The sequence below is a fragment of the Euprymna scolopes genome, chromosome 19 (genome assembly GCF_053919585.1).
Source record: "Euprymna scolopes isolate OS-2025 chromosome 19, ASM5391958v1, whole genome shotgun sequence".
Taxonomy (NCBI): domain Eukaryota; kingdom Metazoa; phylum Mollusca; class Cephalopoda; order Sepiida; family Sepiolidae; genus Euprymna; species Euprymna scolopes.
Window position 1 is genome coordinate 136,003,090 of NC_136500.1, and position 264,388 is coordinate 136,267,477.

General features: G+C 33.8%; 1 protein-coding gene, 1 non-coding gene and 1 pseudogene across 2 annotated transcripts; all 3 read right to left on the reverse strand.

Annotated features, from left to right (window-relative positions):
- Nucleotides 1-94,941: 94,941 nt before the first annotated feature.
- On the reverse strand, nucleotides 94,942-95,130 carry LOC145240499 (U2 spliceosomal RNA). Its single transcript, XR_013862516.1, has one exon. It is a non-coding gene; the product is annotated as a U2 spliceosomal RNA (small nuclear RNA).
- Nucleotides 95,131-95,249: 119 nt separating this feature from the next.
- Nucleotides 95,250-95,375, reverse strand: LOC145240555 (U2 spliceosomal RNA; annotated as a pseudogene).
- Nucleotides 95,376-100,418: 5,043 nt separating this feature from the next.
- On the reverse strand, nucleotides 100,419-243,284 carry LOC145239992 (nucleolar pre-ribosomal-associated protein 1-like). The gene is made up of 34 exons (XM_080103575.1): nucleotides 242,998-243,284; nucleotides 230,019-230,161; nucleotides 227,778-228,068; nucleotides 227,558-227,654; nucleotides 225,652-225,734; nucleotides 218,768-218,905; nucleotides 213,765-213,895; nucleotides 209,038-209,239; nucleotides 208,298-208,435; nucleotides 204,127-204,300; nucleotides 201,828-201,921; nucleotides 186,879-187,150; nucleotides 184,951-185,052; nucleotides 183,037-183,307; nucleotides 176,124-176,202; nucleotides 173,604-173,674; nucleotides 169,468-169,634; nucleotides 163,911-164,132; nucleotides 161,080-162,031; nucleotides 154,644-154,790; nucleotides 152,458-152,717; nucleotides 148,886-148,953; nucleotides 142,670-142,845; nucleotides 140,358-140,468; nucleotides 132,238-132,301; nucleotides 129,754-129,910; nucleotides 127,638-127,734; nucleotides 124,833-125,105; nucleotides 118,974-119,080; nucleotides 116,752-116,895; nucleotides 112,002-112,111; nucleotides 110,074-110,241; nucleotides 103,334-103,425; nucleotides 100,419-101,397 (listed from the first exon to the last, which is right to left on the reverse strand). Exons 1-34 carry the CDS (start codon nucleotides 243,209-243,211, stop codon nucleotides 100,511-100,513), a joined length of 6,702 nt encoding a protein of 2,233 aa, XP_079959701.1. The 5' UTR covers nucleotides 243,212-243,284; the 3' UTR covers nucleotides 100,419-100,510.
- Between the last annotated feature and the right edge of the window lie 21,104 nt (nucleotides 243,285-264,388).

The window sequence follows — 264,388 nt, forward strand, 5'->3', positions numbered from 1 at the left end:
CCCATTCCCAGCATGCCCCACCCCTAAAACTGAACATTTGGGAGTGCTTGAGTATAAGATATGCCTGAGCGATTAGATTGGGTTGACCTTCTTCTAAAGGGTTGAGGGTACCGGATTGACAGTTCCTGGCTGCTGTTCCCGACTGGTAGTACAGGAGCCCTAACTCTTTGGTAGCGCTTAGAGCGGCTGCTCCATCAACAGTTGAATAATATCGGGTTGTTTGCAGTGCCATGACGCGCATAGAAAGGGACCCTGCACTCATCCCCGGTGGGCTTTCCTGAGGCCACAATCCTAATTGGAGAAAGGTCAGCTGATGGTCTACTTGTGATGCATGTCTGAAGCTCCGCATAACCTCTTGTTTAGCTCCCCCTTACCGAAACTCTTAAAAAAAAATATGACGACAGTACAATCTAAAAATAAGCTTAAACCAGGATTAGGGACAAACAAATTCAACTTGCCTCCTCCCTTGAGGCTCTCATTCACAAATATCCGTGGGCTTAGAACTAACTTAGCTGATGTTGAAGCATTTCTCTTAACAAATACCCCGGATATCTTAGCACTAAGTGAGACTAACCTACACTCCTCCATTCCCTCTAACCACTTTAACATGCCTGGATATCTCCCACTCTGCCGTAAGGACTCTGACAGACATATGCACGGACTTGGAGTTTACATTCGTAATACCCTTCCCTTGACTAGAGAAACAAACCTAGAAACAGATGATCAAGCCTTTATGTGCTTTAGACTAAACGTGCAACACAGTATTAGCTACTATTATTTTCTCTACCGCTCTCCCTCGACTCAGGACTGCTCCATAATAAACAAAGTATCTGACAGCATAGACACGGCACTGTCCCTCGACACTAGCGCACAAATACATGTGTTTGGTGACTTTAATGTCCACCACAAAAACTGGCTTGGATTCTCTACTCACACAGATGCAGCGGGCAGCATAACCCATAGCTTCGCTATATCTCACTCCCTATCACAAATTGTTACGTTTCCAACCCGTTTCCCTGACCAGGAAGAACGACACGCATCACTTCTAGATCTGTTTTTGACCACAGTTCCCGATGACTGCATAACGAAGGCCCACAGCCCACTCGGGAACGCTGACCATGCAGTTATAATGGTTGAAATCGCCCTAAACTCTAGACCCAAAACTGAAGAGCCAGTGCTCAAAACAACGAGATATTATAATAAGGCTGACTGGGAAGCCATCAGGGAACTAATTAGAGATGCTCCATGGAAAAATATTTTCTCTCTCCCTGCTGAACAATGTGCAAACGAGACCACTGACTGGTTCAAAACTGCAATCGAAGCGCATATTCCCATGCGGAAATTTTATAGTAAGCCCCACTCTCCCCAATGGTTTACGTCGACTTGTGCAACTGCCATTACACAAAAGCAGCATGCATACCGTAGGTTTAACCGACATAAGTCCAGTTCAAACAGACTGAAGTATATAGAAGCTAGAAATAACGTTAAGAAAGAAATAGCGACAGCTAAGAGAGAATTTACGGAAACCACTAAAAAGCGCATCGAAGCACAACAACTAGGAACTCGAGACTTCTGGAAAATCTACAACAGTGTAGTAAATAATGGGCAATCAACAATTCCCCCACTAACCAACAATCACGAGGTTGTCTCCTCAGCAACCGACAAGGCTAACATGCTTGTCAGTCGGTTTGCCTCAAACTCCACACTGGACCCTTCCAACCACCCCCTACCTGACTTTCCTATGCGGACAGACGCCACACTAGACGATCTGAAAACCACCCCTGCTCAGATGCATGCTATCATAAAAAGCCTTGACACCTCAAAAGCATGTGGACCCGATCTTATCCCAGCTGTGCTATTAAAAAAGTGCTCAGCCGAAGTAGCTCCAGTTCTCTCCAAACTCTACAACAAATGTCTTAATGAAGCTTGCTTTCCGGGCTGTTGGAAAACTGCTTCTGTTGTACCAGTATTCAAGAATTCTGGCGAAAGGACAGACCCATCAAATTATCGCCCCATTAGCCTCCTCCCACTTTTTGCCAAAATATTTGAGACCATAATTAACCATGCTCTAGTCCATCATCTTACAGATGCTAAACTACTAACTGACAAACAATATGGATTTAGACAAGCCCGTTCCACAGCAGACATCCTCACTGTGATCTCTGAACGTATATACCATTCACTGGACAAAGCGGGGGAAGGCAGAGCGGTAGCTCTAGATATATCTAAGGCTTTTGACAGGGTATGGCATGAGGGTCTCCTCAGTAAAATCAGATCATACGGTATCACTGGTAGAATACTTAACATAATTAAATCCTTCTTAGATAAGAGAAAAATCCAGGTAGTCCTCGACGGTCGCACATCTAAACAATATGATATAAATGCGGGGGTGCCCCAGGGTTCTATCCTTGGACCTCTATTGTTCCTGATATTCATAAATGACCTCCCCGACAACATTGCCTCTGAGATGGGTATATATGCTGATGACACTACACTCTATGGCAGACACGACAGGAAGACGAATGAACACATTTCTAAAGAAATGGCAGAAACACTAGAGGAAGACCTCCAATCTGTAGTGGAATGGGGACAAAAGTGGTTGGTCGCATTCAATGCTGCCAAGACTAAACTAGTTTCATTCAATAATTACAAGAAACCCTCTCTACCACCCATAGCAATGGCCAACGACTCTTTATCTGAGAGTCCATCTTTCAAACTCCTTGGCCTAACGTTCACGGGAAACATGAGTTGGAACAATTACATTGAAGGCATTGCCAGGGCCGCTGCAAGAAAGGTAGGCTCTCTCTACCGTGCTAGAAAACTACTAACACCCGAAAGTATCCTGTACCTCTATAAGGCCACCATTCGCCCATGTATGGAGTATTGCTGCCACATCTGGGCTGGTGCATCTGCTACTAGTCTCTCGCTCCTTGACAAGGTTCAAAAGAGAGTCGCAAACCTGATAGGCCCTGAACTGGCATCTAAGCTTCAGCCTCTGTCCCATCGACGAAATGTTGCATCCCTCTGCCTGTTCTACAAGTATTTTAGTGGTGAATGCTCTGACGAACTGCAATCACTTGTGCCCCCACGACGCGAGCACCCTCGACAAACCCGACAGGCTACTAGATCCCACCCCCACACTGTAGAGGTCCCTAGATGTAAAAGATCTTTTTACTCCAATAGTTTCTTCCCCAGAACCGCAAGACTCTGGAATTCCATTCCAGGTCCCTGCTTCCCCAACAGTACTGACGTGCAGAAGTTCAAGTGTAACGTGAACCGACACCTTGCTGCCCAAATCCCTACATAGTACCCCAGTAGTTGTTGCCCCTGATAGTAGCCCCCTACACCAAAGTGGCAATTTGCCTTGTTTGGGGTGAAAATGTAATAAAAAAATAAAAAAAAAAAATTAGTAAAAAAAAAAAATTCGTCGCAATAAAATACTCAATTTCCAAACGTCTACAACAATTTTAAATGCCTGTAAAAAAAAAAGTCTGAAAACTTTTTAAAGGCATTTGGTAATTGATTCAAGACTCCTGCTGAACGAATTATAAAGGACGTATGTTCTACATGTATCAACTTACTAGACGTTATGTATTCTTATTTTCTAAGTGCCCATTAGGAATAGCGTCACATGTGAGCTTTGCCATTGTTAACCATTACCTTAAATTCCTATTTAAAAAAGAAATCATTCTTTTTAAACTGAACACGTGCTCTCGATCGATCGATCAATACGGCTTTGTGTTTCTGTTTTTATCCGTCATCATTGGCGAAAGTAGTTTCTGGCTATTGACTCAGTACAGTGTTACTTATTACGTTTTGCGTTTTAACGCGTACACAGGAAACATGGTTCGATGAATGCTACGAATTCGGAAACCGACCGACGCTGAATAGTGGAAATTCAACAAAAAAAAGGGCACATATAACTACATAAGAAACCTTTGTTCATGATCATGATGATGATGATCATCATCAGCAGCAGCATTTCTCTAGATTCATTGCTTGCATTCCTTAATCGGCTAAAGAATTCTGGCTCTTCTCCCCCCCCTATTTTCACATCACACATTTGTATTAATTACATGCATCCCCACTTCGGTTTCAATTCGCTTTTACTCTGTTCATCATTATTCTTGCCTTTACTATTATTATTTGCCAGTGGTATTTTATTAGAAAATGTTATTTTAACACGAACACATCCACTCTTAAGAAGCGTCTATTCGATCAGGACGTCGTAACAGTTATGTCACTATCAGTTTTCGAATGGGATCAAGGAAGAATAAATAGTCATTATAACTTGATAATATAGCCACTAACTATTTATAGTAATCTATAGACTAAATCGTTCTTCATCAAGGGAGATAACTCTAAAGTAATGAGGCAGTACTTCTCATCTATATATCTATAAAAGTGCAGTGTATGTGAGGACACTTCTAAACCTATATACTCAACAATTATTGAGAGTTAGTGAATCTACAGACACGAACTTTGATATATAAAGTATTTAGACATGTGGACAAATTTTAATCCCTTTTTATCCTGAAAAAAAAAAAGAACTGATAAATTGAAAGAAATGGTAAGTGTTAAGCATCCGATTTTTATTTGTTTTTCAACTGTTTCACGAATGTGCATACATTAATTGTTCACATGGCAGATTCCTTATGTTAAGAATAAGTACGTTTGAAAACACTTCTTCCAATGTGTCAAGCTAGACTAATGGTGATCGTACTTGACTCACTCACTAACTTTAGGTTTGAGTTTCGATCTCATCCCTAGTATTTTTTACTTACTCAGTTTCTTTCCGATTTTTAAATTATTTTTTTTAAGAATTTAACGTTACAATTCGTGCCGTATTTCAGTTTATAATAAACTAGTAGGACCCGTTAACTGGCATTACTCGATCGTAAAATGCGCTTAAATATGATATTTTTTATTAATGCATTTTGATATATTATTATATTATATTGGACCCAATATATAGAAATAATTTCACAAGTTGAAACAAAAATGACTCGTGCGCCACCACCGAGAATCGAAACCAAAGCATTTAGCTTACGATTTCCATTTTTTTTCTTGGATGTTAATGAATGTACTATGAAGATATGTTTACTGCAAACATATAAATTAAAATATAAACCAATAACTATTAGGTTACGCATGCATATGCGTAATATTGTTGTTCGACATTCAACTTGCAAATTTAATGTTTTTTTTTAATTTTCACACTTATGCACCGATTTTCTCCGGGATAAAACCTAAATATATAGTTTCGCATGAGTTCGAACACCCTATATATGAAGTTTCATATCTGCAGACCAAAAACTGACAGAGATGTTTGGTAAGTAAATTTTTAAAAAATATATATATATACACGTTTTATATATATATATACGTTTTATATATATATATATATACGTTATATATATATATATATGTTTTATATATATATATATACGTTTTATATTTTTTTATATATATATATATATATATATATATATATATGTGTGTGTGTGTGTTTTATTTTTTATTACCGTATCTTTCTGTTAAGTTACATTATTGTTTCGGCTACACGGCCGTTTTTTTTTTTTGCCGTCTGTAGCGTCCTCAGACTTTTACAGAAATGTTCGCACCCCCCGCCCTGACCTCATTCACTCTTTCACTCTTTCATCCCAAAATAGCGCATATTTGCTCTACAACAGTATTGAGCACTTTCTTCAGTTTTTATTAACTACCATCTCCACTACATATATATATATATATATACGCATACATAAATATATATAGAAATATATATAGTATAAATCACACAGAATATCTGCATGAATATAATTACACTTAACAGTTAAATAAGATCATCCTATAACAGTAAATCGAAAAAAAAAAGTAATAGGGAATTCATTAAAATTAAAAGAAAATGCATATACAATAAAATTGTATTTTCGTTTTTAAATAAATAGAAAAAAGGGGTTTTAATATGAATATCAAAAGACAACAAAAACAAATTTATAGGCGTATATATAAGTATTCAGCATAAAAATATAATATCTAAGAGACCAGGAAACGCCGGGTGGCCTGCTAGTTAAACTATATTTGTTATTTTCATGTCAGTCAATTAGTGAGTGAAACATGGTGGAAGAAATAAAACATGAAAAAAATAGTCTATTCTACTCTTAAGGGTGAAAGCCGATCCCATGCATACTTGACTAATCCACTTCGATAATCTAATGTCTGTTTTTGTTCTATTTAGCAGACATTTTTGTCAGATAAAGTATGATTCGGTTGGGTCCTATTAGATTATTCTCCCAGGCATAACCTTTTGTGAGGTTGGTTTATTGACGGTTGTCTGCATATAGGTGTGTCCTCTGTTATTTTATGTAACATTTCAGAATGCCTGCGGGGTTACTTTTAACTTCAACGTTAAACTGACTTCATGTAGACAAAAGCAGATAAACAGAAAAAGAAAACGACCGATTGACCGACGGACAGACCAAGCCTCATATAGATATTCATCGGCGCATCTAAAAGGTTATTTTCAGATGAAGTCAACTTGTGGCACAATGGCTAGCGACTTTTGTGGGAGCTGGGGGCTTCTACATTAATAAACCTTGTGCCTAACTTGGCTAGCACTTATGTGGCGGCAAATACACACACATTTCAGTGCGGACACATGTTTTTTTAAGGTTAAAACTGTCGGCACACGAAGATTGGCAGGTGTTTATGATTTCAACGCACAATAAAAGTTAAACTATGTTGACATTATAATTTGATAAACAAAACATTGCGTAAAATGCATATTTCTCCCTCTCTCTCTTTCTGTCTTTCTCTATTTCTCTCTTTCACTTCCTTTCTCTCTCTTTCAATGAAGAAAGAGAGAATTGAAATATGATTGTATTGTAAAAACAGCTGAGACTTGCACCCCATACGCGGAAGATATAGTAGTTTGGTGTGCACGCAATGGGTCGACTAAATATACTTCCTACTTGTTAACTGTTCAATAAAGTATATATATATTTTTTTTAAATGCGTTTGTTTGCTATTTTTGTACAAGTGTTCGATTTTAGCTTGCGGTTCCTCCCATTAATACGACGACAGAAATCTGCTTGTAATGACGCAATGAACACACAAGAAGCGACCCATGCCAGACACTTGTAGCCGACGACATATCGACCCGTTTTTGTTGATGTTTCCAACATGTGCCTGTCGTTTGGATATCGTCGGATATCGTGTCTAAGACTCGTGAAGCTGGTTACGTTCCCAACCAAATAACTTTCCCCGGTGAAGCAATAGTATCATAAACAAAAATCCTATTTTCAGCTAATGTGTAACATACTAACCTAAAATGCTATTTAAACTCAATAATGACACAAAAAACGAAAACGATATTTGAACATGAAACGTGACAGCCCATCGAAAGTCTTTTTCAACTGAGACGTGACAGACCAAGGTAAATTCTATTTCTATAGTAAGCTTGGAAGACCAACGAAACTTTCACTGCAAACTTTGACAGACAATCAAAATTGTTGTTTTAGACTTGATTGTGACAAACAAACAAAAATGTTATTTCAAACTTAATTGTGACAGACAAACGAACATGTTATTTCAAACTTCATCTTGACAAACAAACGAAAATGTTATTTAAAGGTTAATTGTGACAGACTAACAAAAATGCTATTTAAAACTTAATTTTGACAGGCAAACGAAAATGCTATTTCAAGCTTATTGTGAGAGAAAAATGAAAATGTTTTTTCAAACTTAGTCGTGACAGACAAAGAAACATTTATTTCAAATCTGAATAATGACAGGTTAACTTAGATGCTATTTTAAACTGCACCATGACTATTTCCAGCCGAAACGTGACAGACAAATGGGAATACTTTTAATTGTAGCCTAAAATACAGACTCTCGGGCAGAGTTGCTGATCAAAATGATTGAAAACCTATGAAATATAAGCCCATTCGATATACGCGTTTATTAATGGAAATTATTCGTCAAACTAAGGTGTGACAGATATAAATACTGGCAGCACTTTTAATTAAACCAACATTTCGATCAAAACAAAATCTATGAAAATAATTGCGTTCTAAATCAATATTTGCAATTCAAAATATGAGGTTAGAAAGAACGACCACGTGCATATTAAAAAAAATACAGATATGCATGTGGTTGTTCTTTCTAACCTCATATTTTGAATTCCGTTTTCTCCGTGCTTACTACTATTTGCACATTAATAGGGCTTTCCACTACCTTCGACACCAAACTCTGCCAAACGACATCATGGCACGTAAGAAAAAAAAAAGAAAAAAATATATTGTATTGTTTAAAAAGAAAATTCCTGATGAAGGCTTTATAAGCCGAAACTTTGAAACTTTAAATAAATAAATATTTGTTTATTTAAAAAAAAAATACAGATACGCACGTAGTCGTTCTTTCTAACCTCATATTTTGAATTCCGTTTTCTCTGTGCTTCTAAAAAGTGGATTGCTACTAAACAATATTTACAATGTTAAGCTGACCTGTGTACATCAGAATGTAAGATTTCAAGGGTTTTTCTTGGGTTGCTATTAGCAAATATTTCATAAAAAAAAAACGTTTCATAAAAAATATTTTTTACAATAGACTTGCATATTTATCGAATGAAATACTTCTTTTCAACCATTAATTTGCAAGCGTAAATATTTTTAAAATCTAATAAAAAAAAAAGTTTGGATGTTTTGTATCGAAATCAATTGACGATAGAAAAGAAAAACTTGTTAGTTCTTGTATACGAAATATAACATGTTTTCCGAAAAATAATGCCGTGATAAAAAGAAATATAACTATTTCTCTTGTCCGAGAATTGATCCTTCGTATAAAAATTCTTCAGTATTCAAATAATTGTTATCTGTTTGTATGGCACAAGGGTCAAGAATTTGGAGATAGGTAGCAGCTTTTTATTAGTTGACTTCAAATGTGGCAAACAGAATTGCTATTTCAAACTTGATCGTAACAGACAAACGCAAATCTATTTTAACTTAATCGTGAGGGACAAACAAAAATGCTCTTTCAAACTTAATCATGACAGACAAGCGAAAATATTGTTTTAACCGTATGGTGAGAAACAAACAAAAATATTATTTCAAACTTAATCGTGACAGAAAAACGAAAATTTATTTCAAGCTTAATCGTGACAGACAAACGCAAATCTATTTTAACTTAATCGTGACAGACAAACGAAAATATTGTTTTAACCGTATAGTGAGAAACAAACAAAAATATTATTTCAAACTTAATCGTGACAGAAAAACGAACATCTATTTCAAGCTTAATCGTGACAGACAAACGCAAATCTATTTTAACTTCATCGTGACAGACAAACGAAAATATTGTTTTAACCGTATAGTGAGAGACAAACAAAAATATTATTTCAAACTTAATCGTGACAGAAAAACGAACATCTATTTCAAGCTTAATCGTGACAGACAAACGCAAATCTATTTTAACTTCATCGTGACAGACAAACGAAAATATTGTTTTAACCGTATAGTGAGAGACAAACAAAAAGATTATTTCAAACTTAATCGTGACAGAAAAACGAACATCTATTTCAAGCTTAATCGTGACAGACAAACGCAAATCTATTTTAACTTAATCGTGACAAACGAAAATGCTATTTCAAGCTTTTTGTGTTGACTTCAAGGGTGACATCGATACATTGCACCACATCGCTATGCGACGCGCGAGATATAGGAATAAACTAACATAATAAACCTTTACCAAAAGTCCTGTTATTCCACGGATAACAGTAGATAGAGTTGCAGTCATCGACAAACTGACAATGCACCCCTAAGAGAAACTTCACTTTACAGGTGATCATATATATTTGAGATAACTTCAATGTTTACTAGTTAAATTAAATGCCTAGAATACACTATCCTCGAATATCTAAGGTCTTTCTTTACAGGACAACCTGCCATGAAGATATTGTTCCTACAAGCAAATCCTGACAAAATATTCAACATCACATAGTACCTATGGCCCTCTTAATTACATTTGACAGGGTGGGACGATAAATTTGATGCCCGAAAGAAAACAACACGACAACTTTATTTTAAAACTTTTATTGAAAAAAAAATAAATTCAGATGTAGTAGAGCTGACATCTATTCAATGTAGCCGGCTCCAGCCTTAATCATCGCCTCTATAAAACCAGGAGCATGCCTTTTTCACAAGCGCAGGCGGGAGCTCGGCGAATATTTGGCGATCATGCAGGCTTTGGTGTTGTGAGAGGTCATGTTGTTGATGTTTTCGACGTATGACCAAACGAAATAGTCCAGTGTGTTTAGGTCCGAAGGAAGAGGACAGTGAGCAAAGGGTACAAAGTTGCAACACTCCTTCTAAAGCCAAGCCTGGTTCTCTTTGGATTTGTGGGCTGGCTCCGAGTTCTGTTACCACATCCAGAATCTGCCAGCGATCACCTGATTGCGCCAAGGGATCGCCACACTCTTCAGCACATTCAGGTACACTTTGGTGTTGATTTTCAAGTCAACTTCGAAAATGTGAGATGTCCTCACTTGAAACCACACCAGTGGCCATAACCGTGGCCGAAAACATTTCATCACATTGGGCACGTCCCTGTTTTTTGAAATGATGTTGTATCTATGGCTACTATTTCTCCTTTACAAATGTTTTCCAGCTGTGTTAATTTGGCGCTCCTCCGCTTCTTCGGGGGAGGTGTTGGAAAACTTAATTGTGACACAAAATAAAGTGATGCATTTTTAGGCTACTGGCAATGGTTCTGTTGTTATAACTTGGATCGGTAGGTAGCATGAGTTGTACAGCGGCGCATCTCCGATGTCGTTCGTTTAACTTTGTGTCACTTTCAGACATGTCGCTCTTTGAATTTGTGCACAAGTAGCCAACTAGTAGGTAATCTGCAACAAATATAGAAAACCGACTTTTATCAAACGGAAATGGAATAATGTGATCTTTTCTAGGACGACAATTCTATCATTTTACACCGTATTCGCCGCTCAAATAAAATCTTCGGTGTAGCTAACCCACACTGCCTTTCTCCAATTGATATTTTCTCAAGTGCACGAAGTTGGGTATTCTACCAGACAAGACGAATTCTTGTCTTGGAATTCTTGTCTTGGAGACTGAGAGACCATAAGGAAAGTACACTATAACATATTTAAATGGTCAATGTTTTAGAGGAAAAGTTTGTACTCACCTTCTTTACTTACTCACCGGTTGAGAGGCAGAGGAGAAAGTTTATTGAATATTCAAATGTCTGTGTATCTCATATAGAGAACAAGTGTTAATATCAAGAAGAGAGCAAGCAAACAAAAATATCACTAATCATCAACTAGTTATCTGCTAGTCATCAACTAGTTCACAACTAGTTATTTGCTGATCATCGACAAGTCATCAACTAATCATCTACCAGCCATCAACTAGTTATCAACTACACATTTGCTAATTATCAACTAGTCATCTGCTAGTCGTCTGGTAGACATAAACTAGTTATCAACTACTCATCTGATAATCGTCAACTAGTCATCTGCTAGTCATAATTAACTAATCTGCTAGTCATAGTTATAAACTAGTAATCAACTAGCCATTAACTAGTCATCTGCTAGTAATCAACTATTTGTTAACTGGTTATCTGGTATTCACTAACTAGTCATAGTAATCTACTAGTTATCTATTAGTAATCAACTAGGCATCTGCTATTCATCTATTGATCATCAACTAATTATTTGCTAGTTATCAACTAGTCATCTGGTAGTCATCTACTAGTCATCAACTAATCATCAACGAGTCATCTGCTGGTTCGTAATTTTTTTTTCTTCATTTCACAGTGTAGTGGTATCCGAGAATTTATATTCAACATTTTATTTCCTTGATGCATAGTGTAGTGGTATCCGTGAATTTATATTCAACATTTTATTTCCTTGATGCATAGTGTAGTGGTATCCGTGAATTTATATTCAACATTTTATTTCCTTGATACATAGTGTAGTGGTATCCGTAAATATATATTCAACATTTTATTTCCTTGATGCATAGTGTAGTGGAATCCGTGAATTTATATTCAACATTTTATTTCCTTGATGCATAGTGTAGTGGTATCCGTGAATTTATATTCAACATTTTATTTCCTTGATGCATAGTGTAGTGGTATCCGTGAATTTATATTCAACATTTTATTTCCTTGATACATAGTGTAGTGGTATCCGTAAATATATATTCAACATTTTATTTCCTTGATGCATAGTGTAGTGGAATCCGTAAATATATATTCAACATTTTATTTCCTTGATGCATAGTGTAGTGGTATCCGTGAATTTATATTCAACATTTTATTTCCTTGATGCATAGTGTAGTGGTATCCGTGAATTTATATTCAACATTTTATTTCCTTGATACATAGTGTAGTGGTATCCGTAAATATATATTCAACATTTTATTTCCTTGATGCATAGTGTAGTGGAATCCGTGAATTTATATTCTACATTTTATTTCCTTAATGCATAGTGTAGTGGAATCCGTGAATTTATATTCAACATTTTATTTCCTTGATGCATAGTGTAGTGGTATCCGTGAATTTATATTCAACATTTTATTTCCTTGATGCATAGTGTAGTGGTATCCGTGAATTTATATTCAACATTTTATTTCCTTGATACATAGTGTAGTGGTATCCGTAAATATATATTCAACATTTTATTTCCTTGATGCATAGTGTAGTGGAATCCGTAAATATATATTCAACATTTTATTTCCTTGATGCATAGTGTAGTGGTATCCGTGAATTTATATTCAACATTTTATTTCCTTGATGCATAGTGTAGTGGTATCCGTGAATTTATATTCAACATTTTATTTCCTTGATACATAGTGTAGTGGTATCCGTAAATATATATTCAACATTTTATTTCCTTGATGCATAGTGTAGTGGAATCCGTGAATTTATATTCTACATTTTATTTCCTTAATGCATAGTGTAGTGGAATCCGTGAATTTATATTCAACATTTTATTTCCTTGATGCATAGTGTAGTGGAATCCGTGAATTTATATTCAACATTTTATTTCCTTGATGCATAGTGTAGTGGTATCCGTAAATTTATATTCTACATTTTATTTCCTTAATGCATAGTGTAGTGGTATTCGTGAATTTATATTCTACATTTTATTTCCTTGATGCATAGTGTAGTGGTATCCGTAAATTTATATTCAACATTTTATTTCCTTAATGCATAGTGTAGTGGTATCCGTGAATTTATATTCAAACTTTTATTTCCTTAATGCATAGAGTAATGGTATCCGTGAATTTATATTCAACATTTTATTTCCTTGATGAATAGTGCAGTGGTATCCGTGAATTTATATTCAACATTTTATTTCCTTGATGCATAGTGTAGTGGTATCCGTGAATTTATATTCAACATTTTCTTTCCTTGATGCATAGTGTAGTGGTATCCGTGAATTTATATTCAACATTTTATTTCCTTTATGCATGGTGTAGTGGTATCCGTGAATTTATATTAAACATTTTATTTCCTTGATGCATAGTACAGTGGTATCCGTGAATTTATATTCAACATTATATTTCCTTTATGCATAGTGTAGTGGTATCCGTGAATTTATATTCAACATTTTATTTACTGGATGCATGGTGTAGTGGTATCCGTGAATTTATATTCAACATTTTATTTCCTTGATGCATAGTGCAGTGGTATCCGTGAATTTATATTCAACATTTTATTTACTGGATGCATAGTGCAGTGGTATCCGTGAATTTATATTCAACATTTTATTTCCTTGATGCATAGTCTAGTGGTATCCGTGAATTTATATTCAGCATTTTATTTCCTTAATGCATAGTGTAGTGGTATCCGCGAATTTATATTCAACATTTAATTTCCTTTATGCATAGTGTAGTATTATCCGTGAATTTATATTCAACATTTTATTTCCTTGATGAATAGTGCAGTCGTATCCGTGAATTTATATTCAACATTTTATTTCCTTGATGCATAGTGTAGTGGTATCCGTGAATTTATATTCAACATTTTATTTCCTTGATGCATAGTGTAGTGGTATCCGTGAATTTATATTCAACATTTTATTTCCTTGATGCATAGTGTAGTGGTATCCGTGAATTTATATTCAACATTTTATTTCCTTGATACATAGTGTAGTGGTATCCGTAAATATATATTCAACATTTTATTTCCTTGATGCATAGTGTAGTGGAATCCGTGAATTTATATTCTACATTTTAATTCCTTAATGCATAGTGTAGTGGTATCCGTAAATTTATATTCTACATTTTATTTCCTTAATGCATAGTGTAGTGGTATCCGTAAATTTATATTCTACATTTTATTTCCTTGATGCATAGTGTAGTGGAATCCGTGAATTTATATTCAACATTTTATTTCCTTAATGCATAGTGTAGTGGTATCCGTAAATTTATATTCTACATTTTATTTCCTTAATGCATAGTGTAGTGGTATTCGTGAATTTATATTCTACATTTTATTTCCTTGATGCATAGTGTAGTGGTATCCGTGAATTTATATTCAACATTTTATTTCCTTGATGCATAGTGTAGTGGTATCCGTGAATTTATATTCAACATTTTATTTCCTTGATGCATAGTGTAGTGGTATCCGTGAATTTATATTCAACATTTTATTTCCTTGATACATAGTGTAGTGGTATCCGTAAATATATATTCAACATTTTATTTCCTTGATGCATAGTGTAGTGGAATCCGTGAATTTATATTCTACATTTTAATTCCTTAATGCATAGTGTAGTGGTATCCGTAAATTTATATTCTACATTTTATTTCCTTAATGCATAGTGTAGTGGTATCCGTAAATTTATATTCTACATTTTATTTCCTTGATGCATAGTGTAGTGGAATCCGTGAATTTATATTCAACATTTTATTTCCTTGATGCATAGTGTAGTGGTATCCGTAAATTTATATTCTACCTTTTATTTCCTTAATGCATAGTGTAGTGGTATTCGTGAATTTATATTCTACATTTTATTTCCTTGATGCATAGTGTAGTGGTATCCGTAAATTTATATTCAACATTTTATTTCCTTAATGCATAGTGTAGTGGTATCCGTGAATTTATATTCAAACTTTTATTTCCTTAATGCATAGAGTAATGGTATCCGTGAATTTATATTCAACATTTTATTTCCTTGATGAATAGTGCAGTGGTATCCGTGAATTTATATTCAACATTTTATTTCCTTGATGCATAGTGTAGTGGTATCCGTGAATTTATATTCAACATTTTCTTTCCTTTATGCATAGTGTAGTGGTATCCGTGAATTTATATTCAACATTTTATTTCCTTTATGCATGGTGTAGTGGTATCCGTGAATTTATATTAAACATTTTATTTCCTTGATGCATAGTACAGTGGTATCCGTGAATTTATATTCAACATTATATTTCCTTTATGCATAGTGTAGTGGTATCCGTGAATTTATATTCAACATTTTATTTACTGGATGCATGGTGTAGTGGTATCCGTGAATTTATATTCAACATTTTATTTCCTTGATGCATAGTGCAGTGGTATCCGTGAATTTATATTCAACATTTTATTTACTGGATGCATAGTGCAGTGGTATCCGTGAATTTATATTCAACATTTTATTTCCTTGATGCATAGTCTAGTGGTATCCGTGAATTTATATTCAGCATTTTATTTCCTTAATGCATAGTGTAGTGGTATCCGTGAATTTATATTCAACATTTTATTTCCTTGATACATAGTGTAGTGGTATCCGTAAATATATATTCAACATTTTATTTCCTTGATGCATAGTGTAGTGGAATCCGTGAATTTATATTCTACATTTTAATTTCTTAATGCATAGTGTAGTGGTATCCGTAAATTTATATTCTACATTTTATTTCCTTAATGCATAGTGTAGTGGTATCCGTAAATTTATATTCTACATTTTATTTCCTTGATGCATAGTGTAGTGGAATCCGTGAATTTATATTCAACATTTTATTTCCTTAATGCATAGTGTAGTGGTATCCGTAAATTTATATTCTACATTTTATTTCCTTAATGCATAGTGTAGTGGTATTCGTGAATTTATATTCTACATTTTATTTCCTTGATGCATAGTGTAGTGGTATCCGTAAATTTATATTCAACATTTTATTTCCTTAATGCATAGTGTAGTGGTATCCGTGAATTTATATTCAAACTTTTATTTCCTTAATGCATAGAGTAATGGTATCCGTGAATTTATATTCAACATTTAATTTCCTTGATGAATAGTGCAGTGGTATCCGTGAATTTATATTCAACATTTTATTTCCTTGATGCATAGTGTAGTGGTATCCGTGAATTTATATTCAACATTTTATTTACTGTATGCATAGTGTAGTGGTATCCTTAAATTTATATTCAGCATTTTATTTCCTTTATGCATAGTGCAGTGGTATCCGTGAATTTATATTCAACATTTTATTTCCTTGATGCATAGTGTAGTGGTATCCGTGAATTTATATTCAACATTTTATTTTCTTGATGCATAGTGTAGTGGTATCTATGAATTTATATTCAAAATTTTATTTCCTTTATGCATGGTGTAGTGGTATCCGTGAATTTATATTCAGCATTTTATTTCCTTAATGCATAGTGCAGTGGTATCCGTGAAGTTATATTCAACATTTTATTTCCTTAATGCATAGTGTAGTTGTATCCGTGAATTTATATACAACATTTTATTTCCTTAATGCATAGTGTAGTGGTATCCGTGAATTTATATTCAACATTTTATTTACTGGATGCATAGTGTAGTTGTATCCTTAACTTTATATTCAACATTTTATTTCCTTGATGCATTGCAGTGGTATCCGTGAATTTATATTCAACATTTTATTTCCTTTATGCATAGTGTAGTGGTATCCGTGAATTTATATTCAACATTTTATTTCCTTGATGCATAGTGTAGTGGTATCCGTGAATTTATATACAACATTTTATTTCCTTTATGCATAGTGTAGTGGTATCCGTGAATTTATATTCAACATTTTATTTCCTTGATGCATAGTGCAGTGGTATCCGTGAATTTATATTCCACATTTTATTTCCTTTATGCATAGTGTAGTGGTATCCGTGAATTTATATTCAACATTTTACTTACTGGATGCATAGTGTAGTGGTATCCGTGAATTTATATTCAACATTTTATTTCCTTGATGAATAGTTCAGTGGTATCCGTGAATTTATATTCAACATTTTATTTCCTTGATGCATAGTGTAGTGGTATCCGTGAATTTATATTCAACATTTTATTACCTTGATGCATAGTGCAGTGGTATCCGGGAATTTATATTAAACATTTTATTTCAATAATGCATAGTGCAGTGGTATCCGTGAATTTATATTCAACATTTTATTTCCTTGATGCATAGTTTAGAGGTATCCGTGAATTTATATTCAACATTTTATTTCCTTTATGCATAGTGTACTGGTATCCGTGAATTTATATTCAACAATTTATTTCCTTAATGCATAGTGTAGTGGTATCCGTAAGTTTATATTAAAAATTTTATTTCCTTGATGCACAGTGCAGTGGTATCCGTGAATTTATATTCAACATTTTATTTCCTTGATGCATAGTGCAGATGTATCAGTGCATTTATATTCAGCATTTTATTTCCTTGATGCATAGTGTAGTGTAATCCGTGAATTTATATTCAACATTTTATTTCCTTAATGAATAGTGTAGTGGTATCCGTGAATTTATATTCAACATTTAATTTACTGGATGCATAGTGTAGTGGTATCCTTAAATTTATATTAAACATTTTATTTCCTTGATGCATAGTTTAGTGGTATCCGTGAATTTATATTCATCATTTTATTCCTTGATGCACAGTGTAGTGGTATCCGTAAATTTATATTCAACATTTTATTTCCTTGATGCATAGTGTAGTAGTATCCGTGAATTTATATTCAACATTTTATTTCCTTGATGCATAGTGTAGTGGTATCCGTGAATTTATATTCAAACTTTTATTTCCTTAATGCATAGAGTAATGGTATTCGTGAATTTATATTCAACATTTAATTTCCTTGATGAATAGTGCAGTGGTATCCGTGAATTTATATTCAACATTTTATTTCCTTGATGCATAGTGTAGTGGTATCCGTGAATTTATATTCAACATTTTATTTACTGTATGCATCGTGTAGTGGTATCCTTAAATTTATATTCAGCATTTTATTTCCTTTATGCATAGTGCAGTGGTATCCGTGAATTTATATTCAACATTTTATTTCCTTGATGCATAGTGTAGTGGTATCCGTGAATTTATATTCAACATTTTATTTTCTTGATGCATAGTGTAGTGGTATCTATGAATTTATATTCAAAATTTTATTTCCTTTATGCATGGTGTAGTGGTATCCGTGAATTTATATTCAGCATTTTATTTCCTTAATGCATTGTGCAGTGGTATCCGTGAAGTTATATTCAACATTTTATTTCCTTAATGCATAGTGTAGTTGTATCCGTGAATTTATATACAACATTTTATTTCCTTAATGCATAGTGTAGTGGTATCCGTGAATTTATATTCAACATTTTATTTACTGGATGCATAGTGTAGTTGTATCCTTAACTTTATATTCAACATTTTATTTCCTTGATGCATTGCAGTGGTATCCGTGAATTTATATTCAACATTTTATTTCCTTTATGCATAGTGTAGTGGTATCCGTGAATTTATATTCAACATTTTATATCCTTGATGCATAGTGTAGTGGTATCCTTAAATTTATATTAAACATTTTATTTCCTTGATGCATAGTTTAGTGGTATCCGTGAATTTATATTCATCATTTTATTCCTTGATGCACAGTGTAGTGGTATCCGTAAATTTATATTCAACATTTTATTTCCTTGATGCATAGTGTAGTAGTATCCGTGAATTTATATTCAACATTTTATTTCCTTGATGCATAGTGTAGTGGTATCCGTGAATTTATATTCAAACTTTTATTTCCTTAATGCATAGAGTAATGGTATCCGTGAATTTATATTCAACATTTAATTTCCTTGATGAATAGTGCAGTGGTATCCGTGAATTTATATTCAACATTTTATTTCCTTGATGCATAGTGTAGTGGTATCCGTGAATTTATATTCAACATTTTATTTACTGTATGCATAGTGTAGTGGTATCCTTAAATTTATATTCAGCATTTTATTTCCTTTATGCATAGTGCAGTGGTATCCGTGAATTTATATTCAACATTTTATTTCCTTGATGCATAGTGTAGTGGTATCCGTGAATTTATATTCAACATTTTATTTTCTTGATGCATAGTGTAGTGGTATCTATGAATTTATATTCAAAATTTTATTTCCTTTATGCATGGTGTAGTGGTATCCGTGAATTTATATTCAGCATTTTATTTCCTTAATGCATAGTGCAGTGGTATCCGTGAAGTTATATTCAACATTTTATTTCCTTAATGCATAGTGTAGTTGTATCCGTGAATTTATATACAACATTTTATTTCCTTAATGCATAGTGTAGTGGTATCCGTGAATTTATATTCAACATTTTATTTACTGGATGCATAGTGTAGTTGTATCCTTAACTTTATATTCAACATTTTATTTCCTTGATGCATTGCAGTGGTATCCGTGAATTTATATTCAACATTTTATTTCCTTTATGCATAGTGTAGTGGTATCCGTGAATTTATATTCAACATTTTATATCCTTGATGCATAGTGTAGTGGTATCCGTGAATTTATATACAACATTTTATTTCCTTTATGCATAGTGTAGTGGTATCCGTGAATTTATATTCAACATTTTATTTCCTTGATGCATAGTGCAGTGGTATCCGTGAATTTATATTCCACATTTTATTTCCTTTATGCATAGTGTAGTGGTATCCGTGAATTTATATTCAACATTTTACTTACTGGATGCATAGTGTAGTGGTATCCGTGAATTTATATTCAACATTTTATTTCCTTGATGAATAGTTCAGTGGTATCCGTGAATTTATATTCAACATTTTATTTCCTTGATGCATAGTGTAGTGGTATCCGTGAATTTATATTCAACATTTTATTACCTTGATGCATAGTGCAGTGGTATCCGGGAATTTATATTAAACATTTTATTTCAATAATGCATAGTGCAGTGGTATCCGTGAATTTATATTCAACATTTTATTTCCTTGATGCATAGTTTAGAGGTATCCGTGAATTTATATTCAACAATTTATTTCCTTAATGCACAGTGCAGTGGTATCCGTGAATTTATATTCAACATTTTATTTCCTTGATGCATAGTGCAGATGTATCAGTGCATTTATATTCAGCATTTTATTTCCTTGATGCATAGTGTAGTGTAATCCGTGAATTTATATTCAACATTTTATTTCCTTAATGAATAGTGTAGTGGTATCCGTGAATTTATATTCAACATTTAATTTACTGGATGCATAGTGTAGTGGTATCCTTAAATTTATATTCAACATTTTATTTCCTTGATGCATAGTTTAGTGGTATCCGTGAATTTATATTCATCATTTTATTCCTTGATGCACAGTGTAGTGGTATCCGTAAATTTATATTCAACATTTTATTTCCTTGATGCATAGTGTAGTAGTATCCGTGAATTTATATTCAACATTTTATTTCCTTGATGCATAGTTTAGTGGTATCCGTGATTTTATATACAACATTTTATTTCCTTGATGCATAGTGTAGTGGTATCCGTGAATTTATGTTCAACATTTTATTTCCTTGATGCATAGTGTAGTAGTATCCGTGAATTTATATTCAGCATTTTATTTTCTTGATGAATAGTGCAGTGGTATCCGTGAATTTATATTCAACATTTTCTTTCCTTGATGCATAGTGCAGTAGTATCCGGGAATTTATATTCAACATTTTATTTCCTTAATGCATAGTGTAGTGGTATCCGTGAACTTATATTCAACATTTTATTTCCTTTATGCATAGTGCAGTGGTATCCGTGAATTTATATTCAGCATTTTATTTCCTTTATGCATAGTGCACTGGTATCCGTGAATTTATATTCAACATTTTATTTCCTTAATGCATTATGCAGTGGTATCCGTGAATTTATATTCAATATGTTATTTTCTTAATTAATAGTGTAGTGGTATCCGTGAATTTGTATTCAACATTTTATTTCCTTAATGCATAGTGTAGTGTAACCGTCAATTTATATTCAACATTTTATTTCCTTGATGCATAGTGCAGTGGTATCCGTGAATTTATATTCAACATTTTATATCCTTAATGCATAGTGAAGTGGTATCCGTGAATTTATATTAAACATTTTATTTCCTTACTGCATAGTGTAGTGGTATCCGTGAATTTATATTCAACATTTTATTTCCTTGATGCATAGTGCAGTGGTATCCGTGAATTTATATTAAATATTTTATATCCTTAATGCATAGTGCAGATGTATCAGTGAATTTATATTCAATATTTTATATCCTTAATGCATTTTGCAGTGGTATCTTTGAATTTATATTCAACATTTTATATCCTTTACGCATAGTGCAGTGGTATCCGTGAATTTATATTCAACATTTTATTTCCTTGATGCATAGTGTAGTTGTATCAACGAATTTATATTCAACATTTTATTTCCTTTATGCATAGTGCAGTGGTATCCGTGAATTTATATTCAGCATTTTATTTTCTTTATGCATAGTGCACTGGTATCCGTGAATTTATATTCAACATTTTATTTCCTTAATGCATTTTGCAGTGGTATCCGTGAATTTATATTCAATATGTTATTTCCTTAATTCATAGTGTAGTGGTATCCGTGAATTTATATTCAGCATTTTATTTCCTTAATGCATAGTGTAGTGTAACCGTCAATTTATATTCAACATTTTATTTCCTTGATGCATAGTGCAGTGGTATCCGTGAATTTATATTCAACATTTTATATCCTTAATGCATAGTGCAGTGGTATCCGTGAATTTATATTCAACATTTTATTTCCTTACTGCATAGTGTAGTGGTATCCGTGAATTTATATTCAACATTTTATTTCCTTGATGCATAGTGCAGTGGTATCCGTGAATTTATATTCAATATTTTATATCCTTAATGCATAGTGCAGATGTATCAGTGAATTTATATTCAATATTTTATATCCTTAATGCATTTTGCAGTGGTATCTTTGAATTTATATTCAACATTTTCTTTCCTTGATGCATAGTGTAGTAGTATCCGTGAATTTATATTCAACATTTTATTTCCTTTATGCATGGTGTAGTTGTATCCGTGAATTTATATTCAACATTTTATTTCCTTGATGCATAGTGCAGATGTATCAGTGAATTTATATTCAGCATTTTATTTACTGGATTAATAGTGTAGTGGTATCCTTAAATTTATATTCAACCTTTTAATTCCTTGATGCATAGTGTAGTGGTATCCGTGAAGTTATATTCAACATTTTATTTCCTTGATGCATAGTGTAGTGGTATCCGTGAATTTATATTCAACATTTTATTTTCATTTCTGCATAGTGTAGTAGTATCCGTGGATTTATATTCAACATTTTATTTTCTTGATGAATAGTGCAGTGGTATCCGTGAATTTATATTCAAAATTTTATTTCCTTGATGCATAGTGCAGTAGTATCCGGGAATTTATATTCTACATTTTATTTCCTTTATGCATAGTGTAGTGGTATCCGTGAATTTATATTCCAAATTGTATTTACTTTATGCATAGTGCAGTGGTATCCGTGAATTTATATTCAGCATTTTATTTTCATTTATGCATAGTGCAGTGGTATCCGTGAATGTATATTCAACATTTTATTTCCTTAATGCATTGTGCAGTGGTATCCGTAAATTTATATTCAACATTTTATTTCCTTGATGCATAGTGTAGTGGTATCCGTTAATTTATATTCAGCATTTTATTTCCTTAATGCATAGTGTAGTGTAACCGTCAATTTATATTCAACATTTTATTTCCTTGATGCATAGTGCAGTGGTATCAGTGAATTTATATTCAACATTTTATATCCTTAATGCATAGTGCAGTGGTATCCGTTAATTTATAGTCAACATTTTATTTCCTTAATGCATAGTGTAGTGGTATCCGTGAATTTATATTCAACATTTTATTTCCTTGATGCATAGTGCAGTGGTATCCGTGAATTTATATTCAATACTTTATATCCTTAATGCACAGTGCAATGGTATCTATGAATTTATATTCAACATTTTATATCCTTTATGCATAGTGCAGTGGTATCCGTGAATTTATATTCAACATTTTATTTCCTTAATGCATAGTGTAGTGGTATCCGTGAATTTATATTCAACATTTTATATCCTTAATGCATAGTGCAGTGGTATCCGTTAATTTATAGTCAACATTTTATTTCCTTAATGCATAGTGTAGTGGTATCCGTGAATTTATATTCAACATTTTATTTCCTTGATGCATAGTGCAGTGGTATCCGTGAATTTATATTCAATACTTTATATCCTTAATGCACAGTGCAATGGTATCTATGAATTTATATTCAACATTTTATATCCTTTATGCATAGTGCAGTGGTATCCGTGAATTTATATTCAACATTTTATTTCCTTGATGCATAGTGTAGTGGTATCCGTGAATTTATATTCAACATTTTATTTCCTTGATGCATAGTGCAGTGGTATTCGTGAAGTTATATTCAGCATTTTATTTCCTTTATGCATAGTGTAGTGGTATCCGTGAATTTATATTCAACATTTTATTTCCTTTATGCATAGTGTAGTGGTATCCGTGAATTTATATTCAACATTTTATTTCCTTGATGCATGGTGTAGTGGTATCCGTGAATTTATATTCAACATTTTTTTTCCTTTATGCATGGTGTAGTGGTATCCGTGAATTTATATTAAGCATTTATTTCCTTAATGCATAGTGCAGTGGTATCCGTGAATTTATATTCAACATTTTATTTCCTTAATGCATAGTGTAGTGGTATCCGTGAATTTATATTCAACATTTTATTTCCTTAACTCATAGTGTAGTGGTATCCGTGAATTTATATTCAACATTTTATTTACTGGATGCATAGTGTAGTGGTATTCTGCAACTTTATATTCAACATTTTATTTCCTTGATGCATAGTGCAGTGGTATCCGTGAATTTATATTCAACATTTTATTTCCTTGATGCATAGTGCAGTAGTATCCGGGAATTTATATTCAACATTTTATTTCCTTTATGCATAGTGTAGTGGTATCCGTGAATGTATATTCAACATTGTATTTCCTTGATGCATAGTGCAGTGGTATGCGTGAATTTATATTCAGCATTTTATTTCCTTTATGCATAGTGCAGTGGTATCCGTGAATTTATATTCAACATTTTATTTCCTTTATGCATCGTGTAGTGGTATACGTGAATTTCTATTCAACATTTTATTTCCTTTATGCATAATGTAGTGGTATCCGTGAATTTATATTCAGCATTTTATTTCCTTAATGCATAATGTAGTGTATCCGTCAATTTATATTCAACATTTTATTTCCTTGATGCATAGTGCAGTGGTATCCGTGAATTTATATTCAACATTTTATATCCTTAATGCATAGTGCAGTGGTATCCGTGAATTTATATTCAACATTTTATTTCTTTAACTCATAGTGTAGTGGTATCCGTGAATTTATATTCAACATTTTAGTTACTGGACGCATAGTGTAGTGGTATTCTTTGAATTTATATTCAACATTTTTTTTCGTTGATGCATAGTGGAGTGGTATCCGTGAATTTATATTCAACATTTTATGTCCTTGATGCATAGTGTAGTGGTATCCGTGAATTTATATTAAAAATTGTATTTCCTTTATGAATAGTGTAGTGGTATCCGTGAATTTATATTCAACATTTTATTTCCTTGATGCATAGTGCAGTGGTATCCGTGAATTTATATTCAACATTTTATTTCCTTTATGCATAGTGTAGTTGCATCCGTGAATTTATATTCAACATTTTACTTACTTGATGCATAGTGTAGTGGTATTTTTAAATTTATATTCAACATTTTATTTACTGGATGCATTGTGCAGTGGTATCCGTGAATTTATATTCAACATTTTATTTTCGTTAATGCATTGTGCAGTGGTATCCGTGAATTTATATCCAACATTTTATTTCCTTAATGCATAGTGTAGTGGTATGCGTGAATTAATATTCAACATTTTATTTCCTTGATGCATAGTGCAGTGGTATCCGTGAATTTATATTCAACATTTTATTTCCTTGATGCATAGTGTAGTGGTATCCGTGAATTTATATTCAACATTTTATTACCTTGATGCATAGTGTAGTGGTATCCGTGAATTTATATTCAACATTTTATTTCCTTTATGCATGGTGTAGTGGTATCCGTGAATTTATATTCAACATTTTATTTCCTTGATGCATAGTGCAGTGGTATCCGTGAATTTATATTCAGCATTTTATTTCCTTAATGCATAGTGAGTGGTATCCGTGAATTTATATTCAACATTTTATTTCCTGTAAGCATAGTGCAGTGGTATCCGTGAATTTATATTCAACATTTTATTTCCTTAATGCATAGTGTAGTGGTATCCGTGAATTTATATTCAACATTTTATTTCCTTAATGCATAGTGTAGTGGTATCCGTGAATTTATATTCAAAATTTTATTTCCTTGATGCATCGGGCAGTGGTATACGTGAATTTATATTCAACATTTTATTTCCTTGATGCATAGTGCAGTGGTATACGTGAATTTATATTAAACATTTTATTTCCTTAATGCATAGTGTAGTGGTATCCGTGAATTAATATTCAACATTTTATTTACTGTATGCATAGTGTAGTGGTATCCGTGAATTTATATTCAACATTTTATTTCCTTGATGCATAGTGTATATGGTATCCGTGAATTTATATTCAACATTTATTTCCTTGATGCATAGTGTAGTGGTATCCGTGAATTTATATTAAACATTTTATTTCCTTTTTGCATGGTGTAGTGGTGTCCGTGAAAATATATTCAGCATTTTATTTCCTTAATGCATAGTGCAGTGGTTTCGTGAATTTATATTCAACATTTTATTTCCTTAATGTATAGTGTAGTGGTATCCGTGAATTTATATTCAACATTTTATTTCTTTAACTCATAGTGTAGTGGTATCCGTGAATTTATATTCAACATTTTATTTACTGGACGCATAGTGTAGTGGTATTCTTTAAATTTATATTCAAATTTTTTTTCGTTGATGCATAGTGCAGTGGTATCCGTGAATTTATAGTCAACATTTTATTTCCTTGATGCATAGTGTAGTGGTATCCGTGAATTTATGTTCAACATTTTATTTCCTTGATGCATAGTGTAGTGGTATCCGTGAATTTATATTAAAAATTTTATTTCCTTTATGAATAGTGTAGTGGTATCCGTGAATTTATATTCAAAATTTTATTTCCTTGATGCATAGTGCAGTGGTATCCGTGAATTTATATTCAACATTTTATTTCCTTTATGCATAGTGTAGTGGCATCCGTGAATTTATATTCAACATTTTACTTACTTGATGCATAGTGTAGTGGTATCTTTAAATTTATATTCAACATTTTATTTACTGGATGCATTGTGCAGTGGTATCCGTGAATTTATATTCAACATTTTATTTTCGTTTATGCATTGTGCAGTGGTATCCGTGAATTTATATTCAACATTTTATTTTCTTAATGAATAGTGTAGTGGTATGCGTGAATTAATATTCAACATTTTATTTCCTTGATGCATAGTGCAGTGGTATCCGTGAATTTATATTCAACATTTTATTTCCTTGATGCATAGTGTAGTGGTATCCGTGAATTTATATTCAACATTTTATTTCCTTGATGCATAGTGTAGTGGTATCCGTGAATTTATATTCAACATTTTATTTCCTTTATGCATGGTGTAGTGGTATCCGTGAATTTATATTCAACATTTTATTTCCTTGATGCATAGTGCAGTGGTATCCTGAATTTATATTCAGCATTTTATTTCCTTAATGCATAGTGCAGTGGTATCCGTCAATTTATATTCAACATTTTATTTCCTTAAAGCATAGTGCAGTGGTATCCGTGAATTTATATTCAACATTTTATTTCCTTAATGCATAGTGTAGTGGTATCCGTGAATTTATATTCAACATTTTATTTCCTTAATGCATAGTGTAGTGGTATCCGTGAATTTATATTCAACATTTTATTTCCTTGATGCATCGGGGAGTGGTATCCGTGAATTTATATTCAACATTTTATATCCTTAATGCATAGTGCAGTGGTATCCGTGAATTTATATTCAACATGTTATTTCCTTGATGCATAGTGTAGTGGTATCCGTGAATTTATATTCAACATTTTATTTCCTTGATGCATAGTGCAGTGGTATCCGTGAATTTATATTCAACATTTTATATCCTTAATGCATAGTGCAGTGGTATACGTGAATTTATATTAAACATTTTATTTCCTTAATGCATAGTGTAGTGGTATCCGTGAATTTATATTCAACATTTTATTTACTGTATGCATAGTGTAGTGGTATCCGTGAATTTATATTCAACATTTAATTTCCTTGATGCATAGTGTATATGGTATCCGTGAATTTATATTCAACATTTATTTCCTTGATGCATAGTGTAGTGGTATCCGTGAATTTATATTAAACATTTTATTTCCTTTTTGCATGGTGTAGTGGTGTCCGTGAATTTATATTCAGCATTTTATTTCCTTAATGCATAGTGCAGTGGTATCGTGAATTTATATTCAACATTTTATTTCCTTAATGTATAGTGTAGTGGTATCCGTGAATTTATATTCAACATTTTATTTCTTTAACTCATAGTGTAGTGGTATCCGTGAATTTATATTCAACATTTTATTTACTGGACGCATAGTGTAGTGGTATTCTTTAAATTTATATTCAAATTTTTTTTCGTTGATGCATAGTGCAGTGGTATCCGTGAATTTATAGTCAACATTTTATTTCCTTGATGCATAGTGTAGTGGTATCCGTGAATGTATATTCAACATTTTATTTCCTTGATGCATAGTGTAGTGGTATCCGTGAATTTATATTAAAAATTTTATTTCCTTTATGAATAGTGTAGTGGTATCCGTGAATTTATATTCAAAATTTTATTTCCTTGATGCATAGTGCAGTGGTATCCGTGAATTTATATTCAACATTTTATTTCCTTTATGCATAGTGTAGTGGCATCCGTGAATTTATATTCAACATTTTACTTACTTGATGCATAGTGTAGTGGTATCTTTAAATTTATATTCAACATTTTATTTACTGGATGCATTGTGCAGTGGTATCCGTGAATTTATATTCAACATTTTATTTTCGTTAATGCATTGTGCAGTGGTATCCGTGAATTTATATTCAACATTTTATTTCCTTAATGCATAGTGTAGTGGTATGTGTGAATTAATATTCAACATTTTATTTCCTTGATGCATAGTGCAGTGGTATCCGTGAATTTATATTCAACATTTTATTTCCTTGATGCATAGTGTAGTGGTATCCGTGAATTTATATTCAACATTTTATTTCCTTGATGCATAGTGTAGTGGTATCCGTGAATTTATATTCAACATTTTATTTCCTTTATGCATGGTGTAGTGGTATCCGTGAATTTATATTCAACATTTTATTTCCTTGATGCATAGTGCAGTGGTATCCTGAATTTATATTCAGCATTTTATTTCCTTAATGCATAGTGCAGTGGTATCCGTCAATTTATATTCAACATTTTATTTCCTTAAAGCATAGTGCAGTGGTATCCGTGAATTTATATTCAACATTTTATTTCCTTAATGCATAGTGTAGTGGTATCCGTGAATTTATATTCAACATTTTATTTCCTTAATGCATAGTGTAGTGGTATCCGTGAATTTATATTCAACATTTTATTTCCTTGATGCATCGGGGAGTGGTATCCGTGAATTTATATTCAACATTTTATATCCTTAATGCATAGTGCAGTGGTATCCGTGAATTTATATTCAACATTTTATTTCCTTGATGCATAGTGTAGTGGTATCCGTGAATTTATATTCAACATTTTATTTCCTTGATGCATAGTGCAGTGGTATCCGTGAATTTATATTCAACATTTTATATACTTAATGCATAGTGCAGTGGTATCTATGAATTTATATTCAACATTTTATATCCTTGATGCATAGTGTAGTGGTATCCGTGAATTTATATTCAACATTTTATTTCCTTGATGCATAGTGTAGTGGTATCCGTGAATTTATATTCAACATTTTATTTCCTTGATGCATAGTGCAGTGGTATCCGTGAATTTGTATTCAACATTTTATTTCCTTAATGCATAGTGTAGTGGTATCCGTGAATTCATATTCAACATTTTATTTCCTTTATGCATAGTGTAGTGGTATCCGTGAATTTATATTCAACATTTTATTTCCTTGATGCATAGTGTAGTGGTATCCGTTAATTTATATTCAACATTTTATTTCCTTTATGCATAGTGTTGTTGTATCCGTGAATTTATATTACACATTTTATATCCTTAATGCATAGTGTAGTGGTATCCGTGAATTTATATTAAACATTTTATTTCCTTGATGCATAGTGTAGTGGTATCCGTGAATTTATATTCAACATTTTATTTCCTTGATGCATAGTGCAGTGGTATCCGTGAATTTATATTCAACATTTTATATCCTTAATGCATAGTGCAGTGGTATCCGTGAATTTATATTCAGCATTTTATTTCCTTGATGCATAGTGTAGTGGTATCCGTGAATTTATATTCAACATTTTATTTCCTTGATTAATAGTGCAGTTGTATCCGTGAATTCATAGTCACCATTTTATTTCCTTAATGCATGGTGTAGTGGTATCCGTGAATTTATATTCAACATTTTATTGCCTTGATGAATAGTGCAGTGGTATCCGTGAATTTATATTCAGCATTTTATTTCCTTGATGAATAGTGCAGTGGTATTCGTGAATTTATAGTCAACATTTTATTTCCTTAATGCATAGTGTAGTTGTATCCGTGAATTTATATTCAACATTTTATTTCCTTGATGCATAGTGTAGTGGTATCCGTGAATTTATATTCAACATTTTATTACCTTGATGCATAGTGCAGTGGTATCCGGGAATTTATATTAAACATTTTATTTCAATAATGCATAGTGCAGTGGTATCCGTGAATTTATATTCAACATTTTATTTCCTTGATGCATAGTTTAGAGGTATCCGTGAATTTATATTCAACATTTTATTTCCTTTATGCATAGTGTACTGGTATCCGTGAATTTATATTCAACAATTTATTTCCTTAATGCATAGTGTAGTGGTATCCGTAAGTTTATATTAAAAATTTTATTTCCTTGATGCACAGTGCAGTGGTATCCGTGAATTTATATTCAACATTTTATTTCCTTGATGCATAGTGCAGATGTATCAGTGCATTTATATTCAGCATTTTATTTCCTTGATGCATAGTGTAGTGTAATCCGTGAATTTATATTCAACATTTTATTTCCTTAATGAATAGTGTAGTGGTATCCGTGAATTTATATTCAACATTTAATTTACTGGATGCATAGTGTAGTGGTATCCTTAAATTTATATTAAACATTTTATTTCCTTGATGCATAGTTTAGTGGTATCCGTGAATTTATATTCATCATTTTATTCCTTGATGCACAGTGTAGTGGTATCCGTAAATTTATATTCAACATTTTATTTCCTTGATGCATAGTGTAGTAGTATCCGTGAATTTATATTCAACATTTTATTTCCTTGATGCATAGTGTAGTGGTATCCGTGAATTTATATTCAAACTTTTATTTCCTTAATGCATAGAGTAATGGTATCCGTGAATTTATATTCAACATTTAATTTCCTTGATGAATAGTGCAGTGGTATCCGTGAATTTATATTCAACATTTTATTTCCTTGATGCATAGTGTAGTGGTATCCGTGAATTTATATTCAACATTTTATTTACTGTATGCATAGTGTAGTGGTATCCTTAAATTTATATTCAGCATTTTATTTCCTTTATGCATAGTGCAGTGGTATCCGTGAATTTATATTCAACATTTTATTTCCTTGATGCATAGTGTAGTGGTATCCGTGAATTTATATTCAACATTTTATTTTCTTGATGCATAGTGTAGTGGTATCTATGAATTTATATTCAAAATTTTATTTCCTTTATGCATGGTGTAGTGGTATCCGTGAATTTATATTCAGCATTTTATTTCCTTAATGCATAGTGCAGTGGTATCCGTGAAGTTATATTCAACATTTTATTTCCTTAATGCATAGTGTAGTTGTATCCGTGAATTTATATACAACATTTTATTTCCTTAATGCATAGTGTAGTGGTATCCGTGAATTTATATTCAACATTTTATTTACTGGATGCATAGTGTAGTTGTATCCTTAACTTTATATTCAACATTTTATTTCCTTGATGCATTGCAGTGGTATCCGTGAATTTATATTCAACATTTTATTTCCTTTATGCATAGTGTAGTGGTATCCGTGAATTTATATTCAACATTTTATATCCTTGATGCATAGTGTAGTGGTATCCGTGAATTTATATACAACATTTTATTTCCTTTATGCATAGTGTAGTGGTATCCGTGAATTTATATTCAACATTTTATTTCCTTGATGCATAGTGCAGTGGTATCCGTGAATTTATATTCCACATTTTATTTCCTTTATGCATAGTGTAGTGGTATCCGTGAATTTATATTCAACATTTTACTTACTGGATGCATAGTGTAGTGGTATCCGTGAATTTATATTCAACATTTTATTTCCTTGATGAATAGTTCAGTGGTATCCGTGAATTTATATTCAACATTTTATTTCCTTGATGCATAGTGTAGTGGTATCCGTGAATTTATATTCAACATTTTATTACCTTGATGCATAGTGCAGTGGTATCCGGGAATTTATATTAAACATTTTATTTCAATAATGCATAGTGCAGTGGTATCCGTGAATTTATATTCAACATTTTATTTCCTTGATGCATAGTTTAGAGGTATCCGTGAATTTATATTCAACATTTTATTTCCTTTATGCATAGTGTACTGGTATCCGTGAATTTATATTCAACAATTTATTTCCTTAATGCATAGTGTAGTGGTATCCGTAAGTTTATATTAAAAATTTTATTTCCTTGATGCACAGTGCAGTGGTATCCGTGAATTTATATTCAACATTTTATTTCCTTGATGCATAGTGCAGATGTATCAGTGCATTTATATTCAGCATTTTATTTCCTTGATGCATAGTGTAGTGTAATCCGTGAATTTATATTCAACATTTTATTTCCTTAATGAATAGTGTAGTGGTATCCGTGAATTTATATTCAACATTTAATTTACTGGATGCATAGTGTAGTAGTATCCGTGAATTTATATTCAACATTTTATTTCCTTGATGCATAGTTTAGTGGTATCCGTGATTTTATATACAACATTTTATTTCCTTGATGCATAGTGTAGTGGTATCCGTGAATTTATGTTCAACATTTTATTTCCTTGATGCATAGTGTAGTAGTATCCGTGAATTTATATTCAGCATTTTATTTTCTTGATGAATAGTGCAGTGGTATCCGTGAATTTATATTCAACATTTTCTTTCCTTGATGCATAGTGCAGTAGTATCCGGGAATTTATATTCAACATTTTATTTCCTTAATGCATAGTGTAGTGGTATCCGTGAACTTATATTCAACATTTTATTTCCTTTATGCATAGTGCAGTGGTATCCGTGAATTTATATTCAGCATTTTATTTCCTTTATGCATGGTGCACTGGTATCCGTGAATTTATATTCAACATTTTATTTCCTTAATGCATTATGCAGTGGTATCCGTGAATTTATATTCAATATGTTATTTTCTTAATTAATAGTGTAGTGGTATCCGTGAATTTGTATTCAACATTTTATTTCCTTAATGCATAGTGTAGTGTAACCGTCAATTTATATTCAACATTTTATTTCCTTGATGCATAGTGCAGTGGTATCCGTGAATTTATATTCAACATTTTATATCCTTTACGCATAGTGCAGTGGTATCCGTGAATTTATATTCAACATTTTATTTCCTTGATGCATAGTGTAGTTGTATCAACGAATTTATATTCAACATTTTATTTCCTTTATGCATAGTGCAGTGGTATCCGTGAATTTATATTCAGCATTTTATTTTCTTTATGCATAGTGCACTGGTATCCGTGAATTTATATTCAACATTTTATTTCCTTAATGCATTTTGCAGTGGTATCCGTGAATTTATATTCAATATGTTATTTCCTTAATTCATAGTGTAGTGGTATCCGTGAATTTATATTCAGCATTTTATTTCCTTAATGCATAGTGTAGTGTAACCGTCAATTTATATTCAACATTTTATTTCCTTGATGCATAGTGCAGTGGTATCCGTGAATTTATATTCAACATTTTATATCCTTAATGCATAGTGCAGTGGTATCCGTGAATTTATATTCAACATTTTATTTCCTTACTGCATAGTGTAGTGGTATCCGTGAATTTATATTCAACATTTTATTTCCTTGATGCATAGTGCAGTGGTATCCGTGAATTTATATTCAATATTTTACATCCTTAATGCATAGTGCAGATGTATCAGTGAATTTATATTCAATATTTTATATCCTTAATGCATTTTGCAGTGGTATCTTTGAATTTATATTCAACATTTTCTTTCCTTGATGCATAGTGTAGTAGTATCCGTGAATTTATATTCAACATTTTATTTCCTTTATGCATGGTGTAGTTGTATCCGTGAATTTATATTCAACATTTTATTTCCTTGATGCATAGTGCAGATGTATCAGTGAATTTATATTCAGCATTTTATTTACTGGATTAATAGTGTAGTGGTATCCTTAAATTTATATTCAACCTTTTAATTCCTTGATGCATAGTGTAGTGGTATCCGTGAAGTTATATTCAACATTTTATTTCCTTGATGCATAGTGTAGTGGTATCCGTGAATTTATATTCAACATTTTATTTTCATTTCTGCATAGTGTAGTAGTATCCGTGGATTTATATTCAACATTTTATTTTCTTGATGAATAGTGCAGTGGTATCCGTGAATTTATATTCAAAATTTTATTTCCTTGATGCATAGTGCAGTAGTATCCGGGAATTTATATTCTACATTTTATTTCCTTTATGCATAGTGTAGTGGTATCCGTGAATTTATATTCCAAATTGTATTTACTTTATGCATAGTGCAGTGGTATCCGTGAATTTATATTCAGCATTTTATTTTCATTTATGCATAGTGCAGTGGTATCCGTGAATGTATATTCAACATTTTATTTCCTTAATGCATTGTGCAGTGGTATCCGTAAATTTATATTCAACATTTTATTTCCTTGATGCATAGTGTAGTGGTATCCGTTAATTTATATTCAGCATTTTATTTCCTTAATGCATAGTGTAGTGTAACCGTCAATTTATATTCAACATTTTATTTCCTTGATGCATAGTGCAGTGGTATCAGTGAATTTATATTCAACATTTTATATCCTTAATGCATAGTGCAGTGGTATCCGTTAATTTATAGTCAACATTTTATTTCCTTAATGCATAGTGTAGTGGTATCCGTGAATTTATATTCAACATTTTATTTCCTTGATGCATAGTGCAGTGGTATCCGTGAATTTATATTCAATACTTTATATCCTTAATGCACAGTGCAATGGTATCTATGAATTTATATTCAACATTTTATATCCTTTATGCATAGTGCAGTGGTATCCGTGAATTTATATTCAACATTTTATTTCCTTAATGCATAGTGTAGTGGTATCCGTGAATTTATATTCAACATTTTATATCCTTAATGCATAGTGCAGTGGTATCCGTTAATTTATAGTCCACATTTTATTTCCTTAATGCATAGTGTAGTGGTATCCGTGAATTTATATTCAACATTTTATTTCCTTGATGCATAGTGCAGTGGTATCCGTGAATTTATATTCAATACTTTATATCCTTAATGCACAGTGCAATGGTATCTATGAATTTATATTCAACATTTTATATCCTTTATGCATAGTGCAGTGGTATCCGTGAATTTATATTCAACATTTTATTTCCTTGATGCATAGTGTAGTGGTATCCGTGAATTTATATTCAACATTTTATTTCCTTGATGCATAGTGCAGTGGTATTCGTGAAGTTATATTCAGCATTTTATTTCCTTTATGCATAGTGTAGTGGTATCCGTGAATTTATATTCAACATTTTATTTCCTTTATGCATAGTGTAGTGGTATCCGTGAATTTATATTCAACATTTTATTTCCTTGATGCATGGTGTAGTGGTATCCGTGAATTTATATTCAACATTTTATTTCCTTTATGCATGGTGTAGTGGTATCCGTGAATTTATATTAAGCATTTATTTCCTTAATGCATAGTGCAGTGGTATCCGTGAATTTATATTCAACATTTTATTTCCTTAATGCATAGTGTAGTGGTATCCGTGAATTTATATTCAACATTTTATTTCCTTAACTCATAGTGTAGTGGTATCCGTGAATTTATATTCAACATTTTATTTACTGGATGCATAGTGTAGTGGTATTCTGCAACTTTATATTCAACATTTTATTTCCTTGATGCATAGTGCAGTGGTATCCGTGAATTTATATTCAACATTTTATTTCCTTGATGCATAGTGCAGTAGTATCCGGGAATTTATATTCAACATTTTATTTCCTTTATGCATAGTGTAGTGGTATCCGTGAATGTATATTCAACATTGTATTTCCTTGATGCATAGTGCAGTGGTATGCGTGAATTTATATTCAGCATTTTATTTCCTTTATGCATAGTGCAGTGGTATCCGTGAATTTATATTCAACATTTTATTTCCTTTATGCATCGTGTAGTGGTATACGTGAATTTCTATTCAACATTTTATTTCCTTTATGCATAATGTAGTGGTATCCGTGAATTTATATTCAGCATTTTATTACCTTAATGCATAATGTAGTGTATCCGTCAATTTATATTCAACATTTTATTTCCTTGATGCATAGTGCAGTGGTATCCGTGAATTTATATTCAACATTTTATATCCTTAATGCATAGTGCAGTGGTATCCGTGAATTTATATTCAACATTTTATTTCTTTAACTCATAGTGTAGTGGTATCCGTGAATTTATATTCAACATTTTAGTTACTGGACGCATAGTGTAGTGGTATTCTTTGAATTTATATTCAACATTTTTTTTCGTTGATGCATAGTGCAGTGGTATCCGTGAATTTATATTCAACATTTTATGTCCTTGATGCATAGTGTAGTGGTATCCGTGAATTTATATTAAAAATTGTATTTCCTTTATGAATAGTGTAGTGGTATCCGTGAATTTATATTCAACATTTTATTTCCTTGATGCATAGTGCAGTGGTATCCGTGAATTTATATTCAACATTTTATTTCCTTTATGCATAGTGTAGTTGCATCCGTGAATTTATATTCAACATTTTACTTACTTGATGCATAGTGTAGTGGTATTTTTAAATTTATATTCAACATTTTATTTACTGGATGCATTGTGCAGTGGTATCCGTGAATTTATATTCAACATTTTATTTTCGTTAATGCATTGTGCAGTGGTATCCGTGAATTTATATCCAACATTTTATTTCCTTAATGCATAGTGTAGTGGTATGCGTGAATTAATATTCAACATTTTATTTCCTTGATGCATAGTGCAGTGGTATCCGTGAATTTATATTCAACATTTTATTTCCTTGATGCATAGTGTAGTGGTATCCGTGAATTTATATTCAACATTTTATTACCTTGATGCATAGTGTAGTGGTATCCGTGAATTTATATTCAACATTTTATTTCCTTTATGCATGGTGTAGTGGTATCCGTGAATTTATATTCAACATTTTATTTCCTTGATGCATAGTGCAGTGGTATCCGTGAATTTATATTCAGCATTTTATTTCCTTAATGCATAGTGAGTGGTATCCGTGAATTTATATTCAACATTTTATTTCCTGTAAGCATAGTGCAGTGGTATCCGTGAATTTATATTCAACATTTTATTTCCTTAATGCATAGTGTAGTGGTATCCGTGAATTTATATTCAACATTTTATTTCCTTAATGCATAGTGTAGTGGTATCCGTGAATTTATATTCAAAATTTTATTTCCTTGATGCATCGGGCAGTGGTATACGTGAATTTATATTCAACATTTTATTTCCTTGATGCATAGTGCAGTGGTATACGTGAATTTATATTAAACATTTTATTTCCTTAATGCATAGTGTAGTGGTATCCGTGAATTAATATTCAACATTTTATTTACTGTATGCATAGTGTAGTGGTATCCGTGAATTTATATTCAACATTTTATTTCCTTGATGCATAGTGTATATGGTATCCGTGAATTTATATTCAACATTTATTTCCTTGATGCATAGTGTAGTGGTATCCGTGAATTTATATTAAACATTTTATTTCCTTTTTGCATGGTGTAGTGGTGTCCGTGAAAATATATTCAGCATTTTATTTCCTTAATGCATAGTGCAGTGGTATCGTGAATTTATATTCAACATTTTATTTCCTTAATGTATAGTGTAGTGGTATCCGTGAATTTATATTCAACATTTTATTTCTTTAACTCATAGTGTAGTGGTATCCGTGAATTTATATTCAACATTTTATTTACTGGACGCATAGTGTAGTGGTATTCTTTAAATTTATATTCAAATTTTTTTTCGTTGATGCATAGTGCAGTGGTATCCGTGAATTTATAGTCAACATTTTATTTCCTTGATGCATAGTGTAGTGGTATCCGTGAATTTATGTTCAACATTTTATTTCCTTGATGCATAGTGTAGTGGTATCCGTGAATTTATATTAAAAATTTTATTTCCTTTATGAATAGTGTAGTGGTATCCGTGAATTTATATTCAAAATTTTATTTCCTTGATGCATAGTGCAGTGGTATCCGTGAATTTATATTCAACATTTTATTTCCTTTATGCATAGTGTAGTGGCATCCGTGAATTTATATTCAACATTTTACTTACTTGATGCATAGTGTAGTGGTATCTTTAAATTTATATTCAACATTTTATTTACTGGATGCATTGTGCAGTGGTATCCGTGAATTTATATTCAACATTTTATTTTCGTTTATGCATTGTGCAGTGGTATCCGTGAATTTATATTCAACATTTTATTTTCTTAATGAATAGTGTAGTGGTATGCGTGAATTAATATTCAACATTTTATTTCCTTGATGCATAGTGCAGTGGTATCCGTGAATTTATATTCAACATTTTATTTCCTTGATGCATAGTGTAGTGGTATCCGTGAATTTATATTCAACATTTTATTTCCTTGATGCATAGTGTAGTGGTATCCGTGAATTTATATTCAACATTTTATTTCCTTTATGCATGGTGTAGTGGTATCCGTGAATTTATATTCAACATTTTATTTCCTTGATGCATAGTGCAGTGGTATCCTGAATTTATATTCAGCATTTTATTTCCTTAATGCATAGTGCAGTGGTATCCGTCAATTTATATTCAACATTTTATTTCCTTAAAGCATAGTGCAGTGGTATCCGTGAATTTATATTCAACATTTTATTTCCTTAATGCATAGTGTAGTGGTATCCGTGAATTTATATTCAACATTTTATTTCCTTAATGCATAGTGTAGTGGTATCCGTGAATTTATATTCAACATTTTATTTCCTTGATGCATCGGGGAGTGGTATCCGTGAATTTATATTCAACATTTTATATCCTTAATGCATAGTGCAGTGGTATCCGTGAATTTATATTCAACATTTTATTTCCTTGATGCATAGTGTAGTGGTATCCGTGAATTTATATTCAACATTTTATTTCCTTGATGCATAGTGCAGTGGTATCCGTGAATTTATATTCAACATTTTATATCCTTAATGCATAGTGCAGTGGTATACGTGAATTTATATTAAACATTTTATTTCCTTAATGCATAGTGTAGTGGTATCCGTGAATTTATATTCAACATTTTATTTACTGTATGCATAGTGTAGTGGTATCCGTGAATTTATATTCAACATTTTATTTCCTTGATGCATAGTGTATATGGTATCCGTGAATTTATATTCAACATTTATTTCCTTGATGCATAGTGTAGTGGTATCCGTGAATTTATATTAAACATTTTATTTCCTTTTTGCATGGTGTAGTGGTGTCCGTGAATTTATATTCAGCATTTTATTTCCTTAATGCATAGTGCAGTGGTATCGTGAATTTATATTCAACATTTTATTTCCTTAATGTATAGTGTAGTGGTATCCGTGAATTTATATTCAACATTTTATTTCTTTAACTCATAGTGTAGTGGTATCCGTGAATTTATATTCAACATTTTATTTACTGGACGCATAGTGTAGTGGTATTCTTTAAATTTATATTCAAATTTTTTTTCGTTGATGCATAGTGCAGTGGTATCCGTGAATTTATAGTCAACATTTTATTTCCTTGATGCATAGTGTAGTGGTATCCGTGAATTTATATTCAACATTTTATTTCCTTGATGCATAGTGTAGTGGTATCCGTGAATTTATATTAAAAATTTTATTTCCTTTATGAATAGTGTAGTGGTATCCGTGAATTTATATTCAAAATTTTATTTCCTTGATGCATAGTGCAGTGGTATCCGTGAATTTATATTCAACATTTTATTTCCTTTATGCATAGTGTAGTGGCATCCGTGAATTTATATTCAACATTTTACTTACTTGATGCATAGTGTAGTGGTATCTTTAAATTTATATTCAACATTTTATTTACTGGATGCATTGTGCAGTGGTATCCGTGAATTTATATTCAACATTTTATTTTCGTTAATGCATTGTGCAGTGATATCCGTGAATTTATATTCAACATTTTATTTCCTTAATGCATAGTGTAGTGGTATGCGTGAATTAATATTCAACATTTTATTTCCTTGATGCATAGTGCAGTGGTATCCGTGAATTTATATTCAACATTTTATTTCCTTGATGCATAGTGTAGTGGTATCCGTGAATTTATATTCAACATTTTATTTCCTTGATGCATAGTGTAGTGGTATCCGTGAATTTATATTCAACATTTTATTTCCTTTATGCATGGTGTAGTGGTATCCGTGAATTTATATTCAACATTTTATTTCCTTGATGCATAGTGCAGTGGTATCCTGAATTTATATTCAGCATTTTATTTCCTTAATGCATAGTGCAGTGGTATCCGTCAATTTATATTCAACATTTTATTTCCTTAAAGCATAGTGCAGTGGTATCCGTGAATTTATATTCAACATTTTATTTCCTTAATGCATAGTGTAGTGGTATCCGTGAATTTATATTCAACATTTTATTTCCTTAATGCATAGTGTAGTGGTATCCGTGAATTTATATTCAACATTTTATTTCCTTGATGCATCGGGGAGTGGTATCCGTGAATTTATATTCAACATTTTATATCCTTAATGCATAGTGCAGTGGTATCCGTGAATTTATATTCAACATTTTATTTCCTTGATGCATAGTGTAGTGGTATCCGTGAATTTATATTCAACATTTTATTTCCTTGATGCATAGTGCAGTGGTATCCGTGAATTTATATTCAACATTTTATATACTTAATGCATAGTGCAGTGGTATCTATGAATTTATATTCAACATTTTATATCCTTGATGCATAGTGTAGTGGTATCCGTGAATTTATATTCAACATTTTATTTCCTTGATGCATAGTGTAGTGGTATCCGTGAATTTATATTCAACATTTTATTTCCTTGATGCATAGTGCAGTGGTATCCGTGAATTTGTATTCAACATTTTATTTCCTTAATGCATAGTGTAGTGGTATCCGTGAATTCATATTCAACATTTTATTTCCTTTATGCATAGTGTAGTGGTATCCGTGAATTTATATTCAACATTTTATTTCCTTGATGCATAGTGTAGTGGTATCCGTTAATTTATATTCAACATTTTATTTCCTTTATGCATAGTGTTGTTGTATCCGTGAATTTATATTACACATTTTATATCCTTAATGCATAGTGTAGTGGTATCCGTGAATTTATATTAAACATTTTATTTCCTTGATGCATAGTGTAGTGGTATCCGTGAATTTATATTCAACATTTTATTTCCTTGATGCATAGTGCAGTGGTATCCGTGAATTTATATTCAACATTTTATATCCTTAATGCATAGTGCAGTGGTATCCGTGAATTTATATTCAGCATTTTATTTCCTTGATGCATAGTGTAGTGGTATCCGTGAATTTATATTCAACATTTTATTTCCTTGATTAATAGTGCAGTTGTATCCGTGAATTCATAGTCACCATTTTATTTCCTTAATGCATGGTGTAGTGGTATCCGTGAATTTATATTCAACATTTTATTGCCTTGATGAATAGTGCAGTGGTATCCGTGAATTTATATTCAGCATTTTATTTCCTTGATGAATAGTGCAGTGGTATTCGTGAATTTATAGTCAACATTTTATTTCCTTAATGCATAGTGTAGTTGTATCCGTGAATTTATATTCAACATTTTATTTCCTTGATGCATAGTGTAGTGGTGTCCGTGAATTTATATTCAGCATTTTATTTCCTTGATGCATAGTGTAGTGGTATCCGTGAATTTATATTCAACATTTTATATCCTTAATGCATAGTGTAGTGGTATCCGTGAATTTATATTCAACATTTTATATCCTTAATGCATAGTGTAGTGGTATCCGTGAATTTATATTCAACATTTTATTTCCTTAATGCATAGTGTAGTGGTATCCGTGAATTTATATTCAACATTTTATTTTCGTTAATGCATAGTGTAGTAGTATCCGTGAATTTATATTCAACATTTTATTTCCTTGATGCATAGTGTAGTGGTGTCCGTGAATTTATATTCAGTATTTTATTTCCTTGATGCATAGTGTAGTGGTGTCCGTGAATTTATATTCAACATTTTATTTCCTTGATGCATAGTGTAGTGGTATACCTGTTCTACTTATACATTTTTTTTTCATTTTTTTTCTTATCTTTTATTTCTGCAGAATTGGTGGCGCCTTCTTTCAGAACTTCTTAGGAATACTGAGTTTGGTAAATCTAATATATAAAAGGCTGTTTTTCTGTCATTATCCGTATGTTTAGACTCTATCTCTTCCGAAACTAAAAGTCGCAACGCGGCGCCAAGTCTCTCAAATTATTAGATTTTTTTTACTGACCATTTTTTTGTGGGTCTTTAGACGGTTAAAGTGGTCAAAAATACGTCAACATTGAAAAATCTTTATACATTTTGTACATTCATCTTACTTTGGTTTGAATTTTGAATTTTTTATCAGTTTATATGTGTGTCACGTTGGTACAGTGGTAACGTTTGCTTTGAATGCTACAGTTTCGTTTTCAATTCTAGCTGAAGGCACCTAAATCCTGTTTTTTACTTTTTAAATCATGACTCTATAATAATAATAATATATACGAAATCTGAACATATTAAAATATCATATTAAAGCGTATTTTACGCCAAAGCTGGGCGCCTTCCTCCTGCTATATATATATATATATATATATATATATATATATTGATAAAAATAGAAAAACCGAATGAAATTATTAAAATAATCAACCTTTCGTCCTTGTTTCAGAGGACATCTTCATGATAATTGAAGTAAAAATGCAAGAAAAGAAAAAGCCATAGATCGTACGAAAAAGAGGACAGTTTTTGAATCCTGCCCATGTCGGGAGGGACAAACATATGTGTGCGTATGGGAAGGTTGGGTTGTTCGATGTCTATATATACACTTTTAAAAATGCGTTAAAATAAATATGTACATTTTTTTCTCCTGTAAACTTATTCATTTTGTTGAAATATTAAAGGAAAAACGGTTAGACAGGATCTGTTTTGATATTTTGTTCTTTGATTATTATTTTCTCTATGCTAGGGGTTAAATGGTAGAAGCCTTTTCTTTGCGTAATAGTATTAGTATTTAATATTAGTGCTGATTCTAAAAGTCTTCTTTTAGCTCTATCTATCACGCATTTAATAATTTTCGCTTGATCTAAATTAAATGAGTGATCGTGTTCTGCACAATGGCAAAAGAGTTACCATTCCTTATATCTCTTTTGTGTTCGTAAAGTCTTTACTTCAATTATCCTGAAGGTGTCCTCTGAAATAAGGACGAAGCGTTGATTATTTTAATAATTTCATTCGATTTTTTTATTTTTCTCAAAACATAACGTCAACCACCGCTGGTATTTTTACATTCCTTATACACACACACACACACACACACACACACACACACACACACACACACACACATATATATATATATATATATATATATATATATATATCACTGCATATTAAACGTTAATATGTATTAAGTTATATTGTTATATATTCGTACTGTGTTTTCTCCAATTTTATGTGTGAAAAATATTATTTTCTCGGTGAAAAACAAAATTTCCTCCGTTTTATTGCAGCTTTGTGAATTTTTTGTGGATATAAAATATATCTGCGTTCATATGTCAGGAGAACTCGTTTCAGGTTTGCAAAAAAAAATGATCTCGTAAAACCTAAAATACGGTTTCATTTGAATATGCTGAGTCTTTCCACGCATTTCCATACTTAAAAATTTTACTTGCCCTTTTTTTTCTTTACAAAGAAATCGTAAGATAAAAACGAAACGAAATTAATAACATTTTGTTTTGAATATGATTAAAAACTTATGGAAAAACTTTATGAAAAGGCATTGATATATTTTTTCTTGAAAAAAAAGTTTATTTACCTTAAAAATACGGGCTAACTTTCGACTGCAAAAGCCTTTATTTTTTTTTTCTGTATTCCTTTTTATTTCGTCGGAAATATAAAAATCCCTCGTGACGTGACTATATTCTTTCTATAAATTTCGGATGCTTTTAAATGCGAAACTATATCTCTAAAAATAGTTGCTACATATTACTCATTGACCCATCAAGTAGACACCTGTAACACCTTAAAATAACATTAGATCATCGTGAATCAAGACACTCCGGACTCGTACTACGATTTCTGATAATATTTAAATGCAACATGGAGACACAGTTCTGCAGGACAGTCTACTATATTAAATAACCCTAACCCGCGTAGCAACTTGATCATCCATTACATCCATCAAACTCACACGCCTTAAACGGAACGTAACTACTATAATACAATAAGAGAAGACCAACATTATGCTCAATTTGCTAGGATCACACGAACCACACAAAAATATTTCAAAGACAAACAATTCATTTTTCAACCGTCTTGAAAAAGAAAGAAATTCTGTCTCATCTCATGTGCCAAATATGATACGCTTGCATTTACCAACTTTATCAATAACACACTATAGTCACCAGTTTTCCAACATCGCCGAATAAGTTGAGCGCCAAATAAACGCAGCTTCGACCAACATTTGTTAAGGAGGAACAGCTTCCCACTTTCTATCGCCTCTTCAAACTCATGAGGACGGCACCACCACCAGTGTCAGATACAATATCATGAGAAAAATCTATATAATTATAACACTCAGATCAGCTTGCTTGTTTGTTTATGTGTTTAAACCGTCCATCCGGTTTGTGACTTCCGGTTTCAAAAAGTTTGTCTCCTTGCCGATTTCATGGTCGCCCTGTCTCAAGCCCGATATTAAAAGCCACTGCTGCTATTCAAAATAAACACAACGTCAACAATATTTTTTTTTGTTTTAAGTAAAGTCTGAGTTTAAAAAATAATTTAAATGTAGATATACAATATATAACTATAATAATATTCATAACCATATTTACTGCTTTTAGTAGCGCTTCTGTGGATTCTAACGATTTATTTTTTCAGGCTTTACTTAAATATATTTTCTCTTCAAGGAGAAGGGAGGTAAAAACTTACTTTTAGTAAGGCCTTATTAATTAGTGGTTACAATAGTGCACCTGCGTTTTATTTTTTTAATTCATCACTTTACAAATGTTTTCTGAAGACAATAAAACAATATAATCTAAAAATCACCTTTTATTTTGAAATCTTCCATATTACCCTTTAAGGGATAACGGGTAGACTAGTATTCATATACAATTGTAGGATAACCTCAGTAGTTTAGTAGTAAATTTGTATTATCATTTCTCATGACTTAAATACAAAAACAACCACCATTGACGTTTTTATTGTAGAGTAAATAATTTATTTCCATTTTCATTTTGGCCTGCGCTAATTATTAAAATCGCTATCTACTTTCAAGTTGACTATTAGCATTTGTACTGCTTTCATCCAGGAACTAGAAAAGGGCACGAGTTTCATCGTTAACGTTTTCAAAACGGGATAGAAGTACATTTTTTTACATAGGCGAGAGGCCACTCAAGGATAAGGGTTAAAGAGTGAACAGTAGTCAAAATGGCAATATAGTAATCGATAGTAATGGGAGTTCAGTAAATTTGTTAACTTAAGTGGAACGGCTCATCAGAAACTTTTTACGTTGGACTTGAAGACAAGTCCAACGTAAACAAAAGTAAATACACATTATGCTTTATTATAGAGTAGATGATTTATATTCACTCTGCGGGGCTGGAAATTAACAATTCGCACGGCAACTTGAAAAATGAAAATCGTACACTGTATTTTTGTTTACTCCAAGTTCCGCGAAATATATGTGGATAGTAGATCAACTAGTATACATTTTGGCAGATGTGAATAAGTACGTTTACAATGAACTTCCCGTGTGTAAAATAAATAATGTTCTCGCTGTGTATTCTACACTGATCTGACACGTGAGTCAGATTTGACGAATCGGATTAGGATCTACAGACAAAGCAATGATAAAAGAATGGCCCACGGATATGACGTCATGTTAGAAAAGAATCAGACTGTTGTGGAACATCGAAGTGGACATATTCTTAATGCTTTAAAACTTATTTTAAATCTTTGAAAATTGCATGCGACAATGAACGCTAACATGTCTGCTTGTCTGACTATTTGTCTATCAGTATGTCTTTCTGTCTATCTTAAACTTAGGAGTACAACCAGTTACGCGCATAGAACTTTTTCATACATATGACAAAACTATAGTAATGAATGCTGTCTCAGTGGGGCACAGAAACAGTAATGGAGAACTCCCGACTACCAAAACAGATACTGTTTTCACAACTGGAGGATGGGGTACGAGGCATACCTAAGCTCAGGTTCCGTGACACCGTCAAACGCAATCTAAAGGACAGGTTGATCCCTACTGAAAGCTGGCAGACCCTCAGTCGCGACCGTGGCAAGTGAAGAATGATGGTTCGCAAGAAGTCGTCTTCGGACACGAACGACAGCACATGATGATGATGGAGGGGCACATGCCTATAATACATTCCTCTGAAAAGGGCACTTTTAAAACAGGAGTAAAAAGGATCAGGTGCTTGGACACCCATAGCACGCCTTCTGCACGTGTCTGAACAAATGTCTAACTTCTTTATAATTAAGTGTAAATTGTATCTGTAACATTTTTCTCTAAAATAAACCTTTGTTGCCAATCTGTTTGCTGTGGCGGACTACCTGCCTTACCTACAAATTAACTGATCCATACAAAATAAATACCGGAAGACGTAACGCGGGAGTTGATATCCGGTGGACAACCTCATACTTTTCTATATTAATACATTTCGCTATTCTATTCTTGCGTTATATATTTATTGTAATTCCTTTTTAAACAGGGTTATAACACTATTCTGATGTGATTCCTCTTGTTAGATCTTGGCCGAGCAATACCGAAAGGTGTGCTAGACGATGATTATTATGATTATGTAAACCAAAAAGATTTTTTCAGCTGAAATATATGTTAGAATAATCAAAATATTTAGAATAAATATTTATTTACATTAATTTAAGAATGTTAACTTAAAAATGTTATGATAATAATTCAGTTGACAACTTAGAAATAATGACATGTAAAAACATCAGGTGATTATCTTAGTAGCATATACTAATGACGTCATTTAGAAGAGAATATGATATTTTCATCTATAGTCCAGCCTTTGCTCTCTTTTGGAGATGCATGGAAATCAGTTGTGTCAGTCGAAATCGAGCGGGGGACAGAGACGGTTTTCAGATCGTGGTTGCCAGATTCATTGTACGAAGCATAGAAATACCGTACACGGGTTAAAAAAAAAATGTGGATAGTCAAAATCAGCCTTGCAACTTTCCAAAAGGGGAAAAACACTCTGGAATAAAAAGTTGCCGAAAATAAAACCCGAGGTTCTGTGACTTCTACGGAAGAATTCCCATTACAGCTTTCCGTCTAAATGGACCAGATATATCCCGATTGGCCAGATGCTGAAACCGAAAATAAGTGTCATTCGTTCTTTGTTTTGTAAAGGTATTTATGTATATTTCTGTGACGTCTTTAACTGTAATTAAAATTAAATGTACATACAAACACAACGAACTCTAGATTAGACGATCATGACGCCAGACAGTCATAGATGAACACAGGTATATACACACGTCATATAGATGACTGTGATACGTATATATAAACGTATATACACTCTCATACTGTTACGTTGTTGTATCATAAATGAGCGTTTGTTGTATATTGGTTGAAATTGGAATTAAGGTGATATATTAAAACGTGTCTATTTATAAAAGATTGGTACGTTGTGTGTGTGATCATCTAGTGGTATTTCTATTACATATGTTCATATGCTGTTAAGTGTGAATATGTGTGTGACATGTCATTTGAACATACCTTCTGCCATTTTGTTGGTCCATCTGGAAATTCTCGTCTGAGATGGAGACTTGATACCTGTTTTGGGGGACGAAGATTTATTTCACTCCAAGACAAGAAATTTGTTCTATAGTTTATTTCACTTTCCCAGATGTCTTGCAGAAGGTGGAAAGTGAATTTGGCCTGTGTTGTTTTTTCTTCTAGGTCTTATTTCTACAAGTCAGCGTTTGTTCCCCACCCCCAGCGAAGGGGAGGAGACAACGGCGAAGCCGTCTGCTCTCTTCCAAGTCCCAACCAAATCTCCTCTATTCAGCTAACCTGATCACATGACTCACACGCAATTCAATCAGCTGATCTTAACTTCATGTTAACGTGTCTACACTGTAATTCACACTCTCCCTCCTCTCTCTCTCTCTCTCTCTCTCTCTCTATCCATTCTCTAACAATACAATCTAACCACTATAAGACACACACCACCGTCAATAATTTTCCCCACTCCCTATCTGTGCCTAAATCAAAACGTAGATACCATGAACAAAGCTTCTTTCTTAGAACTGCACGCCTGTGGAACTCTGATCCGCTTGCTTGTTTCCCTCCCGACTTCAACATGGATGTCTTCAAGTCCAACACAAACAAATTCCTGATGAACCGCCCCTTCCCCCCTAAGTAATGACACCTTACCAATTCTCCAATACTATTGCTACACTATCCCTTTGATTACTGTACACACAATAACCCTTATCCCTGAGTGGCCATTGAGCCTTGATAAGTGGTGAACTCCATGTGAAAAAAAAATATCAACTACTAGCAATTTTACATTCTTTCTATAATGCAATGAAGAACTTACATGCATGGCGATGAACCATGGATCCTACCCATACCGTCTACATTAAAAATAGAAGTGACGCCGTGGATACGTAACAGCGGCAAAGAAACGGATGACATGACTGTGAAGAATATGAAACGACACAACGGCCATAAATGGAAAGGAAATACGCAACACGCAACGCACGCCCATAAAGGCGACGAAAATGAAAGAAACTATGAAGAAACTACAAGACACTCAGAAAATAACGAGGCACTACGCACGCATATTTCGAATAAAAGAAACAGCAAATGTAAAGAATGGAACAGCACATGTAATTTTATTTTCGATATAAAGGACCAATACCTACGCATATTAAAAACGATGATAGACAAAGGAAGCACGGAAAACAACACCGAAAATTAAGAAACAATGGACAATCCATCCATATTTTCAGATTTGTGAAAAAAAGAAAGAACAATGGAAATGAACATACGAAATGCCTTAAATAAGTTCCCCGACATTTTTGTAAAAGATTTAAAATCGTTGTAGACACTTGAAAATTCAGTATGTTATGACTATACATCTTTTGAGATGACTGACTAATTTTTATGATTCCATGTTCAGATTTGTGAAAAAAAAGAAAGAACAATGGAAATAAACATTTGAAAATTCAGTATGTTATGACTATACATCTTTTGAGATGACTGACTAATTTTTATGTTCAAAGGAACAGCTATAGCAAGAATTGAAATACACCCTACTAAAGCCTGATTGTCACAGCTGGTAAATTTTAAAAAATCGTATATAACGTTACAGACTGTTTTGAGGTCATCTTGCAAGAATCGAGCATCACGTTTTAGGCGGCATAAGAGATTCAACGAAGGCAAGGGGTCTGTGAAGGATGATGAGAGGTGTGGGAGAAGTAAGGAATGTTATGGATAAGGAACGTCGTCTGTCTAAAGAGACAATAAGTGCACATTTTGATGTCAGAGTGAGAACTGTGCAAACAATTATTCGCGAGGAACTGACGATGTGGAAGATCTGCGCGAAGTTCGTCCCAAGGGTACTTAGAGAAGATCACAGACTATTTGACCAAGATTGAATCCAATACAGTATCTCAGTCGCGCTAAAGTCCAGACCTTACTCGCTGTGACCTTACTCGCTGTGACCTTACTCGCTGTGACTAAGCTCAAGGAAAACATTATAGGCTGTCGTTATGAGACAATTTAAAAGATGAAACCGGTTGTGATGAGAATTATTGACACGCTCACATAAGAGAACTCCCATGGGAATGATTACACACTGATAATTAGGAGAGAAGCTTGAAGTACTTATTTTTTTAATTTTATGGTTATATGCTCCGTAATCACATAAAGCTTCATAAATAAACGGTTGGTATGAATAAAAAATGAAATATAATTGAAAAAATGTTTCCCCATATGATGATTGCAACGTCTTGTCAGACGAGTGCCACTCCCTCAGACTTTTAAAATCCATGAGCCCAAATGCCTGAGGGAGTATCTATACAAAGATGATGTTATAGTCTTAGCTTTGTACGACAGCTAAGTCTCTCTCTCGGTTCAAAATGTTGAGATCCAGCAACAAGCAAGAGCAAGATAGCCAGCAACAAATTAAACTGCAGACCAGCTTAATGCGGGTACTGGTCTCCCGCTTTATGGTTTTTTAAATCATATATTTGCTTCTCCTAGAAAGGTTGCCTTCACCACGGCTTACGGGAGCCCTCTCCACCCCAATACACATATACACACACACAAATATACACGGTGCTAGTTGGCCGTTGACCTAGAAAAAGAGTTCATTCGCCCTTTGGAAGGTCTTGTTTTTAATCCTCCAGGGAGACTAGCCGCCCTCCTCACCAAACAAGTCTGGTGGGGGAACCAGTTTAGTCGCCGGTGACCCGACCATTAGGCAGGTAGTACTGGGTTACATGGGACCAGTAGCATATGACATGACCTGACACAATATATATATATATATATATATATATATATATATATATATATATATATATATATAATTATTTTTGTTAGTAGATTAATTAAATACCTACAGACACTAGTTTTTCATCCTTTCGGGAATCTTCAGTGCGGGGTGTCACGATTAACAGCAGTAACCCGGCAACAGGAGCCATCTCTGGCTCGATTAGCAAATACCGTATTCAATCGGTTACCATTAACCGCGAGAAATAACGTTGAAGTTAAACATCGTATTTTTAAATGTTCTTTACGTCAGTCACAGTGATCTAATCGTTGTACGATGATCTATGCATAAGAGCTGAATTGACCGACTTTATTCAACTGAAAGTGCTCAACGATAAGAAACGAATTTCTTAAATGGGTTGACAGAATTGAATGATATATATATATATATAGATATATATATATTTGTCTTTACATAAGCAGTAGTTTGTTGCTACACAGCCATGAGTATGTTTCAGTCTACTAGTATTTACTAACTAGAGACCTCATCAGGCAACAGCCTTTATTTCCGAAAACGGAATTCAAAACTTTGAATTCCGTTTTCGGAAATAAGGGTTGTTCTCTGATGAGGTCTCTAGTTAGTATTTGGAAAATAGCAACCTCAAATTATATATATATATATATATATATATATATATATATATATATATATATATATATATATATATATAATTCAAACACTACCGTGTTTGAATATATGGTCAAGTGGCAGTTTTATTAATTTAGAACTGCTTTAAAGCTTCACAGCTCACTCATTTTTCGACCAAATTTCAAACAATTGTTACAGTTTATAGATTACCTTCTCAGCTATATTGTCAAGAAAATATTTAATTTTCGTTCAGTAAAACAAAAATTATGGTGAATTTACTGGTGTTTAAAATCGTAAAAATTCGGAAGCGACGTTTTTTATGACTGGCTTCCATAGCAATCACTTCACTTCAGCGACTATTGTTTCTACCAATTCATCGCTCCCGCGAAAAGAGAAGTAATAAGTGAAACAGAGAGAATGAAAGCAGACGATGCCGTACATTGTTATTACATATGTGTATGTTATGTTTATGGAGGCAAAGAAATACGGCTGAAATCAAACAAAGAACAAGTCTTTACTAGAAGCCTGGAAAAATCATGGATTACAATAGAAAGATGCGAGCATGAAATTAATATGGTTAAGCTTAAATATTAAGTAAGTTTAATTAAGTAAAGGACTAGTTGTTAAAACTGGAAAAGATATTCTAGTAAAGTATACAATAAATTTATAACTTTAAATATTACAGCATTAAGATTTTTTTCAAATTACATTTATAATATTATATAATCAATTCTTAATTCGGAAATATTTTAAGTTATACATTTATTATATTTTTTACTTGATTATCTTGTCCTTTTCTTTTCCAGTTTTAACTACTACTCCTTCACTTTTCCATGTTTATGCTTAACCATATTACTTTTCATGCTCACATTTTTCTATTGTAATATATATATATATATATATATATATATATATATATATATATATATATTAAATTCCACAGCCAAATAACGTCGCAGCCCGCAAGAGCTATGAAAGTCAACGAACCGGAAGTCCAAGACTCGAGTTTCGCCCTCATTTGGGCCATCAGTTAGACACATCCGAACTCAGGATTCAAAACCTGAGCCTCATGCATGCGAGGCAAGAACTCTACCAACTGAACAAACGCCCCGCACACAAGAAATTCATAGCTCTTGTGGGCCCGCTCACAAGAAAGCCATAGCTCTTGTGGGCTGCGACGTTATTTGGCTGTGGAATTTATTATATATAATATCTCACATTCTGAAAATCATATATATATATATATATATATATATATATATATATATATTAAATTTATACAATACTAATTCTTTTTTGGTCTGATAAAGTGTTGTCCCTGAATTGCGACTCCACTGAAACATTTATGCACATATGTAATCAATAATGTTTGTATAAAAACAGACTCTCTCTCTCTCTCTCTCTCTCTCTATATATATATATATATATATATATATATATATATATATATATATATATATATAAACAAGCGTTGTTAAAAATAACAAAGAACTACGTTTGATTAGACTTTTTTATTTTTTCAATTTTCTGATAATCTTTTTAGTGTGTGGATCGAAAAGATTGATGTAAGTTCCGTGTGTTGTCCGCCATGTTGCTTTAATTTTCGTCTTCCGATGAACACATGGAAGCTGAATAATTTACAAGTTTATTAAATGAGGTGCTGACCCAAAGAATACAAACCTGAATTTAATCCATGTTTTTGAAGTTAATCACCTCATTCACTTTTTGCGGACTTCTGGCATTGGATTTGTTTTTGTTTTACATGGACTTCACCACTTATCAAGACCCAATGGCCACTCGGGGATAAGGGTTATTGTGTGTACAATAATCAATGGGATAGTGTAGCAATAACATTGGAGAATTGATAAGGTGTCATTACTTAAAGGGGCGGTTCATCAGGAATTTGTTTGTGTTGGACTTGAAGACATCCATGTTGAAGTCGGGAGGGAAACAGGCAAGCGGAACAGAGTTCCACATGCGTGAAGTTCTAAGAAAGAAGCTTTGTTCATGGAATCCACGTTTTTATTTAGGCACAGATAGGGAGTGGGGAAAATTATTGACGGTGGTTTCAGCTAGTCGGGTGTTTTTTGAAAAAGATTGGCGAGGGGGGCCAGAGGATGGAGCTAAGACGAACACTTGCCATGGAAATAACGATAGAACAAAGACAGGCTCGCTACGTCTCTTCTGTGGGAAAGAGGTTGCAGGGAAGAGAAAAGGGCATCCCCCACCAAGCCACGATGTCTATTTTGTACTCTGTCAAGGCAGGATAGGCTGTTTTTAGCAGCTCCCACCCATTGGAATTTATTATTTACTATTAAATACTATTTTTCTTTTTCACTTTTTTGTTTTTCGATAGCTGCATTGGCGTAATGACATTTTTACCCAATGTTGAAACTTTTTTTTCATTGTTTAAAAATTGGTTTTTGCTACAAATTTTAAACTAGTATTAATCAATAATTATTAATTTTATGTGGTTTTCTCTTCTAATGAAAAGAACTTGTATGTGAAAATCAATAGATTAAAATCAAATAAAATACGCATCTAGTGCGCTTAAATCACAACGTAATATTAGGAAAATAAATACATATTTTACTTGTTTGAAGTTCATCACAGATATATTTCAGAGGTATACTCCATCTTCAGTGTGTTGTTTTTTTCTGTCTTTTTCCTTTTCTTCTTCCTTGTCATGTTGTAAAGTTTGAGAAAGAAGGCTGTTTGTAAAGAGACGCGCGTTGTATCTCGGCGGTTGTATTTTGAAATATTTGAACTGTGCGCGTATTTTATTTTATTACACTTTAAAACATGGCCCTGTCGGTGGGGCATGAGAATACGCCGACTGCCCCCCTGCAGAGAGTAAAATTTCCTCAATGGGGGTCCTGGATATGACCTTAAACAATATCCAGTGGTGAGGTCCCAGTTTGTGGGCTTTGGGGAGTGTGGAGCCACCCTTTAATTACCATTGCTCCCAGGTTTACTCTGACCCGGAGTGGTAGTACCTGTTAGGGTCCCAACTATGGGTTAAATAGAAACCGACATGAAAACAACAAATATATTCTATCAAAAAAAATTTTCTTCAAAATCTTTGGATTTGGCATTAAATAACCAGAAAAGGGTTGATATGCCGTAAAACAAAAACAACCAATCAACCAATCAAATTAAAACAATATTTCTATATGAACTCTCATTCTTGACGTTATTCTCGCGTTGCCTGCTCACAGTTCAAACATTTCAAAATTCAACCGCTGGATACAACATGCGGCTCTTTACAAACAACTTCTTTCTCCAACTTTACAACATGGCAAGGAAGAAGAAAGGGGAAAAAAACAACGCACTGAAGATGGAGTATACCTCTGAAATATATTTGTTATAAATTTCAAAAAGTAAAATATTTGTTTATTTTCCTTATATTACGTTGTGATTTGGCTTTCAAGCGTACTAGATGCGTTTTATTTATTTTATTCAAATCAAAACGTGTCTATATGAACTCTTATCCTTGAGATTAAAATCAGTTTCTTTAGTTTTTTTTTACAATAAACACTTGATGATTTAAAAAAATATTAATCACCAAATTACGTTTTTTTATTATTATTTAAATATTTCTTGTTATAAGTCTTTGTTTATAATATCAAGCATTTACTTATCAAAGTAGAATTTGACATAAAATATTTATATGCATAGACCGTAAATGACAAAGTTCTCACTAATTCTCTCTCCTCTGATCTTGAGCACGTGCTACAATGGGGGGAGAGGAGGCTGGTCACTTTAAATGCATCCAAAACCAAGCTTCTATCTTTACATCAGCAACGCTCTGATCCCCATCTGGCATCAATTGAAATGGGTGGCTCTCGTCTTGGGGAGGCTCCATGTTTTGACAAGCTTCTGGGTTTTACCTTTACTCTTGATCTGAAATGGAACACGTACATAAAATCTGTTGCCAGGGACGCTGGGAAAATAGTAGGATCCTTCTACCGCTCCAGAAGATATCTCACTACTGATGCAATTCTCTATCTGTATAAAAGACAAGTCCGTCCAAGGATGGAGTACTGCTGCCACATCTGGGCAGGAGCTACTAAAAACAGCCTATCCTGTCTTGACAGAGTAAAAAATAGACTTTGAGGTTTGATGGAGGATGCCCTTCTCTCTTCCTTGCAGCCTCTCCCACAGAAGAGACGCTGCGAGCCTGTCTTTGTTTTGTCGTTATTTCCATGGCAAGTGCTCGTCTGAGCTCCAATCTCTCGTCCCCACTCGCCAATCTTTCACGAAAAACATCCGTCTGGCTGAAACTACTGTCAATAATTTCCCCCACTCTTTATCTGTGCCTAAATCCAAACGTAGATTCCATGAGCAGAGCTTCTTTCTCAGAAGTGCACGATTGTGGAACTCTCTTCCGTTTGCCTGTTTCCCACCTGACTACAACTTGGATGTATTCAAGTCCAACACAAACAAATTCCTCACAAACTGCCCCCTTAAGTAAGACACTCTATCAAATCTCCAATACTAATAACTACTACAATACTATCGCATTGGTTACTGTACACGCAATATCCCTTATCCCTGAGTGGCCTCCGGGCCTTGATAAGTGGTGACCCCCACGTAAAAAAAATAATAAAAAGTATCCCTATATACATAATTCATTCCCGTGGAGTATAGTCAGCCTAAAAGGCTTTTAGCCTGACGCTTTCCAACGCAAAAGCTTTTCAACATCTGAAATAGTTTTCTCCAATTTTAAAATTTCAATTCGTGAATAGTATCGTACGGTTGGCAATAATCTATTAAACACTCTTTTGATCTTCCTTGCAAACATAGCTTTTATTGGCTTTATGGAAGACCGAACATGTTTTATTTGTATAAACTTTTATATTTCCGATATTTATTCCATAGCCTTTCTAATAAATTGTTTTCTTAAGCCCTCTTTTGAACATTCCCACAAACCGTTCTGTGTATGGCTTCTCAAATGGCAGAGCGCATCGACCATTGATATACTGTGCTACAAATGTTTGACTCAATAGATTCATTTCACGAGACATCAACTGCGTTTCGTTATCTGATACAATACAGTCTATCACCTGGAACGGATAGAACAATTCATGTAAACATTAATGGTTACCTCCGTAGTTGGGTTTATACATTTTAATATCTCTGGACATTTCAAAGCACTGACCACCACTATTAGGTAATAGAAACCACCCAGTGGGCCAGAAAAAAATGATGTGGATTCTGATCACGGTCGGACAGTCTTCGAACAGTATTATTTTAGGAAATATCTTCGCTGCTAAAGCACAGACTTCAGAAATAATTTATTCAACTTGAATTATTTTTAAAATCGACACCGTCTTAAACATTTATTCGTCCCTCGACAGAAGGAGGGTAAACCTGTAAATTCACCCTTGTCCGTTTGTCTGTTTGTGTGTCCGCACTTTTCTTAATAACTACGTCTTGGAATCTTTTGAAATTTTGCACAAACATTAAACATGATATGAATAAAAAAAGTAACAGAGCGGATTTTCCGGGGAAATTCCGGTTGCTCCTCTAGGGGTGCCTTTCGGGTTACAATGGCTAAAATTGACACTTTTGTGCTTATTAAAAAAAAAGTAATGCCTTGGATTTTTACAAAACTTTCTGCAAAGTTGTACCTAACTGATTTTTATATAATTTTGTTTGTCTATACTTTGCGATAACTCTTGGGTGTGTCCCAGGGGCTCTTTTAGGGCTAATAAAAACACTCCATTTTTGGAACTATTTTACCATGTTTGTCTAAAAATATATGTGTATGTCAATTCAGCAGTTCTGCATGGTGCTAAACTCAAATATGTTAAGGATTTGGGGGACTTTTGGGGCTAAATGGGGGGAGCAAATGATGGACTTATTCATTTCTTTTTTTTTCCATGGTGCAGACTTCAAATTTACATATGTTATGGTCTAAAACTGCACCAGTTGTTCATTTTCACCAGGATTTGACCTCCCCTGGGGACTTTTGGGGCTAAATGGAGTGGGGGAGAATGCTGACCTTAGTCATTTTTTATGCCTCGTTCACTGTGCATTCACGGGGGACCATGCATACTTCACTTGTTGTTACAGAAATCATCGATTGTTACTTACATGTCGAGTGTTTCTCTTAGCTTCCGTTAGAAGCAGGAGTACGAAAAGATTGCGAACCGGCGTTGCTTGGGATCGTATAAAAACATGAGAAAAATGATGTTGCTTTGGAACATACCTATTATTTTAGGATAGAGGAATGTTTTATGTGTGTGTATCATTTGCTATCTCGATCAAAAGAATACTTTACCTGTCCTAGGACGGGTATTACTTAACACGGGTATGGAATAACTGTACCTTCCCTTCGACAGGTAATTTACAGCACGTATATGAAATAATTTTACCTTCCCTATGGCGGGTAATGTACAGCACATATTTAAAATAATTTTACTATCCCCGACGAGACGAAGTGAGATATAAAGAGCTACGGGGAAATGGAAGATAAATTGTCGAAAGCAGAGATTGGTTTATATATCGATAATCGGCGTGTATGTGTCTCAGCGCCTTGATACATTTAAATAATGTCATTTGCTTCCCATATTTCTTCACTAGAAAGAGACATAATGGTAGGACATGGTAGCTTTCCCCAGTCTTAACAGACTATGGATACTCACTCTGAGGGTGCCAGCGTGTAAAATTTTTGTTACAAAACTTGCGAAATTTCTAATTACACATCTCCTGAGTCAGCGGTGTTAAATGCCAGTGGCAAATGGAGGTTCAGAACGACTGGAAGCAATGCCGAGCTAAGCAGGGAGCATATAAAGAGCCTGGAATTACCAATTTGATACTAGCCAGGCCCAACGTTGCTTAACTTCGGTGATCTTATGAGAACCTGTCTGTCAACAGGACTATGCCGTATATGACATTATAGACATATAAAGAAAGGGATGGAACAACAGAACCGGGAAAGCATTAATGGTCGACAGGGAAGAACACAACATCTAATCTCTTTTTAATTTGTATTTGACTTGAACGTTCTAACGTTTAATGTTCGTGTTTCGTAATCCATATACGACTACTTATTTGGTAAGCTGATAATCTTGTCGATAGTAGTAGTAGTAGTAGTAGTAGTAGTAAGTAGGGTTACTCTATATTTACACATTTACATCATCCCATTTCCTTCCATAAATGCACACAGAGATGCAGTGATATATATATATATATATATATATATATATATATATATATATATATATATATATATATATATATATATATATATATATTATAAGGTAAAATTAAAAGCAAAGAACAATGCGAGATTTTTTTTTAATTTTTTTATATAGAGTAAAATTAAATGAAAACAAAAGAAATAAATTTCTTTTTTTTTGTTTTTTTCTTTTTCACACAAATTTTAACTCTAAACAACAGTAATTTTTTCCCCTATTGTATTCAATGGTGTTATAAATCTCAATATATTTCAGACCTATTAGTCCTTTTTCAAGAGAAGACAGCGGAAGAGTGTTCAAAATTGGAAAAGCAGCTACAGAGTTTGCCACGTGATACCGCGAAATATAGAACAAAAAATGACGTTAGGAGAACTTTAAAATAAATCAGTTGGTGTTTAAAATACTTGTTGCGTTTGTGAATCAAGGGAGATGACTATTCAAGCAAGGGTTGAAGGAAGGCAACTTTGTGAGATGTTATTAATCTTTTAATTATTTTAAAACAGTAATTTATTTATTTTTTATTATTATTTTAATTATTGTTTTTCTTATGTTTAAAACTTATATTATAAAAGCGGAGCTCAATTCCAGTCTATTGTTTAGTGTGGGAGTATTTTTTGAAATAATTAAAGATTCGAGAATACGAAGTTGACCTACGTTTCTTGAAGAAGCAAGAATGCACTAACATCTCCGACAAACATACACACACTAACAATTTCCTACAGACCCTCTCACTAAACGGCAACCCTAATACGATCCTATCCTCACTTTAAAAAAAAAACGAAACACCCGACCCTTCTCTAACAATTGTTTTCTAAAACTACCCTTCCTCAGTGACAAAATCTCATCTTCAATCCGAAAAGCCATCCGCAGCGAAGGACTACACATTCAACTCATCCACACTGGATCTACTTTAAGACAACAGCTCAACCGAAAACATCCATCGCATACACCTTCCCCTTGTTCACTCTCTAATTGCCCAATATCACACACAGGTTTATGCTTTAAGAACCACGTTGTTTACGACCTACAATGCGCTAAATGCAGTGCATCTTATATTGTATTAATTCAGAACCGGATTTTCACATCAACATTCTTGCTTCTTCAAGAAACGTAGGTCAACTTCGTATTCTCGAATCTTTAATTATTTCAAAAAATACTCCCACACTAAACAATAGACTGGAATTGAGCTCCGCTTTTATAATATAAGTTTAAAACATAAGAAAAACAATAATTAAAATAATAATATAAAAAAAATAAATTATTGTTTTAAAATAATTAAAAGATTAATAAAATCTCACAGAGTTGCCTCCCTTTAACCCTTGCTTGAATAGTCATCTCCCTTGATTCACAAACGCAACAAGTATTTTAAACACCAACTGATTTATTTTAAAGTTCTCCTAACGTCATTTTTGTTCTATATTTCGCGGTATCACGTGGCAAACTCTGTAGCTGCTTTCCCAATTTTGAACACTCTTCCGCTGTCTTCTCTTGAAAAAGGACTAATAGGTCTGAAATATATTCTGATTTATAACATCATTGAATACAACAGGGGAAAAAATTACTGTTGTTTAGAGTTAAAATTTGTGTGAAAAAGAAAAAACAAACAACAAAAAAAAGAAATTCATTTCTTTTGTTTTCATTTAATTTTACTCTATATAAATATTTTTTTTTTAATTTTTTAAAAAATCTCGCATTGTTCTTTGCTTTTAATTTTACCTTATAATTTTCTTCAACAATGCTTCAAGCATACTACAATCTACTTATATATATATACATATACATATATATATGTATGTATATATATATATATATATATATATATATATATATATATATATATATATATATATGTATATACTACCAGGCCGCCCAGCATTGCTCGGTCTTAAAATATAGTATTTTGATTAATGCAGATTTTGTATTTATTATATTATATTGAACCCAATATATTGCAATGATTTAAAAAGTTAAAGAAAAAAATGACTCCTGCGCCATCACCGAGATTCGAAACCAACATATGTAGCTTACTTCTCTCTTCTTTTGTTTTTTTATTGTTTTTTTGTTTGTTTTTGTTTGTTTGTTTTTTCTTTTTTTTGTTTTCTTTTTGGAATATACTATTTTTTAAGGAGTTTAAGTTAAGATAGGGGGTGCTGAACAAGTGGTTGTGCAGAATACTAGGCATGCAACTCAGGTAGACCATCAGCTGATCTTTCATAAACTAGGATTGTGGCCTCAGGAAAGCCCACCGGGGATGAGTCCAGAGTCCCTTTTCATGCTCAACATGGCACTACAAACATCCTGATATTATATTGATGAAGCAGCCGCTGTAAGCGCTACCAAAGAGTTTGGGCGCCTGTACTACTAGTCGGAAACAGCAGCCAGGAACTGTACATCAGTTACCCCCAACCCAAAGCTTACGATTTATTTTTGATACTTTGATGTTAATGCCTGAGCTATGAAAACATGTTTGCTGCAAGGCTAAAAATTAAAGCATGAGCCAATAGCTATTACGTTACGCATGCATATTCGTAATGCCATCGTTTTACCCTCACTTGACTTATTTCCTTTTTTTCACCCTTTTGCACCGATTTTCTCCGGCTAAAAACGAAATATAATGTTTCGCATTGATTCGAATACCCTGTATGTGAATTTTCATGTCTGTAGACCGAAATATGACAGGGGATTCGGTAGCAAAAAATTTTTAAGCGAATAAATATACACATAAATTATATATAGAAAGAGGTTTGTATTTATTATAACCTTTTTAAGCCAGTATAAATCATGTAAAATATCTGTATGAAAATAATTACACGTAATAGTTGACTAAACGCGAAAGAAATTAATAGGCAATTTATTACAATGAATGCTTAAAAGAATAAGAAAATTAGCTAGATCTTTTGCAGAAGAATGCAATTCCACGAACCATATATAACAAAATTGTATTTTTTTTAATAAATAGAACGAGGGGTTTTGAATATGAATATCAATACACAAAAAAATAAATTCATAGGAATATATATATATATATATATATATATATATATATATACAACGGGATGTAGTGTTTATCTGATATACACAATGGTAAACTTCAAACTTATATAAATAACAATATTTATATATAGAAACTGTAATCTCAACGGAATTTAAAAAAAAACTCAATACGCAATAGAGAGTAGAGCTTATTATAAGAGAAAGAAAATTAAAACTATAAGTTGAACTTTACAATTAAAATTTATTGTTCGACTGAATACTCCAAAAAACAATTTACAAAGTCCTTATTCCGCGGAGTTTCAAAGAATGCTATTCTTGTTATTCTTCTCATCAGAGGGCATAAATAAATCAGTAAATTATATTTGTAGCAATGCTAAAATTTGCTAGTTAAGGCATACAGTTAAACCACAATTTATTGTAGTTATATATTGTGCAGTTTGTTTTTATATATAGACTAGCGGGGGTTCCCGGCGTTGCCCGGGTGTTTGGAGGTGTGTGTAGGGGTGGGGGCTAAAGGACTTCTTAAAAAATCAGGAAAAACGCAAACAAAAAAACAGCCAACGAACGTAAAACTTCTTTTAAAAAATCGGAAAAACAACCCCCCCCCTAAAAAAAGGGACGGCGTTGCCCGGGTATTTGGAAGTGTGTATATAGGGGGGGACAAAGAATAAGCGAATTTATAACCTGTTTGGGGGTATCCGGTGTTGCCCGTGTGTTTGGAGGTGTGTGGTGGGGGGGGGGCTAAAGAACTTCTTAAAAAAACGGAAAAACGCAAAGAAAAAACACAGCCAACGAACGTAAAACTTTTTTTTTTAATCGGAAAAACAAACCCTCTCCCCCCAAAACAGGACGGCGTTGCCCGGGTGTTTGGAGGTGTGTATGTAAGGGGGGGCAAAGAATAAGCGAATTAATAACCATGTTTAAACTTTTTAAAAAAAATTGAAAAAAACAAAACAAATCAAACAGTGAACGGACGTAAAACTTCTTTAAAACAATCGGATAAACAAAAACCACAAAAAAAAAGAAAAAAAAAACAACGAAAAGCGAAAAAAATTTGTATAAATAACTTCATTTCAATATTAAATGTTTAAAAATCAAGAAAAAAACTATATCTGATAACTGGGATCGAACCTGAAATCTTTAGTTAACGACGCTGTAATTTACCCAATCACGCTACAGATGCGTAGATTAAAGTAGGCCGGTTTTTATAAGATTTAATACGAATTCAATGTACAACATCTTTTGCGCGTAATGACGCATGCGCAAAGCAATCTTGTCATGAAGATATCATTTTTTTTATTTTTTCACCCCTCCTTGTAAAAAAGAGAGCCGTTAAGGATGAAGGAATGAATGTTTTTGCTCAATTTTTCGATATTTGTCGTCCAAGATGTGGAGCTTAAAAATGATACCGAACTCATGAAAATCCGTAGCCCGTGTCGAAACGTTTATATATATAGAAGATTTTTTTTTTTACATATCCAACATTTTTTCACTTTTTTATTTGTCAATTTATAACTAAAATAAATTACGATTTCACTTAATGCCTTAACTAGCAAATTCTAGCATTGCTACAAATATAATTTGCTGATTTCATTATGCCCTCTGATGAGTATATATATATATATATATATATATATATATATATATATATATATATATATATATATATACTAGCACTTGAGCTGGGCGTTTCCCGGGTGTTTGGATGTGTATGTTGAGCGAAAAAAAAAGTTGTAGTAGGAAGGCAGGCTCGAACCCGTACCGCAAAGGAGGAAAAGAACAGCTTTGCTATTACGCAAAGGAGGAAAAGAACAGCTTTGCTATTACGCAAAGGAGGAAAAGAACAGCTTTGCTATTACGCAAAGGAGGAAAAGAACAGCTTTGCTATTACGCAAAGGAGGAAAAGAACAGCTTTGCTATTAGGACCACCGCCAAACCGGAAGTGATGTAGGTTTAAATTAAGCAAGGCAATTGAGAGGAGAGGATGACTTAAAAAATATCGGCGAAAAAAGCGACCCCCCTGAAGAAAAGTGCCAAGTTGAAGGTGAAGATGTTAATGTTTTTAGCCAATTTTTCGATATTTGTTGCCTGAAAGGTGGAACTTAAAAACGATACTAATCTTGTAAAAATCCGTCGCATCAGTCTAAAGTTTTAGGCAAACATGCAAACATAAATACATACATACATAATTATACTGGTAATTAAAATTTTTGGACCCAAACCAATTAAAAATCTCTGAATACCCTTTATGTAAAATTTCAGATGACTGAGTAATTTGGTAGACACCGCAAAGCTAAATTTTTTAAAAACTTCGACTCCTATTAAGACCCCTTAACATTTATTATTTTGGAGTCAAATCAAGTTATTAAGTTAGATCCATGTATAAAGGAACATATATCTAAAATTACAAGTGTTTAGACCTTAAATTGTCGGAGGAGTTTGGTAGAGTTCTCAAAGGTCAAATTATTGAACTTTGACCCCTTAACAGCTAAATTTCTGGCCGACCATCGGTCACAAGGATTTTCCCAAATCTCAGTACCCTGTATATCAAATTTCGAGTCAGTAGACTTGAAATTGACAGAGTTATTGCGAAGGGAAATGTACACTTTTATAGATATACTAGCATTTCGGCCCGACGTTTCCCGGGTGTTTGGAGGTGTATGTTGAGCAAAAAAAAAAAAAGCGGTCAATTTTTTAACTGTAACCCCTATTATGACCCCTGACCATTTATATTTTGGGCTCAAATAAAGTTATTACGTTAGATCCATGTCCAAGGAACCTATATCTAAAATTTCAAGTGTGTAGACCCCAAATTGTCGGAGGAGTTTGGTAGAGATCTCAAAGGTCAAATCGTTGAACTTTGACCCCTTAACAGCCAAACTTCAGACAAATATGCTAGTCTATCTATATTTCTATAAAAGTGAACGTGGCTGTGTGTCTGTCTATCTGTCTGTCTGTCGGTCAATCTGTCTGTCCCTACTTCCCTACTCAATAACTCTGCCATTTTTTAGTCTACAGACTCAAAATTTGATATACAGGGTACCTAGATTTGAGAAAATCTATGGGATTTGTTTCCGGCCAGAAATTTGGCTGCCAAGGGGTCAAAGTTCAACGATTTGACGTTGAGAACTCTACCAAACTCCTCCGACAATTTTCGGTCTATACACTTGAAATTTTAGATACATGTTCCTTGAACATGGATCTAACTTAATAACTTAATTTGAGCCCAAAACAATGAATTTTAAGAATTCATAATAGGGGTCAAAGTTAAAAAAAATTAATCCTTTTTTTTTTTTTTGCTCAGCACACACCTCCAAACACCCAGGCAATGCCGGGCCGAAATGCTAGTATATCTATAAAAGTGAACATGCCTGTGTGCGTGTGTGTGTGTGTATGTGTGTGTATGTGTATGTGTCTGTCTGTGTACATTTCCCTACGCAATAACTCTATCAACTTTTAGTCTACAGACACGAAATTTGATATACAGGGTACTGAGATTTGGGGAAATCGATGTGATCGGTTTTCGGACAGAAATTTAGCTGATAAGGAGTCAAAGTTCAACGATTTGACCTTTGAGAACTCTACTAAACTCTTCCGACAATTTTCGGTCTACACACTTGAAATTTTAGATACAGGCTCCTTGGACATGGATCTAACTTAATAACTTTATTCTAGTCCAAAACAATAAATTTTAATGGTTCATAATAGGGGTAAAAGTTTAAAAAATTGACCTTTTTTTTTTTGTTTTTTCTTTTTTGCTTAGCATACACCTCCAAACACCCGGGTAACGCCGGGCCGAAATGCTAGTATATCTATAAATGTGAACGTACCTGTATGTTTGTGTGTCTGTGTACATTTTCCTTCGCAATAACTCTGTTACTTTTCAGTCTACAGACTCGAAATTTTATATACCGGATACTGAGAATTGGGAAAATCTATGTGATTGGTTTTTGGGCCAGAAATTTTTCTGTTAAGAGGTCAAAGTTCAACGATTTGACCTTTGAGAACTTGACCAAACTAATCCGCCAATTTTTAGTCCAAACATTTGAAAATTTAGATATAGGTTTCGTGGATATGTATCTAATTTAATAACGCGATTTGTGCCCAAAAAAAATTAATTTTAAGGGGTCATAATAGGGGTTAAAGTTTAAAAAGTTGACCGGTTTTTTTGTTTGTTTGTTTTGTTTTTTTTTGCTCAGCATACACCTCCAAACACCCAGGCAACGCCGGACACCAATACTAGTATATCTCTAAAACTGGAAATGTATGTCTGTCTTTTCTCTGTAGTAGTTAAGGAAGCCTGTTATACAGAAAAGTGTTACTTTACATATTCACACTTTTTAATATATACATACGCACATAACCTTATGAACTGTAGATAGGGCCCGATCAAAGCCAGGCAGAACTGCTAGTATATATATATATATATATATATATATATATATATATATATATATATATATATATATATATATATATTGTTCGGGCCATTAATGAAAGTCAGAATCGGAAATCGGAAAAATTTAAACTTTTTGGGGTATCAGAGTTGGAATCGGAAAAATTTGTGCCTATGTCAATTTTCGGTCTACTGACTCAACATTTTAAATACGGAATATTGAGATTTGGGAAAATCGGTTTTTAACCAGAAATTTTTATGTGAAGGGGTCAAAGTTAAACAATTTGACCTTTGAAAACTCTACCATTTTGGGTCTAAACACTTGAAATTTTAGATATACGTTCATTGGGCATGGATCTAACTTTATAATTCAATTATAACACAGAACAATAAATGTTAAGGGGTCATAAGAAGAGTCAACATTTTAAAAAAATTGATCTCTGCGGTCTCTACCAAATTACTCATACAATTTTTGGTCTAAACATTTGAAATTTTACATAAAGTGTATTCAGACATAGAGCAAGCTTTCTAATTGCTTTTTTTTGCTGAAAACTTGGCTTCCAAGAGGTCAAAGTTCAAAGGATTTTACCCTTGCGGTTTCTAGAAAACTATTAAGCCAATTTTGGGTCTAAACATTTTAAATTTTACATAAAGGGTATTCAGAAATACAGCAAGTTTTTAATCAGTTTTGGGGCGTAACTTTGGGTGGCAAAAGGTCAAGGTTAACAGAGTTAACTTTTACAAACTCTATCAAACTCCTCCACCAATTTTGGGTCTAAACACTTGAAATTTTAGATGTGAGTTACTTGGACATGGGTCCAACATTTTAATATAATTTGAGCTCAAAACTATAAATGTTAAGGGGTCAAAATTGGGGCATCATAAAAAAAAAATCTGACCTCTGCGATCTCTACCAATATTTCTCTATGGCAGTTAAGGAGGACTATTATATAGAAAGGCATGACCGTATATATTCACACTTTTTAATATATACATATGCACATAAAGTTATGAACAGTGCGAAGGTCCCGAGCAAAGCCGGGCGTAATTGCTAGTATATATATATGAATGATCTTCTCACTCAAACAGATTAAAGTTAAGGTGTTATTGTGGACCCTCGCCCTTTTTAAAAAACCTTGTTTAACTTTGTGACATATCTACATTCTATGGAGGTCAGGCACGAACGAACATCCAATAATTTTATTATACCATATTTCTTCAAACTGAAACATAATTATCAAAGTATACTTACGCAAATAGATATCCAAATTCTTTGTTAAAGTTTGTGCCATATTTCCATGGAGGCCAGACGCGAACGCAGACCCCACAATTTTATTATACCATCCCTATTTAAGTTGAAACATACTTATCAAAGTATTCTTATGTACATCTATATCAAAACCCGGGTTTGTATTACTGTACACATAGATTTGAAAAAGTTGTCAAAAAACAAATATATAATAAATACATGTTATCAAAGGCAAGATAAGTAACTTTTCTACAAAACTGGATGTATTTTTCGTGTTTTTATTCAATGTAACATGTTTATTCAGCTCGAAAAACATACTGTGTTTACCGATGTATTGGAACATTCAAGATGGCGTCTGATTCTCTCTTTAACACGGTAAGTTTGGGAAAAGGTGTTATAAATGAAAACCCGTGTAAAATACTGTTAAAAACTCTCTCAATATATGTTACCGTGACATAGGTTGACATATATTCGGATGTTTTTAATAGTATTTTGTCTAGTTTTTTATTTACAACACCTTTTCCCAAACTTACTGTGTTAAAGAGGAGGTGAGGCGCCATCTTGAATTTTCCAATACATCGGTAATTACTGTATGTTTTTCGAGCTGAATAAATATGTTACATTGAATAAAAACACAAAAAATATATCCAGTTTGGCAGAAAAGTAACTTATCTTGCCTTTGATAACATTTATTTTTATATATTTGTTTTTTGACAACTTTTTCGAATCTATGTGTACGGTAATACAAACCCCAAAACCTCTTGTAAAGTTTTTTTTTTTTTTTCATTTTTTATTTCTATACTTTGGGGGCCAGGCGCGAATGCAGACCCCACAATTTTAATGAACCACCGTTCTGCCAGATCAAACATACCCATTTCTGATCCTAGATGGTGTCTAACTCTGCCCCGTGGGGAGGCATTGTAAATAGGTACATCTATCATTAAATGTAATCAGTTTTTTTTTCAATAGTCAACCATATAGGAGTCTATTCGTGACCAGACACACACACACACGCGAGCACACGCACACACATATATGTGCGTGTGCGTGTGCGTGTGTACGTATATATTTATATGTATGAGGTTAGTGCAAGAATCATGTCGTCTTTTAACGTTTGTGTACCAATCTAATAGAAAGAGTTCAAAATAGACTTCGTAGCCTCGTAGATGTCCTTTTCTCTTCCTTGCAACCTCTATCTCACAGAAGAGATGTTGCGAGTTTGTCTCTGATGTATCGTTATTTTCATGGAAAGTGTTCGACTGAGCTTCAATCTATGGTCCCCCCTCGCCAAACTTTCACAAGAAACACTCGTCTAGCTGTAAACACTATCAATAATTCCCCCCACTCTTTATCTGTGCCTAAACCTAAACGTAGATCCCATGAACAAAGCTTTTTTCTTAGAACTGCACGCCTGTGGAATTGTCTTCCGTTTTCTTGCTTTCTGGCTGACTACAATATGGTTGTCTTCAAGTCTAACGTAAACAAGTTCTTGATGAGCCGTTCCATATAAGTTATCAAATTTACCAAATTTTCATTACTAATGATTACTATATTGTCCAATTTCTACTGTACACTCTTTAACCCTTATCCTTGAGTGGCCTCTTGGCCTTGATAATGTGGTGATGCCTATGTAAAAAAAAAGAGAGAGCGAGAGACATATACAGACGGAATATATGGCCTCGTACACAATTGCACGTCTATTCTCTTTCGTATTTTATATTTGACTTACTTAATATGCTAACATTTCATTGTCGTGTTTCTTAATACGTGGACTATAAAAAACGAGTGCGACTAGTTGTTCTGTAGGGTGCTATTCTTGACTATACATACGTGACAAGGAAATATATATATTTTTTTTAATTTATTCTTAACTTTACATTGTAAAAATAAATAGTCGTCTATCCATTGTTTTATTTATTTATTTATTTATTTTTTGTATTTTAAGACGACGCCAAATCTTTCAGTTTGCATAGCGTGTGTCCCATAATGTATTTAATGTAAGGGAAAAGAGTATTTATATACACACATATATATATATATATATATATATATATATATATGTATTTATACACACACACACACATATATATATATATATATATATATATATATATATATACTAGTCTACCCGTTGTTCCTTAAAGGGTAAGATAGAAAAATGTTCCAAATAAAAAGTGATTTTATTGTCTTGAGAAAACATTTTTTAAGTAAAGAGTGAAGAAAATAAAACGCAGGGAGCCTCCAGAGCACTACTCCAAAAACTTATTAAAATTAAGGAAGCTCTACTAAAAGCACTACTAATATCAATTTCTACCAGCCTCCTTGAATATAAAATATTCTTTAAGTAAAGCCTGAAAAAAATCATCAGAATCCAGAGCAGCCCTACAGTAAATATAGTTATAAATAAAATTATACTTATATATTATATACTAGCTGTACCCTGCCACGCGTTGCAGTAGCTCGATTTGGTGTAATGTAAAAATTTAATAAAAAGAGAAAAATGCATGTTTCTTATATTCTTAATACAGCAATCCACACTAAAAGTGAAAAAGAAGGCGAAAATGAAAAAAAAAATGGTACTCTCGCAAAATTTGATCTGGATCCTCGGGAGTTTCTGTCAATCATTCTTGGTTTGGACTCGACCAACAATCAGTGGATGAAGCCGAACGTAACAAAAATGTTGAAACGCTAAATGTGTTGGGTTTTTTTTCTTGTTTTCTGTATACAAAAATGTGAGTTAGTAATTAATATTTGGTTGATGGGGGGGGGGGTTACTATACACAGATTCGAAAAAGTTGTCCAAAAACAAATAAATGAAAGCAAAGGTAAGGTAAGTTACGTTTCTACCTAACTGGATAATTGTTTAGTGTTTTTATGTAATGTAAAATGTTTAATCGGCTCGAAAAACAGAAATGGTTGCAGACTCTGTTGAATACGTTAAGTTTGGGAAAGTAAGTTGTAAACTAAAAACTATACAAAACAGTGTCTGAGACTCACCGAACATATGTTACCATGACATAGGCTTGCATAATCGGTAGGTTTCTGACAGTATTTTGTATAGTTTTTTAGTTATAACTCACTTTCTCTAACTTAAAGTATCAACAGTGTCCACCACCATTTGTAGCTTTCACATACACTGATAAACACTGTTTTTCAAGCCAACTAAACGTTACATTAAATGAAAAGGGTTCATATTACTAAACACAGATACAAAAAAGTTATCAAAAAATAAATATATAACAAATAAATGTTATCAAAGGCAAGAAAAGTAAATGTTCTACCTAACTGGATAAGATTTTAGTGTTTTTATGTAATGTATAATCGGTTCAAAAACATTCAATGTTTATCGGTATATCTGAAAAATACAAATGGCGGCAGACTGTATCGAACACGTTAAGTTTGGGGAAATTTTGGGAAAATGAGTTTAAACTAAAAAAACTATACAAAATACTGTTAGGAACTCACTCAATATATGTTATCATGACGTAGGCTGGCATATAATCGGTGGTTTTAAACTTTTGCTCGATACAGGTGACGACTTTTAAAAGTCCCTTTTAGTGATTACCTGGTTTGAGGATATTTGTACAACTAAACGGCAAATCTGCTCCAAAAAATCCGGTATTATTTTACTTTAAGGCCCGTTTCACGTTCGTATATTACGAAATATTTTATTGTAGATTTTGGTGTGCTAAAAACGAATCTGCAAACCGTTTCCGTAGCAAAAAGAAAGTTTTTATGATATTCATGAAATAACTTTTTCAAAAAGTGGGTGATCACTTATAATGAGCACCCACTTTCTGGCCACCTGAGAGAGGGGCATTTTTCTGAGTGTTTCTTGGCTAAAAAGTTTTTTGTTTGATTTCTTTTGCTTGCTAATAACCCCTGAACTCTGGGTCTATTTTCCATTTCACAGCCGTAGCCTTCGTTTACGCTATGCGTGAGCATAAACGAAAGCTGTTTAGCCAATAAACATGGGAAAAATCCCCCCTCTCTCAGGTGGCTAGAAAGTGGGTGCTCATTTTAAGTTAAATTTACATGGAAAAGTGATCGCCTACTTTTCGAAAAAGTAATTTCTTCATATCATAAAAACTATTTTTTTGCAACGGAAACGGTTTGCAGATTCGTTTTTTAAAAAAAATTGTTATATACGAACGTGAGACGCACGGCCCTTAATGGAAAATTATATAAAAAATCCGGGGGGAAAATAGTTTTCAATAAAAACAGCAAATGAATTCGATAGAAAAAAATGGATGCTATGCTTTTTTTTATTTTTCTGTGTGTTTCTTGGCTAAAAAGTTTTTTGTTTGATTTCTTTTGCATGGTAATAACCCCTGAATTCTGGGACTATTTTCCATTTCACAGACGTAGCCTTTGTTTATGCTACGCGTGAGCATGAACGAAAACTGTTAAATATGCACTCGCGTACCAAACTGCCTTGTCAGAAAACCTTTAAGTCAATAAACACGAAAATAAATGCCCCTTCCCGGGTGGCCAGAAAGTGGGTGCTCATTTTAAGTTAAATTTACATGGAAAAGTGATCACCCACTTTTCGAAAAAAAATTTCTTCATATCATGAAAACTATTTTGGTACTCATTTGGGCGTTGATTTCCATGGCGACCCGCAGAATTATTTAATGGTCGTTCCCTTAGTCCCCCCTAGTCAAGGCTAACGCATGTGCACGTAACATCTTTTTTTTTATTTACTTACGTGGCGGAGTTATACAACCATCACCCCCATACGAATTTCTATACTGATAGGTTTTTTGAAATTTTTTCACTGGATTATTATTGATTGAACACTTAACCGGATCATGAAAAAAAATTGAAAAAAAAAATTATTTCAACATTTGAAAGGGGTACTCACTTTTTAGTTACCACGTTCTGGTAAATCGGTCACCCATTTTTTTTTTTTTTTTTTTTTTTGGCTAAATACGGAAGTGTCTTCGGGAGATATAAAATGGTCGCATGTTGACGAAGCAATGTATCGGGAGGCGTACGAGTTGGAAAATTAATCGTAAATTTTTAGATTAGGTTCACCTCCTCAATTTTCTTTTAAATGACGACTTGTAATGGTTTTCGACTATGCTGAATACGAAAATCGCATTGAAATTTTGCAGAAATAAGTAGTTATCAAGATATAGAAAGTTTTATTATGCATTGTAATCTTTGGCAGCCATCTTTTTTACGCGCGTGCATTTGTTTATGGCGCGTGCGCGCGTAAAAAATGCCCGCAAAAAATACAATACATAATATAACTTTTTATATCTTGATAACTACTGATTTCCGCAAAATTTCAGCATACTCGAAAACTTTTAAATGTCGTCATTTAAAGGAAAATTGTGGAGGTGGACCTAATCTAAAAAAATACCAAATCATTAAACATTTCGGTACTCATGCAGGGAGTGATCCGTGCTGAAATAATAATGTTATTATTTTAAAAGCCATTCTTCACATGGGGAGGGGAGGGTGTTTTGTACCTATTCTGTACTTTAACCTTACAATTGAATAAAAAAACATATCATAAAACTTTAATTAAACGTGGAAATACGATTTTAAAAATAGCATTTATATATATATAGATTTATATTTAAATCAGTTATTATTTGTTTTAACTAAATTGCGGCAAATTACATGTAAGGAAAACACGTTAAAATAAGTTAAAACAAAAAATATTGTTTACCTTGTTTACTATATTAATGTTTAGTACACATTTTTCTGCATAAACAAAGAGATAAAGAGAGTATGTATGTGTGAGAGAGAGAGTGGGGAGAGAGAAAGAGAGAGAGAGAGAGAAAAGGACTTATTTTATTTCGGTCGCAAAATCATTTACAAACAGGAACGGGTACTAACTACTATCAAATGTCTTTTTACTTTTAAACGCAAATAGGTCACAAAGTAAAATAAAATTTTAATTTGCTTTTATGTATATATATATATATATATATATATATATATATATATATATATATATATATTGAAAAATATCTGTGTGTATTTTTAATACTCCAAAGCAAATTTAAACGGAAATAGATTACAAACCTAATTTGTCGTGAACAATATTTTCCTCAAATATAAATAAAATTTCTGTTTCTGTTGTCTAAAATTAAAAATTAAACAGGTTTACAACTTCTGAAAGGGTTCAATCATACCAGTAATCTAATATATAAAAGGCAAAATGAGTGTGTGCTTGTAGCTCTCGTAAAAACTTTGCACATACGCGAATATCGAAAAATCGGCCAAATGCAGGAATTCTGTCACTCTAAATTGGGCAGTGTTGTACAAGGAGGGTCGCTTTTTTTCGCCGACATTTTAACACCGTTAGATTGACTTCGCTTAATTTCAACGCTCTTAACTTCCGGTCGCGCGATGGAAACATCCGTTTAGACGTTATGTTTTTTTCCTCCTTCGCGTTATAGGTTCGCGACTGCCTGCTACGATTTTTTAAACCTCTCTCCACAAAGGTTGCCTACCGTTGTTTTTATCTCCCCAGCTACTACCACTTTTTCATCCTCTCCTCCGGGCTCCTTGCTACACCACCTACACACACCCGGGCAACACCGAGAAACCCGCTAACAATAACTAAGAATAACACAAAACCATATAATGTTATACGCGTAGATAAAAAAATGTTTCAGTTCGGAATTCCGAAGACGGTCATGATTTCAGCACGAACATTACCAAGTTAGAATGCGTGTGAAAAGTTCGGAGATTATATCGGCCGAAACGTGGGAATAACAAATGCCTATGGTAGTTCGACGACTCCAAAATGAAAACTATTCTTAAGTTGGTTTCAACTTCAAAAACATGATATTAGATTTATGCAAACCTTAACCCAGGCCACATTCTTCTCATTTAACAGGTCATTAAGTTTTTGAATAGTACGAGATGCGTTCAATAAATTTCCAGACGTTTTTTGTTCAATAATTTTAACTTTGTCGTAGACTCTTGAAAAATCAGTATGCTATTGCTATACATCATATGAGATGACTTACTAGTTTTTTATGATTTCAAGTTCAAATGAACAGCTACGGCAGGAATAGGAATACTCCATACTAAAGCCTGATTGTCACAGCTGATGAATTTCCAAAGTGCAATTTAGACGTGAAGACATTTTTAAAAAAATGATATGCAATAGCATTATGTATTAAAATTGGAAAAAAAATGCCGCAGAAACGTATGGAATACTTCAGACTGCTTTTAGACCATCTTGCGTGAATCGAACATCAGTGCTTGAGTGGAATAAAGCGATTCAAGGAAGGTGGGGAGTCTGAGGTGTGAGACGGACAAAGAAGTCAGAACACCAAAGTTGATTCGTCAAATAAAATATTTTATGAATAAGGACCGTCGTGCGTCTATAGAGACGATAGGTGCACAATTTGAGGTCAGTGTGGGAACTGTAAACACAATTATTCGCGAGTAACGAAGAGTTGCGGAAGATTTGCGCGAAATTTGTCCCAAGGGTGCTCAAGAGAAGATCAGTAAGAAAGCCATTCTCATGACAGTAGGAAGATGGTTAAGCTCATCAATTCAGATCCCATAGTTCTTGAGGTGCTGGTGATCCGAGTCTACTGCTTTGACCCAGAAACCAAGAGACAGATATTCCGATCAAAGCATGCTGGCTCTCTTCAGACGCAAGGCCAGACAGAGCAAATTCACCCAGAAACTTATGATGATAATTTTTTGACAGCACTTGGTTCCCACTGGATAGACAGTCAAAAAAGAATACTATGTCGAGATATTAAGAGAGTTCAGGAAGAGATTCCATTGGAAGAGGCCAGCACTCTTCAAATCGGATCAGTGGCATTTCCACCAAGACAATGCACCAGTCGACAACTCCATTCTTTTCACAGACTGTTTGACCAAAATTGGGCATCAAGACAGTTCATAACCATCCCTATAGTTCTGGCGTTGCACTCTGTTACATTTGTTTATTCCATAAGCTCAAGGAAAACCTTAGAGGCTGTCGTTATGAGACAAGTGAGGAGATGAAAGAGGCTGTGACAAGGATTATTGACACGCTCACACAAGACTTCTATGGAGCTTTCTAGAAGTTGTTGGAACGGCACAATAAGTTTATTGCAGCCGGAGGAGATTACTTATAATATGACTAGTGTTTCGTGTTTGCACTATCAATAAAAGCGCTCATGCAAATTAAGTCTGGAAATTTATTGAAAGCCCCTATGTATATTTATAAAATTCCTACAGCTTAAATTTCAAAATAGAATCAAAACTCTTTCCGTTTTAAAAACTTATATAGACACGGTAATCTGTTCGTGCAAGCTCGAATGAGTATAATGAGTGATGTATACATATGTGTTATATATTACCGCCATTTCACCACTCGCGAAGATTAGGCAATCGTGTTGCTATTTTTACTTAAATACAATGTTGTTAAAGAAAATCCATTTAGTTGACATCATTTATTTTATGTATCCCAAATTCCAGCGTTCTGACCTGTCCTGGTGCAGCAGTTGCAGCACGTTCTTAGGGCGGTTTCAGCTAGCTTCATCTGAAGGATTAACTTTCTACGGATTATCAAATTCATAAGCTGCTCCCGGCGCATGCGTATATTGCTCAAGGGAGATAATTTAAATCTCGTTTATTTTGCTGGATTTTTACTTTTGCAAGAAAAGTTTCGCCAATCCTCGCATGTCCACCCGCTCGTGTTCACAAATAGTCACTCATCTGGTACTGACCTGGTGCACCTTTGCTTAACTCCAGTTTTGCTAACTCATGAGAACCAATGTGACAACATTGTTGCTCAGGTGTGCCCTATTATATCTCACCGCCCTAGAGAGATTTCAATATCTATATATACTATAATATAAACGTCACTTTGTGCGTGTGTGTGTGTGTGCGTGCGTGTGTGTGTGTGTGTGTGCGTGTGTGTGTGTGTGTGAGAGAGAGAGTTTCTTCCTTATATGTTCCGAAACGGCTAAGCTTATCAAAGATAATTTATATGTCTGGCAGTGTTCTTAGATATGTTTTGTACGGAAATTCATCCGATAAGTATCGAAAATCGAAAAATGCTGATCTTAAAATAATCTTTCTTTGTTATATAAAAGGAAGAATTTTTAACGAGGTAATATTTAAAAGTTACACCGGCCAAGGGGATAATAAAATCTCAGCAAATCATTTTTTCCATTAAAATAAAAATAAAATAAAATAAAAACAGATTTATAGCCATCGAATGATCCTCTGTTCAACCCCGATGTACCTGACCATTTTATTTTATTTTTTTCTCATTAGTGAGTTCAATTTACGATAAAAGAAGAGATACCATTTAAAATCACCGCAAATCATTTATTCGTTTGCATATTTTAAAGCTAAACATTAATCAGAATTGACTTTTGCAGCGCAGTCATCGTCAAATCTAAATATAAGCTAAAATGATATTGTAAACAAATACAGACGGAATTTGATTAACAACATTATTATATTTTTTACTTTTATTTATTCATTTATTTATTTGCGAATTAGTCCACCGGGTAAGTTATTCCACGTAATATGTAATAATCCAGAGAAGGTTGATTCTCTAATATAATTCATATGCAACCTGCATGAATTAAAATATCTTGTTTAAGCGTATCGTACGACCGGGCAATGCTGAGCGTCTAGCTAGTTAAAACTGAACTGCATCTTAACTGTGCTTGAATGTTGCCAAATGTACTTGTTTCTCAACCCGTTGTGTTCGATCAAGAAAGGGATTATATCTCTCAATTCTCATTGCAATCAAAGAATTTCCATTTACAACTCGCAGGATACCATGTGTTTACTTTTTTGTTATTTTATATGTATAAAAAGGGGGCTTGCTTCACCTTCCGATGGTAAAGATGCGATCAACATTGTCATTTTTTTCTTTTGATCTTTGTTTTATTGGCTTTTGTTTCTGCGCTCTATCCATCGATGTTCATCCAATTGTCGAAAAGTGAACATCCTATTGTTTATTTCATTTGCACCTATTCTAGGCTGACAGAAACGTGCAATACTATATATAAATGGAGAAAAAATTCCAAGAAATGGAAAAAAGCATTCATGTCCAAATTCTCTCTTTAACCTTTTCTTTGGAATATTTTTTTTATATTGCCTTTAAATGAAATTTCCTACATTTCGTATGTTTGTCGAATTATACAAAAAAGTTTTAGATATTAAAATGGTTTATGCGTATGTTAACAAGGTCACTATTCATGGTGGCTTGCATGTTAATAATCCTTAATTATATCGATATTAAAATGTCGGAAGTGCAATATAGATTGACGATCGATCAAGGTTTGGTCGGAGTTATAGAACAAAGAATCGGGAAGCGAGAAATGACGGATAAATTCGTCTTTTTTCTTAAAACAAAATATCATAGTAGTATTTAAATATTTTCTTCAACAAACTAATTACATGGTGTGTGAGTGTAATGATATGAGCTCCCTTTAGTATCTATCATAGATTTATTATTCATGAATAGTCGACTCTTCGTGTGGTCATACTCTGAAATAAATAATCTATTTTCAGCTCTTTCGTAATTATCTTTAACTTTATTAATCTCTTCTAGCTGATTTAATTTTCAACAATACTATTTCTATTATATAATAGGTTGAGAAGAAATCTTCAATTTTGATTTGATATGATGTATTTTCAAATGAGATTTCGTTATAATACCTTCACTGTATATACCATTTAAAAAGGCGTTTTTGTTCTATCTAATCGTTTGAATTACAATCGTTTTAAAACAATTCTGTCTATTTTCAGAACGTTGAATACAAGTAATATTATATTTTATGTGTCAAATCTGACTCAAGTCTAACGATAATTCATAGACATTTATTCTGACGATCCTACCATCTATGGCAACACTTCAAATACCGTATACGACCCAGATGTCTTTGATTCTCTCTCAGCTCATCTCGAGCACGTGGTACAATGAAGACAGGAGTGGGTGATTTATTTTAATGCATATAAAACCAGGCTTCATCATCAACACTAGCCCCCGTATGGCATCAATTAAAATGAGCGACTCTCATCTTGGGGAGGCTCCATGCTTTGACAAGCTTCCGGATCTGACCTTTACTGCTGATCTGGAATGGTACAGGCAAATCAAATCCATTAACAAGGTCGCTAGAAAAATGGTGCTGCTAGAAGCATTCTATCCTGCCTTGACACAGTTCAAAATAGACTTCGTTGTCAAGAAGGAAATACCCTTTTCTTTTCCCTGCAACCTTTTTTCCACAGAAGGGACGGCGCGAGCCTATCTCTGCTCTATCGCTATTTTCATGGCATATGCTCGTCTGAGCTCTAATCTATGCTCCCCTTTGCTAAACTTTCATGAAAAACACTCGTCTAGCTGAAACCGCTATTACTGATTTCCCCCACTCTTTATCTGTGCCCAAACCTAGTCGTGAACAAAGCTTATTTCTTCTTAGAACTGCACACCTGTGGAACTCTCTTTCGCTTCTCTGCTTTCCAGCTGACTACAACGTGGTCGTCTTCAAGTCCAACGTAAACAAGTTCTTGATGAACACCCCTCCTAAGTAATCCAATTTACTAAATTTCCACTACTACGATATTGTCCCATTGACTAACGTACAATCATTAACCCTTATCCTCGAGTAGCCCCCGGGTCTTTATAAGAGGTGATTGTTTTGTAAATTAAAAAAGAAATAGTAGCTATTTCGGCAACAACGACTCGGGGCACCATTTTTATCTTCGTGTATCAAACACGTGATATGCCTGAAGAATTAGAAAACAGAATAAATCTTTTTTGGAAACATTTTTCCTTTTCAAAACAGTCTGCATTTCAGCTGTTCGCTGGCGAAACGTTGCATAATTTCAATAATTCGCCAAATCTCCACCAGATGAACTCCATCCGTACACATGCACACATTCACATGCACACATCCACACATACACACACACACACATACACATGCACACATACACACGCACACATACACATGCACACATCCACACATGCACATGCACGCATACACACGCACACATACACATGCACACATACACACGCACACATACACATCCACACCATCCACACATCCACACATGCACGCATACACACGCACACATACACATGCACACATACACACATACACACGCACACATAGACGTGCACACATCCACACATACACATGCATGCATACACACGCACACATACACATGCACACATCCACACATACACATGCACGCATACACACGCACACATACACATGCACACATACACACATACACACGCACACATACACATGCACACATCCACACGCACACATACACATGCAGACATAAACACATTAGTTTAGTATAATATCATTATCATAACATTGGATAACAGAAAATGGATTTTACGTTTGTTTTCGTAACTATCGTAACTGTCGCTTCCATTTTTAGTCCTCGCCGTCAATGAGCTATTTGTCTGACAAAGGGGAAAGAATAACTGTTTTCTAAATCGAAATCTATCTATCTAACACTTATCGTTGGCAAGTTTTTGACAGTGAAGTAGTGTTTTTACAACCTCTTACATCAATTGGATTCATGCCTTGTCTGGAGTGATTTCAATAAAAAAAATGTTTAGATCTCTCTGCTAGATTATTTTTGCATAATACATATGGCTGCCATTGTTATTGAGAGGCAAAACGAGAAAAATTAAATTTTTATTTATTTTTAAATAAGCATTTATGAGAATTTCACACTAATATATATTACTAGCATTTCAGTCCGGCGTTGTCCGGCTGTTTGGAGATGTATATTAATCAGGATCACTTCCTACGTAAAAACAGCTGAAAAACATGACTGTATACAAGCCTACAAGGCAAGCTATTTCTTTAAAACACAGTATTTTCTGTTGTCCCCTTGCTTCGTGGCGAGTTTCTGCTACTGTTCGAGTAGTAATTATTATCGTATTAAAGCTTTTGCATGTATTTTGTTCGGTCAATACATTGTTTAGTTGAAATGTTAGTTCTCTTGTTTCTTTGACATTAGTGATCGATCGTATTGGATTCTCACGGAGCATTTGGTTCATTATTTGTAACTATTTCATGTAAGAAAATCTTGTAGACATTTCTCGCGCCAAATGAATGTACGATCTGTTTGCATAGTAGATTACAAACGTTCTTATCTGTGGTAATGATTAGCTTTTCATCCGGGAACGGTTCGTTCATTGATCCGTGCATTTGGTCGTTTAACTGTAAGCCACTTTTATTATTATTATTATTATTATTATTATTATTATTGTGCAATTGGATCAGAATAAAATGTTATCACCCAATCAGTCAATCGGACATCAAAATATCCATTTTCCATAACTTAAATAACACCATGGCTAAGATAGAAGAAAAACAATTCCTGATGAAAACTCTCTTACAAATTGAAAATTCGAATTTTTAAATAAATAAATGTATTTTTTTTTTTAATTCAACTTGACTGGTATTTTAGCAGCCATGTTTTGAATTCTAACACTACAGTGCTTCATAAACAATGAATTATTTATTTTAATACGAATACAAATATATTATGTATATATACATGCATATATGTATATGAGTATAAAAATATATGTATATATATCCCAGTGAATTGACGCATCCCCAGATACCAACCTGGAAATTTCTACGAGACGGCGCATAACATAGAGCGCCTAGCCTTTACAAACGGTCACCCATCTGGCACTGGCCAGACTCACAATTGCTTATCTTCATTGATCTGGCGAAGCCGGCCTGTCAACCTTATTGTGTCGTATATATATATGCCATTCATATAGGAAAAGGAAAACTCTGATGTAAAAACCTGTATGCTTTTTTTTTGTCGATTAGGCGATGTCCCATAATGAAATGATTTTGAAACACCTCAATGCGATTGGCTACTTGCTTAGTCCATGTGATACAATGAAGGCCATATAAAACTACTGTGAGGGCATAAATAAACTTTTACTTTAACAGTTATCGGCACCCATTTTTTATTTTAGAATGGTGCTGTGTTTGGAAAGCCGCACAACTACGCCCGATTCTATGTTTAAATGCTATCTCGTGATCACTGGAAAAGGTCAGTTTATGCCCTTAATAAGTGAATTGTGGACATGTTTGATGGGTTTACTGTGAATAGTAATGCTTTTTGGGGCTCAGAATACACCTCCAAACACCCGAACAAACCCGGGCTGAAATTCTAGTATATCTATAAAAGTGGACGTGTCTCTGTGTGTGTCTGTATGTACATTTCCCTACGCAATAACTGTTAATTTTTAGTCTACAGACTCGAAATTTGATATACAGGGTATTGAAATTTGGGAAAATCTATGTGATCGGTTTTCGGCCAGAAGTTTGGCTTTTAAGGAGTCAAAGTTCAACGATTTGACCTTTGAGAACTCTACCAAACTCCTCTGACAATTTTGGGTCTAAACACTTGAAATTTCAGATATATGTTCCTTGGACATGGATCTAACTTAATAACTTGATCTGAGCCCAAAACAATAAATTTTAAGAGATCATAATAGGGGTCAAAGTTTTAAAAAAATTGACCTCTGCGGTCTTTACCTAATTACTCGGACAATTTCTGGTTTAAACATTTTAAATTTCACATTAATTGTATTCATAGATAAGGCAAGCTTTTTCATCGGTTTGGGTCGAAAATTTGCCTTTTGGCCAAGATCAAAATGTAGTATCTGTTCTTCAGATGCGGCACTTCCATTTCTCGTTCTCTTTCAGTGGAGGATAAATCCTTCACGGCTGAGACAATTTTTATTTTTGTACCTTTTCTCCACGTTAAAAAACTACCTTGGTGTCTAACTCTGTCCCGTGGGGAGGCATTGTAAATAGGTACCAATATATAAATGTATGTATGTTTGCATGTCTGCCAAAAACTTTCGACAGAGGCGACGGATTTTACCGCTTTTTTTTTTTCTCAACATACACCTCCAAACACCCGGGCAACGCCGAACACGCATGCTAGTATATAAGAAGGTTGTATTTTCTTTTTAAATAAATAGAAAAAGAATATTTAATATGAATATACAAAAACCCAAATTTATAGGAGTCATATATATATATATATATATATAGAGAGAGAGAGAGAGAGAGAGAGAGAGAGAAAGAAAGAGACAATTATTTGAATACAAATTCCATTTTATCTATAACTGTGGAGTATTCTTATTTTTCCTATTGTCACGTAAAATACTTCTGAGATCCGATAGGACTACTTGGTAAACACAATTCCATAGTCATTAACCATATCGATTAGGCAACGAACGCCCACTTCTTTATAATGTGAGAACAATAAACCATATCACGACGTTTTGATTAGCGCCAAAGGTACTTCAAATAAATTGTTTCTTTTTTTCTCTAATGATTCTGGATTAGCTTGTATGCGGTCCATTGGCGAATAAACGGCTTTTAATTATGCATTCATATTGGTTCGCTTTTAATTGCTTCGATGTGAACGTTTAATTGCTAGGAACCTGAATTCTCTCTTTTCTTCCTTTAATTTGTCATTTCGCAATAGAAATCTAACATCAATAATACCTTTATTAAAAAGAAGCATTTACATTAAGTGCGTATTTATCACGTCATATAATTATACAAGGATAATAGTCGCCATTTAACATTCCGTAAAAAAAAAACAAATTTGTACGGCTTTTTTGACCGATTTTACACTTTGCCAGATTGAAGGACAAAGTTGTCACCCTAAATAAAACAACACTACAGCTTTATTTTAAAACGTTTATTGAAAAAAATCAATTCAGATAACTTGATTATGTAGTAGAGCTGATATCTATTCAATGTAGCTGCCTTCAGCCTCAATTACCACCTCGATACGGATCCGGAACTAAGAGCGTGCCTTTTCCACAAGCGCCGGCGGGAGTTCGGCGAATACTCGGTGGATGGCGGTGATCAAGCTGACTTTGGTGTTGTAGGAGGTCATGTTAGTGATGTTCTATACATACGACAGAACAAACTGGTCAGGCGGGTTCAGGTCGAGGGGGGGGGCAGTCAGAGAAGGATACAAAGTCGTAGAACTCCTTCTGAAGCCAAACCTGGGTCTCTTTGGACTTGTGGGCCAGCGTCGAGTCCTGCTGCCAAACCCAGGGTCTGCCAGCAGCTACCTGATTGTACCAGGGTATCACCATACTCTTCGGCACATCTACATACAATTTGATCTTGACTTTCAAGCCAACTTCAGAGATATGAGGTGGCATGATGTGACCGTCACTTGAAACAACACCAAAGACCATAACCGTGGTCGTAAACTTTATTTTCATCACCATGGACACGTCCCTGTTATCCAGATTTGTATTTTGAGTGTGCTGGCAATTGTCCTGTTGTCATAAATTGGATCGGTAGAGAGCATGAGTTGTACAGCGACGCATCTCCCATCTCGTTCATTGAACATTGTGTCACTTTCAGACATGATAGAAGGTTCCTATCACTCTACAAGGCCACCATTCGCCCATGCATGGAGCATTTTGGCCACATCTAGGTTGATCCATTTTTTTACCAGTTTTGCCATCTTGGATACGGTCCAAAAAGAGTCTCCGATTCAATAGGTCCCACTTTGTCAACCAAGCTCCAACCCCTGTCCCATCGCTGCAATGTTACATCTCTGTGTCTGTTTTACAAATATTTTAATGAAATGTGCTCTGATGAACTCGTTACACTTGTGCTCCTTCGACGTACATATCCCAGACAAACCCACTTAGCAACAAAATTTTACTCTTTCACTTTTTATGTCCCTAAATGCCAAAAAGTTTTCTATTGTAATAGTTTCTTTCCTCGAATAGCTAGACTTTGGCATTCCTTTCCCATTACCTGCTTTCCTTACTGTACCGATATGCAGAAGTTAAATGTAATGTAAACCAACATCTTATTAATCATTCCTAGGCATAGTCCCAAATAGTTCAAGTAGCCATATGCCTTGTTTGAAGTAAGTATAAATACTAGACTACCCGTGACCCATTGGGTCAGTATACTATATTAGCTATGGAATTAATGTATGAGCATGACACTTGTGACGTAAAGAAAATAGTTTTTGTGACATTACAGAAACATTTCTATGAAAGTATATATATGAAAAAAAGAATATCGATTTCTATGAGTCGTTCTGTTTATAATTGTTTATTTAAAAAAAAACTTACAGCCATTGAATTATAAGTGGTTTACTATACTTATAGGTACATCTGCACTATTCAAATTCTGATATATATTAAAACGCAAAAACAAAAACAATTGGGATGCTGAAAACGTACACAGTAAAACAATACATTGTAAAATGCCCTTATGATTGTCAAAGGTTAAAGTAGATTTATTCGTAAGAAAATTGCGTTAAAATAACTTAAACATAATACGGAAATGAACAATTTAAAAAAAAATGCAGAAAGTATTAACGATTGTTTAGATAATTTAAATGCAAAAAAAAACAAAACAATTGAGACGCTGAAAACGTACACAGTAAAACAATACTTTGTCAACGGGTCAAATTGTAATTTATATTTGTAAGAAAATTGTGATAGTATACTTGTAATACGGAATAGTTGCAAAACATCCTCACACTTCCCATATAAATAATACTTTCTAAATAATAACGTTAATATTTCAATGCGCAGGACAAATTCTGCAAAAGTAGCGATTTGTGCTTATTTGTTCACGCTGTTATGAGTTTATGTTTATGTACACATTCAGAACCGGAAGTTGTAAACCGGATGTTGGGTTACAACACTCGTTACAAGGTCATTTGAGTTTTATAATTATATAGATTAACTAAAAATAAAAATGTATCTATATATAAATGATAAACTTTAAAAAATAAAAATAAAAATAGAATAATTAATCTTCTTTCTGATTGGTCTAAAACTTTTGGTTGTTTGAAGCCGTCATAAAAACGAAATAAAAGAACCGTCATCTGTTAACATGGGTAAAAAGCAATCGTTCGTTTTGGAAATTAGAAAAGCATCTTCACCTCCCCCCGGGCAGCTATACTCTGGTAAGTTGGCCCCTTATATCTTACATTTTTCTTTTATTTAATTTTTCAAGTTGGATCTAATTTTTGCGGTGTGTTAGTTTATTAACAATGAAGATACAGAACAGTAAAGAATGGATTTCTACATAACACCGTTGTTCCAGCGCAGTTCGTGTTCTGCATAAGTGCCGAAGCAGGTTAAGGTCTTTTCCTGATCCTGATAAACTTGAAGAAAGAATCTGATCAACTTTAATCATCCTTCTAGTATAAGGGAGTACCTGAACAGATAAAAACCAAGTGTATTAAGTTTTGTAGGCCTATCTAATCTCTTGAAAGTATTCACAAAATCTCCAAAACTACTTATTGAATAGATTAAATTGCATACATTTCATTTTTATCTTAACTGATACAACCGAGTGGTCAGACGAGCTCAGGAGATAGAACGGAACATTATGATAGCTCAGGGGAAGTTGAGAGAAAAATGTCTAGAAGGCTTGCATACTGACCGGTAGTATTGGGCACACGGGTGGGTTCGTGAACAATCTGGGTGAGGTCATAGGCAATGGCAAAATCAGGATAGTTGCTCTCTTATTCATAGCTGCAGTATGTTTTTTTACTTTTCTGATCGGGTATTATTGCATAACAGTCACATAAGATTCAGTAGGATTTGAACTCGTCATGCACAATTCTGTTGTGTGTAACAATATCGAGTAGGCAACACAGTCTGCTCTTCATAATGTGAGGACATGAAACCATATGACGACATTTTGATTACAGTCTTCAAAGAAATTTGTTTTGTTTTTTTTTCTTTTACTCTACTGGTTCTGGATTAGTGCAAATGAGATTCATTGACGTTTTAAAAGCTGACTTTTATTTGGCTCTATTTTTAATTGCTTTGATATGAACACATAATTGCCAGGAAACCGGGTTCCCCCTTTCTTAATTAATCATTTCGTAATAGAAATCTAAGTTTGATAATACAATTATAAGGAAAGACATAAATCAATTGCATATTTACCACAAAACAAGCTGGTAGCCTAGCGTTGCCCAGTTGTACAATACGCTTAAACATGATATTTTAATTCATGCATTAATCTTCTATTAATTATTATATATATATATATATATTTTTTACACAATGATCACCACTTATCAAGGCCCAGAAGCCACTCAGGGATAAGGGTTATTGCAAGTACATTACGTTAGTGTGGAGATTTGATGAAGTGTTTACTTAAGGGGGCGGTTCATCAGGAATTTGTTAACATTGGACTTGAAGACATCCAAGTTGTAGTCCGGTGGGAAACAGGAAGACGGAACAGAGTTCCACAGGCGTGCAGTTCTAAGAAAGAAGCTTTGTTCATGTAATCCACGTTTTGATTTAGGCACAGATATAGAGTGGGGGAAATTATTATTATTATTATTATTATTATTATTATATATTATGAGGAATAATTTGCCCAGTGGACTAATTCGCAAAAAAAAATTTAAAACAATAAATAATAATAATAATTATAATTTCGTTAATAAAATTACGCCTGTATTTGTTTACAATATCACGTTAGCTGATATTTGTGTGACAGGATAGTGTCAGGAGTGCGTGCAGCGAAGGCACACTGTAGTGTGCAGGGTGTTTGACCAGACGAGATGGAGTGGGAGGTGCAGATAAATGCAAAGATATAGCTGGCGGCATGGGACAAACGGCCACGTTGTCATTATTAGTTTGTTACACACGAGCTGGGTGGCATATTATCTCAAAAGCGAGACAGAAGTAAAATTATTTTCTTGAGATGTCAGAGATGTTTTGAATTTGGAAAAGCATTACTGATAAAGACCTTACAGAGTGTTGACTGAACAAATCCAGAAAAACTGCCACAGATATCAGTGCGAAGATCCCAGTAAGGAGAGAGAGAGAGAGAGAGAGAGAGAGAGAGAGAGAGAGGTGAATGATTGAGACAAATAGAGACCCTAAGTGGAAGGGAGAAAGGATGTTTTAACCAACTCTCTCCCAGGAAAGAGAGGGGCAGGTGTCGAGTGGTTGAGACAAAGAGAGGCCAGGAGAGGAAGAGAGAAAGGATGTTTGTAACCATCCTCCTCTCTAAGGGAGAGGAGAGGAAATGGGGTTGGACTCCGGAAAAAGGATTCTAAAAAGATTCGAGCTATAGCGGACAAACCGAACGATTGGCCGGCTGGGCGCTCCTCGACTGAGCACCTCTTCAGGGCCTGATGTTATGATATTAACTAGTCTGTGTTAATGGAGGATTTGTGACTTTACTTGTCTGGTCAGGCATCGGTCGCTGTTTGTAGTCAGTCAGCTCAAGTTAGTGTCGGTTGTAAACTGATTAAAATAATAAATAGTTATTGTTATTGTTTATAAACCGGAGACTCTTCATTTGCAGCAAGCTGACCAGACCAGCAGAGGAATTAATTAACCCGGAGACTACACAAGACAGGAGACAATTGGGTCGAGAGGCGAATCGCCTCAGCATGCAAGACGATGTGGTGAAGATGATCATAGGTCACTTTGTGACGTGACAACGTACGATCGAAAAAAGCACCTGTCAGTTGCAGTTCGACAAGGATAGAGACTCCTGTTATATTTTCGCTTGACGATGAATGCCCTGGAAAAGTCACAGTTTAATAATGTTTAGTTTTAAAATAAAATAAAATAAAAAATAATAATGATAATGGCGTCCATAAAATTCCGTCTTTGTTTGTTAACAATATCACGTCAGCTGATATTTTTGTTTGACGATGAATGCTCTGGAAAAGTCACTTTTTTATTAATGTTTAGTTTTAAAATATGCAAATGAAGAAACGATTTGCAGCGATTTTAATTGGTACCGTTGCTTTTATTGTAAACTGAACTTATTACTAAGAAAAAATTAAAATAAAATGGTGAGCTACACCCGGGCTTGAATAGGGGGATCATTCAATCTGCAGCTATATCTCCAGATTATAATATATCTGTTGATTTGCTGAAATTTTATTATCTCACTTGGCCGGTGTAACGTAAAATATTCCCCTGTAAAAATTATTCTTTTTATCTATAAGAAAAAAAATTTTTTTTTCAGAATCGGATGTTTTTGGATTTTCGTTACTTATCGGATGAGTTTCTGCACAAAACATATCTAAGAACACTGCCAGACATATAAATCACCTGTGTGTGCAATTTGCAAAAGACAAGTTCAGCCGTTTGGGAACCTATGAGAAAGGAGTTTACACACACAAAGTGACTTTTATGTAATAGTAGATTTCACACAAATATACTTTATGTGTCAGGAAGTGTTCTTTGGTTTTGTATTAAAATGTGTCCGATAAGTAATTGAAAACCTCCCATTAAAGGAAAAGTCCGATTTTTATCGAAGTAAACACCTTTATACAACCTAACACTACAAGTGCATTTGAGAAGTTTTATCACTGCACAAGCAGAAGGCCTCGGCCTATAAAATTAATAGTAGGTTCTTTGATAAGACAGGAGTGCATTCAAAATGAACGTTTCTGTTTAGAGCACAACTGAAACGTTTTTTTTTTTTTGCTTTTTTATCGTAGACTGACTATGAAAGCAATTATCTAACTACACTGCTGGCGAAATTCTAATTTTTTGGGTTCTTGTACCGGAAAAATATCCAGTAAATAAAAGGTTTAGTAAATCGTTATTTTTGTGCATTAAAAAAAAAAAAAATTTTTAATGCATTTCCACACACCAAACATAGATATAAATATCACTAAAACATCCGCTAGGTCATAACTTCATTTCAGTATCTTAGTTGCCTGGGTGAGTTGCCGGAAGGCTAAAATAAACCGTGTCTCACGCTCACTCATTCACTCACACACACACACACACACACACACACACAGTAAATCGAACTTACTAAGGGAGATAATAACTTCCGGTGAATACCGGAAAAATATCCAGTAAATAAAACGTTGTTTAATAAATCATTATTTGGGGAAGGGGGGGGCAATTTTTTTTTTTTTTTTGCATTTCCATACACCAAACATGAATATAAATATCACGAAAACATCCGCTGGGTCATAAGCTTCATTTCGGTACCTTACTTGCCTGGCTGGGTTGCCTTTAGGCTGAGATAAACTGCGTCACACACACACAAACACACACACACACACACACACACACACATTAGAAAAATTTATAATAAGAAGAAGATGCATAAATATAGATAAAAAGAAAAGTTTTTACAGAGGAAATTTTTATCTTTACAGCCGCAAAGGAGATAATACACTCTTAGAAAATTATTTCTTCTTAAAATATACAGAATTATTGACATCTAGACATATAGGACAGAGATAGAGCGTTTGACTGCAGATTAAATGATCCTCCTGTTCAAACCTCGGTGCACCTCACCATTTTATTTATTTTTTTTCTTATTAAGGAGTTCAATTTACGATAAAAGAAGAGGTATCATTTAAAATCGTCGCAAATCGTTTGTTCATTTGCATATTTTAAGACTAAATATTAATCAAAAGTGATTTCTCCGGAGCATTCATCATCAAACAAAAATATCAGCTGTCATAATATTGTAAACAAACACAGACAGAAGTTGATAAACGACATTATCATTATTTTTTTTATTAGATCCTTTTTTTTTTTTTTGAGAATTAGTCCAATGAGCAAATTATTCCTGCTAGTATATAATAATCAATAGAGGATTGATTCTATAATAATACATACATAATTTGCATCAATTAGAATATCATAGTTAACCATATTGTATGATTGGCCAACGCTGGGCGTCCAGCTAGTCAAGAATAATACATTTTTAAAAATGAAATTAGTTAAAAATAAAACTCCCTCTCTCTCTCTCTCTCACACACACACATGTTGGGGGCAGGACGGTCTGCCGTGTTTTAGACGATCCCGTCCCCATGTGTATTATGGTGAAATGGGTGTATTTAATGGTAGAGAAATTGAAAAGGCGAAAGGTCGCATAATGAAAACGAAAATATACCGTTATATATCAACGAAATAAATGCAATTTATTTGCATAAATATATACAGGAAAGAGATATAAGAAGTGATAGGAAGAATAAGAGTTCATTGAGAGATAAGTAACGTTACTTGCGGTGACTGTCTAGTCAGGACGCGGTGGTGGCTCATGGCTCCCACCAGAGCGGTGGTTTGTCACATCTTGATTGTTTGAGCGTTCCGCAGAAAAGAGGGTGAATTAAGAGAAACAGGAAGTGACGTAGCTAGGTCGCTCTTCTGAGTTAAAGGGCGACAATCGAGTTAGACTGAGAGTGTTCAACTCCCACACACACACAAACAAGTGCCTTCTAAATAAATCTCACCTATCTGTTTAAATGTATGTATGCATGTATGTTTGCATGTCTGCCTAAAACTTTAGACAGTGACGATGGATTTTCATGAGATCAGTAACGTTTTGAAGTTTGATGTTTCGGACGACAAATACTGAAAAATTAGCCAAAAACATTAATTCCTTCAGTCTCAACTGGGCAGTTTTCTACAAGGAGGGGTCGATTGTTTTTGCAAGTCATCGTATTAGTTGGATTGATTTTGCCTAATTTCAACGTTCCGAACTTCTGGTTGCATCATGGAGTAACGGTAAGATGTCAGATTTTCTTTCGCTTCCCCTCCCCCTTTGCATCAGGGAGTCGAACCTGCCTGCCTGCCTACCTACTACCACTTTTTTTTTTATTTTGCTCAACGCACACCTCCAAAACCCCGGGCAACATGAAGCATCCAGGCTAGTTGTAAGTAAATAAAGTTGTTACACTGCAGGGATTCTGTACGACATGGACAGGTGTATATATTAGGTAGTGTGTCTAACTCGAGTAATGTCTAGTGGTATGAAAATTATGACATCAAATACATTTTAACAATGGACATTTAACAAAAGGGACAAATAACATCGGGCCAATCGGAGAAATATACCTGGATCTTGTTTGATGGATCCTTGGGAAAAGCTGCAAAGAATATTCAATCCCAATGAATCAACAAATCTCGGGTTGTTTTTTTCTGCAACTTTTATTTCCGATGTTTCGCCATTGAAAAGCCGTCTCTGGTTCTAGAATAACGCATTCTGATCCCTTCTACTGGAAGCCGTCACCGTCCGACACGACTCACTATTTCACTCCAGAGACTTAATTTAATTTCTTTGGCGTCATCCACCACACTTGCAAACTATATGAATATCGATTCACGCTGTTGCCGGCTAACTTGGTATATAGATTGCCTAGTGATTTTAAGCCTTTTACTACCGTGATAACTCAGAAAGAAAAATCCATGACTTTTAGTTAATTTAAGGTAGCACTTACAAGTTATACAAGGAAAATCAGAAAATGATCACAGGAAAAAAAAAACAAATCTACAAATGTCATGAAATTTGAAAATGCCAACTTAAAAACACTAAAATTAAATTATACTTTGACCTCGAATAAGAACACAAATTTTTCCAAAAAATTTTTCTCCTAAGAAAAAAGACAAACATTACTTGCTAAAAAAAAAAAAAAAAAGTTCTAACGAAAAATGTTTTACAGTGACATTCAGAAGCTGACAAATTCAGCTAAATTTTGAAGTTAAAAAAGTTCATTGTAAAAATCCCTTGAAAGATGAATATTAGTTTTCTGAGTCATATTCAAGCATAATTGATAAAGTCCTACAATATTGAATTAAATAAAAGAAGACCTTGTTAGTACAAAAAAAATAAAATAGCTTATTTAGCCTCCAAAAGCTAGAGATTCTGGCTTCACGCAAACAAAACAAAACACAACAAAATGAAATTGTTCAAGCATGGGTTCTTCAGAAGCCCATGTCAGAAAGTCAAAAGACTGTCTGAAAATGACATCAGATAGTTGAAGGGAGGTAGGAATTTCAAAACCGACTGATGTTCTTTTTTTCCCCCCAGCCGTGGATCTGTACATTCATATTGTAAACGTTTGTATAATTTTTACCATTTTTAGCCTATTTCATTTTGGGAACATTATGTAAACTTGTTTACTAAAAATCACTTTAAGTGTTTTATTAATTAAAAATGATATAAGTCATCATTTATTAATTAAAAATGATATAAGTCATCATTTTTACCACCATTTGACATTTTTTTGATTCTTCGCTGATGTACTCAATTTGACCAAAATATTAGATTTACAGGTTGATGGGGATTGGGTTTTAGTGAGAACAGGTACTTGAATTTTTTTTTTTCGATGTTGGTGTTTTTGAATAGACTAGCATTTCAGCCCGGCGTTGCCCGGGTGTTTGCAGGTGTATATTGTGCAAAAAAAAAAAAAAAAAAAAAAAAAAAAAGCGGTCAATTTTTTAAACTTTGACCCCTATTATAACCCCTTAATATTTATTGTTTGGGGCTCAAATCAAGTTATTAAGTTAGATCCATGTCCAAGAAACCTATATCTAAAATTTCAAGTGTTTAGACCGAAAATTGTCGGAGGAGTTTGGTAGAGTTCTCAAAGGTCAAATCGTTGAACTTTGACCCCTTAACAGCCAAATTTCTGGCCGAAAACCAATACATAGATTTTCCCAAATCTCAGTACGCTGTATATCAAATCTCGAGTCTGTAGATTGAAAATTGACAGAGCTATTGCATAGGAAAATGTACACAGACACACACACACACACGTTCACTTTTATAGATATATAGATTAAACATGTTAATAGTTATATAAATGCTTATTTACAATCTGTATGGTACCAGTATTGTATGGTTTTGGGGAATGCTATTGTCAGATGTTCCCAAATAGGAACATTGGCCTATCTGAAGAAAATAAAATAAAATAAGTTGGAATTTATAAACATTTTCGTATAGTTGTGGCTTACACTCCTGATGTCAAAATTATAAGTTTTATTTAAGGTACATTCTATAACTGGATCATATATCTGGTGTGAAACTTTAACGGCTATCAAAACAGCACCACAATTCAAACAATGATAACTGAACAAACTTTAAGTCGGATTCATTTTTACTCATTATTTATTTATTTATTTTTTTTTTACACAGTGGTCACGACTTATCAAGGCCCGGAAGCCACTCAGGGATAAGGGTTATTGCCGGTACATTACATTAGTGTGGAGATTTGATGAAGTGTTTACTTAAGGGGGCAGTTCATTAGGAATTTGTTAACGTTGGACTTGAACACATCCAAGTTGTAGTCAGGTGGGAAGCAGGCAGACGGAACAGAGTTCCACAGGCGTGCAGTTCTAAGAAAGAAGTTTTGTTCATGGAATCCACGTTTTGATTTAGGCACAGATAAAGAGTGGGGGAAATTTTTCACAGTGAATTCAGCTAGACGGGTGTTTTTCGTGAAAGATTGGCGAGGGGGGACCAGAGATTGGAGTTCAGACGAGCACCTGCCATGGAAATAACGATAAAACAAGGATAGGCTCGCAGCGTCTCTTCTTCTTCACAAATATTTTCAGAGATATAAAAATGAACAGAAATATTTCCACTAAGTTAGAAACCGCTATCGAAGAAATTGAAGAAAAACGATGACATGGACAATCAAGACCTTGTTTTGCTACGACCCACAAACGATCCCCTTGCATCTGATGAAGAGGAAGGTGATGATGACATTGGTCTGGCAATATAAACCTTCCATCAGATGTCACTGGAACACTAGAAGTTCACAGACAAGATGACACATTAGATGATGATGTCGTTGAGGAATTTAGTGAACTTGTAGATACAAGTAAGTCAGAACCTGGTAAAAAAAAAAAAGGAAACGGAGAGATGAGGTAAGAGTTTTTGAAGATTACTTCATTAATGTTGAGGAATTTAGTGATCTTTTAGATAAAAGAAAGATATTTACAAACTATTTTTTGATGCAGACAACACTACTACACAAAATAATTATGCCACAATCAACACACTACACAAAATAATTATGCCACAATCAACACTACAACACAAAATAATTATGCCACAATCAACACACTACACAAAATAATCATGCCACAATCAACACTACTACACAAAATAATTATGCCACAATCAACACTACTACACAAAATAATTATGCCACAATCAACACTACTACACAAAATGATTATGCCACAATCAACACTACTACACAAAATAATTATGCCACAATCAACACTACTACACAAAATAATTATGCCACAATTAACACTACTACACAAAATAATTATGCCACAATCAACACTACTACACAAAATAATTATGCCACAATCAACACTACTACACAAAATAATTATGCCACAATCAACACTACTACACAAAATAATTATGCCACAATCAACACACTACACAAAATAATTATGCCACAATCAACACACTGCACAAAATAATTATGCCACAATCAACACACTACACAAAATAATTATGCCACTTTCCCCATGGCTAAAAGTGATTTTTTTTTTTACAATAATGACATTTTCTGCTCATAAAACACGCCCTCAATTTAGTATGTACAAGTCACAGGATTCTGATTTGGGCAGTGATTTTGTGCAAGAATTGATATCAAGAAATCAAATCTTCCATAAATTTATGTGATAATAAGTTGCCAGCTGATGGTAAATGGGCTAAGTCATGTCTGCTATTTGACATCACAGATCAAAAGTTGATCTAGTTTCGGCTATTTTCTGAACACTTGAGTATTGATGAGCAAATGATTTCTTGTTTTGGACATAATTCACATAAGGGAAACCAATCAGATCTGAATTTAACGAGGCCAATAGCCATTAGTCGCATGCTCTCGTGTAATGAATGAATGCATGAAATTCTTAAAGATAAACTGACCGAAAAATGGGCTGAAATGACTTAAATGAATAAAAAGTAAATGACTTAGAATGACTTTAATGAACTTAAGAATGACTTGAATGCTTAAAAAATAACTGGAATCCTTCAAAAACAGCTTGAATGGCTTTGAGACTGACTGGTTGTAAAGTGGGTGATCATTTTGCATTAAATTAATACAGAAAAGTGATCCCCCACTTTAAATCACAAAGTTACAAACATAAGTACAGCATGTAGTAAGATCAGATACTACACTTTGATCTTGGCCAAAAGGCCAAGAAAAGGGTATTTATTTGCTTCCCCACCGAGCAAATTAGGCACAAGGCTGATTTTTAATGTGAGGAGTGAAGGGGAAATGGGGACCAGCTCCCCGGGGAGTAGGGGGCTGGATAGTGACAATTGGTATGAAGGGTTGCCCCTACATTGACCAAGGTCTTATATGTGGGGTTGCCCCCACATATGGTCTTTGCTTGCAGTATCTCCCGGAACAGATACTACACTTTGATCTTGGCCAAAAGGCCAAGAAAAGGGTATTTATTTGCTTCCCCACCGAGCAAATTAGGCACAAGGCCGATTTTTAATGTGAGGAGTGAAGGGAAAAATGGGGAATAACTCCCCGGGGAGTAGGGGGCTGGATAGTGACAATTGGTATGAAGGGTTGCCCCTACATTGACCAAGGTCTTATATGTGGGGTTGCCCCCACATATGGTCTTTGCTTGCAGTATCTCCCAGAACAGATACTACACTTTGATCCCGACCAAAAAAAAGCTTAAAAAGCTAAGAACAGCATCTATTAACAAAAAGACCTTTGATCTTAATCAAAAAGGCCAAGCACAAAAGTGTTACGGACAGACCGACCGATGGAGTGACTCAGAGTCGCTTGCATGCGACTAAAAATTGGGTCTTGTGTTCAGAAGATGGATATCTCTTCAAAATAATACTGTACCAAGGAAAGTTTTCAGGAGCTAAACATGAACCCTTGGGGCCAAAAGTTGTCAAAGTTGTGGTTACAGATAAAAGGAAGCATGATGTTTGATAACTCCTTTACATCAATGAAACTTCTTGAGGAATTAAAGGAAGTATTCATCCCAGCTTCTAGTACAGTAAGAGTTAACAGATTACCTGGATTGCCTCCCCAATTGTAGAAAAAAAAAGAGAGGGTTCATAACTGCTTACGCACTTTTGATATTTGTGCTGTCTGTTAGGTCGACAAAGTCATTGCAGTTGCCTCCAACTACCTAAGTCATGAACCTTGTTAAAGATTGAATGTCGCTTAATCACATTCGATCTGGTACTACAATTGCTATATGGGTGGATACCAAAACAACCTGCGCCCATGTATTGGTGTAAAAAAAATGGTATTAAGCCCAACTAATAAACTGTGTTTGTTTGATGTAAGTAGCAGCATTTCGATTTTTTTGTCACCTCCACACGGAAAAACACATTTCTCAGCAAAAATTCCTCAGGAGCATCATTCATCAATACATCAGGTACGAACATAAAGAAAACCGACTAAATGTCAGTATTCCCAACATAGTTTCAACTGACACCAGTGGTCATTTTTTTGGGGAGTCGTCGTCACAATGTCAAAGAATGGTCGCAAAGTTTGTAAACTGTTTCCCATTGTAACACTCTTAGTAGGCAAAATTTTATCTAGCTTTTTCCTTTAATATTTGTAACATGCATTTATTATAAAATACTAGATTGTTCCTTTGATATTTGTAACATGCATTTATTATAAAGTACTAGATTGTTCCTTTGATATTTGTAACATGCATTTATTATAAAATACTAGATTGTTCCTTTGATATTTGTAACATGCATTTATTATAAAATACTAGATTGTTCCTTTAATATTTGTAACATGCATTTATTATAAAATACTAGATTGTTCCTTTAATATTTGTAACATGCATTTATTATAAAATACTAGATTGTTCCTTTAATATTTGTAACATGCATTTATTATAAAATACTAGATTGTTCCTTTAATATTTGTAACATGCATTTATTATAAAGTACTTGATTGTTCCTTTGATATTTGTAACATGCATTTATTATAAAATACTAGATTGTTCCTTTGATATTTCTAACATGTTTATATTATAAAATACTAAAATGTTACTTTAATATTTCTAACATGTTTTTATTATAAAGAATAATATTGTTTAAAAGTTATCTTTACTTATAACGGCAAAAAAAAGTATATTTCTGGACAAAAATCAAACTATGACATAATTACGATGTTTACTGAAATTCAATTTACATCATTAGAAATATCATTACACAGGTATGGAAGGTTCCTCACTTCCGGTTTACATGAAAGGTTTGGTCTAGAATCCTAGAACAAATCAAAAGAAATTATTTGGGAACATCCAAATTTAATGCTTTCCAATAAAATTGGTGAAAAAAATTCTTTTTGAATTGGATTTATGACATTTTAACACGTAAATCAACAAAATTTCATCATATTTAAGCCAAGGAAAGTACCGTTGGTTTTGAATGGGTTTATTTATTTTTCTGTGTTCCTGCTTTTAAACCTTTTCAATATTTTTTTTATTTTTCAAGATCATATAAAATTATGTTATGCTGAAGATTATACATTCATTAAGGCAGGAAAAAATTAGAATCTTACAAATAAAAATTAGGCTAAAACTGTAATCTAAAAAAGTATTTTTTGCAATGATAATCTTGTTTTGTATGAAAATATTAAATAAACAACATATTTGAAACTGAAATGTACAGTGATCTTAGTTATGCCATTAAGATTTTTTGAATGGATACAAAATGCTTTGTGCGTGTCTTAAATCACTGTCTAGAACTGCGAATCTCAACTTGCCATGTACTAATTGTTTCTCTCATAGCTGTACAAACACCCCTACTGGCTTGCTACATATATCCAATATATACTTTATCTCCAAGATGACTGCCTTTGTCTAATTTGCATGTTAAATAATTTTTTTTTTCTAACTAAACTTTACTTGAAACTCTAAATTCTAATATGTAACTCTACTGTATTCTCTAAGTTAAATCCCCTCTCCTGAAAACTAACAATTTGCTCTAATTCCCAAGCTGCCAGTAAAACGCCTTTGGAGTGGGGTCTTTAGCTTTCAGCCCTTAACCATTGAATGCTGACCGCTGAAAAAGTCATCACTAAACACCTCTAAGACATGCATTGGAGTTTATTCTTATCCAGTTAGGTACTTACTAGCCATAGTCTGTACTTAGATTTAAAGCGATCTACATTACATAACAATCTTTTATCTGTTTCTTCCTTGGAGAGTTTTGCAATGATTAATACAAAAACTGAACCGATATTCTTTGTTATGAAAAATACAACTTCCTAATTTTTAAATGAAAACTGAAGTTATCTTCCTTCATTAGAAGTGGAAACATACTTAATACCTACAACTTCCATATATTTGCATCTACTGAAAATTTACCCATATATCTAGTTACCTAATTATGCATACTGAATACACCCTAGCTTATAATTTACCTCCAGTTTTTTATTTATTTTTTTTTTAATTGCATTTTCACCCCAAACAAGGCAAATTGCCACTTTGGTGTAGGGGGCTACTATCAGGGGCAATAACTACTGGGGTACTATGTAGGGATCTGGGCAGCAAGATGTCGGTTCACGTTACACTTGAACTTCTGACGTCAGTAATGTTGGGGAAGCAGGGACCTGGAATGGAATTCCAAAGTCTAGCAGTTCTGGGGAAGAAACTATTGGAGTAGAAAGATCTTTTACATCTAAATTAGGGTGGGATTTAACAGCCTGTCGGGTTTGTCGAGGGTGCTTACGTCGTAGGGGCACAAGTGATTGCAGTTCGTCAGAGCATTCACCATTAAAATACTTGTAGAACAGGCAGAGGGATGCAACGTTTCGTCGATGGGACAGAGGCTGAAGCTTAGATGACAGTTTAGGGCCTATCAGGTTTGCGACTCTCTTTTGAACCTTGTTAAGGAGTGAGAGACTAGTAGCAGATGCACCAGCTCAAATATGACAACAATACTCCATACATGAGCGAATGGTGGCCTTATAGAGGTACAGGATACTTTCGGGTGTTAGTAGTTGTCTAGCACAGTAGAGAGAGCCCACCTTCCTTGCAGCGACCCTGGCAATGCCTTCAATGTAATTGTTCCAACTCATGTTTCCTGTGAACGTTATGGGCACCTAATTTTGAGTTTAATTCTTAATATCAAGTTATACTGTTACACACTTTCCTAGTCCTAAACTAACATATAAATAAAAAAAAATATCTTAAACCATATATTAACTCCTTTGTAACAAATGTTGCAAATATAGTTGCTTTCACTGCATGAGCTTTTATTCATCCCCTCTTCCAGTAACAATGAAATAGCAAAGTCCCTAAATCACTTTGAGGAGTATAACTTTTCGGTAGATATATAACCTTTACAAACTAACCCAGTAACATTAACTATCCACGCGGGGTTGCAGAAATACCTGGATGGGGCAAACCCTCTCAGTGCTGATGGACCTGTAGATCTTCCCAAGTCATCTGTCTAGGAGAAGGAAAACTCTGAAGCTAAACCTAAGGGGAGGGAGACGTCTCCGGTCTTGGATGACAACCTTCCTAGACCTGGTGACTCGAAACAAATTACCAGTTTGCAAACCTAAACTGCTTAAAGAGCAGATAAGCTCTGTCTATTGCCCGGCTTTCATACTCTTTCTTTGCCTATTAGCCAGGCGCAGAGGAACTATCACAGGGATTTAACAGAAACACTCAATGGTCAATCTTGTTTCCTGACTAGGGCAATGATCGCCGTTTTCCCTGATCCTGACAGATTCTATCCCTCTAAAATAGGCACTTGGGAGTGTCTGAGTGCCATATATGCCAGTGCAATTAGATTGGATTGATCTTTGTCTGATGTGTTGAGGGTATCAGATTGACAGTTCCTGGCTACTGATTCTGACTGGTTGTACAGGGTCCCTAACTCTTTGGTAGAACTTAGAGCAGCTGCTCCATCAACAGTTGTATAATATCAGGATGTTTGTAGTGCCATATCGCGCATGGAAAAGGACCCTGCACTCATCCCCGGTGGACTTTCCTGAGGCCACAATCCTAGTAGTTGATACGTCAGCTCATGGTCTACTTGTGTTGCATGTCTGGTATTCTGCATAACCACTTGTTCAGCACCTCTTACCTAAACTGAAACTCTTAAAAAACTCCTCAAATCTTGCTGATAAAACTCCTCATCCAAGTTTGGCCTTACATCAGTAGAGATCCTACACTGGAATAGACTGACATAGTTTGGTTGTATTCATGGCAGTCGACAAGTGACCTAGAAGAATCATTAACTTTGATATCTCTAAAACCTGTCCAAAAGGTTGACCTAGAAACAGGTCGAGTGATATCATAGAGCACTACTTGAAACGTCATAGGTTAACAGAAAGATTGGCAATGGATCGCATCAAGTGGAGAGAAGACATTTGATCAAGTTGACAATCTAAATGCCCAACCCTCGAACTCGGGGGAATGAGTGACGATAAACGTGCAATAGCAGTAGTAAAGTACTTTGAGAAAAAACAAAATAAAAAGACCATAAGTAAATATTTCAATATTTTTTTATCTTAAAAATATTTTATATGAATATAATTTATAATACAAGATAAAAATTAATAGAAAGCTATTTTTTTTTTTAATTACTTGCAATCTGTTGTAAATACGGCACTAAAACACTCGAAATGTTTGTCTCGCCTGAAAGAGAAACCTCACAAGAATTCCATCTTTCCACCAAAGTTCGGCAAACTTTTCTGAGTAGATATAATGCAGCTTTAACAGATTTCTGCGAGATGGCATCCGTCGCAAAATCGGTTCCATTTAAACTTTGCTCTGTATCGTTCCTATTGAGGAGACGGGCATACAACAAGAGAAGGCTGGTGTATAACAGAGGAATGTCACCCTGACTTGTGTTCTGCATTATATTGGCAACCGTAAAGTTCCAGGATTTGAGATAAGTTTCAATCCAATGCAGGATATTTACGATTGAGGACGGAGAAACTGTCCGAGCAGCCTCCTCACAGAGGCAAGCCATAACCAATTCTAATGTTTCATCAAAACAAGCACCACATTCCTTTGTTGCTGGTTGGAATGTCCGAGAAGGGATCCATTCAAGACAAATGTCAACAAGCGACTGCTGCAATTTGTTCTCGTCGTTTTCCGAACTCTCGACACTGTCTTTATCTTGGCAATCATTGGAAATGTCCGTAGTTTCATAGCCTGGCTTCTTTGCGATTTCTTTTGGTAAAGAGTGAGAAACTTCTGTAAGGTGGTCACACGAATAGCCCCAACGTTTCATAAGATCCAGGGACCGTTCACTGAGCTGGATATTTGACAAGTGCGATCGGCTTTGGTAGATAACCAAGAGAACATCTTTTGGGGTAAGTTGAAGTTGAACATGACATGTCGCAAGATTATTATCACTTTTACTTTTTAGTGCAGTCTCCATCTTTTCCTTTTCTTCATCATCTTCACTGTCGTTTGGTTCATCATTTTTTAAGTCAAATTGTTCTTTCGATGCGTCACCTGAAAGAAAATGAAAAAATAAAAAAAAAACGAGATAAATTGGCTATGAAGAATATGAGAGGATTAACAATGATAAATATAAACAGAATCAGATTACTTATAAAGGCAGCTTATGATAACTATTTGTTGATATTGTTGTAGTCTGCAAGGAAGTAGTCCTGCTGTAAAGTGTTCCACAGCTAAGCAGTTCTTGGAAAGAAACTCTGGTGCTTCTTTGTTAATAGATCGAAATGTGAAAATCAAAATACAATAATTTCTAGTAAAACTACTATTGTCAACTTAATTGTTATGTCCCAGTAATGAGCATATCCAAAAATTATGAAAAATAAGGCGGAAAATTAATTATTAATGAAAAAAGTTTTCAAAGATAATTAGCAAAAATTGAGTTTTACAAAAAAAAATTTAAGTATGAATTGATACAAGGGAGGTAATTACTTGCTGAAAAAATCTTAGGCTGATTTAGCAAAACTCAATTCTCATCATCTTTGAAAACTGTTTTCATTAAAAATTAATTTTCTACCTAATTGTTTTTCTTAGTTTTTGGATATGTTCATTACTACGACATGATAACTAAATAGATACGATTGGTTTTACTTGAAATTCCATATTGTGATTTTCGATTTTCGCTCTAATAATGAAGACGCACCAAAACTCTTTATGGAACCCATGTTTGTTGTTAGGCACACCGAGACAAAAAAGAACGTTTGGTTAATATGCTCCATTATGCCAACAAGACGCCTCAACATTTTCTAAAAAATGATGACGTTTATAGGTTTTCGGGTATACTGAAAACAAATATTGTAGAGAAAATTAGTGCAGACTAAATAGTTTTCAAGATATATATATACCAAGATTATGCAATGTAGTAGTTTGAATTGGCCACCATCTTTGTTGTTTCAATGAAATGGTTCAGTGAGCATGTGTAGACGAACTGTGAAGTTAATTCTACAAAATGCAAATGTTTATTCAACATCATTTCTAGCTAACACCAAAAAAATACTTTCAAGAATTCAAATTCAATAAAATTCGGTCAATGTGCACTGGTTGACAAACCTGTTTATTCCAGAAGCCATTCTTAACGAGGGGAGGTTCAAAATAAGAAAATACCTTTTGGAATACCGCCCCCCCCCCCAACTTCCCCCTATTACGAACAGTTTTCGTAATAAACCCACCCAACCTCCCCATCTTAAGAATGGTTTTCGGAATAAACAACCCCAACTTCCCCATGTTAAGAACGGCGTTTGGAATTGCGCAGAACAAAAAAAAAAAAAAAAAAAAGAGGGTTTGCCACTTTCATCTGCCACCCATTCAAACAGGGATTTACATTTCAAAATACACGTATTAATATCTCAATATCTTTGTCTGCGCTAATTTTACCTGTAATATTCCTTTTCAGGATACTCAAAAACCTATAAAAGTCATCAATTTATCGAAAAATGTTGAGGCGTCTTCAGTTGGCATAATGGAATACATTGACCGATTGTATTTTTACAATATGATGAGTTCTTGCTATGAATGACTTATAAGAGATTTGAGGTCAGTCAACAATAGAGCAGAGAAAGACTAACCTCTCTTTTGTGAGAGCGATCATCCAGCATTATACAACAAAGTCGAGTTCGTACTCTTGTAACATAACACGGACAACTACAGGGTGGTCAAAAAGTCAGGTAACATGTTAAAGGTAGAAAAAACAATATGATCCATTATAATCTCTATTCAGTGGTTAATCGCTTCCAGTGATTGATAGATAAATGGACGACAATTAACAAAATAAACATATTTCATGTTTGTTTCATTTTATATTTCAATGTATGGTACTTAAATATACATGTATTGCTAATATCGTTTTTTCTTTAAAATGTTACCTGACTTTTTGACCACCCTGTATATGAAAATACGGAGTCATGAGTGGAAAAAAAAACCTGTTTAATGTTACCTTTTTGTTGTGCTTGAATCTGCTTTTTGCAGTGCAAAACTGACGCAAAAAGTGGAAGAAAATACTTCATGGCAGAAAACGAAGTTCCTTCCCTAAAAAATAATAAAAAGAAAATGTAAATATTGGAAACTTTTTTTAAAAAATACTAAAAAATTGATTTTTTTTTTTTTTTAACTTTATTCAGCAGTTCATTGCTATCAGAATAAAAAATCAAAAAAAAAAATTCAAACAATATCTTAATAACTTATTAAAAATAAAACATTAAACTATTTTACAAGATCTTTAGCGTTAGTCCTAAGTTAGGGCGTGGTTCACATTAAAAGACTTTTGTGTCTACATTCCATGATCGCAGGTTTGTTCTGGATTAAGCCAGATTTTACAAAGAGTGTTTACCTATCTGCTGTGTCTGCACAAACAATTAACAAGAACACGAAAAGTAAAGGTATAACAATAATATATTAGGAAGAAAAGTTATATACATATTTACATGTCTCCAGATATACTTCAGTTGGAGATATTCCGGTAGATGGCGTGTTGCATGTCTTACTTGAGGCAGCATAAGCGTTTTGCCTATTTGGCGGTCGGTTGCCGAACTCCCCCGGTATTGGTGATTGATACCTTTATATATCTCACTCACCCGCTTATATTAACACTATCTCACGATCGCCCTTCCTCTCAATCGTTTCCAAGCAACTTCTATTTAAAAAAGCATGTTTTAAAATGGTGTCATTACCAACACAGCAGAAATCATCCAAGCCGTCATTCTTTCAGCTCACCCTCACTCAAACTGATGCCATGCCACAGTGCCTTTGGACTAATGTTTAGATGATTAATCAAAATCAGGAATCGAAAAAAATTGGAATTTTTGCGAGTATCAGAATTAGTGTCAAAAAAAAAAAAAAGTGCCTATTTTCCGATGCCAAAAACGATTCTTAATTTTAATTTAATTTTTTTTAAAAGAAAATCTTCCATTGCTGGTAGTAATGATAAAATAAATATTTATTGATTTTTAACAACCAGTAAAACTACAATTGATAGATCATCCCTCACAAATGTATTTTTACATTCAGAAAAATATCTGCACATTTAAAATGTGTTTTTATGGCAAAAATCAAGTAAAATATTTAGACATTTATAAAGAATCCGAATCAGTAACTGTATTGAAATCGGGAATTTAGTATGGAATCGGTACAAATATTGGAATCATACAATCAATACTTTTAACATCAAAATACTTAACATGATCAATCAAGAAAAAAAAAAGCAAAACAAAAAAAAGTATAAAAACTTCCAGAAAGTGTTTATACTTTCTGCACAAGCACAGCTTGTATGAAATTAAATTAAGTCAAAAAAACAAACTACAAAATCTTCCTCCAAACCCTTTCATTTTTTTAAATCTATCTATTTATAAAAGTGAAAGTGTCTGTGTACATTTCCCTATGCAATAACTCTGTCAATTTTTAGTCTACAGACTCAAAATTGGATATACAGGGTACTGAGATTTGGGAAAATTGATGTCATCAGTTTTCGGCCAGAAATTTGGCTATTAAGGGGTCAAAGTTGAGAACTCTATCAAACTCCAACGACAATTTTGGGTCTACACACTTGAAACTTTAGATATAGGTTCCTTGGACATGGATCTAACTTAATAACTTGATTTGAGCCCAAAACAATATATTTTAAGGGGCCATAATAGGGGTCAAAGTTAAAAAAATTAACCCTTTTTTTTTTTTTGTTTTTGCTCAGCATACATCTCCGAAAACCCAGTCAACGCCGGGCTGAAATGCTAGTATATCTATAAAATTGAACGTGTCTGTATCTGTCTGTGTACATTTCCATACGCAATAACCCTGTCAATTTTTAGTCTACAGACTCGAAATTTGATATACAGGGTACTGAGATTTGGAAAAATCTATGTGATCGGTTTTTTGCCAGAAATTTTGCTGTTAAGGGGTCAAAGTTCAACAATTTGACCTTTGAGAACTTTACCAAACTCCGACAATTTTGGGTCTAAATACTTGAAATTTTAGATATAGGTTCCTTGGACAAGGATCTAACTTAATAACTTGATTAGAGCCCCAAATAATACATGTTAAGGGGTCATAATGAGGGTCAAAGTTAAAAAAATTGAGTTTTTTTTTTTTTTTTTGCTCAGCATACCCCGCACACCCATGCTAGTATATCTATGAAAGTAAACGTGTCTGTGTTTGTGTGTCTGTGTATATTTTCCTATGCAATAACTCTGTCAATTTTCAGTCTACAGACTTGAAATTTGATATACAGGGTACTGAGATTTGGGAAAATCTTTGTGATTGGTTTTCGTCCAGAAATTTGGCTATTAAGCGGTCAAAGTTCAACGATTTGACCTTTGAGAACTCTACCAAACTACTCCAACAATTTATGGGTCTAAACACTTGAAATTTTAGATATAAGTTCCTTGGATATGGATCTAACTTAATAATTTGATTTGAGCCCAAAACAATAAATGTTAAGGGGTCATAATAGGGATCAAAGTTAAAAACAATTGACCTCTGCGGTTTCTACCAAATTACTCAGACAATTTCTGGTCTAAAAATTTGAAAGTTTACATAAAGATATGTATGATTCCAAGATAGGGCAAGCTTTTTAAATCGGTTTGGGTCTAAAAGTTTTAGTTACTAATATATCAAAGTATGCTTTCGACAGAGACGACACATTTTACCAAGATCAGTATCGTTTTTAAGTTCGACCTTTCAGACGACAAATATCGAACAATTGGCTAAAAACATTAATATCTTCACCTTCAACTGGACATTTTTCTACAGGGAAGGGTGGGGGGGGTCGCTTTTTCGACAATATTTTTGAAAGTTTCGATTGTCTAGCTTTAATTTAAGCATAAGTCACTTCCGGTTTGGCGGTGGTCATAACAGCAAAGATGTTAGGTTTTTTTCCGTTCTTTTCCTCCTTCACGGTACGGGTTTGAGTCTGCCTTCCTACTACCACTTTTTTTTCTTGGCTCAACAGACACATCCAAACACCCAGGCTGAAATGCTAGTATATCTATAAAAGTTAAAATGCTTGTATGTGTCTGTGTACATTTTCCTACCAAACTACTCTGTCAATTTTCAGTCAACAGCCTTGAGATTTGACATAAGGAGTATTGAGATTTGGGAAAATCTTTTTAATCGGTTTTCGGCCAGAAATTTAGCTGTCAAGGGGACAAAGTTCAATGATTTGACTTTTGAAAAGTCTACCAAACTCCTCGGCCAATTTTTGGTCTGGTTCCTTGGACATGGAGCAAACTTTTTAATTTGATTTGACCCCAAAACAATAAATGTTAAGGGTCAAAATTGGGGGTCAAAGTTTTTAAAAATTTGACCTCTGAGCCAAATTTCTGTCTAAACATTTGAAATTTTACATAAAGTGTATTCAGACATAGGGCAAGCTTTTGAATCGGTTTTTGGCCGAAAATTTGGCAGCCAAGGTGTCAAAATTCAAAAGATTTTACCTTTGAGTTTAAAATTTGACATTTTACATAAAGAGTATTAAGACATGCAGCAAGCTTTTTAATCAGTTTTTGGGCGAAAAATTGGCTGCCAAGAGGTCAAAGTTGAAAGAATTGACCTTTGCAGACGTTATCAAACTCCTCTGCCAATTTTGGGTCTAAACACTTGAAATTTTAGATGTAGATTACCTGGATATAAATCAAACTTTTTAACATGTATACATATGCACATAAAGTTATGAACAGGACAAAGGACCCGAGCAAAGCCGAACTGAACTGTTAGTGATCTCATGAAGCAAAATGTTTTTTTTATTCGATTATTTTTTTTATCCGTCACGCACACCATAATTTTCTTAACATACAAATATTACTCGTAACTGGTTGAAATTCTCTTAAATATTTCATCCAAAAAGTTTAAATACTGTCCATCTAATCCTTTCTTGCTACCAAAAACGATATCCTTCATAAGTTTAGAGTCATATATTTTTGTTTTTGATTTTTTGCAATGATGATCGACAATTTCGATTATTCAGACTACTGTTCTCATTTGGAATTCGCACAACGTTTTAACCAATATAATTTTTTTTACCTTTTTCAGGTGTATCTTGGAATCTGTAAAACTTGGGACAGCGCATAAAATTTTGAAAGAAAATCTTTCATTTAATCTACAGGGTTAGCATACTCTCGTTCGATCATCAATGACCAGATACGAAGTCTTTTTACAATTGTATTCTTAATATCACCCGCATTGAGGATTGAACCTTCAACCTCCAGAGGAGTGTTGCTGAAGAATGAACTTCACTTAATACTTGATCTATTACGTCATAGATCCTTTTGGTCGCGTTCACATTTTCATACAGATTCCTGAATTTGACGCTATACATTGACTTAAATGTTATGAGAAAAATATTCAAGATGAGAACAGTAGGCCAAATAATTCGAAATAGTTTTGTAAAAAATCATGTTGAAAACAGATTTTATGCAATAAATTCATCTATATAATAAAGTAATTTTATGCAATAAATTCATCTATATAATAAAGTAATTTTATGCAATAAATTCATCTATATAATAAAGTAATTTTATGCAATAAATTCATCTATATAATAAAGTAATTTTATGCAATAAATTCATCTATATAATAAAGCAATTTTATGCAATAAATTCATCTATATAATAAAGTAATTTTATGCAATAAATTCATCTATATAATAAAGTAATTTTATGCAATAAATTCATCTATATAATAAAGCAATTTTATGCAATAAATTCATCTATATAATAAAGCAATTTTATGCAATAAATTCATCTATATAATAATTTTATTCAATAAATTCATCTATATAATAAAGTAATCTTTATTTTTTCCTGTGTTTACACTTCTAAACATTTTCTAAACAAATCTTTTATAATCAGCACATACAGCACTCCTTATATAGGATGGAACGATAGAATCGTCGCCACAGAAAAGACGGCGTGATTCCATTTCCGTTTGATGAAAAACGTTTTTCTTTTTTTGTTGCAGACCATCTACTACTTGGTCAGTTATCTACAAATCCCAAGAGTGATAGAAGCTTTCTATCATGTCTGAAAGTGAAACAATCTTTAGCAAGTGAGATCGGAGATGCGCCACTGAACAACACATCAAAATTATGACAACAGGATCATTGCCAGCACTCTCACAATGACAATCTACAGAGTTCAATGCTTGAGAACGTGCTAAGGGAGATGAAAACAATATTTCTGGTCAGGGTTATGGTTTTTGGTATCGTTGCAAGTGAGGGCCACATCATGCCACCTCACATCTTTGAAGTTAACTTGAAAGTCAACATCAAAATGTGCCAAAGAGTGTAGTCAGCCCCTGCTGCATTCAGCTCCTTAAATGACATCACTGGTTCCACTGTGAAAACCTGCCTATCAAATCCTGCAGCTAAAGGGAATGAACTCCTGCTTCATTGCCTGCCGCGGACAAGGATTCCCGCGCTTTTTTCTTTCTGGAAGTAAACCAGGCAAGAAGAAAATCTGGTCGCGACGAGGCGAACACTTCTGTAAACTTTTATATACATGGCAACGGTATGCGCATATTTTGAGGGAAAGGAGTAATTTCAAAGCCTTTAAACTAACAAAAAAGGCAAATGTACTGTCTATCTTCAACTTGTGAGTACGTTAAATTTGTTGCGAGCATAATTTAGGAAGTACTCGTACTTAATTTTCTTATCAACTGTAGTTGTTCATTGTGACAACAATTTGCAAACCACTTTTTTGTGCTTTTTTTTTTTTACTTGACGTTTTTTGCATTTGAGTGTCTGCAAAGGAACAAAATTTGCTGTAAATAAAATCTTTTCTTCATTTAAAAAAAAAACTCTTTCTATTTTATTCAATTAATCCGCCCCCCACCCCCGCTTTTTTATTTCATCCTTTTATTTTTTGTTTCTACAATTTGTTTCTACGTTGAATTCATCTGAAAGAGGATAAATTTCCGACAGCATTGACAAACCTGATAAAACAACTTCGGTTTGTATTAGATTCAAAAAAGTTGTCAAAAAACAAATATATAAAAAATAAATGTTATCAAAGGCAAGATAAGTTACTTTTCTACCTAACTGAATAATTTTCTAGTGTTTTTATTTAATGTAACATGTTTATTCAGCTCAAAAAACATACTGTGTCATTATGTCAACAGAACCCGGCGACGGCCCACAAGTCCAAAGAAACCGAGGCTTGGCTTCAGAAGGAGTGCTACGACTTTGTACCCTTTCCTCACTGGCCTTCTTCCTCCCCCGAGCTGAACCCGCTGGACTACTTTGGTCAAACATCGAGAACATCACTAACATGAACTCTCACAACATCTAAGCCAGCCTGATCACCGTCATCCGCTGACTATTTGCCGATCTCCCACCAGCACTTATGGAAAAGGCACACTCCCAGTTCCAAACCTGTAACAAAGTGGTGATTGAGGCTGAAGGTGGCTACATTGAATAGATGTCAGTTTAACTACATAATCAAGTAACCTGAATTGATTTTTTCAATAAAAAGTTTTAAAATAAATTTGTAATGTTGTTTTCTTTAGGACGACAATTTTATTATACTACACCTGAAATAAATTTAATATAAAACAACATTTTCGAGTTTATCTGATGAAATATTTTAATACGTGTCTTGAATTTTATATTTTCCTGCGAGATATTAAAGTAAAAGAGATTACTGAAAGAACAAAAAAAAATTATAATAAAGAAAAAAAGAAAAAATGAAATACCTGTAACTTTGCAGCAAATTCAAAAGAACCACCTGCATCTCTTGTAGAAATGGCAGCGGCAAGCCAAAGGAATTACTGTTTGCACAATCACTGTTTTTCCGCAGAAGACTAAACCAGAGTGTGTGAATGACATCTGTGACGAGCACAATTATCGGAGAATGGGGATCTCTGACAAAGAAATTAAAAAAAAAAAAAAAAACATTATTTTTTTTTTTTTTTTACATGGGGATAACCATTATCAAGGCCCGTAAGCCGCTCGGGGATAAGGGTTATTTTGTGTACAATAATCAATGGGATAATATCATAGTAATAGTTGGTATTGGAGATTTGATAAAGCGTCTTACTTAAGGAGGCGATTAATCAGGAATTTGTTTATGTTGGACTTGAAGACGTCCAAGTTGTAGTCAGGTGGGAACCAGGCAAACGGAAGAGAATTCCACAGGCGTCCACTTCTCAGAAAAAAAAAAAAGCTATGTTCATGGAATCTACTTTTGATTTAGGCACAGATAAAAAGTGGGGGAAATTACTGACAGTGGTTTCAGCTAGACGGGTGTTTATCATGAAGGATTGGCGAGGAGGGGGGGGGCAGAGATTGGCGCTTGGACGAGCACTTGCTATGAAAATAACTATAAAACAAAGACAGGCTCGCAACGTCTCTTCTGTGGGAGAGAGGTTGCAAGGAAGAGAAGAGAGCATCCCCCACTAAGCCACGAAGTCTATTTTGTACTTTGTCAAGGCAGGATAGGCTGTTTTTTGAAGCTCCAGCCCATATGTGGACGTACCTGGCTTTTATAGAGATAGAGAATTGCATCAGTAGTGAGATACCTTCTGGAGCGGTAGAAGGATCCTACCATTTTCCCAGCGGCCCGGGCAACAGACTTTATATACGTGTTCCATTTCAGATCAGGAGTAAAGGTCAAACCCAGGAGCTTGTCAAAACATGAAGCCTCCCCAAGACGAGAGCCATCCATTTCAATTGATACATATAAATGAAATACTATAACTTCTGATCTCCTACTGCTTCAATTTAAAAATTAGTATTGAATTTAATTGAAGTTTTGTTGTTTGATTCACATTTTGCATCGGTATATAAATAAATTTTTTTTCACCAATGAAAACAAAGAAAACAGAAGAAAGAAACTTAAAGAAAAAAAAAAGAACGTTATATAAAAAGAAAACAAAGAGAAACAATTTAAATAAAAATCAAGTGAAACATGCATGGTCTCCCGTGAGTGCACAGTGAACGAGGCATAAAAAAAATGACTAAGTTCAGCATTTGCCCCCCCCCCTCCCCATTTAGCCCCAAAAGTTCCCAGGGGATATCAAATCCTGGTGAAAATGAACAAACGGTGCAGTTTTAGGCGTTAGCATATGTAAATTTGTAGTTCTGCACCATGCAAAAAAAGAAATGACTAAGGCCCCCCCCACCTCCGATTTAGCCTCAAAAGTCTCCAAAGCTTTACCATATTTAAATTTGAGTTCAGCACCATGCACAACTGCTAAATAGACATGCACAGAAAATTTTAGACAAATATGTAAAAATAGTCCCAAAAATGGAGTGTTTTTATGAGTCCTAAAAGAGCCCCTGGGGCACACTTAAAGAGTTATCGCGAAGTATAGACAAACAAAATTATATAGAAATCAATTAGTTACAACTTTTCAGAAAGTTTCATAAAAATCCAAGCCATCAATTTTTTTTTTAATAAGCACAAAAGTGTCAATTTTAGCCATTTTAACCCGAAAGGCACCTCTGGGAGGGCAACCGGAGTTTTCCCAGAAAATCTGTTCTGTTACTTTTTCAATCATATCATGTTTGATGTTTATGCAAAATTTTTAAAAATTCCAAGGAGTAGTTATTGAGAAAAGTGCGGACAGACAAACGGACAAGGGTGAATTTGTCGGCGGACCAAAAATGAAAAGTAACTTACACGTTGGAAATAAAGTTGTTCATCCATGAAACAATCCCACAATGCCGTGTGAGATCATAGGCTCCCGTTTTCTGTTTACATGCACGTTTCAAAATATGCAAAATCTGAAACTGAAAGCAAAATACAACAAATTTTATAAACATGCTAATTTCTCCAGATGTTTTTTTAAAACAGCCTTCGTTAAAAAAAGTATATTGTTCTATTATACTTTTATTGTTTAAATAATTTAACTTTATTAAAAAAAAAAGTTGAAAAGATATATTTTTCACTCAGTAGTGAGCTTTCGAAGTGAAAGAAATACAATCGCCAAAAGGTAATGGTTTCATTATTTCTAGCTGTCACTTTGAAAAAATCACTCACAAATGCGACTGTTTCATTCGTAATGTAGAGTCCTGCTCCATATTTTAGAAATCTTTGTCTGTTGCTCGGCGAGTCATGCTTAAGTTTGAAATAGTAGTTTCACTTGTTGTACTTAATTGAAAACATTTCTATACATACGTTCAAAATGACCTTTGTTTCTGTTAATAATACTTAAGTTAATTTTGTTCATCTATAGCACGTACGTTTAAATACGTATTTTCAGCAGCCAATCATGCTTAAGTTTCAGTTTTTTTGTTAGTCACAGTTAAAATTAAAATAGTATTTTCATTGGTACACAAAACAAAATGTTCTCGTGAAAACAGAGGATGGTTCAAATTGCTGTTATTCTGTTTTGTGAAAACTACTGAATAAATTTATAACACATTGCTGCAGGTCTGTTTCCCATAGTTTACAACATGGTCACATAAATTCCACTATCTCACAAATACATGTTGAACTGCCTTCTTATGTAATCAAATCTTGTCTTTCATCTTTTCAACTCTTTTATACATTAGCATCCAGCTGATTATCTCATTAACCTTTATTATCCTCGACTTGTTTTGGGTCTTTATAAGTGGGAATCATTAGTATAAAAATAATGTTAAAAAAAGAAAGATGTCTCTCAAAATGAAACTAGACTTAATACCTTTGGTTTTATAATAATCATGAGTGTAAAAATAATGTCAAAAAAAGAAAGATGTCTCTCAAAATGAAACTGGACTTAATACCTTTGGTCTTATAATAATCATTAGTATAAAAATAATGTTAAAAAAAGAAAGATGTTTCTCAAAATGAAACTAGACTTAATACCTTTGGTTTTATAATAATCATTAGTATAAAAATAATGTTAAAAAAAGAAAGATGTCTCTCAAAATGAAACTAGACTTAATACCTTTGGTCTTATAATAATCATTAGTATAAAAATAATGTTAAAAAAAGAAAGATGTCTCTCAAAATGAAACTAGACTTAATACCTTTGGTCTTATAATAATCATTAGTATAAAAATAATGTTAAAAAAAGAAAGATGTTTCTCAAAATGAAACTAGACTTAATACCTTTGGTTTTATAATAATCATTAGTATAAAAATAATGTTAAAAAAAGAAAGATGTCTCTCAAAATGAAACTGGACTTAATACCTTTGGTTTTATAATAATCATTAGTATAAAAATAATGTTAAAAAAAGAAAGATGTCTCTCAAAATGAAACTAGACTTAATACCTTTGGTTTTATAATAATCATTAGTATAAAAATAATGTTAAAAAAAGAAAGATGTTTCTCAAAATGAAACTAGACTTAATACCTTTGGTTTTATAATAATCATTAGTATAAAAATAATGTCAAAAAAAGAAAGATGTCTCTCAAAATGAAACTAGACTTAATACCTTTGGTTTTATAATAATCATTAGTATAAAAATAATGTTAAAAAAAGAAAGATGTCTCTCAAAATGAAACTGGACTTAATACCTTTGGTTTTATAATAATCATTAGTATAAAAATAATGTCAAAAGAAGAAAGATGTCTCTCAAAATGAAACTAGACTTAATACCTTTGGTTTTATAATAATACTAGCGGGGATGCCCGGTGTTGCCCGGGTGTTTTGGAGGTGTAAAAGAAAAAAAAAAAAAATTTTGGTAGGAAGGTAGGCTCGAACTCGAATTCTTGACGCGAAGATGGAAAAGAAAAGGGAAAAAAAAACCTGGCATCTTACCCACTCGGCCATGACTAAGAAGGGATGAAAAGCGTTTTAATTTAAAGATTAAAAACTAAATTGACATGTGCGTGAACATATGGGGAAACTTAACTTTGGCTACAAGCCAGTATCTACGTTTCCCACAAGATGTGGTCCAAATGAATAGCAATTGTCTGATATAAGGATAGTATTTCATTTACTGCGGGAACGCTTCCCAAGATGTTATAGGAAAAAGACTAACCCACATGCGGCGAGCGACAAATGTTGAATATTTATCTTCCCGAAATCGAGCAAATTAAATAGACAGGCGAGCTTCGTTGTTAACTGTGAGATATTACGATTTATATGTGATATAAAAAGTTTTAAAAAGTTGTGAAGCGAGCGACCGCTTCTCTGAAAGAAGCCTTTTGTAGACACAGAAAAAGCGAACACACATACATACATTTTTGCTTTTATATATATAGATTAAATAGGAGTGAACAGTTTTAAAAACAATTTTTTAATGCGGCAATGTTTAATAACAGCAAACACTTGAGATAGAAAATAATGCAATAAACAATCGCACCAGACTACAAAATGATTTTCAGTAAAATCACTGATCGTTTATAAAACCAAAAAAGAGAGACGTGGTATCAAGGAACAAGGGGAGGTTACTCTGATTTACGTTTTCAACAGGAATTAAACAAATACAGGATTTCAGAAGAAAAATACATAAATTGCAGGGGAGGGGGGATGTATTACAGAAAATATTAAAAATTTTGAACGCTTAATTTGTTTTATTAATAACTAGCATGGGTGCCCGGCATTGCCTGGGTGTTTGGAGGTGCGTGTTGAGCAAAAAAAACAAGAAAAAAATGTGGTAGTAGGAAGGCAGGCTCGAACCCGTACCACGGAAGAGGAAAAGAACAGGAAAAAAATGTGATGTTCTTGCTGTTACGACCCCCACCAAACTGGAAGTGACATAGGTGTAAATTAAGACTAGACAATCGAAAAGAGGGGACAACTTTCAAAAATATCGGCGAAAAAAAGCGACCTTTCCATGTAGAAAAGTGCCCAGTTAAAGGTGAAGAAATTAATGTTTTTAGCCAATTTTTCGGTATTTGTCGTCTGAAGGGTCGAGCTTCAAAATGATACTGATCTTGTGAAAATCCGTCGCCTCTGTAAAAAGTTTTAGGCTGACATGCAAACATACATACATTTATATAGTGGTAGCTCAAATTTTCGACCCAAACCGATTAAAAAGCTTACCCTATCGCGGAATACACTTTATGTAAAATTTCAAATGTTTAGACCAGAAATTGTCTGAGTAATTTGGTAGAGACTGCAGAGGTCAATTTTTTTAACTTTGACCCCTATTATGACCCCTTAACATTTATTGTTTTGGGGTCAAATAAAGTTATTAAGTTAGATCCATGTCCAAGGAACCTATATCTAAAATTTCAAGTGTTTAGACCCAAAATCGTTGGAGGAGTTTGGTAGAGTTGAACTTTGACCCCTTAGCATCGAAATTTATGGCCGAAAACGGATTACAAACAGTTTTCCAAATCTCAGTACCCTGTATATCAAATTTCGAGTCTGTAGACTGAAAATTGACAGAGTTATTGTGTAGGGAAATGTACACAGACAGACGGACAGACACACAGACACTTTTGCCTTTTATATAGATTGAATTCAAACAATGCTATCTTATTATTTATTATCAAACTGTTCTGGTTGAAAATGATTGTAATAAATAATGACAACTTTTTTTGGTTTTTGAGCTGGAATGAGAGTGTAGTATTTGTTCTGTCAATCCTTCTGGATTGGCATAATTATAACTTCTGTTCAACTTAGTGCCTTGTTTTCAGAAACTGGATATCTCCACACACACACACACACACACACACACACACACACACACACACACACAACATGTCTTAACTTTGCCATCATAGAGAAGTAAATAGATATGACATTGTAACTGAATTTTATCCAGAAAATTTCTGTAACAAAGCTATGTACACATGATAAAATCTTAGATAAGCGTTTATGCATTTGTGCACAACCAACATATATGCAAGTGCACTATAGGATGATAGTATCAACCCTTTATGACATGAACTAGCAAGAGGTACCCGGCGTTGCACGGGTGTTTGGATGTGTGTGTGGAAACTCCGGGATGGGGGGGGGGGGGTTAAAAAAAAAAAATGTTTTGGTAGGTAAGTATAAGGATCGAACCCGAACCGTTGAGGCAAAGTTGTAAATTAAAGTGTAAAAAAAAACAAAAAAAAAACGTGCGATGTTAACCATTGCCCCACCGTGAGATGCTAACGGAAACACGTTTGAATTTATTTAATTACTTGGATTTGGCAGGTGCCCGTTTTAATGACTTAATGAGGTCAAGTTTGACTGCAGGATAGTATTTCATTTACTGCGGTAACGCTTCCCAAGATGTTATAGGAAAAAGACTAACCCAAATGCAGCGAGCGACAAATGTTGAATATTTATCTTCCCAAACTCGAGCAAATCAAATAGATAGGCAAGCTTCGTTGTTAACTTTGAGATATTACGATATAGAATTTGTCTTTTTCTGAATCAAAAAAAAAAAAGATAGAATTTGTCTTTTTCTGAGTGATAGATATGCCGAGGAAACTGACATGCCCCAAATTAGGGTTGCACTTGACAGTTATACAGAAAAAAGTTTCTAATGGAAACTTACCTGCGATGAATAATTGCACAAAACAGAGTTTGCAAACGACATGATGATCTTAAAAATATAATATTTTTTGTAAATGTTATAGTCGTTAGATTCTTTGAGACCGTCATGGAGAAGGTAAAGGATCCACATTCGTTCATGGTAATGCTAGGAAAATAAAAAAGAAAGTTATTATTATTAATAATTATCAATTAACATTATTAATTATTATTATTAATAATTATCAATTAACATTGACCTGGTGACATCCAAGTAGACACGTACAATGTTTTCAGCTTTTATAAATAAGACAAATGTTTGGATTTTAAATGCGATTTTAATAATTTCATTTTCTTTAATATTTAATGAAGATTAAAATAATATAAACAGAAAAAAAATGTGAAATAAAACTGTAATTAAAAAATAAGGTTTAAAGACTGGGGTCACAATTTACACGTCACAAAAAGCATTTATTATTTACACGTCACAAAAAGCATTTATTATTTACACGTCACAAAAAGCATTTATTATTTACACGTCACAAAAAGCATTTATTATTTACACGTCACAAAAAGCATTTATTATTTACACGTCACAAAAAGCATTTATTATTTACACGTCACAAAAAGCATTTATTATTTACACGTCACAAAAAGCATTTATTATTTACACGTCACAAAAAGCATTTATTATTTACACGTCACAAAAAGCATTTATTATTTACACGTCACAAAAAGCATTTATTATTTACACGTCACAAAAAGCATTTATTATTTACACGTCACAAAAAGCATTTATTATTTACACGTCACAAAAAGCATTTATTATTTACACGTCACAAAAAGCATTTATTATTTACACGTCACAAAAAGCATTTATTATTTACACGTCACAAAAAGCATTTATTATTTACACGTCACAAAAAGCATTTATTATTTACACGTCACAAAAAGCATTTATTATTTACACGTCACAAAAAGCATTTATTATTTACACGTCACAAAAAGCATTTATTATTTACACGTCACAAAAAGCATTTATTATTTACACGTCACAAAAAGCATTTATTATTTACATGTCACAAAAAGCATTTATTATTTACACGTCACAAAAAGCATTTATTATTTACACGTCACAAAAAGCATTTATTATTTACACGTCACAAAAAGCATTTATTATTTACACGTCACAAAAAGCATTTATTATTTACACGTCACAAAAAGCATTTATTATTTACACATCACAAAAAGCATTTATTATTTACACGTCACAAAAATGTATTTCTTTAATCAACAGCATGTTCCTTTGCTGTAAATCTTCAGTTGCAATTGAATTCTTGGTATTCTTCAATCTCAACAAGAGTGTCATTTAAAACTGAATTTTTACTTAGTACATTACCTGTCATACCGCAGGTCCTTGTGGATAATTTTAATATAGATTTTGGGAGGCTTAAATCCATTTTCACCTTAATTTCAGAATGTGTGAAAAAATATAAAATTATTTCCACAGCCAGATAACATCGCAGCTCACAAGAACCACAAAAGCAAACAAAAACAAAGCCAAGTTGAGTTTTGCCCTCATTTGGGCTCATCAGTAAGACACATGCGAACTCAAGATTCAAAACCCGAGCCTCTTACATTCGGGGCAAGCACTCTACCAACTGAGCAAACATGCCTCACACAATAAAGTCTTATTAACCATCATAGATCAAGCAAACCGCAACGAAATCAGACAGTGGAATGAACCTACCTTCGTCTCGAACAAGGGATGTGATCATCGCAATCAGCCTTAACACAAGTGTTTGCTCAGTTGGTAGAGTACTCGCCTCACATGCAAGAGGCTCGGGTTTCAAATCCCGAGTTTGGATATGTCTAACTGATGAGCCCAAATGAGAGCGAAACTCGAGTCTTGGACTTCCGGTTTGTTGGCTTTCGAGGCTCTTGTGAGCTGCGATGTTATCTAGCTGTGGAAATAATTTTTCCATTAAGTATTCATTTTTGTTAAAAAGAGGATTTTAAATTTAATTTTTATTTTAGGCTATTGCATTTGTTATTTTGATTAATCTAAAAAAAATAATTTCCAATCAGGAAAAATAAAAATTTAAAAAAAAAAAGTGTTGGGGTGGGGGGGGGGGGTGAATTTCAAAACTTTGAACATAACTATACTTATGTAAACTATTTAGTTTCGATTTACAAAAATCAAAGATAAAATCCTTTAAAAAATATATGGCAAAGTAAAAAACGTACTTGAAGACTTGAACTGCTAAACAAACGGAAGAATTCCGAGATCAGATTCGTTTGCATGCACGGCTTCACCATGAGAGGAGCTGTAAGTGCTGGGTACAAAACATGTCCTGTAGAGAAAAAAAATGATCAAAGCGATAAAATAACCACACAAATAATTAAAAACAGATGTTGTGCAAATTTATGTTGACAAGATTTATCCTCTTTGATATGAGTCCTTGAAATCAAACTCAGGAGTTCCTAAGCGTATTAATGTATAATTGAAAATAAAGATGTGATATTTTAATCAGATGCATCTGAACATCACAAGTTAAATTAGCTGAAACATTATGAAAACAACATACAAGATTAGAAGAGTCTGAATAATTTGAAACCTCAATTAAAAATTAGATCAAACAAGATTTGAATTTTGTTGAAAAATGCCAACGCTTGCACCAGCAACTATTAGGCCATTTGCAATTTGTCTGCTGGAATTTCCAATGAAATTTAATAAAATTTGCAAAATGTGGTAAAACTAATATTAAAAATCGATTCGAAGATAGTGGCATTGTGGAAAAAAATGTAAAATTTCTTTATGCACACAAAGTGGGAAATTTCTGTGATAATTGTTGCTAAGTTTGAAGTAGCATGTTAACCTATGAAGTAAAGCTTGATTTTGTGACTGGGTTCGAGTTTCATGACTAGCAGTGATTCTTACTTCCTATACTGATGATTGCGTAAGCATAAAACACTAGTAGCAATACACATAAAAAAATTGAAATAGCTTAAACTATTTAAATATTGGTATACATAGAAAGAGCTTGATGAGCTAAGAAAGAATCTTTTTAAATTTTAAAAATCCGATTAAAATTAAGGAAGTTATGACTATTTTTGTACCTCACACATTTGGATATTTTCCCCTCTTTAAGACCATATGCGTTTCGTCACATTTTTTACACTACTTTTTCAGTAAAAATGTCATATCTTTGTTAAAACACAAGATTAAGCAATGAAATTCACCATATAAGTGTATCTTTGTACAAGGAATCAGAATATGCGACTGAAAATCTCCAAAAGTTCATGGTTTCCAAATAATCTGCAGTAAATGTGCATAAATATGCTGCAATTCCTTAAAAATGCCATGTATTCATAAACAGAAAAGAAGTTGGAGAACTCAAAGTTGAATTGTAATGTGCTTTATGTACAAAAAACTTAAATCTAAACATAGGACCTTTAAAAATGAATATATTGCAATACTTCTTTGGTATTATTGTAGATTAACACCTTCTGTTTAACCCCACCCAACCCCTTCTGACCACCCCTCCAAAATGTGATTCTACCTCTTTAGGCAATTATGTATGACATGCCATGAAAAACTTTAATGAAAGATGAACAAATTATTTTAGAATTTAATATAAAATAATTCCCCATTGCAGGTCATTCTAGCGTTTTAAGGGAGTTAACTGGTTTTTTTTTATGGGAGATAAATCCTGTTTGCTTTTTATTTTATTGTTTTTAAGACGATTATGTGTGGTTTTTAAGAGGGTTTCTATGCAATGAGAATATGGGGAGGGTTGCCATTCGGACTTTGAATTAATTATAGGGCTAAGGAAAATTATGTGTGAACATACTGAAGACTTGACAGAAACAAAAACAATATTAGAGGGGGGGGGCAGTTAGTTTCACAAAAATTTAATGCAAAATAATTCATCATTTCCAGCATTTTAGGACAGTTAACCAATTTATTTTTTATATGCATTTTTCTTTAAAGAAGGATCTACTTTTTGCTTGTTTGTTTTAGATGCTTGTATGTGGCTTACAGAGGTATTTTGTTGGGGGGGGGGGCTTGCCACTCGAACTTAGTGTTATTGTTAGGGTTAAAGAGTGTTTTAGGAGGAGACTTGCCACACATAACTTTAGTAGGTGGGTTGCTAACAGTATTTTGTTTTACTATTTATTTTTAAGTCATTATCAAGACTTCAAATATTTAAATGTCAACTAACTGACATTTGTCTTGTTCTCAGGAAATGCTCAACAGTCAACACTATTTATGCGTTTGTATTACTTGCCATAGAGGTACGAAAAAGTTGTCCAAAAAATAAAAAAAAATAAAATTATAACAAATAAATGTTATGCAAAGCATGTTTTTATTTAATGTAACATGTTTATTCAGCTCGAAAAACATACAGTGCTTACCGATGTATTGGAAAGTTAAAAATGGCGGCCGACTATCTCTTTCACATGGTAAGTTTGGGAAAATGAGTTAAAAATAAAAAAAACTAGACAAAATACTGTCAAAAACCCGCCAAATATATATCTGCCTATGTCACGGTAACATATATTGAGCGAGTTTCTAACATTATTTTGTCTGGTTTTTTATTTATAACTCATTTTCCCAAACTTACCACCTCAAAGAGAGAGTCGGCCGCCATTTAAAATTTTCCAAAACATCGGTAAACACTGTTTTTCGAGCTGAATAAACATGTTACATTAAATATAAACACTAAAAACATATCCAGTTAGGTAGAAAAGTAACTTATCTTGCCTTTGATAACATTTATTTGTTATATATTTGTTTTTTGACAACTTTTTCGAATCTGTGTGTATAGTAATACAATCGAGATTTTCATACATCTTTTGATTTTGAAAAAACATTTGTGGCTGTTCGCAGTAAAAGTGTTTTAATTCACTGTTCAAAACTAATGCAATGAATAAAAGTGCATGCAAGCTATATATCTACAAAAGTTTACTTGTTTTTTTTTTTTAACAATGTTTTTAAATTTGACCAGAAATGTGAGAAATTATAATGGATTCATAATGCTGAATTGGTTGGGATTGTTGTTATTATACATTCTGAAAACCGAATAGTTCTAAACTAATGTTATTCTGATAACAAAATAGCTCTAATTAAACATATCAGAACATTTATATTCATATTTTCATGTTTTTCTTAATTCGTTCATGAATAAAAATTAAAGAACGCGTGTTGTTTATACTGTGCTACGACTAATACTACAACTGCTGCATGTTGCTGCTGCTACTAATACTAATTTGACCAAACTTGAAAAATAATCAATTTTTTCGGGTAGATCCTTTTAAATTATTATCAATTACCGCGGTCCTACTCAACATAGAATAATACTTTTAATTGATAAAGATAGTAAAAAGAATGATTTACTTACTAGTGGGTGTCCGATGAAATATTTTTTCAAAATGTTCAATACTCGTCATATTAAAGTCTTATTTTTAACACAACAAAAAAAGAAATGATCAAAAATATTTCCGACACTTGACAGTATTAAGATTAACACCTCTTCTGATTGGTTTCCAAATTTCATAACGAAATTCTTCATACAATCATAGTACGAGCCTTTAGAAAACAGGGAGGGTCATTATAAAACCTTACCGAAAACGCCATTTTATGATGTTCACATTTTTATCACTTTATTTGCTTAAAACTCTTAAAATATATAATGTACATTCATATTTATTAATTCATTTGAAAGTATATTCATTTCCGAACAAAACAGTAGTAATTTGAAGACTTGAAGTGCTTTGGTTTAAAAAATATGGCTATTTTAGTAGAACTACCTTGAAATCTGTAATTATCCAAAGCGTTTTTTTGATCTGTGTGTATTACTAACACTAGTGTCCATAGGTATAAAATAATTGTTAATATTCATAAAAATATTATTGTTATATAAATTTATGGGAGAGTCCATTGCATTGTGTGTGTGTGTGTGTGTGTGTGTGTGTGTGTGTGTATATATATATATATATATATATATATATATATATATATATATATATATATATATATATATATACACACACACACACATATATACAATAAAAATAAAATCTTCTTGAAGTTACATATTTGGATTTTACCATCACTGGATTATTTATCTTCCACCAGACTATCCATTCATGTGTAATCACCTTTTTCTTCACCATATTCCCTCTGCTTCACTTTTTTTGTTTTCAAGTAAGATCTTTGACTTACTTGTTTCATCAAATACTTTTGCATGCAAAATCCGATCCCGCATTTTGCTAATTCCTACCCTCTGATGAGAAGGAAAGTATTTCTTCGAAACTCCGCGGATTAACGACTATTCACTTATCTAGTGTTTCCTTTTCAGATTAAATATGTTTTTAACTCATTTCAAAGTGTTTTTTTAACATGTTTTATTAACTGTTTACTCGTATATATATATATATACACATAAATACAGGAGATAATAAGAGTGGAAAATGAAGTCACAAAAACTATATATTGGTAAATCTCATTCATTTATTTGATAAAGGTATACATACATTTAGTTGGGGGATAAAGAGGACTCTTTATGCCAAGGTATTTCGAAGCCTAATGCTTCTCATCAGAAGAGTAGAGAAGGTGCTAGGTAACATAATGGGGATGTGACGTCTAGCGAGGGATTCATCAGGAGCAAAATAAATTAATCAAATTACTGATGTCGTTAGGAGAAACTATATTGAATTCTAAGATAAAGGAGGAGCGTATTATATAAAGTGTAGTGCAAAAAGGTGTATAGGGTTTCTATCATAGTCTTAAATAATGCAGGTGGTTTATGAGTTTAAGACTCAAGGGAAGGTATAGGAGTGGTTGGGTTGTTGGTCTATTTTATCTGTATGTAAGATGTATAGTGTCTATGTAGGAGGTTTACGGTGAAATTTGTTGAGCTTTATATTATCCCGATAAGTCTCCTCTTACAAAATTGAATTTACTCTCTTCTTCAAACTCTTCAAGTTATTTTTTTTTTAAATTCAATTTTCACCCCAAACAAGGCACAATGCCACTTTGAAGCAGGGGCCTACTATCAGGGACTTAATTAGCAGAGTCATTATGAAGGGAGACGAGTAGAAAGATGTTTGTTAACATTACACTTGAACTTCTGCATATCAGTGCAGTTGGGAAAGCAGAATCCCGGAAGGGAGTTCACTTCAGTCGAAGATTTCAGAAGTCAAGGGGCCCACAACCTGGGGCTAACACTTGGACTCTATATGAGATACATAGATATTCGAATGTTGCATTTAAGTTCTTTATCTCTTAAACACTGAGTTAGTAAAGAAATTGAGAGCATAATTTTCCTCTCCCCAATTAATCATTTTTATACATGGCAGTATATCTTTCATTTTGGTCTCTTGGTCTTAATGGATTCCAGGACAAGAATTTATCTAGTCTGGTGGAGTATCCAGCTTCGTGCTATTACTTGAGGTAACATCACTTGGAGAAGGTGCACCATTCATTGTGAAAGCTAATATGAGTCAGACATAGTGAGGAGATCTTATTTGGGCTGCAAATACTATGTGATTTTGAATATATGGTCAGGGTTTACTTCTAAGGAAAAGTATCCTCACGGCAGGTTGTTCTGACAAACCCTGTACAGAAAGACCTTAGACACTCAAGGATAGTGTCTAATAGGCGCGTGTGTGTGTGTGTGTGTGTGTAAATATTCAATAAAGAATTGGCTCTGTGACAATAAATATAAAATTTGCATGGACTGAAATATATTTAAACATATTTTATGCCTGGCAAGGTCCCCTCCCTCTCTACTTATGTAAAATAATTAAAAAAAGAACAAAACTTACATCATAACTTCCATCTGTGACTATAATTCTATAATTCAAACAATCAAAATTGTTTTTAGATTAACAAATTTTCTTTTTTTTTTAATTGTTTACTCCTTTTAAACCTGAGTAAATAATTGTTGATGAGAGTTTTTTTTAATTCTATGGGATCATATACACACAACAATGATGATTGCAAAAAAAAAAAAAAAAAAAAAAAAAAAAAAAAAAAAATGAAGTGATCCTTCAAATAGTTCAGGACAACACCAACAAGTGAGAATATCTTTTTCGTACCTTCGTTCAGGAGAATTTGGCAGATTCTCATCATGTAAATTGCACTCACAAACGGTAGTTTCATGTTCTCGTCTGGTAAACTGTTTCGCAGATACTGCAGCAAATAAAGATATTGATCCTTGCGATGGAACAGAGATCCCTTCAGTTGCTCTTCCAGTCGAATGAGAATGTGGTAAGCTGCAGCTCGCATGTTCGGATCGTGGCTACTGAGAGCCACCAACGTGTAACCCAAACAATTCTTCATTATGAAATGCAAAGAACGCAATTTATTGTCTGAAATCAGAGAAAAAAAAAATGGTTAAAGTTCCAATCGTACCCAAAGTCGGCCAGAGGATTAGTTGGCCAAATCGCTGCGAGACAACAACTATTGACGGCAGTAATTACTGAGGATACAGTAAAGAGACTCAGAATCTCTATCCCGTCGCAGTTAACCACCTGATGAAGACCAGAGGAATAGTTGGCTGAAACATTGTGAAACAAAAACAACAGCTCGCAAATAAATAAATTGGTCACTTATATTTTTTATTTTTTTGTGGACTGTTATCCTCATTGTCTAGAGAGTAAGAGAAATTATTGACAACGGTTGTAACTAAACAAGTGTCTGTTGTGAATGTCCCACAGTAACAACCAAAGATTAAAGTTCAATTGAACACCTGCCATGCAGAGATAGTAGAGAGGAGGATAGGGCATTGTCTACAAAATTTAAAATTTGGTTTTGTAATGTGTCAAAGCAGGAGAGGATGTTCATGGTAGTCACTACTTATCAAGGCCCGGAAGCCACTCGGGGAAAGGATTATTGTGTGTACAGTAATCAATGAGATAATATTGTAGTAATCGTTAGTAATGGAGATTTGATAAAGTGTCTTACTTAAGAGGGCGGTTTATCAGGAATTTGTTTATGTTGAACTTGAAGACATCCAAGTTGTAGTCAGGTGGGAAACAGGCAAACGGAAAAGAGTTCCATATGCGTGCACTTCTAAGAAAGAAGCTTTGTTCAGGAAATCTAAGTTTTGATTAAGGCACAGATAAAGAGTGAGGAAAATTGTTGACAGTGGACATTGCACTCACAAACGGGTGTTTTTCGTAAAATATTGGCGAGGGGGGACCGGAGATTGGAGCTCAGACAAGCACCTGCCATGGAAATAACGATAAAACAAAGACAGGCTCGCAACGTCTTTTCTGTGGGAGAGAGGTTGCAGGGAAGAGAAAAGGGCATTCCCCACTAAGCCACAAAGTCGATTTTGTACTCTGTCAAGGCAGGATAGGCTGTTTTTAGCAGCTCCTGCTTAGATGTGGCAGCAGTATTCCATCCTTGGATGTATTTGGCTTTTATATACATAGAGAATTGCATCAGCAGTGAGATATCCTCAGGAGCGGTAGAAGGATCCTACTATTTTTCCAGCAACCTTGGCAACAGACTTGATGTACGTGTTCCATTTCAGATCAGGAGTAAAGGTCAATTCCAGAAGCTTGTCAAAACATGGAGCCTCCCCAAGACGAGAGCCATCCATTTCAATTGGTTCTTATCAAGGTAGAGGATTGTGTCGGGAGCAATAGAATGATCAAATCATTTTTCCAGTAAACTTGGCGTCTTCCATTTCAAGTCAGGAGTGAAGATTAGTTTAAAAAGCTTGTCAAAGCAGAGTTCTTCCTCAAGACTACGCACATTCATTTCAATTTGGTGAAAAGCTTTGTATTGGAGGCATTAAAATTGGCCATCTTTTCTGCATTGCACAACATGTGCAAGGTCAAAAGAGGTCACAAGAATCTATGGAGATAATATGAAACCAAATTTAACATGCACATCATAACTAGAGATCATGTGGGTTCTATATATTTATATTTAGGTGTGGGTGCGTATCAAAAAAATAATAAGAGTTGGACATTTTTTTTTTTACATAAGTTTTAATTTCATTAGAAGTAGAGCTAACGTGTCCAGGAAGTTGTGTCATGGGAGGAAATCTGAAGTGACACGTAGTGAAGAAAAGTGAAAAGTCTTTCCCTTTAGTTGATTAGCTGAGGGGTTTGGTTGCTTTTTGCAAATCTGTCTTCAAACAAGCACAATGGAAGGTCCTATGTCGAATAGTGAGTACATCAGCTAGTGTTAATCTTGCCAAAGGTTGGACTAAGTCCGAATAGGAAGTTTGGGAAATGAACAATTTCACAGAGAACAGGAAGAAATGGCATGTAAATAAAGAAAAACAAAGAGACATCAAGGGTGACACATGACATCATGGATATCAAGGTGGATAAATAAATTAAGGTTCGGAGTCTGGAAGTTACACAGGACACATGGCCAATAATGTCGTAATAAGTGTAAGGAAAACTTTGATAATCGCCAGGAGCGAAATGTTCGCTGTGTCCACCCAGTTATTCATAAGTTAGTTAATTAGTTAAGAGAATACTAGTCTATCTTTCTCTCTCTCTCTTATGTTAATTTTTTATCTAAAAATGAACATTAAAAGTTTCAAGTCGTATATAAAAAATGTTAAGAATGAAAATGTTACATTATAACACTGGCAAAAGTTGTAAACATTTTCTTACAAAACAAAATAAATATTTGTACAGAAAAAAAAAACAGATCAGATTATAAAAATTGTAATTCATTGAAAGTGCAATTTTCCGTAGAAGTAAGCTTCACTATTCCCGGTTCGATTCAAATCTTTCTATACAACTCGGGAAGGTATACGGAAATTTAAACTGAATTTTTTATTTTATCTACATGACCAGGAATCCATATCGTTCATCAATACCCTTTCCCACTGTACCTTTCTATAATCTGAGAGGAAAGCTTAAAAAACTTACATGGGGCTAACAAATGGCTGAGGACGGGCAAAAGAAAACACGGATCATAACAGCAATCAAGTGATTTCCATTGTTCAGCAGGTGCAACATCCAATGGCTGAAAGATTGGGGGAGATAAACAAAAAAAAAAAAAAAAAAGAAAAAAGAAAAAAAAAAGAAAAAAAAAGAAAAAGAAAAAAAAAAGAAAAAGAAAAAAGAAAAAGAAAGAAAAGTACAATTATAAAAAAGACCTGACAAAAAAAAAACAAAACAAAACAAAAAACAAACATTTTTCATTAAGATAAATTTACTCAACAAAATGGAATATATAATTGCTATCACCGATGCTCGAATCTACATTTTTTGTATATAAAATGATTACATCCCCTCTTAACGTACGAGTAACATCGTTTCACTTGTCTACAAATAATATTAACGAATCGGGAATAATTGCTGTTTTATGGGTGCAAATTGACCAATCAGAAAACGTATCATTGTCTAGTTTTATTTTTTTTAAATCTTGAATAGTATCTTTTTAAACTACTTACATAAAGTGGTATCATGCGTAATTTCTATTAAAAAATTATAATCTATATATTAATACCATAGTAGCTTTAACGTATGTACGTGTGCCATGGTTTCCAGATTATAAATTATAGAAGGTGATAACCTACTATGCACATTAAATTAGTATATAGATACACTAATTTACTGCAAGCATGTTTCACTGTTTATCCTCCTTTTTAATAAATAGGATCTCCTGATCACCAAAGATGAAATGTAAAAAAAAAAAAAAAAAAAAAAAAAAAAAATTAAAAGTGATGTTGCTTTGGGGCCATACGTGAAATTAAAATACATCTCCTTGGTCTTCTAGCTTGGTCTTCAAAGTATAGCATCTGTTCTATCTAAAGATGATATGATATTGTGGGGTTGCCATTTGCACTTGGCAGCATGCATACAATAGAAATATGTCACACACTCTTATAAGGATATTGAAGACAAACCATAATAACCAGAAAAATTCTGACACTACATGAACCAGATTAATTAAATGAATACTTTTACAGTTTTAATAATAATATTGTGAGCTCTCCATTCACACTGAAAGTCTACAGAATGATCAGCAGCAATATATTACATACTAGCGGGGGTACCCGGCGTTGCCCGAGTGTTTGTTTCCGGGACAGGGGGGGAGTTTTAAAAAATGTTATGGTAGGTAAGTAGAAAGGATCAAACCCGGAGTCATGAGTAAAAGTAGGAAAATAAAGTGTGAAAAAAAAACAAACCATCTGCAACGTTAACAGTTCGGCCACCAAGAAAAGTCCATTCCAGCAGTTGTTTAGGAAAAAAAAAAAAACGACTACGGTAGGTCGGCGCGAACGTGAAAATATAACGTGAATTGTCCAGCACGCTAACCACTACGCCACAGAGAACTGCAGCTTAGTTTAGTGATTTTAAATAACTTCACATGAAAGAACTACGAAGCCAAACCGGTGTTCTCTTCTCAACTGTTCCTTGTGAACGATCCCCAAACGGTGTTAAGTGGTGGCAGGGGGAGGAGGAATTTATTAGAGAGAAAATATTTTACCACTTCCATTGATCTTAACCGATTTTGGCCGTGATTTCTCAACAGAAAAAGTATAGAAATCTAAGATTATCGAGGATTTTGAGAAATAATAAGCCTATAACACACCTCAGATATTGTTCTGCCGTTTGTGCATATTATATTTGCATGAAATATCTTGATTTTTAATCCTATTAATGTCAAAATCAGACAGGAAAAAATGAGTTCATTTCATTTATATAGAGATGAAAGATGCCGCTGTGGAATTTTCACAGGTCCCGCTGGTTTTAAATAAAAACGCATTCACGTAATTACGGCTCATGTCAGAAATAATAAAAATGACAACCAAGTAAAATATCTGCTAAAACTATTTTTTACAAAAAAAAAAAAAAAACCTTGAAAAACATTGTTATATCGATCCATCAATCTCGGGAATACAGTTACTTTCCCCTCGAGATTTAATGGAATGAAAGAAAATCTTAAATTGTATTTTAGAAATGAAAATATAGAAAATGGTTTTATGATAACAATTGCGACAAAAAAAAAGGAAAAAAGTTGCAAACATTTACTTACAATTAATTTTCTTTTCACAGGAAAATGAAGGATTGATTTCAGCATTTTTTCAGCATCGATCAGTTCAAAGATTCTGTCCGTAGATGGCAACTTGAGCGTCGATTCCAATTTGGTCAGTTCGTACATTTCGATGACTTTAAATCCCCACAGAAAAGGTCTTTGAAAAAAAAAAAATTTCCTTTCTTTACCAACTTTAATAGCTGGAAAAATTTATGGCTTTGAACAAAGCTAAATACATCAGATACAGAAATGTTTTTCCAATTATATTTCACATTTTATTTACACCCATCTTTTAATTTATGAAGTTTGATGTAACTATAGAGCATATAACAAATAAATGAAAAATACCTATATTCCAAATTTCAAGATGTTCACCATCTTACCATTTATTTCCAACGTTGACATGCACAATCCTTGACAGCACCTGTTTCATTACACAGAAACATTCATGTACTCTTTATGTTAAGTTTTGATTTTATTTCGATATACAGGGTGTTCCAAAAGTCTTGGGCACATTTCAAGTTCTTGTGTTTGCTTAACTATGAATGGTAATAAGATTAAAGTGGTGCCATTTTAAAGCTAAATGCGTTAAGTTTTTTTGTAAGACTATTGATTTTTTTCATTTTTTACAGATCCAGTAATGGCGTTCACTCAATCAGAAAAGGCATTTTGTGGGCTTCAATTTGCAAAAACTGAATTCTGGACACTTGTGCAACGTGCATTTCGCAAAAAAAAAAAGATCTTACATCCTGCAATTTTTTTTTTTGGGGGGGGGGGGAGGATTTGTAAAAGAACTGATCTATGTGCCTCCTATTCCAAAAGATAAGGATCAGCTGAAGGCCCAAATAACAGAAGTTGTTGCAGCCATTGACAATGTAATGCTGTGATACGTTTGGTAAGAATTGGACTATAAGCTTGCTGTGTGTCGTTGGAGCAATAGTGCTTTCATTGAACATCTGTGAACATTCCATGAAGAACTTGAGATTCCAAGTTTTCTGAATATACCAGATACGTTTTTATATCCTAAATAATTCTCAAGATATTCAATGTCAAAATGTGCCCAAGACTTTTGGAACACCCTGTATATATTGGCACCATTCTTTCACTGATACATGTTGGTTCATTTTTTATCTATTTTTCCTACTGACGGACCAGCAATCTAATGTTCTGTTTCAGTGCATATAGAACTGGACATAGATAAATTAAAATTTGCAAATTTATTATGGAAAAGTGGAAAAAAAAAAAAAAAAAAAAAAAAAAACGTTTATAATAACATTTTTTTAAATTCCATCTATACCCTTATACCAATTTAATGTTTTAACGACAGAAAGGCTAAGAATACTGTTAAAAAAAAAAAAAAACGAGATAGGCGTTTTCGATTAATTTGCGGAAAACTGTTTTGGTTGTTCTGTACATGGTAGATGTTGGTATACACACTGGTGTTTTATCGCTCAACAACCCGCGAGAAAATAATAAAAATGTAACAGAAAGATGCCTTCATCTCTCTTTAACCAAAACGTGCTTTAATTGATTACATATGTATACAATCAACCCAAAGGAAACAAGCCGTGCATGCATGGTCCCCCTCTTGTGCTGCATGTGAAATGACGCCACAAAAAATAGTGAAGAAATGATGAATGTGAGAAGTGTGAAGGGCCAATGTTGTCTTCACATTTTCATCAAGTTTCAGAAAAATTTAATGGATTGAGCAAAAGTTATGTGGTAAAAAGTGTCATTTTTTGCAATTTTGGGTCATTTGTGACCCTTTTGAGCTCCTGGAAATGCCGAATCCCAGTGAAAATGGACAAACAGTGCAGTTTCGCGCTTTAAGACATGTATATTTGAATTCAGCACCATGGAAAACCACTATATAGCCATACATATCAAGTTTTTGGGTAATATGAAAAAAGAGCCCCAAAAAGGCATGTTTTTTTTAACCCTAAAAATCCCAGAAGGATGTGAACCAGAATTTTGCCAGGTTCACACATACTGAATTTATATTAAGAACAATGGCCTCCACATTTTGGCCTAGTTTCAGAAAAATCTAATGGATGGATCAAAGTTATGGGGCAAAATGTGTCATTTTTGGCCATTTGGGGGCATTTTTGACCCAAAGGGAATTTTTTACTGTGCACATCTGTTTAATGAAATACAATTTGTGGCAAAATTTCAGGAAAAACTAATGGACGGTTATCTGGCAATCATCCAAATGGATGCACGGATGGACGCACGCCACTGAAAACTTAAGTCCCTCGCCGATAAATTAGCGGACCAAAAGTTATTCACATTGGAGAACTCTAAAAAAACTGATTGGTTGATTGCGACATGGAATTGTTGTACTGACCAATCAGAAATGAGGACAAAAAAAAGAGAAACGATGATTGTGCTGAAAAGGGAGAGAAGAGGAGATTATGAGGAAAGAAACAAACTTCAAAAATAAATACATTTTCTAAAATGGCTGCAACATTTTAAAAGAATACTTACCTAAATTTTGCAAAATCAATACCATTCTCCTCATAAAGATGAATAATCTTCAATAGTTTTTGATCTAAAATGAAACAAATTAAGTGACTTAATATTAGTGGTTTTTAGTTGAAATCAGTTAAAATGTATCATCCTGCAAGTTCAGCTAAAATTATAATTATGAAATTTAATAACAAAAATGATTGATTCCAGTCAATTTTAGATAGTTGCCTACAATCAGGTTTAGATAGATTTGTGTAAATTTAATCCTGCTAAGACTCCGCTCATATCTTAACTGTAGGTGTCTGAAACTCATGGATGACTGCTTGAAACTAATTTTTAGCCTTGCAGCAAACATATCTTCATAGCTCAGGCATTAACATCAAAGGAAAAAGTAAATCATAAGCTAAACGTTTTAGTTGTGATTCTCAGTGGTGGTGCACAAGTCATTTTTTTTTTTTTAACTTTTAAATCATTACTATATATTGGGTCCAATATAACATAATAATAAATACGAAATCTGATATAATCAAAATATCATATTTCAGCATATTTTAAGACTGGGCAATGCCGGGCGGCCTGCCAGTAACTCTGAAAAGAGACCCATTCAATCTTCTCCCTAATGCTTGTGACATTAAAGCCCTGCATCTTTCAATATTTCAGTTACACATAAGTAAAGAAGGGTTCCTACAGATTTTCAATGACTTTTCAAAGTTTTTCAAAAACTCCAGACAAAATTTATGTTTTCAAAACAAAATTTGAGGTTTGTTTTACAATTTACAACACTCGAAAAAGTGGTAAAAAAAAAAATCAAATATACAACAATTGTGTAAAAAAAAAATTACTTTACAACCTACCTGCATTATTTTTGGGCATTTTTAAGTAGTTTTAAATATTTTTTTTATTTCATCTCAAATATTAACTCTTTTTACGACTTAAATTTCCAACCAAGATAGCAATTTTTTAAATTTTGTTTTTGTCCATTTTTTTCCGCTCGGCCAGTTTCATTTTAAATTATCACGTTTTTTAAGGGGACGGGGGCATTTTTTTTATTTATAGCAACCATCATTACTCATCTTCCCCCAAAAGATTATATTATATCGATGCCTCCGTTCAGTCTCGAAAGACAGAAGATAACCCTGTAGGGGCAGCTGCATGTGCATGTATCGGCACTGTTTTAGTTCAGGGGCAAGGAGAATCCAGGACGAGGTAAACGGAAAGAACATACAGCATCTGGAAGTCCGAAATGGTCACCCATTTAGTACTGACCAGGTTCAATGTTGCTTAACTTCGGTAATCCAGCAGGAACTGGTGTGTCAATGTGATCATGCCGTATTATATTACCAATAAAAGCAAAAATAAAGGGAGATTTGATGCCCTTTATAAAAAAACGGACAATAAACAATTTGATAATTGAAAACTAGTCTGTCAGGGCTGAAAAAATTAAAGTTTCATCCGTTTATCCTGAGTTTGGTTTTGTGATAATAGGACATATTTTCAGTATTTAAAAAAATATTTTAATGGTAATTTTATTAATAATTAACAGATAATTTCATAGTATTTATTTGGATTTTATTTTTGATATTTCAACAAATTTTTAGTGGATATAAAGAATACAATTTTCAAGACATTTATTTTCAAGAAATCTTTTCAAGACAAAAATTAAAATTTAAGGAAGCATGTGGTCACACCGCAATTTCTACGAAATAAGGAAAATATAAGATCAGAACTTTTTGTTGAGTTTTAGACATTTGCAAAGAGTTGCTTTTTTTTAAAAATTGTTTTGAAATCATTTTCAGTCCAACCCGGGGGAACAAAGCAGATTGTCTTGTAAAAATGTAAACAAACAATTACAACTTTTCTTAGATTAAGGCAATAAAACAAAGGAATGGTCACATTCAATGCTGCCAAAACTAAACTTGTTTCCTTCAATAATTACAAGAAAACTTGTTTCCTTCAATAATTACAAGAAAACTTGTTTCCTTCAATAATTACAAGAAAACTTGTTTCCTTCAATAATTACAAGAAAACTTGTTTCCTTCAATAATTACAAGAAAACTTGTTTCCTTCAATAATTACAAGAAAACTTGTTTCCTTCAATAATTACAAGAAAACTTGTTTCCTTCAATAATTACAAGAAAACTTGTTTCCTTCAATAATTACAAGAAAACTTGTTTCCTTCAATAATTACAAGAAAACTTGTTTCCTTCAATAATTACAAGAAAACTTGTTTCCTTCAATAATTACAAGAAAACTTGTTTCCTTCAATAATTACAAGAAAACTTGTTTCCTTCAATAATTACAAGAAAACTTGTTTCCTTCAATAATTACAAGAAAACTTGTTTCCTTCAATAATTACAAGAAAACTTGTTTCCTTCAATAATTACAAGAAAACTTGTTTCCATCAATAATTACAAGAAAACTTGTTTCCTTCAATAATTACAAGAAAACTTGTTTCCTTCAATAATTACAAGAAACCTTCCCCACCACCAATAGCTATGGTCAATGACTCTTTATCTGAAAGTACATCTTTTAAACTCCTCGGCCTAACGTTCACACGAAATAGGAGTTGGAACAATTACATTGAGAACATTGCCAGGACCGCAGCGAAGAAGATGGGTTCTCTCTACCATGCTAGAAAGCTAATAACGCCTGGAAGTATCCTATACCTCTAGAAGGCCACCATTCGTCCATGTATCGAGTATTGTTGTCATATTGGGGTGGGTGCATCTACTACTAGTCTCTCACTCATAGACAAGGTCCAAAAGAGAGTCACCAATCTGATAGCCTCTGTCCCATCGACGAAATGCTGCATCCCTCTGCCTGTTCTACAATGCTCTGGCGAACTACAAGCACTTGTGCACGTAGACGTAAATAACCCCGATAAACCCGACAAGCAGCAAAATCCCACCCCTTCACAGTTGAGACCTCTAGATGTAAAAGAGCCTTTTACTCCAATAGTTTCTTTCCCAGAACAGCTAGACTTTGGAATTCCCTTCCGGGTCCCTGCTTCCCCAACTGTAGTGACATGCAAAAGTTCAAGCGTAACTTGAACCAACATCTTGCTGCCCAACTCCCTACACAGTACCCCTGATGCTTATGTACCTGGTAGTAGCCCCCTACAACAAAGTGGCAATGTGCCTTGTTTGGGGTGAAAATGCAATAAAAAAATAAAAAAAAACTAATGATTTCACTTTCAAATGTTTATGGAAATGTACAATTTTTTTTTTCAGTACTCCTCGCAGGAAGAGAGAGGGGGTTAAGCAGAATAAAATTTTTACTACTATCTGTTTTATATGAATAGCAATTAATCCGAACATTTGTAGATTTTGAGCAAAATATAGCAAAGGAAATATAAAAAAAAAAAAAATTATGGTTTGGAGAAAACCAGAGTTTTCTGTGTTAATCGTTATATCGTGGAAAATAGTGGTGGGACGATTAATCGGAATCGGAATCGTTAATCGTAAGAATCGTGTATTTTGGGAGGTATCGGGATCGGAATCGCATCGTTAAAAAATACCTTAATTTTCCGATTCCTTCATTACGATTCTTTTAGTCTGATGTTGAAAAAAAGAAAACAATTTCCTGATATTTCTAACCGCAAGAGAGAAATAAAAAGAAACCAAAGAAATTCATTATTAACAGGGCAATGCTTAGTGCCCCTCCCTTACAAGGTTCATTCATTCAGATCTATTGTAATCAAAACTACAAAAGAGTTAACTTGAAAAGAAGTATGCAGGGCTCTACATTGCGAGTAAAAATAAAAAAAAAACGCTTATCTTTTTGGCGATTGTTTTTTTTTACTGACAAATCTTCTAATAGTGAATGAAAATGCTTTTTCAACTTATATTTTCTTAAAATAAAACGAGCAAAGTCAAATTATTTAAACAGTAAAAGGTTTAATAGAACAATATACTTTTTTTCTTTTTTTAAAAGAAGGCTTTTGAAAGAAATATCTCTAAAATGAAATTGATCACGTTGTATTATTTCGCAAAGTTTTGACAGTAGTCGGTTTCTTTTGAAGTTTCAAAAAAATCGACCCCATACCTATCTCTTCCAAACCTAAAGTTATTAAATCACCCCTTCGTTAATTTAAGGGTAATTAATTCAATTCAGTCAAGTTTTTTTTTTTAATTTCATTGAAATAAAATCCATTATTTTTTATTTCTCCAGAAAGATAAAACCCTGAATTTGATTATATTAAAAGCAGAATAATATAATTTTTTTTCTAGAATTTTAAATTGAAAATTAAAAGTGTTTTGCGCAGTTTTTTGCCGAACGAAAAAGGAATTAATATATATATTTTTAAAAGGTTTTGTAATCAATTAATTTTTATGTCTAAATAATATTTACGATTAATTAAATAATTTCATTTTAAAAAGTATTTATAAATAGAATTTTACTAAGGACTTATAGTTTAGCAATATTGAACCGCATCAACCATGTGTGAATTGAACATAGTCAACCAAAAAAAAAATTCAAAAGAAAATGCGGGTTTGTATTACTGTACACATAGATTCGAAAAAGTTGTCAAAAAACAAATATATAAAAAATAAATGTTATCAAAGGCAAGATAAGTTATTTTTCTACCAAACTGGATATATTTTTCGGGTTTTTATTCAATGTAACATGTTTATTCAGCTCGAAAAGCATACAGTGTTTACCGATGTATTGGAAAATTCAAAATGGCGCCCGACACTCTCTTTAACACGGTAAGTTCAGGAAAAGATGTTATAAATAATAAATTATACAAAATACTGCTAGAAACTCGCTCAATATATGTTACCGTGACATATTTTGACATATATTCGGTGTTTTTTTAATAGTATTTTGTCAAGTTTATTATTTATAACAACTTTTCCCGAACTTATACTGTTAAAGAGAGTGTCGGGCGCCATTTTGAATTTTGCAATACCTCGGTAAACACTGCATGTTTTTCGAGCTGAATAAACATGTTACATTGAATAAAAACAAAATAAATTACCCAGTTTGGTAGAAAAGTAACTTATCTTGCCTTTAATAATATCTGTTTGTTATATATTTGTTTTTTGACAACTTTTTCGAATCTATGTGTACAGTAATACAAACCCGAAAATGCATATTTGCATTTCATTATGTAAACTTTTATACATTGGTTTCAAAAATTAAATTCTATAATTTTTTTTTTGTTAACTACCGGTTGGTACAATTTACCGCCCCATCCCTTTATATTTTTTTTCTTTTTGTCTTTTTTAGCGGATTATTTTCAATTAATTATCCAAATAAGTGACTAGCTTTAAAACAAAATTTAATAGTAAATTATTTGTTTACAGATAAACTGAATTTTCTAATATGGCCCAAAGTCCAAAAAAAAAGTCTTTTTGAAGATGATGAGTTGAAAGCCATTTGCAAAGTCTGTCAAACTAAAATATCGCGAGGAATAAAACCATCTAACATGACCACAACCAACATGTTAAAACATTTAACTATGAAGCATCCAAATAAATTGGAGGAGCAAAATAAAAAAGAAAAGGAACAAAAAATTACCAACTAGTCACTCAGAACAGTTTTATTAGTGAGGGTCGAAATCGCAGTGTCTTCTTTTTTTTTTGCCTACGTCACCATCTAGGTGTCACCATTTTTTTTTAACCCTCCTTAACTTCAAAGAGTAAATACAATATATACAACTAAAAAAATAATTTTTAAAAATGCTGATTCCATTCATGAAAAATTCTTTTAACTAGAAATTAAAACTTAGGTAAAAGATAGCTGACTGATAGCAACAGGAGCACTGGTTAACTACTGAACCACGTGGAAAGGTGTGGGGGGAGGAAAAAAAGGAAATTAAATGATGATAATAAATTATGATAACCGTCTTTGAAAGGCACTAAACTCCTAAAATTTACTTCTTTAAAATTTTAGGCGGCACTCCCCGGCGATTTTAAAGCACTCTCTCTCTCTCTCTCAAAAAAAAAAAAAAAAAAGATTTAATTTTTAAGTTTGGGAAAGATATATTTATTATAACCAAATTCCTGTATGAAGACTGGATCTACTTTATTGGACGTTAATTTGTGAGATAAGTAATTTTTCAATGTTTAATATGTTTTTAAAGTTTCAATTATCAATTAAATTTTTTTAATTGCATTTATTTTTCAATTCATTTAAAAAAAACAGGGTTTTAAATGTATTTTTCAAGAAGTCTAATAAAAAAAAATCACTTAATTTTTAATTTCGACAACCCTGAGAATTTAATTATTAAAAAAATATTGAAATGTGACATTTTTTTATTTAACGTTTCTATTAGTTCAATTAATTTTCTTTCAATAATTCATTTCACTCAACAAACTTCACCATTTTTTGGGTTTTTTTTATCTTTTTCTGTAATTTTGGTAATTATGTTTGCTCAATTTTATCTAGTATTTCATTTGTTTTTTATAGTGGTATCATTTTTATATGTGTTCCTTTGATATACCCTATTTCAAAATTAGTTTGGCTAAACTTATTCTTCACGTTAGAAACAACGTGTAAAAGCAATGAAAATGTAAGAAAAAATAATAGGTGTTAACTACTCCTTGTGAATTATGGAGGTCTGAAGAACTGCTGTCACAAATACAACTATCAATAGCTAAACAAAAAATCGTTTTTGAAATTCCTTTAATTGTAACTTTTCGTTATACCTACCTTTTGGTATAAAACACAAAAACTTTCGATTAATGGTATTTCTCATATATGATCGTTAACTTTGGAAAAGTTATTTTGTATCTACGGCGCCATGTCACGTGGTATATTGTTTTTTTTTCATTACGCACGTTCATTTATAAATTATTAAATCAAATATTTATCTTTTTTATATTTAATTAGTATATATTTTCTTTCTCTTCCGCTATATTTTTTTATTTAATTCATTAAATCTGTTAATTATGAGGACCAAAATAATGAATCGTGTGTATTTATTCTCTAATTTTCTTGTTTTTGTTCTGTTATATAAATTCTATTTTATTTGTTTTTTCTCTGAAGGATAAATTCTATTTTCTTTGAGTTTTTTTTTCTCTATTCCAATTAAGTAAAATAAATTTTGCTAATTTTTCCGTTTAGTTTACTATATAATAATTTTATTTAAATCAAAACACGACGGTGTAGACATAAAATATCTCTTCCAAAGTAAGGGAACATATTTGGGAACTACCGACTATAAGTATAAAACTACCTGGTATATTTCAAAACAATAAATTCCCTAGGAATCGGACTTGGTATCGGAATCGTTAATATTTTCCTGGAATCGGAATCGTATAAAAATTAGGAATCGTCCCAACACTAGTGGAAAATTTAATGAAAAACAAATAATTCCGTTTACGGTGTAACACACAAAGTAACAAAAAGAAGAAAGAAATCATCGTGAGTCAGTAACATGCAACAACAGTCTGTCTGTGTTCTCCACGCAGACTACTTTTATGCAGTCGAGCAGCGAGATTTTGCATCACTTTGCAAGATCACTCGTCATAAAATTTATGGGTGCCACCATCTTGATTCTTTTCCTCCCTGCCCTCCCTCACACATGTGGATGCATTAGCAGTAAGCCTTTTTCTTGGTTTCCATAATTTTTTTTTCTTTTTTTTTTTACACGGTGGTCACCACTTATCAAGGCCCAGAAGCCACTCAGGGATAAGGGTTATTGCAAGTACAGTACGTTAGTGTGGAGATTTAATGAAGTGTTTACTTAAGAGGGCGGTTCATTAGGAATTTGTTAACGTTGGACTTGAAGACATCCAAGTTGTAGTCAGGTGGGAAGCAGGCAGACGACATATCAACCCTTTTCAGGTTATTTATTGCCAAATCTAGTAATTTTGAGAAAAAAATTATGCATCAAGTTGTTTCTACCTGCAAATATTTATTCATCGTTTTTGGGTTGATTGTTTTGTACAGGATATTTTTTTTGGCTTTGCAGAACATGATTGAGTTTTGCAAAGAACTGGAAAATAACAATAACAGTGTTTGGTGCACTTTAGGTCAGAAATCTTCAGACAGTCTTATTTGGTAGCAGAGAAAAAACTAATGATAAACAAAAAAGTAATGGAATAAGTAATAATAATAATAATAATAGTAATAATAATAATAAAAACCCAAGTTCTCTTGTCAAGGAACAATAAAATACTTCAACTTACCACAAGTGGATAGAGTGGCACTGTAAGCTCCCATCAGAACATACAGATGACCTTCAGCACAACAGTCGGGTTGGCGTTCAATTATCATCAGTAAAATATCAACAAGAAGTTCTGAAAAAAGAAGAAAATGGATGTTGCAATGTTTTCAGTTTGTCACATATACATCATGCAGATGTTTCTTTGTGGAGAGAACATTAGACGACCAACAAAGGGTTTCACGTTTACAATGTTAAACACTAGTTTTGGGACAATTAACTGGAATCGGAAAAGGTATCAGAATTGGGAAATTTTGTGCATGTTTTCCGAAGCCAAAATGATTCTTATAGTTATCTTTTTTTTTTTGATTCTGTTTAAAATAAAACCCTTCACTGCTGGTAGTAATAATAAAAGAGTAATTTTTTATGAATTTTAAACTACCAATAATAATAATATAATTTTTTATGAATTTTAAACTACCAATAATAATAATAATATAATTTTTTATGAATTTTAAACTACCAATAATAATAATATAATTTTTTATGAATTTTAAACTACCAATAATAATAATATAATTTTTTATGAATTTTAAACTACCAATAATAATAATATAATTTTTTATGAATTTTAAACTATCAATAATAATAATATATTTTTTTATGAATTTTAAACTACCAATAATGATATAATTTTTTATGAATTTTAAACTACCAATAATAATAATATAATTTTTTATGAATTTTAAACTACCAATAATAATAATATATTTTTTTATGAATTTTAAACTACCAATAATAATAATATAATTTTTTATGAATTTTAAACTACCAATAATAATATAATTTTTTTATGACTGTTAAACTACCAATAATAATAATATATTTTTTTATGAATTTTAAACTACCAATAATAATATAATTTTTTATGAATTTTAAACTACCAATAATAATAATATAATATTTTATGAATGTTAAACTACCAATAATAATATAATTTTTTATGGATTTTAAACTACCAATAATAATAATATAATGCTATAATCTAGAAATGCCCTCCCCCGCCCCCTGCCTCATCTCACCAGAAGTGTATCTTTACGTTTGAGAAAATATGTGCACATTTAACACGTTTTTACGATAATCGGGGAAAAAAAGCAACTTTATACTTAAATATTTAAGGATTTATGAATAATCGGTATCGGTAAAAAATATTGGAATCGTCCCATCATTATGAAATACTATTGATCGTTACATTCACAATGTTTCGGCCGATAAAAAAGGTGGCGAATTACAGCGACTGAAACAAGTGTGAATATAACTAAACTGGTATGCAAAAAAAAAAAAAAAAAAAAAAATTAATTACATTGCTGGCGTAAACATCGGGGGAAAAATCCAAATTGATTGCAAAAACGACAAATGAATATATAGACTAGGAGCAGGGGTGGGAGGCATGTTCCTTTTATGATAAAAAAAAAAACTGCCTTGGATCAGTCAAAGTACAGGGTGGCCCACTTAAAAATAGCCCGACCTCTCTAATCTTTCTCTTAACAACCAACTGACACCACAAGACAAAATACAATTTCTTTTCCAACAAGATGGCGCTACATGTCACACGTCTGACAGATCACCGACACAAATTCATGACGTTTACGGAAGAGAGAACAATAAGTAAAGGGTTATGGCCACCACGTCTCTCGGACTTGTCATCATGTGATTTTTATCTTTGGGGGACTTTAAAACAAAAAAAAAATTTATGCAAATAATCCTCACAATCTAGACCAACTAAAGGAAAACGTTACCAACGCTATCAGGAGAATCACCAGAGAAGATCTACATGCAATATCTGCAAACGTTGTTAAACGTGGCCAGAAATGCATGGATGTCAACGGAGAGCACTTCCAGCATCTTTTCTAACACTACACGTAATTTAAACAATAAAAGAATGTTCCTCCTCTCTACTACATTTTCTCCGCTACTTTTAAGAGGGCCACCCCGTATTAGAGTTAATTACTGGCAATAAGTTACTGCAACCCTCAGTTCCAGTCTTCTTCTACAGAGTCGTTATCACAACTTTTTTGTGAAACAGACAGCACAACCCTTGTTAGCAGTTGTTCTGTTTCAACCTTACCCTAATTTGTTATTTGACCCCCAGTAGGTGGGGGGTAGGGTGGGGGGGACGCAAGGAGTATTCCTTTGCAACCCAAGAAGCTTATGCGATCACTTCACTGTCGGAATAAGTTTTTCCGACAACTGGAAACTGTAGCTCGACGCATTCAACCCAAATTAACAAATGTTAATCTGGTTCAACGTCTCAAATATTTATTATGTTGAACTTACCTTTTGACACAGGAGATTCATTTCCCAGGATGACCGGTAGAAAACTAGAGTGACCAATCAACATCTGGTGAAGCTCCTTAAGGCTTGGAGAAATGGTTGCGCCACTGGACTCTGCGTACACTTTTGGAATCAGGTGATTCACCAAGCGCAACACTCGACAGTCCGAATAATAAATCCTGCAAAGAAAAATCAATTCGATGAGTTATTCAATATTTCATAACTAGAATGAAGAAAACTGTTGGAAATATAGAAATTATTCAATCAGCCACCGGCCTATTCCTAGTTGGCAATGAAGTGTTTAGATTTTTGTTATTTTCATTACATTTGAAATTTGGTACGAGTCCTTGACTTGCAAAGCAATTAGAGCAGCTTTTTACGAAGTGCTTTCAATAAGTTTCCAGACTTTTTTCATATGGGAACAGTATACACAGAAAACTCTAGTCCCTTTCAAAGTAATCTCCTCTGGCTGCAATGCACTTGTACCATTCCAAAAACTTCTGGAAGGCTCCATGGAAGCTCTTGTGTGAGTGTGTCAATGCGCCTCATCACAGCCTCTTTCATTTCACTTGTCTCAAAACGACAACCTCTAAGGTTCTCCTTGAGCTTCGGAAATAACAAAAAGCCACAAAGAGCAAAATCTGTACTATAGGAAGATGAGGAACTGTCTGGATGCTCATCTTGGTGAAATACTCTGTGACAAGAATGGAGCACTCTTAGAACAAACTTGGTGCAAATCTTTCACATCTTCAGTCCGAAGTGGTCCTAGACGTTGTATCAAAGTTTACAGTTACCCAAAGGTGCTGAGTTCAATCCTGAACGAAGGCAGTGAAAATGACCATTCAAAACAGAGAATCAGCAACTATGTCCCAGAGCCTAGCTGGAGTCCGAACACGGTACCCCCGTAATAATAATAAAGGGTTGGGCTCGAGACTCCTAACAAATGGTTCCCCAGTTCGATACAATACACCTGATGAAGGCCTGAGGGCAAAACGGCCGAAACGTTGTGACTATAACAACCAAGATGAGGAAGTCAGTCCGACAATCTCAATAAAAAAAAAAAAAATCTTAAGTCCCTCACGAATAATTGCGCGTAGTTCCCACACAAGTGAAACGGTCACATTTGCGAGTGAATTTTCAAAGTGGCAACTAAAAAATGAAACGCTTATCTGGCGATTGTATTTCTTTCACTGACAATCTTCCAAAGCCAACTACTGAGTAAAAAATATCTTTTCAACATTTTTTTTTTTAATATATAAAACGAATTAAATTAAATTATTTAAACAATAAAAGTTTAATAGAACAACATACTCTTATTTTTAACGAAGGCTGTTTAAAAAAAAATCTGAAGAAATTTGAATGTTTATGGCTTCAAGTATCAAACTTAAATTTGGTGTATATATTTAGAATTATAATTATTTAAAAAAACACAGAAAAATCTTTATGATGTACATACTCATCACAGAACGAACATATCATATTCTAAAAATCATGTGGGTTTGGTTAGTAACTTTTCTATTAGATAGAAAATGAAAATATTTAGTTGTCAAAGGTCAACTAAAGATAAGGTTGTCCGTAGAGCCCTGCACATTTTTATCAAGTTTCAAACAGAATTTTATTGTATATCATTCTTCTAAAGTGGCCTCATGTCCTGCTGTGATTGTTACATGATAAGGGCTGTCCCCTTTTCATGTAAGTATAAAAAATAGAGAGATTAAGTTAAAATGAAAATGAAATAGCATAGAAAAAAATTCGAACCTCGTAATTTAGGTTTAGAAATAGATTACGAGAGAATTAGCAATGGAATGTGAAAACAAACCATTGTTTAGCTTAGAGATAAAATAGTTTCAAGAAAAGAATGTGCGTTGTCAATTCTGTTATGAAAAATTCAATTGAGGAATGCAACTACAAGATAATATAATAAACATGTTTTTAACATATTGGGAAAATAGGTTACTGGGAATATAGGTTAAAATTCCTTTTGTAAACAAAGGCAAAAATTTTGGACACGCATTTCCAGAACACATGAAAGAAGACACATGTTTTAACATGTGCATGACGTCATGGAAAACGGGAAGTTCTCGATATAGTTAGAAACTTAAGAGAAACTGAGGGAGAGTCAGAGGGAGTTTGAGGACGACAGACAATAGTCTGCAGTTGGGATTCAAACGTCTAGAAGCGAGACGGTCACTTTTGAAAATTAGAATGTGAAGCTTTGAATTCTTGACTCTGAAAACCACGACCGGTCGGTAGAAGAAATAAACCCATCATGTGTTTTTATAAACGTCGTCTTTGTGTTATAATTCTACCAAAAGGTAAAGTGAAAATTGTTATTATATGTCTTGTATATCATGTGGTTTAAAATGTCTTTACATACACATCTTACATACACAATATGAACACTAAGACTGTCTCAACACTATCTCTTCACTCAAAGAGCTTCAACAAATTCTAAGTATAAACATTTTATAAATATGAATCTCGTTATAACACAAACAACATCCCTCCACACAACATCACTTGTAGTAAGACTCTCTTAATAAGACTAGCAATACACATGAAAAAATTGAAATAGCTTGAAATATTTCAATATTGGTATGCATAGAAAGAGTTTGATGAGCTAAGAAAGAATCTTTTTAATTTTTTAAAATCTGATTAAAATTAAGGAAGTTATAGCTATTTTTGTGCCTCACACGTTTGGATATTTTTCCTTCTTTAAGACCATATGCGTTTCGTCACATTTTTTACACTACTTTTTCAGTAAAAATGTCATATCTTTGTTAAAACACAAGACTAAGAAATGAAATTTACCATATAAGTGTATTTTTGTACAAGGAATCAGAATATGCAACTGAAAATCTCCCAAAGTTTATGGTTTCCAAATAATCTGCAGTAAATGTGCATAAATATGCAGCAATTCCTTTAAAATGCCATGTATCCATAAACAGAAAAGAAGTTGGAGAACTCAAAGTTGAATTGTAATGTGCTTTATGTACAAAAAACTTAAATCTAAACATAGGACCATTTAAAAATGAATATATTGCAATATTTCTTTGGTATTATTGTAGATTAACACCTTCTGTTTAACCCCACTCAACTCCTTCTGACCACCCCTCCAAAATGTGATTCTACCTTTTTAGGAAATTATGTATAAAATGCCATGAAAAACTTTAATGAAAGATAAACAAATTATTTTAGAATTGAATGTAAAATAATTTCCTATTACAGTTCATTCTAGCATTTTAGGGCAGTTAACTGTTTTTTTTTCTATGGGAAAATATGCATGCTTTTTTTTTTTTTTTTTAAAGATGATTATGTGTAGTTTTAAGAGGGTTTGCATTACTATACACATAGATTCGAAAAAGTTGTCAAAAAAACAAATATATAACAAATAAATGTTATCAAAAGCAAGTTACTTTTCTACCCAACTGGATAATTTTTTAGTGTTTTTATTTAATGTAACATGTTTATTCAGCTTGAAAACAGTGTATACCGATGTTTTGGAAAATTTAAAATGGTGCCCGACTCTCTTGAAATGGTAAGTTTGGGGAAAAGAGTTAAAAATAAAAAAGTAGACAAAATACTGCTAGAAACTCGCTCAATATATTTTACCGTGACATAGGCTGACATATATTCGGTCAGTTTTTAACAGTATTTTGTATATTTGTTTTTTATTTTTAACTCCTTTTTTCAAACTTACCGTGTCAAAGAGAGTCGGGCCGGGCGCCATTTTTAATTTTCCAATACATCGGTAAACACTGTACGTTTTTCGACCTGAATAAACATGTTACATTAAATAAAAACACTAGAAAATTATCCAGTTAGGTAGAAAAGTAACTTATCTTGCCTTTGATAACATTTATTTGTTATATATTTGTTTTTTGACAACTTTTTCGAATCTATGTATGAACGAGATTTTGATACTTATTTTGATTTTGAAAAAAAACATTTGTGGCTGTTCGCAGTAAAACATTGTTTTAATTCGCTGTTCAAAACTAATTTAAAGAATAAAAGTGCATGCAAGCTATATATCTACAAAAGTTTTTGTTTTTTTAACCATGTTTTTAAATTTGACGAGAAATGTGAGAAATTGCAACAGATTAATAATGCCGAATTGGTTGGGATTGTTGTTATTATACATTCTGAAAACCGAATAGTTCTAAACTAATGTTATTCTGATAACAAAATAGCTCTAATTAAACATAAGAACATTTATATTCATATTTTCATGTTTTTCTTAATTCGTTCTTGAATAAAAATTAAAGAACGCGTGTTGTTTACACTGTGCTATCGCTGATTCTACAGGCTGGAGCTGCTGCTGCTGCTAGTAATACTAACTTCATTTGACCAAATTCGAGAAATAGAAACAATTTTTTTTTCGGGTAGGTCCTTTTAAATTATCAATTACCGCGGTCCTACTCAACATAAAACAATACTTTTAATTGATAAAGATAGTAAAAAGATTGATTTACTTACTACTGGGTGTCCGAAGAATTTTTTTTTCAAAATGTTCAATACTCGTCATATTAAAGTCTTATTTTTAACACGACAAAAAAAGAAATGGTCAAAAATATTTCGGACACTTGACAGTATTAAGATTAACACCTCTTCTGATTGGTTCCCAAATTTCATGACGAAATTCTTCATACAATCATGGTACGGACCTTTAGAAAACAGGGGGGGGGTCATTATAAAACCTTACCGAAAACGCCATTTAATGACGTTCACATTTTTATCACTTTATTTGCTTAAAACTCTTAAAATATATAATGTACATTCATATTTATTAATTCATTTGAAAGTATATTCATTTCCGAACAAAACAGTAGTAATTTGAAGACTTGAAGTGCTTTGGTTTAAAAAATAAGGCTATTTTAGTAGAACTACCTTGAAATCTGTGATTATCCAAAGCGTTTTTTCGTCCGTGTGTACTACTAATAAGACTCTCTAACATGCACTTTTAACAAAGAAGAATAACAACGAATAATAACAACAAAAACAATAATAATGAAAAACCATTATATAACATAATAATCAAGCTTTAGTAAGGTGTATTCCTATTCCTGCTGTAGCTGTTTATTTAAACCTAAAATCACAAAACTAGTCGGTCATCTCATAAGATGTATAGCAATAACATTCGCACGAGTTTTTAAATGGCTGTCCAAATAAAGTCTGAAAACTTCTTGAACGCACCTCATACATATAACATCTGGCATTCACAAATGGTTGCCGATAATAATAGAGAAGCAGAGGTTTGTTATTTAATTGTGCTGTAGTTATGGTAAAAACATAGAAGTCATCAAGAAAGGTTAAAAAAAAAAAAGACAGCTAAGTTTCTTCTGTTCCTCGTTTGAGAACAGATCCAAACTATTTTAAAAACTGTTTGTGAATTTTTAAGATAAGGATTGCTAAATTTTTGAGATAAGGATTGCTAATTTGCATTATTTAGACTACTCGTCTCATCTGCTCATCCAGAGGTCGGACAGATTTTCAATGTTTATTTTACAGAGACTTTTAAAAGGCCTTCTCCAAACACAATTTAAGTTTTCAGAACAAAACTTGGGGGGGTTTGTTTTACAATCTTCAGCGATTCAAGAAAGTGGTAAAAAAAAAAAAAAATCAAATATACAACAAATAAATGTAACCAAAGCCAAAAAAACTTACTTTGTAATCTACCTGCATCATATTTTTGGCGTTTTTAAGCAGTTTAAAATTTCATCTCAAATATTAACTCTTTACAGCTTTTAAATTTCAAACCAAGATGGCTGCCATCTTGTCCATTTTTGGGGGTTTGCCTGGCCTCATTTTTAGTTATCACAATTTTTTCTTTTTTGAAGGGGGAGGCGTCATTAGAGAGTCCCGTTTGCACAAGGAAAGTTGTTTTTTTTTTTAGGGTGGGGGTCATTTTTATTTATTTTTAATATTTTGACACAAATTTTTACTCGACATAAAGGCAAGAAATCGTCCATATTTTCAACAATTTTTCAAGGTAATAATAGAAATAAAGCCTTTTCAAGGCAAAAGTCGAAATTCAATAAAGGCCAAGAAGTCAGTTTGTTTGAATACATCATACAAAATATTTTGCATCTGTTTGATTTTTTATTGTCAAGAAATCCTCAAAGAATCATTTTTGAAATCAGAAATGAGGCTCAAATTTTTCAATTTTGATTTTTCTGATTCCTAATTCAATTTAACAACCAAACATCTTATTTATCTTACCTGAGTGAATTACGAATAAAAGACATCCAGTTTGAAAGAATGAGGTCATCATATTTGGGAGGAAGATCCTAAAGAGAAAAGACAATTTTAGTGTCACCAATGATGGCACTCACAAAAGTGCAGCTATTCACAAACTTTAATTTGTAAAAATTAAATATTTAAAAAATATTTAAGAATTTGAACAAAAAGATTATTAAAATATAAATGCAGGAGCATTAATTGATAATTAATTAATTAATGATAAATTAATAAATAATAAATTTAAATCAATAAAAAATTAATTAATCATAAATGAATTAATAATAAATTAATAATAAATCAATTAATAATAAATCAATTAATAATAAATCAATAATAAATTAATCAATAATAAATTAATTAATAATAAATCAAAAAATAAAAATAGTTTGTTCTGTTGTTTTGCAACACAAAATGTCCTAATAAAGCCCAGATTAATTCTTATTTTTAAAACGGATCAAAATTAATTTTTCTTAAATTTTATCTTTAGAATTGACTTGGCATTGCCTAGGGGCATGTCTAAGGTTCATACAGAATTTCCATGTCCATTTTCAGGTACTTTTCACAGCATTCTCCAGACAAAATTCCAAGTTTTAACAACAAAATTTGAAATATAAACAATAGCATCATAACCAAAAACTAATACTTTAATTAATATTTCCAAATTATTTTAATAGTATTTATTTCGATTCTGAATTTCACTACGGTTACATCCATAAAGTATATGGATAAGATTTATGATAAAGGGAGGTAACTCTTGTATCAACAGCACCCGAAATATGACAATGGATTTCAAAAGAATGTATTTATTTTCATTTAATTTTAATATTTAACAAGATATTTTAATAGTATTTAATTAATGTTTGAAAAATATTTTGATAGTATTTTAATTAATATTTGAAAAATATTTTAATAGTACTTAAATAGTTGAAAAATATTTTAAGAGTATTTTTATTAATAGTTAGAAAATATTTGAAGAGTATTTTTTATTAATATTTGGAAAATATTTTAAGAGTATTTTTAATAATAGTTAGAAAATATTTTAAGAATATTTTTTTTATTAATCTTTGGAAGATACTTTAATAATATCTTTCTTAATATTTAGAAAATATTTTAATAGTATTTTAATTAATATTTGAAAAACATTTTAATAGTATTTATTCTGATTTTATTTTTAATATTCCGACACAAACTTTTGTGCTTATGCAGTTTAGTAATGATACTAAAGAAAGAAAAATCTCTTTGATGTACTTGTCTCTTATGTAATAAAATTCTCATAACAAAAAAAAAATCGCTTAATTGTCAAAAAGTAAATATCGTACACCAAAAATCATGTAAATTGATGAAGTAGTTTTATTTTTATAAAGAAAATCAAAATGTTCATGGCTTTCTAAACTATAAATGATTTGAAATTATCTCCCTTTCATTGCAAAATGGTGTTCCTATTAACACTGCCTCCCCACGGGGCAGAGTTAGACACCAGGGCCGTTTTTTAACGTGGAGAAAAGGAACAAAAATAAAAATTGTCTCAGTCGTGAAGGATTTCTCCTCCACTGAGAGAGAACAAGAAATTGAAATGCAGCATCTGAAGAACAGATACTACACTTTGATCTTGACCCGAAGGCCAAGGGGAGCTTGCAAAATGGTGTTGAGAGACGATTAAATATCATTTAGCTATAAAATTTGATTTATTATTTTTTTAATTAAATAAAATTATCCCGTTTCTGAATTTTTTAGATGAGGATTTCTTATTTGTATTATTGGATTCTTCGAACTACTGTTCTCATCTTATTTTTACGTTTCAGTTGATATAACCTACAACTTTCTTCAAGTCTATCTTGTTGAACTTTTTTTTTTTTTTTTTTTTTTTTATTACATTTTCACCCCAAACAAGGCACATTGCCACTTTAATGTAGGGGGCTACTATCAGGGGAAACATCTACTGGGGTACTATGTAGGGATTAGGGCAGCGAGATGTTGGTTCACGTTGCACTTGAACTTATGCATGTCAGTACAGTTGGGGAAGCAGTGACCTGGAATGGAATTCCAAAGTCTAGCAGTTCTGGGGAAGAAACTACTGGAGTAGAAAGATCTTTTACATCTAGGGATCTCTACAGTGTGGGGGTGGGATTTTGCAGCTTGTCGGGTCTGTCGAGGGTGTTCACGTCGTGGGGGCACAAGTGCTTGCAGTTCTTCAGAGCATTCACCATTATAATACTTGTAGAATAGGCAGAGGGATGCAACATTTCGACGATGGGACAGAGGCTGAAGTTTAGATCCCAGTTTAGGGCCTATCAGATTTGCGACTCTCTTTTGAACCCTGTCAAGGAGCGAGAGACTAGTAGCCGATGCACCGGCCCAAATATGACAGCAATACTCCATACATGGGCGAATAGTGGCCTTATAGAGGTACAGGATACTTTCGGGTGTTAGAGGCTTTCTAGCTGAACTTGGGAATGTTTCCGCAGTGGTTAGTGTACTTGGAAAAATCAATTGTAAAAGTGATATTCTCCGGAAGGTTGATGGGTGACCGAAAAATACAATTGCGAATTAGTTAGGACCTCTATCTAGTCACGAAACAAGAGCACGCTAAACCCGTGAAGTAAATAAAGGGTTCCGTTCAAAATTCAATCCAAATTCACGTGTTCGACAAGATACACCTTCAGAGGTTGTAAAGATGGCATTCAAGATGAGGACAATGTAGTCGAATGAAATGAAATAATGTGAACAATTATGCGAGTGAAATCTTTCTTGAAGTAGAAATACACAAATCTATTTAGAAAAATAAAAACATGCACGATAAGTTTACTTAGAAAAATACACCTTCTTTCTTAAGTCACCTCTACGCCAGACTGCATATGACCCTAGAGGTCAACCTATTTTTTAAATCATTGTTTATGTTCTAACATACTTTCCTATTAAAACATTTTGATATAAATAATCTATATATCTATAAAAGAGAAAGTGTGTGTGTGTCTGTGTACATTTCCCTACTCAATAACTCTGTCAATTTTCAATCTACAGACTCGAAATTTGATATACAGGGTACTGAGATTTTGGAAAATCATTGTAATCTGTTTTCGGCCAGAAATTTGATGATTAAGGGGTCGAAGTTCAACAATTTAACCTTTAAAACTCTACCAAACTTCTCCACCGATTTTGGGTCTAAACACTTGAAATTTTAGATATAGGTTCCTTGGACATGGATCTAACTTAATAACATAATTTGAGTCCAAAACAATAAATGTTAAGGGGTCATAATAGGGGTCAAAGTTAAAAAAAATTGACTGCTTTTTTTTTTTTTTGCTCAACATACACCTCCAAACACCCGGGCAACGCCGGGCTGAAATGCTAGTTTTATCTACAAATATTTATTTTGCCATAACATTATTTCTGGCATTCTATATTGACAAATTTTTAAATTAAATCAATCTCTTTATTATAATGCTCTGCTATACATTGAGTACTACTGAAATAAATTCTGGAAAATGGTCATTAAGTATCCGGATATGTATTTTGGCCATATATGCAAGTATATGTTTGTATGTACATACAATTAAATATTTCTCAAGATAGCCGAGTAGTTGTGACTCCAGTTCCTTGTCTTCAGGGGCACCTGCTCGAGCCTGGATACTGCTGAGGAAAGTTTTCATGCAGGCCTCAATTCGATAACGGGTTGCATCAACAGAGTGATCATTTATACTTTCTGCCCACTGGATAAGCGCCAAAAAAATCTTCAGTTTTGAGTGTGACATCGTGTGGTTTGAGTCAATCATTTCCTTGAATGAATCCAAGCCGGACATGCGTTTGTATCCTAAAAAAAATGACAAGACAGAAAATAAAAAAATTTTTTTTCATCAGTTTATGAGTCTTGGCTACTCATTTTTTTTTCAATTTCTTTATTTTTTTTAAACTGCTTTAATATGAGAGTTGTTTCAAAAGTAATGCACCTTATTTTTTAACTTAAAAAAAAAAAAAAGGTTCAGGAACTATGAAGACGGGAATAGTACAATTAAAACGAGCGATCATAGTTAATACTTTAGTGTTTTACCTTATTTTATAATGTTTCTTCATTCAAAAATACAGGTAGTGTAAAGTTTAAGAGTTAGAACGAAAAACAAAATGCTGGTTTCATCTAAGCCATAGTTGAGCCTTGAGAATCGTGTAAAAATTGAAAAATAAACAAAACATTGATAGAACATTACATTTTCGCATGATTTCTTTTGATATTTTGTTTAATTTTAGATTTTTGAAGAATTATCAAGGCTTAACTGTGACTATCCTGCTTTAACTCAACAGTATTTATACTATGATCATTTTTAAGTAAAAAAAACACTTTAAAATAAGTTAAAACATAACCTTATCTAGGTAGGTAGAAGAGTAACTTAGATTGTCTTTTGTAGCATTTATTTTTTTCACTACTTTTTTTGTTTTATTGGATATTCTGGAAAAACAACAATTCTCAAAAAAATTGCAAACACCAACTTTCAAAATGTTTGACGCTCAAATTGTAATTAATAATTCTCCAGAATATGAATCTCATTAAACAAATGACACCAACTCAATCGTTTCTCTAAACTTGACGCGGTCCCAACTAGTCGCGTCAATTTTGCTCTCATTCGAAAACAAACTTTCTGCACTTTTTATCTTGACAAAAATGCAAAACAATGCAAAGCAATGCTCATTTGCATAAGTGAACTCTGTTTATCGCAAAAATAAATAACAAGATGCTTTCTTGCAAGTGGAACGCTTTGGGTTCAATCCCTGATGGATGATACAGCACAAACCTTAATCTTTTACTTTGTAAAATCTGCATAATGGTTGTTAATGTTTTCTTTCTTTGTCCCACCTTTCGGTACTTGCACAGTTTAATCAAGACATTAAAAAAAGAAAATGGCAGAAAAAGGTTATATCGTACGTATCCATTTTAGACTGAACATCTCTGAAAAAAAATTTCACTTAATTTGATAGAGTAGTTTTTTTTTGTTTTTTTTTACAGCAGAAAAACACGTTTTTATGACACCCTGTTGAAAGTAGACATCTTGGAATTTTTTTAACATGCCACGGGGAGATAACTCCATGTAAAACGCTGATACTCCCTCCCCATCTTTAATACTAGCTTTTCTTCCTAAAAATCGAACCTTTTGCTCAGTATCATAGCAAATTGTTTTCTCGCTGTAAAATAACAAATACTTGATGAAATTAAGTGAAATTTTTTTTTTTTGGGGGGGGGGGGGAGAACTTCATTCCATAACGGATACGTACAATATAACCTTTTTTCAATATTTTCATGTCTTGATTAAACTGTACAAGTACTCACTTTTCATTTCTATCATATATCGCTTTTTTTTTTTTTAATGTCATTTCACCCCAAAGGCACAGAGCCACTTAATCGTGAGGGGCTATTACTTGGGACCAGATTTGCAGGGATACTATTTACCTTGTAATATCGCATAATGGTTGTTAACATTTTCTTTCTTATTTTTTCATTTCTATCTTTCTCTCATCCTGTTTTTTCATTTCTTTCGTTCAAATGTTCTTTTTTACCATTAGTTTTTCTTCCTATTTCGATTTTATATTTTGACTATAACAATTGTTGATTTCATCAAATTATGTTTTTTTTTTCGATATCAGAAGCACTAGAAGGTCAGAGGTTACATCAGCTGAAACATTGTGGTAAGAACATCCAAGATGTCATTCAAAATAATCTAAATCGTACAGAGAAGTGAATAGAACTTACCAGAAGCTTGCAGTCGTGCGAATAGATGCAGCAGCTGCAGACATTTTGAGAACGACTCGGTAGGTTCTGGATCATTTTCAGTCATCCATGGTGAAAGGTATTTGCACAAAGCCTTGCTGATCTTTCCAAGGCATTTTTTACTTTTATCTTAATAAAAACAAAAGAAATAAAAATAAAATTGCAGGAAAGTTCAAATTAGAAAAAAAAGCAAACATACAACAACGTAATAATTTTAAATAATAGCAAAGAGAAAAAGTTTAAATATACTTTATGGCATGTGCATCAATTCTATATTGTATACTAATATTATGCATTGTATACTAATATTACGCATTATATACTAATATTCTACATTGTATACTAATTACACATTATATACTAATATTACGCATTGTATACTAATATTACGCATTATATACTAATATTACGCATTATATACTAATATTCTACATTGTATACTAATTACACATTATATACTAATATTACGCATTGTATACTAATATTACGCATTATATACTAATATTACACATTATATACTAATATTACACATTCTATACTAATATTACGCATTGTATACTAATATTACACATTATATACTAATATTACACATTGTATACTAATATTACACATTATATACTAATATTACACATTATATACTAATATTACGCATTGTATACTAATATTACACATTCTATACTAATATTACGCATTGTATACTAATATTACACATTATATACTAATATTACACATTGTATACTAATATTACGCATTGTATACTAATATTACACATTGTATACTAATATTACACATTATATACTAATATTACACATTATATACTAATATTACGCATTGTATACTAATATTACACATTCTATACTAATATTACGCATTGTATACTAATATTACGCATTCTATACTAATATTACGCATTATATACTAATATTACACATTATATACTAATATTACACATTGTATACTAATATTACACATTATATACTAATATTACGCATTGTATACTAATATTACACATTGTATACTAATATTACGCATTATATACTAATATTACACATTATATACTAATATTACGCATTGTATACTAATATTACGCATTGTATACTAATATTACACATTGTATACTACTATTACGCATTGTATACTAATATTACGCATTGTATACTAATATTACACATTGTATACTAATATTACACATTGTATACTACTATTACGCATTATATACTAATATTACGCATTGTATACTAATATTACACATTGTATACTAATATTACACATTGTATACTAATATTACGCATTGTATACTAATATTACACATTATATACTAATATTACACATTATATACTAATATTACACATTATATACTAATATTACACATTGTATACTAATATTACGCATTGTATACTAATATTACGCATTGTATACTAATATTACACATTATATACTAATATTACACATTATATACTAATATTACACATTATATACTAATATTACGCATTATATACTAATATTACACATTATATACTAATATTACACATTGTATACTAATATTACGCATTATATACTAATATTACACATTATATACTAATATTACGCATTGTATACTAATATTACACATTGTATACTAATATTACACATTGTATACTAATATTACACATTATATACTAATATTACACATTATATACTAATATTACACATTATATACTAATATTACACATTGTATACTAATATTACGCATTGTATACTAATATTACACATTATATACTAATATTACGCATTGTATACTAATATTACGCATTGTATACTAATATTACACATTATATACTAATATTACGCATTGTATACTAATATTACACATTCTATACTAATATTACGCATTGTATACTAATATTACGCATTGTATACTAATATTACACATTATATACTAATATTACGCATTGTATACTAATATTACGCATTGTATACTAATATTACGCATTGTATACTAATATTACACATTATATACTAATATTACACATTATATACTAATATTACGCATTGTATACTAATATTACACATTATATACTAATATTACGCATTGTATACTAATATTACACATTATATACTAATATTACGCATTGTATACTAATATTACACATTATATACTAATATTACGCATTGTATACTAATATTACACATTATATACTAATATTACGCATTGTATACTAATATTACACATTATATACTAATATTACGCATTGTATACTAATATTACACATTATATACTAATATTACGCATTGTATACTAATATTACACATTATATACTAATATTACGCATTGTATACTAATATTACACATTATATACTAATATTACGCATTGTATACTAATATTACACATTATATACTAATATTACGCATTGTATACTAATATTACGCATTGTATACTAATATTACGCATTGTATACTAATATTACACATTATATACTAATATTACGCATTGTATACTAATATTACACATTCTATACTAATATTACGCATTGTATACTAATATTACGCATTATATACTAATATTACACATTCTATACTAATATTACGCATTATATACTAATATTACACATTATATACTAATATTACACATTGTATACTAATATTACACATTGTATACTAATATTACGCATTGTATACTAATATTACGCATTGTATACTAATATTACACATTATATACTAATATTACACATTATATACTAATATTACACATTATATACTAATATTACACATTATATACTAATATTACACATTATATACTAATATTACACATTGTATACTAATATTACGCATTGTATACTAATATTACACATTATATACTAATATTACACATTATATACTAATATTACACATTGTATACTAATATTACACATTATATACTAATATTACACATTATATACTAATATTACACATTATATACTACTATTACGCATTGTATACTAATATTACGCATTGTATACTAATATTACGCATTGTATACTAATATTGAGGATTACGACCAAACGCATTAACTACTCTTAAATTTGCACCCTTAAATCATAACTGAGAAACGGATGCTATTAACGCAATCGGACATCGATAAAGAGCAAAAGCAATATTTTACTTCATTTCGTCTTGAAAATTATCAGAATTAAAAAATGATAAAAATATCAAGATGGGGTTCAGGGCAAGGAGAAGAAGCACACATGGCGCCTTTATTCAGTGCTGGGTGACAATTGGTGCGCCCGCACCCAGATGCACGCAAAAACACATAGGCTGAAATATATCTAACAAAAATTTAAAATTTAACATTAAAAATGAATACAAAACATTTCTTTTCAATAAACATATTTATTCAACTAGCGTATTAAGGTTTGGCTCGTATACAAGGTTATTAGAATTTACTAATCGGGGGAGGGGGGGGGTGTTGCCCGGGCATAAAATATATTTTAATTTGTCCAGATATTTTATATATTATTAGAGAGTTGTGATTTCAAAAGTAAAAGAAATGTATTGGGTGCCATCAGCTAGAATTGAAACCAAAACCATAGCATTCAAAGCTGGCGGCATTACCATTGTGCCAATGTGAAAAGCGGGTTTGTACTACTGTACACATAGATTCGAAAAGTTGTCAAAAAACAAATATATAACAAATAAATGTTATCAAAGGCAAGATAAGTTACTTTTCTGCCAAACTGGATATATTTTTTGTGTTTTTATTCAATGTAACATATTTATTCAGCTTGAAAAACATACAGTGTTTACCAATGTATTCGAAAATTCAAGATGGCGTCTCACACCCTCTTTAACACCGTAAGTTTGGAAAAAGGTGTTATAAATAAAAAACTATACAAAATACTATTAAAAACCCGCCGAATATATGTCAACCTATGTCACGGTAACATATATTGAGCGAGTTTTTAACAGTATGTTATCCGTTTTTTTATTTATAACATCTTTTCCCAAACTTACCGTGTTAAAGAGAGAATCAGACGCCATCTTGAATGTTCCAATACATCGGTAAACACTGTATGGTTTTCGAGCTGATTAAACATGTTACATTGAATAAAAGCACAAAAAATATATCCAGTTTGGTAGAAAAGTAACTTATCTTGCCTTTGATAACATTTATTTGTTATATATTTGTATTTTGACAACTTTTTCGAATCTACGTGTACAGTAATACAAACCCTGAAAAGCATATGAATTGTTGAAAAATTAAATATTAAAAAATAAACTAAGATGAACGTACAAAATGTATAACGATTTTTTTCAATTTTGACCATTTTTGACCCCTTAAAAACTATTTTAACCGGCTAAAGACCCATAAAAGGTCCCTAAAAAAATCCAATCATTTAAGGCCCCTATCATCGCACTGTGATTTTTACTTTCGGAGGAGATAGAGTTTGAAAATATGGACACATACAGACATATAGCCTTTTATATATTAGATTTTTCAAATCATGAGAAATTCTTTGCCAGGAAATCCAGGCAGTATTTTATCATGCTGGTTGTAAAGCCTGACACGTCTTCAGAAATTGGAGATTAAGGTTGAATGAGTTTTAAACGTCTGATAATAGTCTGAAGCATTAAGTTGTATGTACGGGTCAAAATAATAAAAAATATAATAATCCAATAATTGGAATTTAATTTTAATAAATATGTTTATTAAAAAATTATTTATCCATCAATAACTTTCCATTAATTATTCATAAATCACCTCCTATTAATTATACATAAATAAATTCTTATTAATTATCCATTAATAACTTCCTATTGATTATCAATAAATTGCCTATTATTATCTATATAATTATAAAACTCAAATGACCTTGTAATGAATGATGTAACCCATTTTCTGGTTTACAACATCCGGTTATGCATGCGCGCATAAACATTAACCCATAACAACATAAACAAATAAACACAAATCGCTTCTTTTGCAAATTTTGACCTGCGCACTGAAATATTAATGTTATTATTTCGAAATTATTATTTAACATGGGAAGAGTGGGGGTGTTTTTCAACTATTCTTTATTACGACTATACTGTCGCTATTTTCTTACAACTAAACAACTTTATGTTAAGAGTGTAGATAAAAAAGATTCTAAGTTTATTTTAAAAAAATTGCGTTAAAATAACTTCAACGTAATACAGAAATGAACGATGTAAAAAAAAAAAAAAGCAGACAGTATTACCAATTGTTTATTTGGATAATTTAAACGCAAAAACAAAAGAACAATTGGGACGCTGAAAAGGTATAAGTATGGCCAACCACTTATAATTCAGTAACAGTAAATTTTTTTTTTCAAAAATAATCAATTATAATAAACAGAATGACTCATAGAAATCTACCTACATTCTTTTTTCATTTTAATATACTTTCATAGAAATGTTTCTGTTATGTAAAAAAAAAGAAAACTATTTTATTTACGTCACAAGTGTCACGCTCATAAATGAATTCCATAGCTAATATAACATACTGACCCAACGGGTCACGGGTATTCTAATTTATCTATAAATGGCAATACCAGACACTATGACCTTCAGTGCTGGACAAGATACACACTGCTACTTAATTTGACGCTCATAGTTTCTAAATCAGTAATAAGTACATTTCTGCCTCCATTAAAATAAAACTTATATAACTGAATTCACAATAAAATTTACTTTAAAATGGTATTTTAATATTTTTGTGGTGATTTGTATATTCGAAGAAATCGCTATTTAAATCCGACTATTAACGATGAATTGCTTCCTATTATCCATAAAGAACTTCATATTAATTATCCATAAATGACATCTTATTAATTATTTCTATAAATATAAAAGCGAAAATGTATGTATGTATGTATGTATCTGTTCGCTTTTTCTGTGTGTCTACAAAAGGCTTTTTTCAGAGAAGCGGTCGCTCGCTTCACAACTTTTTAAAACTTTTTATATCACACAGTTAACAACGAAGCTCGCCTGTCTATTTAATCTGGTCAATTTCGGGAAGATAAATATTCAATATTTGTTGCTCGCCGCATGTGGGTTAGTCTTTTTCCTATAACATCTTGGGGGTGGAAAAAAAAGCGCTCAGCAGTAAATGAACACTATCCCGCAGTCAAACTCATTAAAACGGGCACCTGCTAAATCCAATTAATTAAATAAATTCAAACGTGTTTCCGTTAGCATCTCGCGGTGGAGCAATGGTTAACATCGCACGTTTTTTTTTTCACACTTTAATTTACAACTTTGCCTCAACGGTGCGGGTTCGATCCTCATACTTACTTTTTTTTTTTTATAACCCTCCCCCCTCAAACACCCGGGCAACGCCAGGTACCCCTCGCTAGTTATCCATAAATCACATCTTATTAATTATTTCTAAAAAAGAAAAAAAATTACAGAGGCAAGGTAAATAAAAAAGCAAACACTTACCTGTGGGTAATTTTTTCTGACATTTACACCAAGTTATGCAAAGTGTCAAAAATTTCTCCAGGTTTTGTTTCTTCAGGTTGTTGTCGAGCACCCAGTCGACAAACACCTGGTCAAGTGCCACGTTGTAAGTCATCAATATCACGGCAATGTCAAGATGTTCAGGAGAGGCGGAGTTCAGCAAATGGACAAAAACATCCGAAGTACAGAAGAGACAGTAGTACGGCTTTGCTTCAAATAAAGTCTTACAGATTGTCACTAATCGGTCGAGGGATTGCGACTGCAAGAGGAGGGCATAAAGGTTTTGCAAGCTGATTTCTTCCAATTGGAATGTCTTACAATTCTGGATGAGATAATTCAGAAGTTTCAGCAATGTTTGGCCGGCAGATGTCGTCGATGACAGCAGCACGTCCGTGGGTATTTGAAGCATGAGTTGAATCGATTGCTGGATGCTGGTGAAATCAACATAAGGAATAAAATGTTTAAGAACTGTAAAAGCCAAATCATCAAGAACTCGGCTCTTAGACACCGATGCCAAACACTCTTTCAAGTATGCTATCACTTTTCCGCAATAGCTAGAAAGAAGGTGCTTATTACTAGTTTTGGGAAACTCTGTGAAAACAGATGTTAGCTCTTTGGTGACAAGATTTCTCAAAAGTTTAAACTTGTCACCTTTGAGGGCGGCGAAGTGTTTTACGACGCCAGGTGTTATTGCCAGGAACCAGTTTTGAATGGCATTTTGTTGAGAGACAAAGTTTAGAACTTCGGACAGCATTCGAGCGACTGTGTAGGTTTTGATTTGTAAGATTGCCAAGTCTTCGCAACCCTTTTCAGCAAAGGAAGTATTTGGCTGGATCTGTTCTTGGCATCGCTGGAAAAGATGTTTTACAACTTTTTTCAAATATTTGAAAATCAGTTGAAGAACAAGTAACTCTTTATCTTCATAGTTTCCAGCCTGTAAAATAAAATCATTTTTTTTTTAATTAGACATAAATTTATATGGAAGAGAACAACTAGGGATAAAAATAAAATAAAGTAAAACAAAATCAAGTCATAAATCTGTTTTGGGATCAAAGTATTAGTCATTCTGACCTAGGTCAAGAGAGAAATCCTCCTAGACGGAGGAAATTTTGTTGGATAAAGAAATTTGGAGATCATGCACACACAAATTCCAGGTTAGCAGAGAACAAAGAAAAACCAGGTCGGACTTCGTACACACATATTGACCTCTGATGGCACAAAAACAGAATTTGTCAATAAAAGAGGTCTGACGAACATAAAAACAGAGATGGAGAGAATGTGCGATTGTCACGGCGTTAAATCGTCATCCCAACATCTACCTTTCACCACCCTTGTTGAACACATCTTACAACCACTTACAAGCAAATAAATGAATACAGTTTTGTTATGAAACCATCTCTGTATTTAATTGAATATTGAAAAAAAAATCTTTTTCTTTAATTACTAGAATATTCCATCTGTCTTTTGCAATAAAAAAAAAATTAAAAAAGTATAATAATATAATAAAATTATACAATTACAGATTCTCTTGGCCAGAAAATGCAAATCTTGAATAAAAATATTTTGGAGGAAATACTTTTAACTATTTTTTTATAAATTTCTTATCCAATATTAAAATATTTGCAATAAACTGTGTTTTTTTTTTCAAACGATTTGAAAATGCTTATTTTTTATATTTATTTTTTATATTTATTTTTTTATATTTCTTTGTATTTATTTTTTTATATTTATTTTTTTATATTTTTTATATTTATTTTTTATATTTATTTTTTATATTTATTTTTTGTATTTTTTATATTTATTTTTTATATTTATTTTTTATATTTATTTTTTGTATTTTTTATATTTATTTTTTATATTTATTTTTTGTATTTTTTATATTTATCTTTTATATTATTTTTTATATTTATTTTTGTGTTTATTTATTTATTTTATATTTATTTTTTTATATTTATTTTTATATATTTATTTTTTATATTTATTTTTTTATATTTATTTTTTGTATTTTTTATATTTTTTATATTTATTTTTTGTATTTTTTATATTTATTTTTTATATTTATTTTTTATAGTTATTTTTTGTATTTTTTATATTTATTTTTTATATTTATTTTTTGTATTTTTTATATTTATTTTTTATATTTATTTTTTGTATTTTTTATATTTATTTTTTATATTTATTTTTTGTATTTATTTTTTTGTATTTATTTTTTATATTTATTTTTTTGTGGACTGTTATCCTCATCTCCATAGTTGTTGTTTCACAACGTTTCGGCCAACTGTACCTCTGGCCTTCGTCAGGTTATTAACCGCAACAGGATAGGAATGCCAAGTCATCTGTATCCTCAGTAATTACTGCTATCTTCAGACAATGTTCATCTGGAACCTGCTATCTTCAGACAATGTTCACCTGGAACCATAGGCCAGAGGAATAGTTGGCGAAACGTTGTAAAACAACAAGAAAGATGAAGATACCAGTCTGCAAATAAATAAATAAATAAATATCCAAATTACTCTTCTTTTTTTCTTTTTACACGGTGGTCACCACTTATCAAGGCCTGGAAGCCACTCAGGGATAAGGGTTATTGCAAGTATAGTGCATTAGTGTGGAGATTTAATGAAGTGTTTACTTAAGGGGGTGGCGTCATCAGGAATTTGTTTACATATGACTTGAAGACATCCAGGTTGTAGTCAGTTGGGAAGCAGGCAGACGGAACAAAGGATTCCAAGAATAAAATATGGAAAAGGATTACATTTTTTTTTTTTTTTTGCTATAAGTTTGCAAATATATTATGAAAAGAAACATTAACCAACCTGTTCGATTTGGTACAATCGAGCTTCGATGTAGAATAAACTCTGCTGTGCTGCTCTTAAGGTTTCGGACACATTCAGTTGGTTAACAGACTTAAACAGCAACGTCGTAAATACAGAGTCATCAATCAGGCACCTTCCATTCTGGTGAAAAAGCTGCAGCAACATTGATGGCCGTTCATTTTGGTATTCTTCGACATCAAGTGATTTTTCGTTTCTGATTTGCTATAAAATATTTTTAAAAAATGCAGATAAAATAAATTTAACATTTCCCTCAAAACAATATTTTTGTTGGAAAGATCAGAAGATTAAATAACATTGTCTGAAAGGTGCATTCCTACAATGTATTCATTTTTTTTTTTTTTTTTACTTGGGAGTAACTACTTATCAAGGCCGATAGCTACTCGAGAATAAGGGTAACTTAGTAATCGTTAATGGTTTAAATTGGATAGAATTTGATTAATTATAGGATGAACTTGTTTACACTGGATGTGAAGGCTGCTATGTTGTATTCAACCGTGAAGCAGGCCAGCGGAACTGTTACAGAGGCAGACAGTTCTGGGAAAAAAGCTTTGTTCATGTAATCTGCATTTAGATTTAGGCACAGGGAATTGTATATAGTGGTTGTATCTAGTCGAGTGTTTTTTTTGTGAAAGTTTGGCAATAGAGGACCATAGCTTGGAGTTCAATCAATGGACTGTTGCACTATTGTATTATGTTAATTATTAATTTTTTTAATGGAACCTTGGTCCTTGCTCTTTTAATTGAAAAAAAAATTAGGGCTTGAATTACATTTTTCGAGGAGTTATAAGCTTGGAAAGACAGGGGGTCGAATAATTCACGCCTCCCATTTTGTAAATGTCTAATAATAATTTAGACCCCGATAAGTACATAATTATTTACTCACAAATTGAAGAGAAAAGGTCAATACATAATATATTCAAATTTAAAACAAAAAAAAAACATAGTGTTCTTGTAGAATTTTACCTGTAAAGTCCGAAGTTTAAAACCTTTTTAAAAAAAACACTTTTTTTTTTTTTTTTTTTTAATGAAATCTTGGTCCTTGCTCCTTTAATTGAAAAAAAAAATTAGGGCTTGAATTGCATTTTTCGAGGAGTTATAAGCTTGGAAAGACAGGGGGTCGAATAATTCGCTATTTTCACGAAATTTCTGACACTGCTACTGTTGCACTATTGTATTATGTTAATTATTGTAGATTTCAAATCGGTAAATATTATGGTTTTTATTATGTTTTTTTTTATATGTAATTTAAATTATTACAGAGTATTCTAGTAATTAACTAAAAAGTTCTTTTTTTTTCAAAATAATTTATATAATATTCCTTAAAAAAATAGAAATGTCATACAGTTATGCCCTCTATCTATCTATCTATCTATATATATATATATAAAATGGGTTAAGAAATTCCGAGAGAAAGATGTATATTTAAATAAGGGGGTGGTCACCAACAATGTGTATTTTTTAACATTATTTTATTATTCCGTGTCTTGGTTTTTCATTGAAAATTATGTTTAGATCATTGTAATAATGTTTTTAAATCATTGAAACACGTTTTTAACACGTTTTTTAAATCATTGAAACACGTTTTTAACACGTTTCAGACGTTCTGTGAAGCGTCCTCTTCAGAAATTATTCAATGAAAAACCAAGACACGGAATAATAAAATAATGTTAAAAAATACACATTGTCAGTAACCACCCCCTTATATATATATATATATATATATATATATATATATATATATATATTCAAAAGTGACCTTGTTTATCTGTCTGTGTGCACAGAACAATCTCTACCAAACTACTGGCAATTTTTACTATACAGACTTGAAACTTGATATGTAGGAAATTTGGACGTGTGGAACAAATTTGATTTGGTTTTTAGTTGGTATAAATAGCTGCTAAGTGATCAAAACCAAAAAAAAAAAAAAAATTAGAATTTGGTGGGCGTCAACTAAACATGTTAGTCCTTCGTATGCACAAATAAACATTTATACCCTTGACAAATATATTTTCAAAGTTTTTACATGTGTATGGACTGAGCTCAAATTATAACGAATAATGCTGGAGAAGTATGTGTTTTGGTTTCGATTCTAGTTATATTTTTATTCTTTTTTTTTTTTTTAACTTCTGCAATCACTACTATATATTGGGCACAATATAATAATCAATAGAGAATTGGTTCAATAATAATAATAATAAATACAAAATCTGCATAAACTAAAACATCATATTTAAGCATACTTGACAATAGCACTGGGCTGCATCAAAAATGCAACCTCCATTACAATATCCTCTTCTAGACCAATTTTTCGTGCTGATCACGATGGTAGTAGTCATTTTGCTCGTAAGGTTCTAGTTTATGTGTTACAGCGTCATATACTGCGTTGTATATTAATATACCTTTTTTGTTGCAGATCAATTAAAGAATGGCACAGACTTTCAAAAACCACCCCAACTCATTTTGCTACATCTGCGGAAATTACACACTTTCAAGACAGAAGCGCAAAATCACTTCTACAGTGAAACAACTCTATCGTGCCTACTTTGGCATCGAACTTGGACATCAGGATAAACCATGGGCGCCACACATTGTTGTGTGAAGTGTTTCGCTGGTTTATGCCACTGGAATAAAGGAAACCGAAAATCAATGCCATTTGGAATACCAGTGGTTTGGCGGGAACCTACGAATCACCATGATGACTGCTATTTTTGTATGGTGAAACCACTGGGAAGGAATGGTATAAGTTTGAAATACAATAAATAACCAAACATTCCGTCAGTTACACAACCAGTACCATATAGTGATGTTGTTCCTGTGCCAAGACCTCCTGAGATTCTAGAACGTACCAGTGCAAGTGACTCTACATGTGATGACAGTGAAAATCAGGATGTTTATGAAGATATCAGTGGGACCTCTGAGAAAAGCCCTCAGTTATTTGAACAGAGTGAGCTAGATGACCTTGTACGAGATCTTGGTCTGTCAAAAGAATCTGCACAGTTGTTAGGTTCAAGGTTAAAAGAGAAAAATCTTTTGGCACGTAATACACACTTTGCACAGTATCGGCATCGAGAGCAGGAATTCGTGCAGTACTTTACCAAGTCCGATGACATGGTATATTGCCACGATGTTTCAGGTCTTGTAGAACACATGGATAAAGAATACCATCGTGAAGAATGGAGGCTCTTTATAGATTCCTCCATCAGAAGTCTAAAAGCTGTGCTACTTTTTAATGGTAAAAACGTAGCATCATTGCCCATTGCTCATTCTGTTACCCTAAAAGAAACCTATGATACCATGTCACTTCTTCTTAACAACATACAATATCAAGATCACAACTGGCTTCTCTGTGGTGACCTAAAAGTTCTGACCATTTTGTTAGGAATGCAGGGGGGCTACACAAAATACCCATGCTTTTTGTGCTTGTGGGACAGCCGTGCAGATTCCGTACATTACCGACAAAGGGAATGGCCACAACGGACGGAATTTGTTCCTGGCCGCCATAACGTCAAAACACTACCACTTGTACCACCAGAGAAGGTGCTTCTGCCTCCCCTTCACATAAAGCTGGGGTTGATGAAAAATTTTGTGAAATCACTTGCGAAAGATGGAGAAGGGTTTAAATACCTTTCCAATAAATTCCCTCTTGTCAGTGATGCTAAAGTACAAGCTGGCATATTTGTTGGACCACAGATTCGTGAACTTATGTCTGATACCGGATTTAATGAAGCACTGACACCTCGTGAAAGAAGAGCTTGGGAATGTTTTAAGTTAGTTGTGACAGGGTTTTTAGGAAACAGAAAATCTGATGACTACAAGGAACGGGTTGAGAATATGCTTCAAGCATACGAGACTGCTGGCATACGCATGAGCATCAAAATACATTTCCTGCACAGTCACCTTGACTACTTTCCAGCTAATTTGGGTGAATACAGTGGGGAACGGGGAGAGAGGTTCCATCAGGATATATCCGATATGGAGCGCCGCTATCAAGGCAATTGGAGTGTGACCATGATGGCTGATTTCTGCTGGTCTCTTCAAAGAAGCTGGACAACATCTCCTGCAAGGCCAGCACACAAGAGAATGTCGCGAAAGCGTGCATTTCAAGGGGAATAGCTGCTTTCTAACTTCAAATTGGATGCATTATTTACAATGAATCTGATAAATATTGTGCCAACTGTTACAAAAAAATGAGAACCTCCTTAAAAAAATGGGTATGCTTTATGCGTTTACTATGCGAAACTGCAATGAAAAATGTTAATAACATTTCTGTTGCAAATTTTTTTTTTTTTTTCCAAATGCAGCCCAGTGTAGTTTACTAATCTAAAATAATATCCAAGGTAAGATTACCTTCCTGACATCCATGAACTGATAGAGTAATCTTTCCTTGGAAACAGGTTTAGTAATGACAGTTCGAATGCAAAAAAAAGTGCCTGAGAAAACATAGGTCATCTTCCAACTCGTAAATTGTTTTAATAAAATATCTTTTGGTGCTTATCTAATTTTATTTCAATTCTAAAAACTTGTGAAAAGCACATTTTAATGGTAAAATATTTCATTCATCATTTTTTTTTATTTTGCTTAGATTAAGGTCAATAATTCGAACACACACAGCTATCATAATAATGATCTAGAAATCATTTACCAATCAAATTTTATTTTATAAAAAACAAGCCGAGCATGTGGCCCCCACCCCTCTATGAGTGAAAAATTTACTTCCACGATGACTAATTTATGTGCAATTTTTTTTTTTTTTAAATACAAGGCGTTATTGAGAAAAGTGTGAATAAATAAACGAATGAACCATTTGGGGTCAATTTTACCCCTATCATGGCCATTGGGGAGGGGGCAACCAGAGTTAAAATCCATTCTGGCAAAAGTTTACTTTCATCACGACTAATGTTTGTGCCAATTTTTTTTTTAAATCCAAGGCATGGGTATTGAGAAAGTGCAAACAAACAAACAGGACTTAAATACTAGGTCCAATCCCTCCTGTGTCGGGGGAACCAACAGAAATACTCGAATTTGCGTAAATTTTGGTGTAGACTTTTTTTTTTTTACTCTGACAGGTAAGTTTTTATGAAATTATATTTTTTTTATTGAAATAAAACTGGATCAACACTAATATCATTAATATTAAGTTTCATCCTTTGATCATCTTCTTTCAGTCAATTACATTATTTGGGAAATCTTTTTTTTTATCGCAACACATGCAAAACAGATGGTAAATTAAATATAAATAAAAATAAATTGCAGTCATTATCAGAGATAATACACTTTTATCCATAACAAAATTGATTCACATAAATAATTTTTTGCAAACTTTCAATTTGTTTTGGTGTTAACAGTTTATAAAAAGTTTTTGAACAATGTAAATTTCAAATTTACTAAATCTTATTGTGAATGCAAAGATTTAACTTCAAACTATTTTTATTTTCTATCAAATAATTAAAAAACAAATTTAATCTGGTAAAAAGAATACAAAAAAGAAAGAGATGTAAAAAAAATAAAAATAAAAAAAAAAGAGACAGAAACTCACTTCACAGTTTGGAAGCCATGATCTAACATATGAAACTATCCCTTTGGAGATCCAAGCATGTTTTTTTGTTCGTTTTCTTTCTTCAGTCAGCAAAAATCCCAATGGAATCGGTTTGTTCTGGCTGTTGAATAAATCAAGCACGACAGACCGAAGGTAATTCTTCAAAGCTAAGAAAGAAGAAAAAAAAAAAGATTCATGTTTATAATAAATGTTTTCATGTTTATAATAAATGTTTCATGTTTATAATAAGTCAATATAAAATAAAAAAAAGTTCTTTCTTTATCCCTTTCTTCCCCACACACTTTTTAAACATGGCCGTTTGCAATTAAATCATTTCCTGACAATTATACTTTTTACCATTTAATAAGTTAATATAGCTAAAAAATTCAAACTGGTGCTCCCATGCCATGCTGTCTAAAGATATTGGCTTCCTGAGACAAAATGCACCTGAAATTGATGCGTTTTGTTTTTTTTTTTACTTCCTTTTGCAAAACTTATGTTCCGCAAAACCAAAAAACACAACCCACCTTTTCCTTCTTCCCATTTCCTTCTTTTCCTTTCTATCTCCCTCACTTCCTGACTGGTACAGTAATCCTTCTCCCATTGCAAAACTCATACATGTTCTGCAGGGCAGGGAACAAAAATGATACAATCCACTATAAAACAACCAAACCAAACACGACACACTAGCGATGGAACATACAAAGAGCTTGAAGAATAAAAACCTTCTACAAAATAACTGGATTTGGCATTAAATAATAAAAAAAGGCTTGATATACCGTAAACCAAAAAAGTTTAATTATTTTTCTCAATGTTATTTTGTCATTTATTCAGTTTTAATTCAATATTAAAAAATCTCAATTGCACAAAAAACTTTACCATATCAGTACATGTTAGTTTAAAACACCCGAATTGATATATATTAATTCAGTATTATTTTCATAAAATATGTTCGGACACAATTTTTAGTCTGTATCAATATGATGACTGTGTTCCCATTTACTTGCCTCTCCATGAGGGCAGAGTTAGAGACACAGTCAGTTTTTAATGTGCAGAAAATCTGGGGTACTTTGGATAGGAACAAAAAACAAATTTACCTCAGTCTAGAAGGATTTCTCCTCCACTGATCGAGGTCAGAAAAGATGAAGTGCAGTATCGGAACAGATACTACACTTTGTTCCAAGCCAAAAGGCCAATAGCAAGGTATAGTGTTCTAATGGCTGTGAAATATAAAAGTTTTAATTACGTCTCTTGCAGAGGCCACTCGATAAGGGTGAATACGTGTGCAATAGCTAATGGGAAAATATTGAAGTGGATTTCTTAAGGGGATGGCTCATCAAGAACTTGTTTACGTTGGACTTGAAGATGAACATATTGTGGTCAGCTGGAAAGCAGGGAAACGGAACAGAGTTCCAAGGACGTGTAGTTCTAAGAATAAACCTTTGTTCATGGAAACTACATTCAAGTTTGGGCACAGTTAAAGAGTGGGGGAAATTATTGATAGTTGTTTCAGCAACACAAGTGTATTTTTTTTTAAGTTTGGCAAGGAGGATCATAGATTGGAGCTCAGACGAGCACTTGCCATGAAAATAACGATAAACTAAAGACAGGCTTGCAACGTCTCTTCTGTGGGAAAGAAGTTGCAGGGAAGAGAAAAGAGCATCCCTCACTAGATTACAAAGTCTATTTTGATCTCTGTCAAGGTAGGATAAGCTGCTTCTAGCAGCTCCTGTCCAGATTTAGCAACAGTACTCCAACCTTGGACGTACTTACCTCTTATACAGGTCGAGAATTGCATCGGCAGTGAGTGGAGCAGTAGAATGATTCCACCATTTTTCCAGCAACCTTGGCAACAGATTTGATGTACGTGTTCCATTTCAGATTAGGAGTAAAGTTCAGACTCAGAAGCTTGACAACACATGGAGCTTCCTCAAGACGAGAGCCATTCATTTCACTTGATGCCAGACAGGGATCAGAGCATTGATGATGTAAGGATAGAAGCTTGGTTTTAGATGCATTAAAATTAACCAGCCACCTCTTTCCCCATGGCAGGTAGGTTGCCATAAAGTTTCTGCTTCGTGGGATGATTTTGCCAAGATATATTTAATACTGTTTGTAGCATACGGGTGTATGTGCTGTCTAGTTTTCTTTCCAATCTTTTGGTGAGTGTCCAGGTTTATGGTGCTACAACCTGGACCCTCACCAAAAGATTTGAACAAAAACTAGACGGCACATACACCCATATGCTACGAACAGTATTAAATATATCTTGGTAAAATCATCCCACGAAGCAGCAACTTTATGGCAACCTACCTGCCATATCTAATACCATCAGAGAAAGACGCTTATGATTTGCTGGTCATTGTCTGAGGAGCAAGCATGAATTGGTTGAGTGATGTATTGCAATGGACTCCACGACACGGACGCGCAAGCAAACGACGACGTAGATCCACATACATCCAGCAAATAGAACACAACGCCAACTGTGAACCTGAAGATCTGAGGCAGCTAATGGAAGACAGGAAACTCTGGAGAGGAAGATACATTGGTCCGGGCAAGGAGCCCATCATGATGATGATGATCTTTGCCATTGCACCACGTGCTCAAGATCAAAGGAGAGGATCAGAGAGAACTTGGTCATTTAAGGTCTTTGAAGTGTTGCCATAGATGGTAGTAATGCAAACATTTTATTTTTTCGTGTGTAAAAAAAAAAATAAATAAATAAAATACTTAACCCATTTGAGCAATTTTTGGTGTACTCCTTTAATTTTTTCTGCCATTTTGTTTATTTATTTATTTTTTTTTTTTTTCGAAGCCGTTTTTAATATCGACACAAAACTGAATAATCGGCATTTTTTTACACTTATTGCCAAACAACCATAACCAGCAAATAATTCAATAGTTTAAGGTCGGAGCATGAAATCTTTTGAGATCATCTACTTTTTCAAACAACACCAGAGATAGGCTCATAAGAGTAGTGGTCGATGGACAAAAATCAGAGGCCTGCAGTATTAATGCTGGAGTCCCTCAAGGGTCAATCCTGGGCCCAACTCTCTTCCTGATCTACATCAATGACCTCCCTAAACACATACTTAAATCATTCGTTGACATCTATGCTGATGACATGACCATCTACGGCAACACATCAAAGGCTGTAAATAACAAAGTTCTCTCTGATTCTCTCTCCTCTGATCTCGAGCGCGTGGTTCAATGGGGGAAGACGTGGCTGGTTACCTTTAATGCATCTAAAACCAAACTCCTATCCTTACATCATCAACGCTCTGATCCCCATCTGGCATCAATTGGGATGGATGGCTCTCGTCTGGGTGAGGCCCCGTGTTTTGACAAGCTTCTGGCTTTGACCTTTACTCCTGATCTGAAATGGAACATGTACATCAAGTCTGTTGTCAAGGTCGCTGGAAAGATGGTAGGATCCTTCTACCACTCCAGAAGATATCTCACTACTGATGCAATTCTCTATCTATATAAAAGCCAAGTACGTCCAAGGATGGAATACTGCTGCCATATCTGGGAAGGAGCTGCTAAAAACAGCCTATCCTGCCTTGACAGAGTACAAAATAGACTTTGTGGCTTAGTGGGGGATGCCCTTTTCTCTACCCTGCAACCTCTCTCCCACAGAAAAGACGTTGCGAACCTATCCTTGTTTTATCATTATTTCCATGGCAGGTGCTCGTCTGAACTCCAATCTCTGGTCCCCCCTCGCCAATCTTTCACGAAAAACACCCGTCTAGCTGAATCCACTGTGAAAAATTTCCAGCACTCTTTATCTGTGCCTAAATCAAAACGTGGATTCCATGAACAAAGCTTCTTTCTTAGAACTGCACGCCTTTGGAACTCTGTTCCATCTGCCTGCTTCCAACCTGACTACAACTTGGATGTCTTCAAGTCCAACATTAAATTCCTAATGAACCGCCCCCCTTAAGTAAAAACTTCATCAAATCTCCACACTAACGTACTGTACTTACAATAACCCTTATCCCTGAGTGGCTTCCGGGCCTTAATAAGTGGTGACCACCGTGTAAAAAAAAAAAAAAAAAAAAAAAAAAAAGAAGCTAGTCTGTATTAGAATAATAACACCATTTTCAGTTGCAGACAACAAATAAAATTAATCTTACGTTTAATTTCATCATCAGATTTCTGGGCAGTTTCCTTTATGGCCACAATTATCAAGGGACTGAAAGACAATCTGGAAGAAAAACAAAAATATCTTCGTGAATTCTTCATATTTCCTGTTTTTAATGATGCCGGCTAACCTGAATAATTTTTTGGGCAAAATCATCAATATTAATTATTTCTGTAAATAAGCATATTTATTTTTTAAATATTTATTTTAAAAAAAGTGTCTGTAGATAAAAATATTTATTTTTTAAATATTATATTCATTAAAAAAAAGTTTCTGAATTTAAAAATATTTATTTAAAAAATATATTATTAAATTATATATTAAAAAATATACTTATTAAAAAAAGTTTCTGATTTTAAAAATATTATACTTATTAAAAAAAAAAACGTATGTATGTATATTTAGGCAGCATTTTTTCTCTGGGGCATATTTCATTAAACAGACAATGTTTTGTCTATTAATTCTATTTTCAATCCTTTCCAACTTCCGAATAACAGTCTTCACTTTTGGCAGGAACTAGGGGTGTAATTACCATGTTTATCATAAGTCCGAGTACTTTGAAATCCTTCAGGATTCATCATCAGGGATGAATTAATTTAGCTGCTCTTGAACAATTTATATAAGTTTTTTCTTTTTTTTCCTTCTCTTATTGGTTAATTATTTTATTTATTCTTTATACACACACACACAAAGGATGTAGAAAAATATAAAAAAAAACAAAAAAGGGACTGCAAGGGAATCACATCTTTTGTATTAGTTTTCATGGGTAATTTTCCCCCACCATCGGACGCTAAAAATGTTTTTATACACTTTCACAAAAGTAAATACGTCAGACACACAAGTGAAATACTATCAAATTAAATTGGAGTATTCTGACCTATGGATCACATTACTATGGGACTGCTTCCCTCCATGCTGCAATCTTCAAATCCAATGTCAACAAGTACTTGCCATGAACTGTGCCAAAAAGCAAAAAATTTTTTATTTTTCATTCCCTTGCAATCCTCTTTTAATATTCATCACTTAACAGATGGCCCATCTCTCTCACTACCCTTATCCTCAAGTGGCTCTTAGCCTTCATAAGTGGTGACTCAATAGTAAAAAAAATTATAAAAAAAACGTCTTTACCACAATAGAGACATTGCAAGCATGTCTGCTTTATCGTTATTTTCATGGCAAGTGCTCATCTGAGCGCCGATCTGTGGTTCTCTCCCCTTGCCAAACTTTCACCGTCTAGCTGAAACTATTATCAATAATTCCCTCCACTCTTTTTCTGTGCCATAACCTAAACGTAGATTCTATGAACAAAGCTTTTTTCTTAGAACTGCACGCCTGTGGAATTCTGTTCTGTTTCCCTGTTTTCCGGCTGACTACAATTTGGTCGTCATCATGTCCAGCGTGATGAGCCCCATTGATTTTTTTTTTTTTTACATAGGCATCACCACATTATCAAGGCCAAGAGGCCACTCAAGGATAAGGGTTACAGAGTGTACAGTAGAAATTGGACATTATAGTAATCATTAGTAATGAAAATTTAGTAAATTTGATAACTTATATGGAACGGCTCATCAAGAACTTATTTACGTTAGACTTGAAGACAACCATATTGTAGTCAGCCGGAAAGCAGGAAAACGGAAGACAATTCCACAGGCGTGCAGTTCTAAGAAAAAAGCTTTGTTCATGGAATCTACGTTTAGGTTTAGGCACAGATAAAGAGTGGGGGGAATTATTGATAGTGTTTACAGCTAGACGAGTGTTTCTTGTGAAAGTTTGGCGAGGGGGGACCATAGATTGAAGCTCATTTGAACACTGTCCATGAAAATAACGATACATCAGAGACAAACTCGCAACATCTCTTCTGTGAGATAGAGGTTGCAAGGAAGAGAAAAGGACATCTCCTACGAGGCTACGAAGTCTATTTTGAACTCTATCAAAGCAGGACAAGTCCTTTCTAGCAGCTCCTGCCCAGATGTGGCAACAGTATTCCATCCTTGGACGTACCTGGCTCTTATATAGATAGAGAATAGCATCAGCAGTGAGATATCTACTGGATCGATAGAAAGATCCCACCATTTTTCCAGCGGCCTTGGCAACAGATTTGATGTACGTGTTCCATTTAAGATCAGGAGTAATGGTCAAGCCAAGAAGTTTGTCAAAACTTGAGGCCTCCTGAAGACGATAGCCATTCATTTCAATTGATGTCAGATGTGGATCAGAATGTTGATGATGTAAAGAGAGAAGCTTGGTTTTAGATGCATTAAAAGTAACCAGCCATTCTTTACCCCATTGTACTACGTGCTCAAGATCAGAGGAGAGAGAATTGGAGAGAACTTGGTCGTTTACTGTCTTAGATGTGCTACCATAAATGGTAGTGTCGTCAGCATAGATTGATTACTGTACTTTCATTAACCCTTATCCTCAAGTGGCCTCTGGGCCTTGATAAGTGGTGACTCCTATGTAAAAAAACAAAAAAAAACAAAAGAAAAACAATGAAATTATGGTTTAAACTTACTTTAAAGATTGTCGGCCTTCCATCTCTTCTGTAGGTTGGACAATGAATTCAAGATCTTCACCATCCAATGCATCCAATCCTAACAAAAAAAAAAAAAAAAAAAAAAAAACGACTGTAGGTGATCACACAAAGAAAATCAAATCATTTTTCAACAGACAAGATTACAAAAACAAAATAAAATCAATAAAACTTCAAATCGAGTGATCCAACATTATTATCCGGAGAGATAATGATGCTGTAAAAGCTGAGCGTGATACAAATATTATTCTGCTATAATGGAATGACCCAGCACCCCTCGGGATAATAAGATAGATATTGTAGATATACTCCTCCGGGATTAGAGAGTTCGGGAGACACCGAATGAATGAGTCAGACTCTCGTATTGAACCTTTTGTAAATAAACCTTTGGATTTACTCCAAGTGAATGTCCTGTGATATGATGATCTAAAGAAAGATATATCATATTTCAATCAATCAATCAATCAATAAGGATTTCATCACTCAATGAAGAACCCCTCCCTGGACTTTAGCCATCTAACTCTGTCCCGAGCTATCCACTTCCATGAGGAATCCATGTGTTCTATCAGCTTGTCCCTGCATCTCGTTCTTGGTCTTAGCTTTGGCCTTTTATTTTTTTTATTTTTTTTTAATTTTTCTTTTTACACAGTGATCACCACTTATCAAGGTCCGGAAGCCACTCAGGGATAAGGGTTATTGCAAGTACATTACGTGTCCACGAGGTGTCCATTTCACTGCTGCTATGTTACAAATGGCCACCTCGACATCAAACATTTTTTTCTTTATCTGCTAGCGATAGGATAAACATCTAATTGCATGTTCGAATTGAGCGAGAGTCCACTAATTCTTTATCCTTTTAAAACCTAATATTAAAGTCAGTCTGAGGGAATGAAAACGTGCAACCACATTTGCCTTCCCGCGAGGGCAGAGTTGGACAAAAGGTCGAGCTTTCATGTGGGGAGATCCAGCTCCCTTGACAGGGGTGCTCTGGACGTAGACAGAGATAGAAATTGTCTCAGTCATGAAGGAATTCTCTTCCACCACCCAAGGACAGAAAATGTGAAGTATAACAGCAGAACAGTTATTACACTGTGATCCGGTCTCGAAAACCAAGGATTCACCCAGCTAGAAATATTTCATCAGTCACGGAAAATGAAAAAAAAAAAAAAAAAATATGATTTCGTCAATTCTATTTTTAGATCGAGATCTAAAAGGCGAATTGGAACGCTTAGCTATCTGTTTTTCCGAAGCAGAAAATATCCTAATTAACACCACGGAAAAGCTATTTTGGAAAACCGAAAACGAATGCCGACAGACATGATATGAAAAAGGGGATGAAAAAAAAAATATTGAAAAACTGTGAATTTATTATTTGAACTTTCTTTCTCCACAAGAGGACCCTCTCGGACTAAATGTGTCGCTAACAAGTTGCGAAAAGAAAAAGGACAAAAAAAAAAAAAAAAAAAAAAAAAAAGAGAAAACAAGGAACTGAGTGTAATTTTTGTTTCTCTTTCTGTCAGACTGAAGATTAAATTTTTCCTCGTGGTCGCATGGAGTCTAGTCACGTCGTCAATCCCTTTTCTTTCTTTTGCGGGATTTTTGCTCAATTTACTTGTTTAGAAATATCCCAAACCTCATAAATTTTGAATATATATTTCTTTTTTGTTAAATTTTTCTTTCCCTATCTTTAATAAATTTATTTTATATTATTTGGAAGTGTTTGTCTCATTATTTCTCGCATTCTGTTGTGTTCGACTCTTGTGTTTATTTTGCATTCCGCTTGTCTCATGGGAACCAATTGCCGTTCATTGTTTTAACCATTTCTATATATATAAAAGCGAAAATGTATGTATGTATGTTTGTGTGTCTGCTAAAAACTTTCGACAGACACAACAAAAATTCACAAACTCGGTATATCGAAGCTCCATCTTTCGCTCGAAAAATATCGAAAAATTGGCAAAAAACGTTCATTTTTTTCACCCCGAAATCGACAATTTTCGACAGGGGGGGGGGGGTCAACAAAAACGGCCCTCTTGACCGGTTCTATGCATGCGTCAGATGACGTCATGACCTGAATTACTTTAAATAGTTGAAAAACTGAATAAATTTCATGTACGTCGTGTTAGCTCAGTTGATTAGCGCGTTGGTTCATTGTCTAAAGGTTTGGGGTTTGAATCGTGGTGTGAAATGTCTTCTTTTTTTTTGATTTTTTAAATTTAAATATTGACCCAGTGTTATTTAAGCCATTTTTCACGTAACGTTCGTTTTTCTGTTTTTATTTTTACTTCGCTTATATACCCCCGACCACACACCCAAAAACACCCAGGTACCCAGCGATTTTTTTTAATTTTAATGTCGAAACAGGCTTATTTAAGCCATTTTTCACGTGTTCGTTTTTCTGTTTTCATCGTTCGTTTGCCTTACGTTAGTTTTTTTTTCCGCCTAAGGGTTAACGTCGTTTTCTTTTTTTACTTCGCTTATAACAAACAAACCTGGTCATTGACGTCGACGACTTCCGGGCGCGCACCTGTCAATTTCGTTCTTACTTAAATAAATTCAAACATCTTTCACTAACTTATTCTGGCTGGCCAATTTTATTTTCAAACTTTGCCTCAGAGCTTCGAGTTCGATCCTAACCCCCCCCCCCCCCGGGTTCTTTTCATCAAATCACTGAAGTAACATTGAGCCTGGCAAGTACCAGATAGGTGACCATTTGGGAATTCTAGGTGCTTTCTGATTATCTCAGTATTGTTTCTAGTCATCCTGAACCTCCACTTGCTACTAACTCAGGTGAGGTGTGGTTGGAGATTGTGCGCAAGCAATTCACATGCAGGCACTCTTCGTCTGTAAAGACTGAAGGAAGGTACCAGGTAGCAAATCATTTACTTTAATCAAGACATTATAAAGTGAAAATATTGAAAAAAAAATATTGTACATACTTGTTATGGAATAAAGTTTTCATAAAAAAAAAAAAATATCACAATTTTATCAATGTTTGACTTTCCTCTGTAAAAAAAAACAAAAAAACTACTTGATCGAATTAAGTGATTTTTTTTTTGTATGACAATATAATGATTTTTTTTTTTTTTTTCGATATTTTAACATTTTACTGTCTTGATTAACTAAGCAAGTACCAGCCATTCACACTTCAAATTCCAGATTCTTCCTTTTGAATCTTACGGAATTGATGAATTTTTTTGATTTTTTACTTTGAGTCTTTTATTCTATTTGATGGAAAATGTCTTTCAGTTAACAATTTTTTTTAATATATTTTTTTAAATGTATGTTAATCAGTAATACATTTTTTATGAAAAGAGTATCTTTGAAAATTCATGAGTTAAGAATTTTTATTCCGTTTGAATTTTTGAGGATTAGTCAATATTGTAATTTATTCAATATTTATTTTCATCAGCATTTTTCTTGTTCACACACACATATACATATATATATATATATATATATACATATATAGTAAGTTATAAAATATATGGTGATTAAGCTACACAGAATATTTCGTGTTTCATCGAAATTATTATTTCTTTTTTTGCACACACACACACACACAAACACACAGGTACTCACTACTATTTTTATTTTTTTTAGGGAGTTGGTCAATTTCTTTTTTTTTTAAGGCTCCGTTGCTAAATACCCTTACCATAAAACCTCTCCACACCTGGACAACGCTGGGTTACCCTTCTAAATGTTAATAAACAATAGATATTCAAATTAATAATAATAATAACAGCAGGCAGCACGTGCGTAGTCCCTCTTTGGTGCTGTATGTGAGATGACGCTACAAAAAATAGTGAAGAAATGATGAATGTAAGAAGTGTGAAGGTTGAATTGGTACTAACAACAAATATTAAAATTCCGTTATAGGTCAAAACTGAGTAATCATGGTGCCTTGGCATCCTAAGAAATTACGGTGTTTTCGGGGTACTTCCCCAACCACTTCTCACGATTGCAATTCAATCATCCCAAGCAACACACTTTCCCCTGTAGAACTCCTCAACATTGGTAACTACTGTTTCTTCAATTCTGCGATGCAAAACTTTTGTTGTGACCCCTTTTGAGCTCCTGGGAATGCCGAATCCCAGTGAAAATGGACAAACGGTGCAGTTTCGCGCTTTAAGACATGTATATTTGAATTCAGCACCATGGAAAACCACTATATGGACATACATATCAAGTTTTTGAGTAATATGAAAAAAGAGCTCCAAAAAGGCATGTTTTTTTAGCCCGAAAAGTCCCAGAGAGATGCAAACCAGAATTTTGCCACGGTCACCCATACTGAATTTATATTAAGAACAATAGCCTCCACATTTTGGCAAAGTTTCAGGAAAATCTAATGAATGGATCAAATGCTATGGGGCAAAAAATGTCATTTTGGACCATTTTTGACCTCTTTTGAGGTCCCAGAAATCCCAGTTTAAATGGACAATGGTGCAGTTTCAGACCTTAACACATGTATATTTGAGTTGACCACCATGTAAAATCACTATATAGTCAGACATATCAAGTTTTTGTTGAGAAATATGAAAAAAAAGAGCCAAAAAAAGGTGTTTTTAGCAGTAAAAATCCCTGGGGATGCAGCAAATGAGAATTTTGCCAGGGACACCTATACTGGATTGACATTAAGAACGATGAGCTCCACATTTTAGCCAAATTTCAGAAAAATCTAATGGATGGATCAAAAGTTATGGGGCACAACATGTCATTTTTGATCATTTTGGGACATTTTTTACCTCTCTTGAGCCCCTGGGGACACAACGGGAATTTTTGCAAAAAATTCTTTTTACTGTGCACATCTATTTAATGAAATACAATTTGTAGCAAAATTTCAGGAAAAACTAATGGACGGTTATCTGGCAACCGTCCGGACTGATGCACGCATGGACGCCACTGAAAACATAGATCCTTCTCCGATAAATCGGGGGACCAAAATGCAATCAGGCTGTTTGATGGCATTTAGTTTAGAAAGCAGAAAGTTAATTAAGATCTGTCAAGAAATAAGTTAGAAATTCTATACTTTAACAGAAGTCAGAATTTAAAACGAATAAAAATTAAAATTGCTGAACCATTTTTACATTCTTCATATTTTAATGTCTTGTATAATTAAAATGCTGAACGTAAATTTGGATTAATATACTTTCTATAGAAAATTAAAAAAAAAAAAAAAAAAGAAAATTTTTTTTATAATTTAAAAAAAAAAAAACTTGCTTAATTGTTGTTGTTGTTGTTGTGTATCCCGTCCTGCTTTGACAGAGTTCAAAACTGGCTTGAAATCTAGTAGCTATTGTTTTTATCTCTTTCCGGCATCCTCTTTCCTAGAGAAGACATGTTGCAAGTCTGCTCTATCATTATTTTCATGGCAAATGCTCGTCTGAACTTCAATCTATAATCCCCTTCTGCCAAATTTTCACAAAAAGCACTCAACTAGCTACAACCACAATTAACAATTTCCCCCATTCTCTGTCTGTTCCTAAATCTAAATGCAGATTCCATGAACAAAGTTTCTTTCCTAGAACAGCCCGCCTGTGGAACTCTGCTCCATCGGCCTGCTTTTCAGCTGACTATAATATGGTAGTCTTCAAGTCCAATGTAAACAAGTTCTTGTAAATAATCAAATTCTACCCAATTTGCATTATTAACGATTACTATTTCTAAGTAATTTTTTTTTAAATTCAATTTTCCCCCCAGGCACAGTGCCACTTTGAAGAAGGGGGATACTATCGGGGACATAAGTTGCAGGGATATTATGAAGGGAGAGGAGTAGCAAGATGTCTGTTCACATTACACTTGAACTTCTGCATGTCAGTACAGTTGGGAAAGCAGAATCCCGGAAGGGAGTTCCAAAGTCTAGCAGTTCTGGGGAAGAAACTATTGTAGTAGAAAGCTTTCTTACACCTAGGGATTTCTACTGTGTAGGGGTGGGATTTAGCTGCTTGTCAGCTTTGTCGAGGGTATTCACGTTGAGGGGGTACAAGTGCTTGTAGTTTGTCAGAGCATTCACCATTAAAGTACTTGTAGAACAGGCAGAGGTAAGTTGTCTTTCGAGCCTTAATGAGTGGCAATTACCTTGTACAAAACACAAAAATAAATAAGGTACTTGTATAGTTTAATCAAGACATTAAAAATAAAAATATTGAAAATAAGAGTTATATTATACAAACCTGTTATGGAATTAATTTCAGAAAAAGAAAATTCACTCAGTTTGATCAAGTGTTTTTTTTTTTTTTTTACAGCAGAAAAACAATTTTTTTTATGAAAACGAAATGAAGGTAGCCATGTTTGAATTTTTTACCACGAGGAAGAGAGGACGGGAGGGGCATAGGGAAACACCTGCCTCTCCATGTTAAATAATAGCTTCTCTTCCTTCCTCGTGGTCTAAAAATTGAAACATGGCTATCTTTGGCATGGTGCTTGGATTTCCACTGTTTAAAAAAAAAAAAAAAAAAAGTACTTGATCAAATTCAGTGAAAATGTTTTTTCATAGAACTTAATTCAATAACGGGTAAGTACAATATAACTTTTTGCAATATTTTCAGTTTTTAATGTCTTGATTAAACTGGACAAGTACAAAAAATAATAAAATGTAACCAGGTTGTTTGATGGCATTTAGAAAGTAAAATGACAACCCGGCGTGACTCATTAATAAATGAGAACTATGTGCACTTCTGCTCCCCGACCTAAACTCTTTATTAACATTTTTATAATGTCTACAATTTTCAAAGTTTCCCTTCCTTTTAAACTGCTCCTACTATAACTCCTCCTCTCCACCACTTCTCGTCTCATTTACCCTGCCTCCAACCAAATAAAACATTCTATGTACAAACAAGCAAGATAACCAAACTCTTTGTATTATTATACAGAGCAAGATAAATGAATAGCTTACGGTCAATAAAATCGTCGACAGTAGATGTGCTCACAACGTCTGATTTTGTGTCAGCATCGATTTCAAGAAGGGACGCCTCCGAGATGACTTCAAAGATTTTCTCGATGTATGGATGCGGATTGCAGATATAGTGCGTAAAAACACTGGCGACAAACTTGAGCAGCATTTCTTTTCGCTCAGAATTTTCATCAACGCTGCACTTGATCAACGTGTCTATCCACAGATGAAGCTCCATCTCGTTGGAATCAAATAAGCTCGACTGGAACAAAAGCTGAAAGAAATTCAAGATTTATTTTTCAGATTTTTTTTTTAGATAATGAGTGACAATTCATATTATTTGGATCATTCGGACTAATGTTCTCATCTTGAGTGTTATTCGCACAACGTTTCGCTCGATGTCACCTCCGACCTTCTTTAGATAACAAATAAGGTACTAGGTAAAATTTAGTTGTCAGTGACACTCTTATGGAGGTCAAAGGTTCAATCCTTAATGAGAGTGATACTAAAAAAAAAAAAAGAAAAGATTTTGTTGTGGTTATAGCCGATGGAAGAAGGCATGCTACCCCTGTGGATTAAAGAAGCAGTTCTGTTTGAAATTCCCTGTAGAATGCGACAGAAGATTCCAGAGTTTGACAGAAAGATTCCAAAGTGCAACAAAAAGATTCCAGAATGGAACAGAAAGATTCCAGAATGGAACAGAAAGATTCCAGAATGGAACACAAAGATTCCAAAATGGAACACAAAGATTCCAAAGTGGAACACAAAGATTCCCAAGTTTGACAATTTATGCCTAAAGAATGCCAGAGCTTAGATCATCTGAATTACATCCAATTACAGCCAAGATGAGAACAGTAGTCTGATCAATCCAAATTACTAAAAACATTTTTGGATAGTGGAGGGCAGGAATAGGGACAGGAGCTGATCTACTATAATATTGTTTTGGTGTTTATATTTTCTTTTTTATATTGCAATAATTAGTTGATTAACGTTAGGTTGCTGACTAATCGAGCAGGTCCAGTGGTACTTCTTTTATTGTAAATTGTACTCATTAATAAGAAAAAATAAAATAAAATGGTGAAGTACACCTGCGCTTGAACACTGGATCATTCGATCATCAAACGCTCTACCACGGAGCTATATTTCCAGATTATTATAAATCTGTTTTTTTTTTTTTTAAGAAGAAATGATTGGCTGAAATTTTATTATCACCCTTGCCAGTGTAACGGAAAATATTCCCCTGTAAAAACTATTGTTTTTATATATAAGAGAGAAAAGACTATTTTAAGATCAGATTTTTTCGATTTTCAATGCTTATTGGATGAATATCTGTACAAAACATTTCTAAGAACGCTGCCAGAAATATAAATTAGCTTTGTGTGAAATTTGCGAAAGACAGGCTTAGGCGTTTTGGAACCTATAAGGATGGGACTCACACATACACACACACAAAGTGACTTTTATTTAATAGTAGAGATTAACAACGTCGTCCTCATTCTAACACTCACACACACACTCTTCTCTTTTGATCATTTTCTTTCACAAAAATCACTCGCCTAGACAAAATCACCATCAATAATTTGCCCCATTCTCTATCGGGGCCTAAACCTAAATGTGGGTTCCATGAACAAAGCTTCTTTCCTAAAACTGCCTGTCTGTGGAACTCTGTTCCACTAGTCTGCTTTCCAGCTGACTACAATATTATCTTCAAGTCTAATGTAAACAAGTTCTTATTGAACCATCCTCGTAAATAATCGAATAATACCAAATTTCCACTACAAACGATTATTATGCTACTGTTTTAGTCACTACAATACATAAACTCTTATCCTCGAGTAGCCCCCAGGCCTTGATATAGGGGTAACTCCTTTGTAAAAAAAAAAAAAAATTAAAAAATAAACCAATTATTGAACTTACCTGACAAATAAGCTGTTTCGTAATCGACAGTAGGTGATGGTCGCTGTTGGTGCTCAGTAAAATTTCAAAGAGAAAATAAATCAACGGTTGGCCATCAGCATTCTGTGGAAATTTACAAGAAATGAAAATAACTTTCATCTTTCAAAAACAATTTCAAAAGATAAAAAAATAAAACAAACAAAAATTTGTTTTTTTTTTTAATTTTAGTTTTTGGATTTAATAATTCATCCGACAAATTTGTTAACTAGTTTTGAGGATATGCAATCTATAATCACGGAATCAACAGAAAAGTGATTTATATTGAGAAGTCCGATGAATTTACTTTGTTCGATTTCAATCTTCTAGAATATAAATCTCACCTGTCTATTTAAATGTATGTCTGCCTAAAACTTTCGACAGAGACAACGGATTTTCATGAGATCAGCATCGTTTTGAAGCTCGACCCTTCGAACAAGAAATATCGAAAAATTGGCTAAAAACATTAATTTCTTTACCTTCAACTGGGCACTTTTCTACCACCGATATTTTCAAAAGTCATCTCCTCTTTTCGATTGACTAGCCTTAATTTAAACCTTTGCCACTTTTGGTTTAGCAATGGACGCAACAGCAAAGATGTCACTTTTTTCACATTCTTTTTGTCCTTCGTGGTATGGGTTCGAGCCTGTCAATTACCACTTTTTTTTTTTTTGCATAACACACACCTCCGAACACCCGGGCAACGCTGGGCACCCAGGCTTGTTTTAGATAAAGGAAGTCATTAGGTTAAAGTCTGGAGACCGATGTGAAAAGAAAAGGTTCTATCCAAACGACGTCTTCAATACAATGAAACTACTGATGAGCTTTGTTAAACTTTTTGCGATGAAGAAATTCACATTCAACACTTTCACTCATTATTTGCAGTTTCTTCCCAACAATCACTGACCCGAACAGTTCCCACGGTTTTCTTCTCTTTCATCTTCTATTCTGGCCATGTTTTTGTCTCTCACATTGGTGACTGCCAAAGCGGCTAGCACAGGTTCACAAGTATATGGTAGAAGGAAAACAGTCAGTAGGAAGAGAGTTCCACAAGCTTACAATTTTTGGAAAGAAGCTGCAGGAATTGGAAGCTGTATTACAATAATGAAGTATGAAAACAGGGAATTGATGAAGACCACTAGACCAACAAGTTAACCAAGCTGTGACAAAGGAAGCAGAGATGAAACAATTCTGAAGAACACAATATTTATAGAAATGACTGCAACTAGTAACAGATTAGCATGAACAATAATAACTGCCCATGGATAGGTTGATGTGACAAATTTACATTAAGCAACATATTTTATAGATATGTCTAAGCATCCCGAAAATAAACCCTGTCTGCCATCCAATCTATCACATTTCATAGATATGTCTAAGCATCCCGAAAATAATCCCCGTCTGTAATCCAATTTATCATGTTTAAGTCTGAAATGGAGTTTTTTCTATTATATATATCTTAGTTGTCTGTGTGTGTGTGTTCGTACGTCAAAAATTTTTTATCCGCATCGAACAGGCACAAACCTGGTATCATTAGAACGAGCGATCTCTCTGATACATAATATCGAAAAATCAGAAAAAAAAAAAAATTGATTATTTCATATAGAAATGTTTTGTTTAAAGGAGAGGAGGGTCAGGTAAAAACCTTGGTTTCAATGCTGTTTGTTAATCGTGTATGCAGAAATGGTCAATTTGCTCTTTCATTTTAAAAAGCTAAATTTACAATATCCTAACATCTGTGTTGTCGTGGTTCAATCGATAACACGTTCGCTTACACACTTTTCAAAGTTCGCGTCCACAATGCAACATTTTTTTCTTCTTTGTCTTACAAATGGCAATTTTTAACAAAAACGAAAATACAATGGCTTCAAAATGAACAAGTGCCAAGGATCAAAGCAATAATGTTAACAAACCTTCATATTCCAGGGGATCTTCCGTGCATCAGTGCTTGCCAACAGCTGTAACAGATAGAGCCCAGCTCTGATCCATTGACCAGATACTTTGTCCAACTCTGCAGGCAGGATAGTAGTGCTTGACTGCTGCAGTTTCAAACTCTGGTACATCTTCTGCACGTGTTCAAAAATCTTTTCGATAACCGGGAAATCAGAAAATGTTTCCGGCTGAAGACGTTGACACAAGCACAAAATCTGTTCGATCAAAATCACGTGTTCCACTAAATCAACTTCTAGTAAATATACACAAGAGAAAAACCGAAAAAGTTTTAATGTAGTTTGCTTGAAGCTTTGTTTAGTGTGTATATATATAAAGGAAATATGTAGAAGGCAATACAATGCAGAGTCATAATGGATAAATACAAATTGAAGCGAATGAAGAAATATAACAGTGGAAACTTACGGTTTTATTGATATAATATAGGAAGAAAAAACAGAGCTGTAAAGTACAAATTTACAAAAAGGTTTTATTATTCCGCAGAATATTCCAAAACCGGGTGCTCCTTTATCCATGGAATTTAAAAGAATGCTATTTCTTTTCATTAGAGGAAAAACCGTTAGCAAAATAATCCGATAGTCACATTAAAAATTTTAACATTTCTATGTATTTGTTGGTTTCTGCATAGGATGAAACTAAATGTTTTAGGACTTGCAGTCACCAAACTTAAAAAAACAAAAACAAAAAAAAAAAACATAATATAAATATGGGAAACAATTCATGCGGACAGTTTATTCAGGGTTCAAAATTAAAATAAAATCACACCCAGCTTTGGAGTATTCTGCCGAATAGTAAAAACTTTTTCTAAATTTCTACTTTACAGCTCTGTTCTTCTTCTTATTTATCGTAAGCTCTACTATAGTCAGTGAATGTATCGAGCTTTTTCATTTGGTTGGGATTGCGATATAAATAACTATATATTTGTTTTGGGAATTTTTTTTTTTAATAGTAATTTACTCAAAGTTTTTATATATATATATATATATATATATATATATATATATATATATATATAATCCTTTAATGCTCTCATTACACTATATCATACTTTATTTGCATTAGTTTAGACTAATAGAAGGTTTGTATTATATTTCGGGAACATTTTCCTTTGTCAGAAATGTGTTCAACTTTAATTCAAACATGAATATGGAAGCTGTTAGTGTTATATTAGTGTTACAAAACTGTTATTTTTACAGGTTGATACAGCATTAAGATAAACGAAAAAAAATTTAAACTCAGAATTTCTATATTATCCCATTAATGCCCAATTTAAAAAAAAAATTATTACTAAAAAACTTTTATAAATGCAATATTATTTGATACTGAAATTGTTTTCAAAGATCTGCTGATTGTATCGCAAATTTATACTATATATAAATGAGGTTTAGTTATAAGGGTCACTTAAAAAAAAATTGATTGAATAATGGATGAAACTATCATTCCATATCAGATTGTTCTGCCTGTCATATTTGCCAGGGGAGACAACCTTATTCCTTACAAGTTATTTCCCTTTATTTTCTCTTAGAACAGTTGCTTATAAGGACTACTGACAAAAAAAAAAAAAAAAAAAAAAATATGAGTTAAATAATAGAAGAAACTGATTGTATCTTTCCACTCTTGATTTCACAGTATACTAAAACTTAAAAAATGAAAGTTGTGTGATGTTTGAAAACGTTTCCAATCTTTATGACTATGATATAGATTTTATTTTTTCATTAAAATTTTTTTTTTTTTTTTTTTACAGTTTCACCCCAAACAACACACAGTGCCACTTTGATGTAGGTGGCTACTACCTGGGACATAATTTGCAGGGATACTATGTAGGGAGTTGAGCAGCAAGATTTCTGTTTACATTACACTTGAACTTCTCCATGTCAGTACAGTCAGGGAAGCAGGAACCCAGAAGGAAATTCCAAAGTCTAGCAATTCTAAGGAAGAAATTATTAGAGTAGGAGGCTTCCTGGCATCTGGAGGTCTCTACTGTGTAGAGGTGGGATTTTGCTGCTTCTCAAGTTTGTCAGGGGTATTTACATCAAGCGGGTACAAGAGCTTGTAGTTCGTCAAAGCACCTACAATTAAAATACTTGAAAAACAGGCGGAGAAATGCAACATTTAATCGATGGGACAGCGGTTAAAGCCCAACTGGTAGTGTGGGACCTATTAGGTTGGCGACTCTCTTTTGAACCTTGTCCAGAAGTGAGAGACTAATAGCAGATGCACCAACCCAAAGCTGACATAAATACTCTATACATGGGCGAATGATGGCCTTGTAGACGATACTCTCAAGCATGATTAACTTTCTAGCACGGTAGAAAGTGCTCACCTTATTCGCAGCAGCCCCAGCAATGCTCTTGATGCATCTGTTCCAACTCATGTTCTCCGTGAATGTTAAGCCGAGGAGTTTGAACAATGTACTTTCAGGCAATGTATCATTGCAAGATACAGATGTTGCTGAAATATAATTATTTATCTGATCCTTATATTATTTGTTTCAAACAATCGATGCTAAACTGTGTGTAATGTTTATTACGGTTTGATAACATCTTAATATCCTAACCTACATTCAATTTTTCGTTTTTCTTTTATTAATCAAATATTTATTGAAATCAAAAAATGCGAAAGCATAAAACAAAAATCTTAGTTAAAAAAAAAACAAACATTTCTTCATTTTTTGTTGAACCAAATATGAAGAGTCACTCGTTTAATAACCAACTTATTTACTCAGAAATACACAGTACCTAAATTTCCAAACACTTGAGCACATAGTACAATGGGGAAAGGAGTGGCTGGTTACTTTTAATGCATCTAAAACCAAGCTTCTCTCTTTACATCATCAACATTCTAATCCACATTTGTCATCAATTGAAATGAATGGCTCTCGTCTTCAGGAGGCCTCAAGTTTTGACAAGCTTCTGGGCTTGACCATTACTCCTGATCTTAAATGGAACACGTATATCAAATCTTGCCAAGGCCGCTGGAAAAATGGTGGGATCTTTCTATCGATCCGGTAGATATCTCACTGCTGATGCTATTCTCTATCTATATAAGAGCCAGGTACGTCCAAGGATGGAATACTGTTGCCACATCTGGGCAGGAGCTGCTAGAAAGGACTTGTCCTGCCTTGATAGAGTTCAAAATAGACTTCGTAGCCTCGTAGGAGATGTCCTTTTCTCCTCCTTGCAACCTCTATCTCACAGAAGAGATGTTGCGAGTTTGTCTCTGATGTATCGTTATTTTCATGGAAAGTGTTCAACTGAGCTTCAATCTATGGTCCCCCCTGCCATACTTTCACAAGAAACACTCGTCTAGCTGTAAACACTATCAATAATTACCCCACTCTTTATCTGTGCCTAAATCTAAACGTAGATTCCATGAACAAAGCTTCTTTCTTAGAACTGCACGCCTGTGGAATTGTCTTCCGTTTTCCTGCTTTCCGGCTGACTACAATATGGTTGTGTTCAAGTCTAAAGTAAATAAGTTCTTGATGAGCCGTTCCATATAAGTTATCAAATTTACCAAATTTTCATTACTAATGATTACTATATTGACCAATTTCTACTGTACACTCTTTAACCCTTATCCTTGAGTGGCCTCTTGGCCTTGATAATGTGGTGATGCCTTTGTAAAAAAAAAAAAAAAAAAAAAAAAAAAAACTTTACATCAATGTAAATATATTTACAATAATCCGAATTGTTAGTGAATGTTAAATGTTTCAGTGAAAATAATAAAAGGGGAGATAATTATTCGTAAGAAATAAAGGGAGGTTATTCAGATTAATTTATTAACAGACTTAGTAGAGTAAAGGCAACCTTGACTGGTCTTAAAACGTTTAATATATTTTAATTCATGCAGATTTCATATTTATTGTGACAGCCATTTCTCAATTGAATATTTTATTGTACTTAATATATAGTGATTTCAAAAGTAAAGAAAAAAAAAAGACTTGGGTACCATCTGCTAGAATTTAAACCAAAATATTTAGCGTTCTAGACGCGTTCATTGGCCAAGATCAAAGTGTAGTATCTTTTCTTCAGATGTTGCACTTCAATTTCTTGTTCTCTCTCAGTGAAGGATTTCTCCTTCACGACTGAGACAAGTTTTATTTTTGTTCCTTTTCTCCACATTAAAAAACGATCCTGGTGTCTAACTCTGTCCCATGGGGAGGCATTTGTAATAGGTACTATTTGAGCTATCCCGACAGACAGATAAAGTAATAAAATTAAACCACTTTCAGCTATGATTAGTTTACATATGCACAAACTAATAGAACTGTCGGTAAGTTTAAATAAACATTTTGCATTTCAAATTACCAACTTCTGTACGCATTATTTATCCATCCAAAATTTTACTCTTTATTAACCATTCCGTGGTGTATGATTAACTATTTTCTGTTAATTTCAGTGTTATGTGACTAGAAGTTTAAGTGTTGTCGGTTAAATATTTAAACACAGACATACATGTGTTTATGTGCAAATACTCCCGATCAATGTAAATATATTTACATAATTCTAATTGTTCACGAGAGCAGGGTTAGGCACAAGGTCAGTATTTAATGCGGGGAAAATCCAGCTCCTCTAAAGGGGGGACACTCTGGATAAGAACAAAAATAATAATGGCTTTAATCTAGAAGGAGAAATCTTTCACTGACTGAAGACAAAAAGGATGAAGTGAAGCATCAACAGGACAGATAGTACACTTTGCTTCTAGCCAAAAGGCCAAGAAAAGAGTGAATGTTAAATGTTTCAGTTAAAATGATAAAAGGGGGCTAACTGCTCTTAAGAAATAAAGGGAGGTATAGTGAGCCGTTTAGACCTGCCAAATTTGCTTCGTCTGGATCAAACACATAGACACAGAACAAGCTGTGTGTAGTAACACACACGCATAGAGCAGAGCACGTGCAAACATAACATAACTTTGACACGCGTATATTTTCGGTGACCTTTGACATAACCTTCCGTTTACGTCCTTTTTCTCTCTCTCTTTTTCGCTTGACACCAAGCCATGCACACGATAAACCACGCGCTTCATAAGCGTGCACTAGGAGAGCGACAGCAATAACATGAGGTAGGCTTGTATATTTTTCACATAAATATTGTTACTTGTAAGATGCTTACACATAGAGCACACAATATGAACAATTCAAGACAGTGATATATTGCTTGAATATGACAGAGTAAAATATGAACTATAACCTCTACTTATGCACACTTCCACAGAGGTCAACACGTACAAGCCACAAACACACGATCTTGCATGACTACCCAATTATTACACCGATGCATAAACTTTACTTTGTTTTGTTCTAAATAAATAATGTAATTTTATATATATATATATATATACTGGTATAATGGTTTTCTTTATTGTTAAGTCGTGAACGTGCATTATATAGTCTCGCAACAGGGGTTATTCAGATTTTTTAATAGAAATTGATGAAAATAAAACAGTTTTCACTTTTTTGTAGCGGAATTCAAAAATTTAAATATTGAATATCAATGATATTAACTGAATTATCATGCCACAGTAATAAATATATCCATAAGTTACAAAATTAAAATAAAAAATTACTTATTAATGAAAATAGCTTTCAAAGACAATTGGCAAAAATAGAAACCGGAGAGTTCAAGAGGTAAATATGTTCTGAAAACTGAAAATCTTTAGCCAATTTAGCAAAACTCAATTTTCACTAATTGTTTTCGAAAACTATTTTCACAAATAATTTTCTACCTTATTGGTTTTTATAATTTTTGGATATTTTCATTACTGCAACATTACAATTCAGTAGATACTATTGGTTTCACTTGGAATTCAATATGTTTCATTTTTCGAATTTCGCTACAATAGCAAAAAAAAAAAAAAAAAAAAATGCACTTTTCTTTCTACATTAAGTCATGAATGTTTCGATGAGAGAAAGTTGCATCCCTGTGCCTGTTTTAGAAGTATTTTAATGGTAGAAGCTTTGCCGAACTACAAACCTAATACGTCCTGATGTACATAAGCCCGACAAGAAGCAAAATCGCCCAGATGCCAGAAAGCCTTCTACTCTAATAGTTTCTTCCCCAGAACTGCTAGACTTTGGAATTTCCTTCCGGGTTCCTGTTTCCTTGACTGTACTGACATGCAGACATTTAAGTGTAATGTAAACAGTCATCTTGCTGCTCAACTCCCTACATAGTATCCCTGCAATTATGTCCTAAATAGTACTGCCTACGTCAAAGTGGTAATGTGCCTTCGTTGGATGTAAATGCAATTAAAAAAAAAATTGAGATTAAAGGTCATGAAAATCTGATTGAAAACAAATATCACGGTGCAAAAGTTTGTGGGTATTTTAAACTATTGTCATTTATGGATTGTGTTATATTTGTGGATTGTGTCATATTCGTGGATTGTGTCATATTCGTGGATTGTGTCATATTCGTGGATTGTGTTATATTCATGAATTGCGTTATATATATTGTTATTATATTTATTAATTGTGTCATATTTGTGAATTGTGTCATATTTGTGAATTGTGTCATATTTGTGAATTGTGTCATATTTGTGAATTGTGTCATATTTGCGAATTGTGTCATATTTGCGAATTGTGTCATATTTGTGAATTGTGTTATATTTGTGAATTGTGTTATATTCATGAAATGTGTTATATTCATGAAATGTGTTACATTCATGAAATGTGTTATATTCATGAAATGTGTTACATTCATGAAATGTGTTACATATCAACTTTATTAAAGCATCATTTATACAGATATGTTCGCATTCTTGGATTTGGTTTTGTGTTTCTTTCCACCATTGTTGTCCAAGGGGAAGTAACTCTAATGAAGTTGAGATTTTAAGGTTTGAGCAAATAACACTTAAGATGAGAACAAAAGTTTGATTAAAATAAGTAAAACTATCATATTTTTCAGTAATATTCTCTTCCCATATTAACTTGAAATGACCTTTACAAGAAACCTTCTCAAACACTGATAGCCATGGTTAATGATACACTATTGAAAGCTCATTCAAACTCCTTGGCTTAACATTCACAAGGAACATTTTTTTTTTTTTTACATGGAGGTCACCACTTATCAAGGCCCAGAAGCCACTCGGGGATAAGGGTTATTGCATGTACAGTAATCAATGGGATACTGTTGCAGTATTCATTAGTATTGGAGATTTGATAAAGTGTCATTACTTAAGGGGGCGGTTCATTAGGAATTTGTTTATGTTGAACTTTAAGACATTCATGTTGAAGTCAGGAGGGAAACAGGCAAGTGGTAGAGAGTTCCACAGGCGTGAACTTCTAAGAAAGAAGCTTTGTTCATGGAATCTACATTTTGATTTAGGCACAGAGAAAGAGTGGGAAAAATTATTGACAGTGGTTTCAGCTAGACTGGTGTTTATCGTGAAAGTTTGGCGAGGGGGGACCAGATATTGGAGGTAAGACGAGCACTTGCCATGGAAATAACGATAAAACAAAGACAGGCTCGCAACGTCTCTTCTGTGGGAGAGAGGTTGCAGGGAAGAGAAACACTAAACTACAAAATCTATTTTGTACTCTGTCAAGGCAGGATAGGCTGTTTTTAACAGCTCCTGCCCAGATGTGGCAGCAGTATTCCATCCTTGGATGTACTTGGCTTTTATATAGCATCAGTAGTGAGATATCTTCTGGAGTGGTAGAAGGATCCCACCATTTTTCCAGCAACCTTGGCAACAGACTTGATGTACGTGTTCCATTTCAGATCAGGAGTAAAGGTCAATCCCAGAAGCTTGTAAAAACATGGAGCCTCCCCAAGACGAGAGCCATCCATTTCAGTTGATGCCAGATGGGGATCAGAGCGTTGATGTTGTAAAGATAGAAGCTTGGTTTTAGATACATTAAAGGTAACCAGACACCTCTTCCTCAACTGTACCACTCACTTGAGATCAGAGGAGAGAGAATCAGAGAGAACTTTGTCGTTTATGGCCTTTGATGTGTTGCTATAGATGGTCATGTCATCGGCATAAATGTCGATGAATGATTTAAGTATGTGCTTTGGGAGATCATTGATGTAGATCAGGATTGGTTGGTTGTTTTTGTTTTACGGCATATCAACCTTTTTCAGGTTATTTAATGCCGAATCTAGTTATTTTGAGCAACGATTTTTAATGGAGTATATTTTTTTAAGTCAGATTCTATTTAACTCATAGTTGGGACCCTAACAGATACTACCACTCCGGGTCAGAGTGGACCTGGGAGCAACGGCAATTAAAGGGTGGCTCCACACTCCCCAAGGTCCACAAGGTTGGGCCTCACCATCGGATATAGTTTTAGGTCATATCCAGGACCTGTAGATCAGGAAGAGAGTTGGGCCCAGGATGGGCCCCTGAGGGACTCCAGCATTAATACTGCGGGCATCTGATTTTTTTTCCCATCAACCACTACTCTTGGAACATTATTTAATGCATTTTAATTACATATGTGTAAAAATGGTCTCTAACACTTTAGTCCCACGCGAGCCGTTTTTATGGTCAGAAGAACTCTACTCGATAACGAATAGCCTATGCAAGAATATAGAAGAGCTAGGACCACCTTTCTTTCTACTATAGAAGACAGAAGTTTAACCTAAAAAAAATAAAAATAAAAATAAAAGAAAAAAAAGAAAAAAGTAAAATTACCATACACATGTGCGCACTATAAACTATAAATAGATATAAAATCCGGGGAAAGGAAGTGAAGCCCCCACCTACCGTCACACTAAGAACAGGGTTACGCTCGCTGACAGACGCGACAATTTTGAAGATGGGCAAACAATATAAGCTAAGTTAATTTAACAAATCCTAATATTACCAAAATGGCAACTGCTTTTTTTTTTTTCTTAATTTTGACTAATGTATTTTAACTATATGCGCATATATTGTCTTTAACTCTTTGCTTCCATGCGAGTCGTTTCTTCTATTACTTTATTTTTTATTTATTTATTCATTTTGTTTATTTATTTCTCTTTTTGCTTTTACCAACTGTGTATACCTTCTCTTTAAATGTATTTATTTAATGCATTTTAATTACATATGCGTAAAAATGGTCTCTAACACTTTAGTCCCACGCGAGCCGTTTTTATGGTCAGAAGAACTCTACTCGATAACGAATAGCCTATGCAAGAATATAGAAGAGCTAGGACCACCTTTCTTTCTACTATAGAAGACAGAAGAACTTTATTTAAGTAGTATACTTAATATATGCAATCACCGTACGCTTGCTTGTATTAAAGTGTCCTCCATGATACCCATACCATACCAAACCACTGCACGTGGCTCATAATTTGACTTGCACTATATTTGTAACTGCAATATACATAATCCCAGCTGTGATACTAGGGCTAATTTTCTGAGTAGATGCAACACTCTGCGCCTGACCTTAATGACTACAATTCCAAATCCCAACGAACTAGCTGTCCCTATAACTGGGAGGGAAAAACCTAATAGCTAGCTACGAAATCTTATACATTTTACCTCCAAGACGATTGCGTTTGTCTTACCTGCATGCATAAAAAAAAAAAAAAAAAAAAAAAATTTCCTCCCTTCTTCAGACTAAACCTTACCTGTAACTCAAAAATCCTAATGGAAATCCATCTGTAAATAAATAACCCCTCTTCTCTTGAACGCTAACAATCTACTCCTTCCAACCTATCCGCCACTAAACTCCCACATTGCTCCGCATCTGTAGTGGAATTGCTAACTTCCAGCCCCTAATCCCTCACATGCAAAATGTTTTAATAGCCATCACTAAACATCTATACATTTCTACCTCTAAGGCATGCATTACAGCTCATTCCTATCCAGTAAGGGACTTAACAGCCTATGCACACAAAGGCAGGTACTTAACAGCCAAAGTACTCAGAAACAAAGCAATATGCACTACACAACTGTCTCCTCGAGTTTTGCAACGATTAATTACGTTATTGAAACGACACTCCTTGTTATGCAAAACGCCCCATGACTCTTACTAAAAAATACCTACAACTTCAACTCTATTCGCACCTACTGAAAACCTGCCCATATATCTATTCACCTAATTACGCATGACTCAAAACTTGCTGTCTTATCCATGCTATATTGCACTTACATCTTAACCCTCCTATCATCTAAAATAGCTCGGGCACAACTCGTAGCTCAATTCTTAATACCTACTCATACTGTAACACTATACTAGACCTAAGCTAACATTAATAAAATAAAAAAAAAGGGTAAGACTAAAATCACATTATCTCCTCCCTAACAAGCCCTCTTACAAACATAGACGCTTACACTGCATGAACTTCACCCACCCCCTTTATCCATTAACAAGTAAATAGCATGTCCCTAATCAGTAGAGATATAATCCCCCACAAACTAACCCAGTAACACTAACAACGCGGGGTCGCAGAAATACCTGGATTAGAACCTAGGCGCGGAGAAAACCCTCTCAGGGCTGACGGACCCAGTAGGTCTTCCCAGATCATCCGTCTAGGAGAAGGAAAACTCTGAAACTAAACCAAAGGGGAGAGAGGCCTCTTCAGTCTTGGATGACAACCTTCCTAGAGCTGGTGACTCAAACAAATTCACCGGTTTGCAAACCTAAATTGCTTAAGGAGTAGATAGGCTCTGTCTATCGCCCGGCTTCCATACTCCTTCTTTGCCTATTAGTCAAGCGCAGAGACACTATCTCAGTGATTCGACAGAAACACCCAGCGGTAGATCATGTTTCCTGGCTAGGGCAATGAACGCCGTTCTTCCCCATTCCCAGCATGCCCCACCCCTAAAACTGAACATTTGGGAGTGCTTGAGTATAAGATATGCCTGAGCGATTAGATTGGGTTGACCTTCTTCTAAAGGGTTGAGGGTACCGGATTGACAGTTCCTGGCTGCTGTTCCCGACTGGTAGTACAGGAGCCCTAACTCTTTGGTAGCGCTTAGAGCGGCTGCTCCATCAACAGTTGAATAATATCGGGTTGTTTGCAGTGCCATGACGCGCATGGAAAGGGACCCTGCACTCATCCCCGGTGGGCTTTCCTGAGGCCACAATCCTAATTGGAGAAAGGTCAGCTGATGGTCTACTTGTGATGCATGTCTGAAGCTCCGCATAACCTCTTGTTTAGCTCCCCCTTACCGAAACTCTTAAAAAAAAAAAATATGACGACAGTACAATCTAAAAATAAGCTTAAACCAGGATTAGGGACAAACAAATTCAACTTGCCTCCTCCCTTGAGGCTCTCATTCACAAATATCCGTGGGCTTAGAACTAACTTAGCTGATGTTGAAGCATTTCTCTTAACAAATACCCCGGATATCTTAGCACTAAGTGAGACTAACCTACACTCCTCCATTCCCTCTAACCACTTTAACATGCCTGGATATCTCCCACTTTGCCGTAAGGACTCTGACAGACATATGCACGGACTTGGAGTTTACATTCGTAATACCCTTCCCTTGACTAGAGAAACAAACCTAGAAACAGATGATCAAGCCTTTATGTGCTTTAGACTAAACGTGCAACACAGTATTAGCTACTATTATTTTCTCTACCGCTCTCCCTCGACTCAGGACTGCTCCATAATAAACAAAGTATCTGACAGCATAGACACAGCACTGTCCCTCGACACTAGCGCACAAATACATGTGTTTGGTGACTTTAATGTCCACCACAAAAACTGGCTTGGATTCTCTACTCACACAGATGCAGCGGGCAGCACAACCCATAGCTTCGCTATATCTCGCTCCCTATCACAAAGTGTTACGTTTCCAACCCGTTTCCCTGACCAGGAAGAACAACACGCATCACTTCTAGATCTGTTTTTGACCACAGTTCCCGATGACTGCATAACGAAGGCCCACAGCCCACTCAGGAACGCTGATCATGCAGTGATAATGGTTGAAATCGCCCTAAACTCTAGACCCATAACTGAAGAGCCAGTGCTCAAAACAACGAGATATTATAATAAGGCTGACTGGGAAGCCATCAGGGAACTAATTAGAGATGCTCCATGGAAAAATATTTTCTCTCTCCCTACTGAACAATGTGCAAACGAGACCACTGACTGGTTCAAAACTGCAATCGAAGCGCATGTTCCCATGCGGAAATTTTATAGTAAGCCCCATTCTCCCCAATGGTTTACGTCGACTTGTGCAACTGCCATTACTCAAAAGCAGCATGCATACCGTAGGTTTAACCGACATAAGTCCAGTTCAAACAGACTGAAGTATATAGAAGCTAGAAATAACGTTAAGGAAGAAATAGCGACAGCTAAGAGAGAATTTACGGAAACCACTAAAAAGCGCATCGAAGCACAAAAACTAGGAACTCGAGACTTCTGGAAAATCTACAACAGTGTAGTGAATAATGGGCAATCAACAATTCCCCCACTAACCAACAATCACGAGGTTGTCTCCTCAGCAACCGACAAGGCTAACATGCTTGCCAGTCGGTTTGCCTCAAACTCCACACTGGACCCTTCCAACCACCCCCTACCTGACTTTCCTATGCGGACAGACGCCACACTAGACGATCTGAAAACCACCCCTGCTCAGGTGCATGCTATCATAAAAAACCTTGACACCTCAAAAGCATGTGGACCCTGTCTTATCCCAGCTGTGCTATTAAAAAAGTGCTCAGCCGAAGTAGCTCCAGTTCTCTCCAAACTCTACAACAAATGTCTTAATGAAGCTTGCTTTCCGGGCTGCTGGAAAACTGCTTCTGTTGTACCAGTATTCAAGAATTCTGGCGAAAGGACAGACCCATCAAATTATCGCCCCATTAGCCTCCTCCCACTTTTTGCCAAAATATTTGAGACCATAATTAACCATGCTCTAGTCCATCATCTTACAGATGCTAAACTACTGACTGACAAACAATATGGATTTAGACAAGCCCATTCCACAGCAGACATCCTCACTGTGATCTCTGAACGTATATACCATTCACTGGACAAAGCGGGGGAAGGCAGAGCGGTAGCTCTAGATATATCTAAGGCTTTTGACAGGGTATGGCATGAGGGTCTCCTCAGTAAAATCAGATCATACGGTATCACTGGTAGAATACTTAACATAATTAAATCCTTCTTAGATAAGAGAAAAATCCAGGTAGTCCTCGACGGTCGCACATCTAAACAATATGATATAAATGCGGGAGTGCCCCAGGGGTCTATCCTTGGACCTCTATTGTTCCTGATATTCATAAATGACCTCCCCGACAACATTGCCTCAGAGATGGGTATATATGCTGATGACACTACACTCTATGGCAGACACGACAGGAAGACGAATGAACACATTTCTAAAGAAATGGCAGAAACACTAGAGGAAGACCTCCAATCTGTAGTGGAATGGGGGACAAAAGTGGTTGGTCGCGTTCAATGCTGCCAAGACTAAACTAGTTTCATTCAATAATTACAAGAAACCCTCTCTACCACCCATAGCAATGGCCAACGACTCTTTATCTGAGAGTCCATCTTTCAAACTCCTTGGCCTAACGTTCACAGGAAACATGAGTTGGAACAATTACATTGAAGGCATTGCCAGGGCCGCTGCAAGGAAGGTGGGCTCTCTCTACCGTGCTAGAAAACTACTAACACCCGAAAGTATCCTGTACCTCTATAAGGTCACCATTCGCCCATGTATGGAGTATTGCTGTCATATTTGGGCTGGTGCATCTGTTACTAGTCTCTCGCTCCTTGACAAGGTTCAAAAGAGAGTCGCAAACCTGATAGGCCCTGAACTGGCATCTAAGCTTCAGCCTCTGTCCCATCGACGAAATGTTGCATCCCTCTGCCTTTTCTACAAGTATTTTAGTGGTGAATGCTCTGACGAACTGCAATCACTTGTGCCCCCACGACGTGAGCACCCTCGACAAACCCGACAGGCTACTAGATCCCACCCCCACACTGTAGAGATCCCTAGATGTAAAAGATCTTTTTACTCGAATAGTTTCTTCCCCAGAACCGCAAGACTCTGGAATTCCATTCCAGGTCCCTGCTTCCCCAACAGTACTGACGTGCAGAAGTTCAAGTGTAACGTGAACCGACACCTTGCTGCCCAAATCCCTACATTGTACCCCAGTAGTTGTTTCCCCTGATAGTAGCCCCCTACACCAAAGTGGCAATTTGCCTTGTTTGGGGTGAAAATGTAATAAAAAAAAAAAAAATAAAAAAAATAAAAAAAAAAAAAATACACTGAAGGCATTACCAAGGCTGCTATGAAGAAAGCAGGCTCTCTCTACCATGCTAGAAAACTACTATAATCTGAAAGTATCCTGTACCTTTACAAACCCATCATTTATCCATGAAGTATTGCTACGACATTTCAACTGATGCATCTGCTACTAGTCTCTAACTCCAAGGCAGAGTTCAAAAAAGAGTCTTGCACACTATATATACAATATATACATATATATATATATACACACACACACACATACATACCTTCGATAATTTATAACTTTTTTTTCAGATTATTGACACATCGTTCATATTTTTCAGAAATATTCTCACCCATGTTAACCTGAAAATGACTTTCTTTAGTCAACAGAAAGGACTACATTTTCCATCATCATTGTCTTCACACAGCATTACTGACCTAAGATCAAGGAGAATTTGGTTAGGAAATCTTGTCCCATCCTACATATTCTCCTGATCTAGACCCCTCGGATTATAAAACCATTTAGATGGTCCTAGGTTAACATCACTAGAAAAGATGGGACACAAGTTAAATTCGTATTTAATTTTACAATTTATAACCTATAGAATTTTACAATTTATAAATTAAAAATGTTTACAATTTATAAACTCATTAACAGATGGAATCAAGTTATAAACAGCAAAGGTCATTTCTGTTATGAATAAACATTTTCAAAACCAGTTTTTCATTTTTAAGATGAATCAGTGAAAACTTTTGCACAAACCTAATAAAAAACTAACCTTGAATATTTTGTGAATCTGACAGTTGAGTTTCAGTTTTTTCCTTGTTCATTTCCTGCCAGCAGTAAAAAATCGTCTTCATGGGTGGAAGTGCCTAAAAATAAAAAGTAAAAAAAACCAAAAAAAAAAAACCATGCTAAATTCCTACAAGTTGATTAGGGCAACCTTAATTCCAGAAAATAAAGATGTATAACACAGAACCGTTTGGAGGTACAAAGAGACTTTATTCCTGAGAATACAAACACAAACAAAACCTAATCAAAAATAGAAAAAAACAAGTAGATGAGAAGCGCAAATAACTGTCACACTCAGAGTTATCTCCCTTGACTAACAAATAAATTTATAATGTAATAGAGCGCTTCATCAGTATAATAGCAAGAATCAAAACATTGAATTTCAACTAAAACCAATGGCATCTACTTAATTGTCATGTCACGGTAATGAACATATCCAAAAATTACAAAAAAACGATAAGTTAAAAAATGAATTATTAATGAAAACAGATTTCAAAGAGAATTAGTGAAGACTGAGTTTTGCTAAATTGGCTTACAATTTACAGAATATCCTCCCTTGTTACGATCCAAACTCTCTAGTTTTTTGTGTTTTTTAAAATTATTTTCACTAATAATTATCATATTTTGTAATTGTTGGATATGTTCATCACTGTGACATAGTGGTTTTATTTGAAATTCAATATTTTGATTTTCAAATTTCACTAATATAATGAAGAAGCACCCTTAATACTGGTGTAAAGCTTAACCTTTGTTGAAAAAAAAATCATATAATCGAGAGTAGCTAACCTGAAGTGAGGTTGCGAAAAAAATACAATCTTCTTCGCGACCTTCTTCTCAGGTTTTGTAACCACAGTAACATTAAAAAAAAAAAAAAAGAATGAAGTTACTCTTCACAAAGGAGGAAGGTTTTTATAACAATTACCTTACTCTATTAGTATTAACAACCATAAGGCTATTGTTCTTCTTGGCTGTTGGAAAAGCATCCTCACCTCTGGCAGCTACACCCAGGTAAGCTATGTATTATTCACTACAACTTTTTAAGAATGGGAGATACAAAAGAAGGTTGATGTGGATGATTGGTTGGTTGTTTTTGTTTTATGGCATATCAACCCTTTTCAGGTTATTTAATGCCGAATGCAAAGATTTTGAAGAAAACATTTTTTAATAGAATATATTTGTTGTTTTCACGTCGGTTTCTATTTAACCCATAGTTGGGACCCTAACAGGTACTACCACTCCAGATCAGAGTGGACCTGGGAGCAATGGTAATTAAAGGGTGGCTCAACACTCCCCAAAGCCCACAAGCTGGGGCCTCACCACTGGATATAGTTTAAGGTCATATTCAGGACCCCCATTGATGACTTTTACCCTCTGCAGGAGGGCAGTCGGCATATTCTAATGCCCCACCAACAGGGCCAGTATTTTTGTGAAAATTTTAGCAGAGGCTTTTGTCTCAGCACCAGAATCAAAGCCATTGGCTGAGGTATGTTTCTTGTCCCAAGAAAAAAGAAATATTACGCTTTGTCAAGGGGTTACTTTATTGCTAATCGCTGGAGGTGCTTCTACCAGGGAACGTGGGGAGGCATTTTTTGCAGGCCAGATTGCTCTACCTCTAGAGTGCCGGCTTTTCAAATTTGACCTTGTGTCTCATCTTCCCAGTGTGGGAGGGAAGTGAACAAATTCTATCAACATTATTTCTTTTGGGTCTTAAAAATAACTTTTTTTTTGTTCATTTGAGAAACATTTGCGATAATTGAAAACTAGGTTGGTTATGTCACTAACTTGTGCGTCAACAATTTCAGAACAATGTATTTCGATTTTATTTTCAATATTAAAAAAAATATTTTAATGCCATTTTTATTAATACTTGAAAAATAATTTCATAGTATTTATTTTTTGACACAAATTTCTATTGGACATAAAGAATACAATTTTCAATGCCTTTCAAGATATTTTCAAAACATTTTCCATATTTTCAAGGATTTTTCAAGGTAATAATAGAAATAAAGCCTTTTCAAGGCAAAAGTCAAAATTCAAGGAGTTTTCAAATCTGTACGAACCCTTCTTTTCCTGACTGTGACAGCATTCGCATGCACGTGTCCGTGCTCTGTTAGAATAAGCCTCTTTGTGTGATATTGAATGGATTATAACAAGGTTTCATATTTAATGTCTTATTTCGCACTGATAATAAATAACTTGAAGATAATTCATTTCATTAAGGGAGGACCAGAAGCAAGTTTTTTTCAATTTATTCTTTTATGAAATCTTTAATATTTAATATTTACCCTTTTAACATGAGCCATGAAGAGAGCCGTGAAAATTTCCACATCAGCTTTTGTGAACACTTTGCTTTCAGACTGGAATGTTCCATTTGTACAGTATTCGATGACGAATTCCAACTTCTTCATTAGTTTTAACGTATATTGTAGACATCGGTGTCTTATACATAGATTGGTAAACTGAAAAAAAATAAATAAAAATTTTATTAAATTTCTCATTTTCATTAAAAAAAAAAGTAAAAATTTTATTAAATTTCTCATTTTCATTAACTTTCATTAAAAAAAAAGTAAAAATTTTATTAAATTTCTCATTTTCATTAACTTTCATTAAAAAAAAGTAAAAATTTTATTAAATTTCTCATTTTCATTAACTTTCATTAAAAAAAAAAAGTAAAAATTTTATTAAATTTCTCATTTTCATTAACTTTCATTAAAAAAAAAAGTAAAAATTTTATTAAATTTTTCATTTTCATTAAATTTCATTAAAAAAAAAAGTAAAAGTTTTATTAAATTTTTCATTTTCATTAAATTTCATTAAAAAAAAAAGTAAAAGTTTTATTAAATTTCTCATTTTCATTAACTTTCATTAAAAAAAAAAGTAAAAGTTTTATTAAATTTTTCATTTTCATTAAATTTCATTAAAAAAAAAAGTAAAAGTTTTATTAAATTTCTCATTTTCATTAACTTTCATTAAAAAAAAAAGTAAAAGTTTTATTAAATTTTTCACTTTCATCAAATTTCATAAAAAAAAAAAAAATCCCAGAAAACATTGCTGTAATATTGAATTCCTGTTTTACAAGTATTTTAATGAAATGCATTCTGATGAACTCGTTGCACCTGTGCCTCCTTGATGTACATATCCCTGACAAACCCACTTAGCAATAAAATCACACCTCTTCACTGTCGAGATCCCTAAATGCCAGAAAGCTTTCTACTCTAAGAGTTTTTTTCTCTTGAACAGCTAGACTTTGGAATTCACTTCCTGCTACTTGCATCCTTGACTGTACTGACATGCAGAAGGTTAAATGTAATGTAAACCAACATCTTGTTAATCTTTCCTAGACATGGTCCCAAATAGTAGTCCCTTACATCCAAGTGGCAATATGCCTTGTTAGGGGTGAATACAATCAAAAAGAAAACCATTCAATTTTCCACTTTTCATTATCATTATATATTGTTTAGATTTTTTGAACTACTCTTATCTTGATTGGCATTTTTACATTTTCACAAATGTAAAGCTCAAAACTTCATCTGGAATCTGTATGGAATTTCGAGCAAAACACTTCATTTAAACCACATTGTGTTAGATAATAGCTGGATAGAAGCAGTTAATTCTCAGTCTATCTATCTAACAATTTATCTATCTACCTCTCTATCTGTGGATCTACCTCTCTCTCTCTCTCTGTATCTATCCCTCTCTCTGTATCTACCTCTCTCTCTCTCTCTCTCTCTGTATCTACTTCTCTCTCTCTCTCTCTACCTCTCTCTCTCTCTGTATCTACTTCTCTCTCTCTCTCTCTGTATCTACCTCTCTCTCTCTGTATCTACCTCTCTCTCTCTGTATCTACCTCTCTCTCTCTCTCTCTGTGTATCTATCCCTCTCTCTGTATCTTTCTCTCTCTCTGTATCTACTTCTCTCTCTCTCTCTGTATCTACTCTCTCTGTATCTCTCTCTCTCTCTGTATCTACCTCTCTCTCTCTCTGTATCTATCCCTCTCTCTGTATCTCTCTCTCTCTGTATCTACCTCTCTCTCTCTCTGTATCTATCCCTCTCTCTCTCTGTATCTATCCCTCTCTCTGTATCTCTCTCTCTCTGTATCTACCTTTCTCTCTCTCTGTATCTATGCCTCTCTCTGTATCTCTCTCTCTCTGTATCTACCTCTCTCTCTCTCTCTCTGTATCTACCTCTCTCTCTCTCTCTCTGTATCTACCTCTCTCTCTCTCTGTATCTACCTCTCTCTCTCTCTGTATCTACCTCTCTCTCTCTGTATCTACCTCTCTCTCTCTGTATCTACCTCTCTACCTGTGTATCTACCTCTCTATCTGTGGTATCTATCTATTTATCCATCTATCTATCTGTGTATCTATCTATCTATTGATTATCTATATAATTATCTATCTATCTAGCGATGAGTGGATAGCAGAGAATTTGAATGGTGACATTTTTGACAGGTGTCGAACCGTGTTTACCAGTCAGTTTGTACCAGAAAGCATGCAAATGGGGACGTGACATGTCACGTGATCCAGTTTGCGCAAGCATAGTTTGAGTTGGGTTCGAGATGCCAAGAAAGATGGATGAACTAAACGAGTCTCCCTTCAGAACAGAGACCCAGAAAATCTCCCAAGCCGAGAGTCCATCGATCCCTCCTTTCTGCTATAAGAAATTCCTGGGTCTGCCTCACCAAGATGGTTGAAGAATCCCCCAGAAGTGATCAGCCGCAGATCAGGTATGTTATCACGTGTATATGTATATATGTTGACACGCAAGCACACACCAATGCAACTAGATGAGTCACAGGCCATTAAGTTAAACATGAAGACACTAGACCGTTACACCACAAATACAATGTACGTAGGTACAGACATATGCCCTGTTAATTAATCAAGAAGTATATATTAACTAGCCTGGATGCCTGGTGTTGCCCAGGTTTGGAGGTGTGTTGAGCAAAAATAAAAAAAGTGGTAGTAGGCAGGAAGGCTCAAGCACGTATCGCGAAGGAGGAAAAGAACGTAAAAAAAAAAACAAAAAAAACATGACGCCTTTGCTGTTGTGTCCATCGCCAAACTGAAAGTTGCAATGGTTTGAATTAAGGTTACTCAATCGAAAAAAGGGGATGACTTTCGAAAATATCCGCAAAAAAGTGTAGAAAACTGCCCAGTCATGGGTAAAGGAATTAATTTTTTTTTTTACTAATTTTTCGATATTTGTCGTCCGAAAGGTTGAGCTTCAAAACGATACTGATCTTGTGAAAATCCGTCGCCTCTATCGAAATTTTTAGGCAGACATACAAACATACATTTAGACAGACAGGTGAGATTTATATTATAGATTGATTCAGTTAGATGACAATACAACAATTGTCAGCCATGACTAGGTACACGTCTAAAGTTATTTGTAATCATATTTTTAGCATTTTTTTCTCACTTAGAACTGATTATTATTTGGCACCTTATCTCCTACGCTATGGGTCCTTTTGGCCAAATAAGAATACTTGATACACACAAATTTTCAGTCCATATTATTAAAACTCTCATCCCTCCCGTCTCCAGTGGTGATGGTTGATAAGCGGTTTACCAAGTTTGATATAAAAATTATTAACAGAACACAATGTAATTCTTATCAAGCTTAAATTCGTACAATATAAACCCTAAAAACTGTGCTCACATAATATAGAAAACTTTTCATTCATACAAAACAATCGAAGATACACATTATTATCAACAATTTATTATCAACTGTTGATCAAATAGTTTTTTTTAATTCATGTGCTAACGGTATGGAGAGACATAGAAATAAGTGGCCATGGTTTGCATGCGTCCATTATAGGAAGCAGTGGTTTATGAACATGGAACTCTTCAGATGCAATAATACGATTATGCAAATTTAGGTATGTTTGAGAGTTTTAGGTGGCAGCATAAACGGATATTTTTGCTTGACAAATATATTTTGGTTTTTGGACATCCCATTCACGTGTGATTTTGTTGTTGGTTAGCAAAAATAAAAAAAAACAAAATGAAAAGCGAATGTCATGGAAAAAAAACACACACACAAAATAATCTAACTTGAGTGTGCGTTTTCTTTTTAATCCAAATTTATTTAAGTGACTGAAATAGGAATTAATTGCCTATATACATCTTTCATTCATGTCAATTATAAATATTATCAATTTTTAAATAACAAATAAACTGACATGAAAATGTTAAAAGTTTTAATCTCTATATAAATAAAATGAACTCATTTTTCCCCCGTATGATTTTGACCTTAATAGGATTAAAAATCAAGATATTTCATGCAAATATAATATGCGGAAACAAACACTCGGGCAACGCCGGGTACCCCCGCTTGTTTAAAATAATTTAATTTCCCAAGACAAAATAACTTTTTTTTCAAATTTCATTAAAATCCAACAAATAAAAAAAAAAAAAAAGAATTTTTTTTAAATATATAAAAACTTACACCAACTGATGTAATTATCGGCTGAAGAATTTCTTGAGGCGGCAGCACTACACTTTGAACCAAATCCAGAAGCTCTTTAACAGGAATATTTCTGGAAGTCTTCAGAGGAAGTGGAAGATCAGGTAGAATTTCTAAAATCTATAAGAAATGAAAAATTGCTAAAACCAACTTGTTACATAAAAAAATAAAACTTTTTATCTAAAAGATTAAAAAAAAGTATTCATAGTGAATGAACAGTTAGTGTTCATTGTGTTATTAGTGTTTATTATTTTTTAATTATTTTTAGTGTTTTTTATTATTATTTTTTAGTGTATATTATTCTTTTATTATGTTTTTGATAAAATTATGATTAAAATGATTATGTTATCAATAAAGTGAAGAAAGCAATTTCATTATGACTCATAATTAATAACAACTTGTGCAACAGATTCCAAAAGCATACAGCACAAATTACTTGCACGACAGACCTCTAAAACATATTCCAATCGAGTTGCATGGCAGATCCCAAAAGCATGCCCCACAATCAACTAGAACATCAAACCCCAAAAGCCTTCATGATTGACTTGCATGCCATACCTCAAAAGCAAACACCTCAACTATTATAAACCTAAAAAACATACACACAGATTGGCCTCCAATAGCATACACAACTCTTTAAATGCAACTCCTTGAAAGCATAAAACACCAACTGATATGCCTTTCTTCCCCGAACAATTCGGTACAAAACAGATCTGACTTACATCTTCTAAGAAATCCATACATCGCAGCCAACCCAGAGTCGGTCGAGGTGTGGTTGAGTTTTGAATCTGCATCAAAAATGGCTGCATTTGTTCAGGACAAACTTGGAATATTTTCAGAACAAGTTCTTTCAAATATGCATCTTCCAAATACGGCATGATATGGACGTTTTGTAGGAACAGACGCATCGTATGATTTGGATCACTGCGGAAAGAATAAATAGAAGTAAAAATAAATAACATAAAAACAACAAAATATCAGTTGGAGTAAAACTGACTTGTAATGTATTACTTGAAATAATACATTACAGCTAAATGTAGATAGATTAATTCAATATAATTAACAAGGTTTTAAGCCTCCATATACGAGGGTGAATATCTGATTGGTTCATTTAGTCATGTGATTAGGCTCAGAAGGATTTGAAGTGATCTAGACAGTTGCAGTTTAAGGGTAGTAGATGAAACATGAAAGTAAAAATCTAAGTCAATAAATCTGGTATTTCGAACATTCTCTGAAGGCAACCAGAACCCATCATGATTAAGAAAAATGGATCACTCGTTAAAGTTGTCTTTAACGCAGTTTCCCATTAAGTGCCCAAACTAGATGATGCAAGCAAGACATACAAAGAACATTGATTTAGAGTTTCTAGTGTTACCGTGAAGCCGATGATCATTTAAATAAAAATGTCAGCGTTTACAAACATAATTGTGCACTCAGGCTATTTCTTCTATACTGATACCACACACACATACATATACACACACATATATACACACACACACACACATATATCATGAAATAAGAATTATTCTTTTATACTTACACACACTAGTGTTTCATACTTACGCAATTATCAGTGTAGGATGACAATTCCTGCCATTAGAGAGATTCAAACCCAGTCTCGAAGCTACCTTTCGCCAAACTTTCACAAGAAACACCCGTCTAGCAGAAAACACTATCACTAATTTCCCTCACTCTTTATCTTTTTTTTTTTTATTGCATTTTCACCCCAAACAAGACACATTGCCACTTTGTTGTAGGGGGCTACTATCAGGGATATAAGCATCAGGGGTATTGAGTAGGAAGCTGGGCAGCAAGATGTCGGTTTACGTTACACTTGAACTTCTGCATGTCGGTACAGTCGGGGAAGCAGGGACCCGGAAGGGAATTCCAAAGTCTAGCCGTTCTGGGGAAGAAACTACTAGAGTAGAAGGCTCTCTTGCATCTAGGGATCTATACTGTGCAGGGGTGGGGTTTAGCTGCTTGTCAGGGGTATTTACGTCGAGGGGGCACAAGTGTTTGCAGTTCGTCAGAGCATTCACCGTTAAAGTACTTGTAGAACAGGCAGAGGGATGCAACATTTCGTCGATGGGACAGAGGCTGAAGTTTAGCTGACAGTTCAGGACATATCAGATTGGCGACTCTCTTTTGAACCTTGTCTAGAGACTAGTGGCAGATGCACCAGCCCAAATATGACAACAATACTCCATACATGGGCGAATGGTGGCCTTATAGAGGTACAGGATACTTTCAGGTGTTAATAGCTTTCTAGCACGGTAGAGAGAACCCACCTTCTTCGCAGCGGTCCTGGCAATGTTCTCAATGTAATTGTTCCAACTCATGTTTCTTGTAAACGTTAGGCCGAGGAGTTTAAAAGATGTACTTTCAGATAAAGAGTCACTGGCCATTGCTATTGGCGGTAGGGAAGGTTTCTTGTAATTATTGAAGGAAACAAGTTTTAAACCTAAACGTAGATTCCATGAGCAAAGCTTCTTCCTTAGAACTGCACGCCTGTGGAATTGTCTTCCGTTGTCCTGCTTTCCAGCTGGCTACAATATGGTTCTCTTCAAGTCTAACGTAAACAAGTTTTTGATGAGCCGTTCTATATAAGTTAACAAATTTACCGAATTTCCATTAATAACGATTACTATATTGTCCAATTTCTACTGTACACTCTTTTACCCTTATCCTCGAGTGGCCTCTTGGCCTTGATAAGTGGTGATGCCTATGTAAATAATAAAAAACAAAACAAAACAAAAAAAAACCTTTGACTATTTGCTAAGCCTTTACCTCCAAGCCACCCAGCAATTGCCATGAAAATGAAGAGAATTAAGAACTAATAAACGCTCAATTCTGGCGCAGACCTTAGTCATTCCAGAGTGTTTAAACGATGAAAGTTGTGGACATTGCATAAACGTTCGTTAACTGCCTTTTAGTTTATACTTTCCAGACACTGCCCATCCTGAAGTATTGTTAAAGAGATGTGATGATAATACTCAAATAACAATTCTTTCTTTTTATGTATCACTAGCCTGGGTGCCCGGCGTTGTCTGGGTGTGTGAAGGAAAAAAAAAAAAAAATTATAAGTAGTAGGCAGGCTCGAAACCCGTAATGCACCAGAGGAAAAGGAGTTGAAAAAAAAGCAAATGGTTTAATCGATGCGTCTACCATGATTGTGATGTCACGGAATGTTGAAATAATGTTTTTTATTCTACGTTGTTGACACGAGGTTTGAATTCCTTGCAAAAATGTAGACGTCAAAAAAAAAAAAAAAAAAAAAAAAAAAAAACCGTCTCAGTTGACGGTGAAAGAATTGATGTTTTTGACCAATTTTTGGATATTTGTCGTCCGGGACATAGAGCTTTAAAATGATACCAATTTTGTCACGGTCTGGCGTGTATATTGAAAGTTTTTGGCAGACAAACACACACACACATTCTTTGCCCTTTATATAATAGACTAGCGGGGGTGCCCGGCGTTGCCCAGGTGATTGGAGGTATGTGTGATGTGTGGAGAAAAAAAAAATAAATAAAAAGTAAAGGTTTGTAGGCAAGCAGGTTTGAAACCATGACGCAAAGGTGTTTCCCAGGCGATCGGAGGTATGTGTGAAGGAAAAAAAAAAATAAATAAAAAAATAAGGGTTTGTTTGATGCAAAGGCAGAAAAATAAATTTATTTTACAGAATAAAATGAATTTATTTGATTCCATGCAAATCTAAAATAAATGTTTAATAATATTTTTGTTTGTTTTATTTTATTTTGCTCAAATCTTGTTTAATAATTTCTTTGTTTGTTTTATTTTAAAGGGAAAATACCCCCCCCCAAAAAAAGAAAATTGACTTACAAAACGGAAAATACTTTAAATACTTAAAATCCAAGGGCAGGTCACTCTCGAAGAAAAAAATGGACCAATCAGATTTAAGGATGACTTTTTGAAGACAGAGAAACCAACATTTTTATATTTCAATTTACATGATGGCGATAAGTTAAACAAAATGACCGGCTTCGATATTTTGTTCTACGCTAACAATGGTTAATTTTTTAAACAAAAAATACTATTTAGCGAAAAATAATTTGTTTGGCAATAGTGGCCATCCTCAAATAATTCTTTGGAATTTATAACGCTAAAATTGGATTATACCGGCTTTCGGTTCTCTAACTCTCTAGTCTTTTCAAAGATCTATAAGGGATGATAACTCTTACTCTTTTTATTTAGAGTTATTCCCCCTTTTTATCGCTAAAAAAGTTGCAATAGTATTCTTTGGATTATCGTCAACCTCCAGAAGAGTGTCACTTACAACTTGTTGTAATTGGCTGAGTAAAATATATTCTCAGAAAAATAAAAAGGCGCTTCTACACTATTGGAATGAAATTTCAGGAAATCGTAATACTAAATTTCACATGAAAATAATGGTATCTACGTATTTCTCATATTTTTTTAGATGATTAGGTCCCAAAAATATGAAAATCGATAAGATAGAAAATTAATTATTAAAGAAAATAAAAAATAGAATTCGATGTAAATAATCATAGACACAGGAGAGTTAAAAAGGGAGGTAATTTTCTGTTTTGATTTAAACAAGATGGTGGCAATTGTTCACCTGCTAACACAAAGTTGGTTTTTTTTTTTAATAATTCAGTAATATTCAGGTAATTTTGACTGCATAATTTGGAAGCTACTATTGTAACTTATAAGTGACAGACAAGGCCATGTTTTACAAGAGAACAAATATAAGGAGATATATATATATTATTCCTTAATTGGAATTCATTTTTTTTTGAGATGAGCATTATATGTTAATTTTTATTTCGGACTATTAGTCTCATCTTTATTAGTTGTTGTTTTTGGATCTTTTTATTGGTTCACAACGTTTCGGCCAACTTCCTCTGGCCTTCGTCAGGTGGTAACCGCGACGGATAGGAACTTCGAATCTCCTAACGTGCCACAGGTAATTGGTAAAAAATGTGGTGAGACGACAACAACTACGGATGGCAGTGATGGCTGAGAATGCAGTTAGGAGATTTGAAGTTCCTATCCGTCGCGGTTACCACCTGACGAAGGCCAGAGGAAGTTGGCCGAAACGTTGTGAACCAATAAAAAGATCCAAAAACAACAACTAATAAAGATGAGACTAATAGTCCGAAATAAAAATAAAAAATTAAAATATAAGGGGAGATAATCAGCAATTGTTTTGACAGTTTCCATGTGGATTAGGATCGTCTGCCCTTCGACTGGACGATTCGATCGAAAGATCAAGTTTACTTGATCTTTCTTAATTAAAAATAAAACTACTTGATCAAATTATGTGATTTTTTCGAGTTTTTTTTTTCTTCATCCTGTTATTTTTTTTTTAATTTTAAATGCTGCCAAAAATACCCATCTGTAATGAGCACCAATAATTTTATGGTATAATCTAAAACAAAAAAAAAAAAAATAAAATATAAATTACCGTCCTGAAGTTCCAAATGTCTTATCAAAAAAGATGATTCCATGTTTTGGTGACGTACAAAGATCTAAAAGTAGCGAGTGTACGATACTACACACAGATTCCAAGGCGGGAGTTTTTTCAATCTCTTGAAACTGGAAAGAAAACAAAGAAAACACATGAGGCTACTACCATTTTTTTTATTGCAACATAAACTTGCACAATTTTTTTAGCTGTATTTTAATTAGTGTTGGGACCATTTATCGGAATTGGAATCGAAAGATTTGGGGGTATCGAAAAAATTGATGCCTATTTTCCTATGTCAAAACAACTTTTTTAATTGTATTTTTTTAAAATGTTATTTTGTTTAAACCAAAATCATCCATTGCTGGTAATAATGATAAAATGATAAATGTTTATTGATTTTAAACCACCAGTAAAGCTAAAATCGATAGATCACCTTCCACAAGTGTATTTAGGAAAATATCTGCATATTTAACATGTTTTTATGAAAATCGGGAGAAATATCAATCTTATAGTTAAATAAATTAGAAATTTATAAAGAATTGGAATCGGGAATTTAGCACGGACTCTGTAATTGTATCGGAATCGGGAAAAATTTTGGCATTGTCCCATCACTAATTTTTAATAAAAAATTTCAAATAAAAAAACTTATTTTTTTAATCTTGTTATTAAAAGTTCAAATAAAGACTAATTGTGCTATTTATATCTGTAGAATTTAGGAAGTACATTAGTTACATAGATTCCACTTTTTTTTTTAAATATAGTGCCTATTAGAATTAATCTTTATGGTGTATATACTTTTCATGGAATGAAGATGTCATATTCCAAAAGTCATGTGAATTAATTTTTTTTTATATTTTTTTTTTAATTATGACTTTTTCATTTTTTTTATATTAGTTCCTATATTAGTCACGTTATTTAGAGTAAATCCATGGATAAACAAACTTCTTACAAATTTAATTCGCCTCAACAGAAAAACAAAAATAAAGAAAACAAATCTTCATGATGTGTGTACCCATGACAGATAAAAATTGCTATAATAACAAGGATTCAACTGCCATGAACCCGGTACAAAAAGACCACCATTTATAGCATTTGAAAAAAAAAAATGCATGATTATATCATGTGCAGACATGAAACAGCATGATGAAATCAAATGACTCCCACATACCAATTTTTCAATTCTGACCTCTATCACAGCCCTTTTTTTTCCAGATGCAAACTGATTAAAAAGTTTTCCACATATCTGAATACACTATATACCAAATTTAATAAATAAAAAATTTGTTGAGTATATAGGCTGAGATGTGTCCTCACAATACACACACACATTTTCACTTTTATAGATATACTAGCAAGGGTACCCAGCGTTACCCGGGTGTATCGAGGTGGTGTAATAAGGAACCCTGGGGGGGGGGGATAAGAAAGGTGATAGCAGTAGCGGGGGATCAAAACAACAGTAGACAGTTTGGGTGGAGCGATGTGTTAAAAAAGTAGTAGGCAGGCAGGCTCGAACCTGTAACGCGAAGGAGGAAAAGAAGTTTAAAAAACAAAAAAAACCAACGTCGGAAGTCGCAAGCACTGGAATTAAGAGTAATCAATCAAAAGGGGATGATTATTTACAAAAATGTTGATAAAAAAAAAGCGACCCCACGAGTGAAGGAATTAATATTCAACCAATTTTTTGATATTTGTCATCCGAGACGCCAAGCTTCAAGATGATACCCATCTCCTCAGGATCTGTCGCGTGTGTCGAAAGTTTTTGACAGACACACACATTCATCCAGAGGGTAGGGGGCAGTGTAAAACATGCTTGTACACCACATTTGCTAGCAAAAATATCCAACAAAAAAGAGCCTGTATATGTATAATTTCCCTTGACAAATCAACTATTATCAGGCAAAGTAAACGTGCCACATATTAGTAGTAATACACACGGACGAAAAAACGCTTTGGATAATCACAGATTTCAAGGTAGTTCTACTAAAATAGCCATATTTTTTAAACCAAAGCACTTCAAGTCTTCAAATTACTACTGTTTTGTTCGGAAATTAATATACTTTCAAATGAATTAATGAATATGAATGTACATTATATATTTTAAGAGATTTAAGCAAATAAAGTGATAAAAATGTGAACGTCATAAAATGGCGTTTTCGTTAAGGTTTTGTAATAACCCCCCCTGTTTTCTAAAGGTCCGTACCGTGATTGTATGAAGAATTTCGTCATGAAATTTGGGAACTAATTAGAAGAGGTGTTAATCTTAATACTGTCAAGTGTTCGAAATATTTTTGACCATTTCTTTTTTTGTCGTGTTAAAAATAAGACTTTAATATGACGAGTATTGAACATTTTGAAAAAAAAATTCTTCGGACACCCAGTAGTAAGTAAATCAATCTTTTTACTATCTTTATCAATTAAAAGTATTATTTTATGTTGAGTAGGACCGCGGTAATTGATAATTTAAAAGGACCTACCCGAAAAAAAAATTGTTTCTATTTCTCGAATTTGGTCAAATGAAGTTAGTATTACTAGAAGCAGCAGCAGCTCCAGCCTGTAGAACCAGCCATAGCACAGCACAGTGTAAACAACACGCGTTCTTTAATTTTTATTCAAGAACGAATTAAGAAAAACATGAAAATATGAATATAAATGTTCTTATATGTTTAATGAGAGCTATTTTGTTATCAGAATAACATTAGTTTAGAACTATTCGGTTTTCAGAATGTATAATAACAACAATCCCAACCAATTCGGCATTATGAATCTGTTGCAATTTCTCACATTGCTCGTCAAATTTAAAAACATGGTTAAAAAAACAAAAACTTTTGTAGATATATAGCTTGCATGCACTTTTATTCTTTAAATTAGTTTTGAACAACGAATTAAAACAATGTTTTACTGCGAACAGCCACAAATGTTTTTTTTTTCAAAATCAAAATAAGTATCAAAATCTCGTTTATACATAGATTCGAAAAAGTTGTCAAAAAACAAATATATAACAAATAAATGTTATCAAAGGCAAGATAAGTTACTTTTCTACCAAACTGGATATATTTTTTGTGTTTTTATTCAATGTAACATGTTTATTCAGCTCGAAAAACATACAGTGTTTACCGATTTATTGGAAAATTAAAAATGGCGCCCGGCCCGACTCTCTTTGACATGGTAAGTTTGAGAAAAGGAGTTAAAAATAAAAAAACTATACAAAATACTGTTAAAAGCTCACCGAATATGTCAGCCTACGTCACGGTAACATATATTGAGCGAGTTTCTAGCAGTATTTTGTCTACTTTTTTATTTTTAACTCTTTTCCCCAAACTTACCGTTTCAAGAGAGTCGAGCGGCCGGGCGCCATTTAAAATTTTCCAAAACATCGGTAAACACTGTTTTCAAGCTGAATAAACATGTTACATTGAATAAAAACACGAAAAATATATCCAGTTTGGTAGAAAAGTAACTTATCTTGTCTTTGATAACATTTATTTGTTATATATTTGTTTTTTTGACAACTTTTTGGAATCTATGTGTATAGTAATACAAACCCTCAAAATCTATATCAATATTCTTGAAATTTTAAAAGCAGTTAGAAAACACATCAAACTACAATTAGGAAGCTTTTTATTTCGTTATTTTTTTTTTCTACTTATTAAGCGAAAGATATTTTTACAACCTGCTCCAGCGTAGTATAAACGGCCTATGGAATTAACACCTTCAACCTCGAAAATAGAAATCAACAAATTTTTGAACGCTCTCTTTGAAAAAAAGCTCTCTTAACTTCACCTCTAATACAAATTATGTGTGGCAAGTCTCCTCCTAAAACACTCTTTAACCCTAACAATAACACTAAGTTCGAGTGGCAACCCCCCCCCAACAAAATACCTCTGTAAGCCACATACAAGCATCTAAAACAAACAAAAAACAGAGCCTTCCTTAAAGAAAAATACACATAAAAATAAATTGGTTAACTGTCCTAAAATGCTAGAATGGCCAGGAAATGATGAATTATTTTACATTAAATTTTTGTGAAACTAACCGCTCCCCCCTCTAATATTGTTTTTGTTAGCTTTGTCTCTGTCAAGTTTTCAGTATGTTCACACATAATTTTCCTTAGCCCTACAATTAATTCAAAGTCCGAATGGCAACCCTCCCCATATTCTCATTGCATAGAAACGCTCTTAAAACTACACATAATCATCTTAAAAAATTTAAAAAAAAAGCATATTTTCCCATAGAAAAAAAAAAACAGTTAACTGCCCTAAAATGCTAGAATGACCTGTAATAGGAAATTATTTTACATTCAATTCTAAAATAATTTGTTTATCTTTCATTAAAGTTTTTCATGGCATTTTATACATAATTTCCTAAAAAGGTAGAATCACATTTTGGAGGGGTGGTCAGAAGGAGTTGAGTGGGGTTAAACAGAAGGTGTTAATCTACAATAATACCAAAGAAATATTGCAATATATTCATTTTTAAATGGTCTTATGTTTAGATTTAAGTTTTTTGTACATAAAGCACATTACAATTCAACTTTGAGTTCTCCAACTTCTTTTCTGTTTATGGATACATGGCATTTTTAAGGAATTGCTGCATATTTATGCACATTTACTGCAGATTATTTGGAAACCATAAACTTTGGGAGATTTTCAGTTGCATATTCTGATTCCTTGTACAAAAATACACTTATATGGTAAATTTCATTTCTTAGTCTTGTGTTTTAACAAAGATATGACATTTTTACTGAAAAAGTAGTGTAAAAATGTGACGAAACGCATATGGTCTTAAAGAGGGAAAAATATCCAAACGTGTGAGGCACAAAAATAGCCATAACTTCCTTAATTTTAATCAGATTTTAAAAATTTAAAAAGATTCTTTCTTAGCTCATCAAGCTCTTTCTATGCATACCAATATTGAAATATTTCAAGCTATTTCAATTTTTTCATGTGTATTGCTAATATTAGCTGTGGTAAAACCATAGACCGACACACATCATTCAGTACCTCCAGATCTTTCTTCTGTTGCATTAATTTCCACGTTTTCGGTCCAAGCCAATTGTAAACTCTGGCCAAGTGAGTCAAGACGTCGGCTGAAAACACTTTTACTTTTTCGCTTTTTGTCATCAGTTCATTTTTCACGATCTGAAAGCAAAAAAAAAAAAAAAATGGCACAAATTCAAAATTACTAAACATTTAAAAATTCAGTTTATTTTTACCGACCTGAAAGGGAAAATGGCACAAATTCAAAACTATTGAACATTTAAAACAAATCAGTTCCTTTTTTTACAACCTAAAAGCAAAAATGCCACAAATTCAAAACTATTGAACATTTAAAACAAATCAGTTCCTTTTTTTTACAACCTAAAAGCAAAAATGCCACAAATTCAAAACTATTGAACATTTAAAACAAATCAGTTCCTTTTTTTTACAACCTAAAAGCAAAAATGCCACAAATTCAAAACTATTGAACATTTAAAACAAATCAGTTCATTTTTACAACCTAAAAGCAAAAATGCCACAAATTCAAAACTATTGAACATTTAAAACAAATCAGTTCATTTTTACAACCTAAAAGCAAAAATGCCACAAATTCAAAACTATTGAACATTTAAAACAAATCAGCTCCTTTTTTTACAACCTAAAAGCAAAAATGCCACAAATTCAAAACTATTGAACATTTAAAACAAATCAGTTCCTTTTTTTTACAACCTAAAAGCAAAAATGCCACAAATTCAAAACTATTGAACATTTAAAACAAATCAGTTCATTTTTTACAACCTAAAAGCAAAAATGCCACAAATTCAAAACTATTGAACAAATGTGAAAAAAATACAGATTACAATTTCTTTTTATTTTAAAACTAAGTACTTTCAACTTACAATCATGTCTAAAGTAAAATTGTGTTGAATCAAACATGTTTGAGCGAGATGATGTTGTAATATCTCTTCTGCATGAAAGAGGTTGTACAAAGTAGAAGTTACAATCAACCAATAGATTACCAACTTAATTTTCTACTTCTTCAATAAGGAAAGGGTGCGCCAAGCAGCATCTCCCTAGACCCGAGAGCAGTACTACTCCCAGAAAAGTAGCGTTAAGAGCAAGGTACTTTCTGTAAAGTGAAAAATCATTCAACCATTTTTCAAACAACATCAGTAACAGATTTGGTGCAAGTCCACCATTTCAGGTCTGGAGAGAAAGTTCTAGAAACTGGAGATCATTTTATTTCTTAGATGTACATATTAAAATGAATAACATGTAGATGGCATATTTAATTTAACCATGCTTATTTAGTACTAGCAAGACCCGTTAACCGGCGTTGCCCAGTATTGACTGGTGGCAGTATGAGGATTTAAGATTTAGAGGGAAAAGTAGTAAATACTTCCTTAAAGATGTTGGCGATCATAATGACATTTCTACTAGGATGTAATGGATTTTATCAAAACAAATACATGTGTATAAAACGGCGTTCTAAAGTTACATAAGATGGTGGATAATAGTTTTGGCATAACAAATTTGTATGCATCTGTTATTGCAAACATACAGTAATTTGGTCCAGAGGGAAATTTCTGCAATCAAAATATTATATAGAGATTATACTTAATTAAAGGAGAATAAGAAGCAAAAATTTGTATGATGTACATACTTATCACGGAATGAAGCTGTCATATTCCAAAAACCATATCAATTGATCAAATAGTTTTGTCTTTTTTTTTTTTTAATTTTTAATCAAGGAAATCAAATTTTATGAGAAAGTGAAGATGAGGTCAGGAGAGGCCATCTTGTTTTAAATTTTACCAAAATTCAAGAACGACAATTTAATTCAACTGTAGAGATTTTGTTTGTATTCAGAATAATTGAAACGTATTTAATTACTAAATCGTAAAATTTAATTTTCTTAATTAAAAAAAAAAAAAAAACGAAAAAAGAAAATATTTCATCAGCTTATGTGATTTTTGGAATATGACATCTTCGTTATTTAATGAGTATGCACACCATAAAGATTTTTCTGTATTTTTGTTTTTTTAAATAAATGTAATTCAAAATAAACACAATTTTTTTTTTACAAGGGAGTCACCACTTATCAAGGCCTGAAAGCCACACAAGGCTAAAACATATCAACAGAACCTTGATAGGTCTAACACTTTACTTAATCTTGGAACTGTGTGTAATTGCTACAAAAATGTGACCCCAACTTTAACGCAAGCTTTTTAAGTCGGGGCAGCGTAAATAGCAACATAAACAGTTCAAACATACAAATAATATAAATAGCAATAAATCACAGAAAAAATTTGTTTTTAAAAAACTAGCACGACCCATAGAAATCCCATCTATGATAAATAAAAACGTGATTTAACTGAAGACATTTCTAATAATTTATTTTTTTTAACATTAAAAAAAACGAAAAAAAAACAAGGTTGATAGCCATTAGTCGCATTCTCTTGTGTAATGAATGAATGCGTGAATGTAGGATTGACATAAAATTCTTAAAGATAAACTAAAATGACCAAAAAATGGGCTGAAATGACTTAAATAAATAAAAAGTAAATGACTTGGAATGACTTTAATGAACTTAAGGATGAATTGAATGATCTTAAGAATGACTTGAATGCTTAGAAAATAGCTGGAATCCTTCAAAAACAACTTGAATGATCTGGAGAATGACTTGAATGGCTTTGAGACTGACTGGTGGTGGGTGATCATTTTACATCAAATTAATACAGAAAAGTGATCCCCCACTTTATATCACAAAGTTACAAACATAAGTACAGCATGTAGTAAGAACAGATACTACACTTTGAGATATTAAATCTTTTATTCATGTTAAAAATACAGTCAAAATCAATGATGAACAAAAAACTTAGGCACATGGCCAACTCAAAAAGGGGGAATTGTGGGGGTCGTTGGTCATAATTGTCACTCCAGAACTAAACAAAATCAAAAGTTTCTCCCAGCTAGTATCTTCTTTCACCATAATACCACATTCACCCTTTCATATTGGAGGACGTCCTACTTAACTCCCAGTTTTTAAAACATCTAGTTGATAGACTGCCTGTTCCACTAGGTTTGTAAAAGGAACCTCGCTTCTGCGGGTCAGTCTCTAGGTGGGGATGCCCTCTAGATGGGAGTGAATGGAGAAAAGAAAATTTTGTGGGTAAGGAATGGGGGTTAGTTTGTATTTCTTTCTCTCCAAGATGGGTGAAATTTAGAGGAAGGGGGTTAAAACAAAAATTGCAAGTAAGAGGGGGTGAGGATCTTGGAGGCTTCCTAATCGGGGAGGTATGGAACACACACTCAGCTAGTTGAGAGGCTACGTGTCTAATTTTACTTTACGGAACTGCGCGTTCCATACCTAGGTAGGGAACACATATTCAAATTTGGCTCCTCTTCGTACACAGACTTGCTACATGTATCCATCTTCTGTCAAATGCCGCACGATGCAGCCTTCTTCTATCACATCTGATCTTCACCCGTAGTTGGTGTTTAAAGAAAGCAATCAGATCCTGATCAGAAAAAGACAACACCCCCAGAAACCTTGCAGATGCGATGTCCAAATCACCATTCTCGCCACGGCCAGGATCGTAACGTAGACCATTTGTCTTTCCCAGTGCCACGGTGGCCTCACGTTGTCCACGACATTGGATGCAGTAATTGGGCAAGGATGCTCAGGATCGATGAAGCTAAGAACAGCATCTATTAACAACAGACCTTTGATCTTAACCAAAAAGACCAAGCACAAAAGTGTTACGGACAAACCGACCGACGGAGTGACTTATAGAGTCGCTTGCACGCGACTAAAAAACTATTTAAGATTAGGTTCAAGGCTGATTGGATGAGAGTGGGGTGGTGTGAAGTAAACATCAATTGAAATGCATGTCGGTAAGCACACCTGATAATAAATAACCCTGTGTGCATTTATGGGCAGATACTTTTCGAACTGATACGCTATTACATAGGATGCACATAAATGTATCTCAATCATGCACTAGTTATCTGCCCTTGTTGAGATTTCCAATTTGTCTGATAGGTGACGTTTTCTACTTTCTGTTTTGTTTTCTTGACCCAACTTCCGTTAGATACGTATCTCTCAATTGATTGTGGTTGTGAAGGTGTTATTTTCAATGTAAGGATGAATACACATGTTTACATTAATGAACTCTTGTGATCACACAAACAAACGACCAGACATGTATACACAATGAACTTGCTCGGTTGAACAATGAACTTGCTCGGTTGAACAATGAACTTGCTCGGTTGAACAATGAACTTGCTCGGTTGAACAATGAACTTGCTCGGTTGAACAATGAACTTGCTCGGTTGAACAATGAACTTGCTCGGTTGAACAATGAACTTGCTCGGTTGAACAATGAACTTGCTCGGTTGAACAATGAACTTGCTCGGTTGAACAATGAACTTGCTCGGTTGAACAATGAACTTGCTCGGTTGAACAATGAACTTGCTCGGTTGAACAATGAACTTGCTCGGTTGAACAATGAAGTTGCTCGGTTGAACAATGAAGTTGCTCGGTTGAACAATGAAGTTGCTCGGTTGAACAATGAAGTTGCTTGATTGAATAATGAAGTTGCTTGGTTGTAAAATACGCTTAATCATATTTTAGTTCATGCAGATTTTGTATTTAATATTACAGAGCCAATTCTCTATTGAATATTATATATTCAAATCATTGGATAACTATATTTTAAACAATATATGCCGTTCCTCATTTGGGGGTACTAAATAGGTAAAAGGGAAAATTATTCCCAAAATGCACTTTCATAAAAATAATTGAATTCATTCAAAAGTATTGCAAACAAAAACAAATAAATAACATCTACATAAAATTGGTGAGTAGTGGACAACAAAACACGTGTCAATGGATAATTTTATTTATTTATATATATATATATATATATATATATATATATAAAATGAAAATTACAATTGAATTTACCAAAATGATCCAAGATGGTAAAATTAAAGTAAATTATAAATATTAAAGAATTAATATTTATAAAATTATCTCAGCCAGATATAAAAGCTCGATAAAACCAAATAGGAAATAGAGCTTATAATATTTTAACATATTTTATTAACTGTTTGCTCATATATATATATATACATACATATATATATATATATATGTATTTGTAGTCATCGACATATAGTCCTTCCTTGTTGTCTCACAACTCATCAGTGCCGCTAGACTAGCACCTATCCCAAGCCGAGGATTGAACCTAGAACCATCGCATTGATAGTCAGCAGTTCTACCAATCGACCCACGGGAGCGGTGCCCACAAATAACCTCGCCAAATGTCTATTTTAAACAAACATCTATCCACTACATTTATAGTGCTCAACCCACTTTTTTATAAACAAACAGCGAGCCTCGCATTTTATACACACACACACACATATATATATATATATTAGTACTGATTTCAAAATATTTTTTAAATACGACTTGGATGCCATCAGCTAGAATTGAAACAAAAACATTAAGCACTCAGCCACATTTCATATGATTTAAGCTATTAACAGATAGGTTTTAAATGAAACCCCTTCAAGCTGTGAATGTATTTGCGCATGCACAAAAGTAATAGAAATATGTCAACAAGTGGTGACTCCTATGTAAAAAAATAAAGTTGAAATTAACATTTTTTCATTTCAATTTGATGATATATTTCTGTACACATTATTCATTGATTCAAACAAAGATTTTTCTCGTTATAAACCATCTTTGGCGTATGATTAACATTTCCTGTTAATTTCAGTGGTAATTTGACTTTTAAGCGTTTACTGATTAAATATTTTTTTACACGCACTCATATGAATCTACTGTTTTAAATAGATTAAAAGGAAAAATATTCTAAGAACAGCTTTCTAAATTTCCTTTTGAAAATATACATACAAGGTGCCTTCAATGTTTTCAGACTTTTGAAAATTGTCGTAGACTTTTGAAAATTCAGTATGTTATTTCTACACATCTTATGAGATGACTGACCAAGTTTTCACGTTTAAATGAACAGCTACAGCAGGAATTGGAATACACCCTACTATAGCCTATTTCAGCGGGTGAATTTCAAAAATGCAATCTGGACACGAGGACACTTTAGAAGAACGATATGCAATAAACTTCTGTTTTAAATTTGGAAAAAATGCAGCAGAAATGTATGGAATACTTAGGGCTACTTTTGGACCATCTTGCATGAATCAAGTTTCAATTTTTAAGTGGTATAAAAGACTCAAGGAAGGCAGGTTATCCATGTGGGATAATGAGAGATGTGGCAGGAGTAAGGAAGTCAGAACACCAGAGTTGATTTACCAAATAAAGAATTTCATGGATAAGCACCATCATATGTTTACAGAGACGGCCAGTGCACAGTTCGATATCAGTGTGTCACGAGGAACTGAAGATGCGGAAGATTTGCCGTAAGTTTCTCCCAAGGGTGCTCAAAGAAAATCAGAAAAAAAGACGTTGTCATGGCAGCAGGGGGATGGCCAACCTGATCAATTTAGATCCCGTAGTCCAGATTTTGCTCTGTGATTTTTTGGCTATTTTCTAAGCTCAAGGAAAGCTAAAGAGGCCATCGTTATGAGACAATTGAGGAGATGAAAGATGCTATGACGAGAGTAATTGACGCGCTCACACAAGAGGACTTCCATAAGTTGTTGGAATGGTACAAGTGCATTGCAGCCGGAGGAGATTACTTTGAATGGGGAGAAGAGTTTCATGTGTGTACTATCAATAAAAGTGCCTATCAGAAAAAGTCTGGAAACTTATTTAAGGAACCGTGTATTTGTTTCAACAAAGAATAAGTTTTAAAAAAATTAAAATAATACAAATCATGTAAAAAAAAAAAACAATAATAAAATGAAATAAAAATAATTACCTTTTCCTGAATGAGGGGTAAAATCAAGGAAATGGTTGCACATTTATCAACACGCAAGCCCGCAAATACACTGGTTAGCACATCTGGAGATCAAATGAAATGGAGAAAAAATCAAAAGTTAAGAAAACTACAAAGAGCTTTCGAAAAGTAATGCCTTCTATTATTTTTATTCCGCCTGAATGATCATTGCATTATTATGATGACTGAACTTATTAATTCATGACCTGAAATCTCTTGCAGATATTGACAGTATGAGACTCTTAAGAAAACAACCCTTGTCATCAACGTGCATCAGAAGCAAAAATGCATCATTAAATTCCTTATAAAAGTGCAATGAGAATGATGGTGACTATGCAGAAAAAATAATTTCTGAAGCACAGAAGATTGTTGGGAATTTTAATAGTATCACTCCCATATTTGTGGCTTTTCAACCTTTTGAGTTGGGGGGGGGAAAAAAAAAAAAAAAAAAAATAGGAGGCTTTACTTTTGGAAAGACTAGCAATGGTCAAAAACACATTACCCAAAAGTACTTCCTTTAAACTCCTCAGCCTAACATTTACAGTGAACATGAACTGGAATAGATACATGGAGAGCATTGCAAAGGCTGCTGCCAAGAAGGTAGGTTCTCTCTACCGTGCTAGAAAACTACCTACACCTGAAAGTATCCTAAGGCTACCATTCGCCCATGTATGGAGTACTGTTGTCAAATTTGGGCTAGTGCATCTGCTACTTGTCTCTCGCTCCTGAACGCGGTTCAAAAGAGAGTCGTCAACCTGATAGGTCCCGAACTGTCATCTAGGTTTCAGCCTCTGTCCCACCGACGAAATGTTGCATCCCTCTGCCTGTTCTACGAGTACTTTAATGGTGAATGCTCTGACGAACTACAAGAACTTGTACCCCGCTCAACGTAAATACGCCTGACAAACTGAACAAGCAGCTAAATCCCACCCCTACACAGTAGAGAACCCTAGATGTAAGAAAGCCTTATACTCCAATAGTTTCTTCCTCAGAACTGCTAAACTTTGGAACTCCCTTTCGGGATTCTGCTTTCTCAACTGTACTGGCATGCAGAAGTTCAAGTGCAATGTGAATAGACATCTTGCTACTCACCTCCCTTCATAATACCCCTGCAACTTATGTCCCTGATAGTAGCCCCTACTTCAAACTGCCTTGTTTGGGGTGAAAATTAAAAAAAAAAAAAATAAATTTAAAAAAAAAAACCCTTGCATATTGAAATCGCATTATTGTTGTCACATGCGAAAATTGAAAAGATGCATCCGTTAATTTGTTGATTGTGCAGCAGATTTCCTTAATCTATTTAACCTTTGATGGTGATACGCATTTTCACTTTTCGCAGACACTTTGCAATTACATCACAAATTTTTAAGATGAGGATTGATAATTTGTATTACTTGGAGGTTTCGGACTACTGCTCTCATCTTGCGTAATTTTTGCACAACGTTTCAACCGATGTTATGACTAACAGGCAATCTATACAGATAAATAGTATGAATACTACTACTACTACCACTGCACGGTTTGACGTCTTCTATTCCCAATTACTGGGATTGACTGCCGCCCTGAGACGTCTTCAGACTGCCCAATCATTGCTTCTTTGGCTGGATGCAGTATTTGCCTCTGACGTCAAAGGATAACATTCAGCCGTCCAGTCTTCTTCGTTGATGTCAACATCATCAAACATCCACTGTAAAACATTTGGGTGAATTTAAGCGGCAGATATTGTTATTTCACTCTCTCCGCACGTAACACACATTCAAGCAGCAATAACTAATAATGTTGAGCTGAAAACTTTAGTAAGTAGTAGAAATTTGTTCTCAAGCCTGTGTTGAAGCTACCTGCAGTCTTTTTCAATGAAATTTTCTTTTAACTAAATAAAAGAACTTACTTGGTTTACAAACAAAATCCTGAATGATAGTATCACTTCCTGCCATCAGGAAAGATGAGAGGAAAATGATGAAGCAACTCCGGACATCTTGTTCATCCTAAAAGGAAAAATTAAAAAAAATGAGTATTAAAGTAATTCACACCTTTTTAGGATGAAAAACTTAACTGATCACCAGAGAAAAAGAGAAGAAAAAAAAGAGAGAGAGAGAAAAAAAACTGACCAGTATATTGCGCCGTTCCAAAAGGTTACGTATCAGCTCTGCTTTGGTAAAGTCAAATTTGTTAAGGACATTCCTGGCTGAATTTTCATCAAGTACAACAATGGCAGTCAATAATTTCAGGGCAGACTTGACGGGGTTTGACTTGCGCAGATCCTGCAACATGTCGTAAATTTGCTTCATGTGGGCATTGAGAACCTTTTGAGCAATGCTGTTAGCGAGTTTTTTATAAGCAGCTAAATTGTAGGCAACTCGGATGAGGATACATTGAAGTACGTTAAAGATGGCCGAGATCTGAAAAAGAAAAACAGTTTTGTTAATATGAAACACGAATTGGTATTTAATTAGCACAAATGGAAACATAAGTAAAAAAGAAATAAAAACTGGACATATAAACATTTTTCATTGAAAAAATTGTTGGATCATTCCACTGCACTAGAAAGCACCCATCTTTTAATGCAGTCTTATGAAACCGTTAGCAAGAGACAGGTGCTACTAAGCTAATAAAGGAATGCATAAACCTTAGCAATATCACAATAGTTACACATGAGCTTCAATCTATGCCCCCCCCCCACCCACTGCCAAACTTTTACAAAAAAACACTTATCTGGCCAGAACTACTACCAATAGTTTCCGACACTCTTTATCTGTGTCTAAACCCTAAATGTAGATTCCACAAGCGGAGCTTCTTTCTTAGAACCGCATGCCTGTGGAAGTCTCTTCCGTTGGCCTGCTTTCCAGCTGACTACAATTTGATTGTCTTCAAGTCCAATGTAAACAAGTTCTTGAGGAATCGTCTGCTTATGTATTCCAACTTACAAAAATTCCACTACTTATAACCAGTACTATAATCACATTGACTAATGTATACCCATTAATACTTATCCTCAAGTGGCCTCTGCACCTTGATAAGTGGTGATTCCTTTGTAAAAAAAGAAAAATATGACAGTGATACATGTTCATTCACACAATTCTAAGGCAACATGTTCAGGACTGCAGAACACAATGTGAAGGGGGGATTGCCGGCACATCTCTTAGCAAACAGCACAGGGTGATATTTAAGCATTACGATGGAGCAAAAACTATGAAATAATCTGTAGGCAACTTTACACAGCAGATCTAATATAAGCAGATCATATACCCCAAAAGGAACAGGGTTGTGGCAGGGAATATGTAATATATATCTGATGGCACATTTTTTTTTTTTTTTTACACAGTAATCACCACTTATCAAGGCCCGGAAACCACTCAGGGATAAGGGTTATTGCAAGTACATTACGTTAGTGTGGAGATTTGATGAAGTGTTTACTTAAGGGGGCGGTTCATTAGGAATTTGTTAACGTTGGACTTGAACACATCCAAGTTGTAGTCCGGTGGGAAGCAGGCAAACGGAACAGAGTTCCACAGGCGTGCAGTTCTTAGAAAGAAGCTTTGTTCATGGAATCCGCGTTTTGATTTAGGCACAGATATAGAGTGGGGGAAATTTTTCACAGTGGATTCAGCTAGATGGGTGTTTTTCGTGAAAGATTGGCGAGGGGGGACCAGAGATTGGAGTTCAGACGAGCATCTGCCATGGAAATAATGATAAAACAAGGACAGGCTCGCAACGTCTCTTCTGTGGGAGAGAGGTTGCAGGGTAGAGAAAAGGGCATCCCCCACTAAGCCACGAAGTCTATTTTGTACTCTGTCAAGGCAGGATAGGCTGTTTTTAGCAGCTCCTGCCCAGATATGGCAACAGTATTCCATTCCTGTAGACGCTCAAAAGAATCAGAGAACGCCTTGCCAGTTTCGGCAAACATTATGGATTCGTATTGCAAGTGGGGACAAATCATTACGTTGTAAAGCCTGGACAGCAAATGCCATTTATGAGGAATTTGGTAGCTCAGGATACACAATACAAAGCTCCTTATCCTATTGGATATACAAGACAAGTAGTGTCAGACGAGAGATTTCTACATATGATTACATCCAGATAGTAATGACATTTCGAGAATGGCACAACTGTGTCTTGAAACCAAATCCCATGGACAAGAACAGGGGTGAGATATAAGAGTCAAATCCAGCTCAAGATTGAGTACTGCCGTTTTATCTGCAGAAGAGGTGCTACTCAGATTATTCTTTCTTGCCTAGAGTACAAAACTGACTTCACATCTAGTGGGAGATGATTGCTCCTCTTTCTTTTTTCTCACCGTTGCTAGCATCTCCCTAAATATAAAATAAAAAATAGCCAAAACGTCAACTTACCATTGGTGGTCGAATTCTCGGTATCCTTAACAGAGCAAAAATTTCTTTTCCGTCATCAGAAATTTCACAGAAATCAAGCACGATGTCCATATTATCCGGAGCATTCGGATACACTTTAGCATAAGACACGAACAGTTTTAAACCTAGAAAAAAAAAGAAAATGATAAAAACATCAGTTATGCAAAATTCCCTATGATTAAAAAAAAAACTGTATGACAAAAAGAAAATATTGTATACTAAAAATCACAAATTTATCAAGCAGTGTTGTTTTTAAATAAAGATCAAAATTTATGGCTAAACTATGAGCGGCAATCTCTCAATATTATCTTGAAAATATTCTGAAGTAACAAGAGAAATCGTATTTTTGTGATGAGGTGTTTTCATTTATTGAGAGTGTCGGACTGACTTCCTCATCTTGGTTAATGGAAATGCTGACATTCTGCATAGAAACAACCTACTTCAGGATGGGTACTGACCTATATCAACAAGAGGAGGGGCTAGCTATGGGTTCGCCATTATCACCAGTAATGGCGAACATATACATGGAATACTTCCAAGACATGGCCTTAGGTTCAGCTCCCTTAAAGCCAACTATGTGACTAAGATACGTTGATGACACCTTCATACTCTGGCCCCATCAGGAAGACATCCAGGCTCTCCTAGACCATGTGAACTCAATAAGACCATCGATACAGTTCACAATGGAGAAAGAAAAAGATAACCAACTGGCCTTCCTTTATATACTCATATCACGCACAGAGCATGGGTTTAAGATATCCGTATATCGCAAGCGTGTGAGAATTTTATATGTTAATGTTTAATTTCTATATAAGAATAAAACTACTTGATCAATTTATATGATTTTTGGAATATGATAATGTTGTACATTTCGATTTCTCGAATGTTAACTATACAAGATTACCAAAAAAGCAATTTCTTTTTTTTTTTTTTTTTGTCAAATTCAAATTATGCAATGACTCTGAGACCCATTTAATGCACTGGAAAATTTACTAAGTCTCCAGAAATGCTGTAGTTTTTTTTTAAATGTAAGAGTAACCGAGATTCTTAACGTTATTTGAGTGAATGACAAGCCATAAAATAGGCTTAAATATGATATTTTATTTTGTCCAGATTTCATAGATATTATTATAGAATTGTGATTTCAAAAGTTTAAAAAAAAAAAAAAATATTTGGGTACCATCAGCTAGAATCAAAAGCAAAATGGTAGCATTCAAAGCTGGTGATATTACCATTGTACCAATGTGACCCACATATGAAGTTTTTTTTTTACATGAGCATCACCACTTATCAAGGCCAAAAGACCACTCGAGAATAAGGGTTAAGAGTGTACAGTAATCAATTGAACAATACAGCAACAGCAATGGAAACTCAACCCAAGTGAAACGACTGTAGTCAGCTAAAAAGCAGGAAAGCAGGAGAGAGCTCCACAGGCGTGCAGTTCTAAGAAAAGAAGCTTTTTTTCATGGAATCCACGTTTAGACTTAGGCACAGACAAAGAGTGGGGGGAATCACCGATAGTATTTTCAGCTACACGAGTGTTTCTTGTGAAAGTTTGGCAAGGGGAGACCATAGATTGAAGCCCAGTCGAGCACCCGCCATGACAACAAGGATAAAGCAGAGACACACTCGCAACATCTCCTCTGTGAGATAGAGGCCGCAGAGAAGAGAAAAGGACATCTCCCACGAGGCCACGAAATTCATTTTGAACTCCATCAAGGCAGGACGAGTCCCTCCCAGCAGCCCCCCGCCCAAATGTGGCAACAGCACTCCATCCCTGGACGTACCTGGCTCTTATACAGACAGAGAATTGCACCAGCAGTGAGATATCTACTACATCGATAGAAGGATCCCACCATCCCTCCAGTGGCCCCAGCAACAGACCCAATGCACACGCTCCATTTCAGATCAGGAGTAAAAGTCAATCCCAGAAGCTTGTCAAAACATGAGGCCTCCCCAAGACGAGAGCCACCCACCCCAATTGATGCCAGACAGGGATCAGAACGTTGATGTAAAGATAGAAATCTTGGCTTTAGATACATTAGAAGTAACCAGCCACTCCTTTCCCCATTGTACGACGAGCTCAAGATCAGAGGAGAGAGAATCAGAGAGAATTTGGTCATTTACGGTCTTAGATGTGCTAACAATTAAAAATTAAAAATAAACAATGTAGAAAATGTTCAATCATTTTTTCAATTTTGATTCATTTTTGAACCCTTAAAAACAATTTTAACCGGCTACAGACACATAAAATAACAGTCCATAAAAAATCCAATTATTTGAGGGCCCCTAGCGCCATTCTGCGACTTTTAATTTCAGAAGAAAGAGAGTTTGAAAATATGGAGACCGACAGAAATATAGCCATTTATATTAGATTTTAAGGTTATTTACATCGCTTAAAAATGGTAGAATCGCATTTTTAGGCAAAGGGATCATGTCCAAAGTAGGTAAAACTGACTCTTATAAATTGATTTTTAACTTTTTTTTTTCCACATAAATCTTTTCCATCTTTTTATTTTTGCACCACAACTAGGACTTAGGGTTAGTGATAGGGTTTAACGTTGACATTTTTTATATATTAATGTTTGATTAGAATCATTAACAGTTTGTTGCAATTTTTTGGACAAAGAATGGAGTATGATCCCACACAGCCGGACGATTCTATTTATAAACGATGCTGCTAGAAACTGACGAATCGAATTAATTCACGTTCTGCTACCAACCAATCAGAAACCAGAATTGCTTCATAAATATTAAACCTTTTCTGTAGCAATTTCACATGTTTTTTTCCGTCTCAACACGGTAAGAATGTTTTGCTCTGTGGAACTGTCTACTACAAATAAGTCACCTCTCAGGACTTGTGTGTAACAACGAACCATCGGAAACTATTCTGACTACTGCAAACCAGTCACCTCTGAAAACTTGTTTAGAACAACGAACCATTGGAAACTGTTCTGTCTACTGCAAACCAGTCACCTATAAAGACTTGTTTAGAACAACGAACCATTGGAAACTGTTCTGTCTACTGCAAACCAGTCACCTCTCAAAACTTTAGAACAACGAACCATCTGAAACTGTTCTGAAACTAAACATGGCTTACACTTCTAGACAGTTTTAGATCAGTAAATTTTTAGGGACCGTTAAAAGTCAATTTCACACAAAATTATTTTACTTTCATGAGGCATAGTCATAAAATTTCCATTATTACACACATCAGCTAAGAACGTTTGCTGGATCTGTGTTAGTTAATAGACTTTATTGGGTGTGGCACATTTGCTCAGTTGACAGAGTACTCGCCTTGCATGCAAGAAACTTGGGTTTCGAATCCCAAGTTCAGGTGTGTCTAACTGATGATCCCAAATTGAGGGTGAAACTAGAGTTTTGGACTTCCGGTTTGTTAGCTGTCATAGTACTTGTGAGATACTTATTTGATACTGGAGATATTCATAATCGAACCCTATTTTGAAAAGAGAGGAGATATAACATATGAGAAACATTTGGAATCACGTCTCCCCTTGCTGTTATTTCAGATCATTTGAAACCGTGGCAAGTTTTTGTCTCCCCTCCATCAAGGCCAAAGGTTTGGGGGAAATGTTAATGTATGAGGACAACTCTCAACCTACATACTCAATTTTTTGATCTACAGACTTGAAATTTAGTTTATAGGGTATTCAGACATGTGGAACACTTTTTTTTCTGTTTTCATCTAGAGAAAGGAATTGCTAAGGGGTCAAAATTGAAAAATTGATCCTTGAGAGTCATCAGATTTTTATCTGTTTGTCCATTGCTTTAAAACTGTGCATGCGTAAATGGTTCACACGACAACTTTCTTATGTTTAAAATAAGCAGGTTTGAAAACACTTTAATGATTGTGGCTAGCTGGCCTCATGGTTATCGTACTTGACTCACTAGGTTTTAGTTTCGATCTCGGCTCCAGCATTTTTTTTTTCTTTTTTTTTTTTACTTACAAGAAGTGAACCATTTAGAAAAAAAAACATAATACTCGCATTCACAGGGCTCAATTTCTATTCATTTTTTTTTTAAAGGAATTCAACATTACGTTTAATAACCGGCAATAATGGATACATCTACTATATATATATATATATATATATATATATATATATATACTTGTTTATTGTTATATAAACATGGTCACATCCTGCTGCTACAAATACGTTATTCACTGAACTTTTGAATAGTCAAGTCGCTGCCTGATGATATCTGTTGTTTGATTGAAACAAGTGGCTATTTGTAGCAGCAGGATGTGACCATGTTTATATAACAATAAACAAGTATTATCAGCTCTTTTTATTGAACACTATGTAACAACCTCGTTAAATTCATTAGTCCATTACTTTTGAATAAAAAACCCCCGAGTATATATATATATATATATATATATTCATATATATTTTAAGTTGGGCTTTTCATCACACTTACATTGATATTTTTCTATTTAAAAATTATTAAAACAAAGTTCTTAATATACTCAGTCATGGAGATGCGAGCTACTAAATGAAGATTAACTAATTCACATATTCTTTCAAAAATGAACTTTCATTATTCATTTTTTATGGTTCCTTATTGGATGATTGGTTTCATTTAACGATTACGCTCACTTCTATTAATGCATATTTTTTACATTGGGCGCATTTGGAGTAGCAACACCAGACACCCTAACACCACTTCTCCACACCCGGGAAACACTGAGTACCCCCACTAGTACATAATAAGATTAAAAATCGTGTTTAATTAGAAATACCAGACACCATAACGTTCAGCACTGGACAAGACACACACTGCTACTTAATTTGACACTCATAGTTTTTAAATCAGTAATAAGTACATTTCTCCTACCTCCATTAAAATAAAACTTATATAACTGGATTCACAATAAAATTTACTTTAAAATGGTATTTCAATATTTTTGTTGTGATTTGTATTTTCGAAGAAATCGATATTTAAATCTGACTATTAACGACAAAACCTGTCAGCATAGCATGTCCGCTTGCAGTAGATCACGTTTTGCAAATAAGCGATCCAAGTGTGTTCACATAAATACTCAAAGCAGAAGTTGTACCCATCGACAACGTTTATAATTGTTTTAGCTAATCAGGGAAAAGAATTATCTTCGCTACGGAATTTGAACACAACACGTATGTCTTTCTAGTCAAAAGTTACAATATCTCAAAATTAATGCTTTGTAGGACAAAGATAGAAACTGTGTTCAAACGGTATTTAATAGCAAATATATTAATTTCTTTTGTCCTAAAATTTGAAAAGAATTGGATAAAAAACTTCTTATGCTGAAGTCGTTAGAAATAGTGCCAAGCGCATATAAACATAGAATTTTTGTGTATCATGGTGCACACAAAAAAATCCGTGGGTTTGTTTTACAATCCACAGAGGTATGAAAAAGTGGCCCAAAAAAGAAATACATAACAAATAAATGTTACCAAAGTAAAGTTACTCTTCTACCTACCTCGATAAAATTTTGGCATTGTAAATGTTTATTCTGTTCAAAAATCAAGTAGTGTCGAGCGTTACATGAAAACAAGAAAAAAAAATAGCTGCAATGTCTCTTGAAGTCTCGACAATGACTTAAAACTAAAAAAAATTGTACAAAATAGTGGTATAAACTCACTAGATAATTGTCACAGTAACTTGAAGCCATGAAAAATGAACTTTAATTATCCTAATTAGTTTAATGAACTTGAAAACATAATTGCAATCTGTACAAAATTTCCTTTCATTTGATATGCTATAAGCCATATTTTATTAATTTCTTGGAACCGGCCATCTTGGATTTCCTGGTTGCCATCTTTGATTTTTCACAGTGTAATGATGACAAATGATAATGTCCATCAGAATAACATTTTGCATGATGCTAAAGCCTTACCTTCCATTTTTTAAAAATTGTTTTCATGATGCTTCAGCTTACAGCTGTTAAAATGGAAATTAATTAGTTTAATGTACTTGAAAACAATCTTGATCTGTACAAAATTTCCTTTAAATTGATATGCGACAAACCATATTTTGTTAATAATTTCTTTGAATCATATCATGGTGGCATTTTGGATTTCCTGGTCGCCATCTTGGATTTTTCATGATGTTATAATGGCAAATGATAATGCCCATCAGAATAAAACTTCCTATGATGATAAAGTCTTACTTACCATTTTTCTTAGCTGTTTTTATGATGTTTCTACTTAAAGTTGTTAAAAATGAAACTGAAATACGCTAATTAGTATGCTAATTACTCTGTAAGTTATCAAGTGAGATGATCGTAAATAATGCCAACTCTTCATGGTATTATGATAATACGTTAAAAATTTCATCATAATATCTTAAAAAGATCTGAAGATACAATTTTTTAAAGATGGGTTTGTCTGTAAGTCGTGCAAATTTCCTACCATTTTCAGTCACAAGCTTATAAGCATTTGAATAGGATTGACTTAAGGCAAAATGTCCAATGAACCAAACATTTTTTTTTATACTTTAAATGGTCATAACTCAAGTTCTATTAGGCCGATTTTAAAAAAACTAATAATATTATTTCTTTGTTTTTTATGTCCCTTTCAATAATGCTTTGAGGTTATTTGATCTAAAGAAAAAAATGGTGCAGTTAGCAATTGCTATTTGGAGCCTCCAACTTTCGTCTCCTTGAGACTTCAATTTCAAGCCTAACTGCTTAGGCTAAGATTATGTGTGTCTCCTTGAGACTTTTATTTTAAGCCTAAATAATTAGGCTCAATTATTATTATATGGGTCTTCCCGAGACTTGGAGGTCTGAATTGCTGACCTGTTATTGGGATCAATTTTTTTTAAATATGTGGTTTTAAGCAACAATAAAAGTTCTTACTTAAATGTCATGTCGAAAATAGCCATATATTCAAAAATTAAGAAAATCCATCAAGAAGAACCACTGCTAATGTGTTTTAAAAAAAAAAAAAAAAAAAAATGTTTTCGCTATGGTCTAAAACAGTACATCAACCATTAAATTGGCAAAAAGGGAGATAAGTATGTCCCCTGTATTTGCTATCTTCAAGGTGTTCACATCTAGGCAAAATGCAATTTCCACCGATTTTCCATAAAAATTACTTTTTTTCTTTTTAAATTCAATTTTCACCCCAAACAAGGCACAGTGCCACTTCGAAGTAGGGGTCTACTATCGGAGACGTAAGTTGAAGGGATATTATGAAAGGAGAAAAGTAGCAAGATGTCTGTTCGCGTCAGTACAACTGGGAAAGCAGAATCCCAGAAAGGAGTTCCAAAATCTAGCAGTTGTGGGCAAGAAACTATTGAAGTAGAAGGCTTTCTTACATCTAGGGATCTCTACTGTGTAAAGGTGGGATTTAGTTGCTTGTTCGGTTTGTCAGGGGTATTTACGTTGAGGAGGTACGAGAGCTTGAAGTTCATCAGAGCATTCACCATTAAAGTACTTGTAGAACAGGCAGAGGGATACAATATCTTGTCGATGAGACAGAGGCTGAAGCCTAGATGATTGTTCAGGACCTATCAGGTAGGCGACTCTCTTTTGAACCGTGTCCAAGAGAAAGACAAGTAGCAGATGTACCAGCAGTACTCCATACATGGGCAAATGGTAGCCTTATAGAGGTACAGAATACTTTCGGGCATTAGTAGCTTTCTGTCTATTGTCGACTCTATTATAACAAGCACTGAATGTCGGAGATTACATCGGCCGAAATGTGGTGTAATGTGAGAAATTAATCTCACAAACTGAATACTCCCTGGCAGAGGCAAAAGTAATTCCGCAAATTACAAAACCATACGGTTAAACTCAAATTTTATTCAGTTATAACATCAAAAAAAGGTTATTGGTCCTGGTACAGTCCTTGCAAAATGGTGGGTCAGTTTTGCCTACGAAATAGAGAGCCAGTAGTTAACTCCTTTCGTTGGAGTGGTAGCGTGGTTTTCCTTCGGAAAAGGTCCATGATAATTCATGGTGTTCTCGGCAAGAGTTCTGGTGCCTTTAATCAGGCATAAATCGAGCCCCTTGGAACTCTAATTGAATTGAGAAAAGTTCAAACATTTAGGTGATATAAACATGAAAATGTTCAAATGATGCCATCCTCTAATTGGGATATCTTCGGCACAATATAAAGGTGTCTCTGCTTGTAGAGATTTCAAGGGTAAATATCCAGATACGCTACTACAGAACACCGACCACTCTAATTTGTTTGTTTATAGGTAATTGAGGTCGCTGACAACGAATTTGATAGTCAAACTTGGGGCAAATTTACCGTTTGCATGGTATTAACCCCCGAACCCACGAATAACTTTCCACCATTTTGCAGCTTCCATTTACGCTACGCGCGTGCGCTGCAGCATGAACGATGGCTTTATTCACCTAGCAAACTGCCTTCTCACATGGCGTACCAATCAAAAAATTACGGACTGACATTTTTTTAATGACTTACAGTTAAAGAAAAGTACAACAAATTGGACTTTTTTTTTTGTCTCGCGTAGTTTTTAATGTGGTTTACAAAAACATAAGCACCAAACATCTTTGTTTTTCATCCTTTTTTGCGGGAGGGGGATTCAATTATAGAACTTATGTGGCTTAATAGATGCTTTTGCAGTTTAGTTAAACATTTTTCAACGCACCGACATTTACCAATTAGAACACCATTTAACATTTTCCGAAGATTTTACTGTGTACATTGGGGGCACGAGCGGGGGGGGGGGGTGTGATGTTGGGGCGCGTGCCCCAACATCACATCCGCCCCCCCCCCGCTCGGCCCCCAATGTACACAGTAAAATCTTCGGAAAATGTTAAATGGTGTTCTAATTGGTAAATGTCGGTGCATTACTTTTTGAAAATTTGAAAATTCTATGTTCCAGGTAAAAAAAAAAAAAAACACAGATAAATTACCCCCCCCCCCTCCTACTCCAACTTGGAGTGCTTTCCTTTTCTTGTTTTATTTCTTTTTCAGCTAATTTTAAATTTTCCACCCAAAAAGTGCTATAATGTATTTTTGAAAATTAGAAAATTCTATGTCCTTGAAAAAAAAATCCCCTCCCCCCCAACGTAGTTTGCTTGGTGAAGCCGTCGTTTATGCTACAGCGTGCATGCGCATAAACGGAAGCTGCAAAATGGTGGACAGTAGTTCGTGGGTTCAGGGGTTAATACTATGCAAACGGTAAATTTGCCCCAAGTTTAACTATCAGATTCGTTGTCAGCGACCTCAATTACCTATAAAAAAACATATTAGAGTGGTCGGCGTTTTGTAGTAGCGTATCTGGATATTTACCATTTCAAGTTCTTTTTCACAAAACATTTAGGTGATATAAACATGAATAAATTGTAGTGGCTCCATTCTCGATAAGGCATTCTTCTTGGACCTGACTTTTGGTGAGTCTGTCTTGCCACGTGCTTTTTCGTAGACTGAAAACAACATGGATGTTTACAAAAAAGGCGCCAAGTAATTATCTTGGCCCATACAAATTTATCATCCACAGGCTGAGGCTGCCTACTAGAATTGTGCGTAGGCGGCTTAAAACATGAAATGGTATAGTACAAAAATTTCTCACAGTAAATAACAACTACCATGGCAATAGTACTCCGGTAAATTTTTACCTGGTTTCCATCTTAACATTTTCCTTTAAAAGGACAACATTTGAGAGTTTTCAGGTATGCTGAAAACGAATATCGCATTTAAATTTTCCGCAAATAAGTAGTTTTCCAGGTATTTTTTTTTTTTTTTTTTTTTTTTTTTTATTACATTTTCACCCCAAACAAGGCAAATTGCCACTTTGGTGTAGGGGGCTACTATCAGGGGCAACAACTACTGGGGTACTATGTAGGGATTTGGGCAGCAAGGTGTCGGTTCACGTTACACTTGAACTTCTGCACGTCAGTACTGTTGGGGAAGCAGGGACCTGGAATGGAATTCCAGAGTCTTGCGGTTCTGGGGAAGAAACTATTGGAGTAAAAAGATCTTTTACATCTAGGGACCTCTACAGTGTGGGGGTGGGATCTAGTAGCCTGTCGGGTTTGTCGAGGGTGCTCGCGTCGTGGGGGCACAAGTGATTGCAGTTCATCAGAGCATTCACCACTAAAATACTTGTAGAACAGGCAGAGGGATGCAACATTTCGTCGATGGGACAGAGGCTGAAGCTTAGATGCCAGTTCAGGGCCTATCAGATTTGCGACTCTCTTTTGAACCTTGTCAAGGAGCGAGAGACTAGTAGCAGATGCACCAGCCCAGATGTGGCAGCAATACTCCATACATGGGCGAATGGTGGCCTTATAGAGGTACAGGATACTTTCGGGTGTTAGTAGTTTTCTAGCACGGTAGAGAGAGCCCACCTTTCTTGCAGCGGCCCTGGCAATGCCTTCAATGTAATTGTTCCAACTCATGTTTCCTGTGAACGTTAGGCCAAGGAGTTTGAAAGATGGACTCTCAGATAAAGAGTCGTTGGCCATTGCTATTGGTGGTAGAGAGGGTTTCTTGTAATTATTGAATGAAACTAGTTTAGTCTTGGCAGCATTGAACGCGACCAACCACTTTTGTCCCCATTCCACTACAGATTGGAGGTCTTCCTCTAGTGTTTCTGCCATTTCTTTAGAAATGTGTTCATTCGTCTTCCTGTCGTGTCTGCCATAGAGTGTAGTGTCATCAGCATATATACCCATCTCAGAGGCAATGTTGTCGGGGAGGTCATTTATGAATATCAGGAACAATAGAGGTCCAAGGATAGAACCCTGGGGCACTCCCGCATTTATATCATATTGTTTAGATGTGCGACCGTCGAGGACTACCTGGATTTTTCTCTTATCTAAGAAGGATTTAATTATGTTAAGTATTCTACCAGTGATACCGTATGATCTGATTTTACTGAGGAGACCCTCATGCCATACCCCGTCAAAAGCCTTAGATATATCTAGAGCTACCGCTCTGCCCTCCCCCGCTTTGTCCAGTGATTGGTATATACGTTCAGAGATCACGGTGAGGATGTCTGCTGTGGAACGGGCTTGTCTAAATCCATATTGTTTGTCAGTCAGTAGTTTAGCATCTGTAAGATGATGGATTAGAGCGTGGTTAATTATGGTCTCAAATATTTTGGCAAAAAGTGGAAGGAGGCTAATGGGGCGATAATTTGATGGGTCTGTCCTTTCACCAGAATTCTTGAATACTGGTACAACAGAAGCAGTTTTCCAACAGCCCGGAAAGCAAGCTTCATTAAGACATTTGTTGTAGAGTTTGGAGAGAACTGGAGCTACTTCGGCTGAGCACTTTTTTAATAGCACAGCTGGGATAAGATCGGGTCCACATGCTTTTGAGGTGTCAAGGTTTTTTATGATAGCATGCACCTGAGCAGGGGTGGTTTTCAGATCGTCTAGTGTGGCGTCTGTCCGCATAGGAAAGTCAGGTAGGGGGTGGTTGGAAGGGTCCAGTGTGGAGTTTGAGGCAAACCGACTGGCAAGCATGTTAGCCTTGTCGGTTGCTGAGGAGACAACCTCGTGATTGTTGGTTAGTGGGGGAATTGTCGATTGCCCATTATTTACTACACTGTTGTAGATTTTCCAGAAGTCTCGAGTTCCTAGTTTTTGTGCTTCGATGCGCTTTTTAGTGGTTTCCGTAAATTCTCTCTTAGCTGTCGCTATTTCTTTCTTAACGTTATTTCTAGCTTCTATATACTTCAGTCTGTTTGAACTGGACTTATGTCGGTTAAACCTACGGTATGCATGCTGCTTTTGAGTAATGGCAGTTGCACAAGTCGACGTAAACCATTGGGGAGAGTGGGGCTTACTATAAAATTTCCGCATGGGAACATGCGCTTCGATTGCAGTTTTGAACCAGTCAGTGGTCTCGTTTGCACACTGTTCAGCAGGGAGAGAGAAAATATTTTTCCATGGAGCATCTCTAATTAGTTCCCTGATGGCTTCCCAGTCAGCCTTATTATAATATCTCGTTGTTTTGAGCACTGGCTCTTCAGTTTTGGGTCTAGAGTTTAGGGCGATTTCAACCATTATCACTGCATGATCAGCGTTCCCGAGTGGGCTGTGGGCCTTCGCTATGCAGTCATCGGGAACTGTGGTCAAAAACAGATCTAGAAGTGATGCGTGTTGTTCTTCCTGGTCAGGGAAACGGGTTGGAAACGTAACAATTTGTGATAGGGAGTGAGATATAGCGAAGCTATGGGTTGTGCTGCCCGCTGCATCTGTGTGAGTAGAGAATCCAATTAAGCAATGGGTATTTTTACGCCCTGTCCCAAGCGAGCGTAGTATAAATACCCCTGTCCCCTAACTACCTCATGTTAAGAACGGCTTTCGGAATAAACACCCTCAACCTCCCCATGTTAAGAACGGTATTCGAGGTAAACACTATGTTTTTCGAGCTGAATAAACATGTTACATTAAATAAAAACACTAAAAACATATCCAGTTAGGTAGAAAAGTAACTTATCTTGCCTTCGATAACATTTATTTGTTTTATATTTGTTTTTGGACAACTTTTTGGGTACTCATGCAGAGAGTGATCCGTGCTGAAATAATCAAGTTATTATTTAAAAAGCCATTCTTAATATGGGGAGGGGAGGGTGTTTTGTACCTATTCTGTACTTTAATCTTACAACTGAATAAAAAAAATGATACGCGCGAAGATCTAGGGGTTGCGTTTACATGCGCTCGTGCGTACCAAGATGGACATAAGAAATGACATTGCTTACCCTTAGCTAAAACATTCTGTTTATTTGATTTTAGGGCAATTGTACAGTTGAACATTCCCCCTCCCTCCCTCCCCGAAATTACTTAATTAATAGAAAGCTATTCTTAACATAGGAAGACGGGATCTTTGTGAAACACTTTCCTTGCGCTGACGGAACTTTTCTAAATAAAAATTTTTTTTTAAAAAAACAATCTGCTTGAGGATGCTAAACTGCATTAGTGCCAACAATGAGATTAAAAAAATTAGAAACTTATTTCACTTACTTCTCAACAACGCTTCCGAGCCTTCGCATTTATTAACCAAAGCCATAAAACGAGTCAGATTAAAATCACTCTCATCTTCGTCATCCTTTCCGGCATTATCAGTACGAATACGTTTCGCTTTCGGACCAGAATCATCCGATGTTATTTTTCTTTTTTTTGTGTTCGATGATTTCGTCACGATGTTATCTCCCATACTTTCGGGAATTGCGACCATATCGGTATTTCGACTCCACGTGTTTCTCTGAGTCCCACGGCCCAATCTCAAATCATGCGGAGACAAAACATTTAGTTTCGTACCTGATTAAACTAAACAAAAAAAGAATAGGAAAACTAATTATAAATAATTGTTTTAACTATAGAATTAACGATAATAATAAAATACATTATTTTTAAAAACGCGTTCATTAGTTACTTGGTAGTTTAATTCATCGTATTCTTGTACTCTTCTGTCATGAAGACCAAAAAGTTGAACAAGGCGGTGATTGTAATGAAATCGTCACCATGCGTAAAAGTTCCGAAGTTCTTTCCATATTCAAGGTGCTTGATAAGATAGTCGATGGATAGATTAAAACAAAAATAAAAATTTCAGCAAAAAAGTAAAAAGAAAAAAACACTACTTACTTATCATGTCAAAAATAGTATTATATTAAAAGATTACTAAAATTCACTGAGTAGAAAATTATTTATAGTTAAAAGTAATTTTTACAATAAATTTGAGAATGGCATTTTACCTAGATGCGAACACCTTGAAGATTGCAAATGCACGGGACATACTTATCTGTCTTTCCGTTACTTTAATAGCGACGCTTTGTTCTGATAGCGATAGACATTTTACTAAAATAATCATAGCAGTTGTGCTTTGCGGGTTTGTATTACTGTACACATAGATTCGAAAAAGTTGTCAAAAAAACAAATATATAACAAATAAATGTTATCAAAGGCAAGATAAGTTACTTTTCTACCAAACTGGATATATTTTTCGTGCTTTTATTCAATTTAACATGTTTATTCAGCTCGAAAACCATACAGTGTTTACCGATGTATTGGAACATTCAAGATGGTGTCTTATTCTCTCTTTAACACGGTAAGTTTGGGAAAAGATGTTATAAATAAAAAATCGGATAAAATACTGTTAAAAACTCGCTCAATATATGTTACCGTGACATAGGTTGACATATATTTGGCGGGTTTTTAATAGTATTTTGTATAGTCTTTTTATTTATAACACCTTTTTCCAAACTTACGGTGTTAAAGAGGGTGTGAGACGCCATCTTGAATTTTCGAATACATCGGTAAACACTGTATGTTTTTCGAGCTGAATAAATATGTTACATTGAATAAAAACACAAAAAATATATCCAGTTTGGCAGAAAAGTAACTTATCTTGCCTTTGATAACATTTATTTGTTGTTTTTTGACACTCCATGTATTTTCATTTTTTTTTTTATATATTACTATTTTCGACATGACAATTAAGTAAATCCTGTCTATTTTGGCTTAAAAAAATTGATCTGTTGACTATGTTAACAAGCACCGGTGTCAGAATTACTTTTATGAATTATTTTAATTTACTGTTATGTTTTTTTTTTTGTTTTGTTTTTTTTTTTCAGAAGTAAGCAGTGTAAATATTTCCAAATTCCTTTCGATTTTTGCTTTATTTATTCGAAATTTTATATGTTTCTGCAACGTGATGAACCGAACGTAATAGATTGCATAGGCTTTCACATTATTTAAATAATTTGGTAAACTGGCAAATGTGTATTTCAGCGACGAAAATTATTTGACTGACAAAAATTTATAAAAATTATTTATTTTTATATTATACCATAGGGCTGAAATAAAATCCGAAAAAATTTAATTTTTATTAGTTTTTAAACATTTTTTATTAGATAGCCAGATTTGCCTTTTTACGCTTTTGCATGGACCATAGTTCCACGCAAAAGCGTAAAAAAGCCCGAAATTGGCCTCAAAAAGGCTAATCTGTGAAGCCTTAGAAAGGCCAAAATTTCAAAACAAGATGGCGGTCTTGGTGACTTGATTCCAGATATGTCTCATATGTTATATCTCCCCTCTTTTGGAAATAGGGTACGATTATGAATATCTCTAGTATCAAATATACTTGTATACAGAAATTTAATTTATGTATGAAAACCAAAGAGAGGAATTATAATATATGAGAAATATTTGGAATCAATTGCTGTTATTTCAGATCATTAAAAATTATAACAGCAAGTTTTAGTCTCCTCTTCATCAAAGCCAGATGTTTGGGGGATATATATATATATATATATATATATATATATATATATATATATATATATATATATATATATGTATATATTTATATATATATATATATGTATGTTTCCGTTAGCATCTCATAGTGGGGCATCTCATAGTGGGGCAATATATATGTATGTTTCCGTTAGCATCTCATAGTGGAGCATCTCATAGTGGGGCAATATATATGTATGTTTCCGTTAGCATCTCATAGTGGGGCATCTCATAGTGGGGCAATATATATGTATGTTTCCGTTAGCATCTCATAGTGGGGCAATGGTTAACGTCGCACTTTTTTTTTCACACTTTAGTTTACAACTTTGCCTCAAGGGTTCGGGTTCGATCCTCATACTTACCTACCAAAAAAATTTTTTTAACCCCCCACCCCCGGAGTTTCCACACACACCTCCCAACACCCGAGCAACGCCGGGTACCCCTCGTTAGTCTATATATATAAAAGGCAAAATATATGTATGATAACCTGCAAAAATGTTGACAAAAAAAGTGACCCCCTCCTTGTAAAAAACGGCCCAGTTGAGGGTGAAGAAATTAATGTTTTGGGCCAATTTTTCGATATTTATTGTATGGGAGATCGAGTTTACAAAAAACTTTCGACACACGTGTCAGAACGTGACGAAATTGGTATCATTCTGAAGCACAGTCTCCCATACGATAAATATTTAAAAAATTGGCTTAAAACATTCATTTCTTCACCCTCAACTGGGCCATTTTTTACAAGGAGGGGTCACTTTTTTTGTCGACATTTTTGCAAGTCATCATCTCCTTTCGATTGACTACACTTAAATTCAATGCTTGCGATTTTCAGTTTCACAATGTATGCTTCAGCTAAAACATTAGGGGTTTTTTTTCCACCTTCTTTTCCTCCTTCACGTTACGGGTTTGTGCCTGTCTGCCTACTACCACATTTTTTTAACACCTCTCTCCACCCGAGCTGCCTACTGTTGTTTTACCCCCCCCTTACACCACCTTTCCACACCCGGGCAATGACAGGTACTCCCGCTAGTCTAATATATAAATGGCAAATGTCTGTTAGTGTGAATATATGTATGTATGTATGCGTCTATGGTTGTATGTCTTCCTAAAACTTTCGAAATTTGAATCGGATAACAACTATTCTGGAATTGTCTGAATGGGTAGGAATTCGGATGTATAATATGTAAAATTTAGAAAGAATCATCTATTTCTTGAGGTTGAAATAAGTAGAATTACTCAAAAAAACTTACATATGCACATACATAGCTGCAAGATAATGAGGCGCTATTTCGTTTTGCTTTTATTTAATTGTGGTTGACTTCAGGTAAGGCAGTCCATAGAATCTCTAATAAACTATTGCATAAAAGGCAGTTGTTTGGGCATGTTTGTATGTCCAGCTAAAACTAAAAAAAACAAGAAAACAAACACCCACAAAGTTGGTATATTCTTGATCAGCATAATGAATAATATTTAAAATTTATAAAAAAATATTCATTTGCTGACCGTAAACTGACGCAGATTATCCACTAACTAAAGGGAAGTAATTCTGATTATTTTAAAAATGAAGGAGTTGATTCCCTTACACCGACTCATTCCTTGAGGGATCTATGAAAACGAGCTGACTATGTCTGTGTAGATATATATTTTGAGAGGAATCGGCTAGGCAGAGAAAAAAGAGGAGGTGAGAAAAGGGAGGGAGAAAAAGATAAAGATAAAAGAGATGGAAATTTGAATACAAATGTGCTAAGCTTGCAGAGCCTTCCAAAGGCAAGAGAGTATAATTTTTAATTATTCTTTAATGTTTTTTACTTCTAATTGGGGTATGAGACGAATGGATTCGCCAATCATTTTTATAACCAACGGCTGTGCTAAGCAACCAATCAAAACGTCCCAAAATTATTATAAAAAATCGTTGAATTTTGGATTCAATCAGTTCGTCGTTTACTACGTCACAGACCGCATTTAATTCTTGGCCGCCATCTTGGTTACTGATCTGAACTACGCCGCCATCTTGGTTACTGATCTGAACTACGCCGCCATCTTTGTTACTGATCTGAACTACGCTGCCATCTTTGTTCAACATAATATCTCAGAACTTAAGAGGTTAACTACGCCACGGACCACATTTGATTCTTGGTCGCCATCTTGGTTACTGATCTGAACTACACCGCCATCTTTGTTCAACACAACGTCTCAAAACTTAACAGACCTTTTCTCCACTGACTGCCATTAAGGCTGCAATATTCTATGTAATCATATGAGGTCCACCCTTCCAGACCTTGCCTTCCGTTTTTTAGGGGGAATAAGTTTATTGCTTACTTTCTGAGGCACCCCTATCGAAGTATGCCAACAGGCCTGCCCAGGCAATTTTTGTTAGGCCAGAGTGCTTTCTCACTATCCTGACCTTGTGTCACATTTTGTGGGACCAAAATGCATATCCTTAAAATAATTTATTTCGCCAATCATGAATTTTAATGAAGTTTCATTCTATTCAGTTTGTAATGTGATCGACCTGAGGGAGCGAATTGCCCCTCATTGGGGAGCCAAGTATGCTAAGATAGCTTTAATAGATCCCGGGTAATGGAAGATATCCCAAAGACTTAAAATAGAAGATATAAATATATATTTTATTTCATTGCCAAAATAGATTATTATGCTTATTGTTTGGAAGTCAGAGATATATATTTTATCATTCAAAATTGATGACACAAAATGTTAGAACAATGGCTTAACATCGTCTGGCCCGACGAACTCAGTGCCAGGGGTTCTGACTGACAGCCGGTGACCCATGGGGTCATGAGAATTAGATGTTGACTTTGGATCTCAGATTGCGAGCTAGTGACATGGCTGGATTGCACACCTGCAATCTGGGTTTTTCCGTAAGTGCGTGGCATGATTTGATTGGCTGAGGAAAATTTCCACCCTGAACACTCACACCCCTATTTAATGCTAGTGTCGCGCGAAAGTAGTCAGTTTCGAGAGAGTCTCCAGTTTCCAGTTTTATTATTCGTTTTCAGCACACCAGATTTAATGTGACGGCCTCTAGAAGTACGAGACGACACAAGCCAAGTTTTCAAAGATCAGGGGTCCTTACATAACTTCATAAAAGAGGGTGTTACAGGTGGGACCATGGAAGAAGAAAAAAAAAGAAGGAAATCTAGACTTTACAAGTTTCATATAATCATCCTCCTTGCCATTGCCTCTTAGACCGAGAGAAAGGAATAAAATAAATATCCTTAAAATAATTTATTTCACCAATCAAGAGATTGGGCATGAATTTTAGTGAAATTTCATTCTATTTAGTCAATCTCCCTGCCATTCAAGAGAAATTATTGGTTTATTGTCAGTCATTTGAGTATGTATGAATGAAATTTATAAAAACTTTAATTTAATTTTAAAAAATTTAATTTAAATATTTAACAATTGATTTCATTTTATCATTTTTAAATCGAAAGGTTAAAAATCTGTAAAAAAAAAACTGTATATAAAATTTATAAGTTTTGCTATTAATTTAATGTTTGTTCAACATGGTGCAGCGATTTATACAAGTTTAATAATAGAAGCATTTTGTCTAAAGTGAGGAAAACAGGGGCGGCTTACCGCTTAAGTGTCCCCGCATGTGTGCGTCATGCAGGGTCAGGCTGAAAAAGAAAAAGAATCAAAGATGGCACCCATAGTTTTTATAATATGTGGTCTTGCAAAGTTGCATGTAGTCACATTGCATGCATGCTAATGAGGGGTACCTGAGCTATATAAAAGCAACTTGCATTGAAAAGGTGGGAGGAAATGTAGAATCCATAATGATTGCTCGTCATCTTGTTGGTTTATGTTGGCTTTTGATACGACTTTATTGAACCTTTCTAATGGAAACAGCACGTATGCAGGAAAATGCTAACTGGTTCAATTAGAGCAACTTTTACATTAAAACAAAGTGCTACCTTCAGAGTTGGGGGGTCTGGATTCCCCACAATAACCTGTTGTGATGTCTAATTTTGTGGCTATAGTCAGCTAACATACTTCCTAACTTCTGGCGTAGAGCTACCAGAAGCGCTGACAAAGCAAATTGGTTCCTTCGCTTCTATTGTTTTTGAGTATTTATATAGTGAAGCAATTTATTGAAATATTTATATAGTGAAGCAATTTATTGAACTATTTATATAGTGAAGCAATTTATTGAAATATTTATATAGTGAAGCAATTTATTGAACTATTTATATAGTGAAGCAATTTATTGAACTATTTATATAGTGAAGCAATTTATTGAACTATTTATATAGTGAAGCAATTTATTGAAATATTTATATAGTGAAGCGATTTATTGAAATATTTATATAGTGAAGCGATTTATTGAACTATTTATATAGTGAAGCAATTTATTGAACTATTTATATAGTGAAGCAATTTATTGAAATATTTATATAGTGAAGCAATTTATTGAACTATTTATATAGTGAAGCAATTTATTGAAATATTTATATAGTGAAGCAATATATTGAACTATTTATATAGTGAAGCGATTTATTGAACTATTTATATAGTGAAGCGATTTATTGAACTATTTATATAGTGAAGCAATTTATTGAACTATTTATATAGTGAAGCAATTTATTGAACTATTTATATAGTGAAGCAATTTATTGAACTATTTATATAGTGAAGCAATTTATTGAACTATTTATATAGTGAAGCAATTTATTGAACTATTTATATAGTGAAGCAATTTATTGAAATATTTATATAGTGAAGCAATTTATTGAACTATTTATATAGTGAAGCAATTTATTGAACTATTTATATAGTGAAGCAATTTATTGAAATATTTATATAGTGAAGCAATTTATTGAACTATTTATATAGTGAAGCAATTTATTGTAAAACAGGCAGAGGGATGCAAAATTTTGTTGATGGGAGAGAGGCTTAAGCCTAGCTGACAATTCGGAAACTATTAGGTTGGCAACTCTCTTTTGAACCCTATCCAGGAGTGAAAGACTAGTAGCAGAAATATCTTTATGAAAGTATAAAAATAAAATTATTGAAATTAAAATAACAAATGAAATTATTGACATCAAAATCACAAAAATTTCAAACATCATAAAATAAATGTATTTAATACATAATATTCCCAAAATAATTGGCTTTCATTCTCCACCGCCACATGAATAATTGCAGATGGCAATCAAAAGACTAATTGTGTTATTTTATCTGTCTAATTTTGTTAACGTTTATTGTATACTAGCGAGGGGTACCCGGCATTGCCCGGGTGTTTGGGGGGGGGGAGTTAAAAAAAAAAGCAAGTATGAGGATCGAACCCAAACCGTTGAGGCAAAGTTGTGAAAAAAAAAAAACATGCAACGTTAACCATTGACCCAGCGTGACATGCTTATGGAAACACGTTTGAATTTATTTAATTAGTTGGATTTAGCAGGTGCTCGTTTTAATGAGTTAATGAGGTCAAGTTTGACTGCGGGATTTCATTTACTGCTGAACACTTATTTCAGCGCCCCCAACATGTTAAAGGAAAAAGACTAACCCACATGCGGCGACAAATATTGAATATTATTCTTCCTGAAATCGAGCAAATTAAATAGACAGGCGAACTTCGTTGTTAACTGTGAGATATTACGATTTATATGTGATATAAAAAGTTTTAAAAAGTTGTTAGGCGAACGACCGCTTCTCTGAAAAAAGCCTTTTGTAGACACACAGAAAAAGCGAACACACACACATACATACACACATACATACATACATACATTTTCGCTTTTATATTTATAGACTATTCTATTCCAATAAATCACTTCACAATAGAAATACTGACAAACAATAAAAGTGAAGGAACTGATTAGCCTAGTCACCACTTCCGGTAGCAGCCATGCCGGAGGTTAGGAAGTATCTATGTTAGCTGACTATAACCTAAGAGTCTAATAAATCCTTAGATGAATTACTGCTTTCATATCTTGAGAGATATGACTTTTTTATGCCTTGACAAAGTACAAAATAGATTTCACAATCTAGTGGGGCTGGGGTGACCTCTCTATTCTTTAGAGCCCGTTTCTCACAGAAAAATAGTTACTAATCTTTCTCTACTCTTCAAGCTCGGTAAAACAATAATTATTTGAAATGTACATCATGAAGTGCAAACTTTAAAAGTGCGACAGATTTCAAGAGATGTTTCACTGCATCAAAATCTAGTTGCTTCATAAAGTAGTTGTCGATGGGCAAGACTCTGAAACATATAGCATTCATGTTTGCATACACCAAGCATCTTTTCTTGGTCTGACCCTTTTCCTTGAAAATCATATTTTGAAATCATTTGTTAATATCTATGCAGGTAATACAACTCTATGGCAGCACTGTGAAGAGCATTGGTGATCAAGTTCTTGCTGAATCTTTCTCTTTTCTAATGTGGTGTAATGAAAAGTTTGTCTTTACTTTTGGCACCTCCTTTCACCACCAATTCTCGGTTCCTTCTGCTGCCTCATTTGGAATAAGCTCCCAGATACTGATTTTCAGTCCGTATCCAACCTGCTGCTAAGTTTGTTGGAATATTATCGCCTCAGAAAGTACCCGACTCGGTGCGATCCTTTATCTATATAAGAGTTTGATACATTCTAAGATGAAGTACTGGGGTCATTTAGCATTCCTTCCTGCTGTGATAGAGCATAACGTTACCCACATGTACATGCGGGTTTCATCCATTGCATGTAGTGTACGTTGCAAAGGAGACCAAGACAAAGAATAACTTGAACTCACTTTTGTTTGATAACAACATTTATTTCTGTGTATATGATTCTGATTGTACTCCCCTTCTCTGACTCCTTTCCTCTCAAACGTCGTCCACGTCTCTCAAGTAATCGTTCTCAAACATCCTTTTTATAGTCTTTTTTTCTTTTCTTTATCATGACGTCATTTCACTTGGATTTATCAGACTACTGTTCTCATCGTAAGTGTAATTTTCATGTTTCGGTCAATATAACTATTGTGTCGTAACACAATAGTAAAAGAAGAAAATTAAGTCAAGGTTGGTTTAAGAAATGAAGTGTATTAACATTACAGGTACAAAGGTAGGAACACGGGTATAACTGACTACCGCTCAGCTAGGCGGTGGAGTACTGTCACTCCTTCTCACTGGTGTAGACATTACTAGCACTATACATACAGTGAGAACCGGTGTAATTTTCCTTATGCATAGAAAGGCCAGTATAACAATAATAAATAAGATCCCGAAGCTAGGTATTAGAATATTTAGAAAAATCAATTGTAAAAAGTGATATTCTTCTGAAGGTTGAAGGTTCAATCCTCAGTGTGGGTGACCGAAAATACAATTTCAAATTACTTAGGACCTTTAATCAAGTCATGGCTAACTGAACAAGAGCATGCTACTCCCGTGAAGTAAATAAAGGGTTCCGTTCAAAAGTCCATCCAAATTCCCGAGTTCGACAGAAACATTCCAGAGTTCAACCAGATGCACATCGACCGAAACATTGTGAAAATAACATTCAAGATAAGAACAGCAGTCTGAAGAATCCAAATAATATGAATAACACATTCTCATCTCAAGAATTCAGATACACAGGCCTCTCTCCTTTCACCACCAATACTCGGTGTCTTGTGCTGAGCCGGTTGAAATGAATGATTTTTTCCTAGAAGGAGTTCCTTCTTTGATTAATCTCCCAGGACTAATTTTCACTCTATATCCAACCTGCTGCTGAGTTTGCTGGAATTCTGCCACCTCAGAAAGTGGTGTAATGATTAGAAGACATGGAAAAATCAATTGTGAAAGTGATATTCTCCTGAAGGTTCAGTTCTCAGTGTGGGCGACTAAAAATGTAATTGTGAATTACGTAGGACCTCCATTGAGTCATAAAGAACAATAAAATGCACGAGAAGTTTAACAGACGAGAGGCTCAACGGTCATTCATGGAATGTGACAAAAAGAAACAGCAGCATCCGACAAGCACATAAAGACCAGCCGCATGTATGTATAAAGATTGGTTTGGTTTAGTTCTTTTGCTTTATGGCATATCAACCTTTTTCAGGTCATTTAATGCAGAATCCAGTTATTTTGGAAATAATATTCATGTTACATCGAATTATCTGGTAGAAGGTTTTTGATCTTCAAATTCTTTGTATCTTCAATCGCTAGTTTGAAGCATTTGGTTTGGTTGTTTTATAGTGTCTTTTATCGTTTATGTTCCCTGTCCTGCAGAACATGAATGAGTTTTGCAATGGAAGAGGGAAAAGGGTTACAGTATTAATGTTTGGTACATTTTAAGTCAAGAAACCAGTCAGGAAGTGTGGGGCGGGGTGTCGGAGATAAAAAGAGAAAGGGGAAATCGGAAGGAGGAAAAGGGTGAAAAAGGTGGGTTTTTGTTTTTTATTTTGGGTTTCACAGAACATAATTAAGTTTTGCAAAAGGAAGTAAAAAAAACAAAAAGCATCAATGTTAGGTTTATTTCGTCTCCAGAAGCCAATATCTTCAAACAGCCTGATCTGGTAGCAGCAGATAGTGAGACGAATCATATGCTGATGGGAGAGATTTGAAAAATCCACGTGGCAGTGAGATGAAGATACTTGTATAACCAAGATGCACGCATTGTTTTGGAAAGTGCCATGAATAAATACCTTTTATTTCAACTAGGAAAAACGCTGAGTCAAATTTAATTTCTTTTCCTCCTTTGTTTTTTTTTAAGTCTTTCATATCCAACATGTGGGTCCATGTAAACATATAGATACCATGTTACATACTATCGTTAAATCCATGACAATATTCATACGAAATATGTTTCTGTGTGCTAAAATGCTGTTTTACGATTTCTTTTTTTGTTTTGTTAGTTTTGAGACTTTTCAAACTACAGAGAAAGCATCCATTAAAAAAAAAACGTGAATTGAACATTTTTGAATAAAGTTGGGATCACATCAAAAAGTTTGACGTGTTTTCAATACCATGCTGCAATCATCAATTTTAAGTGCTACTCTTCTCTGGTATTGTATTCATGCATTCCATTAGAAGGATTAAAAATCCATACTGAAATAGTAATAAACTTTATTCAAAGGAAACACTTGAACATAAAGAGAGTTGTTTGGTAGGCTTTTGTCAAAAACAAAAAATGGAAATTTTGGAAACAGATTTGATGCTTCAAGTACTTGATATCTTCAAATATTTCCTTGTAGAGTTTGGTTTCGTTATTTTACAGCATATCAACCCTTTTTGGGTTATTTAATACCGAATCCAGTTATTTTGGAAACAGTTTTTATGCTTCAAGTTCTTTATATCTTAATATATATTTGTAGAGTTTGTATTGGTTATTTTACAGCATATCAACTCTATTCGGGTTATTTAATGCCGAATGCAGTTGTTTTTGGTGTTGCAAAAGGAAGTCAAAAAACAAAAATCATTAATGTGCATTTCGTCTCAGGAAGCCAATATTTTCAGACAGCCTGATCTGGCAGCACCAGATAGTGAGACTTAATTAGGGATGGTATAATAAAATTGTGGGGTCTGCATTCGCGCCTGGCCTCCATAGAATAGAAATAGGCACAAACTTTAATAAAGACTTTTCATGTCTATCTGCGTAAGTATACTTTGATAATTATGTTTCAATTTGAAGAAATATGGTATAATAAAATTATGGGGTGGTCGTACACACTTGACCTCCATAGAATGGAAATATGTCACCAAGTTTAACAAGGTTTTTTTAATGTAGATCCAAAAAATATTGTGAAAAGTGTTTCAGTGTGAACAGGTATGGTATAATAAATTATGGGGTTTATCTATTTTATTTTTACTTTCATCATATTTTGCTTTGGTTTTGATACCCCCAAATTCGAAGCTATCTCTTTACAACCCTTCCTTTTCATAACCTATCATGCTTTCATAAATCAGAGTCCATTTTATGTAGGCTGTTTTTGAACCCAGTCAACGACGGGTACTTTTGCTAGTATATATATATATATATATATATATATATATATATATATATATATATATATTTGGTTCACTCTTAAAGTATTTAACAAGTCATTATGAGCTTTAGAAAAAGGCTGCTAGGCGTCAATTGCCCAAACGTGGGCTGTATTTACTTTAATTTATATTTAAACAAAAAGTGAATTTTGATAACTTCAATTTTTAGTAAATTTTTACAATAATTATTTATAGCAGCTGAAACTCACTACAATCACAGGCAGGCGGATCGAAATTTGAAATCCATTTTCTCCCTAGTTTTTCCAGTCTCTCTTTCTCACTAGCTCCGGCTGGCAGCAGACGTAGCCCGGGGGTTTTGGCCCCAGGCTAAACGTGAGTACAACAAGCTAACAATGGCTCTCTTCAAATTCACATTTATTTCCACATGCAGTACCCAAACGAATATTCTTTATCATGCTAAAGAACTGTTTTCATCGATACACACACACACACACACACACACACACACACACACACACACACACACACACACGCACACACACACACCTACTACGACACTTAAGACTTTTCCCTTTCTTTCTCCTTTAACCTGCCTCTTTCGTCCCGACGACTACTAGCTATAAACATGTGTAAACTGTCCTCTCCTCAACAAGCCAGCAATATATTAAATTTATCTTTACACAAGAACACTTCCACCAACTACTTCTCTTTTCTACTAAAGCTACTAACGAAGATAACAAATAAAGTCGTTTATTTACATAGAATGGAACTCCATTTCATTGTCTCTTATTCCATATATTATACATGAATGAATAAATACTCTCTAAATTTCTTTGGAATACTTTTTAGGAGTATAAACTTCTACGTAAAAGTTCCAAATTATGAAATTTGCATTGATAGTTATAGAACAAAAAGAGAGAGGAACGAAGTGGCATTGAATCTTAATGGATTAAGTCAGCTTCCTGTAAAAATAGAATTTTCTAGAGAGTGCTTTTTTGCTATTATTGAAATTTCTCATACCTTCTTGACTGAGGTGTGTTTCTGGTCCTGTGTACTTAATGGAGATCCACCTTCTCAGGTTTTACCTTTGAGAAGGGATTAGTTTATTGCTAATCGCCTGAGATCCAGGTAATGCCAATAGGTCTACAGAGGCATAATTGCAAGCCAGAGTAATCTTTGTCTGGAGCGCTGGTTTTTCAAATAAAGGTACAAGATTCAATTTGAAATTTATTTATCTTCAAAGTGCACTTTTATACATTTTACAAAGTAAGGTATAAAATTTTTATACCTTACTTTGAAAAAATTATAAAAGTACACTTTGAAGATAAATAAATTTAAAAATGAATCTTGTACCTTTATTTTTAAAGCCTATAGTAAAAACATTTTGTTTAACAATTTTCATGCCTTGGATGAAATGCTTTTCTAACTTGTATATATATATATATATATATATATATATATATATATATATATATATATATATATGCATATAGACAAGTATTACGTGTCTATAAAAATAAAAATAATATATTTGGCTTTCTTTTTATTGAGCACTCTTAATGACCTTGTTTTGATTTCATGGTTTGTATTTCCTGAATACCTTTCACCTGATATATATATATATATATATATATATATATATATATATATATATATATATATATATATATATATATATTTGTAGTCATCGACATACAGTCCTGTTTCGTTGTATCATATATATATATGTATGTATATATATATATATATATATATATATATATATATATATATGTATATAATTGAGAAGCATTTTTCTCTAGTGTATGTTACATTAAAGACCAGGGACAATTCTTGTCTGTTTTCTTGCAATCCAGTTTTTCCTTTTGATGGGCTGATACTCGAACCTTCTGTTCGAGTGTAAAAAGCAATTTGCCACTGTCGCGAACATTTTTGACTTCCATCAATCGTCTTCAGGGGAGTGATGAATTAAAAATTGCGTTGGTGAATTTATTAAAAAGGCGATTAAAATCGTTTAAAACCATGAAAAGCACTGAAGGGGAAGGCACGCTTACGTTTGAATTGACTGAGCGGTATTCGAGTAATAAGCTAGCAGGTTCTCTTACAGAATGTATGTTTGTAGTGAGAGCTGCTATCATTCGTACAAGGCTTTTGGAATACATCTCTTCCATGCAACTCTACTAGTCGGTATTTATGGCTTAACTATCAATTCATATTCTTGTAAAGAGGAACTATGTGCATTATATTGGTGTAGTTGTTAGCACATGAACCATTTCGGGTTTCGTTATTTTGATAAAAGTTTTTATGCTTCAAGTTGTTTATTTCGTCAAAAATTTATTAATGCTGCTGTTGCAGTAGTGTTTGCACATTCGACGACATAAATTAATGACAGTTCATACCAAGGTAATTTATTTACAACCATAGGCTTCATTTAAAACGAGTAAAAAACATTTATAGATCTTTATATACAGACAGTATTTTTGGTGGAAAATATATAAAACCATGTGTGTGTACGTGCGCATGTGTTGATCTATGCGATGATTTATGGTCTGAGATTAACATATTTTTTCTAATGTGGTTATAAAGTTAAATAAGGGATTGTACCTTTCGTTTGTCCATAATTTCTTTTACAAGGTTTAGCTTACTACTGTAAGATTGTTTTGGTCGCAGTAGTTCGTTAATTACCTAGTCAGTTTGTGTGTCAAAATATGATTTTGAAACACATTGCATACGTTGTCCTTGTCCTGTGCCACGGAGAAAAGAGAAAGAGAAAGAGAGTGACGGAAGAGGAAGTTGATATCGCCAACTATAGGTTGAAACATGTAACAACTGGAAATAAAGAGCGATAACAGTATGTGTCTAAACTGAAAGCGTTGTGCATTATGTCTGTGTGTTCACTATGTTATTTAATGTAATATATATATATATATGAAATTGAATATGGTAAATCATAATTGTTATATATATATATATATATATATATATATATATATATATATATATATATGAAATTGAATATGGTAAATCATAATTGTTTTTTCACGATTCAGGTGAGAAAGTATGCATATCATAATAAAGCACCCTAAACTCGGGGACACATTCAAACTCAGGATTCGAAATTCATAACACTTGTATGCAAGACAGATAATGATCGAGTCGCGGGAAAAAATAAAAAAAATAGAAAAATAAAAAAAAAATAAATAAAAACTGCATGCATGCAAAACTTCTATAGAAATACAAACTATGGTTAAGACATCCTGTCGGTAACTTTAATGGCGGGTGTGGCTTGCATTGTGATGTCTAATTATAGAAAAACAAGTATATATGAATATATGTACACACATATGTGTATGCGTATTGATATAAGTATATGTTTCTCTACAAATAAACAGGTATACTTACTAGACGCCAAGCGTTGCTCGGTCATACAATACGCTTAAACATGATATTTTGATTTATGCGGATTGCGTCTGTATTATTATAGACTCAATCCTCTATTGAACATTATATTTTATGAGGAATAATTTGCCCGGTGGACTAATACGCTAAAAACAGAAGCAAAAAAAAAAAAAAATCAGATGTAAACAAATTTGGGGGGGGGGGGGTAAGAAGAAAATATTTGTTGAGATTTGTGCAACTTAAAACATAATATTCTTTTTTATCTATATATTTTTATGATCGGATGTTTATGATTTTCGATACTTATCGAACAAATTTCTGTACAAAACATATCTAAGAACACTGCCAGACATATAAATTAGCTTTTTTTTTAGCGTTTTGAGACTTATAAGGAAGGAATAGATACATTGAGAGCATTGCCAAGGCTGCTGCAAGGAAGGTTGGCTCCCTCTACTGTGCTAGAAAACTACTTACGCCTGACAGTATCCTATACCTCTACAAGGCCACCATTCGCCCATGTATGGAGTACTGTTGTCACATCTGGGCTGGTGCATCTGCTGCTTGTCTCTCGCTCCTGGACAGGGTTCAAAAGAGAGTCGCCAACCTGATAGGTCCTGAACTGTCATCTAAGCTTCAGCCTCTGTCCCATCGACGAGATGTTGCATCCCTCTGCCTGTTCTACAAATACTTTAATGGTGAATGCTCTGACGAACTGCACTCACTTGTACCTCCCTGACGTAACTACTCCCGACAAACCCGACAAGCTACTAAGTCTCATCCCTTTACAGTAGAGATCCCTAGATGCAAGAAAGCCTTTTACTCCAATAGTTTCTTCCCCAGAACTGCGGGTCTTTGGAACTCCCTTCCGGGATTCTGCTTTCCCAACTGCACTGATATGCAGAAGTTCAAGCGTAATGTTAACAAACATCTTTCTACTCATCTCCCTTCATAATGACCCTGCTAATTAAGTCCCTGATAGTAGCCCCCTGCTTCAAAGTGGCACTGTGCCTTGTTTGGGGTGAAAATTGAATAAAAAAAAGAAAAAGAAAAAAAGAATCTCAGACTCACACGTACAAACACAAGGTGACTTTTATATAATAGTAGACATAGAGACAGAGGTATGTGTGTGTATTGCGTGTTTCTTTGTCAGTCTCAATACTGTCCATTTATTGTGTTAAGATGGCGTCAGTCGAGTCTGAACTTTAAACGAACCTGTGACACATTCAGCTGTGAAAATGTAAAGGTCAGAAGAAATTAAATGAACTCCTGACTTTTTCTTTCACGTCTTTTGAAAAACGCAGAAATTTCCAAGATTCCGAAGACCGCAGACATATGGCATTTAGAATGTTTAATGTAATTAACCATGTCTTTTCGATAAGCAATTCTAATGTGTCCATTTTTCATATCTATTTTTTTTTTTTGATCTCATCCTGTTTATGTGGATATTTCTTTATTTTAGTATCTATCAATATATACAAGCTAGAATGGTAAAATTGTCGCCCTAAAGAAAAAAAAAAAATACTACAGCTTTATTTTAAAACTTTATTCAAAAAATCAATTCAGGTAACTTGGCTATGTAGTAGAGATGACACCTATTTAATGTAACTTTCAGCCTCAATCAGCACCTTAGTCCAGATACAGAACCAGGAGCATGCCTTTTTCAACAAGCGCTCCAGGAGCTCAGCAAATACTCGGCAGATGGTGACGATCAGGCTGACTTTGGTGTTGTGGGAGGTCATGTTGGTGATGTTCTCGACATATGACCAAACAAAGTAATCCAGCGGGTTCAGGTCAGTGGAAAAAGGGGGGGAGGCTGTGAGAGAAAGGTACAAAGTCGTAACACTTCTTCTGAAAGCAAGCCTGGGTCCTTTGGACTTGTGAACTGGTAACGGCCACTTGGTTGCACCAGATGCACTTTGGTGTTGACTTTCAAGAATACTTTGAAGATGTGAGGTGGCATGATGTGGTCCTCACTTGAACCCACATCAAAGACCATAACCGCTGCCGGAAACTTTGTTTTCATCACCATGGGCATGTCCTTGTTATTTGGGGAAATTCAGTGATGCATTTCGAGGGTACCGGCAATGATCCTCTGTCATAACTTGGATCGGTAGAGAGTATGAGTTGTACAGAGGCACATCTCCGATCTCGCTCGTTGAACATTGTGTCACTTTCAGACATGACAGAAGGCTTCTATCGCTCTTGGGATTTGTACAAAACTGGCACACTAGTAGATGGTCTGCACAAAAAAAAAAAAAGAAAAACGAAAAAGGAATCAAGTCGCCATTTCTAGGGGCGACAATTTTATAGTTCCATTCTGTACCTATAAAGATGGGGTTTTAGCTTGCTTTGACATTGATATTAAAAGCCAGCTTTTTCTATTTAAAAAATCATATTTATGTGTTTCACCATGAGAGCAAAATGTGATGCAAGGTCGTTTTTAATGTGGAGGAGGAAAACCAGCTCCCCAACAAGGAGTACTCTCGAAGTAGGCAAAAATAATGATTGCTTTAGTATAGAAGGGTTTCCCCTCCATTGACCAAGCACAAATTAACTTAAATGTCGCATCAGAACAGATGCTACACTTTGACCTTAGCCCGAAGGCCAGATCCATTTTTTCTATTGGTATTTATTTAATTTAACACAAAAGCAAAATGTGAAACAAGTTTGTACTTAATGTGGGAAAAATCAGCTCCCTCAAAAGTGGCATTCTGGAAGTAAGCAAAAATAATTTTTTTTTTTTTTTATTATTATTACATTTTCACCCGAAACAAGGCAAATTGCCACTTTGGTGTAGGGGGCTACTATCAGAGCAACAACTACCGGGGTACTATGTAGAGATTTGGGTAGCAAGATGTCGGTTCATGTTACACTTGAACTTCTGCATGTCAGTACTGTTGGGGAAGCAGGGACCTAGAATGGAATTCCAAAGTCTGGCGGTTCTGGGGAAGAAACTATTGGAGTAGAAAGATCTTTTACATCTAGGGATCTCTACAGTGTGGGGGTGGGATTTAGCAGCCTGTCGGGTTTGTCGAGGGTGCTCACGTCATGGGGGCACAAGTGCTTGCAGTTCATCAGAGCATTCACCACTAAAATTGCTTCAGTATAGAGAGTTTCCCCTCTGTTAACCAAGGACAAATTAAGTTTAGTGTAGCATCAGAACAGATACTACACTTGGATCTTAGCCCGAAGGCTAGATCCTATCTTTTCTATTTAAGAATTATCAAAACGAATTTCTTAATATACTCAGTCATGGATATGCAAGTGACTTCATCAAAGTTGACTAATTTACATATTCCTTTGAAAAACGAGCGTTCATTAATTACTCATCTATTTTCTAGGGTTTCTTATTACATGATTGGTTTCATTTAATTTCTACATGGTGCATAATTATGTAGAATTTACGATAAAAACGTTCTAGCACATGGACCTGTTTTACACACACACACACGCGCACGAGCGTGTTTGTGTGTTTGCCTGTGTGTGTGTGTGTGTGTGTGTGTGTGTGTAAGTGACTTTCTGTTTGTGCAAAACTTGTCTACAGACTTGAAACTTGAGGTATAGAGAATTTCAACCTTGGAAACACATTCGATTTTGTTTTTAGCCAATAAAAATAGCTGCTAAGGGATAAAAATTAAAATAATATGAAAGTTAACCATAACAAGAGTAAGTCGACTAAACTTGTTACTTCTGTAACATATGCAAATATACGTTTATATAATTTGAACTTAATTTTTAAACTTTCATATCCATCGGTTGATAGCTGAAACGGTAATGATTAAGGTTGGCGCACTGAATGCTTTCATTTCGATTCCATCTCATGGAACCAAACTCATATATATTTTGAAAATATTTTGAAGCCATTACTATACTATCAATGATATCCAACCTTAGGCAAGTTGCTTTTGGACACACCGAATACTATTTTGGTGTTGTCCGAAAACCTTTACCTCTATTTTTGCCACCCCCTCTCTTTTTTCAACTATGTAACTATTTTTCTTTTTGGCAGTATAATTTTACAAGTTTATTTGGTAAGCATTAAAAATATGTGCATTTGAATGTAATGGTGAGGTTGTCCATCCATAGTCTTTGAGCCCCTGGAGGGGCATAGGCCATCTACAACTTTGTAGACGCTTTTGTAGCGAGGGGTTCTTTTTACAGGGTGAGGGTGCTGGCCCCACGCCTAACCTTCCCAGAAGGTACATACAGCGCCTAGCCTTCCTAAATGGTCACCCATCGGTACTGGCCAGGCTCAACGTTGCTTAACTTCAGTGATCTGGCGAGAACCGGTGTGTCAACATGATTGTGCCGTACAATGTTGAGGTTGTGTAAAACTCGAAATGTGTTGAATTTTCAGCGAAACAAAAATTGATTTTTAATCCCTTCAGCTATATGATTCTTTTAAAACACGTGCGAATGTAAACAGTATATATATTCAGAATGTGAAAAGCCATTATTACAATTTCAATAATTTCTAAAATTCTTTGCATTTTGATGAAATTAACTTTGTAGAATGAAACTATTAAATATTTATTTTTTCCAAGACATAAATATGAATAAATTTTTTATTTAGAAATAAAAAAAAATGTTGTACATTTTTTTATGGAAAAATATTATTTTGATAAGAAGTGAATTTGAAAATAAATATTTAGATTTTATAAGACATCTTAGTGTTATGCTGCAACCATTTGTTGTAGATGGCATCACACTTGGTGTACTGAATTTACAATTAAGAACACACAAAAAAAATTGTATTAAAAAAATTAAAACTTGAATGATATTAAGAAAAATAGAAGACCCAAATAAAAATGAACAGTCTTCAGTTTTTAAAACATTAATTTAGACAATTTTAAGTTTTATATATATACTAGCGAGGGGTACCCGGCGTTGCCCGGGTGTTTGGAGGTGTGTGTGGTTTTGGGTAAATCAAAATAAAGGAATAATAAAAAGGTAAGTAAGTAGGAAGAATCGAAGTCGAAGCCTTTAGTATGTATAGAGTTGTGGTATTAATGAGTGAAACTTTTAAGGCTCATATAGTCGTTAGATAGTAAAAAAGGTATGTTGCAATCTTTGTCCTTTTGGGAATTAATGTAGCCGTAATAATTCAAAAGTTTGCTTTGCAATTGCAATGAAATGAGTTATTTTTGTTTTTTAATAACTTATTCTGAAATAGAACAAAAACATTTTTTTAACATTACAAACACAACGAGCCTATTTTCAAATATTGTACTGGTATTTTATTTTTTCCAAATTAATTATCCCAAGAAAGTCTTGAAATAAAAACAAAACGTTGATGTATTAATTTATTTTTATTTCGGACTATTATTCTCATTTTTATTAGTTGTTGTTTTTCATCTTTTATTGGTTTGTTTATTCACAACGAAGGAATAATATATATATATACCAATCGGTACGGACCCGACTATGGAAGATCAGATAATAAATAAACATGGATTTATAAGATCAAAGAATCCAACCTTGATCGCCCTTCGGGGCCCGTGGTGCAGTTGATAGAGACGTTGAATCTCTACAGTTCCAGATGAACATTGTCTGAAGATAGCGGTTTCAATCCAACCAAAAGCGTGCCAGATGTTTACTTGGCCAAAATGTGGTGAGACAACAACAACTACGGATGGTAGTGATGGCTGAGAATGCAGTTAGGAGATTCGAAGTTCCTATCCGTTGCGGTTACCACCTGACGAAGGCCAGAGGAATAGTTGGCCGAAACGTTGTGAATAAACAAACCAATAAAAGATGAAAAACAACAACTAATAAAGATGAGAATAATAGTCC

What these genes read in the sequence shown, in the direction of transcription:
- LOC145239992 (XM_080103575.1), bottom strand. Translation starts at nt 243,211, where the DNA reads ATGGTCGCAATTCCCGAAAGTATGGGAGATAACATCGTGACGAAATCA. An exon ending in AACAGAAGAAAGATCTGGAG is followed by an intron (nt 213,896 to 218,767) that starts GTACTGAATGAT and finishes TTTTCTTTCCAG; the next exon opens with TTTCAAGAGATTGAAAAAAC. An exon ending in TGTGCAATTATTCATCGCAG is followed by an intron (nt 112,112 to 116,751) that starts GTAAGTTTCCAT and finishes TTTTGCTTTCAG; the next exon opens with TTTCAGATTTTGCATATTTT.